Genomic DNA, 287,613 nt, shown 5'->3' with positions numbered 1-287,613 from the left:
TGTTTAACCATAGGAAGTATGTAATGACTTTTTTTTTTTCAAAATGCAGCATTGCTCGAAGACAGTTGCTCTACTTTATGAGCTTTCAGTCAGCACAAATTCTGGTGCCAGATACTGATATGCTGCACTTAAAACATTTAGAATTAACATCATTATCAAAAGTGATTAATATATAATACTTAGACTTTATTCGTGTGGGGGAAAAACAAGAATTCAGCTGTGTTTTTACTGTTATATGAAAGAAATCAAAATGAAACAAAGACTAAAAATCACTGGATCAGATTATCTTAAAAATATGTTACAATCACAATAATGTTTCTACACCCCCAAAGAAGAAAAACTATATTCTGTGTGTGATACGAATTGATGTTTTGAACAGCATAACATTTCATAAGGTTTTCTTTTGTTTCAGACATCATATACACATTAATTTCACCCTTCTGAACCAGGCTGAGCTGGCCTGTGTGAAGATGGTCAGATCAGAGAACACAACAAGCAGGCCTCTGAATATTAAAGTATATTGATTTTCAGTTTAACATGCAGGTCATCTATTTACCCACTTTGCACACCCTCAGTGAGGACAAGATGTGATACAGCTTGCATCACAAAACTAACACCTCACAGTTGGGTTTCCACACCAGCTGTGCCTCCCATGTTGGGCCTCTAGGTTTGTCAATTTGAGAATATATATTTTAGAGAAGACTGACATCTACAGGCCATTTGATAGAATTGCTGCTTCTCTTGTGTGCCCTAATTTGGTTTAACGGGCTGTTAATTAATTCTTACAAAACTAAAAAAATTTAAGTTTTCCTCATGACATTTTAACAACAATAATTCACGGAATGAATAAAGGGGGGAAAAAAGCTTGTCACCATGTTAAAATATGTCTGATTCTCAAGCAAAACCTCAGTTCTCCTTTGAGTCTTTTACAATATTCCACCACTAGATGGCAATGTTGCTCTCAGCAATTAAATGTTTGGTAAATAAAATACACTGTGTACAGTTCAAGAAAATACTTTACATTTCCTTTCAGTGTTCTTAAACTTCAGATAAAAGCAAAGGGCAGCCAAAAGGGTAACTTCATATCAGTGATAATAGTTTTATTTGTAATAACAGGCAGATTTCTTGTAATATAGACATTTAAAAAGCACAAAAAAACAACTATTTTCCCCTGAAAAACAACCTTTTCAGATAATAATTGCAGCAACTTCCCAAGTCAGTACTATTTTAAGCAACAAACAAACAGGGTGAGTGAGTGATGTATAATGTTGAAAGTGGATGCTTGTTAACGTGCAGTTTAGTTCAGTTTTATAAAATTGCATCTGAATGTAAAGACCTGAGACGGTGACACCTATCAAAGCGACACTGTGACGCCAAATACTATTATTAAATGGAGTGTAAATAACTAAATATGTGAGCAACAAACAGGGTTAAGGTCAAAGAAATGAAAGCCTGGATTGCTGCGTTCTCTTTGTTCTTATATGTGACTCACTCTGGCAGTGACATTTTCCTCAAAGGGAGCAATACAGTGACCTTTGCTTGTGGCACTCGATGCCGCATCTCCAGTTTGTTGAAGTGATCTGTCAGTATGACAGGTCAGATAAATCTTATCTTATACTTCAAGAAGCCTGGAGAAATATATAGAAGAGAGTTAATGAATCAATAAATCATAGCTTATTTGTGTGTGTGTTTTAATGATAGCTAAATACCTTCATGACAAGTGTGAATAAAATCTTACATTCACTTCTGTTGTTGTTTTTCATTTCTAATATTAGCCTATTTGTTGATTTCTTTATTTTTTAGAAACGTGTATGCACAATATATGCCATATGTGCTGAGGGTCAGAGGTCAAAATTAGTATTCTAAATGATTTATTTATTTGTATATTTTCTGGATAAACAGTGACAGACCACTGAAAGCATTCAAAATGTTTTTTTTTCCTCTGTGATGCTGTAACATTCCTCTGGTAAACAACAAGGCAGAGGAGCTCCTAACAACATCGTCAGCATACAAAAATTGCTGTGTGCCATTTAGGTGGAGCATGACCATCACTGCCACAGCGCCGCAGTGTGAAATTACAGGCTGCTGATTTTTTTCCCTGTATGTTCTGATGTGTTCCATCCTTTCATACCACTTTAAATTTGCTGCAAACAACGGGTTTGCTCTCTATAAATACTTTCCAAGTACCAATTTGTTTCAAAAATGAATGACAAGAACATATAAATGAGGCACAGTGGCCTACTTAGACTCGACAACTGCACCTATACTGCAGCACAAACCAGAGACATAATTTCTCTGCGTAAATGGCACTTGCATAAAGTTATTATTATTATTATTATTATTTTAATCTTTAGTGCAGGAATATGTTGTTAAACATAATAGCACAATCTCCCTTCTCTGTCTCCATCCCTCTCACCCTCCCTGACAGCTCTTATCTGGGTTAGCATCCATCTTATTTGACCTTGAGCAGACCAATAAGGCTGGGCTACTGCTTTGCTTCATATTCTGATTATACAAGTGAAATGTTTTATATTACTCTCTAAAAAAAAGTCCCCAATTGTCATATTTTTTGAACAAATTGATTTGATACACAACTCTTTAGGACACCTAGGGTATTGTATTACTTATTAAGGCAAATTATTGGGCAGAATGTTGACCATATGCTATTTTTTAAAATTCATATTAATATATTTGGTAATTAGATGTTTATATTAGTGCCTAAAACGTGTTCTCATTAAACTAATCCAGAAAACTTACATGGTTTTATTGCTGTTTCCTTGGTAACAAGCAAACCCTTGCCCTTTTAGCCTACTGGCATTCGTGTGGATCGTACCACTTTGTGCTCGTGGGGGGTTTGTGGGATATATAAGTTATAGAATTACCTCTTTTCGCCAAAAAGTGACTGCTGTAAAATAAAATGAATATATCTACTACTACGACATGCCCTGTTGTTTGCTTCTCTTTGTTTTAAACCTTTTTTTTTTAATCCTCGATCGTCGTTACGCCTCTGAGCACCCCCCGGGAATCCCGGTCATCACATTAAACTGACGATCGTACAGTAAGCTGTCAAAAGCTTGTTGCTTAAATCTGTGCAGTGCTACAGTAAAGTAATGAAGAAACGAGGTCGAAATAAGAAGCAATAATTGTACGAACAAAGCGAGAAACAAGCGGGCTGTTGAAGTGGCATTTCGGGGACACTTGACATCTTGTTTTCGTTAGTTCAGCTGGACTGTCGTGTCGTCTGTCCTAGCTGGTGCGTGATTGCTGTTTCCTCTGGGAAGCGGTTCATCCGTGATGATGAGGTAAGCAGGTGCACTCTCCAGCTAACAATGTGGCTAAGCTAATAAACGTCAACGTTAATGTGAATGTTCCCTAAACAGGTAGCCCCATGACAGCGGCGCCTTTAGCTTGCTAGCTGTGTATTTTCCATCAGCTAGCTAAAGTAGCCGAAGATGAGAATGCAAATTGGAGACTTGCGTTGATAAATGCTTCTCTCGAAGTACCGAACTGTCAAATAAAATCATAGTGTTAGGTAACATTAACGTTAGTTGAAAGTCATTCGAGTGCCATTGCATTTTCTGCTGTTTGTTAATCTAGAGACAGATCTAACTGTATGTACAGTAACGTGGTTATGGGCGGGACATCCATTATCAGACAAGCGAAATCCACATTTCCATTTTTATGAAATATGGACAATGGCCGTTGACCAACAGAATTACAATCACATAAGATGCTTTAGCTGTGTTTTTAACCTGCCTCCAAGTAGTGGTGCATCTTGTCAGCCTTTTTTAACTGGACTGAAAACGGTAGCATGTCGTCACACTGTTAAAATAATCGCCTAATTCATTTTTTCAAGTTTTGCAGGAAACACAAAAAACTTCACCAAAAGTGTAACATATGACATTTATTGATCATTTGGCAGAGTAATAACACTGTGTGTAAATTATGTAACTTAAGATAAATAAATGACTTAGGCAATTTTTGAACATGCCTTTGTGACTTAAGCAATATATGGTAACACTTTATTTTGAAGGTGTCTACATAAGACTCACACAAGTCTGTCAGAAACATGACATGACAAGTATCATGAGCATTAATGTTACTTCAAAGTGTCATTAATGTTCATGACACATCCCATGTCATGTTTATGACACGCTCATGTCACTCTTACATAGACACCTTCAAAATAAGTGTTACCATATCTTGCCTAAGTCACAAAGGCATGTTCCAAAAATTTCCTAAGTCACATTTTATTTTGACTTAGGCATTATAAAATCTGCTTAAGTCACAGACTTGACATAGGCCATTATCTTAAAGGGGTAAAATCACATGATCTGATCAACTGAGGATGTAGGTGATTTTACCATATGTGGCCGGCGTCATGAGGAGATGATTTCGGCAAAAAAAAAACAATTTTGACAAAAAATGACTTAGGCGATTTTTTTAACAGTGTGACAATGTGCCAGAAATGCACAGAAATAAACATTTACCCAGTGTTCAAACTGGAAAATACTTATCACCAAGAATAATACTACTCATACCACACAAATTAAGCTATACAACAGGAAGTTAACCTGGGACCAGGCGGTTAACTTAACCTCTGTCACATTTTGGTGCTAAAGAAATTGTTATGTAGCTGAGTGACAGAGTTTTAAATGAGCTGCACTGGCTAAATAATTCAGTATACCGCCATGGCATAAACTTAAATTCACTGCAATTGAATTCTCTATCATACACAGCAATCCTTGTGGCCATTTTAACATATTATCATGCAATCTTTGGTTTGCTGAATGCAATATATATGCATTTTTATTTTTTTAAAAACCTATAGGTTTATACCTTCACATTCTAAAAAAACCTGAAAAGGTAACATCCTGGAACTGCTGAATGTATGTCAGAACTTTAAATAATGCAAAAGGTCACCCATGACATGGACCTATATTTACAGATATTGTATTAACTTACTTTAAGGGCACAGTGTAAAGCATGATCATGATTACACTATATTGATTTGGTACATGCACTGTGCATGGTTTCATTGGTGTAAAAGGTTTGTACAGTTTTAGTAGGTAGTATAATTTCTTGTGGTCATACTAGCTTATTATTGCAGTAATACATTCTGGAGGCAGTATCAAATGTTGGATTCAGATTGCTCCTAAATAACCAAATTTTATTCATAAATAAAGGGTCAACTGCCAGCAGTGTCTTGCTCCAAGCTGTGCACACAGTGCATCGGCTGCTGGTTTTCTATTGGCCAATTTCTGACTGGGAGGGTCTTCCCGGGGGCTGGCACCCAGGCAGGAAGGGGGGTGGCTCGATATGTTTCAGCCAGAGTTGGACAGACAGTCTGTTTTTACTGTTGTGAAGAGAAAATCTTTAGTCACTGAATCAGTGAGGCAGAGAGTGGGATAAAAGCTGTTGTTGTCATTATATTGACAAGTTAGCTGCTTAAAAGTTGTATCTCTTACCAAGATTCTCGGCTCTGGACTGAAGTTCTTTAGTGCTACATGAAGTGAGAGAGGTAGGTTTTCTTCCTCCGTTTCCTGACTTGCGCCCAGAGGAATTTGCTGCAGTATGCTGTGGGATAGCATGCAGTAAAGCTGAGCGGCTGTTGTAGCAGAAGATCTGGGTTAACAATAGCAGAGTTTGTTCTGAATCTGTGCTTTTTGAGTGTTTGTACATTTGTAGACCATGTTACTTGCTTGCAGTGGGGAAACCTCTTAACTCAAGTAAATATTTATTCAGCTCACGAGTTAACCACCTTTTCTGCCTGCTCAGCAACTTCCTGTGTATTCTAGCAGTAAGTGAGCTGGTCTGACTGCCGAGTCCTATGTTTGAACCTAGAATTATGGGTGTTAAAGCTCTGTCTTGCTTTCCTTGTATTCGGTATGTTCTTTGGTGAGCCAAGAGTCAGCATATCTAACAGTAGCAATTTGGCACTAGGTGCCTGTGTAATCCTAAAGTATCAGCAAATGGAGAATAGCAGTAATGGAAAAAATATTAGAGTGAGTAGAGATAAAGTACAGAATATACATATAATTGAGATGAAATCTAGATTTAATTGGTTTATTTTGGTGGATACTGAATACGCATCTTATAGATATATGGAATCGAGTTCTGGAAATGTTCATTCACTCTTATTGATTGATTGATTACCATGACACCACACAGCTTCATGGCCCAGAATAGCACAACAACAGTGTCTCTGTGTTTGTAACATACTTATGTTTCATTGAAGAGGCATTGCTGTGAAAAATCAATTGTGAAATGTGTAGACATAGTATTGCACGCACAACAGCCATCCCAACATTTGTGAAGTTTAGAATGGTCTGTTGAAACAATGAGCGTTTGTATTCTCTGCTATCCAGCTAACGTTAGCAACAGGAAGCTCGAAGAAACATCGAGAGGTTCATCTTGAAATCATGACTGAGAGAGATCAGCATGACACAGAGTTCTTTCTAAAGTGATTGAGGAGATTTTTTATGCATCACTATTGTCATTCTGTACGCAGCTTTAGCCTCGAACATGCATTCTGCTAGTTTGGTAGCTTGTTCAACAAATTATGCTTTCTAATATGTATTCAGTTCATTTTGTTTGGGCGGCCCCAGTTTTTTGTTGTGTTGTGTTTGTCAGGTCTTCCATATGTAGAGCTACAGCTCTTAATAAACTGTTAAATCCACAAAATGTAAGAAAGTATCAAAAATTGTCTGTCACAATTTCCCTAAGTCCAATGTGATGTCTTCAGATGATTTTTAGGTGCAACCAAAGGTACAAAAGCCTCAGTTTAAGAGAGTTTGTGCAGAGAGTTTACTCTGATATAAATGAGACAAAAGCAGCAGAAGCTTACAGTTGAGAAGCGAGAACCAGAGAATGAGTTTCTGTTTGAAAAATGACTAAACGATTATTCTCCTGGGAGTCTGAGATGACTAAATATAACTTGACTAATTACAAAAGATCACATTTGTTATTGTTTGACCTAATCTGCTTTTTGCTGTAAACTGCTAAAGAACAGATGACTCCAGAGAATGAACGGTCTCTAGTGAATAGAAGAAAGTATATCAGATGCAATCAGTGTTCAAAAATAATTTATGGAAGCTCTAAATGTGCCAACTTTAGACGGATTGCACTGTACTTGCAACGTTGTTTATTTAGATACCAATTCTGTAATACACTTGTTTTTGTTTTGTTTTTTCAGATTACCAACGAAAAGTGCCTTTAAGAAGAAATTCCCGACTTGGTTTGTCTACATTGCTGGCCTAAGCTATCTTTAAGGCAAAAAGGATACCTCAACTGCATGTCCTTTGCCACCACTTTGCACAACTTCAGCACCTATAAATGCTAAAATAGAGCCATAATATAAACGGACAGACAACAAAGACCTGAGAATGTATGACTAAAGTGACAAGTCTGCATTAAATTTCCCTCATTTGTCTGCTATTTATGGGCACCATCATTTGTGGAATATACACTTGAACCTGTCAAAGAAAAACACGGTGACGGGTGATTTCTCAGTGATCGACGAGCCATCTGATCTCGCTGTTCCAGCTGATGGAGGACACACCAAGTTGCTTTAAAGAAGGACTTTGCACATAGAGCCAGTCTACAGCTTTTGGTGTATGAGGCACAATAAAATTGATTTAAAAAAACAAATTTAAATTTATGATTTTAACCTTTGGACATGGCGTTGAACATGTCTTCAGTAAGAGACACTAAATGGCTAACTCTGGAAGTGTGTCGACAGTTTCAGCGAGGAAACTGTTCACGTAGTGATGAGGAATGCAAATTTGCTCATCCACCGAAGAGCTGCCAAGTTGACAATGGGAGAGTTGTTGCCTGCTTTGACTCACTGAAGGTAAGAAGTACTGCACACACTCATATAAAGGACTTTATACCCCATGAAATGAAATATTTTGTTGTTGTTAATCATGTGAATTGTTTCTGTGATGTATTATGCCAAATCAGTCAGCCATCAGCCATCCCACAGTCATAACAACAAAAAGAAGTCAATGAGAAATGACCCTACTTCTCACTTGATTTATTACCCAAGGAAACAGTTTCCTCTTATTCGGTACAGCATGAGGTTCATTCTGTTAATTATGGTTCCATTTTTAGTAAAATAGACAATAAAACAGCATATGCTTTAGGATGTGGCTACCTTTTATGACTGACAAGTCGCTACCATTGTCCAGTTGTCACAGTGTGTTTTCAGTTCATAAAAGTTAAGTTTACCAGTTTGATTGCCTAAAAATGTCATATTTAAGGTAGTACTAAAATACATTCTGAGGAATCACCTGTTTTTTTTTGCACCTTGCTAACCAAGCTACTTAATAAGTTAGCTCCACTCTGTTATCCAAATATAGTCACTTGTGGCCCCTTAAAAACCAAGATGGCAACAGCCGAAAACAAAGATGTTGACAGCCAAAATGCCAAACTCTAGACTTCTTCCCCTCTTCTCCCTTGTAAGTGTTGATAATTGCAGAAGGGAAATGATCCTCAACTAATGCTGTCGATTTAAAGTCTTTACCTAATGGTGAATCTCAAATGAAGTTCCTCCCTAAATTAAGCTGCCCTAACATCCGGTTTCATGCAGATAAATGTCAAACCACAGAGCAAAACTGCAATCTCAAACCCTTATCTTCCATCACATATATCTTATAGTATATTATATAGTGTAGTTAAAAGCATATGCCAAACAAAATAGAGTAAATTACTTGTCAGATGTTTCTGTCACCACTTATCTATTGTTGACTATAAAAAAATTCTGTCAGCCACTTGGATTACAGCCAGTTTATTCTCCTGTTTGCTCAGTTGCCCTGACTGAGACCAAGGCGGCATTAATCCACTCTCATACATTCACTATCACCGCACAATACAGCTTTGCCCCCAGGATTATTCTCATGTTGAGCCATCGTCTTATCTTCTTACTGTAGGCAGTTTGTGCACAGCTTGTTCTGGACAGAGGGCCTTCTCTGTGTCCCAGTGGTCAAGGGCCTGGACAAAAGGTTTTGACACAATATGGCAAAATACCTAATTCCTTTATTTAAAATTATAATAGAACCATTACATGCAGTAAATATGTCAAATATTGGGATTAAGTGACTAAATTAAAATATATATTTAGCCTAGTTTTAGCTTATTTGAGCCTAGCATGACAGTCTGTGTCAAGGATAGAAATTAGAGGTCAGCTAACAGTTGTTGCAGTCATGTGATGATGCCACAGCTCCTCTTAATGAATAGGCTTTTGTCTGAGGAGTCATCAGATGTCTGTTACCAATATGGCGACTGGTATAACGTCAACTGGTGCTCGCCTTTTCTTTTAAAAAGATAAAACAGAGCTAGCTGCCCAAGTTGTGTTTCCCAAACAGATTTTGTTTTCCTTTTGCTGTTTTGACTCATCCACTGATGCCATTTTTATTGTTGTGTGATTTGATAATATCAGGTTAAAACAATGGCTGTGAAAGCTCTCTAACATTTATCAATTACTCCTAACAGAGTTAACTTTATTATACAGAAGAATGCACACATGCTTTACCATTGTAATAAGCATCTCATGATTTCTATTAAAGCAGTTCAGTGTTGTTGACACACAAACTTGAGTGGTTTTCTGTGGCCAACTCTCACAGCTGATTTATGTGAGAAAATTTCTCTCAGACAGCAGAGAAGTGAGCATACCTGTATATCACTTCAGGCTACTTTAACTACATACAGACAGAGTAGCCAATGGCAAGGCATACTTTACTTTATCAAAGCAACAGTAATCTAGAAAGTTGTACAGAGATATACAACAATAAAAAGATTTCTATGTGCACTGCATTTTCTCACAGCTATATCCCCAATAATGAAATGTTGATGACCATTAAGCCTACATGGATATTCGCTGAAAATAATTAGTATAAATCTCCAGGGAGAAATGCAAATTATGTGAAATTAGATTACTTGAATTAAATATGAAGGGTAGAGGAAGCTAACCTCTCATTAGGCAAATACAGATGCTTGATCGACAGAAATTGTATTGGATGGTCGTCATTCACCATTTGACACACTGGATGCCTTATGTAGCCAGTCTACTTTTTCAGGCAAGCTCCTTAAATCCCTGTCCATTACATTTATATTGCAGGATTCTTTAGCACATTATCTATGTCCAAACATGCAATACCAGTGTGTGAAATGATGTTTCCTTCATATGGGCGAGTGAGTACACAGTCGTGTAAATTGAGATGATGGATAGTTCTGTAACACATCTGACATTCATGCAGGAGAAGGGCATTTGCAGCTCATCTTTGACCATAAAAGGAATGTTAGGACCACTGGCCCGCAATCTGGAGCTTTCTTTATGCTTTTTCTATTTTCTCTGAATACAGGGTCGATGCTCAAGAGAAAACTGCAAGTATCTTCATCCACCTTCACACTTGAAAACCCAGTTAGAGATAAATGGGCGCAACAACCTCATCCAGCAGAAAACAGCAGCAGCCGTGCTGGCTCAACAGATGCAGCTGATGATCCCAGGACCCAGCCTGCAGCCTGTGGTAAGTGTCCTCATAGCTCTACATGGAGAAGACTTCTTCCTGTCTTATGCCTCACTTGTAATATGTAACATTTTCCCTCATAGCCAACATTTTATGTTGCACAGGGACTGGGCACAAATTCTGGTCTTGGTTATGGTTCATACATGACACCTTTGAGCCATGGCATGAGCCTCATCCCGACAGACAACCTCTCCAGCACCCCAGTTCTTGTTTCTGGGAGCCCACCTGTCACGGTCCAAAGCTCCTCTTCTTCTTCCTCCTCTTCCTCCTCTTCCCCCTCACAGAAGCTGCAGCGCACAGACAAACTAGAGGTATTCATGCACAACAGGGAGTGATTTAACATGAAGAGATACATTAGTAGTTCTGCGGGATGACATAATCTGGCTGCATGCGGAAATGCTGGATTCTTGTCGCTGTCACTTATAATTATTATTGCTCCTCTCAGGTGTGCCGCGAGTTTCAGCGGGGAAACTGTGCGAGAGGGGAGACAGATTGCCGCTTCGCTCACCCCAGTGACAGCCCGATGATTGACACCACAGATAACACTGTCACTGTTTGCATGGACTACATCAAGAGCCGATGCTCCAGGGAGAAGTGCAAGTATTTTCACCCGCCTGCACATTTGCAGGCCAAAATCAAATCCAGTCAACAGCAAGTCAATCAAACAGCAGTGGCAGCCCAGGCCGCAGCTGCAGCCATGGTAAGACTGAGCCTGATACTTCTGACTACTGAAAAGTGTTTAAGTTGCACAAAAAAGACACATTATCCTGCCAATGATATGGTGGTTTTTGGTATAATTGTGTTTGCCATGGCATAACTGAATGTGGAGCACTATATGTCTATATACTATCATTTGTAATGGCACATTTAATGTAGTGGCATACTAAATTAGCTTGAGTGTAAAACAAAGTAGAACATCAGCAATTAGGTTCATTGTTAATCTCCTTTTTCCACCCTCAGTTAAAACTGTAAGTTAGAGGCCATCCAATAATATCGATATAACTGCGTAACAACCTCACCCTCCTGCTCATAAACAGGAAGTATTATGTTGCAATGGATTCATTGAGTTACGCTGCGGTCTATAGGTCAAGCCATGTTCTTCCAACCCATACTTGTTTGCCTTTTGGTAAACAATTACTGTGGCTGTTGTTTACTAGGAACCCATTAATATATACAGAAAACTATTACTGGATTACTTTGATACTGAAGGAAACCTAAAACCTTAATGATTTTCAGGAAAGTTCTGGAGTTATAATGAGCGCCTTTTCTCTATTATTTCTAAGCAGATTTAGGGAGGTAAAAATCTTGTCCATCATGATGGACAAGATAAAAAGATAATGATGAACTTGGGATTTGACCGACTTATAACTTTATAAAAGAGAGCCATTTTTAAAGCAAATTGTGAGTAATATCAGCAGGCCAAACTACAATGACTTACTTCCTGTTGTTTTGAGAACACAGTATCTTTGCTTCACATCTCGCACTCCACATCCCCACCCTTAACTCTCCCACCCACCGCTGGAGAGGCACAGCTCAGAGTTTGAAAACTTCTGGCTTACGCTATATAAATTTAATTAAAAGTAGTTTGAGTAGTTTGGAAAATGTGGACTGTTTCTCCTCTGATAATTATTATATCATATGCCTTTTTTTAATCCTGTGTTTACAAACGCCAGAGATGTAAACAGAGAAGGATGAGATGAGATTAGATTTATGGTTGCTGTTGCCAAGGGTAAGTCCTTGTATTAAAAGGCCTGTCAATCAAATTGAGAGCAATAGCAGGTTCCAGTCTTCCAATCTCAGTGTTTATCAAATCAAAGTTTCATCAATCTCAGTTTTTTTTATAATGAAGCTCTTTGCTGAGATTTAAGTCTTGCGCCTTCAAAATCAAAAGAGGAATATTTTCTATCTTGGCACACACACCAGAATCTTCATAGACGGAACAGGTGCTATATAGCGATTACCTGCTATATAGCACCTGGCTTTTCAAACAGATTTATTATGAACTATACAGTATTTACCACTGAAATGGCTGGCTTTGTGATATCTGCCTGCATGGAAAAGATCATCAGAACGCATCTGTTCCTTTTTTCAATTTGTGCATCTAAAAACGTTTCTTCTCCTCATCAACTTGCGTTACTTAAGTTGCTTTAAACCTAATGCTCTTTCAGGTCCCTGACTTGCCTTTATCTATGTGGCTTCAGTAAAAATGTGCTTCCTTGCCCTCTTTAGACCATCTACATCATTAACACCATCTTTTATAGTTACTTACATTTGCATTATATTTTTGTTGCATGAAATGTAGATTGTATTCTAAGCTCACAGAGGCAATTATGTGTGCTGTGTAGAGAATAAGTAGAGGAGTCGTCTGCACTTCCACCAAAAGCCTTAGTGTGACTGCAATAAATGGAGCTCCACATTCTGTGACATTGCATACATGATTATTTCAGCTGGGTATTTGTGATGTTGCCATTGGCTATCTGTCATTTTCATTTAACAATAAATGTGTTCAGAGCAAAATGTGCATTACATTTTTATCCCTTCCTAAGCTGTAAAATCAATGTATGTATTATAAAATTTTATATTGTGCATCATTGCACTGATTGCATCCTAGTAGTGGTAGTGTTTTTTATTACAATTAACAAACTCTGATCCAGTAATGTTATAGTGTTCAATACACAGTGTAAAAAAAAAAAGATTGCACTTTATCATTGTTAATCTGTGTTGCCAAAGTTATTGAATAACTGTACACCTTGACCTACTAATGAAGGAGTTGTTACTTAGTGTGTCTTTTAATCAGTTGTTTTGGTTACTGTGCATGCATATTGTGTTTTATGTGGTATACTACATTCAGATTATTTTGTTTTTGTTTTCCCCTTCTCACCTATCCACAATGCTGTCCCCCATGACGCACCTCTGCTTGCTGTTACCTGTATGTTAAACGCTTGAATCCCATTGGCCCACTGCCATCATGTGCTCGCTGCCTGCTATTAAAAGACTCAGTCGACTGCCAAAGCAATGAAGCGATCCCTCGAGGCAACTGTAGACCTGGTATATTCACCTTTTGCTTTGGTTGTAGCTATTAATTGTACTGTGATATTTTTCATTTTTCTCATTGTGGGTTAAAGCTTCTTCAAGTCTCATATAGTCTTTGTGTACACAGTCATCATCAGTATTTTTAAGTACTTAATTTGAGATATGTTTTAAAATTTTGTTATTCCATTCATGTTTGTATCCTTAAACATGCTTGATTTTTCCGCTATGTGGTAACAATCACCTTTATTGTGTAATCGTGTTTGCCGTTTTCCCATACATTTTTTTAAATGAATACTAAATATTAGGTGTTTAAAACATAGCTGAACAGACAGACAAGAAAGTCTTGGTGTGTCATTTCTCCTCTTGTTTCCTTTCAGGCCTTTCCCTACAGTGTACCCCTACCAAAGAGACCAGCTTTTGAGAAGAGCAGCTGGGCCAACTCTCTCCTCAACCCCAGTTTTTTGCACTACCAACAGGCTCTGGCCAACACACAGCTGCAGCAGCCCACTGCTGCCTTTTATCCCACAGGTGAGTTTCTCTTCTAAAAGCTAAACAAGAATTTTATACACTTTTCTGTTGTTAAATTTCATACGTGTCTTAATCATTGGGGGGGGGGGTCACTTTTTTTGTTGTCACTTGACTTAACTAACGTAGTATTTTATTCAAAGCAACTACAAGGAATTTAATTTCATTTTGTGTTGACTTTGGCGGCCCCTGAAAACAAAGCTGTAGTGTTTCTATGAGGACTACTACCTTCTGTTTAAGAATGACAACACATTTTTCATACTATTTTACATGCCGTTTGCAGGATGCTGTAAAGTATCTACTTGTGGCTATTCAAAATTAACAACTGTAATTTTACGACAGTGAAATAAAAGTAAAAATGTTTTTAGTAACCTACTTAAATTCATATTTTGATATAAAACCATGTCTCACAATATATTTTGGAGATATAACAGACACACTGACCTGTATGACAGATCTATCTACTCTATCACTGTCCCTTTAAGCTTTTTTTTTCTGTGTTTCAGGCATTTTTTTCTCTCGTTGCTGATCCTGCCACAGTATCAGCCATATCCACAAGATATAATGTCGCAAATCAAATTCTCTAATTGGCTCACTCACTGTGAAACCTGTGAAAATGTAAACATAGACTGTCTGCATTCCGAAAATCGCTTCGTCTGATTTGGCGAGGAATTTGACCTCCTGACAGGCATTAAAAATTATGTAGGTCATAAAGAGGCATCCATATTAAATTAAGACAGATTCATAAGCAATTAAAAGGTTCTTGTAGTTGCTTTAATTTTAATATGCAAATCTGTTAAATCTTTACTGTCTAAACACTATGGGTGTTATTTGTGTATGCTTGCTACACTGAATATGTATTCATGTGGGCTCATGCCAGTGTTGAACATCTGTTTCTATTTGATAATCACACAGGTTCTGTCTTCTGCATGACTCCTGCTAACAGCATTGGTAGGTCCCTTCCTTATTTTTTATAAACTATGTCTCATTATCCATGCTGTACACAAGTGAGTCTTTCATATTCATTGTTTGTTATTCAAGCATAGTAAAGCAAAACTGTGAATCAGGCTTATGTGTTTTTTGTGACATATACTAACTTTTAATATACCGATTTTCCTCTCTCAAACAGGTAGTTTAACAGAGTATACACATTTAGGCAATTTGGTGGATTTGTTAGTAAAATTACCATGCACCATGTATAAGGAAATCAGCATCCCTTAGATTCACTTTAATGTTTTTTTAATACTCTTCAATGTTTTGCATTATTAAAACTTCTCAAATATCTTATAACAACGCTTTGATCACGTGTGGTGGCATTTTGCTGTACATGTCGTCTCTTTTGGGATGTCAAATTTATGGACAGTTTTCCTAATTTTATCTCTTATCAGCTCTCCTTTTATGTTCTCCCCTGCTGTCTCGCTTTGCTGTGTGATCACATGCCATCTGCTGGTCTAACCCAATGATGGCTTGCTGCTAATGTCATATTGTATTTGCCTGGCAAGAGAGAGAAAAACATTGCTATGGTTACCATAATGCTCCACCTCCCTTTTCATTGCTTTCATGGTTCCCTTCCTGAAAAAGTCCCCATGATGTACAGTGCTACGCCTGCTACTGTCTCTGCAGCAACTACTCCCGCCACAAGTGTCCACTACGCAGCAACAGCTCCAGCCAATCAGGTTTGCTCCTTTTTAAAGCTTTCTGTCTAAATCCTTGAGCTTTGAATGAATAAGTGCTTCATCTTTAAATCAGGGGAGTTGCTTCATCAGCATAGTATTTCCCTGCTTGCATTGCCTGTCATTAAGCTTCATCTACCTGTAGACCTTAAGCTGAACTAGTCTGCATCTCACCTCTTTCCCTCACGACAGATATCACTTATTTAGAGGTCTTCCATCTGCAAAAAGTGCTGTTGTGTGCATATATTCTTTATTGCATGTTTTTTTTTGTTTTTTTTGCTTTATTCCGTGTCAGTGTCTGTTTCATCATTTAATATGCAGTTCAGAATGTTCTGTAAACACTTAATTAAATAGTAGCTTAGGTACTTGTCAGACTGGTTTTATTCATTAGATATTATTTGCATTAATTATATAATTTTCATCTGTAAATATATTCTGTTCTGATTAGCGCTTCATTTTTATACATGAAACTGTAATGAGACATCTCTCAAGGAATGGAGATGTTAAAGGGATAGTTCGGATTTTTAAAGTTGGGTTTTATGAGATACTTAATAGTCAGTGTGTTACCTACAGTAGATGGTGGCTGGCTTGCCACCAGTTTGGAGAAGCAGGCAGGAGAACAGTGCATGGCAGCTAAGCAATTTACTGCTGTGGATGGGGGCAGCAGCAGAACATATTTTAACCATTTAAAAAAAGGCCAACTTAAAATAATCAATATTAATTTAGGTGTACACACTATTGTTGCGTTCCAGACAACTGGGAAGTCGAAAATTTCCAATCTTCTGCTGGAAAGAGTAAAATGAAAAGCGACTTTAAATTGGAGTTCCAACATGTTAATTTTTTGATGCAAATCCGTCTATCCCGAATTCCAGAGGAAGTGGTTGTCTGAACATACACACAACAATGACAGCACCCATGGAAGTGCACATTATAAATGTTAACAATCAACTAAAAGGCAACATAAAGTGTATTTGCGTTGCCTTTTAGTTGATTGTTTGCCATTTATAATTAACTATCATACATACCATCATGTAGAAAAGCCTGTTAAGCCTGTTAGATACAATTCAGTGCTGTAAGATAAAATGTATACTGGCGTCTGCTAGCTCATGCGTCTTTTTTCCTCCAGTGTTTCCTTTATATTTGCGAAGAGGCTGTGTTGCTGAGAGTGCAATTGTTTGTACACCTGCCAAATAAGCATCACTTTGGCACGTTCAGCCATGCTTTTTTGTTAACGTTTTGTGTTGTGCACCTGGAACACTTTAAGGTCGGAAGTTGTCAATTTCATCTTGGAAATTCTGACCTCCGACTTTGAATATGCAGTATATATTTAGAACGTCTTGTACTGATTTATCTTGCCATCAAACAGCGCTTTTTAACATGGCTCTGAAGGAGTTATCTCTGCTTTCTTTAAAGCCACCAGTCTTGTCAATGTAAAAGTGAAAGAATTAAAATAATATTCCTTACTTTTAATTGCAGTGAAGTTACACAATGTTACACAATACTGTTACATTTATGCAGAATTTTGGGGAAATGTTTTTAAAATGCTGCATAATGTAGTATATATATCATATAATATTAACTATTTCCTTTTGCTGTATTGGTATAGCCATCAGAATAAGTTGTTCTATACATTTTTTGATGAGCATGTTGGTCATATAACAAAAACCCATGTGGATCAAGGAATAACTCCATTGTATGAAACCACTAAGTGACTGTCTTCTGCCTCTGAACAGATCATCCTCAAGTAACCACCAGAAACAGAAGTCAGTGCTGTGTTGCTGCTGTTAAAGACGCCAAACAACTGCTCTGTAAATATTCTGTTAGCACCACACACAACCTACAACAAGCTGCATGCTGATAACATCACTGATGAAAAAGTTGTAGACATTACTTTGATCTCTTATAATAAATTACATAGCTCAATTACTAGGATTATACTGTGTTAGATAAGTGTCACAGAAGATTATCGAATGCACGCGCCTTTGCACCTGCAATTACATGCATCTTCAGTAATGTGCATAATATCCTGGTTTTTATCTCCTAAAGCAATTCTGACAAGGTGAGCAGGGCATTTAGCCTCCTAATCAGCTGAAATGTAATGTGTCTCCAGTTCACATATACGAGCCTCATAAATAGAAGTTAGCAAATCCAGGAAACACATGGAAAACTGATATGGGAACAAACTGAAATATTGTTCCCTGACGGTTCTAAATGATGTAAATATGAGAAAGAAGAGAAAGAAATGAGCGTGAAAACCTCCTGTATTGTTAAAATTGTATCCTCAAGATATTGAGCAACACATTATTTTTCCTTTCTTGAATGTGTTATGTAAACTTTACACATTAATGATTGTTTATCTAGTGCCAGCTTTAATTATTTCAAACAAACTAGTAAACGCACTTATTTCAACATAAATATCCACATTGTAAAAAAAGAAAAAAAATAAGGAAGTTACCTTTAAAATGGTCTGAAGGTAGTATTGTTCACCCTGACATCCCCAGAGAAAAGTATCAGTGCTCCACCTCCTGGTGTGCCTTTGAATTGCACATACAGTATGTTTGCTGAGAGAAAACACTGTATAAGCCATTTGCTGCAGATACTTTTTTCTTGAAGGCAGAATAGCGACAATGATTCAAACATTTAGATGTCCCTCTATTTATTATAAAGCAAGAAAGCTATGACAGTGATGGTTGGCATGTTGATCTAAGTGGTTTTCACTCCCGGAGCCTGTTTCACAAAGATGCACTTTGACTATGGCTTAAGTCAATCAGCACCATGGGTGGGTCTAAAGTTGCTGTCAAGCTGTTTGTTTAGATAGAAATAACTTGTTTCACTTTCACAATTCATCAATTCATTGCATAGGGCTAAACCAGAGTCAGCTGGCTCGGCCGACAGAAGCCTCTAGTGATTAGTTAAGGAAAATCAAATTCCCCTCCCCCATGGAAAATGAGTTAGAGTTGGGCCATGTCAGACTGAGATGGAAACATAGTATTTCCAGTTGACAAATCTGTTTCACATCAGGCAGCTAAAGTCTGGGTGTCTTGCTTCTGTGTAATAGAAATGTTGGGGCCTTTTGCACATCTGTGCCCTCATTATCCACCCATGACAAAACTGTCTGGTTCTCGGGTATCTTGTAAGGGATACAGCCAACCAAGTAACTAGAGCCTGACCGATATGGAATTTTCAAGACTGATGCCGTTACTGATTGTAGAGGGGGCAAATTCATCGATATGGTTTGGTGGCCGATCCAGTCATTTTTTGAGCTGGAATGAAAACAGACCTTTTTTATGTGGATTTTTCCACCAGTCTGCAAATGTGCCCAGAGAACTACTTTCTCAAACATAAAACTTTATTTAACATTGTTATATGTTATTATACATTATGGAAATAATGTATTACATTGTCAGCCAATTCGATAAATGATAGCTGAGAAAATAAAGAATAAATAGGAATAAAATAAAGAGCTAAATAAAGATAATTACTGAAAAAAAAGAATTTTAAAAAATTACCGGCATTTTTAAATCACACCAAGCTTCATTTTCTACATTATATATTGTGAAAAAAAAGTTTTCATAAGGGCACATAATGGACAGCATTAACACCAATAATATCTGTCAACTAGTATATCTGTTGGGCTCTACAAGTAACCACATCAAAGACATTTTTCCTGGAAAACTCTTATATTATTACTCGCCCTGCAATACTGTTAGAATACCATAAATTATGAGCATTGTTTCCACCCTTTTTGTTTTTTATTTTGTTGCCACTGGTCAGCAGGTGTCACTGATTGTTCCTCTTTGTGAAACAGGCTACTGGTTCAACTTGAACATAAAGCAAACCATGTTTTGAAGAAGAGTCTCCAAAGTTAAAGGGGTGTCAAATTTACTACCGCTCATTTCTCAAACTAAAGTTCCTGTAATCCTATAAAGGACGAGTTGAGTAGTGTGTGAACTGTTAGTCTTAATGTTACAGTCAGTTGTCAGTACTGTATTATTTGAATGTTACAAGTGCCTGAAGAATTGTGCAGATGAGGATATCCATGCACATTTAAAAGGCTTTGTGTGGAAAAATCACTCGATTAAATCTACTCTACTTAAGTCACACATAGAAAGAAAAGTTTTGCAATGCTATGTCAGTGCATTAGTATTTAGTCTTTCGATTAATTTTCACTGATGCTCAAATTTGTATGTGTATACTATTTAAAAGAGCTGTTACACATCTTAATTTCATTTGTTTCACCTTTAAGATGGTTAGTGTATGGCGATGTTTCCTAATTAGTTACAAGCACAGTACAGTAAAATACTTTATATAGTAAAGTAGGATTTAAGGAAGTATAAGTTTGGTGACATTTAGTTGTGTATGGTTGATACCACATTATGCAATTACCTGTCTTTGTTTGACAGCAGACAGAGAGGGTATTGTGTTCAACAAAACAGATGTTAAAAAAAAGTTTTCACTCATATATGTGACGTTCTCTTGAACATCTTTCATGTAATTTTCAGTTCCCTGTTTTGCAAATATCAACCCTTCCTTTAATGTTTCTGCTGTCTTTTCAAGTGACTGATATAAGTTTTTCTTTTAAAGAAAATGTGTGTGTACACGTGTGTGATTAACTCAGACAATCCACCAAGAGATATTTCGTTCGTTCACATTTTGTTTCACTTTTTGTGAAAAGTTTTACACAATATTGGTTGGAATATAAGGAGTATACTTGCATATTTTACTAGTTTTTAACGTTAGAAAAGAACACTTTTAAAATGTATTCTCTTCTATTTCATGATGAATGTAATTTATTAAACTGACTTTAGCTCTGCTGGAGGTTCCTCAAAGGGCCTTGTTCTGTTGTATTAGCCTACGAGAAGCCGTCTTGTGTCCAGGGATCGAATGTTGCAGCAAAGAGAAGCTTAAAACGTTTTTCATCCCTGTCACTGCCTTGTCACCTGTGAGGGACAACGAACCTTTGTATGAGCAAGGCCATAGAATCGCTTTTTATGTACACAAGTGCATTGTACAGGCCACATTTTAGAGAAAGTAACTTTCATAATATTGTAATAATAGTTTTTCATTTAATTGATTTTGATGTGTTTGCTGAGGCAATCTGAAGTTGCAGTGATTAAAAACTGTATTTTTTTTGTAGGGGATTAAATTGTTTTTCCTCCTCACAATAACACATTAGATTGTACTGTCAGATATTTGACTTTATTATGCCATGGTGAAACACTGTAAGTGATCCAGTGCATGAGAATATATTTTGAAGTGTGAATTTTGTGTTTTATATGGTTTCCACTGCATGTTAAAATCTTGCAGCAAACATATAATCCACCGTCAGAGAATCTGCAGTCAGAAGGTCAGTAGTTGACAGTTCAGCAACTGTTTGAACCTTAATTATTCAGAATATGATTGCTTTCAAAGTTTAGGTTGTTATGAGATATATGACATTTTCCCTTATTTATTTTACCTGCAATTAAAAGGCATATAACTGAATGTTTGTTTCACCTTTTGGCAAAAAGCTTGAATGTCATGGATACACCTGCACATGGAGGTTGTTTTGAGATTTGGATCTACCGGTCAAAAAGATGTGGACAGCAAGAATGTTTGATCTGACTGACTAAAGCACTTTCTCAACCGTGAGACTGAGAGGACATGCTTTTTGTGAACTTTGCCTTATCATTAATCTATTCCTAAGGTTATAATTGTTCAGTAGTTATGAAATCCATATTGTCTAACAAATAAAATACATTTCACTCTACTTTTTTGTGAAATTATTACAACACGAGTTTTGAGTTTGAGGCCAAAATGACAGTTTGTTAAATAAACCCAAACACTGTCCTGATAGGACTGGCTAAATTGTTTGTTAAATTATATCACAACTGAAAATATGCCAGTGCCATTTGGTTTCATCCTGACCTGAATATAAACTGTCCCTCTTTTTTGTGTGTGAAAATGATTTTATTTGTGCATAATTAAACATTTCATGTGGATATTTTTGTTCCTGTAAATTTAAAATTGTGTAAAATCTAATATTGCAAATAAATAAATGTCAAGTTAGTGTTGTGCTGTGCGCTGTTTGATTTTCAAGTTCCACTTCATTTTCATTCCTCTCCTTACAGGTTAGGTAAAAAGCAGGAATGAAATATAGTGTTCCCAAGACCATAGTGAATTACAACAAAACAATAAAAACAAGCATAGAACAATAAGAGCAGCAGGCTTAGAAATTACACTAAAGATTATAGTGTAGAAACAAAGTGTCTGAATGATAAGGTGCTTACGTAATGGACTTTTGCTATTAAAATGTCTAAGTTGCTGGTAGAGAAGCCCATAAAAGGCAAATCAGACAAGAAGATCATAATATTTTTGCTTAATTTGACTTGGTACATACTTTTTCTATTTTTTTTAATTATTTTTTTTCTGGTAGTGTTTTATGTAAGTAGCTGTTTCCTGAAACTGAATTAAGGAAAGGCAAGGCCACTTCATTCATATGGCACATTTCAAATGCAGAAGCAATACAATAATAATATTTTTATAATAATACACAGGTTAAAACCAACTAGGTTAATAAAATAAAAATAAAATATTTTATATATGAAATAAAACAGCATACAACCTATTAGGATAATATAAAAAACAAATAAATAAATTAATTAATTAATTAATTAATTACAATAAAATCAAATTTTATTTTTAATAATTATAATACACAGAATAAAACCAACTATATTAAAATGAAATGTTTTAAATGTGAAATAAAACAATACAATTAATTATTAAGAGAAAATTTTAAAGAAATAAACATTGCATTATTATTATTATTATTAATATATATATAAAATAAAACAGTACAATCAATTAATATAAAATATATGAAAAATAGGATAAAAGACAATTATACTTTGAAAATGTGATTTAATGAAATAAGATAGAAAAAATAAATACAATAAGCCAGAAATACAGTAACATCAAAGCGTTTTCTGCACTAGAAATAGGTGTAATGTGTTGGGAATGCAGCCTACACTGTTACAGATCAATAAATGATCAATTATTCACTATCCCTACTTTATATGGTTAGGCAGCTTTTACACAACAATCTCAAATTTGGACAGCAGCAACTCAAATGCAGCGTTACCATAGCAACAGCATCCGGTGCATATTCCCTTCTCGAGCCGCGGCTCTGATTGGACGAGCTCTCTTTGGATGTCACTAGGGCAACCGAATGATGGGAATTTTAACACATGAACGGAAATGCAACCGCTGAATGTGACTGGCTGCCTCCGTTTTTTTTTTCTCTTTTTCTTTTTTTCCCCCCAGATCTTTATTAACAATGAAGGAAATACAAGCATTCAGTATAAACAAGACATACAAAGAAATATGTCAGTTACAGTATCTGTAGAATTAAATAAATATGTAAAATAAAATAAAAATAAAATAATAACATAATAAGGCACATGGGGTATAAGGTGCTTCCCTTTATATTATTCTGGGGTTTCTGAAAATAAATTTTTAAAGTGTATAAGAGTGCGTTCACATTTCTTATTTGACATCAACTCTAAAGTTTCGATATAAAATTTCAATTCTATTGTGAAAACACTAAAGTTAGGGAGGGATTTGGAAAACTTAATCTTGTGGATGTAAAACTTACCCATCCGAAGCATACGATTTGTTATAAAGCATACTGTTTTGTTATTAGATTCAAATTTTGAGATAATATCTTTAGGTTAAAAAATGATGGTCTGTTCAGTCTTATCGAGTATGAAGTTTTCCATATCCCTCCAAAATATAGATGACAATGGGCAAATATAAAATAAGTGTAAAGTTGTGTCTGGCTCATCTCCACAAAAAGTGCACATTTCGCTGACTGGCTGCCTCCGTGCGGCTCCCATTCAGACACTAGTGAGGTTTACAGGGAGCGGAGGCATCCCGTTGGACCGCTCACATATCCGTCTAAAGAGGGAGGGTCCGGAGGTTTTTTCTTTTTTTTCTTTCCCCCTAGCCTCTGTACGGGAGCCGAGCGGGGACCAGCTGGTTACGCAGCGGCCGTGGGTCTCCACCCGAGAGTATGGCGCCTCGGATTGCACTGGAAAGCGAGGGAGCAGCGGAGACATGCCAGAGATGGTGAAAAAGAAACAAAGAGGCGCAGCTTCTTTAATTACGCGTGGAAATAGTTTTAGTTGGTGCTGTTTTCCTGAAGCGGCATCCGGCTTAAAAAATCGCGCCTGCAGTTCATTCTAGAGGCGAAGCCAGCGTTTTTCCAGTGTCCTCGATGGAGCAAGTTTGTTTTTTTCTGATGCATAGAGAGGGGTGAGCTAAGCAGATGAAAACCCGCACGCTCCACATCATCGGGCGATATTTTCTTCCTCCCTGTGCACATTTTCGGACAATTGCAGCCCTCGGATGCCCGTATAACTGTCAGTGTCTGGCCTGCATGGCTACAATGAAATCCATCTTAGGGCACCGAGTCTTTGTGCTCTGCCATAGCTGAGCAGCGGCGAGCAAGACTGTATTATTGACAACCCGTTCAAAATGGGACACGAATGGTGAATGTGATTCGTGCGGGAACATTTTGAGTTCATTTCAATGACGCGCGGAGATTTGATACCTTACGACTTGATTTAAATCCACGATGCGCGAGTATAAAGTGGTGGTCCTGGGCAGCGGTGGGGTCGGGAAATCTGCCCTCACTGTGCAGTTTGTTACCGGGACGTTCATTGAGAAGTACGACCCCACTATAGAGGATTTTTACCGCAAGGAGATCGAGGTGGACTCGTCGCCCTCGGTGCTGGAGATCCTTGACACCGCTGGTACCGAGCAGTTCGCCTCCATGCGGGACCTTTACATCAAAAACGGTCAAGGATTCATTCTGGTCTACAGCCTTGTCAACCAGCAGAGCTTCCAGGACATAAAGCCGATGAGGGATCAGATCATCAGAGTAAAAAGGTGGGTGAAATGATGAAATGGGAAAGAATAATGTCCAGATTGTTAATGAGGATATTAATGTTGTTCTTTACACATAGAGCTGGCCTATCAGGCCGTGTAGTATCAGGGTGGGCCTCGGCCTGGTCTGGCTTGAATGGAGATGCTGTGCATCTTCAGGGCAAAGCAACACAACATGCCTGATTTATTTTGGTGTGCCAGGTTTCCCTCACAATGCTCGTGGGTAGGCAAATGCCCTCTCACTGCAGACCCAGCAGCTCTACAAGTAAGCATTTGTGATCTCTAAGAGTATCCTCAGTGCTTCTGCAGACTTTCTTGAGTAAGTATCAGGGCAACAGTGCTGATCACTCTGTCCATCCCCAGCCGCTCCTCCAGTCATAACACGCCACTAGACGCTGTCTGTGATCTGCCATGCTGCTTACCCACTGTGCCGGATGCTGCAACCCCTGTGAAACACCCAGCCGGGGATACCCAGGATTCAGTGCAACAGAGGCTCTGCGGAGAGCTTCAAGGAAGCTCAAAATACTGTAGGGGTTGGAGGGTGTGGAGCACTAACGTGGAGGAGAAGAATCCATGTTTTTAATTATCAAGCTGTACAAGCTCTTTAGGAGGAGAGGCAGGAGTGAAATCGCCTGATGTCTGAGCGCTCTTGATCCAGATATGAGGTCACCGGAGTGAGCTGCTGATTGATACACAGAAAAGGTTAGCTGAGGCTGTGTGGCTTGTGCCGTGATGTTACTTAGCTCTATGCCAATGCACTGTGAAGACTGTACATTCACTTGGTGACATGGCAGGATGTTAAATAACCCGGTGAGAGCCTAAATAGACTGTGTCATAGATGCTGCCAGTTTAATCACTGGTGGCAGCACGCGCTGGGCTGGGACTGCGTGGGTTCATCAGTCATTGTAGATGTCAGTGGATGTGTTACAGTCAATGTAGGGAGTCCAGGGAGATGAGTGTGCCCTAATGAAGAAGCATATTGAAAGCAGTGCGGCTTAAAGCTCTTACTGTTTACTGATACAGCTAATTACTGTAGATAATGCTCAGAACAAGGACAGTGCAGCCATACAAAGCTTTAGGGCAGTGTTTCTATCTCCGTTGTGACTTTGTTTTCCATTCTATAACCTTTAAATTAATTTTAATCACTATAAAAGGTGTATTTTTCTTAGTTTTATCAGTCTTTGTCACCTAATTGGGTGATTTTTTTCTCAAATGCACCTTGTAAACAATCCTATAAATCTGTGGCTCAGGATGAAAGAATGAGGTCAACATGTTTCCCCCATATGAGTTAAGAATGAGGAGAGGTGTGTTCAGTCTACAGAGTGTTTGTGTACGTGTGCGTGTGTGTGTGTGTGTGTGTGTGTGTTTATGTAAATGTATATATGTGTGCTCACACAGCAGATGCAGCCAGGCTGTTATATGATTTCACACCTAACACTGAGTCTGTTGCTGCTCTCTATGTCACAGCAGAAATTATTTTCTGTATCGAAAAAAAACCCCTCACACTTCACATGCTCCTCCTACACAATAGCTCATTTCAGAGTCGTCCGTTTCGTGTGGACATAGACGGTTAAATATGTAGATTGCGTTTTAAGCAGTGGAGTTAAATGTCAGGTCAGAGGTCGTCTTTAATTCAATATTCTGTTTTCTTTAGCTGCGTTTGTTCTGAATGAAAGTATGCATAATTTCTTGGGTTATTCCCAGAATTTCTCTTCATTTGGTATAAAGAAGAGATGAATTAGAGTTTCTTAGACCTCGAGACCTCAGCATCTTCCTTTTAGTCCTGCAACTAAATAAAACAAAACACACATTTCATTGAAAGATTATGCTGAAGATCAGAAAAGGTTTGCTTGACTCAGCTGGGTGTTATAGATGAGGTCTGAACAAACTGAAGCTGTTTGTATGCAGCCTTTTCAAGCGTACACACAGAAGAATTCTGTTATTAAAAGCTTCTGTTGACAGCAGTTATATAAGGTGACTTCTGCTCCTGAGAGCTTGTAAATATACTGTATATTGTAAACTCACTGCATACTTCTACTACAATTCAAACAAAGACTGAGCTTCATCATTCAGTTCATATGATACTGTTCAAACTGCATGAAAACATAGCTCTTATACTTATCAAAGATCAATACAATATTTATTTATTATAGATTGTATTATTTGTATTTCCAAATGCATTTAACCTCTCATAATAAAGAGTATCAATTATAGTTTATAGTATGTTGCTGAAGATAAAAAATGGCAATAAATAAATCACAAATGATATTTGCAAATCAAAAGTAAACTACCAGCCTATTGTGAAACATAGTGTTAGGAATGTGCAGGGCTTTTTATTGTACAGACAAACTTTTATGGCTGTTTGTGTAAGTCAACACTGGTATATTTTGCTAGTACATAAAGAGAAATGCATGCACTCGCATATCTGCCTCATCACATAAACATTTAAATGATTCCCAACATTAGAATCAGATTAGAGTCTGGGTACTTTACCGTGTTACATTCTTGTTTTTACTTCTGTTGATAACCAACCGAATGTAAAAAGTCACCCTTTATGTACCAGTTTCCAATAATTACACCATGACGAATCTAGATAATAGAGCAGCTGTTTTTTTGCCTGTCTGCTAAAAGACCTGCTCATTGCTCTAGTAAAATCCAAAGCTGAAATGCAACATGTTGAAACATGTTCTTTGGGCTGGTTGAAGGGCATTGTGGGAATTGTAGGAAATCAGTAACTGCATTAGGAGAGGGCCAGACAGTGAGGGCGAGACATCAAAAACAGCAGAGACATCAAAAGGCACACTCCTCCCGACATCACAGACCGATGAGAGAGAAATCGTGATCACACCGGAAAAAGGGAGGAATTTGCTAGAGCTGATTAATTGATTGACAGAAAAATTGAAAAGTTGTTCAATCATTTTGGTGATTTATCAAGCAAAATCATAAAAAAGTCATATGTCATCATAAACTGAATACCTTCTAGTTTTGGATAGGGTTGTCACGATACTAAAATTTTCCAAGTCGATACCGATACTTATTATCGATATTATATTATATCGATACTCGAGACCATTTTCGATACCACAAGGATAAAAACAAACACCCCAAAATTTAACAGAAATTTTTTTTATTAACAAGAAAAATGCAACATGTAAAAATGAACAGAACCACAGGTTAAATATTTATAATAAAAAAACAGTTGTGCAAAAATAAATTGCAACTATGATAACAAGCTTCAGATACTCTATACTTTTGAAAATGAGTATTGTATCCGGATAAAACGTTTTAGTATCGATACTTTTTTGATTATCGATACTTTTGACAACCCTAGTTTTGGACAAAACAAGATATTTAAAGATGCCACCTTGGGCTCTAGCAAGTTGTGATAGTTATTTTAATAGATAATCAGTAGATGAATCCATAACGGGAATAATGGTGAGTTGTAGCCGTAGAGTTTTCCTCCAACACTGACTGAGGGATGTTTATATTCAGCCAGTAGAAGAGCTGCAGCAGTAACAGGTGTCTGTCAGATTTTGTTGAACTTTTGTATTTAGGAAATGTAATTTTGTTATGTAAGCCTCAGAAGTCTCGCTTCCTGCACATTACACTGTAGTCGCTGCTTCTCTCGCCTGTCCGTCCCTCCTCGCTGCCAAAACATTGGTGACCCATCACGACCATATCTGCGTTGGCTCAGGTCAGAGGTGCTGCTGTGCGTCGCTCTCACTCTGAACCCTGTCAGCATCTATCAGTGCTTGCTGTTAGTGGTACAGACGGCTCCAGCACAGATGCCATGGGTGCACATGATTACACCGAGGCCTGCCTGCGTCCACTGGGGACCTCATCACTCCTCACTTCAGCTGCAGTTAAATATACACCAGGGATACCATGGTGATTGGTGACTTAACAGAGCGGCGACATGGTCAGGGGATAGTAAAGGAGAAAGAGGTGAAATAGGGTGCTGTAATAAACTGCTGCAGACACTGTGTACTTAAGCGGTGTACAAAAGCTTACAAACTGTGGCGTTCTCATTCCAAGGCTTGTTGATGTGCCAACTGGTTTAAAGGATCAAGATCAATAAATGGAGGAGCAACACTATCCCAGAAAGATCGTCTTTCATCTGTGTCTGTTGTGAAAACTGGGCAAAAGAACTGAGCTAAAGTTCAGTGGTCATTTCTTAACAGTTGACTTGGCTTGCAAAAGTATGTTTTTAAGGCCGTACACAGTGTTTTCATACATCATACAAGTTGTTCCTGCTCTGTTTTGAGGGTCACCACTTCAGACAGGATGGCACTAGTGAAAGCAAATGATGGAGACAAGGGGAGAGGGAGTAAGCCATTCTAGCGCAAGGGCCATACAGTTATTAGATGGTTTGTGCTAAGATGTTATGCCTATGGTGCTCTAAGGATTAATGCTTATGACTTTGGTGATCCCCTGACCTTTGGGCTGTAACACCACCATGAGGTAGACACTTGGGTTTTGAAGTCTAAGAAACAATTTCATGGATTGTCATGAATTTTTCAAGATGTCACCAAGTTATCAAGTCAGTTAGCAGCTTTAGCAACTCAAATTTAGCAAGCACATTCCTCAGGCAGCGTCGGGAGTCACAGTGGACTAGTTGCTAGTGGCAGTGCTGGATCTAACCAGCAACAAGTTGCTGATCAGGAGCGGTTGGTCCAGGGGCAATGTCAACACCTGCAGCAAAAGTCTGCAAAGTCTGCCCCAAATGATTCCACTGTATTTGGTCACATTTAGCTTTTATTGATACACAAACATTTCTACCTTGGACCAAGTACGGTGAATGTGTGATGAACAGCTGAAATGGCTGCTAATGGGAGTGTATCTGAAAATTCTGACTTATTTTCATAAGCATACTGTTACAGGCTCTATATTCGCTCCTACAGCCATCAGGCTGTCTCATTCTTCCAGAGATTCTACCAGACTAACTGAATTTCCCCTCGGGGATAAATAAAGTGATTTTGAATTTGATTGATTTGATTTTTTTATCTCATAACCATCACTTTCACTCTTGCACGAGGGTAGCAAGAGATGCATTCAGGCCTACATATCGAAAGGAAAGACTGTCTTTCATCCATTTCCAGTAATAATTTTTAATTCATATAGAAATAACTTTATTTCTTCAGACAGCAGCACTCTTATTTTAGTGCAGACTATCAGATTGGATCTAAAGCACCCCATATGTATGAATATATGTATGTATATATATGTAACTATATATATATACACATGACCCCACCACTTACAATGGAGAATGCAAGCCCACACACTAAGTGATCAGCAGATGTGCTCTAGGAGCAGTCTCTTGAAAACACACTGAATAGGCATTTTTGCGTTAAACCATGGCTGAGTAATGCACCAGTAGAGCAATCTGTATATTTGAGTGAATGCAAATGATATTTAAAGTGATAGACCAGCAATTTATCATTGCTCTGCCATAAAAAGACAAAAACAAAACAAAAAGTTAGAATAAAAGATGCCCTGAGTTTAGGCCCTTAAAAGTCCCCCAAACCCTCCTACACTTCCTGTAATGACATCATTATGCTAATTGTTTGAATTCCCTTGTAACTAAAGCAAGTATTTAAACATACAAAACATATGCATTTGTTGTATATCTCACTGCCTCGAAAAGCTGAACATTTATCTCATAAAATCCACTTCTGTAACCACATTACTTCTCACAAAGGGTAAGAGTGGTGTCAAACTGTGCACTGAAACACTCAAACAGCATTTGCGATTTGGTGACAAAATGCCATTGAACTATTCTTATAGAAGCCCATTAAAAACGGAAGTGGACTTTTAAGCTGTTGCCATGGATAATCACATAAAAAAACAACAAGCAATTATAAAAAAAACACAGCCAGGCAACAAGCTGTCTAGGTATAAGTGGCTTTTTATTTTCATACAGTGAGAGAATATTTGGGGAAAAAATCCTCATAAAATTCCCTTAAGAGTCGAGGAAGTCTGCTAATAAGCTCTTCGGTTGTTGATGTGGCTTAATCTGTGCAACATTTGCAACTTCGCTTATACGTGCTGAAGTAAGTTGTCCATTATCAAACATTAGCAGCAACGGACATTTTACTCAAGATTAGCTGTGATTTCTAAAGAGAAACAGAGAGAACTTTCTGGCATTATGCAGACAGTCTCGACTCAGGAATAATAACCTCAGTCTAATGTATAATTTTCAGACTTATGAATGAGTCTCTGAACTATTCAAAGCATTTCGTCTCCTTTCTTGACACTTTTTTTTAATGAAAAAGCAATCTGACCACATTTCTGAAGCAGGGGCACTTTGCATTTCAGATTCCAGGTCTTTTACTTTGTACAGTAATAGGAAGAATTTGTCTCAAACAGCATAATTACCTCAGGGAGATAGCAGTGTGCCAAATTATTGCTGTGATACATCCGATCCGAGGATGAGTAGCCTGTACTGTCTGTCAAGTACAATACTCGTTTATCCTTCTCGTTTTGACATGGCTTGGCCCGGCATCTTCATCATCTGTGAATAGCATCAGATTTTTAAAGGAAACGGAAAGAAAATACTTTGTGTTTTATAACCTTGAGAGAATCCAAAGGGACTTTAAGTAGTATCCCTGATATTGTCTTTTTTTGTGTGTCGTTCATTTTTAGTGGAAAAAGCAGAACATTTCATGCAAAATTCATGAGCTTGTCCCATTGTGTTTACCAAACATTCTCCAGATATCTATTCTTGATGAAATCTTTCTTTGCCCTGATGCTGTGCTAGAAGAGAAGACCTTACTGCTGCTCTGTGACTCAGCTGATGTCTCTCCACTGACTAAACTGAAGATTCTCCACAAAAAGGGCCGTTGGGAGGAGGCTCAGCACGCAGCCTGTCTCCCCCCCCCCTATCCTCATGGTGCTGGCCAGAGTCAAACCCAGAGACTCCGGGGCCGCTGGGGTCCACCGTCCGTCAGCGAGGTCTATATGACTTGATGCATCATGCATTATAGATAAGGTGTGTCTGGGCGAGCTCGAATGGGTGTCTGAAGTCAGACAGCTCGAGTGCGGGGCGCCATCAAGCCCACGAGCTGAAGGCTAAAGCGTGACATGTTGTTTGTGCTGTTTGTGCCACAGCACAAACACAAGCAGCTATTCATTTGTCTTTTGAGTCTCATGTCTAAACCGCTCCGTATGTGCTCTGTGTTACGGACAAGCCCTGCTTCCTCGGCCGACACCCTCTACTCTGATGCCCTGGGAGCCTCGGTATCCGTGGCAGCCGCTGTCTCACACCTCCTGGGACTGCCAGTTTCCTCCCCTGTTATTATGACTATATATAGACCCTCTTCTTTAGTACCAGATGTCTTTGTGCTGCACTTGTGCTATGATGAGGCCCTAAATGAGCTGCATAACTTTCATATGGCTGACCAAGTCAAATCCTCCATTATGGTTAAAAATAAAACGCACGGCACAGTCTGGTGTTCGGGATGACCTTATTGGCCTGACTTTACATGGATCCCTCCTGCTGATTGGGACATCCATTTTATTATAGTTTTCTCTACACTCAGCTAGTAATTCATGTTTAATATCTGTATCTATTGAATTATTGTTTGGGTGTTATGCCAATGATAATAACTTTTTTATAATGATGATAATAGTGTTAGATATAGCTGAAATGATTATTCAATTAATCATTTTGTTAAAAGAGAATAAGTGCTATTTTGGTATTTACCTACGCAACAGAGGTTATTACCAAGGTTCCAGGTTTGGTACCAGTTTTGGTTTGTTTGTTTGTTTGTCTGAAGGATTATGGGAAAACGACTGACCTGATTTTCATGAAACTTGGTTGAAGGGTGTAGTACGGGCCAAGAACGAACCCATTACATTTTGGAGCAGATCCCAATCTTTGGTTGGACTATAGACTGTTTATAAAGATGGATGAGATGGCTGCTCGCCAAAAGTGAAGCTCAAACACTTCAACGCCGGCCAGTGGCTGGCTGCAGTATTATAAGCCCCGCCCCCTCCATGTTAGCAGATGGGACATGAGCTAAACTTAAAACTCAAATTACAAATCAAATACATTTTTCCTAAAGATGGTTTCTGTAAGTTTGAGGTAGTTATTATCATGATACGTTTGGTTTTAATGAGTTATTTGTTGCTCTGTAACCGGGGTGTAATGTTATGATTACCAGCTGAGATTGACCTATGATTGGACCTCCATACCACAGCTTCTCCAGCTGATCACTACTTTGCAGGCTCTGGCTTCAAATGCACAAGATGGCTTACTTTTTGTGCAGTGGGAGGAAGTGGAGATGCATCCCACCTGGATACATTAACAATAAGAGATAGGGCATGGCCTTGCAGAGGTCTGCACCCTCGAAGGGCCCTTTTAGATTCATTCCAATTTATTTTTTCATGTCATTTTTTAAAATGCCACTGGGTTTTGGACTGTTGGTTTGGACAAGAAAACATTTAAAGACATCATCACTGGCTTTAACAACCTACGATAGGCATTTATGTAATTTTGCTGACATTTTCTAGACCCAATGAATGATCACGTATAAAAATTGGAAGATTACTTGATAATGACATTAACCTTAAGATGCAGCACTACTGTCCATTTGCTGTAATCATTTTTATTATTTCAGGAGCATGAATCCAAACGCAGAGCTCATAACCATCCTGAACTGTTTTTTCCAGAGAAAGTAACATTTTGGGCAAGAAAATAAAAGCTGGTATAAAACATCATGGACTGGTAGATAATACATGAAATAGTGGGCTTTCCAGAGGCCTCCTTGAGAGATTTACAGCAGCATTTTTGAGTTGAAACCACAGCCTGTAGAAGAACAGAGACACCCAAATGGCACCATTACCCAAACTAAACGCTGAGCCCCCTGTGGCTCCTCCTAAACGAGTGCAGCTATAAAAGTAAAGGTTCTGCCTTTCAATCTGCTCACCCACAACTATGTTTAGGACTTTTCAGTGGAGGTGGGAAACAGAATTTAAAGTTCAAGACGTGAACTGCGTACCACCAACGAGATGTGGTTCGGAATAGTTCTCAGGGAAACGATGGCCTTGTGTTTTTTTTTTTTTTTTTACTGACACCAGGAATGCAGCGAATGAGACCTGTGCACTGTGCCTTGAATGTTAAAGTTGAGAAGCGTAAGCTGTAGTTTCTAATTCAAGTTCCCTCCGAGCTCATAGAACTCTATCACGCTCTCGGTTACACACCGACCGACCTTTAAGATCGTCTCTTTAATCCTGGTAGTCCTTCTCGGCTGCGGAGCCGATCCTGGGAACAGAACAGGATGGTTGAGATTAAAGTTCACTCTGGATGAAGTATTCATGAGTAGATCAAAGTCGGCTCCCTGTTCTCTGAAAGTTTAAGCTTATTTAACGCTGAAACCTGCAGCCCCTGGCCTCTGAGAGTTGCTCCAGCTGTCCGACTTGGAAAAGTATCACAGTTGCTGCTGCTGCTGCTGCTGCTGCAGTCTCCGCGTCTCTCCAGCATCAGTCAATTCCTTGTATACCTGTTACCATAGCAATCAAGGAGGAGGGTGATTTTTTTTCTATAAATAATTTAGAAGCATGTATATTTCATAGAGCAAGGGCAGCATTTGAAAACCCTAATGATGTTGATGGATGTTTGGGTGCATGACTCCGGTTGGATTTGACGATGTTGCTCAGTGTTGAACATTTAAACTCGGTTCAAACGATGGGTCCAACAGATGGAAAGCGCTCCCTTGCCAAGCTCGAAACACAGATAAGGATGAAAGAAATAACAACCTGTTGTTTAGCAAAGGATGTGGATACGCGTGATCTGCTATCTCTCTGATGTTTTTGATCCTTGTTATCTCCTCTGATGTGTACAAACCGCCTCAGTGGCCCGCCGTGTTTCCCAAAATCCAAAAACTGATGCAGTGATTATATTGGTGAAACTGCGTCAGAGCCGTCCCTTCTAATAACCACAGTGCAGCAGCCTATTTGATTGAACTGGGCGACTCTTCTGGCTGTCCACTAAGTAGTCCAGTTCCACAGTGACATGTTGCGCTCCACAAACATAACAGGGAGTTCAGAGCTCAAAGGATTATAGCCACTTCCTACCCTCAGGGGTCAAAGCTCTACTACCCATTTCCTGTTCTCTGCTGGGTCAGGCTTTAGACTTGTGTTTACATGAGGCAGAGTGGGCGCCATGGAGTTTCAGTGGTTAGCGCCCCACAGCAAGAAGGTGCTTCCCCGCTTCATTATGTGACAAGCTTCCACCCACAGTCAAACACCACATGTACACCAAAGTAGAAACGCTTTTAAAAACATATATTTTTCTTTCCATTTTGGGCTTCCATGTTTTGCACCCAACTCAGATTTTTTAAAACTCCTTTACCAAGTGGGCGATGTTTTGAAAAAGCCAAGGTTATTTTGTCATGTGGATCAGAGAAACTGAGCTTTTAAAAACAACTGGCAGCTGACCAGTGGTGGAAAAAGTATTCAGATCACTTACTTAAGTAAAAGTACTAATATCACACTATGTAATTACTCCACTACAAGTTAAAGTCCTGCATTCAAAACTTCAGTATCAGTAAGTATCAGCATCAAAATGTACTTAAAGTATTAAAAGTAAAAATACTCGATATTCTAAATATATTATTAGATTTTTTGTATAGATGCATTTATGTAAACAGCGTTTTAATTTTGTAAAGGTAAGGCTTTACTACTTAGCATACTGTTATGAGGTTTAATTTAAAAAGAAATATGTCTACTCACATGTTTTTAATGTTAAATCTTGACCTGAAAAGTAACTAAAGCTGTGAGCTAAATGTAGTCGAGTAAAAAGTACAATATTTGCCGCTAAAATGTAGTGGAGCTGAAGTATAAAGGTAGGTGAAATGGAAATAATCAAGTAAAATACACATACCTCAAACTGACTAGTGTACAGTACTTGAGTAAATGTGCTTAGTTACATTCTACCACTACAGATAACTGTCAGATTGTAAACCTGTGCTAAAATTATTCCTTTTTTTATTACCTCCAATTCTCTTGTAATTGCTTATTTTAAGACTTATGCCTATTTGGCTTTTATTTGACATATTGTCACTGAAAAACATCTGGATTCTTTCAATGAAATAGTCAAATTTAAATTGAGTTTCAGGTGGATTTAATGTCCTCATGTATCTGTATCTTCTGCTGCAAAAGGTAGATTTAACTGCATGTTAACAATGAATAAAGCACTCTTTTGCATTGAAGGCCCCGTAATGCTTCCTGGAGTACAAAGTGAAATGAGAAGACCCAGACAGATGGTTGTGAAAACACAAATGAGTCCCTGAGTGTCTGCCAGGGTCCCTCAAAGTGAAAAATACAACTAGTAGTAGTGTCAGTAGTATTGTGATGATATATTTCTAGTCTCCAGTGGATGAATCCTAAGTACATATTTAAATATGATTTTCACCTGTAACTCAAATTCCATTACTTTGTTTTGTGGCTCTTGTTTTAAATAAATAGTGACCCCGACTCATTCTGTATAGAACTGTCACTGCCAAAGTTTTCTATCTCTATTTTTGTGATGATTAAACGGCTGAAAGCTGCAGTCTGCAGAAGGCATTACGGGAAGTGTCGGTTCAACAGTCATCATTTATAACTGTCAATCAAATCACTACTTCATACTCTTGTAGCCACTAAAAGCATATCCACACAGATATATCAATGTTTATTCAGTTATATTGAATCCTTTAAGCAATCACTCACAGAGATGGCACTTTTCTTGAAGTAAAATGTGCTGCATAAACTGCAGGGAGAAAGATACAGATGACTAAATGGTACCTTGAGTTTATTTGTAATTAAATGTGCTACAAGAATATAATTGCCTTGCCTTGCTAAGACAAACTACGCCTGTTTAAACTGTCTAATCTTTCAACTGCACTCGTTACCAGAAATGCACTATTAGGGCTGCTATTAAACCAAGAGAGGAGGAACACATAGCTGTTTTTCTGTTTTGGCATTTCAGTTTGAATATTAAATTTAAGCTAACTATCTGAAAACACAATTTGCCACAATTTAGTGTAGACATGACTATAGAAACGCAAATCATGACAATGACACTAGAGCTGTAAGATAATTTATTATTGTTACTTATCTTTATCCCAATATATTCTTGGTCATATCCAGTGTTTGGTAATGTAACCTGCTATGTTAAAGAATTAGATACTCAGAAATGTATGCGATATTATCAAATAAAGTCATGAGTTACTGGTGTTAAAGTCCAAGTCATCAAATTTGTGACTGGAGTCTTCTTCTTTGGTAAATACACAAATACATCTACCTTATAACGAGTCATTTTATGTGAGGGCTTATACTTGAGCTTTATGTCTATTTTTTAGCCTGTAAAGTGTGAATAAGGGGAAGATTGCGACAGTATTAATTCATTAATATTAGCCACTCTATTGTTCAGGGCACGAGTGTCTATCCTGTGACCGGCGGCCCAATCAGGAGGCTTCCTTGCTCTTTTGTCAAATGCTCCCAAAGAAGCAGGTTAAGAAAATTAATTTTAAAAGTTTTGTGTTGTTATTAAAAGAATGAGACTTTTGACATTTTGAAATCAGGTTATATTTCAATAGGGTGCTATACAAAGTCTTATAGAATACAGTGTTTCCTCTAGGATTTTTTTTAAAGGGTTATCAATCAGCAATTTAGAAAGAATTAAAAATGACACTCAACTGCAAAACAAGCTTCATAACCAGTGTTTTCCACATTATTTTCTGAGACTATGATGGGGGGGACCCGAACAAATTTAGGGGGTCTGGGGGCATGCTCAGAGATTTTTTTTGCCCTAAAAGCCTAAATTTGGTGCCTCTTGCACATTCTAATGCCACTATTTCATCATAATCCTTGCATATTTTAATTCATTATCGTAAAGGAGAATGATGGTTCTTCTATATTTTATTTAAGGCATTTTAGTTTGACAGTCTTCTTGTAAATGATGTGGTGGACTCTATGAACACATCTATGTGGTCTTATTTTGAAAGCAACATGTGTTGCTTTTGTGGAGACTGACTGACCAAAGTGTGCTTTGTTCTCCTCCAGTAATGTTAGCTAGCCATCCACTCCAACAGGTAGTCTAACCTCACTCAGAAACTGGAGTAATGCTAACAGAGTGCTGGCGCTGTTGCTGTTGTAATGACATCTCCGGTCGCTCGTCCCCGCAGCGAGAGAGCGATGTAGTCATTGCTACAGAATTAAAAAATAAAACAGTCCCCTATTAAATGAATTCAGCGTAAACCCTGGAATATTATGGAATAATTGGATTCTATTCAGTGGTGCAATTAAAAGCTTTTGAAACATTAACCACGTACTAATACCAAGTTCTGAAAAATGAATTGTCTGTCTTTAAGTTTAATGAATATATGAGCACTGAAACTCACTGACTGCCTCCATATGGTTCCTCAGCATTAGGTCTGGGCAATATGGACCAATAGTCATATCCTGATATATTTAGGCTGAATATCGATATACGATATATATCCCGATATTTTATCGCAAAGTGAGAGCAAATGTTTAGTCAAAGTCAAAGCCAAATATGACACGTCACAAGTAGTTTTATTGAAACCGTTTATTTAAGTGAACATAAATACTGTATAACAGGAGTATTTAAAAAAAAAATCAAAGTTCTATAAAGTGCACATTAAAATAAAAAAATATCTTAAATAAAAATAGCCTATGAAATAAAATAGGCCAATCTTTTTCTGAAATAAATATATTCATATGAGAAAAGAATAACGAACATTACAAAATAACTAAATTTGACAAACCCTAGTAAAGGCAGCATTTATATGTAAAGAAAGATTTTTTTTTTTTAACTATACCGATATAAGCGATATAGTCTAATGCCATGTCACATTTGAAAATATATCAATTTTTTTTTTTATTGATATATCGCCCAGCCCTACTCAGCATGAGTTTATATGTCTGTGTCTGACAACCCGACGTGGCTCTGTGTCTGTCCCCAGGTACGAGAAGGTTCCTGTGATCCTGGTGGGGAACAAGGTGGACCTGGAAAGCGAGAGGGAGGTATCGTCCAGCGAAGGCCAGGCCCTGGCCGAGGAGTGGGGCTGCCCGTTCATGGAGACCTCGGCCAAGAGCAAAACCATGGTAGACGAACTGTTCGCTGAGATCGTTCGGCAGATGGACTACGCCGCCCAGCCAGACAAGGACGACCCCTGCTGCTCCTCTTGCAATATACAATAGCCCCGGGGGGCCTCCAGGAACGGGCCGGGCAAAAAAAGTCTACGAGGAAGCGACTTCGACCCGCAGCAGGCAGAAACACACTTAGACACACACACATGCACATGCCAATTAAACGGAAGAAAAATTCATGGTTGAACGCAATGGATTTTAACTCCACGGAGCATAAAATCAACAGTGACATGATTATTAATAACAACACGTGAGTAATGAATACATTTTGAATGAGGAATGCCAGGAATTTGCCGCAAGAGAAATTGACAAATGACAAAAAGGAACATGCCCTCGCCTTATGTTACTCTCTTCTGTTGTTTGTTTTTAATCTTTGTGGGAAATCATCAGCAAACAATCACATATCAGGATATTTACTCTTTAGGTTGTTTTAAAATCTGTTATAAATGAGTACAAAATGTTTTCTCTCTGGTTTTGTTTGTATTACAGAAGATGCATTTTTTTGTTAACATGACTCAAATACACAAATCCAGTAACACATTTCTGGTTGTTTAAAACATTGAGGAGTATTTGATTTACAGTATGTGAACTTTTTCTCCCAGATTATTTTGTGCAGTGGTTGGTGGGAGGTTTTTCTACTCATCACAGGGCTGAACCAAAGAGGTGACCCGAAAGCACCTCCATTTTCTTATTTTCTTTTCAGTCGTTTAAAAAAAAAACACACAATGGAATGGAGAGAAAATGGTGGATAAGTCAGTGTCTTTCTTGAAACATTGGTGCAGTCATCTCTTTCCTATTTTCTCACTTTGAGATACAATAGCAAACAATAGCAGAGTCTTTCACATATCGTGTGATGTTTCGTCTTCCTCTCTGGGAGACTCTGACAGCAGATTGCCGAGTAGAAATATAACTAACTGCTTCATCCTGACGGGACAAAGAGTTCATCTTTTCAGTGTTTGAATATCTCTACAGACGATCGCTCTAATCTCTTTTCGGGGAATGGGTGACATTCAAAGTGAAGATGCCAACATTTGTCATACTTTACATTTTCTTTACTCCTCCGGTATCGATATGAAATGGGGTGCTCGAGAGTTTCAACGTCCTGATCCCATTCTGTATGTGCTCAGAGTATTCAAATCCATAGTAACAAATAGTAACGACGAAGGCGACGATGATGATGATGATAATACAAATAATAAATGGTAGTGTAAATATTTTGTATTGAAAGTGCCAGCTCCTGTGAAGACACTGACTCAACACATGTGGAATTGTCAACTGTATGCATGGCTAGTAAACAAAAAAAGGACTCTTACTGTTTGAGATGAATATAGGCTGTGGAAACGTGCAAAACAAACACATACACGTCTGGATCTGGACACTGTTTCAACTGTACATCTGTGCCACGGGAACCAGACTTACCCCGTGTAACCATTTTCATTGTTGATTTTATATTTTTTTATGTGACCATTTACTCTTTATTCCCTCTCTGAATGGTGACACTGTTACATTTGACACCTAAACAATAAAAGTGCGTTCAACACTCGACTGAGGCTTTCAGGCTTAAGTGAAGTGAGTGGACTGACATTTGCTGCACTCTGAGATGTTTTATAACCAAATTGTTTCTTTTCTTCTCTGCTTTTATGATATGTAATTCTACATGATTGCTATGTTCACTTTTCAAATATATATTTTATATGTACCCGCTTACCACTTTAGGCTTTGTGCAGCCTTAATCCGGTCGGCAGAAAAAATTGTCTTGCATGGATTGTGAGATAATTATGCCCTGAGTTTTGAAACTACAGGCTGTAAACAGGAAGTATAAATGATGCAATGAAGTCATTTAGTCAACTGTGAGCTGCAAACTTGAGCCCCATTATTAGCCCTGTTTTAATGCTGCAGCAATCGATCATTTTAATAACAGAGTATTCTACCAATTATTCCATCGGTTAGTGGAGTTATCAGTTAAGAAATACTTTTGCTTTGATGAAGAGAAACAGTAAAAATACAAGAGAAAATATGACTTAAAGTCTTAAAATGAACTAATTGGTTTCCTTGTTAAAAAAAAAAACATTACTACTTCTTATATTGCATAAAATAATATCTGTCAAAATGAAACCCATTCCATGCATTTAAATGCTGTATTACATTATTGTTTAATATGCACTTTGTTTTACTGCTACTTTAAACAATGTAAAAACATAATGTTGACCCCCCCAAGTAATCAGAGCAAAGTTGCCATGTCAACTGAAAAGGGTATAGTGAGATATTTCACTAGTGCATGATAAATTGGCAAACATGAACCCAATGTCAGGCTGATTAATGAAGTTAAACAAAATCTAAATTGAGTCTGATTATCACGCTATTTAGGCCACTTAGTAATAAGCTCCTGTTTGAATTATATGCTGCACACGACCTGAAGAGATTCACTGTGCTGATATGTTTGTGTCTAACCAAAGGACACAGCAAGGTGGCTCTTTCACATCCTGTCTACTTCATAAACTGCCCATAAACACCAAACTTCCCTTTATAGTTACAGGTGGTGGGATGTAACTAAGTAAAACATTAAAATGATTAATTATGCTTATAAATTAAACCATATAAAAGTACATTATTTAGTTAAAATAGGCCCTACCTGGACAACAGTTAAATACTGGTTAGATAAATCCATCAAAAATAACAATACAATAATATATTTGGAACATACAAAAAAAATATTAGACCACCCTTTTTCTTCAATTTCTTGTTCATTTTAATGCCTTGTCCAACCAAAGGTGTGTTTATTTTGACAAATATAATGATGACATCAAAAATAGCTCATAAGAGTTCAATTTAAGAGCTGATATCTAGACATTTTCCATGATTTTCTTGATAATAACCAAAATCATTATCAAAACAACAATGTAAAATGTCTAGATATCAGCTCTGAAATTAAACTCTTATGAGCTATTTTTGTTGTTATGATTATATTTGTCCAAACAAATGTACCTTTAGTTGTACCAGGCATTAAAATGAACAAGAAATTTAAGAAAACAAAGATGGTCTAATATTTTTTTCCATGACTGTATATATATATATATATATATATATATATATATATATATATATAAACAATCTGAGTAGGTCCATTCTGCATAACAAGTACTTTTACTTTTGATACTTTAAGTACATTTTGATGCTGATGCTTTTGTACTTTTACTGAAGTAAGTTCTGAATGCAGGACTTTTACTTGTAGTGGAGTAATTCTGCAGTGTGGTATTAGTACTTTTACTGAAGTAAGGGATCTGAATACTGCTTCCACCTCTGATAGTTTCCCAATATCAGGCAGAACTGTTTCACACTTTGTCCAGCCTCTTCTACCTAAAGGCCCACTTGTGGTTTGAACAAGAGGAATTGGTCTGGTATTCTTCCTTAATAGGTTTATTCTTGCTGCCAGTCCTCACCCCTGCACTTTTATTTGTTTGGATCCCTTTTATTCTCTGAATAGCTTGTACTGAAGAAGATATAACCACTTGCTAGCATTCAGCGACCACAGCTCCCATCAGGCTTTGAAAGCTCTACTTTGACAAAGTCTCATGGGAGATGCCGGCAAAACAAACAGCAATCTTTCCAGTACACTAGTCAGTACTGATTTGGCTTAGTCTGGAGAGTTTACACTGATTCATATTTTCAAAAAAGATAGAAAACAAATTACCGGGCAGATACTAGAGGATCAAAGGCCAACTTTGGAAAATGGAATGAGACTGAGCTTTCTCACAGCTCTGCTCCAACACTCTGAAACATGATGTGAATATGCTTTTCAGTTATTTAAGTCAGTGCCAGTTTGTGTACAGAATAGAGCATTATCTTTTAGATAGATAGATAGATAGATAGATAGATAGATAGATAGATAGATAGATAGATTACTTTATTCATCCCCGAAGGGAAATTCAGTTGTCACATACAATAAAATACAATAGAATAAAATACTGAGGTAGAATAAATAAAAACAACAATAGAAAAAAACACAGACTAGAACAAGGACACAGTTAAAAAAAGAAGATCAGTTGGTAGGATGGTTGGCAAGATGAATTATACTGGTGATATGATGGCAACAATGCTATTTGACTAGATAATAATAATAATAATAGTACAGCATATAATAAACTGAGTAGGTGTAACATAGTAGAAGCAGTTCTGTTGTTGTATTTAGTTAATAGACATACTTTTTTATTTTTGAAATTTCTGGAGCTGAAGTACCTCGTGAGGTCACAGACCAGGATGAATAACAGATTAAGCTGTAACACGGCCTTTTATTCAAGAATGTGAGGTCAAACTTGTTGTATACATCATGTTTTGAAGGGTAACAACATAAAACAGATTGTACAAGAATTAGGATAACCGAATACACAGGAGCAAAATAAAGTTTATTATATAATGTATTTTTTGATAAACCCTTCCAGTTTTCAGTAACATGGATTTGGAGTTAATCCCTCGTGTCAGAGAGGGCGAGGAACAAAAAAAAAATGAATTTAAAGATGAAATGGTTTTAAGAGATTATTATTTTTAAAAACACAAAAAAGACTGGTCTCTCTTCTCTATGTTCTCCTCTCTCCTTGGTTTGCCTTCCAACTAATTTTAGATATTGTTTTGAATCACTGATGCAGAGTGGAAGTGGCCTGTTGGGGAATCGGCAGCTAATAGATCCGGGGAAAGTGTGCGGCAGTATCTCCTCCGAGGCACCTGTCAGCATCCACCTTCAGCCCGCTAATGTAAGTAGAGCTGGTAAAAAGCGAGCCTGCGTGGTCTGTTTGTGCTTGCTGAGGTGCTTTATCCACCCTGATGAGATAGGCCAGAGGGCTGCAGGACCTGATGGTAAGAGGTCTCAGTGGGGTTCATTAGGACCCAGAATCCCTCCGGCATCATTCACTCTTGTGCAGCATCATTTGTGTTTGCGGTAACATATAGTCAAACGCAGCTTTATGTCCCTGTTGTCCAGTGTACGAGGTTTAATGAGAATGGATTACTGAGTGCTTTGCAAGGAATCAGCCTAATAGTTGTTGTGTGTCTCTTGGACTTTTTAAAATGTCATCGTGCACTCCAGTTCCCCTTTTCCTCAAGTCCTTGCAGAGTTGAAGCTTTCAAGGCAGCATGGCTTTAAAGCTAGCATCATGAGATGTTGAATTCTCAGCGGGGAAAGACTGGAAAAGGAAAATAAAATCTGCTTGAAAACAACCCCCTGAGTTCCACAGCGTAGGTGTATGAATTAAATAGCGCTGACTCATTGTTACCTGTTCTCCAGCTCTGTGAGCCGGGGGCTCGGAGGCTCAGACATTGCAGCTGTGACACAGCACACCGTGTTTGTTCCAGCTGAGATCCTCTGCATCAGTATGTCAAATGTCAAGATGAAAAGAGGAGGGGGGTTGGGCTGGGTGAGTCACGCCACCACCACCACCCCCACCCCCACCCCCCATAGCTCGCAGATTGCACCACAGTCCCTTGGGTGTCTGTGTGGGATATAGCAGTCCATGACAAAAAGGCCATGTCTTGCCCTGTGCACTTTTAATCCAGGGGACGCGAGTTCATGAGGAACACCCTGCCAGCCCAGCAGTTTTCAAGATGAAGGAGATTCCAATGCACACAGCGAACAAAGGAGCCTTTAAATTGCTTTAATCGTCTCATTGATCAGTGGAGCATTAAAGTCTCAATGCGGTCCAGACGGGGGCCGAAATGTGTGGAAATGAGGCTTTTGTACCTGAGAGAGTGTGGGAATCAATAGCGTGAGATGTAAAAGGGAGAATTTATACATTTTGAGGAAGCATTTTCACTGTGAGGTATAACAGCAAATACAAGGTTCAAGGTTTTACTTTTCTAGGATTTTGGAACACCAGAGGAGGTGCTCCTGACTGAACAAGGTGACAGATTATTTACTGCTTGTGCTGTGCCTTAGTTGGAAGTCACCACCACTGAAGAGAGCCAAGCTGTTCTCAGCCCACACTCTCAAAGCCTCCCTCTGATGTTTCGTGCCTTTTTATATCGGAAACAATGTTGATCTGCAGGAGGGGGAAGACGGAACAAACAAGCCGAGCTACGACTGTCAGGAGGCCTAATAACTAGGTGTCATGGCAACCAGATAGCAACACATGAGTTGTCAATTTCACAGTCTAATTTGCAGCTGTAACAGAGGAATGTGTGTGTGTGTGTGTGTGTGTGTGTGTGTGTGTGTGTGTGTGTGTGTGTGTGTGTGTGTGTGTGTATGTGTGTGTGTGTGTGTGTGTGTGTGTGTGTGTGTGTGTGTGTTCCGGAGGGGTTTAATCTGTGCAAACAACAAGGACAAATTCCTCTACTGGATACATGTGTCTTTGTCATAATCCATTTCTGTTACCAGATATTAAAGGTTGAGTTCACTCAAATCACCAAATATCATTTTTTATCAATAATGCACAGGGATATCTATGCAAAAAAAGAATATATCTCCAGTAGAAAGTAGTTCAGAATGACACACAACAACTTTATTGTGTTTGGGTGACAGTGTCTCAAATTCTCAGTGGTGAAAAAGCAACTAAGTACATTTACTGTAGTACAATTTTGAGTCCATTACTTTGTTTTCTTTTCTATATTACTTCATACTTCTACTCTATTCTATGTTACTTTATACTTGTGTTCTTCTTTTCTACAGTCATGGAAGAAATGATTAGACATTGTTTTCTGCAACTTCTTGTTCATTTTAATGCCTGGTACAACTAACGCTACGTTTTGTTTGGACAAATATAATGATAACAACAAAGATAACTCATAAGAGTTTAATTTAAGAGCTGATCATTTATAATAACCCAAATCATTATCAAGGAAACCATAGAAAATGGCTATATATCAGCTCTTAAATTAAACTATTATGAGCTATTTTTGTTGTTATCATTATATGTGTCCTAACAAATGTACCTTTTACATATACCAGACACACACCACACAGTTTTTAAAGTGCCCAACAATGTGTAATGCAGTTTCATTCAGACCAGTTACCTAGCAGCAACTGGGGACTTCAGGAAGTTAGTGGTTCCGACCAAGTCCAGCTGTCGGCACATAAAGCTCCATACAATAGCAATTTCCTGCTTTTACACTTCTTTGTTCGGAGCCAGACAAGCTGTTTCCCCCCTTTTCTTTGTGCTAAGCTAAGCTAATTTGTTGAATTTCTCGTATTTAGCACAGTTGTTTGTGTCGTTTCATCCACCTCCCACATACTGCATGTTCTGGTGACCAGTCTGTCTCTAGGCACAAGTTATTATCTGCAATTATAAATGACTCTTAGTGTGCTTAATTGTGTTTACCGCGTTTAATTGAGCGCTAATGCACAGTGATATATAATGTTGTTATGTAAACAGATTACTAGAAAGGAGCCTGGAGTCCCTGGTGCAGTGATTCCTTAAAAAAACCCACCAAAAACACTTATATTATATCCCCTTCTCCATGCACATTGTAAGTAGGAGCCAGAAATTCCTAGATTTAGGAAGAGAAAAACAGATTTCACAAGCAACCCTTTAGTGATGGAGAAAATGTGTAATTCACAGTTTGTCTGTGATGTATATTTTTGTTTTTGTCGCAGTTAAATTTCGACGAGGGTGGTAAATTTGTTTGCACAGACCCCAGAACATAAATCTATACCATCTGTCGCCATTATGTAGTCATCTAAATTTATAAACTGAGATACTAATTGCATGGATTTACACAACAGCTGAAGGATTTGGTGTATTCCTACATGCGGGATAAGACAAAATACTCTCAGACGACATTTTTTTTTTTTTTTTCTATTTTGGTTGTTAACATAAACACTTTTGGCAACATGGCATGTCGGTGTGGCTCCACTGCTCATAGTTCTCATGTAACTGAGATATAAATACAATAAAATGAAAAAGATAAAAACTAGTAATTCATAAACACTACCAAATATAGTATATAAACCTGATAAAATATTTTTATGGGCATCTGAACACAGTCAGGCAGAGAATCTCTACAGGAAATTAGTTCTAACCTGTCATATTCAAACAGAAATGTGGCAGTAATAAAAGCAGTGTTATACTGCTGTCTTTATACATTCAGCATAATAGAGCATGTGATGAAGCTCCCCCCTGCTGGTTTCCTTCTTGTGGAGGTGGAGGGCTCTGCAGGAGCTCTGCGGTGCTCATGTCTAAGGGGAGGAAGTCTAATTTTTGAGCCTTGGATGGTCGTTCTCGGTACAAACAGATTCCCTCCTTCTGCTTGATCAGCTGTAACAACTCCCCACCTCTCTCCGCCCCGCCTGAACACTTCAGGGATGTTGGAGTTACCTCTGTTGCCAAACACTGGAAGACAGGAGGATGTAAAATGTCTCAAGGAAGGCATTATTACAGATCCTGCTGACTCTCTAATTGGTGGAAAGAAATGTTTTAGATTCAGTACAGTTGGATTTTATGCTTCATTTAGAGGCTCATATTATAATTGTACTTAATATGTTGCAAGTGATACCTTTTTATGATCCGGAACAATGGAAATAATGCAACATATTTTGTATGTGTTTTAGTGGTGGTAAGTAGGGTTTTGTATTGGCAGGAATGCGGCGATATGATATGTATCGTGATATAATCGTGGTTTATTTTATTACGATATTTTAAAAATCTAGTTTCAAGAAAACTATAATATTATAAAAAACACACACCACCATATGCATAAAATCAGAGTTTAAAAAGTTAGGTATTTAATGCAATTACAACAGTGGGATATGCATTTGCATTTATCACAGTGTCTGGAACATCCAACTGATTGCAATACTCAACAAATTGCAATTGCAACAAATCTTTTAATTAAACTATTAATTAAAAATCGGCACAGTGTCTTTGAGAATCAAAAAACAAAATTGCGACACTCAAGTGTATCGATATTTTCTGACACACCTCGTCCCAAGTGCTAAACAGCAAAGAGAAAATGGCCTCGTGGGAAATGTTGGGGCAAAGAGTGCACGCTCCAATCAAAGACTGTGAAAAACTCATCAGGGATGTGATTCAGCCAGCATAAAAATGAATGCAAATGCTGCTGATTTCAGATTCATGCTATAACGACATGTAAATGAAGTGTTCACAATTATTAATTGCATACATACACTGTCACACATACACGCGCATGCACACGCACACGCGCACGCACACACACACACAAACACACACACACACACACACACACACAGACACACACACACACACAGTGCTCACTCCATTTTATCAAAGCATCAATAAAAAAAAGAGCAACTGAGGCATTTGCAAATGGAGTTCAAACAGAGCAGAGGGAATTTAAGTAAGCCAAACCAAGCAGCGCAATTAGACTGTAGTCAGTGTGTGTGTGTGTGTGTGTGTTTGTGTTTGTGTTTGTGTGTGCTTGTACTTCCTACAAAGTGAGGACCAAAGCAAGTTTTTTACCAACATGTGAGGACATTTTTGGGATGTGAGGACATTTTGCCAGTCCTCACTTCTCAAGGATGCTTGGGGGTTAAGTTAGGTGCTTGGTTTTAAGGTTAAGGTGACAATCAGGTTTAGGTTAGTGGTTGGATTTAGGCATTTAGTTGGGGCCAGGAAATGCATTATGTTAATATGGGTCCTCATAAATATGAAGTACGAGGATGTGTGTGTTAGAGTGTGTGTTTCCAGACTGACGGGAGCAGTGGGGGTTGGAGAAATGTAAAAGTCTAGCTTTGGCTTTAATGACCCGGTATTCAAAGTTGGTGGGAAATAGTGACATGGCAGGAGATGCAGCTGCTGCTGCTGCAGAGATTAAAATAGAAATGGAATCTCATTTCCATCTTCCATTTCTTCTTAAGGTGAATACAGCCTCAGGGAAGGATATTGTTTGGAAATGTTAAAACCTGTGTTTCAGGTGGCTGACAGGTTGAATAGGAGCATTATATGCAAAGTTCTCAAGGTTTAGCAACAAAGGATCAGTATGACATATTTTTTATACATATATATACAGCCTACTAGATACTGTGTGTATAGTCATTAATACATTTATAATATAAAGAAAGGTGTAAATCCTTAACTGTGGGAACAGTATTTTAACAAATTAAACTACAGAAAAACTACTATTTGAAAGTTCAAGGACTAAAGTTTAATCTTTCAGCCAAAGTCATGGATGAAAATCCCCCCAAAAGTGTCATAGATTAAGTCATACCAGCTGAGCTTGCATGTCAACAAATCCACATATACAGTATGTGATATCTGAAGACCAAGCAAAGTAAAAGTACTGTAAAAAATAATGTAGAAATACTCTGTTAAAGCTAAAAACCAGCTCTCAAATACATGAGTAGAAGTACAAAATCAGCAGCAAAATGTAGTGAAAGTATCAAAAGTACTCATTATGCAGAATGACTCATTGTAGAATGATATTTATCGTGTAATGCTTTGGGTTGGTTGTCAGGTTGAGTTGTCAAAACTCATACTGTACCTTTATTGAGCTCTATAACTAGAAGATAAATATAAATGATCTGAATGAAAACCATATAATATACTATAAATGAATAGTACTCTAAGAATTCTATGTGTACAAGTGTTTCTTCGCCATGTGGGGATCAGTGGGAAGTTGACTCGTGATTACATTTACTATTACGTAACTGAGATCACTAAGAACATGGCACAACATCTTAATTGCTTACATAACTAATCCAAAATAGCATTGTCTCTTGCCCGTTTTCTCTTTCTTGCTGCAGCTCTTGGTCGTTTTCACGCTCATGCTGAAATGTTCATCTTTGCCTCAGTTCCAAATCAGTGCCTCCAGGGGGCCTCTGAAGCTGCCAAGACACTGAGTGTGATTTCTCCATCTTCAGTCCCACAACACCGAGGCGTAGGAGACTTCTCTTCCTGCCAGTGAGAAGGTGGGCGAGCAGCAGACATGAAATAGAGACAAGAAAGAAAAAAAAACTGTTTCTGCTTTCAATCGCACTGCTTGTCTTTTATCGCCGTCCCTGCACACAGCTACATACATGGAGGAGTGGGCGCTGTGAAGGCTCTGGTCCCAGCCAAAGCCCCAGGCCACGATCCATGGAACAGGACAGGAGGAGCAGGGACTACAAAGCAACATATATAGGCCCTAAATCTTTATGATTATATAATGTAGACAAAAGACTGTTAATAGATTGATTTATTAATCCGGTGGGGGTGGATAGAAGTGACAGGGGCACATTGAAATCTGATTGGCCCACCTTAGTCCTCCCCTGATTGCTAATATCATTTTTTACTGGAATGGTCTACTGAGTACAGGACCAGGGGACCAAGGAGACTGTCTTATAAAATTTCACTGAAAACAAGCACATAGAGACGCTAAAGGACCACAAACAGACATAAAATGACAACAAACGACACAACAGAGATGCAAAATAATCCAATAGAGCTGCCAAATTGCTGAATAGACATGAATGACCAAAAACATACAACTACAGATGACAGAAAATGACTACAAAGAAATGTTCCACAGCTTAAATTGATTCAAGGATACAAGGAGAAACAAATTGACCATAAAGAGACCCAAGGTTACTACAAAGAGACAGAAATTATGAGGTAAAATCATCACAAAAACATGCAAAACAACAACAAAATGACCACAAGAAGGTACAAGTGAAATTAAAATTGACCTTAAACTACAAACAAATAACTACAAACATACCCCAAAAATGTATGACTTATAATAGAAGAAAAACAATCCCCCTCAAAGATTTCTATGTAGACAGGGTGGATCCATTCAAAAAGGTTGCTAACCCATCCCTGGATTCATGTATTTTATGGATCTTTGTGTCAGTCCTCAGATTAAGACATGCCATCAGTTTTCCCATGATATTTAACTCAGTTGTGGAACTATCCGCAAGTTACAGATTTCTTGTTAGAGATGGAATAACAGAATAATGTCTGGGCTTCAACACTGGGTGTTTTTGTTTTGGGCAATAAAATCGGTGTGATCCTGCCAAGCTGATGTCACTGGCTTTCTTTGCCTGGTGACAAGAAAACAGCTTCAGCTGGTGCTTATGTGGCACAGTTTAACAAAGTCCTTTTTAGGGCAAGAAACTGACGATAGTGTGCGTATCATGATACAGAGCAAAACAGGCTTCATGTCACCTTTATTCACAGCCACATTGTGTGGAAAATGCACCTAATTTATGCAAATTTAGGCACAGTCATAGCATTGTTATACTGCAAAGTATTAGGTGTCTTCCAGCTGTTTTTACAGAAGCGTTATGAGCTCCAGGGGATGCTGTTGATGTTGCGTGCTTGTCTTACTATACTGACACTGAACAGGCCACATTTACAGAACACACAACCAGGAGGGGACAGAGGTATTACCCACTCCCACCTTCTGAGTATAAATAACACATAGAGTATCTGTATAAATCCAGGCAGGTACTTGTTTGACAGTATTTGAAATATTCATCTGCTTTCTCATGTATGTATACATTAACCAGAGGCTCTGCATTCCTGTATTTATTGGAAACAGTTGTTGAGCATCTTGACTCACGCACTGACTCGTACCGTTTATACTCCCTGGGAAACTTCTGAACTTCACCACAGTGCCAAGGGAGATGGTTGAAGAAACATTTTAATAGGGGAAAAAAAGATAGCCTTTTAAACCCCACCGATTCATCAGTGGGTTAGTTATTACAAACTCATGCTGTGCAGACAAATCTTGATCAAAAACACACAGAATTTTAATTGCAGCACTTCTGCAAATATCAAATTTGCCAGGCTGATTTTGGGCATATGGTGCAGCTTTAAGAATGGATTTGAATACTTTTCTCAGTCTCAAACTTAACATATAGCTTCAGTAAAGGGTGGGAATAATGCATATTATGGTGCATATTATACTGTCAGTGTGGAACATGATGATCTGACATTAAAGATGCATAATAATGGTAAAAGTTCACTGAGTATAGGATGTAACCATAGGCTCATACAGGTGGCAAAACAGTAGATTTTATTTATTAGGGCCCGAGCAGGCAACGACCTGGTCCCTATTGTATTTCAAATTATTTTTTTTCCTTCTTCTTCCCAAATGATCGCATTTTTCACTGCCTGAACATACCCCAAAACTCATGAAACTTTAAATATAAGTCACACCTGGCGAAAATTTTTATAATCTATTGTCATCCTGAATTTCCACCACTAGGTGGCGCTATAATAAAGGAAAGTGCGTTTTGGCTAATAACTCCCACATACTTTATCGCACATTCAAAAACCTTTTTGTTTTATTGATCGGCCCCTAGGTGGCGCTCTGGTGGCAGTCTAATTTAATATTTGGCACAGTGCCCAGACCATAAGACTTAAGGCAATGAAATTCATTATCTTTATCATGTTTTTTTTTTTATCTTTTTATCTATGTTATTTACTTCATACTGCAAACAAAATCTACCTCTGGGTACAAATAGAGTCCTCATACACACACACAAAAGAGGCACATATCACACATCATTCAACTTAAGACAGTGGGAATTAAGAAATGGCAAGTTAAATAAAAAATTTAAAAATTAAAAAAAAAAGTATTTAAAGTTCTTAGAGGTCCAGACTATACTTAGATATTGATGTGAACTAAAATACAAATAGCAAAAAAAAAAAAGAAGACAGAAAAATAAACAAAATAAAACAGCAAAATAAAATAAAACTTGTTTTGGCTCTAAAAAACGTAGATAAAGGTTAAAACTTAGGTTTAAACTATCCCTTTAATCCTCATACAGTGTCTGAAGGAGGACTCTGAACTGATATGTATAAGTTAGAAGAGGCAGGTAGCAATGGTGGAAAGTAAAAAGAAAAAAGGGATCTGAACACTTCTTCCACCACTGTCTTTTTTACTTCTTTACTTTTTTTAAAATTTATTTATTTTTCTTTAATTTTTTGTTTTTTAATTTAAATTTTTAAATTTTATTTTATTTTTTAATTATTATTATTTTTTCTGCATTTCTGCATTTCTGCGCGGCCTTTTCGCTGCTGCGCATGCGCTTTTTTTTCTTCGCTTCTGCGCATGCGCGGCCTTGCTGCGCTTCTGCGCGGCCCTTTCCGCTTCTGCGCATTGTCCAGAAAAGCCGCGCATGCGCAGAAGCGAAAAAAAAAAAAAAAAAAGCGCATGCGCAGAAGTGCAGCAAGGCCGCGCATGCGCAGAAGCGAAAAAAAGCGCATGCGCAGAAACGTAGAACGTAAAACCACACTATGAAATGACTCCACTCCGCTCATTTTAACTACCTAATAAACTTTTAAGTGGTTTAATTTATAAAAATGGGTAATCATTTTAAATGTATCATGTTTTTCATTTTAAATCTTGACCTGAAAAGCAACTAAAGCTGTCAGCTAAATGTAGAGGAATAAAAATTACAATATATGTCTCAAAATGTAGTGGAGTAGAAGTATAAAGTTACATAAAATGTACATAAAATACCTCAAAATTTTAAGTCCAGTACTTGAGTAAATGTACATAGTTACTTCCCACCATTGCTACCTGCCTCTTCTAACTTATAGCCTACATATCAGTTAAGAGTCCTCCTTCCGAAACTGTATGAAGATTAAAGGGATAGTTTGTGCATTATTATACAAAACTTGGTACAATTATTGTCAATGCCCCACAACCATATACTACAGTATATTGCATGTCTGTAGTTTTGCGTGAAAAAAACGAACATCAGGTCTCCAAAATGTTCCAAATGAAGCAATTTGAGTGGGAAAATATCATTTAAACGGCTCATATTCTCACATCAAGGCCATAACCTTTACTTTTGACTCAAAAGTACACATTTAGCTTGTGGCCCACTGGTCGGTAATATCTGAATGTGGTTGTTCCGGACGACACAGCTAGATGGCGCTGCCGTTCTTCCGTGCCTCGGTGCTGTGAGAAGGTGGAGGTGCTGCACCTCCTTCATTGTCTGAGTGGAAGGCACCGGGAGTGGATCCGCCGCTCGTTTCAATGTAATCCCGTCTCTCCCCGGCTCACTCACTCAGTCGTCCGCCATGGCGACCGCAGAAAGCCTCCTCTCCGGTCCGAGCAGCATCTAAAAACTCATCCGGGCTACTTTTTTTTGAGTCTCTCGCTACCGCTGGACGTGGATGTAATATCTCCTTTCAGCTGGGAAATACATACGTGTGGAAAAGCCCGCATTTCGAGAGAAGGGGTAAGAATCGTGCAGCCCGAGTCCTCACCCTGTGTGCTCTTTAAGGGAAGTGATTCAACTTGTTTGAGGAGATTAGGGTTAAGTCCTGGGAGTATCTTTGCCGTGTTGTTTTGTGATCCTGTGGATTTCGAGGGAGGGAAATAACTATCACTGTGTGTAAAAATGTAAATGTGCAGCCAGTTACTGTCCTATTTGTCCTCCAGTGTGGCTTGCATTGCATACCTTAGCTGTATGGATGTGTGCAGACGCCGCAGTCGCTGATGGTCCGTTGCTGTAATGCTCCATGCATGTCTGTGTGACATTTAAATGATCAGGGGCTGTGCCTTTTATATCAGCCACTTAGTTTACAGAAGGAGTCCAGGTGAGTGCAGGCGGTGCATTAATGTCACATCTACTGTACTGGCTGATAATGTCCTGAGGATTACAGCAGTCTGCTCTATTAACCTACATTACATAAATGTGAACACACTTGTGTGTGAGGTGGGAAAAACCTCCCAGAGTGTTTGACTTCACCATTCTGCACAATTATCATTCATACTGTTTGAGGAGGAGCTTTAATGGCAGCAGTGCTCTGGTTCCAACATGCATGCATCCAGTCGGTTGTCATTCTTTTCATTTAACGAACACATGTAAGCTTGCCAATATTACAGTGGGAACTTAATGTGATTCATGCAAAGCCAGCCACACCCAGGTATCAGTGACTGTTGCAGAACACAGAGGAAATTGAGCTCTTTTTTTGTTGTGGAGCTACCCTCAGGTAGACAGCTGGCTGTATCAGCCTTGGCCTCTGGCCATTCAGCTGTCACTAAAGGATTCCAGCTGTGCCGTATTGGACCGCACCGAGGGGGCCCCTGCACACAGAGGAGCCACTGTTGCAGCCCCGGAGACTCTATAGCCAGCAGTCGCAGCCCCATGTTGCACACTTGTGAGGAATTTCAAGCAAACAAGTTCAAAGTGAGAAACACTCCGGGGTCTGTAAATGTCCCTCTGGCACTGCATACTGGGTGTCTGTGCTTTATGTCATTGTGGCCCCTGGAGCAAGGTGCCAGCTGTGCAACCGGTGACTGTTTTGTGTGTTTGTTTGGACCCATTCAGAGGAACACACAGGCCTAGACTCATGACTGGTTGATAAGTGATCCCTGGTGCAGGGGAGGGTACGTGTTGGCTGAAATAATCACTGTCTACTCTTTCACTGTCCTCTGTTTCACTGGTGCTTTGTTTGAAGAGTGTCTGGTTACGTGGCGTGCATGTGCAGGTCACATCAGACATGAATTTACAGACTCGGCATGACACACTTGCCAATAATCAAGGCAGGGACCACTGAGTGAAAATACGGGGTGAGGATCAAATGTCACAAATGACTGGGCTTGAATTTAAAAATATGCCTGTTTCCATTCACACTCCTGGTGACAGCATTTGGTCTGGTTTCCATCAGCCTCAGGGGAATGTGAGTGTGCTGATGAGTGTGGAGACAGGTGCAAATGATGCACACAAGAACATGCTCTCCAAACACTTTGGTTGAGCTTTATTTATCAAACCTGAAACTGCTTGTTAAATCAAAATAAATTAAGTTTAAGTAGTTATAAGTAACTGGAATGATGAATAAGTTATTGAGGAAGAATTGAAACTCAAACATGACATTCAGCTGTGTAAATTATGGGATATATTAAGACATTGGTTTTGGAACTTAAAAATGTGGATATTTCAGATCCAGCAGAACACAACCCAAGTTAGTATTGTTGAAACGATTAGACACTTAATTGATTAGTTGACTGACAGATAATTGACCAGCGATCAAGTCATTTACCAAGCAAAATGCCAAATATTTGCTTGATCCAGCTTCCAAAATGGGAAGATTGGCTGCTTTTCCATTTTTTATATCACTGGCAATTGAATGTCTTTGTTTTAGATTGTTAGTCAGACAAGACAAGCCTGAAGACATCTGCTTGGGATGGACATGTGGACACAGTTAATTACAAAAAGACAGTTTAATTGATAATGGAAATAATGATTCGTTGCAGCTCTACTTTTCAGCCTTGTGGCTGATCTTAATCAAATCCCTTCTCACTACAGTCTGCAGTGTTTGACTGGAAACTTCTTCTGTGCCTCTGCTAAGCATCAGACAAACCATCATCAGGCAGAATTTAGTGGATCCACTGTCCTTGGCCTATTTTCTCCATGCACTCTGCTGGATTACATTATCCACTCCTTTTGAAATGCCTTATTCAGCTTTTGGCTTAAACTTGGCAGCAGTCATTCACCTCTGCGGCGGCTGAACAACTGCCCACTGGCCTCAGTGCTCTGATGAAGCACTTGGTGAGGTCTCAGGATGACATCAGCCTGCTGGAATGTGCAATGAAGAGAGAATTAAGCAGGACAGCAGGCCCTCGGGGGATCTGGCCGTGGATACATGAGTGGTGGATTGCAGCCTGCTCATGTGTCAACTCGGAGTGAATGAGTCCACAACTTTGTCCAAACACAGTCCTCCACCTGGGACAAACACAGAGTCACAGTGCATGGTATTCCACATTCTGCACCTCTGCTTTGATTTGAATATCAGATGAGACCTTCTGTGGCTGGACGTGACGGGGAAGTGGTTCTTTTTTTACCAGATATGACTCCACAGTTCTTTCAGATCACTTCAAGGATTGATCGATACTTATTTCAATTGTCATCCATTACTTTTAGATAACTGTTTCAGCAGTTAATCCATTAATTTTACTTATATTTTAACCATTCATCTATTACTTTACACAAAGTAGCTCAGCTATTTATAAATTACTTTTAGTAAGTAAAGCAATTTCAACGATTGATCTATACCTTTTAAGCATTTCATTTTGTAGATTCCTTCCCAATTAGTTTAGCGACTCCCCCATCTTTAAATGTACCCAAGAAACTGTGAAAGTACTTCCCGGGGTACAGTACAGAGAATGTGTGAGGCTAACCCTCATGGAAGTCTTTGCTGTGTATCTTTAAAAGCAACAGAATAATATGGATGCAATGTTAGGGCTTAGTATAGTTTAATAAATTACAATACCAGTACCAACACCCTAACCCTTTAAGTGATACCGAAACCAGTTCAAGTTCATTTGATTCTTTTTTTCCTTGCATTTTCCCCATCCAGATTATTTTTACACTAATACATCACATGCTGAAATGCCAGCTCCATCAAATACACCACGGCCAGCTTCACCACACCACAGACTGCACGGTGTAGCTGTTGCATTTTTGGGCCAATTATGCATAGCATTAAACAGAATAACGCTTTTGTTGGTTGGCTGCAAGCAAAACCATACGTGGTCGACATACAATCAGCATTTTTTGTCAGAATTTTCTATCCGACTTGAACGGTACTGGGTTAAATCTTCTGACACCTTACAGGTATTGACTAACGGTACCAACACTACTATATGATCATAGCTGGATTTTAATATATGATGTATATTCAGTGTCAGGCTACATGATGGTGTAGTAGTTAGTGAGGGTTGCTTGTTCTAATCTGTTAAATTGGTGACATGATTGTGACTCTAAATTGCCCGTAGGTGTTACTGAGAGCGTGACTTGTTGTCTGTCTCTATATGACTGCTCTATGATTGTCTGCTGACCTGTCCAGGATGTTCCCCGCCCCCCATCCAATGTCAGCTGGGATCGGCTCCAGCTCCCAGCGACCTGAGTTTGGATAATCGGTTAAGGAAAATGGTTGTTTTTTTTAACCTTTTTTACTCCCTCATTACCAGAATTCACTGCTCATTCAAGTCACATCTCCTTCATTGTCCTCACGCATTTGCCTTGATGCCCTTGAGACCAATTAGAACCCACCTAACTATATGTCTGTGTGTCGTTGGTTTTAATGCCTTGCTTTTACGACTCCCCCAATCAATTGTCATCGTATTGACTCTTTGATTTTACACTCTGGCCTCGTGATTCGTTTGTCAAATCAAATTAGGGCTGCTTGGTTTGTGCTTTGAAATCAAGAAGATGCTTGGATCTTTTTCTTTTCCAGTAATTGGTTCTCCCACAGGCAACAATTATCAGCCATTAGCGGCGAGTGCAAATACTGCATTCGCAATTACTGTTAGTGTGACACTGAAGGTTGTACAGCCTGTCCTCTGATCACTGATGCAATCATTGTATTTCACCTGCTGCACCGCTGAGGCTTCCTCCGACTCAGATACCTTTTTTGTAACTCCTACACTGCATTGTTTTTTGCTCATACTGTGTCTGTGGAGGTACAAATGACTGATGCATGTACATGTGTTTGTCTGACTTTCCCCTCTTGGCGTGTGTGCAGGCTGGGCAGTGAGCGTTGCAGTGCATCATGGTAGAGCCAGACCCAGAGCCAATGGCCTCTGGAGCCGGGCAGCGTCTTGGAGCCCCGGAGACTCTTGGCATCAGCACGCTGGACCCCGGCCACAGACCCCCGGCCATGCCCCCTGGACGACAAGTCACCATCAGGGTCCGCATGTTGGACGACACAGAGGAACTGTTTGACATCTCGGTGAGTTGTTAAAAGCCTTCTTGCTCAGGCGCGTTTCTTGATGGGAATACTAATGTCGGATTGGGACTCCTCATTATTGCACAGTGGCCAAGAAGCATTTCCCGTTTTCATCATAGCAGCAGCAGTCTGGAAACGGGTTGGCATGGCAACTGCATGATGTTAAGTTGTTGAATGCAGCCATGGATGAAACTGCAGGAATCGTTTTAGTATGTCAGGGTTCTTCCAGTTTATTGTGTCGGTATTTCTTGGCTGCTTCCTAATCTCCCAAAGTGTCTCAAACCTGCTCTGCAGCTGTCATCTATTACTACATATTTTTCTTCCTTCACTGTGTCCTTCTGACAACCTCTCTGGATATTCACTGTTTTATTTCACAGTTGTGTTTCACAGATGTGTGTCAATGACGTGTGAGAATCCTCCTGCTTTCTTATATGATGTAATGAATGAAGGCAGGTATAGAAAAGAGACTACAGTACTTTTTTGTCTTTTGAATGAGAAGAACTGCCATTTGAATTCCATTCATGATTTCAGGATTTAGAGGATTAGCTTTCTCATCACAGGGATCCACATTTAGACATTTAAGTCTAAGCCATTTGCACAGATTACGTCAAGTTGGAGCTAAAATTAGATACTAATTGTGGATGGCATATTATAAGCTGATACTGCTTTTAATATGACGCAGACATTGGTCTTATCGAAATTACTAAGAATATGTGTTATCATTCACCTTGTTAAAGGGTAAGGCTCTCTTATTGTTATCAATCACATTAAAGGCTCAAAACCAGCAGTGAATTTTAACAAGTATTGCCAATGTAAAGTCTGATGCAGCATCGTTCTTCTGAGCTCCATTCTTTTCCCAGAAAACTATTAAAAAATATATTGGCACATAAATAAGCCACACTGTTGCACATGAACAGTGGAGACAGACACAGCCCCAACAACTAGTTCACCAAATGTGTATAAATGCACAACTGAAAATAGTCCCCAATGAATGCACATGAAAACATTTACTCTTGATGGATTAACAGATGCAAAAATAAGACAATGCCCAGCTGTTACTTACTGACGGTTATGTTTTGAATTCAAACTATATGTTTGTGGCCCATTTTAAAAGATTTACATCTTCACTAGGAGCTGATGGTCTTAAAGTGCCACAGACAGGATAGCTTGGTAAGTCAGAAATATAAAAAAAATAAATAAGAGTAGAACAGACATTTTGTTTGAATCGGTGTGGCAGGATGGTCAGAGGCATGACCATTTTTATGTGAAAACACCAACAGCAGGCTGGCGGCCAGCAGCAGACCTGGGTCTAACAGTCCCTCCACTTCACTCCTGGTCCTGGACTGCTTCACCTACTGCTAGTAGGGCTGGGCGATATGGACCAAAAGTCATGTCCTGATATATTTAGGCTGAATATCCGTATACGATATGTATCCTGATATTTTTATCACAAAATGAGAGCAAATGTTCAGTCAAAGTCAAATATGACATGCCACAAGTAGTTTTATTGAAACCGTTTATTTAAGTGAACATAAATACTGTATAACAGGCGTAACTTTAAAAAAAAAAAAAAAAAAAAAAAAAAATCAAAGCTCCATAAAGTGCACATTTAGATTAAAAAAAATCTTAAATAAAAGCTGCAGCTTGCCTGGAGCAAGGATCACAGTGCAAATTTGACCTATATCGATATATCCGATATGGTCTAATTCCATATCACATTTTAAAATATATCGATATATCGCCCAGCCCTAACAGCTAGGTAGCTCACTAGCCAGCCGTCTGTCTCTGAGCTGCTGTCACACTTTACAGCCCTATTGTTTTCATCGTAACAAATTACAATTACCATTTTGTTATGTACCAGCCAAGTCACCACAGCAATTAATCTTTGTTCTACTCTTCTTTTGTTTCTATGGTCGGAACATATTGAGAGACAGACTAATAAAGTGTTGGTTTTGGTGTTTTTCTTTCTTTTGTTTTATTTATTTTGGGCCTTTTCATGATTTATTACATTGTGACAGACAGAATGGAAAGGGTAGACGGAGGAAAAGACATGCAGCCAAGGGACCTTAGGCCGGATTTGAACCTGTGTCCGCTGCAGAAGGACTCAACCTTGGTGGTATGGGCTCTACCAGTGATCCACTGAGACGCCCTGGTTTCAGTGTTTTTCATGGCTTTGTTGATGGAAAGAAAAATATATAGAGTAAGGCCAGCGTTATCCTTTAAGGTGATGAGAACGTTCTGACTCTCTCCCAGCATTCCTCTAAACTTGTGGTGTTTGGGAAAGGTGTCCTTGGACGTTGATTTAATGTCAGAAACATAGGGTGGAGTATGTGAAAAAGCTGTGATTTGACTTAGAATAGAAGAACGAGCCACATTCTGTGACCACAGTCCTTCCTGCCTGGAAGAGAAGAACGAGATGAGTAGATAGAGAAAAGTGGGAAGTGGTGATGGAGGGAAACAGATACAGCAGCAGCCACAGAAGACTCGTTTAATGTGTATGAATGGGGCTCGGCACTAAAGCTGCTGAGCTTTACTGACAGTTGGTGAGCGTGCAGTGCAGAGTGGATGTCTCCTTCTGGCTGTTTCCCAAGGCAGTATGGGTAAATGTTGCTCCTAAAGCGGGCTGCAGAGCTCCCCGTGCATGACTACTAATCTTTCTAGTGGTATCATGTGTTGTACTTAATACTTAAGGTTCGCTAGATTCTCACAGTGATTGCCCTCATTTAACCCACATTACTTTTAGTGTACTTCAGTTTAAGTGAGGCATTAAAAGTCTTGTTTGTTTTTGTTTTACAAGACAAGATTCTTGATGCTCTCACTTAGTACGCTGTGCTTAAGACAGCAAGCACATATGCTGCAGCTGCCTTGTCTTTTCTCAGGTTTGAACAATGTGTTTGCCAATACCGGCCTTTCAGAATTGGGTTTGATTCAGCCAGTGATGCCTACATCTGATACGAGGTAGAGCAGGTGGGAAAGGGATTTTATTCAGCCCGCTTCAGGGCTCGTAATCTGTAGAAAAAAAGCCTGCAGTGAAACTCTATAAAGAGATATCAACCTCAGTTTTGTTAGTACATAATAGACTTTTATGGAGTTCTGGTGTCCCAAAGTGTGAGTGTTTAAGATTGCTCTGCACCCCAAAGAATACATACTGTGATGCTTTGTATTTTCAGGCAAAAAAGATTTGTGTATACGGCAGCTGTGGTTCTGGTCTTTTTCTTGGCAAGTATAATCTTGTTTTCACTTGCTGTCAGGTTTCATACAGTTCTATACAGAGATTACAAATCAACAGCACTGGTCCTAGAACAAAAAAGCACAAAAGTGAGATTGCTGTTGTGGGTTTTGACCATAGACTATATAACAGAAGTGGATGTAATACAGTAACATTAGCCTTCAAAATGGTAGTCAAGAAACGAATGGGTAAAGTTTGCATTTTTGCTTTAGCCATCTTGTATTTATGGAACTGGATTGGGAACAGGAGGGATGCTATGTTATCACCTTTATTGTCTACTACATCATCTAAATCATGCTGTATTAAAGAAGACTTTACTTGTGATTGAGACCATAAACCCAAATGCTGAATCAAGTAAATTTCAATACAATTCTTTTTTTCAACCAGTGGAGTCGCCCCCTGGTGGCCATTAGATCAAATTCAGATTAAAGGCACTTGGATCGGATTGGATTCACTTTTCAGACCTGGAGGTTGCCGATTGGTTTGGACATATTCTCCATAGCAGTTATAATGCATACATGAGCCTGTCTCGTCCTGTTTCTTTTGGACGTAGCAGGCCCATGATAGTGTAGCTGACTTGTCATGATGGTGAGCTAGAAACAGCTTTTGTCTCTGCAGCAGGCAATGCTGGGCAGAAACAAGCTAAAGATGCTGCTCAGGAGACACTGACAAAAGGCCCCCGCTAACAGAAAGCTTTATTCATGCTCAATTTAACACGCATTACATGTCCTCTATCTAAAGTCAGCACTTGAGATAAAAATCTCAGTGGGCTTGATAGTGTTTTTGCCTAGAGGTGTGCAAGGAGAACGTTGTATTCACTTTACAACCAGGGGCGGAAAGATCTGTATCTTTTCAACGAAAACAATGCAAAACAGGAAAAATTTACACATTTAGTCAAGTGTTGCTGCTAAAGATAGAACGGGTATATTAGACGTGTCGAGTTGATGACGATAATTCCCCTTCTAGCGCATAGATGCCTCGCAAGAATTTGTACTGGCAAGGATGTTTTGGAGGAGAGAGTTGCTTAACTCTAGCAGTAACTTCCTTTCGTTTGCATCAGCTACATCCCAAAATCTCCACATTTTTTTGATCCAGCTGAGACGGAGGATACAGTAGACATACGTCATCTTGGCTCAGATCCTGCTGATATTAATCTCTCCCCTGCAGCAGTGAAGTGAGATAACTGCATGGTCTACAAACCACATTTGTCAAGCAATTATCTAGTCCGTTATTTCGCAGCAGGAACATACAGTATTGTTGGAGAAGAGGCAGTTCATCTTAGGTGATTTTATAGTCAGAGTGACTCAAGGTAAGGATTTTTTTATGTGTCTCTTTAAGAAAACATAAAGCGTCCAACCTCAGCCTGTAACTGATACTGAAGGCTTCAGTTCCTGCTCCCCTGGTTCAGAGGGGTATGGTTTCCACCTCAGCGGGCAGAATATCAGATGGTTTAGAAACAAAAAGGGGCCATCGAGCCATCTTGTGGGTCACATACCATGCTGTGGCCTACTTAGCACTCTGGCTGTGAACACACTTGTGTTGATGCTGATGATGTTTGGCTGCACAAACCTGGAAAAAACAGTCGACTGGAATTGATTAATAAGCACACTTGAGCCAAAATAATGGTCTGGTCTAATGGTCACTTTATTATTATGGATGTTTTTTTTAGAATTATTTCCAAATTGAAATTGCCAGCTTGCCTCTGTCCCTTTTTTGCTCGTGCAAAAGTTCAGTAGAGCAAGAAATCCAAACTGTAGCCCTCAGTCTGTCTTGCAGTCCTGAGGCAAACACACAGCGACGCTGTCTGTACTGATGTTTTGACGCTTATATTCACTGATGGCTGGTGGAGGCTGTGCAGAAGTTGCCTGTGAGGAGTGTGATTGCAGCATGGGTTTAGGGGTTAGGAGGTGGGGGGATGGGATGATGAAGGCAGAGTGCAGGGAGGAGAGTCATGCTCGTTCCTGTGAATGAAGAAAACAGTCAGGCTCCATTAGTCCAACTCACTGCTAGAATACTAACAAATGCAACTTAACATGGAATGTTCCACTTCCCATTTTATACTGACATTAACAGCACAGCATTTAGAGATTCAGACTCAACTCTGTCTCTCTCTGTCTCATGTTGCACTACTACTTCTTCCTCTCTAACTGTAATGAGCCACTGAGGACTGCAGACTGTCCTCTCCAGCCACCGCTTTGTCCATTACAGTCACGCTACAGCCGCTTTTTAAAAGGCTACAGTGCAGAGAGAAATCTTGAATTCATTAATTACAGACCCCTTCATCTCTTGGCATTTTCATTAGCTTTCCATACCAGATTTTTACCCAGCACAGCCTCATTAAACTACTATATATTACTTTTGCTTTTCTAATTACCTATTAAGTCTACAGCAAATGAATACACAAGCACAAGTAAGAGACATTTTAGCGATTCCCGGATGGCCGATCACTTCAGCCCAAACTAATATATCTCAACAACTTTTAGATGGATTACCATGCACATCTACAGTTTCCTGAGCATGAATATGAATTACTTTTTTGATCCTCTGAATTCTCCATTAGCAAGATTTTCACTTATCAAGTTAAATATCTAATAATTAAAATAAACTTATCATAAATAGCATCTATAGGGATTGGCACAACATTTCATACAATGTCGATGAATCCTGCTGACTTTGGTGTTCCCCTCACTTTTCTTCTAGCTCTGTCATGAGGTTGACAATGACCACAGACTGTATAAAATATGTACGATTTAGCATGTTGAATAAGATGTTCAGCTTAAGCGAATCAGTGCATGGGCAGAGAAGAGGAAATGAGGAAATCAAGAAAATGAGTGAAGTCAAGTGAAGGGGGCATGCATAGGAGGCTCATTTTTTAAAAATCTTTATCTTATCTCAATGTTCACACGAATATTATCACAATGACATCTTAGAAAAAAGTGATGAGCAAGAGTGAAAATCTCCTGTGTTTCATGTAGTTTGTAGTTTAGATATCCGCAGTCCTAAGTCTTCCGGTCTCTGTTTTTAAATGACGATCAGCGACTACTGACATCTATTGGTACAGAGAATTAATTCCTCTCACACTGGTGCAGAACATGACCTTCTTGGCCACCGGCTGTAGTGTTTGTGGTGTGTTCAAGCGCAACTTTTTGACCCAGTCACAGGCGACAACAGTCAGCCTTCATTGCAGAAAGTGCTTTGATGTTGGTTGAGTTAGGGCTGGGCGGTATATTGGTATTACAAGTTAAACCTATATATTTTAGAAAGAGGAATGTAGTTGAGACAATACCGCCAAATATATATAATATTTTTTGGTGTTGCCTTAACTTATGGCCTCTTTGGCTCAACCCCACCCCTTGCGCATGTACATAGGCTTCCCCCATGCATGGCGGACACGGTGCCAGTTGATAAAGAGCAAGAGCTAGTTCCTAAGAAAAAAATTGATAACTTGTGACGTTTAGTTAAAATTAAACAAGTTAAACAGACTTTGCACGTTTCGTTTAAAATACCAATATATATTGTGTATCAACATTCGGCCTAAAAATACCGGGATATGACTTTTGGTCCATATCGCCCAGCCCTAGGTTGAGTATGTTTGGACCTTTAGCCAAAGTGCAGCTGTACCCGTTAGCGCGTATGTAGTTGTAGACTCAGTGTTGTTTCACATCCACAGCAAAGCCCCAAGACATTGTTACGTTATTAGAGTAAAATGTTCTCAGTGTTGCTTCCTGAACAGCATGTAGTAGGTGTGGAGCATCAGAGCTGTGTGTGGGGGGTTGTTGATACTCTCAGCATCAGCTTTTGATCAGTGAGTTCAGATTACAAATCGTTGGATAAAGATGTGTTTGGACGCCCCTCCTTGCTGTATTTGTACTCTGTTGACGTCGCCCTCTGATAATCCATCAGAACAAATAGTACTCTGATCTGTCTACAGATACTAGAAACGCTCAAGCCTGCATTACCATACAGGTGCTTCTTAAAGACGTATGCAACGTAGAGCTTGTTCCCCATCCTGGCAGGAAGCATGTCTGAGGTTGCCCAACTGAGTCACAATCGTATTAGCTACAGAGTTCATGTGACAGGGTGTAATTCATCTCTCACTGAGAAGCTGACCACGCTGTCCCTGATCTCGATGCATCATCCCCGTGGCTGGATCTATATGTTATCTCGGCCATTTCCAACATTTGTCACAGCAGAGCCGATACAGAGCTGTGCACTGAGTGAGATATGAGATTAAATCACGTACAGTGACTCGGGATGTTCAACCTATTTTGGGCCACGGACACAGCATCCCGTTCTTGGGGGAATTTTTTCCCCCCATTCCCATAACTAAAGCATGTTTACAGGGCAGCAGGGACCACCCAGACTAAAGGGGGCCATGTCACAAATGGAGGGACCTTTAGAAAAAGACTCACACCAGTCCAGAGTGCTTACCATCATCGCTCCTCTCACCACTCTATCCCCCATATGTTGTCACCCATTTATTGTGACGGGAACCAATTAGAAGAGCTCCAGTGTGCCTTGTTGTCAGAATGGCAATGAGGTCCAGACTTAATGAATAGAAACATGATAAAGGGCTTCTTTCAGCTCTTCTGTATGGTTGTTCAATGACTGACTGACCAGCAGGGTGGAGGAGGAGCTGGGATGTTTCTGCTCAGTTTCCACCTGTTGATCAAGGCCCAGATACACATTGGGCTATAAAGGGTGCATATGTAGCTAATTCTCAGCACCAATCTGAATACCAATTACTTAATTAATTGGATTGGCTACCGCTCTGCATGCTGATCAGATCGCTTATCAAATTTGACATTCGAGCATTTGTTATTAGTATGTAATAAAATGAATTAATTACATCAATCTGGGTGTCAATTATATTTTCATTGTGAAGAATTTACGCACCACAGACATGTTTTGTGACATCGCTACATCTTTATTAAAGTATCAGCTATGGTAATTGAATGTAAGGTACAGTAGAACAAAAGGAGCTAACACTGATGCTACCAGAGCTGAACTGACTAGTTTATTGATCAGTTAGTTACTTGACAGGAAATTAATTCAAATAAAAAAATATTTTGTACGCTCCACTCCACTCCACCTGTGCTTAACATAGATCCTTTTTAGGGGGGGAAAGCAGGTTAACAGTAGATAGACAGTGTAGTTGTATACATCATCTCAACGCTGTGAACCTGAAGATTAATTTGAGATCCCAGTATTTTTTTCTGGTCATAAATATGTATTACACATTTTTTTTTTGATGCCTATTCAAATTTTGAGAGTTAAGAGTGAATAAGGGTTTAACATCATGATGGAAGTTTATTATGCATTTCCATGCTCAATGATGACTCATACATTGTGAAGGTTAAGGTTAACACCATTTGTTATTCAGATTTGGTGCAAGACTGAAACATCTTTGACCAGTTATGAATTGATAAAAGTGGTCAATATCCCCCCCCAAAATACCACATTAGGACACCAAGACCTTGAGGAACATCATAGATAAATATAAATTATATAATTATATATAAATTATATAAATATAAAATAATAATAATAAGGTTTTGCTTTGTTAAACTTTAGAGATTTCTGTCAGAATGTTTCAGTAATTGGATGGTGAGTATGTTCACTGTTCTGGAAATTGCTCTGAAACCCCTTTTTTTTGTCAGTACACCAAGGAAAGCCATACATCCCCTGAATGCTCTTGGTCTGTAGTTTGTGGTTATAAAATGAGGTGATTGTAATTATCCTGGAGGTCATTCTATATAATGAGTCATTTCCTTGATAAAGTATTTTTCCTACAGGTCAATAATGAAGATAATCGTAGCATTATAAATATTGTTTTTTTTACAGCCTAATTATTTTTCTCTGTATGTATCTTGTTTAATCAATTGAGAGTTGTGTGAGAAAATGAATACCCCACAGCATGATTGTATATTAAATATAAAGCTACAGCTAGCAGCTTACCCTAGCTTAGCATACAGACTGGAAACGAGTTGAAACAAATCTGCCTCTAAAACTAGTTTATTAACATGCACATTTTTTATATACCAGATTATTTCTGCACTATTTGCTTTAAGGGTCTTGACTTCTCTGTTGATCATTATGTAGATTCATATCTAAAACACTTCTGCAACATTGCCTCTGGCAGTGAGACAAGTTTGGGAATTCAAGCCACATATTATTTGTGCATATTACAGACCACCAAAGGTTCTCACTATCTCATGTTTCATGTTGTGTATTCCCAAATACGACATGTCGACTGCAAACGGAGGCAGAGCTCAGAGGGAGGAAGAAGTCTAGTCTTGAAGCCGTGTGCTAAATCCTGTTAAACTCAGAGCTGCGGTGGGGACACGGTCCGCTTCCCCAGCCTCACGGCGCTGTAGGAGGGGAGAACTGACAGAGGTGGCGGCTGAATGATTCGAGCACGGAGGATGATTTGGCACCAATATTTCTTGATGAGCTGTCATTGGCAGAATATGAATACAAATGGGATTTGATTGGCTGTTAGAGCATTCAGGAAAAAGGGGCAGCAGCTCTGCAGCCCAAAGCAACGAATCCAACTCTCTCCTAGCGTTTAAACCATGTCAATGAGTTTTCTAAACCCATTACTGTCACTCCCCGTCCCCTAATATGAGTCATGCACGAATAACAGTGAGATCTATTTAGATTAATTCGGCTGTGACTGCAGCATTCCCCTGATGCAGACGGTCATTTTTGGGTTTATAAAGTGTGCCTCTGTTGTGGAGAAGGAATTTTAAAATGAGCGAACTGGTAGAAAGATTTGAGGAGCTGGTGACCATGGCACTCGTCCCCTCCTCACTCTTTAGCTGGTCTTTTCAGAGAGTTGTGAATGAACGGATTGTTGGAGACAGTGTACAGATAAATAGCGCCTCTCTGATTTTTATCTCCCATGTCACCCGAGGAAGAGTTCTCAGCCTCGCTGTGGAGACAATCAGAGAGAGGCCTTGATACCGCAAGGAGGCTGGGAATTACCAGCATCCAGACATCTGACGTGTGTCACTGCTGTCTGTTCCGCTAACATATTACATTTGTTCACTTTTGGGAGCCTTAAAATGGAAACATTTCTTGTTTCTTTTCTTTAAGACCGCTTGTCTCGATAGTATTGCTTCAGCCTGCTTTAATGTGTTGTTATTCTCCGTCTTATTCTCTGTGGCCTCATGCCATGGAAAGGAATTATTCATCGTTTATCATCTCGCTTCCTCCCTCCACTGCTGGAAAGCACCTTGTTGGCACGACTGCCGCGACCTCTGTGCTGTGAGAGCGTATATACTCCCTCTGAGGTGGTAGTTTGGATCCCTGGATGATGCCCTCTCTGTGAACATGCATGGCTATAAATTTCAAGCTGATATGAGTTCATGTTGTAAAGGCCACATGGAATGACGCTGGTCTATGTGTGGGTTGCCATGGCTACACATAGAAGTGGATGAGGAGCGTCTGAGCCGGTTGCCATGCTGCAGAGTCCTGTCTTCCACTGATATCTGCCGGGGAGGGCAGGAGGAGGAGGAGGAGGAGAAGGAGGGGAGGAGTATCCATGCAGAGCATTAATGTGAGTGTAGCACTAGCATGGGGATACGCTGCTGCACACCAATTATGACTAACATATTCAGGAGACACAGCCTACCTCGCTGAGGGTTTCGGGAACGTGTGCAAGCTACTTTTTCGTATTCAAATCCCTTTGACTTAAAATATGACTGACAATAAGTTTTGCAGGATTATTAGCTCGTCTTGGTTTCACTGCTGATTGACCCAGTTTCCCTGAAGGTTGGCATTGTGTTTGGGGTTGCAAGGATTTGGGGGGGGAGGGGGTCGTATGCTCGGTGTCACCATAAAAAAATAATATAAATGGTACATTTTGTGTGGCAGTGCTTTGGTGGTTTTATAGGATCACACATGCAGTTCAAAGATGGCAGCCTTTTTTAAAGATTTTCCACTAGTGAATGATACACGTTGAAGCTGGAAAATATTAATAGTGTTCAGTAATGTGAACGTGGCATTCATGTGCCTTGCATCATTCTTGCACTGGGTAAAAAAATCTCCTTGTACTTTCCTCACATGAACTCTGAACCCTTGGTTGCCTTTCTCTCATGGCATGAAATTGAAATCTCTCAGTGGGATGAGGTGGAGGGTTGGGGGGTGGAGGGGTTGTTTTCCCATGTACAGCCATCTTCCTCGCTCACATCCTGAAATGTAATTGGGTCGTGGAGGATGAGAGACACGGGAAAGGAGCAACAGTGGGAATTATGTGGTGGCTGATGGCTTAGAATACTAACATGCTGGAGAGGATGCTGGAAATAAATCACCCACTTTCATTTGGGTCATAAAGATAAATGGCATTTCCATCAGATCAATTTACTGAAACGTTAACATCCAAACCAGGCGCACCTGGGCCTTTCTGATTTCATTAAAAAGAAGACATGTAAAATATATCAACATATTTATGTTTTAGAGGTGAAATAACACAAAAATATGATTGTAAACTAGTGTGATGTTGATCTTAAATATATTTTATTATCACAGCAACCAGGCAGCTTCCAACTATAATAGGCCCACTGCACAGGACATGCCTAAGTTTCCCACTGACCTAAGTCAGACAAGGCCTACATCTTAACAAAGTCTTGCAATTAAGAGTGCAAGAAAATATGTATGTAATCTTGCAGAAAAAATGTAATTGATGGCTACAAGCAATGCATAAGCAAATGCACATTAGCTTAATTAAACATACAACATTTGCTTCTGCTGGCCAAGCGAATTTACATTTTCTCATTGTGTGAAGTTTAACTTTGGTGAACTTTGAACGGTGAAGTCACAGCCTCAACCAATAGCAACGAAGTATGTGTGGTTTACCGCTCTGGGCTGTTGTATTCTTAGTGAGCCAAGAAGAAGGAGGCATGACTGTTGCTGTTGCTGTGTCTAACCAGCCCGTATTGTATGATATTGACCCTGAACGATGCCAGAATCTTTCTCTGTGCTTCAGATTGCAATTTCTCATTGCGAAACCAAAAACCACAAGAAATCAAATGGATTACAAACCAGCAAACTGATTTTCATGTGCATCGCATTCTGTCCTGCACAATCAGCAGCAGTGTCGCCTCTGCAGGTGATCGTCACTCGTCTGCATTCGTGCATGTGTCACTGTGCAATAATCTCTGAAATGCAACCAAACATGCAAACTGAATCTAATTAACTCTTATTGTTATCATTATGAATGCTACCATTAACTTGGCAAAGAGACTAAGCCTTAAGATCAACAATCTTATGATCCCGAAGTCTTTTGTGGATTTACATGTGCAGCCGAGTGTTTCCTGTTAGTCTCGTCTGGTCTGCAGCACTGTTTGGTAACATTGGATTAATAAAATGAATGAATGCTTGTACATAACCAGCCCAGGCTTTGTGATGGTGTTCTTAACAGCGTGCTTAAATTAGATATGCATGATGCATCTGGTAGGCATGTGCATAACTAAACCTTGTGATTCCCTTTCATAACCATTTCTTACATATTTCCTTTGAGAGAGACAGCAGCTGAAAGGAACCCATTTTTAGACGAGAGCCTGGGGGATTTCTGTAGCAGGAATGTGAGCAATTGATCATTGTTTAAACGGTTGATACCTCCATCATATGTCTCCTCTACAGTCCGTAAAGGACCAGCAAACAGACCTGCGGTAAACACGGCTTAAGTCGAACAATCCCACATAGAGAAACCTATTCACCCTGCAACATAATGCCGTTTCCTGGAAGGACAGTCAGCACAGAGTCACAGATGAAAGCTGCCACTAATGCTGTCATGTTATGTCTGACACCATTATGTTGGGCTGCTTTCTATACCGTGCACAGGTGCTTTGGGAAAAGTGATGCCTTTATAATGGGCCCTGTTCCTATGGTTACCAAGATGGATGTGTCTTTGTGGAAGATCCTCATGTTTGTTTGGTTCAGGCGGCAGTGGAGTCGACTCTATCAGCCCATGCGGATGCAAACATAACCTGTGATCTCTTTGGAGGGTTTTGTGACTGACGCATGAAGGGGGCTCCGCTGACTTTTCATGCACATACATTATTCCATTGAACGTCGCCCTTTGATGACAGCGTTCTGATCCTTTCATTAAGCTCTTGAACTGTGACGCTGAATCCCACTGACTTAGCTGCAGCAGGGTTGGTAGACATCACAGTGCATGGTGGGTGTGGCAGCAGTGCTATCCTCTACTCTCTCTGTGATGTCCTCCTGGTCTCGAATAAAGGTTGAAACCCTCGTGGGAACCGCTTCGCCTCGGCTCCACCGCAGCACTGCCCCCTCTTCAATGAATTATGAATTTCTCATTGAGATTCAGAGGGCTAATTAACATGTCAGACCTGGCCAGCAGTGTGATATCATGGGATTATCCTTATCCTGTAGTGCCTTATTTTACTCCCGGTGCTCCGGCTTCACCTTTCCTGCTCTCATCTCCTGAAATGTTCTTATTAGTTAGAAAGGTGAGCGGCCACTGCTGCTGCTGCTGCTGGACCACATATGCTGCTCTTCTTTTCTCATGATATTTCCCGCCATGCTTCAGTGGTAATTAAAACTGAAAATTGCTGCATTTCACCCCAGCTCTGTTTTCGGTCAGTGCTGTAGCTCTGCCTGCAGTGAAGTCGCTCCCATGATGCATTTGCTTGACATATCAGAATTCCTTTCAGCTGTACCTGTGCAGCTGAGTCTGCCTCCCACTGCTGCCTGGCAGTAATTGAATTTGGGGTCTCTTGGGCAGATGGAGGAGATGTGTGGGAGGGAGAGTGAGGATGAATGAAGCAGAGACTGAGGTGTGTGTGTGTGTGTGTGTGTGTGTGTGGTGTGTGTGTGTGTGTGGTGTGTGTGGTGTGTGTGTGTGTGTGTCAAAAAACCTCAAACCAGTAGCCCCAGCTGCACACATGCCTGCTGGACAGGTATTGACCGACAACACTGGCCCCTCTAGACCTCATTATTAAAGTGGGAACTGTTGCATAAGTTTCAACAGAGAAAAGCGAACCAGAAGATTTCCTCTGTCCTGTTTTAAGTCCTCTCCTAAGGCAAGTTTGGGCTCCTTTTGAGCTTTCGTCCGGCCATCCCAATTGTTGAGCTTTTCTCTAGCTGTCTCTATTGATAAGTGATGCACAGAAGTCCAGCGCTAGAAGAATCAAAGCTCTGTCAATGGAGCCCAGTGTGGGAATGCCCCTTAATAGATATCAAAGGATCCGTCCCAGGGGACGTTCGCTTTCACACAGCCAGTGGGGGTTGGTCTGTTCAGGTCTCTGGTGGCTCTCTTACAGCAGCGGATGACTGCTTCTGAGTATCTGTCATTGCTTGCTGAATAGCTCGCTCTAACAGGCTGCTGCTAAAGTCATAATGAATCCTTCCTGGTTTTGTCCTTAAGAGATGCTGAAGTTGAATAAAAGGGTCAATCATGTTTAGTGCTGTAATAGCCTCAGTTTTATTCACCTCACAGTTAAAGATGATTATATTCTGCTATAAAAATATTAAATTTCTTTTGAATTCTCTTGTTTTTCCCCCTACATGTATATTCTACATATTCTGTCTTATTTAGAGCGCTGGAATGATTGTCTAATCATGTTTTGACTTTCTGCTGGAGACGCAGGTCTTGTGGCTTTCGTGTGACTCACTTGCTTTATTTCATTTGAACCGATTACGTAGAAATGTTGTCTGGGTGCTCGCTCACATACGCTCCGTTGACCTCCTGCTAAACAGACAGACAGCACAGAAGCATTTAGCCTAATAAAGATATATTTGGTTAGTGAAATTGTTCTTAAATGACTGCAATTTAAGTGAAGTGGCTACACTACACAGTCAAATGTGAACCATGTGGTTTGAATAAGATTATTAAGAGCAGTAGAGTCAAAGTGTTGATGCTAAGTAACCAACAGTATGATTGTTTGATGCATTTTTCTAAATTGTGACCTTGTAAGACCCTTACTGCCTTTTTTTTGTTGATTAAACACACAGACAATCACATACGGCTTCAACAGATAAATGATAGTGTTTTTACAAAAGGACATGTTATGCTCATTTTTAGGTTTGTTCTTGGATTTTTACTGTCTTTCTGAATGTACCTGTATAGAGAACTGGATACAGCGTTAGAGACCGTTCATTACTATGAGAGTTGTTCAATGGCACATGCAACCAAAACAGTTCTGTGTATAAAATTATCCAAATCTTCTGCATCTGTTGACCCATAGATTCAGCGCCCGGGTGTTTTCTTTAACCCAGCATCCCCAGCTGCTCGGTCACATGAACGGAGAAAGGAAAAAAACTCTGGATACAGCTGTTTGTGAACTTTAAGGGCATACTTTTTCAGTGATGAATAATAATTGGAGTGTTCTTACTGGAAAGTTGATTTCTGTATTTTTTTTTAACAATATAAGACTATAGATTAAGTATTGGTGACAGACCAAGAAGTTGTAATTCCATCATTTGGCCACAAATTGGCTTCAAAGCCCAGCTGTTCCTGCAGCTTGATCCTTACAGCCAAGGAATGATTATAGCACTGTAGCATCACTTTCTACAAAGGATGGGCGTTTAGCTATTTACCTATATATAGTGTCGTAGTCTGACTGATCAGGTGCATACTGTCGGTGTAAGCCTGCCATTGTTCACTTCTCTAACGCAGCATTCTCCGTGCCTTTCTATCTCCATTATCTATTTTACAGGGATGCCGCTGCATCTTGGACTTCTTACCGCCCAAGACAGTTGTGATTGATGTAAAGAGATTCCCTCTAGCAGAATGATGATGGCTGCAGCCAGACCTTTCTCTCTAGGTCTGGCAATGTGAGACTAATAGTATGGTTGTGATCTCAAAACCTTACGGAAGTCCTGATGAGTTTCTGAATACAGGCTGTGTGCATTTATCCTTGGATGTGTGTACCTTTTATAAAGTAGCTGTGTGGTCTTCTGCTAATGTGGCCCGTCTGCTTCAAGGTTGGACGTGTTGTGTATTCAGAGATGCTCTTCTGCACGCCTTGGTTGTAATGAGTGGTTATTTGAGTTACTGGCCATTCTCCTCTGATCTCTGGCATCAACAAGGCATTTTCCCCAAGAGAACTGCCACTCACTGGATATTCTCTCTTTTTTTGGTCCATTCTCTGTAAACCCTAGAGACAGTTGTGCGTAAAAATCCCAGGAGACAAGCAGCTTCTGAAATACTCAGACCAGCCTGTCTTGCACCAACAACAATGCCACGTTCAAAGTCACTTAAATCACTGTTCTGATGCTGACTTTGAACTTCAGCAGCATTTCACCATGTCTACATGCCTAAATGCATTGAGTTGCTGCCATGTAATAAACTGAAGCAGTTGAACAGGTGTACCTAATAAAGTGGCCAGTGAGTGTGTGTATATATCATTTTAAAAAACACAATGTGACAATCTCACTTTCGCGTTTTTTCCTAGCAGTAAACGGTGGATACACAGTACAGCCGGGAACTAATATTAGCAGACAGCCTGTTAACATATTTCTGATCTGATCCTCTGAACTGAACCTCAACAGCAGGAAGCCATGGTGCTGCATACTGTAGGTTACCATGGAGATCTGCCCCTGGCTAAAAAAGTTTGCCAGCATTGTGCGTTTGAAAGCCTGGGTTGCACCAAGCGCTGGCTTGCTAACCTCACTCAGAGAGAGAAACCCCAGGCCTGCATTCAAACCCAGAACACTTGAGAGAGAGAATGTCTCGTGCCTTAAACCTCTCACTCACAGAAACACTCATGTTCACAACTCATTTATTGTTTATGTGTTGTTAAATTAGTCAGAGTGGGTTGTTTCTGCCTCTGAGAACCCTTAAACCCCCGGCACTCTAAAGCTAGAGGCCAGTGCTCCCATTTCCAGAGGCAGATCTGTGTGTGTGTGTGTGTGTGTGTGTGTGTGTGTGTCCTTGCTGTTCGGCTTTAGGTCAGACTAATTCCATAGCACGTAGAGATGGTTTTGGGTGTGCTTGAGCAGCACTGAGCAGGGTGTGGCGTTTGCACCCCTATGTATTTTAGCGTCTTAAAAAAACATGCTTATGGTCACAGTAATTGCAACATTATTACATGGAGAAATGGAGCTAAATGCTGTGCCTCTAAAAGTAGAGCACACATTACACCGTAGAGTGATTAAAATAAAAAGATAATTACTCAGTATTTAACCTCAGCCACATGCTTCCCTTTAGCTCCAGATGACTCCTCTGTATTTTTTTTTTTTGTGTGTGTGTCAGAGATTAGGAATCACAATTTTCCTTATGTTGCCATGGTTACTGGTCTTGCTCTATCTTCCAGTGGAGAGGAATTGGTATTCTGTTGTCACCGAGGCCTACATTCCTGCTGGACCCGATGGCCTGCAGACATGGAGCAACAGCTGCCTCCATAGAGGCTGTGCCTGCTCTCGCATTTGTTTTCCGGCTTGTGATCGTACCCAAGTTCTCCACTGACCAACCTTAAATGTGAGATTTCACCTTAGGACAGCGCTGTCCTAAGGTGAAATCTCACATTTGTCACGCTGTGGAGGACGAGCGCTAATGCTCCCGCCACGGGGCGGTTCACACCGGAGGCTGGAGGTTTAAACTGTGCTGCATTAAAATGGGCAGTGTGAGGCTGCAGTGAATGTTAAAGTGTCAAAGTGGCTTGACTCCTGGACCAAACCGTTCAGGTTAGTGCCTCAGAAATGTTTCGAAATACCATTCACATATTTCTCAGTGCAGGTCTCTCACCACCAAGTTTATTACTTTAACAGTGGTACAGCAGCTCAGTTTCACATATATGGCACCAATAATACTCTGTATATAAAGATGGAAGACGTGTCTCTGCCAAGGTTAAAATAGTTTTGGATTTTTCATTAGTTTTAGTTTTAAATTCGTTGTGAATTTTTGTTTTCAAATTCAGTTAGTTTTAATGAGTTTTTAGAGTGAGTTTGCTAATTTTAATATTGTTTTTATTTTTTTGAAATGCTAAGTTTTAGTTTAGTTTTTCTTAGTTTTTAGCGTTAGTTTTAGTTTTTTGTAATGTGGTATTTGTTGGGTGCGAGATTCAAAGAGGTCACAATAAACTGGGCCTTATTTCCTTTTGCCTTATACATTTTAGCCCCAGTAAGGTTATTAACTATTACAGTTACGGGTGTTTTGAATTTTATTTCAAGTGAAGTGCTGAACTTTGTGAATAAGACCAACTGCTGCAAGAATTGTTGTGTAGACATCCCAGTCTCCATATACATATTTACCAATGCTTCCTCCCACTATATAAAAATAAAGCCTAAATATCCTGGATACCATTGCTGCTGGCGTCATTTGGAGCCAGAGTCTGTGCAGTTGTGATAGGGTGGCGGACCCAAAGTATCTTGGCTCCGCCCATATACTCGTCCGATCAATCGTGAGTCGATCTCAGTTGTCAATAGCCCCTTTCAGACTGCTGTTTCAAGCCGTTATATTAACGCCTCTGTGACGTTTCACTTTCAATCTGAACATGCCAGAGCTGTAATGGGAGGAGCAAATGATTCCGGCTCTGTAGCGCCTTCTGAGGTAGTAACATACAATGGTGGAGAAAGTATTCAGATCCCTTACTTCAGTAAAAGTACTAATACCACACTGCAGAAATACTCCACTACATTTAAAAGTCCTGCATTCAAAACTTAAGTAAAAGTACAAAAGTATCAGCATCGAAATGTACTTAAAGTATCAAAAGTAAAAATACTTGTTAAGCAGAATGGCCCCACCATGAGGTTCACATTTGTTTCCAGTAAAATGTTAAAACCTGCAGGATGGATAGCTGTGAAAATTGATACCTTTTGGTTACTTGTGTTTGATACCAATAAGCAAGCATGGCTTACATCAAACCTGCTCAGCATCAGCATATTAGCAATCATTGCAAGTGTAGTTGGCATTTAACTAAATAAATAAAAATCATAAATCGGTATCAATAAGGCTGCTATGCTCCTGCGAATTATCCAAAAGAAAGACACTGATTTAAAATCTGTCGCTGTCTCAGAGACACTGACAGAATCTTTAATATCTAATTACCACCTACTTTGAATTCAGCGTGCGTCTTATTGTACACTGGTTATAGCAGCCGAATCACGGGTGCTTTTTATAACCCAGAGTGATTTCTTGGTTGTTGACCTTAATCCTCGTCCGCAGGAAATGCAGCCTGGTCTCTACATCTGCGTGCTCTAAGGTCAACTATATTCTGACAGGGAAATCCCAGCACGCCCACACACTGGCCGAGCTAATTAAAGGTTCATTGTGAATACACAAAATGCTTAAATATGAACCTTGACTTATTGATTTGTGGTCTCTGGGTATTCCTCTAGATGGTGTTTCTGCAGCTATTGACTAATAAATTTTAAATGAAGGATTAGCTTATGTTTGATCCGATAAAATTGCTTTTAACCTCTTTTATTTTATATTATTGGGCAGTTTTTCGATGCAGGTTGTTCCCCAAAATGACGTCACAGATCGTGTAGATGAATTTTTTGCTAATTGTTTCTGTATATCAGATGGAGCTTGCATGTTTTTCCTGTGTGTGGGGTGAAGTTGGGCTATATTTGACAAGGCTGGGATCTCAGGTCGCAGCAGCTATCATGAGTACAGTAACTCGACTACATCACAGGGCAGAGGGCCTCTGGATTTGCGGCACTGACAGATAAGTAGTTTAGGGCTAATCTCAAGGAGGCCAATTGATTGGCCTCACCGGCAGAGCAGCGTGTGCAGCTGTCATTATTTATTACTGGAGGAGATTATGTGGAAGGGAACGTGCGACTGGATGGTACCAACAACCGGCATTCCTCTAGAGACCTGCCTGCTGCAGCTCTGTGAAGACTCTTTATCACAGCAGCTCTCTAACCCCCATCTTCTTCACATTGTGTCCTACTCAGAAATAACCCGTGGCGGTCTGGAGTGAGGTGTAGAGACAGGAAGCAGCTCTCTCAGCCTTTCGAGTGACAGTGTGTTGATGCCACATGTTGTCTCAGGACAGCAGCTGGTTTCCACAGTGAAAAAAACGTAATGTTGCCACTCAGTAAAAGGCTTTTCTCTGTCGCTGACGCAGTTGAAAACAAATGCTACGTATTCGTCTTCATCCTACACATCAAGTGCCATATCATTCATCAGTTTAAGCTGTACTGAACCCAATTCATTCATCAATTAGAGTCAGGCTGTGAGTTGGCCTGTGATTAATCAAATAAACTGAAGGAATGATTGAGGGATTAATAAAAAATGAGAATCATCATTAGTTTCGGGCTTAATTAAGAGTGGGTGATATGAATATAATTATCTGTCATGGTATATGTATTCTTTAATGCCAAAACAATTAGTTGATTAATCCATTAGTCAATTGAAGTGAGTCTTAATGGATAGCTAATTTAATGATTCATTTTTTTCAGGAGATTACAATGTTTGGTTGGATCCAGCTTTTTATATGTGAGCTGCACATTTGATTATAGGGTGAATACCTAAAAACAAGCAATCTGAATATGTGACCTTGAATCTTACCCCGAAAATCCACCAGGTCTGTCCGCGTTGCATAATCGCCGCGTCATTGTGAGTAATATGTGGTCATTATAGTCTATGTATCAACCTCCAGCGGCTCAGTATTGCTCAGTTTCTGTTCTATTTTTGAGGCTCGACTGGAGTAGCACATGTCTAGCTGGACAGAGAGCAGATCATTCTGACAGGACGTCAGACAGAAATTGCAGAGTGAATCCGGTCTTTTTTCAAAATAAAACACCATGAGCAGACTCCGGGTGGTATTTCACGTCGCAAGATCTACATTACGGCTAAATGTTTTTGTTAACTAAAACACAGACACCAAGCTTTCATTCACGTAGCTTATAACTGTTGTGTTAGCTTTTGTGTTAAACATAAAGACATTTAACTACGAAGCCTACCTGCCCATGGTAGAAGAGCAAATATCGACAAACGATCAAATTAGCAAGTAAACACTGTTGGACAAAAGGTAAACAGCGTCGTACAAAAGATAAACACTGTGGCGCATGCAAGACGCGCCGCTTTTGAAACGCTCCCGGTGGGTGTTGACCCCGTGTGGAGGAAAGACCAAATACAGACGGGCCCAGTAGATTTTCGGTGTTAGACATTATAAAGGGCATTTATTTGCTATTATTTTCTACATCGCTTACAACGATGCCTCTGTTTTCCATTTGTTTTGAATTAACTTCTATTTTTTGTACATCTACTTTTTGTAGTCTTCGAAAAATGTACATGAATGTAAGAATATGTTATTATTTTTTCGTATGTCCCGCCTTCTAAGCAGTTCCTTGTGATTTCACATAAAGCTTGACTTTCTCGCTCTTCAAGTGCCTCATAAATGTTCATTGGGGTTGAGGTCAAGTGACTTTGCAGGAAGTCAATGTCATACAGGACTCCATGGCCCTTCTTGGTTTAGAATGAGTTTTTCAGAGCTTCAAGGTGTGTTTGAGGTCATTATCTTGCTATAAATCCTTCTCCACAAAGACACAAAGTATAAAACCAGTTGCAGTGTTTTTTTTACAGTAACTTCCAGGAAGAAAACCCCTACCGGAGACGAGTTCTTTCCTTTGTTGTCTCAAAGTATACACATCTCATTCATCTTGAAAGCAAATTGGATGTTTTCATATCTCATAATTAACAACATTTTCACAAACGTTGGAGACCCAATTTATGTTTTGGAACATAGACTAAAGAAAATTATAGGTTGAGTTTACTTAAAAATTTGTTTATTTCAAAGATAAGAAGACTTTATTTATCCTGCAGTGGGAAAATTAAGTCATCAAAGCAGCTCAAGATACAGACAAATAGACATATAGATATAAAAACAGAATACATAACAAAAAAAATAAGACCTATACATACATAATATCTATTCCATTGTATTGTTCTTAATTCTGTGTATTTAATGTATTTTATTGCCGTTTCTTTTCTATCTTTTTTGTACGGTGCCAAGAAAGGCGCCTCCAAATAATATGTATTATTATTATTATTATTATTTTTATTTTTTTTTAATTATTATTATTATTATTATTATTAATAATAATAATATATACTAGGGATGGGCATTTGGAAGAAACCTGCCAAATCAAGCCAGTGTCCGATATTGGATACAGTTAGCTCACGGCTAATTCACTGGCGTTAGCGTCCTTTAGCCGACTCTGGTAAACCCGAGGCTAACGTACACGGTTAAAACAATATATACGGTTTGAAAGATAAGAAGTTCGACTTTAGTTTCACACCATTTAATTAATTTGAAGCATAACATGATCATTTATATTAGTATTTATTATTTTTATTATTATGTGAAATTTTAATAGAATATAAGCCAAACGGTGTCCGATTTGGGATACAGTGTTGTTAGATAAGTTTTGGATCAAATTAAACCTAGTAGGCCTAATTAATGCTAGCAAGTTTGATACAGTAAGCTAGTTTTGCTCCAATTAATAGTTTTGTATTTCTGTGTTTTATAATTGGTATTGCTTTCAGTTTGCAAACTGTAGCTTTATCCAACTTAATTCTCAGATCATTGGCTTATTCAAGTACAGCCAAAGAACTAAACGCTCGGCTGTGTTTCAGTTCAGTGAGTACTGATACACAGTCAGAGATAAAATTACAATTAAAAAAATACACAGATCGATTAAACATTCCACGTGATCGACCAAATTCTTAACGACCATTAATCAATCATCGATTAATTATTTCCATCCCTATTACACCTCATATACATAAAATACTTATATCAAACCTAACTGTAACGTATAAAGATATATGAAGCAGTGTTGCATTTTTAAAATGTTTTTTACATTTGCTTTCACTCAAACCAGCCCTAATTGAACCCAGCGTTGAATCCCAGTTGCTAGTGTTAACTTTGTTGAAGCTGCCTCTTAAGCATGTTTACGTGTTAGGATTATTAATGTCTTTGAATTTGGCAAGCCAGGATCTCCATAATAATTATGTTCCTATTAATGCTCATGCACCGTATCATAATGACACCCCATATTATTACTGTGCTCTCTCCCTGTCTTGATCCCTCCAACACACACTGCACATAAGCAGACATCACAGTGATTATGTAGATCAGTGTGTCTGCTCCAGTATTAGCAAGCTGCTGTTTATACGGGCAGGGTGGCGCATTTACTTATACTTAATTAACATACCTTGGATATTAATGTTACCACAAGAATGTGTCACATCTGCTTTGCATGTGATGAATATGTGCAGGTTGAAGGCGTTGGTGAAGTATACCTGGCCCGTCACTCTTCTGTCTGAACCAACGCCCGGACCGCTAATTCAACAGCTGCTTCTCTGCTTCTTTAACATATACCCCGACATCAATTTGAGATTTCTGATATTGTCTTACAGTCCCGGCAGAGTGGCATACTTTAATTAGGAAACTAAATATTGAAACAGTTGGTTTGGAAATGAATTACAGACGCATACATTTCTGATTACCGTCCCGCAACTGATCTAAAATTTAGATGTTGGGGGAAGTGTCACGCTCAGTGGAGACGTAAATGATACTGGTGTGTACCGGCTCGGTAATAGGTGAATGAAACTGGAGCGCGGCTTGGCCCCGTGCTTTGGCACGGTGGACTGTGACAGATTGTGGATTGGATGTGACTTTTCAGGGTTGCGGTTTCTCCAGCTTGTTATACAGAGGACTGATGAGGGCTTGGTGCCATTATGGAAACATTTCTGTTTCCCTTTGAGATGGATTTTGGGCGTCATGATGCTTTGTTTACACTTTGTCTTTTTACAATGCCAGTGTGGTTAAGTGTCAGATGTAATCTTTAACCTGCCATGACAGTATTGTCCACTGGAGAATCTCTCTGATTCACCTCTCTGGTGTATTTTATAATAAGGCCATCCATCCTGAGGGGGAAGCGAGGCACGGTTGGCGCGCCTCCTGACCGTTTAATCAGTCCAAATCATTAAGAATTACCCCTTTGACACGTTTTGTATTCAGACTTTATATGAAAGGCTTGTCTCTTTCTTGGCCTGACCTTGTGGGAGTTGTCTCTCACAGTTACACTTAATTAATCTCTTAATTAACCTATTGATTGCCTTCGCTTTCACAGTTAAAGTGCTCTACAGTAGTCACAGCTGTCTCTTAATTCTGCAGGTGGTGGCAGTTTCCTTTGCAAAAAAATGACACAAAGCCACTGTTGTTGCTTTTCATTTTCCTTTAGTTCATTTGATACAAATTCAAAGTTATATACAGTTATTATAGAATAACAACATTTTATAATAATATAAGTGCATGGTATCATTTATTGCCCATGTATGACTGTATTTTATTTTTGGCTTGGAGATATACGTTGATTGAATGGCTGCAGCTGCATCTATGAAATTAACTTCAACTGCAAATTTACTGGTACACATCTTAGTTTAATACATTTGTAATTAATTAAAGGGAGCATTCTACAGTTTTGCTTGTGCATTGGAAGCAGAAATCACAGTACAGTTTTTTGACTCCTGTATGAGAAAGTTTTGCAAGCTGATTGAAAAGAAAATATACCAACATAACTTATAAATTATATTATAGGAAGTGGGAACTATGGGAGTGGGATTCATTTCTGTAGTGGTGGATATTTTATTTAGGAACAAAACTCTTTTTAAGTCGTTTCATGGAAATAATGTAATAGCCGTTTAAAATGTATTATTCAACTCTTCAGTCTGCTTTTATGTAGCTAAACTAAATGTGGACTTTCTGCCTAAATGTGAAGTGACGTACCCTCCCTCCCTTTCCTGGAGTGACAGTAATCCCAGCTCAGGGAAGGGGTGCTGGAGAAAACCCAGCATGGCTCCAGAATCTGAAGCGCCCTGAAAAGGATTCAGGCAGATGAAGGAAAAAGAGGCCAATCTTTTCTGGTAATTCCAGCTGTCTGAAACCCCTTCTCTTGCCCTCTGCCTATTTTAATGATACTCCATGTTAAGCTCAGACATGATAACATTTGAGGGTGCATGTTTAACATAAAACCTTACTGGATATTTGGGAGCACAGCAAAGCGTGTAGGCATGTTTGCTTTAGTCTCTGCTGCAGCTTTTTTAGTGTCTGCACTAACAATGCAAACCCACAACTGTTAGATCTATCTTCTGATTTATAGCGCTCTCACTAACAGTGGGAGGTCCTCGCACAAATGCACAGAGCCATGCACTGTTGGGTATTCAGCAGCACAACAGTCACAACAGGGCGCTTAATTATTCTTTAAGCAAAATCAATATGGTTCTTGCAGCCCAGACTGGCTATGAGGAGCAGAGGCTGGCAAAGTGGAGACAACCGTCAAGGAAAGGAGGAGGAGGAGGAGGAGGAGGTACTGGGGAGCTACCTCATCAGCCCCTATTGAATCCAGGGGACATTATTTTCATGGTTGTCCTCTCGGGGCCTGGAGGCTGGCCTACTGTGACAGAATCACTCTGACAGCTGTGGCAGCCCAATCATCACTTTTCCTTTCATTTTTTTTGTTGATATTTTTCATCTGCAGCTTGGAAGAATAACAAATGAGGCAAAAAATCTTGATAATTACAAAATGTAATCACTCTGTATATCTTGTAGATGTTACTGTAAGAGCCATTTTATGTTTATTATTCTCATATAATTTGATAATAGATTTACCAAAAATTGCAAAATTGCCATAACAGTAACACTACTTCATGTATTCCTTTACTGAGTCAGGGGCTGGGTTAAACGGATCATGTTTTAGTTTAGGTATAATTATATTTAAGCTGTCCTAATTAAGTGCGCGCTACTGCAAACATATGCGTGGTCACACGTCCGTATGTGCTGTGAGGGTATGCAGGTAATTTGACAGGATTATCAGCAGGTTCGCCTCCCTCCGCTGTTCTCTCTTTGTCAGCTTCCCGCTGTAGTCGAGTCACCCTGGGAACCTCTGCAGCACATGACCTGAATCTCAATGAGCTTTAGCTGCCATTGACCTCTCTGTCCTACCCTTCTCTTCCAGCCACTGTATACACCTGCTGATGTGAGCAAACACTCACACCACAGCATGGGGAAACATGCCTCCATGTGCTGTAAGTTTAAATATCCCAGGCCTCATGAGGAGCAACATCCTAACTGCTTGTCCTATCTTTACTCACATTTCAATATATAATAAAAATCCCCTCTCCCTATTACAGTAGCAGTTCAGTTTCCTATGCTATCACAGACCTCCTATCTTATCTTAGAAAATCCCTTTAATCAGCACACATCCTGTCACACCTCTATCTTTGAATACAATGTGCTAGTAGGCTACTAAAGATGGACAAGCCACGATATAAATGGCTCTCATTCGTCACTAGGTAGCTAGCTTCGGTCTCGGAAAAAAAGGGTGTTTAATGTGAGCAACGAGGAGTTGGAAGCACAAATCACAATGGAGAAGTTGAGGTAACACCACCATTTCGGGAGGTCTTTGTCTTAATTATTGTCCCAGGAGAAAATTAAATGTATTTACCTATTTAATTAAAAAATAAATAAATAAATTGTGTTGTAAATTGACACATAACCATTCATACATGGTCCAGAAGACTGGAGTCCACCCTTAGTTTGGATGCTTCTGTAATAGCTAAATTCCTACTTAAATTAGATTTATGTTCTTTGGAAACATGGTCAAACAGGGGACAGGTTGGAAGCATGTCCCTAAAATATCAAGATCCGACATTTCATCTTAAACTAGAGCTGTGTGATATAGCCAAAATCATAACAGATTTCCTGGTAATAAAATAATAATAAATAATAAAAGAAATAGTCTATATGAAACTCTGATATATGATGATGTAAAAACAAAACCACAATCTTCAAATAATATTTCCTTAAATTATTTCACACCACAATTTCTGAGAAATGTATGTCAGTATGTGTTTGGCATTACTAATTTAGACAGCGTAATTACTGAAATCACACTTTCTCATATCCAAATATGATTTATAAGAGTAAGATTCCATTGAGGTATACTTGTTGTCATATTGAATTATGGCCCAGCCCTTTCTTAAACCAAGACAAGATAGGGTTACAGACTTGGGAAGTTTTTGTTACGAGGCCCCTGTTTTGCTTTCTTGCATGTGAACCCATGGGAGTATGGGATGGGCAGTTAGTGCAGTCCTCACATATGTTTTCAATAACGGCACCGGGGAGGATTCACTGTGGGAATGTATCTTCCTGCTACTGTAAGCAGTTCTGTTATCTGAGCCCAGCCCTGAGCACTAGTACAACTCCACATGTGCCAAGTTGTAAAAAGTGAAGTCAGTCTTCAGTCCCCAAAGGCACTTTCAGCGTGTTTTTTTTCTTTTGCTTTAATAAAAATCTACATTTTGATATTTTATAAGCCTATTTGCTGTTTTATCAGATTGTGATAGTTGGATTCCCAAAAATGACCTTTTCCGACTTCTCCATTTGCTTATTCTGTCCTTAAATGACACAGTCTCTTTCATCTTCGACCTCCATCAGCTTCCTGTGATGCTGCTGAATGTCACAGCTGAAAACCTCCCGCCATGATGTGATAGCTCCGTTATATATGAAGGCATAACTGAACCAGCAGGTGTTACTGCACCAAGACCCAAGACCAGACTAAATGGATTCAAATTTTTGAGTCCCTGCTGATATCTGTTCCAACAATGGCTGTCCACTTGGCTTGAAACAAACCTCTTCTATTCTTCTCCTGCCAACATGACTCCCATATTCAACCATTCCCTTTGTTCTCTCTGTCTGTCCGGAGCCTAAAGGCATTGGCAGTCTGCTTACCACCCATGCCACCCTACTACCACACTCCCCCGGGAGGAGTTTGGTGAGCGCTGCCCGGTTTGGCTTATTGCATGTGAAGTGGACCGTACCAACAACTCCTGCAGGGGAAGAGCAGAGGGAACCCAAAGCTACTTTACACCTGACCTTTATGTTTTTTGTGCTGACAGGAGCTTACTAACAAGAGGTGGGGGTTTTGGGGGGAGGGGTCTACCCTGAAGTGGAAACCCGAGCGGACATGTGCAGACATCGCTGTCATCTTTATTTAGCCTTCCTCTGTCAGTCTGTGCATGTGGAGGTCAGTGTAGCGATGCAGGCATGGTAGCGCTCATACACATGTAAACAGTAGTAGCACTATGTTCAATCCTAATAATCCCAGACAGACCCTCCCTGGTATGAGCCTGAGACCGCTGCATCAGGATGCATCGTCTCACTCGGGAATTGGCCGCCCCCTGTGTAAACAAGCGCCAGTGCTTTTATAGATCGAGGTCATAAAAAGGGAGATTGGTGACATTTTCTTGGCATTGTGGTTGATGAAAGAAATGTCAGCTGCTGAGCATGATGTTTCTTTAGGACTGTAACCTTTCTGCTGGGGGAGAGGCCGCCTGTATGGCGTGTATGGAGAGAGAGAAATATGAGAAATCATGCGTCAGCTGCATGTTGGGGTGAAGAAGTTTCAGTCTTTCATTTGCAGTCTGTCTGCACGCTGCACGGGGGAAATATGAATATTTTTGTATGATTGTGGTACTTTAGTTTTGAGTCTAGATGAGAAAATGAAATATGCAGCTGCAATCATAATGAGTAAAAATGAATGGTTTCGTTAAGTACAATTGACACAGTAAACAATGCATTGCCTGAGGTTTTGCTTCAATTATGAAAATTAACTTTAATTCTCTGACATTTTAAGTTAGACCTTTAAGCCAGTGATGGCGACCCTGCCAGTCTGAATGGAAGTCCAGTTTGTTAATCACATTGAAATGGGTGGTAATGTAAAGTGTGATGTAAAAACACAACAACATTAAAAATGTATTTATTCTCCTTGGCATTCAGTCCCAGCTAGACAAGAATCCTTGGCTTTTTTACTTTTTTACTCTTTTCTTTTCTTTTTTATCTCTAACTCTGCTTTTTTATTACTATTTTATTGTTTTACTGTTTTTAGTATTTTATTGTTTTCATTGTTTTTATTTATAACTATATTTGTGTATGATTTTTATTGTATTTTAATAACTGTACAGCACTTTGGTCAAAAGAGGTTGTTTTTAAATGTGCTCTATAAATGAACTTTGACTTGACTTGACAACAACACTGTTCAGAATCAGAATTTCACATCAGAATTTCTGAGAAATGTACAGGTGTCTTTATTGGGGGAAGCGTGTACCTTATAAAGTGGCGGTGAGGTCTTCTGCTGCTGCAGCAGCCCAACTGCTTCAAGGTTGGACGTGTTGTGTGTTCAGAGATGGTCTTTTGCATATCTCAAGTGACTGTAGCCTTTCTAACCAGTCTGGCCATTCTCCTCTGACCTCTGACATCAACATGGCATTTTGGCTTACTGGATGTTTTCTCTTTTCCGGTCCATTCTCTGTAAAGATGGTTGTGTTTGAAAACCCTAATAGATCAGCAGTTTCTGAAGCACTCAGACCAGCACATCTTGCACCAACCACCATGCCAGAAAGTCACCTAAATCACTTTTCTTCCCCGTTCTGATGCTCTCTTTGAACTTCAGCAGCTCATCTTCACCATGTCTACGTGGCTAAATGCATTGAGTTGCTGCCATGTGATTGGCTGGTTAGATATTTATGTTAACAAGCAGTTGAACAGGTGTACATAATAAAGTGGTCGGTGAGTGTACAGGTGCATCTCAATAAATTAGAATATCAAAGAAAAGTTTATTTACGTCAGTAATTCAATTCAAAAAGTGGAAATAACACATTATATACATCCATTACACACAGAATGAAACATTCCATGTCTTAATTTATTTAATTTCTTCTAATTATAATGAATGTGGCTTACATTTAATGAAGACCTAAAATCCAGTGTCTCAAAAATGTGTGAATATTACAAAAGACCAATTTTGAAAAGTATGTTTAATATGAAAATGTTGGCTTCTGAAAAGTTTGTCCATCCATTTGCACTCAATACTTGGTTGGGGCTATTTGACTTGAACTACTGGAAATTGACTTTTCCATGATATTCTAATTCTTTGAGATGCACCTGTATATTATTATATGATTACATTGTCAATTTGAGGCCATTAGCACACTGACATTAGCATTTATCTCAAAGCGCTGCCTCAAACATCTGCTAGCCTGGCTGTAGACCCTTAGTATTGTGTGTCTGACAACATTTGGCAGTTACATTTGGCAGCCATTACCAGCTATCAATAAAGTGTGCTATTGTGTGATTTCTGACGTGTTAACAGTGTATTGAAGACACCCTGACCAGACATTGAGGCTACATAGATAACTGCCAAGATGCTGTTATGTAAACCATGAATAGGCCTTATTCACTGGAGACATTCTGATACTTTATGTCACGCGGAAAAGCAGGTGTAAGTAATAAAATGAAAGATTCCAGTTTCAGGGTCCTGGTACTGCACACACTGGCTGTAGATCAGATGTTTTTATGGGTTTTTTTGCACAACAAGTTCAGTTGTGTAACACACAGGATTTCTCATCATTACATTGTTTCAATTAGACTTCAGAGACTTTAGAGTGAGGACTTTGTACATAGTGTCCTCGAGTGCCTGTGTCATGACAGCAGTCAATCTCAGAGACTTGTGCTTCATTAACGGCAGCGTCCTTATTGTGCCGGCTGCAGCACCATAACTCCGGTCTGCAACAGCTGCATTTAATCAAGCACTGGCTGGCTCTAATCAGCCTCTGCCTTACCCATCTCTGCTTGGCTCGTGGTCATTTTACACTGACAGCAGATTTATAAGGCTGCATATGAGAGTGCTCCAGTGAGACAGAAACACTCTTCAGCCTTCACTGTATTCAGCTCCGTTTCCTCTGCTGTTCTTCATCCTGCAGCCTCTACAGAGCATTTTTGTGGAAACCGCTGCAGGACACATGAAAAACAGAATTCATACAGGTTTTTTCCACCTCTCTATTAGAAAGTAGGGCAGCTTGATTATGGCAAAAAATCATAATCACAGTTGGGGGTTTTTTGTCAGTACTGAGATCATGAATATTCAACACAATTTAAAAAAAATGTAACCAAAAAAAAAGGATTTTTAACAGTGAATTTTAAACTTTAAATTTAAAGACATAGATACAGATACAATAATAGACGTACAAATTAGATAAATTCAATACATTTTAATAAATAAATAAATTGTTATCAAAAATAAATTGAAAAATTTGATCAAAATAAACAACTTCATCATTTTATACAGCTTACTAAAATGACGAAACATAAAATAATTAAATGTATAATTATTAAAAATAAATTTGATGAAATTCATGTAATCAAATATGTAGTGGTGCACTGCCACAACCCACACATGAGCTTATAAATATTCAATATATAATGAATAAAAACAAAATAGACCAAAATAAATTAGATTAAATATTTTGTAGTGCACTGCCACAACCTAATGAAAACTACTAAACAGTCAGTAACTTGCCACAGAAAAAACGATCATCGATCAAGACAAGAACAGCATGCGGTAACATAATGATTTTAGGAAGCCAAAGCCATAATTGAAAATTACATTTAATTAAACACTCAGCCCTGTTTAAGGTGCAGTGTGTGTTTTGGAAGTGTGTTTTGGCTGATGGCCCGTCTCCCCCCAGCCTCCTTGTGGCCTCCCTCACCAGTGCCATCACCATATGGAAACAGCTGGTCCTCAGTGGTGGGATGCTCTCTGCACTGCATGAGGCAGCCTGGAGAGAGAAAGTGGTGCTGCACACAGGAAGGACAGACATGGGGAGGAGTGGTGAGGGTGGGCGGCTTGTTTGGGGAAGATTAAGGATTCGGTTGTGGAAGTGTAAACCCTCTCACTAAGCTGGTAGAGCTTACGTTTTTATTCTCTAAGCATTAATAGGAACACTAACAGTGTCATTCTTTGCCTTTGAAACACTACACAGATTTACAGGCATGCAAACAGCTTTATTGCCAGATGAAAAGAGGATGTCAACACAGTTCAGCTGTATGGAGGGAATTCTTGTAGTAGCTTGTGCCGTGGCAACTCCCTGTCCTTTTGTGCAGAAGTGGAGGAGAAACTCATTGAAATGTACTCAGACGCAGCCCAGGATCGTTATCCAAGCCTGCTACTATAAACACACTCTGTAGCTGTGATTCGCTCCACACTGGCGCAAACCAGTCACGAGGAGGAGGCAGCCATGCAGAAACACTCTGGTTGTGTGCCTGACGGAGCTCTGTGTCTCCTCTCCTCGGGGCGTCTCTAGCAGAAGACATGTTTCAGTGGAAATCCCTGACATTTCTTTGACCTTTCATGGGAACGTTCTGGTTCCAGAGTCGCGGTGGCTTTTTGAGGTTTTTATGTTGTCACATTGCAAGTTGGGCGGTTAAGTCAGTCTTCAAAGTGTTTATGTGTAGTGTGTGTGGGGGGTGAGTGAGGGCCGAGGGAGACTCTTTATCCCATCCTGATACTGTATCAGCCTCAAAGGCGGCTGGTCCATCATCAGTGACAGCAATGACACTGAAAACACAGATCAAAGACGGGGTCCCACCCCCTCCAGCTGCAACAGCTTTTTGTGGCCCACTGTGCTATTGAATGCCAGGATGGAAGGAGGGAGGATAGCAGACAGATATGTCGTCTATTTCGGTGACATTAACTTCTACGGGGTGTGACGGGTCTACAAAGCGTTTGTTCCTCACAGCTCTTTTGTGTCAAAGTTTTATCTTTTCCTGAAGTTTGGTTGCCCTGCGTTTAAATAAGAAATGTCACTTGTTGCCAAGAACAAAAGTTTTGATTAATAATAGAAGTGGTTTCTGTACAGACTAGTGTTATATCAACCTTTATTCCTTTTCTTCCTGTTCGCAGCAAAAAGCCTCGGGCAAGATGCTGTTCGACCTGGTGTGCTCCCAAATGAACCTCATCGAGGGCGATTACTTCGGCTTGGAGTTTCAGAACCATCAGAAGATGATGGTGAGTGACAGTGAAATTATAATGCATACATCTCAGGAATTAATATTGCTTATAACCAGCTACTTAGTAATGTTTTTTTTTTTTTTTTTCTTTTTTTCCTACAGGTTTGGTTAGACCATATCAAGCCCATTATCAAGCAGCTCAGACGTAAGTCTTTTATAAATTGTTTGTTTTTTAGGGCAGCTTTTCATTATTTAATGTAGAGAGAATTGCAACTATACAGAGACCAACGCTCAGTGGTCAGTTTATTAGGTACACCTAGCTAAAACTAATGCAGCTTAATGCAACAGTCCTGAAATAAACCCTACCCTCAGTTTTCGTTTGGGCCCATTGAAAAGAGGTGTTGTTATGATGTTATGATTCTTTTGGAGGATGACTGCATTAGTTGAGTCACCAAAGCTTTACAGGGGCCATTTTGATTTTAAGGTATCCAAGACAACTTTTAAAAATAAATATATACAGCTTTTTAATTTAATTTGTGGGAAAGTGAAATTGTTGTCTCTGAAGCATTATTTGAGAAACAACCTTGCAGGATAAGGGCTTAGTTTGGCTTCTGCTGAACAGCTGCATCCTGAATTAAAAAATTGTGCAGTTAAAATAACCGAAGAGCTAATGGAAAAGTTGTCAATCATCAGGTAGGAAAAAACACTATGTCTAAAAAGAAAAAGCCCATATTGTATATGAGATTCAAAAATATTCATAAACAATCATAAAAATGACAGCAAAACTAATTTCTGATGCAATATGCACAGGAAGTAATCTGCTCAAAATGAATCCAAATTTCTTTGTTTCACAAAGACCTCCTACAGTTATTGTGTTTACTGTTCATGGTAACTGTGCAGTTTATCATTTTTTCTGTACTATTCATTTTAGGCATTAAATACAATATGAACTATTCGTAATATGTGTCACACTTTGTCAGGGGTGATGAGTTTACCCAGTGATTGAAAAGGGGTCCTTTAAAGAAAAAAAAGGTTGGGAACCACTGAATTAGGTGTACCTAATAAACTGGCAACAGAGTGTATTTTGTGTAATAACAATCTTCATCCATCCACACAGGGCCAAAGCACACAATCCTGAGGTTTGCTGTGAAGTTCTTCCCACCAGACCACGCCCAGCTGCTGGAGGAACTAACAAGGTGAGCTCCTTTCCACATAATTTAACTCCTTTTATCTCTGCATCATGTATGACTTCTAGTTGCCATTGAAATGTGCATTTATTTACATTTTGCCAATGCAAATCACTTCAGCTGTCTCTGAAGCTATTGTAGAAGCATAAATGAAACATGTGCTCCGGTTCCCTGAAGATTTATTCCCGCCTCAGCTCTGCACTTATGTCATGGCTGCCATGTTTCTGATTTAGCCCTCCTGAGATAAGCGTGGAGCTAATGATTTTCTGGTTTCCTCGTCGTGGAGCGGAATCATGACTTGTTTTCACGGTCGGAGTGGATGAATAATGGGCGTACTGAAAAATAATTTCCCTCCGACATGCCTGTGTATGTACTGTTAAGCTTTATTAAGACCTCACCTTTATTAAAAATCAAACTTCAGGTGGTTTTTCATGCCAAGCTCCATTATGAGGAGCAGAACTACGTATTTGGCGTCACAGTTTCATCAGGTCCATTGATGAAATTGCAGCGTCTCTTATCCATGGACCTCTGACTTTAGGCTGTGCACCGCTCCATTCATTTCTGTTTTAAACTTTGACTCAAATTAAACTTATTAATTTAAATTCTATTAAAACCTAATTGTTTCCCTGCCTGGCTTTCATCCAAGAGAACTACCACAGTAACACAAGACAGTCAGTAAATCCTCCATAATTGACTCAATTTATTAATGACTAAATCCAACATGTGCACCTGGGCCAACTTCTTCTGGAAGTCTTGTGTGAAATTAAAAAAGCCAGGTTGCATTATATTTAATTAGAAATTAAGCTCCAGCAGTTACCATTGGATGTTCTGTTTGTAGGGTTAGGGTTAGTAGAGCCTGACCGATTTGAGATTTTTTAGACTGATGCCGATACTGATTATAGAGCCATAATATGGTGGCCGATTAAGTAACTTTTGGAGCTGGAATGATAATAGACTTTTTTTTTAGCTGGATTGTGCACCAAGCTACTTTCTTAAACATAAAACTTTGTTGAATAATATTAAACATTATTATACAAACAATTGTTTTGACAGCCAATTCTATAAATGATAACTGAGAAAAAAAATAATAAATAGGAATAATAGAAATAGCCAAATAAACAAAATTTATGTTCAGTTTCAGTCCATTGCTGACTATTTACAAAAAATTATAAAAAAAAGTTAACAGTTTCACTATATATTGTGTAAAAAAAGTTTAATACACACTTTATTTAAACTCATAAGGCACTGAGGTTTTCCCCCGCCTTTACAGTGACGACACATACATTTAACAACAGTACAGGAATACAAATTCAAAATACAGATTACAGACAAAGTGTTAGAAAGCCAATGCTGTTAATGTTTGTTCCATTCAGTAATAACTTGTTTCTCTGTAAGTTTTCATAAGTACCAAGCTCTTGAACGCACCATAGCCATTCCAACACTATTGAATGCACCATACTTGTGTGTGAATTGCCGTGCTGTGAATGTTAGTTTTGTCTGTAATTTCCTTTGCCTTTTCCCAACATTCACCTGTACCTCCCTGGTTTATTGCTGTGTGTAAATGCCAGAAGGTGAGTCTAATGACGTTACACTGTCTAAGCTGGATGCTAACGTTGTGTTAATATGGATTGTTTAGCTCTGAAGTAAATAGTAGTAAATAGTAATAGTAAAAATGCAATTAAAAATGAACCAAGCTGACAAAATGTAATGGGCGTATTAATCCTCAGCGTTAATTGAAGATTATTCCAGGTTGCGGGGGCATTAAAACAAAATGCTGACTTCCAACGTTGAGTCAATAGCGGCACTAATCGAACAGCATATGCACCGATACGATACTCATTTGAAAGGCCAATATCAGCCGATAATAACTGTCAACCCATATATCTGTCGGGCTCTAATGAGCAGTCCAGGGTGTTTCTAATTGAGCTTCAACTGATCTCGCTCCATTGCTAAAAACCAACCAACACATCTCCCCTACTGAATCTGTAAAAGCTGCTTGTGTTTGTGTCCAGGTACCTGTTTGCCCTCCAGATCAAACAGGATGTTTCCAGCGGACGTCTGACCTGCAACGACACCAGTGCAGCACTGATGGTCTCCCATATTATCCAGTGTAAGTTCCTCACGGCTGTTTCCTCATTTAGCTCAAAGAGATATCTGTCTTTGAAGACACATTATGCTTTTTTTTTCTCCCCCACACAGAGCTTATCATCAAACATTGTCATATAGCACACTGTGCACCATTGCAAATTGATTATCTGTGGGTTGCTATGGATACCTTTCAGTCGGATGCCTGAACATAATCTTGCAGAACTGCTTGAGAGCAACCTTACACATCATGGCAGGAAATACTGAGCATTTTCATAACCTGACATTTCAGAGTCACAGTCTTTTAGCCAAAAGGGATTAAAGACAACATAAATTAAGATGGAAATCAGTCCAAATGTGAAGAAGAGTGTATTTTTATAACAAGATATTATATAAGAAATACATTTTAGGGGAAAGGTGTTCGTCCCAGTAGAGTTCAGAGACTTTGAGAATGTGTGCTAAGGAGCATTTAAGACATTCTGGTGACATTAAACTTCCACATTTTTAATCTGAGAGCGCTCAAACCAGCAGTCACAAATCAAACTGCAAAGCCCATCACATAGCATAAGAATGGCCATTAAAAGTTGTTTTTGCCATAGACAGATTATTATATAAGTGTCTGATTATTGAAAGATGGAGAAGTTGCCATTTTCCTTCCATGCTTTTGAGTGTACCTATGACAGCACGGTAATTTTAGCTAATTAATAGTTAGCCCACCACCCCTATGTCAGCAGTAGATCTCTCCACTCTTGAACAGCATCGTTCTTTAGGAAAATGTGCTCAGGTTTACACTTTCTTCACCTTTAAAATGTTCACTGCAGACCCAGTGGTCTGCAAGACACAGTCAGTGGACCAGAGTGACAGGCTCCATTTGTAACACGAGCAGCCTCAACTGCACCCTGTCTGTATCCAACAAAGAAACTCGAAGAAATCTGCAAAGTGTTCCAAGATTTGTCGGTGCAGTTCAGAAACATGAACCATTGTTTTTAGTGAAAATCTTTCAGCTCCAGCACAACAAACTCATGATTCTGCCATCGTCTTCCAGCAACCGCTCAAAAGATTTCATAATGAGACTTACATAATATTTTCGCTTACAATAAGAATGTGAGCATGTTGGTGCCAAAAATGAGCACTTTTAGTGGATTGCATGTGTAATTGGATTGCGATTACATTGTGGCCTTTTTTTACATTAACTTTTTTACACTTAACCACACAACCAGAGTATGAATCTAATATATGATAACCATCTAATATGTGATTTTAGATGCATCACTAGACTGCTGTGCCTTTTAAACAGGCTCATTTCTGTTGCAGTTGCTGCTGTTGAAAATGACCAAAGTTCCCCTTTAATGTTGTTTTTTTTTTCCTTTTATTTGTCACCTTTCTTTATTTTGTATCAGGTATTTCTAAAATAATAACTTTCTCCTTTCTTGCAGCTGAGATTGGGGACTTTGAGGAGAGCCAGTGCCGGTCACACCTCCTCAACAACAACTACATCCCAGATCAAATGCCCCTGATTGACAAAATCATGGAGTTTCACTCAAAGAATATGTGAGTTTCCAGAACAGGGGTGCTGTGTGGTGCGCACACGTCTCAAAATAAGGCATTTCTTTGATGCAGTCATAGTTAGGGGTCATAAAGTCACTGAAACCATGACTGAACAACAATTATTCACTTCAGCCATGAACAGGATCAGTTGTTTCAGAACTTGTGCATGTCCCGCGGCGAAGATTTTTTTATGGTGGCATGTTCAGGAAGTCAAGCATCGAATGAATGGCTTCTTTCTCAAGTGTGCTCTGTGTAGCTCTTTATCATACATCAACTTAGAAAAGCTAGTCTTTGTGAGTCATTTTGAAGTTTCTGGCCAAATGTGTATCCGAATTTCTCTTCTTTTCTATCAACAAAAGGCTACATTTCTCCCAAAAAGGAACTGAAATCTTCCTCCTCCCACCAAGTGACTCACACAGCTGTTGTGAGCTGGGTTAGTAGGTTAAAAACACAGATTTTCAGAGACTATTCTCACATGTCTAATACGGAGTTTGTGTGAAGTGAGGTATCTAAGAGTGGTGTGCTGCTGGGAGTGTATTTCTGGCAACTTTCCAGACATCCTCCCACCATTCTCCGGCAAAATGTCCTCATCAGTGCACATATTTCAGTCCGAGCTTTGCCTGTCTCACCTCTGTGTTACAGTAGGCCATGCCAAAGGTGGACACACAGTGGGCGGCTGCTACATGAAAGGAGCTCCATTAGATTCCACTGCTCTCTTTCATTTGCCTTTTTTTTAGCTTTTTTGTGTTTTTTTTAGTTGATAACTCTTGCTGTAGTCCTGCTGGCTGGACGCCATGCTGAATTAAATCTCTTATTAAGCACCACACACAGGAAACAGGAAGGCTTATCTACTGGAGAGTTAGGAAAGTTAGTTAGTGTTTGTAACCCCTCCCCCAACCTTCCACCGCTGCTCCAAAAACTCAGATAAACATTAGAAACCTGGGTCCACTCAGACTTGGTCTTTTCACCTCAATTAGTGAGACACATAGCGGGATGATAAGCCAGGATTTAATTTATTTGTCCAAAAATATTCTGAGAGGATAATGAATGTTACAGTCTGCTCTTGTTAAGTCAAAGTGTTAAAACCTGAAAGTAAGATTAGCTCTTTTAATTGTGCTGTGTCTCTGTTCACCCTCCTTACTGCAGTCTCTTTCCAAAAAAACATACTTTTGCACAATACCAATTTATAGATTTAGGGATAAAGTCACTGTTTTTTTCCGGTATATTTTTCTTAATGTCAACAAATCTCATGATAAGACTAAAACCAATAATGAGCAAGTCTAACACTCTTTATTTCCTGACTTGTTTGCCCTTTCTGTGGCTCTCAGCCCACAATTATTCCAACACATAAATCTTTAAAAGCCCCTGTCGCTTTTTTAAAGGCTTTGTAATTTCCTAAAACAGATGGTTACTGTAGTTTATAGCAAATGTGGCAGAAGAATAATTAATTAGTGCATTTCTTAAGGACTGTTTATCGGTTGCAGGCTAATAAGCATCTGGTGCATGAGGGAGTATCAGGGTCAGGGGTGCACCGTCAGAAGAGACGCACCCGGAAAATGTTTAGGGTGCCCCGAAAAACATTGAGAAAAGGAGGCCCCAGATGGCCAATCATATTTGCACATTTTGCAATGACACCACACGGTGCCCTGCCATTGCCTCCAAAAACCCCTATGTGGGGTCTTCTAGCAACCATACAACAGCTGCATACCTTTAGTTAGGACACCATGTATATATATGTATATGTAAATGTTTACATACAACTGGTTTTGACAGACTTGTTTGCCTGAGGCCCCTCCAAAAGCCCCTGGGGAGTATTGACAGTAGACCAACTCGTTGGTCAGCCAATTATTCCAAGCCTCCAGGAAGAGCACTGGGTTTTGAAGACAGTTTGACATGTAACCCTTTTTGTCCAAAGCAGTTCAAGGGCTGGTTCGGAGCCGGTGTTAGTGCAGTTTCGCAGTTGGTTCAACTTGTGAACCAGCTCTGAACCTGTTTGCTTTTCCACAGGCTATATAGCTGCGTCATTGCGTCACTGTTAACGTATGTATGTCTCCGCCCTCTCGGCAAGTATAATGACAACAGCAGACTACATGTCTCTGCAACACATCTGTGCTAACATTTGCTTACAACAAAGACCAACATTTACTTCTTGAATATTGGTCAAATATTGGTTGTGTTAATAAGAACCGGCTTGGTCGAAAAGGGGGCGTAATGGCCAGAAAGTGGAATTGCAGTGGAAACAGACTCAGACAGCTGAGGCAACATCAGGCAATGGTATATGCTGTTAGTTAGTTAGTTAGTGTTTTAGGTGCTGTTTTAGTGTGCTGCAAACGGATTCCGATCTACAAGCAAACAGAGACAGAGCAGATAATGACAGTGTTATATAAATGCTCATTTCAATCACCAAAATATAAGTGCTTTTATAATTAAATTGTCAATTTTATCAGATGCAAAATAAAAGCTGTCCTGCTCTCTAAACGGCTGCATCACTGGCCACAGCACCCACGTTCATTATAATGAAGAAACGTGTCACCATGTGCAGAAGTGTAGCTTATTTTTCGTTTTTGTATTAGTTTTTCACAACAGAGAAGCTATATGACACAGATGGATAACAGAGAACTTTGGTAAAAGTATAAAATATCACCCACTTTGTTTTTTAAACTTGTTTCTGTTGTGTTTTGTGTCACCAGAGGTCAAACACCAGCAGAATCTGACTATCAGTTACTAGAAGTGGCGCGCAGGTTGGAGATGTATGGGATTCGCCTCCACCCTGCCAAGGATCGTGAGGGCACGAGGCTAAGCCTGGCTGTGGCGCACACCGGTGTCCTGGTCTTTCAGGTCAGCCACACAGTTTGTAGGTCAACACGAGTGTGATGGTGTAATACGTCTTCTGCTTGTCTCAAGTTCACATCAGTTTAGATGTTGTTCGAAATTTTTGAAAAATGTGATTTTAAAAAAAATTATAAACAATATTTTTCATCACTGCAGGGACACACAAGGATTAACGCCTTTAACTGGTCTAAAGTGCGTAAACTGAGCTTCAAGAGGAAACGTTTTCTCATCAAGCTGAGGCCAGATCTTAATGTAAGTGATGTCTTTGAATCATGCTGTTTAAAATGCAAAGCCATCTGTTTTTGGTGCTTTAAACCATTTAAGCCAGGAAAGCATCACCACATTTCTACCATTAAAGCCGGGAAAAGGGATACGTTGTTTTGTAGGATTTGTAGTTTTTGTAGTTTTTTTCCACCAATTTTCGGTCTCTTCTCCAATGAAATGCATCAGAATACATTTGGGAGTGTCACAATGTAACTGAAATCATGGCGGAAGACGACTATAGCGGAGGGAGCTGACATATAAAAGCTATAAGCTCTCAAATACTTTTTTGAATTTCATTTCTATCTGCTACAGAGGCTGAAAAGTTGATTATTTAGTAGGAAGCGTTGACACTTCTGTTGAATTTCCAGAAAAACTGGAACTTTAAAACTTTAAAATCACCCATAGGTTTTACAGGCATTTTTTCCAGGCGTTTTAGGCCTAAATGGGTTAAGTTACGTTTCATGTGTCCCTCAGAGTTCATACCAGGACACTCTGGAGTTTCTGATGGGCAGCAGGGACTGCTGTAAAATCTTCTGGAAGATCTGTGTTGAATACCACGCCTTCTTCCGCCTCTTTGAGGAGCCCAAGCCCAAGCCCAAGCCTGTGCTCTTCACCCGAGGCTCCTCCTTCAGATTCAGGTCAGTTTGCATCATAAAAGCTGCTCACTGCAGCGTCTCCCCATCACTTAACAGTCTACTACAGCTCTCCAGGAACAGCTCATTATCATCTCTCCTGTACCTGTCTCCACAGCGGGCGCACACAGAAGCAGGTGATTGATTATGTGAAGGAGTCCGAGTTTAAAAAGATCCCTTTTGAAAGGTAAAGGCCGCAGACATTTTTTGACACATTTAGTCTTGGCAGCGGTGCTCACAGCGTATAACACTGACCTTCAACATCCTGTCTGCCAGGAAACACAGCCGGGTCCAACACAACAGTCGGGTCCAACATGATATCCGCCTGTCGCCGTTGCCTTCTCCACGCCACCATGAAGTGCCAACAGAAGTGAGTGTCTCCGTTTTTCAATGAATCTGCAGAATTGTTTTTTAATATCACCATATGAATCTCAATATGGTCATTATATTATGCTTCTGTTTACACTACAAAAAAAAAAGCCTTGGTGGCACCTCGTCAGGTTTTCTAACAAAAAACTGTTTAAAGTTAAAAAACTTTATTGAAGTTTTCTCATCAAAAGTATTAGTTTTTCAAGATATTATTAAAAAATCTGTATTTACATTTTTTTTTTGCTGACTTTAATCCTTGGTCACATTTCACCCACTGAGGCCTCATTTTCACTGCAATAAAGAAGTCCTGTACCTCAATGGAAACAACAGAATCAGGACTAAAAGTAGGAAGAACTCAAAAATCTATTTTGTGCAGTATACCATAGTTATAATGCCATAAAACATAACAAAGGGAAAAAATTAAGCTGAATTTCTTTGATAATTTATTTATAAAAACTGGTATCTATGTATCTATCACATTTTTCAAAGTGCCTACAAGTGTTACCAGTAGTGGGGGGGAAATGGTGGCTCCACATGTTAGACGTATTGAACTATTTCCATTTTTACATCCTCTACTTTTGGTCTCTCCTGTCCTCTCCCCTCTGCTCTGTGTTCAGTTAAAATTTACAGATTTTTTGTCACATGACTGTTGGTCTCAGCCAAGTCATACATGGCGTCTAAGTTTCCCTGAGCAGCGCAAAATGTATTTTTTTTTTACAGAATCTGATTATTTAATTGACTTTATTATTAGCAATTGTTTAAATGATATGTGTAGAGTGAAGTGATTTTGATGAAATATCAATATTTTAAGTGCGACTGAAGCTTCGTCACACATGATTCAATTCAAAGACCATCAAAAATCCTGCAAGTTTAAATTAAGAATATAGTTTTAATGTTTATGAGGAAAATTTTAATGCAAGTCTAGATCAGATCTTGGCAGTGTGCGCTGCAGGGCCTGAGTCTGCCAAGAAATACAAACAAACAGCTGTTCAAGCCTTATTCAGAGATGATATCATACTACTACTGACCTCTGGCTGCTGCACCTTTGGACACAGTGTTCCTACCTGCAGATCTAGTTTACACCCAGTGTTCACATTGGCAGGATTCTTCTTTTTCTCAAGTAGTGGTACATTTATTGGCATATTACCATCACTAACTGTCAATCAGTGAAACTACCAACAGCAGTGTGTATTCTGCCACCCCTGTGCACATATGCTAGTACATGTGGATCCTCGGCGCATGAAACAAACCCACTCATCAAAAGAGTGCCACATGGCCCCACAGGTGGTCAAAATCCACAGGCTACCTTCAAGTCATACAGAATTAATTAAAAGCACCATTAATAATCAAATCAAACATAATCATGAATAAAATATTCTCTTGAAGTGCTTTAACTCTCTGGCTGTGTCTCTCCCTGTCAGACTGGTGCTCCCGGGGACAGAGTAGACTCTCCTTCTCGCCGTCACTGGAAGGAGTCGGTGCTGGTGAGCGCCGAAGACCCTTCGAGGACGGCGAGGGCGAGCCCGTCTCACCAGAGGAACGGCCACGAGGACAGAGCGGGGTCCGTGTCCAGGACCGAGGAGAGAAGAGGCTCGACGCGACAGACCCAGCCAGAACATCTGAGTTCAGGTCCAGCATCTCGGGCTGCTAAAGGCAACCTCCCCTTCATTGACTGCATTGATGTAAACAGTGGATGTTACCAAGCTATAAGGTTGAATCATAGTTTCAGGGAGCAGGCCATGCTCCGGCCTGGCTCTGGGGGCATAAATGGGCCGGAGCACTTTCTTGGTAGGTTGCAGTACAGGGAGTCCCCTTCCTCTGCTAGGCAGTCGCTCAACATGAGCCACGAGTCGGACGAGTCGTACCAAAAGTTCGACCAGAGTCCCGTCCATAGCGCTGTGGCAGATCTCGGTACCCAGAATAGAGAGAGGCACTGCAGCAGCCCCCTCGCAGCCCTCCAGATGGGTTCAAGGAGTGGAGTAGTGGACAATCATCAACCCAGCTCCCTCAGTTACGCCGAGCAGAACGGTTACAGCTCTGCTCCCCCTCACTTCGAGGAGGGAAGGTACTCCCCCGTCCCGAGCCGATCCCCCCGTTTACAAAAGCTCCACAAAGTGCGTCACCACCCCGAGACAGACCCCAACCAGGGAGCGTCCTCCCCGAGGCATGAATCACGTCCTGTCCTGTCTCGGGCTGAACGTATGGCTGCTCTTGAGCGCCGCATGGTGGCCAATGGCCTCTCAGTAGCAGGCAGGCCCAGGGCCAGTCCGGGATCGAAGCGCTTAGGGCAGGCTGGCGTCACACACGTGGGGCCGGTTCACATGAACGACTGCTCCACCACCAGCGGCTCAGAGTCCAGCGAGTCCGAGGTGGAGACTAACAGGGGAAGCTGCAGCAGCCCTGTGATGGTTAGTAGCCCAGTGGAGGCTAATTCAGATTCCCCCATACCCAGGAACAAATTCTCCTTTGGCAGCCTCCAGCTGGACGAGGAGGCAGACGAGGACGCATGCAACGTCTTCACTGATGACGATGGAGGACATGTTTTCAGCTGTTAGCGCACAGAGAGCCCCAAACCGTCTCCGCTGGGAGAGAGGTTTAGTTTGAGTCCAGATGGTGTAAGAAAAGCAGGGTTCAGTGGGTGACAGATTATTTCTGTCAGACGACCACTGAAATCTCCATGTTCACAGTCGTCTTCTTAAGCACAGCACTACCTACGAAAAGCACTTTTTTAAGCCCAGCAACAGTCTCTCTTTACTTTGCTTTCCAAGGTTTTCTTTGTTTGTTGTGTGGAGGAGGTTTATCTCTCAGCCTCCCTGGTCTTTGATTGTATTAAATCCCTGCAGAAATACCCAAGTGCCATGTTAGGATTTAACACTGAATAGCGACGTATTATTAAAAACCACAGAGAATTTATTGTTACAGTTGCACTTTTACTCACATCCTTTGCATTTATAGGACAATTAGATAAAGTTTACACAGTGTGAGTCGTTCAGTTTCTATGTCTTGGATGCCTTATGACTTCCCGTAGGGAAAAATACTTATCATTTCATTATTGTCTGCAGACATTTCTGCTTCTGTTAGATTAAATATGATGGTAAAATGCTGTACAGTTTCCTGAATTACACACTTTTTTTCTCAATATACGTCTGTTGTGAGTCCTAAAAGACCCATAGATGTATAATTGCAGCAGTAATTGTTGACTTTGGGGACATTTGATGGGACTAATCCTGATGTCTTGTTTGATTTATTGACGCTCTCGATGCTGCATCTGGCCTGGGATTGTTGAGAGACTAGTGCGTTCTATCTGAAGCGTCTGGTGTCGGAGTGGAAACTAATTAATATGCTGCACAGCCAGTTTGAACACCTGATTCATTCTTGTTTATGTTTACTGTACCTTCTGCTGTTTGTGGATTTGATACAGAAACACCATGTTGTATTCACAGAGGTGGTAGAAATGTGCAGGAAAAACAACAACAGGAGTAAATATAAGCTTGCGGTATTTTTGTGAATGTGGTTTACAAAGAGCTGCCGTGGCTGGGTCAGACTGAGGTGGAGGTAAATGTCTGTTGCAGTGGAGGTTTAGACCCTTCACAACAGTTTAGGGCTCTTCTGCTCACTGTTGACATCCCACTCTGCACTTGACTCACACACAAGTGTCTCTGGCAGTAATTTGGTATCAAGCTTAGTCATCCAACAGCTATAGTGTCCAATACAAACCCACCAGATTCCCAAGATTGCAAAGTTTTCAATCTTTACAAAATGGCACTGCACTTTTATTTTCTGGTCACTTTTCCAGATTTCTTTTGCACTTTGTGTTTATTTGTGTCGTTTGATGCTCTTTATGTCACATTTCTGTTCTTTCTGTTCTGTACTTTTATTTATTTTTCTTTGTTCAATGTAAGCACTTGTCTGTCAGCATGAAAACTGTCATATCTTTTTCTGTTTTGTTTTCCCCCAGCTGCATGTGAACCTGTTTTTTGTCACTCACTACAGTCTGTGTGGTGGAAAGAGGCGAGATTACCAGTATCTGGGTTGCCTTACCTGCAGTGATCCAGCTCACGCTTAATTATTTCTGAGCAGATAGAACATCAGCGAGGAGATGGCAGGAGCTTGGGAATATGCAGGAAAATAGATGAAAGTTTTTTCTTTCGAACTGTATGTGTGTGTACTGTATGTGTGAAAGGCAGTTTAAGGGCAACACCTCAAAGCACAGAGTCTCTTGGCTCATCCATCACTGTCGCCTGCTTTTGCGGTTTTCTTCCAGACATTTTTAGCATTCATGTCAAGCAGCATAGTGTGATTTCATGTTTTATTTGTACTTGTGTCTGGATCAATATCAACAGTATTCTTTATTAGCTTTTAGGGCTGCTGCTAACTTATTTTTTCAGTAGCTGTTTTCTCCAATAATAAGATGGTCTTTGGCCTATAAAATATCAGAAAATGAAAAGTGAAAAATATCCATCCCTGTCTCTTAAAGACCAAGGTGAAGTCATTAATTCCAAAACAGGATATACATTCATTTAAACAAGGTCGATTGGCCCTTAGGTTCCTTAGATCTCCTAGTTTCATATGATACCAGTATCTCCAGTATATTCCTAAAAGTGAGAACACTAAATATCGATACTTAGTGGCCATTGTCGTGGCAATTTTGACAACTGCACTAAGTTAATGGGTGAGCTGGCCAAACACAAAGCACTCAATACTCTGTTCAGCAAGTTTTTTTTAGCAAATTCGTATTCCATACACCGGACAATTCCGAATGGCTCTTTTACAGTACAACAAAGTCCCATACACCGCTCGACTTATATCTGTTGTATTTCCCAACATTGGTTCTTCAGCAAGACTCAATGCGGCCCTATCTTCCTGCCCTATACAACACATCAGGACAGACCCCCCTGATCTACATGTTCCCCTCAGTCATGGTGTTATCAGAGTTAAGGCCCTAGTGAGTTCCCACAAGGCCTTGTGTCTTGAATATCAAGTTGGTCGCCGCCTACTTCTTGTACCACCATGACAGGAAGTACCAAATTTCCTTCACACAATGAATCGATATAATATTGCCACACACACACACCTTTACAAAATATACAATTTAACATTATATGAAACAGAAAAAACATTCAATTTCCATATTCAAAAGGCTAAATACAGCATTTTTAAAATATATTTTTGCAAGAAAAATTACTTCAAAGGTTAATCAAATTATCCACAGTCCATTAGCTACTTTAAAAAGCTACATAACATGCATTAGAACAGCATTATGAAAGAGAACAAGGGTTTATTATATCTATACGTTTCTGGATCACTGCAGCTTGAGGAATCCCTCTCTGGTCCCTCACCCAAAGACCTGGAAAGACATTCTGCTGCACAAAGTAATTTAGAGAAGACAGAATATAAATGAATTTGGTCCAGAAGGTCTAACATGTGTTGGTTCGGCTCAACTCCCAGGTCTGTGGGTAAGACTTTTTCAACCACTGGTGTCTTCCGGTTGTTGTTTTTGTTCAATGTGTGCTGCGCTGAACCAGCACTGAGGCACGGCACACATCATCCTGTTCTGCTCTGTCTTTTCTCTGCATGTACTGAATGTTCTGTAATATACAGATAGTGCTCTCAGTCACCTCACTGTGATTTCCTAATTTAGTACAGCACGCTGGAGAATGTGATGTTAGAGCAGATTTTAAGACTATGAAATCATGCAGAACGATTAGGGACTGCATTTTAAAACAGCACATTAATATACAATATTTTTTTACAGCTCACTGTGTCACTATTACAAGTAAAGTGATGTAAAAATTGATTTGTATTCATGGACTGAACAATGCATTTGTTCCCTTATTACCAACTGACTTTTTAGTACAGCCATAACACAATCATAAAAGTGTCACAAGGCTGTTTATTTTAACATTGGCAAAGATCTGTTTTATATTTAATATTAGAGAAGATCTACAAGACTGGATGAAGTCACACTTCCCCTTCACTCTCTCACAGTAGGCGCGTTTCTATTAGGTACTTTCCCTCTAGTGAGCCGCTATGGGTGAAGCTTGGGAGAGAGGATCCTCCCAACTTCACTGGTTAGCGACTCAGGTAGCTCCTCAGAAAGTACCTGCCTCAGCTAGGTACTTTTCTTAGCCGCTACTAACTAGTCGAGGCTGATTGGATGCAGTTGAGGCGGGATGTGACGTGAGTAGAACTCGACACAACCACAACATAACAGCGCCATTTTTTTTAAAAACTTCTCTTTATTGTTTTTTTTTCTTTCGTTCACATACAAAAATAAAGAAGGTAGATGTTCATTTATGCTTGAAATCAACACGAAAGAACAGAATGATAGTAGAAAAATAAAAGCAATAATAAAAATTCGGGCGGGGACTTTAACTTGTTAATTAAGATTAATTAATTACACAAAAATAAACGCATTAAAAAGAAAAAAAAATCCATCAGAAAAAAATTACTTCTCACTGTTCTCAGGTCAAATATTTATATGGGATTAAAATGCGATTAATTTCGATTAATTAATTACATAGCCTCTAATTAATTAGATTAATTTTTTTAATCGAGTCCCGGCCCTAATAAAAATTAAAACACAAACAAACAAAAATCTAGGCGGAGTCAAATCAAATATCAAAACAATAATAAGGTTTGCAAATAAAAGAAAGAGATTTAAATAGTAATTATACAACTTGGAGGATGTCAAGTTTTCTAAAATGTACAGTTGTTATTTTTGTTTCATTATGTCATTCATTAAAGCTTGATAGCAACGCTGTTTTTAAAAGTAATTAGCAGAGCAGACTGAGACAAGAGACCCGAGAACAAGAAACCATCTCCTCTCCTTCCATGGTGAAGTCTCAACTGTTTGGACATCAAAATTGTCACTGAATAATCACTGATCACTGATAAGTGTCGCAGAACTATTTACGTCACATTCTAACTCTGTTGGTTAGCCGCTACAAAAGTACCTGTATGGGAACAGAGGCTGAGGGGAACTAACTAGTGGGCGGAGCCAAAACACTCAGCCACTTTTCAAAAAGAACTTAGTGGAAACACGCCTACTGTCCCTTTAGACTCTCTCCTGGCTTGGACCTTTTTATGCTGCTTTTCTCAAGATTTCTATTCGTCTAACAATGTATACATGTTCTTTTAGAGCCAATAAAGATGACCTTCATGAAGTGAGGTTTTTCTGAATCTTCTTTTTGAGACCCCAGCTAGTTGTTGCAGACTGTAGAAACTTTTCCTCTTCTTTCTTTCCTCCTGTAGCTTTGTAGTGTTGCTTGGTGGATGTCTGTGCATTTGCTCTTTCCACTCTCATCTCTTGTAGATGTACACTATGGTTTCCACTCCTTCCCCCCGTAGAGCTCGTAGTAAATCCTTCCCACAGTTGTGCTGGTGTGCTGAGCTGGTTTGTGTGCGTGTAATCAATGTTGTTTGTCGACACACCAGAGGACAACAGAGAGAGGTGGGCAGCTAAGACATAGTAAGTAAGCTCAGTGAACGTATAGATGACACTAAGTGAGCTATTCCCCCTGATCATCCTGCAGTACGTGTCTCTGCTCACGTATTGATTGACCTTGCATGAAGACTGCCAGAGCTGTCTGGACTGTAGAGTGAGTCATAGCTGATATTTCACTTTCTGCACACTGCAGAGTTTCCGTGTGTGGCAGAAGAAGAATGATCCTGGGTCAAACCGTTTGTAAATACTTGAGATGGTGCATAGTCTCCCAGTGGGTGATGTTTGCTGTGTTGGATTATGAATTGAATGCTGGAAAGTTGAATTCATATCAAAAAAGAGTGTGTTGGCATTTCTGTAGAGCTGCAACTAACACTTTTAATCATCAATTAATCTGCCAATTATTTTCTCGATTAATTGAGAAAATGTTTAGACCAAAAATATCTCAAGGGAAATCTTTGAAAGTCTTGTTTTGACTGACAAACAGTCCAGAATTATTAATCTGTTCATATAATTATTGACGAAAGAAAAGTTGTAAATCCTCACACTTAATAAGCTGGAAGCAGAGAAAGTTTGGAGCTTTTGCTTCAGAAATAACGCAAAGGATTTTTTAATTATCACAATAGTGGCTGTTTAATTTTCTGTTTATAGATTATCCAACAAATTGTCCACTTTTCTGTTTTCTTATTGTTTCCCTGCCTTCATAAAAATTCTCAAAGTGTGCCAAACTCCATCGATCTGAGACTTGAAGTGAATGCAAATGCTCAGAATGTATCTGATTTCCTGTTGTGTTTTCTATTTCAATCACTCACTTTTTCATTTCCTCCCCTCACTCCGGTTGCTGACCCGGTGCAGGAGTGGTGTCCAACAGCCCTCACCTGTCCGCGTCCTCGGGTCACTCTCATGGCATGGTCAACGGTCAGAAGTCTCTGGAGCTGTGCAGCCACAGCCCCGACGGCCGCCAGCCCTCCCCCCTCACCAGCCCGCTGCTCAACGACGCCGGCAGCGTTCGCACTGACGATGAAGACGAGGTTCGGAGGAAGGTTTGTGATTTAATGCTTCGGCTACTGATGATAGAAGCAACAAAGCTGAGGCAGAGCAGTGAGTTTGGGCCGGGCAGCTTGAGGAGGAAGTCAAATGAAAACTGCCTGGACCAGACAGTTTTTATTTTTATTTTTCGTTTTTTTTTGTTGTGTGTGTGGGCGCGTGTGTGTGTGTCCGGTCTTGAATGTGGACCAGCAGTGAGATAGAGTAGTCTTGTGCACTAGGTGTTTTCAGCTCTATTTGGTGCGGGTGGGTCAAGGTTATAATAGTTTTTGATTTTTCATTAGTTTTAGTTTTAATTTCGTTGTCGATTTTTGTTTTCAAATTCACTGCCCCCGCGACCCGGCCCCGGATAAGCATAGGAAAATGGATGGATGGATGGAATGGATTTTTGTTTTCAAATTCAGTTAGTTTTAAACTTTAAGCGGCTGCTGTAGCACCACCATCAGGACTATTAGCCCACAATGCCAGTTGAGGAAATATTGCAAATGATTGAACCTATGTGCAAAGTTTTGTTTACAGGTCCATCTCAATACATTAGAATATGATGGAAAAGTCAGTTTCCAGTAGTTCAAGTCAAACAACCCCAACCAAGAACTGAGTCATATAGATGGACATACTTTTCAGAGGGCAACATTTCCATATTAAACATACTTTTGAAAATTGGTCTTTTGTAATACTATGTTTTTTTGAGACACTCAATTTTAGTTCTTCATTAGATGTAAGCCATAATCATTATAATTAGAATAAATTAGTTATTTCTACTTTTTGAATTGAATTACAAACATAACTTTTCTATGATATTCTAATTTATTGAGATGCAATTGTACTTTCATGCATGGGAAGGCAGAAGAGCATCACAGCCTCAAATCACTCCAATAAGTTGCTTTGCTGTGTGACTTTTTTTTTTTGATGTTTTTACTAAACTTGAGCTTCAAAGCCACTATCACATACTGAAAATAGCTCTGGACCTAGATTACCTGTCCTAAATAACCCTCCACTGGGACTGAAGTATTTCCCTGTAAGTCTACTTGGAGAAATAGGTTAGACAGGCAGTACACTGACTAGACTTGCTCATAATTGGATAGTTAATTTGTTCTTGCTCACAGTCTCTTCTCCGTTGTGATGTCTCTGCAGAGGTTCCCAACAGATCGGGCCTACTTTATCGCCAAGGAGCTGCTGACCACAGAAAGGACGTATCTGAAGGACCTGGAGGTGGTGACTGTGGTAAGAAAAAAAAAGAAAAAAGTCTGTGTGCCAACATGCTGCTCCACTGTTTGTTTTCTCCTGCTCTGTCCTCTGGGGAGAAAACATTGATTATTCCGGTTAGCTGCTCCATTGCAGAGCGCCCGCCAAAACACAGAGTCAGGCAGTGACACAGGGATATTTTGGCAGATGCGATTTCATTTTTTATTCATTCCCCACACCCGCGCTCTGAAATGCATTTATCTGTCTCACTCAAGGCTGTGAATGCTAAACTGTGTTTGTGTTTAAAGAGATAGATGGATTTAGCCGCATGTTCCCTCTGCATGTCCTCACCCATTATAGTGTGTTCCTTTAGATTGCACCGGCTGAGTACAAGCATATGGACACACTTTCATTTGATAGTATCTCAAAAGGAAATGCAGCAGAAAACAGGATATTAAACGTGCGGTACAGCTCCTTCAGCAGCGAACAAGTAGGATGTTCTGCTCTCGTCTGATTCGCATGTGAAGAAAATGCATCAGTCCTTTTCTACGGCTCTTTTAAAGGCTGCAGCGTTTCCCGTCTTGTAATTTTAGAAAAGCCTTTCACACATCTCATAAATATTTGGGTTGGCCCGTGTCCTCGTTCTTTTTACAGCTGTGTGTGTGTGTCTGTGTGTGTGTGTGTGTGTGTGTGTGTGTGTGTGTGTGTGTCTGTCTGTCTGTCTGTGTGTGTGTCTGTGTGTGTGTCTGTGTGTGTGTGTCTATGTGTGTGTCTATGTGTGTGTCTGTATGTATGTATGTGTGTGTGTGTGTGTGTGTGTGTGTGTGTGTGTCCTCTCTCTTCCCATGCACTGGTTGTTGGTGCTGCTGTTGGGGGTGAAGTCATCCGAACAACAGCTGGTACTTCTTTTCAAGCCCTTCTAGAAACACTTTTCCTAAAACCCATTTCCCTTTCCCATCACGTCAGCTGAATAAAGCTATATTCATGCACGCTGCGGTCAAACACACAACGTTTGACTGCAGTCTGACTTAATGATAATGAACGATAGTGTCGAGAGTGATTGGCTATTGATTCTTCCATTCATGGGACTTCAACAGACTGAAGTGCAACAGCAGAAAGCATAGATAAAGGTCTTCTGTATCCTGGGAAAACCTGCATTACCACATGATCTTGGAGGGTCTTTGCTTGTGGGAAACTTTCTCTTAACAAGCTTGAAAGCAGAAAATCAGAACTTGAGTTACCTGATGTGACCGTGAGATAACCACTGCAGTCCAATTTAATACGAAAATTTGTCCACTTTTACAGTTTTTGAGCAGCAGTTTCATCCAAGTGAGCTTTGTTACACGGCTACTCTGAGCCAGAGAATGATCCCCCTCCACTCTAAATTTGTGTTATTGGAACATGAATGTTCAACCTTGGCAGAGTGTGAAGTGGCAACTTGAAACCTCCCATGACACTTCAGTGAAGTAGGATATAGAGTTATATGGACAAAGTCTTCTATGCTGTTAGAGTCATTTAATATCTTGATAATGATGCAGTATATATATCACAAAATAGCATGTTTTCTGTTCAATAAATAAATACTCAAAACTACTTACAAAACCAGATCTCTTTGGTTCACTCCAGCTTCCCTCTCTTGTGAAAGGAGCAGAACGTAAAGTGTCGTCCAAATGACATATTTATTCACTGATGTTCTTACGGCTACATGCAACAACTTATTTAACCTATTTAACATGCTAAAATATATATTTTTTTCAATGTGCAATATCTGTAAAATGCAAAGCACTTTCAGGAAAACAAACACAATAATATATATTATTAATAAATGCCAAATAGCAGAAATGTTTGTATATAATGTGTATAGAATGTATGTATTGTCTCATTGTGTATGTAATGTCTCATTTTTTATATTCTTAATCTGTTTTCTACACTAAATTACCCAACTGCTGGATGAATAAAGTCATATCTTATCTAATCTTATCTCATAAATATTGCCATGAAGCAGTTCTAGCCACTGGATTGAAAAATAACAACATAGAAAAATATGCACTATAGCCTTTTTTATGGTTTTGGTGATATAAATCATCATATTGCCCAAATCTAGTATGAGATATCTTGCTGTGCTGTGTTAAAATGCATTTACATAAACTCTGAATTTATTAATGAGGTACATACTTTTTCCATGCTTCTGTGAAGCACTTTGGTCAATCATTTGTTGTTTTTAAGATGCTGTAGAAATAAACTTAAACTTGATTTGATCCTGAAGTTGAGACACCACAGGTGAAAACACCATTTCTCGTGCACTGGTCAATTTTGAGATTTGGGGCTATGTAGGGTTGTCCATTAGGCACTGTGTACCAAATTAGCAATGAAGATGTCCAGAGTGAAACATCTCGATGGACGATGATATTGTCAGCGGAAGTCATCCAGACTGATCAAATCATATGGACACAAAACCCACTACAGGGCCTGTATCCACCATTAGGAATCAGCATCATCTCATTGATTCCTTCACCAGAAATGACATACAAATAAGTGCTTTCTTTAACATTTGAACTTGTTTGAATTCTTTCTCTTGTCTACATTAGATCCATTAATGTGACATCACGAATGTGCGCCTTCAGTTGCACTCATGAAATCAGTCTGTGTACCATTCAATGAATCAGAATTGTTACTTTTTAAGCACTAAATAAACAGCACCTCAAGCACACTTCTACACAGGTCTAGGTGTGGATGGGTGGCAGGGCTTTTAAATTACACTGCTGGGCTGCGTGGACGATGGATGATGACATCTGCCCAACGTGTCTTCTTCCAGACTAGTGGAAAGAAAACATCCAATACACATATTGGTGTTTATTTTGCAACACTAATTTTGTCTGCAGATTTGTCTTAAATTTACAAGAAGTAATGCCTAATTTGCATATTTAAACATTGCATTTAAGAAAAGTTGCAACACAAAAAATAATTGTTCTAATGAAAGTAATGATCTGGGGAAGTTTCTTGGTGATATCAATTAGTTAAAGTTTTTACTCTATTCAGCTGTAGTGTCTCCACTTACTGTAAACCAAAATATTATCGTGCTTTATTCCACGTTAGCTTTCTTGAACTCTTCTGCATGTCTTTTTTTTGTGACCTCAGTCTTTCCAGAGTGCTGTAGGACAAGATGAGGCGACTCCGGAGTCTTTGAAGAACACCGTCCTCTCCACCTTCGAGCCTCTGCACAAGTTCCACGCAGGATTTCTCAGGGAGGTGGAGCAGAGGCTGGCTCTGTGGTGAGACTCCTTTCACTTAAAAAAAACATAAACAAAGTCCCTGTAGGCTTGTAACAAGTCCAGTGATGCGCTGGTTTGGTTTCAGCCCAATTTATCATCATTCCTTCCTGTTTTTTTAATGAGAATTATTGGCATTCGGTCTTTGAGGGCGACCCGGTCCCTTCGGATGACCCGAGGAGCTATCGTCTCCATGGCAACAGTCAGGCTGCACCACAGCCGGCCTTTTCTTGCCTGTGGGCTTCTGCTGTCTGATCTCCTTAATGATGTGGTGCTTTATCTAACAAACACTGAACCAACCACACACACACACACACACACACACTCACATGCACACACACACACACACACACAAACATGCAGGCAGTGATGCATGAAGCCTGTTAGCGTGTCAGAATTTTTCCAGCTACACACATAAAGTATTGTTACTTCAAAGCGAGTCATCATAAGAACTCTGAATTAAAGCTGGGTTTGATGTTACAGTGAACTCTGAAGATAAGAACCACATTCAAATGTGTAGGCAAATTCTCTAGCACTGCATGTGTCTCTTTATTAGCTTTGCATACTCAAATATTAAAGTAGAGATGCACCTTTGTTGTGTAAAGCATGATTAGAAAGCTCTGTGTCGTGGATTAGAAGGATGTGTTTTACAGTTTCCCTAAGGCATCTGCTTAAATGCTGTACTAAAATAATAAATATTCTGAATGAATCCAGCAATGGCAGCCCATTACTCCTCACTATCATGCTCAAGGGAGACACCTGCTGGTAGATGTCTTTCTCAAAGTTCAAAGAGCCCTTTCCAACTTAACTTCCATAAACTGAAGCCCGTCTGAATAATCGATGAGTTTTAAGTGCTTAGTTAATTAATTCACTCTCTACAAATAGCTCCATAATCTTTAAGAGATTAAAAAAACCTTGCTGATGTTTATCTGTTTTAGGGAAGGACGCTCCAACGCTCACATAAAAGGAGACTACCAGCGTATTGGAGACGTCATGCTGAAGAACTTTCAAGGTTTGAAGGTGAGGCACGACATCTACCACATATCTGTAATTACAGTGATGAATTGATGCTTATTAATGTGTGCCATGTACCAACTCTCCTCCATAGCCCCTGACAGCAAACCTGCATAAGCAGTCTGAAGTTCTGCTGGAGCTGGAGAAGGCATGCAGGGGTTCCCGCAGGTTGGAGGGTCTCTGCAGGGACTTTGAGCTGCAAAAAGTCTGCTACGTGCCCCTCAATGTCTTCATCCTGAGGCCTCTGCACCGCCTCTCTCACTACAAGCAGATCCTGGAGCGCCTGTGCAAACACTACGCAGCGACTCATGTGGATTTCAGGGACTGCAGAGGTACAGTACCACACTCCAGCCAGTGCTCTTACAGGCACATTTAGGTCTTTTGGTGCAGGATGTTGTAGAATATTCTTAACTCTTAGACAGACCCACCATAGACCCATTATTATCATTTTTAGGGAGGGGGGCAGGGATCTTTAGCAAAAGATAGCAGGTCAACAGTATATGTCACATAGAGTTGGTGCACATCATCAGAAAGCTGGTAAGTGGTCATAAATATTTGATTAACATTTTTTTTTGCTGAGGCTCTTATTCAAATTTTGACGGTTTATAATGGTAGAGTGTATAATGGCTTATTATAATGGCTGCTATTTATAGGTTTATACCACTTGATACACAGATTTGGTACGAAAGTTAACCATTTCCCACTCGAGAATTGATGAAAATGGTCAAAAATCGCAACTAAATACCACATTAAGACACCCAGACCTTGAGAAAAAACACTGAAGAATTGATTTGGGGATTTGGTGCGAAAACTTTTGCAAGAATTGGTGATAAGATGGCTATTACTTCTGTTCTGGAAACTGCTGAGAAACACCGTTATTGTCATTATACCTGGGAGAGCCATACATCTTCTAAATGCTCTAGGTCTCTACTTTGTGGTTGTGAAGTTTCATGAGGCTGTGATTATCCTCGAGGTCACAGCAGCTCATTTTATACAGTCAGGTCAAGTTTTTAAAAAATGCTCCCACAACAATGAAATGCTAATATGAGGACTAAAATCATCACACATGCATAAAATGAGACTTGAGACCAAATCCATGCAATTCCAAGACTGCTTAGGGACTCCAGTATAGAAAAATATTCAAATACACCCTTTTTGGAATAGGCGAAAAATAACGTATTTGCACTGCATGAGAAAACCTGCACAGTTTCTGCAAAAAACTGCATGGGATTGTATAAAGTAGGCATGTCTGTAAAGGTACCCATCAAACATTCATTCATTCAGATATCTTGAGGTGAGAGGATGTTTGTTTTTCCCTCAACAAAATTTATCTTTCACTGTAGCTTTGAAATTGATGACACCACAGCCTCTTAAAGACACTAATGACGCCCGAGACCGCCGGTGGTTCTGTGGGTTTTTAACAGTTTCTCTCCTATAATCTCTCATCCCTGGTTGTTCTGTAGCTGCACTGGCAGAAGTCTCTGAGGTGGTGGAGCAGCTCCAGGGAAGCCTCAACAAGATGGAGAACTTCCAGAAGCTTCTAGAGCTGAAGAAGGATTTGATTGGCGTCGACAATCTTGTTGTTCCTGGTCGGGTGAGTTTAAAGCTCGAGAAAATGGGCTGGCAACAATTCTCTACAGACACTCTGTTGTATGTGACTAATCAATGTTTTAATTTGTTGTTGTTGTGGTTGTTTTTCCCAGGAGTTCATCAGGTTAGGCTGCCTCAGCAAACTGTCTGGGAAAGGCCTACAGCAACGAATGTTTTTCCTGGTAATGCTCACTTTCTCTTTGGATTAGGTCACATCACTAATCGAATGATTTAGTGCAGTGATCTCAGTGGAAAAATAATCATATCCTTTCCTGCTTTGCATCACATGGTGTTGGCAGATGTAGCGCAACCACGAAAGTTCATTTAGAGGAAAAACACCACATCTTACTCAGAACTTTGACAGTCTTTTGGCATGCAAGCGTGCTATATATTTTGTTTGAAATCTAACTTTGATAAACAAGGTAAAGTGGTGGAGCGTCAGGCTGTAAAATCATTTATATTCAATCTTTCCTTCGTGGTTGTTATGACAGGTTGTTTGCTCTTCTTTAGGATTATTTATTGGATTATATACAGTTTAGTAATTTAAACAAAAAACTCAATGGCATTTGGTTTAAACGATTGTTAATTTACATTTTCCACTTTCTCTCTCTTAGTTCAATGACGTTATTTTGTATACGAGTCGAGGGATGACGGCGACCAATCAGTTCAAAGTGCACGGCCAGCTGCCGCTCCATGGCATGACAGTAAGTGCTGTTTCTCTCAAATGAACACAAAGTGCGTCAAACGCCTGTCACCAGTTTATCATTACTGCAAATGAGCTGCCTCAAACAGCTGAACTGCAGCTCTCTCAACGTCTTCCCCTACTCCCACACACACACACACACACACACACACACAAACACACACACACACTTTCAGGACAACTACACATGTCCTTCTTTCCCACTTCCTTTTCATCATCCCTCCCTGCGTCTCTCTTTTTTGTCTATTTTGGTCCTTGCTGTCCTAGATACCGCTACTCTCTAATGTTTTTTCTGTGTCTCTGTGTTCGGCTTCTAGATCAGAGAGAGTGAAGATGAGTGGGGTGTGCCGCACGCCTTCACTTTGGTCGGACAGCAGCAGTCAGTGGTGGTGGCAGCAAGGTAAGACAGTAGTTGTCAGCGCATCTTGTACCTGGACCTAAAATGAACCCAGAGTGGCTGTGTCAGGATGTTAGTGTGGAGTGTGGAGATTTTACATAAAATATGCATTTGAGCTCTCACAGATGAAGACAAACTTGACATACACATCACCAGCAATTGCATAATTTCCACTAAGAATCCCCTTTAAAATCCTGTTTTTGTTGCCCTCATATTCCAGTTTCAGTTTAATTTCATGCACTAAAACCTCTGCCGTCCTCCAGAGAGAAGAAGGGAGCGAACTGATAAAAATGGTGCTATGCTCATCAAGGTCGCTTCCAAATAATTACCTTGAGCTCACAGCAATTAAGCTTGTCTGCAATTTTTTATATTTTTATATACTTTATTTATCATTTATTACACAGCTTAGTTGAATACTCGATTCTCATTGGTCAGTTATGGCATTCTAGAGTGTGTTATTTGTCTCAAATGTTGATGAAACTAATGCAATCATTTTCTAATTTTTTTACATATATTCTATTGAAACCTATTTTATACAGTCTATGATTGAAACCTGTACAAATACAATATATTTAGGGCTGTCACACATAGGTTTGTGCTTGACTTATTTTGATTAAAAATATTACAATGTAAATCCAGGGAATAAGATTCATATTTTTTTCTTTTATGCTCATGATTGCTAACATTGCCGCTTTTTCCACTGAGACAATAAAGCAAGAGATAACCACTTCTCCTGCCTTTAAACCAACAATTTCCTGATCCAGTTTCCATGAATGAGCAGATGGTCTTTTAGTGTCTTTTTGAGTGGAAATTTGGTGGGACACCTGGCCCAACATGTATCCAACTTGTGACATTGTTGCTCACTGAAGTATTTCTCACCACCAGGCCTTTCTGCTGTGACTAATGACGGGACATGCTGAGCATCTCATCCTTTTTCCGTTTTTTTCTTAGTTCATTTGCAGAGATGGAGAAGTGGATGGAGGACATACAGGTGGGGATAGAGACGGCGAAAACCAGCAATGGGCCTTCATTTGACCTTCTGAGCAGCAATCTGACAGACAACAGTAAGTCATTAACATACAGTGGCGTAAAAAAATTTACACTTACAGCGTAGAATTAAATTTGAGTAAAACCCCAGATATACAAGACTGTGTTTGATTTGTGAATGATCTGACATTGTCTGTGCTTTAGCGCCCCTCTCCCCTCATCACCCTGCTCATTATCTAGCAGTAACAACCTCCTGAATTTCCCAGAATGCCCCGAGGACTCGGTGGAGGCGGAGTCCGAGGACGACACCTCGCTGGAGAGGTCCACGCCTCACCGTGGTAACACCATGGTGCACGTGTGCTGGCACAGGAACACCAGTGTGTCCATGGTGGACTTTAGCATAGCTGTGGAGGTACCAGCCAAACCTCAGCACTCAGACCTGCCTCTCCCTCTGCTTCACTGTTTTCTTTCTCTGTGTCTGAGTGTGCTGTATCTTAACTCACTGATTATCTCTCAGTGGGAACAGTATCCTCCTCCGCTGCACTCCATCCTTTATTACTTACTTAAAAACATGTTTTTTTTCTATAGGGAGGTAATGAACAGAAGGGATTTTAAGGCTCATTATTTTTATTGTTTATTAAAAATACTAAAATTGGTTAAGATTAAATTGGATTAGTCACAGCTTTATATCGGCAATAACATTTTATTTTGGGGCAGTAAAAACAAACTGTAAACACAACACTACAACATTAAAATGCACAGAATAGTCAAGTTTTTGCCCTTGTTATCACCTTTAAAGTTGATCATTTTCTTCCTCCTCTTTACTGCCTTCATTGGTGCTTTGCAGCTTCTTTGTACATTACCACCACCAGCTGTCGATCAGTGGAACATGGTAAAACCAATAATAGGATAAGAATCACAACAACTGTACATACAGACATTTTCCATGGTTTTCTTGATAATAACCAAAATCATTATAAAGAAAGCCATGGAAGATAGCTAGATATCAGCTCTACAATTGAATTCTTATGAGCTATTTTTGTTGCCATCATTATATTTGTCCAAACAAATGTACCTTTAGTTGTACCAGACATTGAAATTAACAAGAAATTGAAGAAAACAAGGGTGGTCTAATCATTTTTTCCATGGCTGTACATACTGTATGTATCCACAACTGTATATATGCATGTGTACTCTGCACGGTGCAAAACAAAAACAGGGTCCCACTTGTAAAACCGGGCTTATAATGGAAAAAACATCACATGGTGCCTTTAAACCTCTGAAGTCCAGGAGATTTTGGTTCAAATTTGTCAACTTACATCACATTCATGACTCCTTTTTCTCGACACAAACTTGGCCATCAGTCAGATTTTTCATTTTATTTTAATTAACAAAGTATAAAGCTGACAGGAACCGAAAATACAAACAAAACACACATGTGTCTATGGAAATGTACCTCTTTTTTTTTTCTTTCTTTTTTTTACCATTTATATACACATAAACAGCTGAAAAAAATAATCAAAACAGTCTATTTGCATATGAATTAAAAATAGTAATAGTTTTCATTGTAGAAAGAAATTTTTTACATTTTAAAAATGCTCAAGAAACATAAATGGCACACTGTGAAAACTCCTATGATTGCACTTTCAATTGGCTTTCTCTGCTTGTCTACATATCATATATACATAAAATTATTACTGTAAATAAAATTGTGTATTTTTAATAGAATGGACTCCAGAGGGTTAAACTCACCTGTATCTGAAAACTGAAAATGATGGGCCTCATAAATCTTTGCGTCATTTTTTGTTTAAAGTTATTTTTACTTCAGATAAATGCTATTGTAAGTTGTTTGCCTTATCTGCAGCCTCAGTGAGGATACTGTTCCCCCTCTCTCTTTTGGCTAACAGTAGCCTGCCTGGTGTCTTATCTCAACTCAAAACTGTGGCTTTCCCGTGTGGTTCTGTCCTTTCTCTCCTCCCCTGGCACTTGAAGTCTCTGATCGTCTATAAATAGAGCGAGAGCAGTACATAGATGTGCTAAACGTCCTCATCTCACACTAACAGAACGGATCCTGTTCCGCCCTGATCTAGTTCTGCTCTTCCTCTGTACTTGTAACAACGTCCTCTTCACAGCTTTGCCTGGACACACTGTGGTGGGCCTTGGTGTTTATCCCTGCACACTGCATGCCTGTGTTTCACCTACTCAGTCTCTGTGTTTCTGTCCTTCCCTCCCTGTCTGTTTTTTTTTCTCTCTGTCTCTCTCTCTTTTCCCCATGCGTCTGTGCGTTCCTCCGTGGTAGAGGACCCTAGTCCAGTCAGTGAGAATAAGGCCCCCCTGGTGGGGCCCCCCAGTGGCCAGGGACCTGTGCCTCTGTCTGTTATCTGCTGGTACCGTGTTCAGAGCCTCTCCTTTAGTGAATCCTGCAGGAGTCTAGAGGTAAAGGAGCCAGGCAGACAGGAGAGGCCCTGTCTATGGGTTTGCTTGCACTTCATTATAAGAAGACAGGTTCTCCAGTGCTTTGTAGAAAATAAATTACCTCATGTCCTACAAATCAGTGACACTTTAATTGGTTTTTCAGAAACTTCAGGCACTTCACAGCTGAAGATCCAAAAAAGAAATTCATGATAGTAGCACTGTGGCCATTAAATATAATGTAACAGGGCCAGAAACTGTTCAACTCAGTTCATGTTTTATGACTACTTTATCTTTTAGACTAATATAGATACGAACAATGAAAGTTACAGTACATTTATGCCTAATTTGGAAGTACGAAATAAGCACAAACAAATAAGGCTGCTCATATTCTATATTTTCCTTTTTGTTAACAAATGCCAAAAAACAGTCAGCAGCAGTCCATCCCAAGCCCATGTATTTCTACTGAAGATATGAACCTTTAAATCATGTTATAAATTTACAGATTAATTCTCATAAAAGTCTTTATTTGTCAAGCTGTAGTAAATAGTGCATTTGTAGGGGGACTATTTTCAGCTGCGGATTAATACACATTTGGTGTTCTAATGAGTATTTACAGCAGGTCGGTGTGTGTGTGGGAACTACAGTTGCGTTTTCTTTGTAACCAAAGAACATGTAAGCCTTTGCAAAGGTTCAGCTGGTAACTTAAAATAACTTTGCTGAGAGTGTCACTGTATCCTGACCAGGGTTGGAAATGAACACCACCAGCCAAAGAAAACTATTGGTTTTGGGCTTTTCATGGCTATTTGTTTACAATAACAAAAATCAAGAATATTAGCCATATATCACTTAATTTCATGAATCCTTCTTCCAAATTTTTTGTGAAAAATCTAAGCATTGTACTATGTTAGTGGTGGGATTATATATATGTAAATATATATGTATTGGAATGTATATAGTTATAGATGTAAAACTTGTTTTTTTTCTTCTGTAGAATCAGCTGTCTGGAAACTTACTGAGGAAGTTCAAGAACAGCAACGGATGGCAGAAGCTCTGGGTGGTCTTCACCAACTTCAGCCTGTTTTTCTACAAGTCACACCAGGTGATGAACATTCAGTCTGTTTGTCCAGCCAACACAGCGCAGCCTCTCCCACGTTCATTCCTCTCCTCACTCATTTGTGTTTACCCTCCTCTGGGCTTAAAGGCATAACATCTCCGTGTAGAATGTCAAATCTTGGTGCCATGATCGAGGTTTACATGCTTTCCCATGCAGTTTTTTTAATCAAATTTTTTCTCCTTGAAAGTTTTTCTTGGTTGTTTACAATTTTACCAGTTTTTATACAATGTTTATACTAAAAAAATGGAGCCATGTAAAGTACTGATGACTCTACTGTTTATTTAATTAAGGGCTCTAAAAGTAGCCCTTACTAAAAGTAGATTTTAAATGCTGCTTACACTTTTATGGATCAGTATTAACATTAATAATATTATATATGAAAATATATCAGTCAGAGGGAAAGGGAGTAATTTCACTTGTGATACTTTCAGTATTTTTGCTGATAATACTTATGTATTATTCCTTGAGACAGTTTTTGAATGCAGAACTTTTACTTGTGATAGAATATTTTATGGTTTTTGATTGTGGTTTTGTCATTTTATTACCTAAACAAGCACAAATTCGGAATATCTGCCAGCACATACGCACATGGATCGATGTGTTCATCCATCCACAAAAAACATCACTAACACTTGACCTCCATAGCAAATTCAGCCTCCTAGAAAAAAACTGTTGCTGCCTAAGTGTGGGGAAATTTTTGTCGACCAACTGACCAGCTGAGAGAGCGAGCTGTAGAGCAGCTGGCTGCAGCTAATAATGGATTAGCAGTTTCTGAGCAATTGATCTGTTTTTTATTGTTGTTGTTTTGCTTTTATCCCAAATTGTTTTGTGTAATTGGTAAGTCAAAAGTTCTAATTCAGTGTTTAATTCTTTGTCATCAGGATGATTATCCGCTGGCCAGCCTTCCTCTGCTGGGTTACTCAGTCACCGTCCCATCAGAGTCTGAAAACATCCACAAGGACTACGTCTTCAAACTGCATTTCAAGTCCCACGTCTACTATTTCCGATCGGAGAGCGAATACACTTTTGAGAGGTACAGATTGTAATCATCCAAATGCACATTTACTATTGTATTAAATGTGTGTAACAAGATTTTTTTGTGGCCCAAAACACTCGCAGTGCAACCACCAAATCACACACTGGCTATAATTGAATGACCACATGTATACACACACAATTAACCTAAAATACACAAACATGGCCACAATAAAACTTCCCCGAAAAGGTTCAATGCTTGAATATTCAACATGACTTTAACATCCTGTTATGTTCGTTTCTCAGTAACAGCAATATAATCCTGGGTCAGGTCATTTGACCTGGCGCTAGTTTAACATCCAAAAGTGTCATAAACCAAAAAATCCCAATAAACATTGTTTATATTTCATTAATAACTCCATTACTAACCATTTCAATCAATATTTAGTGCAATGGTGTTATTTACCTCTCACAGATCAAGGTTCAATAAGTATAATTCACTAGTTTTTAGTAAAAACTGCACGTTAAAAACTTTTTTTGATGTACATTGGAAAGACTTTTTATCGAGTGATGTTAATAAATGAACACAGCACACTTCTTCTGTTCAGGGTCAAATTGACCCGCTGACTAAAAATCAAGACAAATGAGTCGAGAGGATTTGTATTTCAAGTAAAGCACTGTTTCTGAACCAGAAATGAACAAAAAAAACAAAAGAAGAGATTAGTGATATGAACACAGTGCATTTGTATGTGTGTATGTGAGTCTCCACAGCACACAAGTGACATGTCATCACATTGTGAAAGCAAACACTATGCAGTGTTTCGAACCAGAAATACACAAAAGTTAAAAGATGAAAATAAACAAGGTGCAAATGTGTGCATCTGTGTGCATCTACACACATTTTTTTTAACCTTGAAATGGGTCAACCCGCATCATAACAGAAGGGTTAATCACTAGTTGCCCTAAATCCAAAGTTTTCCTACTGGAGTTCGGGTTGGGGACTACTGTGTTGCTGGCAGTACTAAAAAATTGCTTTAAATTTAAACTGCAAATCCCTATGCTAGCAGGAGCTGTTAGTAAAAATACCATACGGACAGTAACTACAAAGGATTTTGATAGAGAATCTGTTGATTGCTGGTTGTTCTGTTCAACTTGTTGAGCTGCAATTAAAACTTAACACCATTCAAGTGTGATCAGTGAGCAACACAGAAAGTTACACTGATCATGTAGCAGTTGTGGTTCTAAACCTTATAAAGTGTTTATGCAGGCAGGCGGCCCTGCACATTTGCATTTTTTTAAATATATGTATATTTTTATATTTTATTGGTCAAATGACGTAACAGACAAGGTGACTTGAGGGACAAATACACTACGCCATGTGGGCCACAAGTAAAGACAGCAGACATACAGCGCAGACAACAACAAAGAAAAACACAAATGTACAACGATGTGCACAGAGGCATCACAGGTGTATGTGTGTGTATGTGGATGAGAGGTAGATGATATAACACATTTATTTATATATATATATATATATATATATATATATATATATATATATATATATATATATATATATATATATAAAACATGGCTCACATATACAGTAGTGTTCAAAATAATAGCAGCCCAATGAGATGAACACACCCCTTTCCAATTGCACAGCCTTTTAGAGCATACATATCACGAATGCTGGGTTTTTGTTGGTTTTCTGAGAATCTACTGCACCTACTGGTACCTTGTTTGCCATGTAGCAATAAAAAATATACTTAAAACCTGGATTAATCTGGTTAGTCACATTGGACTGCTATTATATAGAACACTACTGTATATATATAAAATAAATAGGCAAACAAAGCAAGAAGCACAAATGCGAGAAGAGAGGGAAGAGGAAAGAAAAAGAGAAAATAAATAAATAACAAATTTGCAAATTTTGGTTGTCAGAGCACAGATAGAAAGCCTTTCTCTGTCTGCAGGTGGATGGAGGTCATCCGCAGCGCCACGGTCCCCTCCAGCGGTGCTCGTGTCCTGAACAGCAAAGAGTCCCATCCTCACTGAGTCGACTCACCTTTTTTCCACACACCACCTCCTTCAGGTGGCATCTGCCCTTCCTGCCCCCCACCCCTAGACTCTTTGCTTTTCTTTTTTACACATATCTGGGACATTTGTACATGTGTCCATGCACATTTGGTGCTTTTTAATGCTTTAATGGTGACATGTCCGCTGGTTTAGACTGCATCAGAGACTGCATTTTTTGGCATTTTTACTCTCAACTCTGAAACCTCTTTTTAAGGATGTCATTTTATACTGTTTTCTACTGGTCTGAACCACTTCCTATCTTTTTCTGGTTTAACATTTTGTCATTGGTTGTTTTTACAGCCGGAACATGTTGATATAGATATTCAGCATTATTTCTTAGATGGTAAAACTGTCACAGCATTGTCATAACGTTTTGTCTACTTTTTCATCTTATTAAAAAAAAACTGCTGCTTTGAAAATGTCCTGCAACTTCAGTGCCAAACTGGTTTATAATAATGTCCTGGACTTTTTAAAGCTATTTTGTTACATAGGGGTTGAGGAATGTCTCCTTATACTGTATACATTGACATTTTAAATCATGTGAAAACAGGCCACCCTTTAACTTCTAATGCTGTGTTCACATCTGGCCCAGCACAATGTGTTCTTGTTAAAATAAGATAAAAATATGAAATTATTTTTGTTGTATAACTGACATAACCCTAGGATTGATCACAATGTGGCGAGGGGTAGCTGCCATCATAAATTAATGCCATTTTAAATAAATATTCTATCCACTGATCTTTGTTGTATGAATACATACCGTTTGCTTTTTTAATTATGAATTGAAGTTCCCCTGCAGCTGTATGAGAAAATGTGAGAATTGTTCATAATCATTGTATTATGAAAATGAGTGTCATGGAAAGCTTTAACGATTATGTGTGAAACAAAATAGAAACTTTCAGTTCCAAGCGCCGTTGCCCTCACTGAACTAGGCTGCCTCCTGTATACAGAAACCAGATCTTTTTATGGGTCTAAATGAATGGAAATATGCATTTGACAGGGTTTTGCAGTGAAGCAAATGAAACGGAAAACCTCAGTTCTGCTTTGAATTGCAGCGTTTTTTGTTTTTTTTCCCAGACAACAGAGAGCTCTTTGGAAATGAAAGCAATAAAAAAAACTTATTCAAACTTAGATTTGTGTTGCTTGTGTTTTTTTTCTCCTTTTGCTCAAGAAGCTGGGGAAACATGTTGAGTCCATGCAGCTCCTCACTGTGTTTACAGCTGTGACCTACAGATGGCATCATTGATCAAGACTTTAAGTTCAGTCAATCCAGAACCACGCTGTCTGTATATAAATATATACATAGTAAAACAAGCAATAGAAAGCCTTTTGTTCTGCACATTGAGTGTATTCTTTCTAAAGTATAAATTTCATATACAAAGTATTTTAAATATGCATATATGTCTTTTTTTATGACCACTGGGACGCCAGCGCCTCTACCGGCATGCTAAAACTAAAATAGAATACTATATCACTTTACTACCGCCTAAATGGATTATATAGATACTAGCAAAGCATGTAGCTTCACTGTGTTTCTTAGTCGTTTTAGACAGTGTGAAAGTCATATTCACCCTCTATTAGAAGGAAAAAATGCAAGAAAATTTGAGAAATTGTGGACAAAGGAGGAGTGACAAAAATGTGTGTATAAAATATATTTTTTTAAAACTTAATCACATTGACTGATGTGTTCTAGGCACCACATTTAGAAAGTTCATTTGAGCTTATTATTTATTTCTCTTATCTCTTAATAGCCCCTCCCATAAAATTCAAGTTGTTTAATTTAATCAATTTAGTGAATCTTATCTGACCTCTTGTTATAAGAAAAAAATGTCAGTGAACCAGCTTGATTACTCTGTTTTATCTGGTGATTCTGTGAAAGTCACTCTAGTGTGAGTTAATATGTTTATTCAGGAGCCGGAAGGGACAAAGGCAGTGACGCTCTATAAACATGTTGTATAGAGTTGTGATTATTCTGGTGATAGGTAGTGGTGAAATGTAACCACGTATATTTACTGAAATACTTCTTGTATGATTTTAAGTCACTTGTCTTCCATTTCATGCAACTTTATTCCTCTATTCTACTATATTTTGGAAGCCGATATTGTACTTTTTACTCCACTACATCTGTTTGCCCACATTATTTACTTTGCAGATTCATATTATAACCACAAAACATAAATCTACTAATAAATGATGATATACTATAATGAATTAAGTTACTCAGTAGTATAATGAAGGTAAAATTAGCTCCACCTTTATCATCTGCAGCATTAAAAAAGGATGAACCAAAGTATGTTCCAATTGTTACTCAGAGATATAAGGAAAAGGATTATTCTAAATAATCATATTACTTTTGGTGCTTTTTTTATGTCAATATTTTTCTAGTTTTACCTTTTAGATGCAATGCATTTAGCCTGTAGTATTACAACTTTAAACTATTCTACCACTGCTACAAGGAAAATATTGGTTCAGTCATTCAGACTGTACAGTTGAGTGCTTGCAGTCCAAAGTCCAACACACACACACACACACACACACACACACCACCGAGAGTGGGCAGGCCTTTAAACCGGTAAGGGGCGGAGTGCGCCGAGGAGACAACCAGATTATACACCTCCTGTCTGGCGCTGGACTGCCAATGAAACTCTACTCAGGAGGATACTTTATTATGACAACAGTAAATCCGATGGAAGAAGGGAGCGCGCCGGAGTAATGCAGCACGCGTTGACTTTTAAAAGCGAAAAAAATGAGACCGAGAGGCGGGATTGAATCAGCAGCAACACCACAACAACATGACCCAGCCTCAAACTCGTGGTGCTCACTAGCGGGGATCGGAGAAACGGTTTAAGCGGGGATGATATCCCACTGAACCTCGCTTGTGTAACTTGTGGATCGGACGGTCATTGATGCAAAGCGGCGCGCAACGATGGCCACTCCAACGCATCCGGAGACCAGGAGGTTTACGCGGGGACTGGGTAAACCCGGCACCGCGGCTGAACTCAGGCAAAGTGTCTCTGAGGTGGTGAGGACGTCCGTGCTGGTTGTAAGTACACACCTTAACCCCCCTCCTCCTCCCTCCACTCCTCCTTAATACCACCTCGGAACGATCCATCATGTCTGTTTCTACTTTGCTTTTACGCACGTTAAAAGCAAGAAAAAGTCAGCTGACGTTACATTAGCTGAGTGGGGGCACATGTGGGGTTTCTAGGAAAAGCTACAGGTTATTTTAGAAGTGCGTGACCCTGACCTGTAAATGTGTGGAAGTGAGTGATTTGGGGTGGATGAGGGTGTGTAACCAACAGCCTGTGGCAGGGAGATGGATATAGCTCTTACACCTATCTTTGCTTCACTTTTGTTTTCCTCCAGCTGACTTTGGATCAGCTGGGCGGGAGCACATGTGGGCTCCTGGGTAAAGAACTACAGGTCATATTATGGAGTATATGAACCTGACCTACAAATGTGAGAAACAGAGAGAAAGAGGGTGGTTTGAAGTCAATGAATGGAGAGATTTTGTAAAATTTTAGTTGGACTTTTGTATAATGTTATACGATAAAACTGTCTCTCTTGCTTGAATTTGATTAATCATGCCCCTTTTAATCAATAAGCTGACTAATGAGTCATTTTGGTCTTAGTCAGCTAAGATCTTTTTAGTCATTTTTATACTTGCTGAATGACTTATTTCCAAGAAACCCATGAGAACATATCTGGTAAACACAGGATTAAATGTGGCTAATTAAAATCAACTAAACGATCAGTCAACATAATAATAATTGAGTTGAAGTTTATCAGAATGTCTTTAGTTGTTTCAATGTTGTTGAAAAACTTTCAGGCTCACTTGTTCCATTTATTCTAAGTGTCTTATTTCCTGGAGAGTTTGTAGAGAATCAGTGCCTGATGAAGGTGTTTAGTACTTGGTGTCAATGAGGGCTTCGATTTCATTGAAATGACACAATACCTCTTCGGCAGGGAAAGCATGTGGCTTCAATTTCATGCTTCAGACACATATAAAGTGTCCAGTGACAGTGACATAATGCTGAATTTGAGCGTCCACTTTGGAACATCTGGGCTACGAGGACCTGCACTGTACCTCCTCAGTATCAGTTTCCCCCAGCGCTCAGGAGGAAAAAGGAGTCGGCCCTTTTGTTGCGTCCGAGTGTGTTGGGTGTTTGGTGCTCCGGCTGATTGTTCCAGCTTTCCTGGAAGAAGTTGCTAGGTAACTGAAACGGACACCGTCCAGGCTCTCTGTCAGGGAAATGGAATCCTGAGTCAGGATCCCAGACATCCAACCACACCTTCGTATTATTTATTCATTCTCACTCTGGTGCACTGCCAGAGACGCCTGAGGGAGGAGAGCAGAATACAAGTATGCATGTTGGGAAATCAGCATGTTTTAAGGAGGACTGAGAGAAACTCTGCGTTTGTTTTGTGTTAGTGGCCATTGTAAACTGTACATTCCTAATAGTACTAATGAACACAGACATAAAAGGCACTCCACCCTCCTACATAGGATCAAGACACTCAGACTGGCTCTCTGTGGTCATTTGAGTCTCTTTCTTTTTGTGGGGTTTTATTGTTTGTGGGGTTGTCTTCGTGTCTTTTTGTAGTCATTTTGCATTACTTGCTGGTCGGGTTGGGTACCGAACTCAGAACTATTAAAGGTAATACAGAATACGGATTAACTTTCAAATTTGAATGGTACCTGACCCTCCTTGCTGGTCATCTTGCATCTCTCTGTAGCTGTTTTGCATCTTTATTTTGTCATTTTATATCTCATTTTTTGTCTTTGAGGTAGTTTTGCATCTTTTTTGTCGTAGTTCTGTCACTCTTTTTGGTCACTCTGCATCACTTTTTAGTTGTTTTGTTTCTCTTCCTAGATACTGCACAAACTGTGGCCTCTCCTTGTATCTCTGTAGTGGTTTGCATCTCTTTGGGGTGACTTTTCATCTCTTTTTTTTTAGCCGTTTAGTGTCTTTTTGTAGTTGTTTTCAATGAGAAATATTTCTAGTCACTTTATACAGAGGTTCTGATTCAGGAGCTCTGAGTCTGTTCCTGGTAGACCTGTTCAGTTACCTTACACCTGTCGCCCTCTGACTCTGTTAATGGGGGCACCAAGTGGGCCAATCTGATCTCAGGAGGCCCCATGCCAACCATGCCCCCCTCTAGCCCCGCCCCTAAATATGTGAGCTGTAGAAGTGAACCCATGGCTGTATTGTTAAGTAGTGTTTGCTAAAGCTTCTCAGTGGGACAAGAATGTGACTGTACACGAGACCGCTGTCCACGCAACTTGTAATTAATTCCTCCATGAAACATGTAAATACCTCTGCAGAAATAGAGGGAACTGTTCCAGGGACATAAAGACATGATTGTAGCTGTTATCACCCATTCTGATTGTTGTTTCGGCTTCAAACACACATTTTTCTGTCCTTTTAAAGTCCCAGAAACACATAATTGAGATTCTAACATATAATATAGCACATGCATGCCACTGTAAAACACAGACATTTCTCAACTGCATTTTGGAGTCAAGTGCACTGTGCTGCTCTCTTCCTCTCACAACAGTTTGTGCATTTTCGTGAAGGCACACACTGGCCAGAGCCTCTTTGTTTATTGTTGAGTGGAGAGCAGAGAGACTAGTAATAGGCCAGAGCTCTCAGCTGAGCCATCCCTCTGTTTCTCCACACTTTAGGCATGCTGAGAACACTATTAGCTCCATGATGGCTGTCATCAGCTTTGAGTTTGTTGTGCTGGTGATGCACTTGGATACGACACAGGAAGCTGCCTCTCCAACTTCTCTTCATGTGGAATTAAAACCGATTTTAATTAGTTTTGCTGTGAATTTTGTTTACAGCACTCAACAGCATGTAAATGTCTTTATGTATCGGCTGATGGGTGTATAACAAATCAATCGCAGTTGGAAATGTTTTAGTTGGTGTATATGGTGTATGTAACAGCTGGGGGGGCAGTTGTGTAATTGTAATCAATAGTCCTAACTGCCTGCCACCTAATGGTGATATACTCAGATCCTCAGTGCTCCTGCTGTGTGCCTGACCCAAGGGAGCTGTACGCCAGATGGGTGTCGTTATGTAGCAGTGATGCCATTAGCTGCCCGTGGCCAGTGCTCATACAGCTGACTCACTGTGCGACCAGAAGGGAAAGTGGAGGTTTGTTGCAGAAGAGGGCATTAAAATATTTACAACATGGACAACTATCAACAGAGCACACATGTTGTTGCTTAATCTCACTGTTAGGTATTAAAGCTCGAGGGAGAAAAGTCCCATTTGCAAGCTAAATTGCTTTGACAACCTTCTCTGCAGCTCTCTGGGGGATATTTGTGTTTGTCAAAATGGCTGATGGACAATTTAGATGCTTCTTAATCTGTTTGGCAAGTAGACATCGTTTCCTGTCTTGTGGATTCACCCAATTAAACTTCTACATCAACAAGCAGAGTTCATCCATCCTTCCTTCATGCATATAATCAGCTCCTTTCCATTCTCATATAATCGCTGTTCTCTCGTTTTACCTGTGCCACTTCCTCCTGCATCGTGTGACAGGCTATATATTATAGTCTGTGTTTGCTCAAGTCAATTATTGCCAGTAATGAGCTCCTGCTGCAGTGTATCGAGGATGCTTTTTGTGCTGTGATTTGTCATTTGTTGAGGTCACTGCACAAACTCTGGCCTCTCCTTCAGCTTCATTTGATAAAATACAACACTGTGTGTCAATGGACGTCTTGGTCTAATCGGTGACACGTGCACACTTCTGCTGTTTTCAGTTTGGCAGATGTACAATAATTATCCCATTTGAATGATCATTTTGTCATCTGTGCGATGTATGATCAATAATGCCAAAAGTATGATAATGAATGATAATTTGACCATTTTGTGATGCTTACAATTAGCATTTGGTTTTGGTTTGTGCTGTCTCATTTAATGAATTGCCCAACATGATCAGGATAGTAAATTGTTTATGGGATTGTTTACATTGTTTATGTATCTCTTTGCACATGAAATCTTTCTATGCACTCATGCTTGGTGTAGGCAATGATGAACGTGACTCATGACCATGTCAGCTTGCAAAAAAAATACGGAAAATGATGGATTTGCATTAGAGGTGGGGAAAAAATCGATACAGCATAGTATCGCGATATTTTGCATGGCGATATTGTAATTATTCATGGCCACCAAGTATCGATGTTTAGCGCAGATGGGCTGTCAGTATTTTCACTGTTTTTGTTTTTTCCAGAGGCTGTATTGTATTGGGCTCACTTTTAGGGATATTCTGAAGATACAGTTAACAAATATGAAACTAGAAGATCTGAGGAATCTATAGGCACAGAAATAAAAAGACTGAAGTGAGATGAATAGACTGATACATTTCTCTTATTGGACAAAACAATTCTTGATTGAATTTAACTTTGTGGACACAAAATGCAGTTAAACAGTTAAATCGCAATCTATTGTATGGCAATACTCACCATATCGCAAAAAGCTTAATATTGCAATAATATCGTATCATGACTCAAGTATCAGGATAAAATCGCATTGTGGTGCCGATACGCTGATTTCCACCTCTAATTTGCATGCATGCCAAAAAGTCATTTAAATACTATTGTTTTATAAAATTACCCATTTACACGATTTGTTCAAGTGGTTATGAATTGTGTACAATAATTTTAAGCCTCTGGTATAATACTTGAACATTTCTCATCTGGCAATGCTGTCTCCTTTGTTTTTCAATGTTTTAAAAGTTTTGCTAATTTTCTCAAGATGTGGGAGTCCCAGTATTACCTCCAGTGGGTGTGTTTTTATTTTTCAGTAAGTGTGCCAGGGACTTTTTTTTCAACCTCTAGTCTTGACAGAGCATGTTTCTTCCTGATTGTTTGCAGAGTTGAAGTCATGCCCTGTCATGTAGTGAAGCCAGATGTTGGTCATGTCATTTACCAAATATGTGATCAGTAGATTGATCCTAGGAGTACCAGAACTGCAAGAAAAGAAAATGACTCTTCTGCCTCTTTGTGTGTTCGGAGCAGACGTTGGTTGCTTTCACAGTCATTTTACAGGGCTGCCAGTGTAGTGTTAGGGTCTAAGCAGCTTGACCTTTCTCTGTATTCTTCTGTCTATCTATCTGTCACTATAGGGCCTATTGGTATCAGACTGAAAGGCTGCATGAGCTGCCTCTGTTACTGTGGTGGTAAATCCACAAGAACGAACCCAGGGGGGTAGAGATAGGAGAGCAGATGAGTTCTCTGAATGGGTCAATAATACATGAGGGTGCTCTAGTAACCAATGCACCCATTAAGTGACTCTCTCTCTCCCCCTCTCTCTCTCTCTCTCTCTCTACAATACTGTGAAATAAAGAAGCCTAAAACTTTGATGCAATTTGGTACAAAATCTCACATAACATATCAAATATTGGCACAACTCAGTGTATCTTTACTATATATCATTTGTGATGCCCTGCACTCTTTTACAGTTCAGAAATGTGAATAATAAAGTCACAATGATGTTACACAACAAACAACAAGAGATTGTCAAACTTGTTTTGACATAATTGTTTATTGGCAGCCCCCGAAATGAAATTGCCTGTATAGTGAACCAGTTTATTAGGCACACCCAGCTAAATAATGCAGCCTAATACAATAGTTGAAGTTAGCAGTTAGAGAGGTATTGATTCAACTTTACAAACCTTTTTTTTGGCTGCAGTTTGTGGTGCTGGTGGATTGCGTTGCATTATACTGACAGGTCAACTATGTAACAGCTGAAAGGTTGATGGGATAATATAGCTACAGTCCCCTCTTGGCACCTTAAGAGGCATGGCAGGAGAGGGAAAACAAGGTCTGCTGCTTTTTCAACTGCCGGTGTTATATAGTGTAGTAATTATTTGGGTGTGCCGAATGCAATTTTTATTGCATTCTATTGAAATCTCCCTTTAAAGTGCATCTGAACAGATACAAAAATGTGTGATTAATTTAAAATGACCTATGGACAATCATACATTTCATTGCAATTTAATATTTTTAATTGATTGCAACTGTGCAGAAAAACTGAGCTTAAATAGAATAAATAGACATGCAAAAGAAAGAGAGAGAAAAAAAATCTATGCTGCAGTCAATTGTTCCAGTGTTGATTTAGAATATAAATGTCAATGTTATAAATGCAGCTTGGAAAATTCACGGCCCTTCTAATTACACACTATTGTCTCTCGATGTCTTTCAAGTTAATGCTCTGAATGTGTCACTTTCAGTAACTGTAATGGAAAGTCCAAAAACCCCAAAAGAGCCAGATATAAGCCGTGATGCTTGGCTCGGTGTAGAGAAGGCTTCAAGGAAAGTGTGAAATAAAAACACACCCATTAAACTCACTATAAAATTTGTCTGCTTGGGTTTGGGCTTTTGGCAGTTGTGGTCATAATCTAAAGCAGATTTGCCACTCGGGGCTCTTGCAGTCAGAGTGGGAAGCTTGAGAGAATTCCTCAACTGAGCACACGAAGGTCGAGATAATATAGAGCACTTTGTCAAAAACTGAAAGGATTTCCTTCATCCAGCCTTGACCGCCCCTGGTCGGTCTACATCACTAAGTCCTGCAGTGGCACAGCCAACACAAATGATCCATTGGGCAGACAGGCAGAATTTGGTCCAATGCAAATGAAAAAGAGAGATTTATATATCATAAACCACACTCAGCTCATCTCCTTTGGACAGCTGATAGTTTGGGTTATTTTTTTATATATAAAAACTGCATTGTGTCAGAATGCAGAGGTATAGACTCGAGTCAGACTGGAGTTTGATGGCTTCAGATAACTTGACAAAATAAAAAAAAGACTTTCAACACAACACGGACTTCGACACCAATTACTCGGGTCTCACTTGGACTTTCCCCGCAGCACACAGATGAAAAAGTATGTTATTAAAGAAGCATGTGCCAGTAATGAATTATTACTCCATTACCTGAATCAATTCATGTTAAAACGATATTACCAGCAAGATGACACTTGACTCCCCAGATTCACTTTGCTTAAACGAATCACCCAGCATTTAATCAAGTTAAAGGATAAAATAACTTTAATTTATTATTACTCTGTTGTGAAAAGGACATTATATTTGATGAAGAGTGCATTATAACTTATTCAGGACTTCAAACTCAAAGATAAGGACTTGAGACCTGACTTTGTGTCTCGACTTGGGACTTGCAAAGACATAAGATTTACTTGTAAATTGCAAGAAATTGACTTTGTCCCACCTTTGCCAGAATATATTTTAAACACATGTCAAAATAAGTGTTAAATGTTCGTTTCAAGCCAAGACCGAGTCCTTAGACGGTTTGTGGTCACATTACGAGATTATTTAACAATTTCCTGGGTCTGTGTCGGAAATTTGTAACTATTCTTTCCCATCAGGAAACCATTGAACTATGTAATCTGCAGTGCATTGATTTTTGTTGTTCAGTCGCTGAACTTGGGCATCCCTGTCATGTGTACCAATTTCATGGCTGTTACGTAATTGTGTCATTTTATATCGGCATTTCCGTGACACAGATGCAGCTATGCTTTGGTAGCAGTATAGATGAGCAGAGTACAGAAGAAAGCTCATTGTCCACATTGCCACCAACAAGTCTCCAAAATCTTTCCACCCTGCCTGCCTGAACAGGAAGTGCCCATGACTTCCTGTCCTTCATCTTGTTGTAGGAGAGGCCTGTCTTTTACTAGATAGAGCAGTTTCCTGTGGCTGTATTCAGACTGACCAGAAGTTTTAGGCAGGGCTCGCTGTTAAACCGCCCACTCTGTCTGAGTGTTCTGCCTGATAGAGCAGAGCTGTTTTGGAGGAGGTTACCATAACAGAGAGGCAGGCTGCAGAAGAGTCTGGCTGGTGGGTGTTTTCCTGTTAGCAAGTGCATGGCACTCTGGGACATGTTTTACACTCACCTCCTGAGAATATATACATTCCTCTAATCCAACAGGATTCATAATTCATAAGTCAAGGCTTGTTGCCGTGGAGACGTTTGTTTTGAAGGCTGGAATGCTACCTCTCTCTCTCTCTGACAGTTTGTTTAGTTTTAGTTTTGTTATCCATTCGAATGGAGAACAGTGTGGAATAATAGAGCTGCTGGGTGGTCGATGTTATGGAAGCCCTAAATGCTGCTTTATAACAGGCTGAATCACTCCATACATTTGCACCACATCAATCTGAATCATACTTCCTTCCTTTCACATCCTCTTACGGAGCTGTGACTGCAGCACATTATTATCCAAAGCTTAGCAATCAAGTGTAATATCGCTTTGCCTCCATCCTCGAGCCCATTAGTGTTGCTATTTTTGAGTCAGCAGTCTGCACACCTTAGTGCAGCTGTAGAGGATGTACTGAGTCACAACTCCCTCTGCTTTATTTTCCCGCTATGATTATTATGTGGTTAATCCAGTTTGCCTTCTCCTGTAAACTGATAACGACTGGCATCATAGTCTGTGATCTAATCAAGATTAAGATTGAAACGAATGGAATGAGATTACTGCTTGCATTTTGCATGAAAGACAAAAGAGCATTTTCTTGTTGCTGTGGTATCAAAGGGCGTATTAAGTATTGTTTTTCATACAAATATTATATTTAAGTTTAAAATTCTGGTATCCTGACCGTGAATGTATAAAGAGAACTGGTTACAGCGCTGGAGCAGGGACCTGTTCATTCCTATGAGAGTTGGCAGTGGCAAAGGAAGCCAAAAAGTTGAACTTCCATGTATAAAATTACCTTGATCTTCCGCATCTTTGGGCACAAAGACACTAGCGCTGTGTTAATAACACGGCATTCCAGATACTCAGGCTCCGGCTCATGTACGTCAATGGAGGAAGAAAATCAACTCTGAATTTGACTGTAGGTGAACTTTTCAACTTTCAGGACATAATGCTTTTTCTAAAGGGCTATTTAAGTGTCCATGTTGGGCCACATGATGTAACTTGAAGTTGTAATTTCACAATTTGGCCACAAATTGGCTTCAACGTCTGGCTTTATTTTTGCAGACTAGATCATGACAGCCTTATTTTCTTTCATGCTTGCTCTGTGAGATCAAAGTTTAACTTGATTTCATTTTCAGACACTTAAACTAGTAGAAAACCAGAGCAGTGTGCGTCAATATGGTTGGTGCAGCTGCTTTCTGCATTGGATAATCATGCTTTTATGCACTTGCACTTTATGTGTGACAGACCTGTCTTGCATAACCCTGAATAATCATGGACAATCTGGACACAGTTTGTTCTAATGACACTAGCACTCAGCCTCTCCTCCATCAGAGCCTGTGAGGGAGTGCAGTCCTACATGGCAGAGTCCCCATTAGCCCCAAGCTGCTTCCAACAGTCACATGAATGGCGCCATTACAAACAGGTCTTTACATGGCCAAGCCCACACATGAGCAAGTGAATGAAAGAAATATATCAAGTGTAGGTGGATTGCCACCACTGATTCATTAGATTTGCGAGAGGCCAGCCAGAGTGTTCGCCAACGGGTGAAATTGGTCAAGCCTCAAGGTCCAAAAGGCAAAATCAGTGCTTTGCACACGTGCAGCGTCCTACAGATTAAGATCATGGGATTAAGCCCTGAAAAGCACTACAGCACTCCTGGCTGCAGACGAACAACACATCATCCATGTTGGCTGATGGAGAAATATCTAGAAAGAGCAGACTAATGACTAGCACATTTCCTTTTAAGTCCCTGTGTGGGTTTTGTGAGGTGCATTTACTCTACGAGCCTCCTTGATTCGTCTATAAAAGTAATGTCTCCCTCCCATCCTTCGCTGTAACTGACCATTAACTTGTAATTGTGGGAACACGGCTGTTACCACGACAGAAGAGATTGGAGGGCACGCTGTATGCTAACACTCTTAACCTTGTCATTATTTTTTCCACCCAATGGATGGCATTCTCTCCATTTTTGAATCACTGCCAATTACAGGATTTGCCCTCTCGTCTGAGTGGAGGTTCACTTTACTAAAAGAGGGTGGAGTTGACTTGATACTTTGATGTATGCTACACGTCAGTACTTTGGACCTTCTGAACTTTCATAACCTTGATAAACTTAAAGGTATATTATAAAGGATTATTGTATATAGATTCATACAGAACTAATCCATCTAAGTAGTAATACGTACAACCCATTATAAGTGGATGGCTGTGCCTGTTTCTGTCTGTCTGTCTGTCTGTCTGTCTGTCTGTCTACTATCCATCCATCCATCCATCCATCCGAGCCTGCTCTCTGCCTGTATTTTCCGGTTTTTGGGTGTCACCCTTTTGGCCAGAGCTGCAAAAATTGCAGACGCAGCACTAAAAAAATGGGATCGCTTTCACTTTACTTGATCCGGGGAGGACGTGCCAAGTTTGAATGTTATGTTTACAAACATTAAGCATCATTTCCTGCATAGTATGCCTTTAAGGTTGTATAAACTCAACAACTATAAGATGCATTGTTCCTGAATTTTGTACAGACATTAATGATCCCTAAACTATAAATTGTAAATATTTTAGTGACTTTTACTTTTGCTCCACCTTGAGGTTGACATTTGTGGGGTTTTTTTTAGAGAAATGTCCAGCATATCAACATTAGAATCTGGTTATTACAATTAAATACTTCCTTCTTGTGTTCTTGTTTCCACCTGTTTGTTTTTATCACTCACTCTCGTGTGTTACTGATGCGACTCCTGGGACTTAGCGTAAAGCGACCGGGCCATTCTCAGTAGGTTAATCTTCTTTGCACGCCATATCTCCCTCTGGCCTCCTCTGACATTGCCTCGCCGTGGTCACTGACCTCCCATTCACACTCGCTACGCAGATCACAACAGGATCAACAGCGGTCGGATGTGTTGCAATGCAGAGGGATGGATTAGCATACAATTAGCCAATACAAAAGCGAGTTTCCGGTAGTGAGATTTAGAGCTAAAACCCTTTTGTGAAGAATCTGTGAGCAGAAAACAGTGGCGGGTTTTAACATTTAAGCGTCACTTCAGGCAGATATTAGATATGTTTGGAAATGATTATGGAGTATTTATTTGTTCTGTGTTGAGGATGGAGGGCTGCTGTGAAGTGTTTGGGGAACTACTTAAAATTCCTGCTCTGTGCTGCAGTCTGACTGCTATCAGACGGCAGAGATGAAAGTGAAAGTTACCACTGAAGTTGTTATCATCTGGGATTTCCCTAGAAGTTTAGGGCACTTATTTGAATTCACCCAAGGCACCAAAGCAGAGGCGAATAAATGCGTCATTATTTAGGTAAATAGATAAAAGTGGCTCCTCAATGTGGGGTTAACCCTTCCTTATGATGTGTCCCTCTTTCCCACAGTGCATGCTGTTAGCTTAATTAAAGAGAGACGAGAATCTCTGCAGTTCTCAGCGCTCGTTCTGATGGCTTTGTGCACAGTGCAGTGTGTGGATGGGACCTGCCACAGCCAGAGGGGATAAAGTCTAATGACTTTTCACCAGGCCGGCCACATTGCTGGCATTCCTCACTCTGACACACTGTAGGCCCGAGAGGGAGGGAGGGGGAGGGGCACAACCTACAGGAGGCGGGCTGAGAATTGGCTGCGTTTTGGGGCAGGGTTTGCATCTCACCTTTTGGATATTTATTTAAACATGGATCATAGAAACAACTCCTGAGGAAAAGAAGTGGTCGGGAAAGTACTCAGATCCTTTACTTGAGACAGCATAACAATACAACAGTTAAAAAACCCTGTATTCAAAGTCCAACTTAAAGGTATAATATGTAACTTTTCAACATTAAAATCTCTTTAGGTCAATGTTACATATTTTGTTCAGTTTTGTACAAACACCTCAAATACTAACAACCATTTTCAAGAGCCACAATTGGACCATATTAGCCGAGTTTTCGATCATCGTGTAATCGCTTAGCGACAGTTTCGACTGTGATCCATGATCACATATGCAACGGATTAAACACGGGAGATGCAACTGTGGCCGCCGTCGCTAACTGTGCACTACGTCAGCAGCTGATCATAAACAAAGCAGCATGGCTAAATATGCACATCGTCTCCGCTGATCATAAACATAGTGATTGTGAATTAACCGGCATCGCTAATTGTGCACAGAGTGTCTGGTGCTTGTTGTAAACAAACAGAGATGCTAAGTGAACACCTCCTGCAGCAGCAGCACATACACACTGCACTGCTGCAGAGCTAACTGTTAGCCTATTAGCAATTTGCAGACTAGCCGCTAAGGGGTTAACATCCCCTCTGGCTCTGTAACTGCAGTTGGGAGAGACTGCTGCAGGAGGACTGTGCTGCTTCGACTCGTTCTTACTCTTCTTAACGAGCTGCCGGCCACCGCGGCTCGTTAAGAAGAGTAAGAACGAGTCTCCAAATGTCTCCAATAACACCAGAAAAAGTCGCTGGATTTGGCCAGTCGATTTTTTTTGAAAAACAGTCGCTAAGGGGGTCTGAAAAGTCGCTAAATATAGCAACAAAGTCGCTAAGTTGGCAACACTACTTCGCCGGCTTTTACAAATCGCGTGTGTCGTTTTGGCGTTGAGTACTACATCACATCCTGCTTAGCGTTCTATCCAATCAGCAACCAGGCTTTTTTCAGGGGAGAAAAACGACCCTGCTATTCGACAGGGCAAAAAAAAGTCAGGTAAAAAGATTGCTCTGGACGGCTCATATTCAAATTAGGGGCGTTTTGACGAGTGAGACCAGCCTCATTCTGGGTATTGGGCTGTAGTGGAAACAGTCTTATTGAAGCCTTCTTTAGTTATGCATTGTAGCTTATGGTGCTATAAATGTCAAATGTCCATTAAAAGACCTTCTACTAACTCTTTCTGTGAAATAAATGTCGTAATCCAACATTTTGTCACAGTAAATCATAATTATTTCAGTAAATGTGCTGCTGGCGGAGACATTCTGTGCAATGCTGAGCACTTACAATACAAACTTTAGACAAGCTGTCTGCTGTAAAAGGAATCGTTATGAGTTGCTGTAGTTACCCATTCAAGAAAAATTTACATGAAACTCTGAGCTCCTTTTTTTTCATCTTTGAAAGCTGAAACTAGCCATTGTGCGCTCGCTGCCCACAATAAACAAATGAATTCTGTTTAAAGTGACAAATCCACTGAGATTTAGGGCCTTTATTTATAAAAATCCCTTCGTCTGTGGTTTTATCAGCTGACATTCAGAAAAATGAGAGGGATAAAAACTGTGCAATAGCTTGAAGACATAAACGAAAGTCTTATGCAGGAGGAAGCCAAGTGACCGTGGTAATCAGTGTTTGGTTTTTCTGTCAAAGCCTGCATACAGTAGAGTCACAGCTTTCTCCTTGAGGCTTTGTTTTTGTTTGCTCCCTGTTTGTTTCTCAGGGACTTAGCTTCGGGAGGCAGGATTGTGCAAAGTGTGCACTACACAGTGGCAGTGTCCCTTGCCTGGGTTGATAAATAAAGTTAGCTGTGTGGTGTTTGTGGAAGACAGCGGTGTGGCTGTGTGCCTGATGCCTGCTCTTAGTCACACGTGTTTGTGATGGAGTAGAACAAAGTGGTCCTTCTGAACGGTACGCTGTTGACATTCAGCCAGGTGTTATGATGTGCCTAAAGACACCATGCATGGTGCTGAGCATCATAAACATCCAGTGTCACTTCCCAGTTCTTCACTTTGCACACCACTGTGCAGATAAACGGCTCGGTATCCCTGACTTCTCTTAATCTTCTTTAAAAGCCAACGACACCATCCCCCACTCAGGGAGCAGTGTGATGAATTTGCTGCACCCCTCACTTTTGTGTTTCTCAAAATATCGACACTTATCATAAAGTGTCAAGCCCAAACAGTTGATCAGCTGATCAGACATATCAATTTCTATTATGCACAGTCATGGAAAAAATTAGTAGATCACCCTTTTTCTTCAATTTCTTGTTCATTTTAATGCCTGGTACAACCAAAGGTACATTTGTTTGGACAAATATCATGATAACAACAAAAATAGTTCATACGAGTTTAATTTTTAAGAGCTGATATTTAGCCATTTCCCATGGTTTTCTTGATAATAACCAAAATCATTATCAAGAAAACCATTGTTGTTATCATTATATTTGTCCAAACAAATGTACCTTTAGTTGTACCAGGCTTTAAAATGAACAATTAATTGAAGAAAACAAGGGTGGTCTAATAATTTTTCCATGACTGTGTGTTATTTTCCAATATCAGCTGATATGAAACCTTTTTTACAGAACATTTAATGCAGAAAAAGAAACTTGGAGCAATTTGGAAGTAGTGTCAAAGACCTATTTATATATATTATATTTATTTATTTTTTTTAACGGTCAACAATTGACTGATACTGACAATACAGTACTATGTAGTTTTATTTGATTTGATTTAATTGTTATTTAAATGATCAGCAAATAACTTACACTGAACTTACAGTTTGTTTATTTTAATTTTATAATAATATATAATAAAATAATGATAACAATCATAAGCATACTAATAAGGTTATTTTTATGCAAAGATACTATTTTCATTCTAGCTCCAATTGGTGAATTTTTTCCCTCTAAAACTGTTTTGAATGGGTCTCAAAAATTGCATATCAGTTGTGTTTTCATTGGAATTTCCTTCGACATTGTTTCCTAAATATTTCACTCTCAAGTCGTACATGCTTCTAACAAAAGTCTTGTTTTGATGGATTCTGATTTGAATCTATTTGGAATCTTTTTCCCTTTTTTTCCGTTTCTTGACAAACTCTTTCTCAGGTGACTCACTTGAGACTGAAAAATGTCAAATCCATCCAAATCCATCTTAGTTGCCATAGCAGCCACACTGCTTATTGTGGTATTAACTTGATCCGTGAAGCAGGTTAAATCTTACAAAATGCCTACAACAGAGACAGGATCAGCAGCAAATAATGAGATTTCTTTTGTCATGAGAGAGTTCTGCTGCACGTTGTGTGTTCCTGCACAAGGGACTGAGGGCGCTCCGCTGTTTATAACTTGAAAACTAGTCTATTCAAGACACAGACCATGAGTCAATATACACAGTTCAATATTGACTGTCCCAGTCAAGCTTTTCCCAAACAGGGATGTATCCTATAACATGTGTTTCCTCTGTCAGGAAGGGTGGGGAGCTCTGACGGGGTGGGAGGGGGTGTTGGGGCACAGCTTTAGCTAAGGCAGTGCCAACGAACTGTAACTACAACAGGAAGAAGGCGGTGTGCCATTCCCGTATTTTCTAAAAGCGCTTCAATGCCAATCCAATGAGGAAATATAAAATATTTCTATATATTCTCTCAAAGGGTATTTAAGCATGTAACTAATGGGTGTTTAACCCTTTGTGCCTCACTGGGGTTTCCTAAATTTCAATATTTCTCAATCATTTTTGGCTGTTAAATGCATATGCATACATTTTTTGACATGACAAAATTACATTTAAAGGGTTAAATTTCTGAAAATTTGGTAGTTCTGATCAGGACTGAAGTTGGTTGACAGATTTAACTCAGTGAAACTGGAAAATATATCAGTATCTAATCTTATAGCAGTTATTTTGTCCTCTAAGGACAATAGAGCAAGTTTTGCCAGGGATGCACAAGGTACTCATGCAAATTGTAAACATAATTTCAGCTGTTTATCATTTTTGTGCATATCTCATATCATTGGAGGTATAGAGAGATATGGATAAAATCCTCATTTTCTATAATGTACTTTTGTATTGCAGTATTATTATTATATATAGAACAAAACTGACAGTTTATGGATATAATAGCCAGATAAGAATTTATATGCATCACAGTATAGCAAGTTATAGATGGTTAAACATTTTATTTCACTCTACTGTATATATATATTGTCATATCGCCCAACTCTCCATCTAAGATTTATGCAGTTTGGATCAGAGATTATTTTCTCCTATCTGCACCATGCAAACTAATTCTTCATCTCTGTGCGGCGGCCATCATGGATGCCAGCTCCTTGTAGCTGTGTGTTGCCTCCCCATGGAGCTGTGTCGTGTAGTATTACAGTTAAATCCACTGCCACTCGGGTGGTGCAGGTGCACGGACATGCGTTCATCTCCTCCTCCACCAGCCTCTGTTTCCCTTGATTGTCAGCAGCGCTCATTGAACCAGGCTCAAGAGGATTTCCACTGATTACAAACAAAGAGCCAACTGAGATTAGCTGATCCTTAAAGGTTCCCCAGCCCCTGCCCTCTCCCCTCCATTATCCCCACCCACCTCTCTGCCACATGTCGTCTTAAAACTGCTGCCAAACTGAAAAACTGTAGATTTTTATATCTATTAAATATTGCATTAACTATGCATGTTTTCCTTGCTTTAATTATATATTCTGTCTGTCAGATTGTGTTCGTCTTATTTCTCATCCCGCTTATCTTTAGTTCCACTTTCACATTAAATCCTGTCTCATGCTGTTTTGCAGTTTAGAGGCTGTAAAGATTAATCTCCCCCCTCTCACTACATCTCAGACTGTGTTTACATCTCCCTCCCAGAATGCACTTTGATAGTTGACAATAACTTCCTACTAAGTCTTCCCTCACCTGACCCCTTCCACACACTTAATATGTGCATACAGCATACAGTATTTAATCTGCTCAGTGTAACTGGCTTTCATTGTGGGAGTTTTGAGTAAATCAGTTTCCTAAGACTGTTAGAGGATATTAACCATTAGCTGCTCCAAACAGAAAGCAATGCACCTGGATTAGTGCTGATCTGCTGATTGCTCCATTTTGTATTATGAAGCCACAGTTAATGTGTAATCTAGCTGTTAATGACCAGCCCTCGGGAATTTATTTTGCCAACTAAAGCCTGCAATTATCGGTATATGGATTTACCATATGTCTAATGTATCAGCGGCTCTAAATAGTCTTATATTTCAGTAAGCTAACTTTATCAGGTTTATGGTTTTATGCGCAGCACGAATCCGTATTTATATGCATAAATTAAGATGATATACTACAGGTGGATAGAGTAAAAATTTTAACTAAACTTTACCCAGCTGATTACTTGCATCCATTCATCCATCTGTTCTCTTCCACTTATCCCGGGCCGGGTCGTAGGGGGAGCAAGTTAAGCTACGTTTTCTAGACATCCCTGTTCCCAGCAATGTTTTCCAGCTCTTCCTTATTAAGACAATTATTTGTTGAATTACTCTGCTGTCTGAAATTGTGTGTAAGTGATGCATTATCTAATGCTAACTTTTGGCTAAATCAAATGAAATCTACGGATTCAAATAGCAAAATACAGTAAAATAAAAACCTAAATGTGTATTTTAGAAGTTTTCTTTCCACTCGTCTGAAAGAAGACATATTAGAATAAAATTAGCCAAACTTCTCAAATTGCCTGTTAAGTTGTGTATAATTAATATATTGCATATACACACATTTCATGTGCATTTACACCTTCATTTTACTTTGAATATATGAAGTTTAGTCTCTCAGTAATATAATCAGTGGTGTTGCTGCAGGAAATGATTCATTACCACACAGACTGGTCCATGCAAGTGTAGAGTGGAAACACACTGAGTGATGTAAAATAAGTGAGCAGTTTTGTTACGGCTTTTAAAACAATGCTTGGCCTCTTCTTGACTAACAGAGTGTAGCTGTTCGGCCTCACGTCGGGCCAGTGCAGGCTTGTTTCAGGATCTCTCAGCTCTCAGCTTCCATGCTGCATGTCGCAGCCTGAACATGATGACAGCACTGCCTACAAAACCTCCCTCACACCTGGGCGCTGACCTGGCCAGATCAAATCACACACACCACAATAAGTGACGACAGCTTGTCAGCGAGGTTACATATTTTTACATAGTACAAAACATGACTCCTGGATTCTTTGGTTTACTGATAACACATCAACTAAACTAGTTACAAGTTCAGTCATCAGCCTGTGTATCACAGTGTTATCTCAGCCTGTGTTGGCCTTGAGAGGAAGCACTTCTGCCTCTGTTTGTGAGTTTTTAGAGCTGTGAAAATACTGTTAGCAGGCTTCTTTCTAACTCTCTCTTCCGGTACAGTCCAGTCTATAAACAGCCACCTCTTTTTCCTGTTTCGCAGCTCTAGCTGTGAATGATTGTTTTCACACTGACCTGCTGGAAATGACATGCATGTGACAAACAATGGCTGCATTATACTAATAGTTAATCTGAGTGCAGGGAGGAAAGTGTTCTCCTGTTGCTACAGAGTAAAATATCACACAGTGGACCATCACTGCAGTCTGCAAAGAATAATCATTATGGCACTTTGCATAAAATAACCCATAACGTTTGTTTTTTTGCTGTCATTTAAAAATATGTGTTTTTCTTTCATAAAAATAGAAATGAATAGGCTTGCTCATTCAACTGTTTCTGGTGTAGTGTTATCCTGGGCCTGTAGGTGGCAGTAACAGCATTCATACCATTCACTGTTGTGTGTGTATCTTTTACCTCTGTATAGTGCAGAGATACTCAACTTGCTCTGACTGTTATTAAAAACATGTTAATAATATATTGAAGATAAATGAAAAACCTGTAAAAATTCCTTATTTTTATTGGAATTTTTATGGATTTTATGGAGTGACACTATGACAGATTTGTCAGATATTTTACTACACTTAATTGCTGCAGCTGCATTTTATTTATGAATGATTTTGTTACATTTGAAAGAGTTTATTCAACAAAGCTGGAATATAATCCATCATGCAATCACTCAAATGTTGAAATAATTCAATGCATTTTTATGCACTCTGGCACCATTTTATATTCAAAATACCCCCCCAAAAGTTACCAGTTTGAATCAGTATTTTCATTGTGAATTAGAGAAAGGTCGGTGAAACAACCCGGCAACCTGTTGCACACTGTAAGTTGTGTAGCATATGATCGTCTGCTCTCTGCCTTCAGCTGAAATGTGATAAGAAATTAAATTATGTCTATGATTGCTTTATCTTTCCTGCTCCCCTGTGGCTGTTTTTATTGTGTACTGTGCTGCATGCTATCTCCCACTTTCCTAAGGAAAATAATCAACTGCATTTTTATTTTCCAGAGGAAATTTTAAATAAGCAATTTGATCAGTTTTGTGATGCACTGATAGCTTGAGTAAGCAAGTTTTTTTTTTAATGAGATTACAGTGTGTTGTTTATAGTGAAGCCAAAACACAGTTGGCAGGGGTGAGAGGGTGACTGCAGGCCCTCGGGGCTTGGCACGGCTTCAGACCATCTCTGCTGGTGCTGCAGCAGAGGCTGTAGAAAGGCACTGCTTCATTAGTAACATCTATTAATGATAAACTGAACCCACCGCAGCAACCTCACTGCAGATCCAACAAAGCTGCATGCCAGTTAGAAACACAGTGTGGTTCGTATGTGTGTGTGTGCACATACTTTAATTTGTTCCTGTGTGCAACATGTACTTATTCTGCGCCTGGTGGCCCCACTACAAAGAAAAGGAAGCGGTACCCCTCAGGAAAATGGGTCATTTTCTTCTCCTGGGATAAATAAACTATCCCAAAATACCAAGAAAAGGAAGAGGATGTGGCCCCTGTTGTATTTGGTTTGTGCCATTTTAAGAGGGACAGGATAACCTGGTGTTAACTCAGGGTCACAGAGAGACTTAACTTTAATCCACGCATGAAAAATGTCCTATTCTGTCCACTCTGTTGACCGTTGAGTTATGTGAGAAGTATTTTGGGGCTGTAATGTAAACTTGGCATCTAAAATGTGAAGCATTTGGCTTATTGGAATTCCAGACCTATCTTTGTAGCCCACCCACTTGTGTAACTGTACCCACATAACTTTTCCCTCAAACAAACTCTTAACTCAAGGAAGCAGCACCCTTTACATTCCCAAAAGGCTCTGGGGGTTAATGGGGCTCCTTGGCTTTGTGTTCCCTCAATAAAATGTTTTACTTCTTTCATTTGTGTTGGTGAACTTTGGAGGAGGTCAGCATTACTTTGACAAAATACCCCAAAAACTCTCTAGTGTTCAGGAGTTTTGATTGAGTTTGAAGGACAGTGGGCAGAGAGTTGGCTTTTGTTACGGCAGCGTTTACACACACACACATCAGCAGGAAACAGCCACTTCCTTTTCTGAGTCCCTGGAGAGTTCCAGCTTGGAGTCATGCCGCTTTTATCTGCCCTGCACTGCTGGATATGTGAGTGATGTCACTGTGGTGCACCACTTTGTGGCCTCTCTCTGGACAAACACACACACACACTAAGCACACACACCCTGCAGAGCCCCACAGTAGACCCTGGGCATGGAAACACGGCCAGCTGCAGACTTGACCTTCATGCTAGAGATTCTCCTCAGATGAGATGCCAACTCCTGTGAAACTCCTCTCGACTCCTCTGAGCCACGCAGAGACATTTCTGTCTCTGTTGTGTGTAGGATTGTCCTTAGTGTGAAAGGGGAAACTAAAGCTGACCCTTCTCTGTCCACATCTGCTGGCTTTGATGTTGTTAATTCGACTCCACCTACCACTTGCTGCTAACAGCTTGAAATTGCTGTATTAGTACAAGTGGTGTCATTTGGGGGTTACTGCAGGCCAGTGATGGCGTCCGTATGCAGCAGATGTTGTGAGTGTGGCCAGTGAGTCCAGGTGAAGAAGACAGTTGAGGTTTCTAAGAATGCAGAGTATTGATTGAGACATTAGACCATGTGATCTAACATCACTACCAATTTACTAGAGATAGGGGGGAAGAAATCGATACCGATAGCATAGTGTCGCCATATTTTGTGTGGCAATATATCGATTCAGGGATGGCAAGTATCGATACTTGACATTCCGACGGCCGGCGGGCCGTAATGGGTTCACTTTTAGGAATATACTGGAGATATCTAGGAGGTATCATACGAAACTAGAAGATCTAAGGAACCTATAGGCATGTGGGTCAGGATATCGTGTCGGGAAGTTGCAGAAATAACACTGCAAAGTTAGGCTTTTTTTATGTTTCTTTAAAGAAATCAGAGCATTGAAGCTTAAAGTTGAGGAAAGTTTGAGAAAATGCTACAGTTGTTGTCGTCAGTTCAGTTTGACTGAATACTTTGTTGGTCAGTCTGTGGGTTTGACTCTCATTGTGGAGAAATAAAAAGACTGAAGTGAGATGAATCTCCACCTCTACAATCTATCTACAGTCAAAAACGTCATCATATGACTCACATTTCGACCTTCATTTTAGTGCAGGCTGTTCCTATTCATTGTTTGTACCGCACTATAATTTGTATCTAAAGAAAAAGTCATGTGACGTAATAAAGAGCGACAAAGCACGTGCAACAAGATGATCATGATGGACGAACGGGTCAAACAAACATGTGACTTTCACCAAGAAGACTGCTGTGAATTATTGGAAGGTTAATTAATAATGAAAACGATTGTTATTTGCAGCTCTAATGGAAATAATGTTATTAATAATGTAACATTTTGCAAACCCTATTTGAAAAGAGATGGGTTTAAAGTCCTCATAGAGACAACAAGGACTGGTTGCCTGTCAACACTATTCAAATGATTTAACAACTTCAATATGAACCCTTTTAAAATAAAATATTTAATCATACATTGGGGATTATGTTTAAACTTGATCCCTCATAGTGTTGAATTTCAAGCTGTAAACACTTAACAAAATTGTCAGCTAATACTGTACAACACATGATGGGGGTCATATTTAACACCATGCCAGGAAGTGGTGCCCTGCTGTAACAACAGCAGCAGTAATCCATGCAGCTCCACACGCCCAGCTGAAGTTCAGGCCGGCTCTTATCTCCTCTGCAGCTGCTACAGATTTGAGCAGAGCGGTGCAGCAGAGCTTCCACATCCCACAGAGGACGTTCACACATGAACATCCACAGATCGACCCAGTCTGTGCCACAGCGCACTTTAAAGCCCCCGACCATGCTCACTGTAGCCTTGCCCGGAGCTCCTGCTCAAGATTAAGTATGGCTGACACAGTCCAACTGTGTACTGCTGGAGGCTCTAAAACCACTTCATTTGTCAGCCGCAGACTTGCACAGTATTGATGTCCTCAAGCTGGGCAGGGGCACTGGACTGTCTACCATACCAGCCAGTAATATATACCATATTATATTGATTATGATGAGTCACACAGCCAACTGGAAATGTTTCTAAAACTATTTCTAAGGTAAAGGATATTTTTACTTCCCTACTCCCCCGATTGTTGCAAAGAGGCTCGTTGCAGACAGTGTTTCTAGACTCAAGGGCAGCAGAAAGAAACTCTGCTTTACCTAATGACTCAGCAATCCTCCGTCTGACTTTAATAATTCATCACCAGTAGAGTATAATGCAAGCTTGTTGCAGAATACAGCACAGAAACTCAAGCAAATGTGGGAGGCAAACTTTCTGCTGGTATCGTGCCATTTTTTTCACTGGATACTTTCACACAGAGAGGAACAGGAAATACGAAAGTGGCTTTAGGGGCTGTAGGACTACTCTTTTTTTCACACAGCAATCAATTAGGGAATTGATAATCTAACAAGTAATTTTAACGTATTATTATCCAAGGTCTTGACTCATAAATTTCTGTTGGAGGGTTTAATTTCTATCTAACTACATTTTGCTCAGCATGTTAGTAAAAACTGGCCACCTGGTCTGGTTAAGACCGCATGTGTGTATAATAGAAGCTCAATATTACCCCCCTTGATTCAGGATACATGCATATAACAAGCTGCATGTTCTCAGCACATGGTGGCCTAGTGGTTAAGTGAATACCATATAAAAACCATCATACAGCTGTTGCATGTCATACACCTCACTCTCTCCCATGCTCTGTTTCCTGCAAAATACAAAAAACAACATGGGTTATGGTGCAACTAGTGATGCCAACTTAAATTATCATCATATATTTTCAGGTTTAGGAAATCCCATATAACAGCCTCACAGCCAACAAGATCTCCAACCTTTACGATAGAATAGACGTTTGTCAATACCACCATAACGACTTATTTGAGCGTTTTGCTCAAAGTGGAGCATTCTAAAAATAGCACACACGTTCTACATACATGTACAGTTTGTGGTTGTAAAATCAGCTGCAGTTTCTGTGAATTTAGGGTACAAAACCACTGACCTAGGTTTAGGGTAAAAACATGCAGACATGTCCTTACATGCATGAGAAGAATCTGTGTCCTCAGGGCCAAAGATTTATGATCACCAGCTGTGACACTTCAAACAATGTCTGCTTGTAGTCGTGCATCATTGTCCACTTTGTCTGGCTCCTCCTGTTTAAGTTGGCTGCTCACTTAGTAATAACTAACAGTAATGAATGTCAGTTGGTTATTGATTCTCGAGGGAACAAACATGACACGGGTAAACAATACACTTTCGAAGAGGTTTGGGGACCATTTTGGGATTTTGTCAAGCAAAGTTATGTGGATAAATACCAGCTAATGAGGGAAACCCTGAGTAATTTACTATGCTCCTCATGCATGTGGGGTGGTGGTGCAAGATATAAGATTGGCTTGTGGCACTGTGTTTGAAATAAAATGTGTCCAAAATGTGTTTAATTCTAATGGATTAGGTGATTTAAATGTGGTTTTGTTTATTTATTTATTTTTGTTTTCAGGATTGTTTGTCTTTTGTTACTACTGTAAGTTTTGGATGTAATACTTTTTCTTCTCCATTTATGAAAAAAACTACCCAACCGAACGATCCATAGGAAATCGATGTCCATGTAATATGCAGATTAAGTGTAACGTGCAAATTTTGGCTCAGTAATCTGCACTCGGTGTCTGAAAAAGGACTTTAAGCTAAAATAAATCGGTGTTGCTTCTCGCCTACACAGCCTCAGAAAGGGGATTTCTGACTTTGCAGTTTCACCAGTTTTACGCCAGATTGCTTCTTGTTATTCTATATAGTAAGCCTAAAATCCGTCTTTGCAGCGACAGGGGGATGCAGACTGGATCCGAGGTGTGAGAAAAGGGATAAACCAAAGAGAAGATGTATTTCCTAACAGATCAATGGGCATAATCAAAGTCTTGTCCCTCCTTCCCCCAGTATCTCCCCACTTCTCTCTCTCTCTCTACTGAATCCCCTCATCAACCCAGTTGCTTTCTTCCACAGCTCCTCTCATCATACACTCAAATGTAGTTCAGTGTGTCAAGCACTACTGAAATATTAACACAGCAGTAGGCAGAAATACAAGAAGTGCAAGCATGTATGGCTTAGTGCACCATCATGATGTAAGGGATCACTACTCCAGACGTGTGTATGTGTGTTAATGTGTGTGTGTGTATGGGTCAGCACCTTAAATGTCACTTAATAAGAGGTGAGAGTTTCTCACATGGCAGAACTCTAAAAGGAAGTTTCTAGCATGCTTTTATCACAGAACTAATGGAGGGTTGCTCAGCTGCTGCCAGTGGGAATTACTGCATTTCAGTAGCTGTAGGAGATGTGCGTGCCACTGTGACAAGCAGGAATTTTTTGACATTTCCCATTGAGGTCATAGGGGGTCTTTGAGTGTGTGACTTGCAGCTGCAGGAAGAGAACAGGCAGAGATAAATAAACCAAGATGTACGCTGCCCTGTTTCCTTGTCTCCCCCCCATGTTCCTCATAATCAGAGGGAGAAACAGGGGCAACTACAGCAGGAGAGCTTAAGCCAAGTGCTCGCATTTAGAATAAATTAGAATAGAATAAATGGCTAAATAAAAACCATTTGAATAAAGAATAAATACAAATAAAATATAATAAATAGCAAAAATACACATCAGTGTCTGCTCAGTATCATTACATTTCTGACCTTTTAAATAAAGAATAAATACAAATAAAATCAATTGCTTAATTAACATTAGAATGTTTGTTCAGTATCAATCAATTGCTGGCCATTTAAATAAATAATCAATAAAATGTAATAATAATAGCTTAATAAATATCAGTTATGTATGTTTAGCATCAGCCAATTGCTGATCAGTTAAATAGTCATGATTAAAAATCAAGTAAATTATTATTTAAAAAAATCTGAATCACCCCAAGGACTATTTTCTGCATAAAAATGTCTGTAAAAAATATTTTTAAAAATTAAAAGATATCAGTGCATATCAAAAAGCATATATGTCAATACAGATAGACAGTGATGTGTCCTCAGTCAGCCAATTTAATTCAGTTCAATTTATTTTTTGGGTTTTGTGATAAAGACTGTGTTGTAGTAAAAGTGAGTGTCTTTGCTAATGTCCTGCAGTAATAGAGACAGGAAGTGATGTTCCAAGCTGTTTTTCATGATTGCATCCTCTTTAAAACATATTTATTACTATTCCTGCTTTTATCTTTTTGTTTTTCTGATTACAGTCCAGAGACATTTTAATCAAAGGCCACGCTAGTGGATGAATCACTCCCTGACATTTAAAAAGCCTGTGTATGATCAAATTATGTTGTTCCACTCCCGATATATCTGTGTACTTGGCAGAATGGCCAGCCTGTGATCAAGCAGCAGCTAATCTTTTATAGGAAAAAAAAACACAACTCCCTATTTGATGTCTTGGCCTAAAAGGTTTAAATCCTCCCGTGTCCTTCTCGGTATGTTTTGTAAACAGAAAAGTCTTTGAGGCTCCAGTCAGGTCACAGGATTTTCATTTCATTGTGAACATGTGATACCTTTTCTGAATAATCATTTGTTTCATGTTGTCAGTGTTGTCTAAAGAGATTTTTCTACTCAAACAGCCGCATTTTTATTTGCAACATAGGCTGCTTACTGCTGCATATTATATGCCATCCGTTCAATGTGCTTCACCCATTTGTTCTGCCACTGGCTTTGGTTTCTCGGCTGAACTAAATAAGCATTCAGCCATATTGCTGTTTGCCTGACCATGGAATCAGAATCTCCCTCTGGATATAAGACGGAATTTATTGTAACCCATTTATTCCACAATTATTCATCCGGCTCCCAAAAGGAGACCCATTTTGTGGAGTAAAAAAAATTAAAGGGATTAATTCCTTTCATGTGTAGTCGAATCTACATTATGCAAATGTGGAAAGGAAAAGAATGAAGATTTTAGGGATGCACGTAGTGGTTAGAGAGCAGAAGTGACTTGGTGAGTGAGACAGATGCTCATGCGAGCTCGCGTTGCACCGAAGCTCAGCATTGGTTGGAGCTGCAGCAGAGCTCTCACAGCATCCTTCATCCCCCCCATCCCTCGCTCTCTGCTCTACCTCACTCACTCACTCACTCACTCACTGTATCTCGTCTGCTGACTGAGGTATTCCTACGAGCACAGGCTGGGGCAGCGAGGAATTACAGTGAGGCTCTGTATGTGCATAAATTCATCCTCCTGCAGTGCTCCTTTGGCTCTCCTCTCTGGATCCTTTTTGCCTGGACACCAGCGCTCGTCTCCCCGCCGGGTCAGGAGCTGTGGATTTGTGGGTCAGAGTTAGAGATCATGGACCAGAGCGGAGCAGGGGACGAGCAAGGAAACTGGGTCACTGGCAGGCTCTCCTGACTGATGCCTGTGTGGACCTGGAGGAATGGGGTGCACCACCAGCACGGTTGTGATTGACGGGCTGCGTACGGTGTTAGAGAGGAACTGTAGTGGCTACATCTGTAAGGGAGCAGCTGAGCCCATTGGGCCATCTGAGGCTGAGAGAGCGCTGAGTCGGAGAGAGTCACGCGCATTACCAACACCGAGAGTACTTAAGGTGTGTGTGTGTATGTGTGTGTAGTGGGTTGTGTGTGCAGGCACAGAATGAGTAGTATTGTGCTGTTCATTACATTGAAATTGACAAATATATATATATATTAGAGCTGAAATGAGAGATTATTCTCATTATCAATTCAGTTATTTTTATTTTTTAAAAATAGAAGACATTTTGGCATTTTGACCATAGAATTAAAAAAAATGCCTCATATGAATGTACAAAGTCCACAAAAAACATCTTTAAATTTCTTCTTTTCTCTGAATATCAGTCCAGAATCCACACAGGTTCAGTTTTCTTGATTAGAAATGAGAGAAAAGCGGCAAATCCTCAAGCAGGAAAGCGGTGTATGTTTTGCACTTTGCCTTCATAAATAACTTAAACAATCGACTATCAGAATTGCTGATGATTAGCTTTCTATTTATCCACTGAGATTGATAAGTAGCCAACAACAGCATATGGTGTAAAACAGAGAAAAGCAGCAAAAACCTCACATTCGAGAAGCCGGAACAGGTTCACACTTTTGCTTAATAAATGAATCCAAATTGTTGTTGATTGATTTTCTGTTGATTGACTCCTCCATTACGGAGATTGACTCTTCTGCTTGTTTCAGCTCTAGCAAATACAACATATAAAACACATGCTGTGTGTGGAGTGCTTCATTTAAATGGCTACAACATATGCATTATGCCTCGTATTAAACTGAGCTAAGTGGTTATATTACTTCGACATGTTTGCAAATTATTCATGCTGCATTCCTTCCCTGATTTCTTCTACAAAGACGGCAAAATGCATGACATGAATATGATGAGTGATTCAGATGTTGATGATATTAGAGTATGTATGTGAAACATGATTCACTTTACTGGCACTGGGCTTTCATATGTGACAGATTATGTATGCAACTACGGCAATAATGATAATCATCATCATCGTCCTCATTCCAGCCTTGTGCATATGCATCCACGGGTGTAGTAGTATAAAATGTAGGGCAGTGGGAGGGCTGGATCTTGCCTCTCACTAAGCGCTGCTGCATGGGTTAAAGCCTCTGTGGGCTGGGATGGGGTGAGGGAGGGGTGAAGGGGGACAGTGAGCTCTGTGTCTGCTGGAAATCAATCACCGCTCTTCATCTGTGAACCGGCGGGGTTGGCAGGGCTTCTGCTGCTCCGTACCAGCTTGTCTTGCCCTTCTTGTTTGTGTTTACTTACTATACTGTGTGCATGTGTGTGAGTATTTGTGTGTGTGTGTGTGTGTGTGTGTGTGCGTGTGTGTGGTGTCTTCTTCCTGGCGCTGCTTCATCAGACTCGCAGCAGAGAGCAGAGTGACAGTGGCCCTGGCTGAGAGAGGGAATTAGGTCAAGGGCATGGTTGCTTCTCTTGGCTCAGGGATCGTCTTATCATCCAGATGGGGTCAATTAATCCTCCGTCAGCATTTAGCAGTCCCACAAATCAATATTTAAATGTGTGCAGGGGACGTGGTTTGCTTAACACATTTTGTTAGAGTGCAATTGTGTGGCAGTAAAGCTTTATCCTTTTCTTTAACCTCATATAGGTTAATAAAATAGATTAACAATCAGAGTGTATTTGTTTTTCACCTGCTTCTTTTTTTTTTTTTAGCTCATTGGCATTTTTTCAATCGTACTAAGAGTAAGGATGAATCCCATTACCACCCCTTCCCCTACCCCTATGTCTTTGCCCCTCAATACAGAGTTGATGGTGGTAGGGGTGAGAACGTTCCCCTAAGAAATATGACACCCCTCCATCATCATCGCTTGACGCTTGCGGACTGTAAGCATCAGGTATGACTAACTAGTGATTCAAAAGAAACTTAACCAGTGATTCAAAACAAACTTAACTAGTGATTCAAAACAAACTTAACCAGTGATTCAAAACAAACTTAACCAGTGATTCAAAACAAACTTAACTGGTGATTCAAAACAAACTTAACCAGTGATTCAAAACAAACTTAACTAGTGATTCAAAACAAACTTAACTAGTGATTCAAAACAAACTTGACAATTAAAAACCACTTGAACATAGTATCATTACACAAAATACTTACATTGTGTGTCTACTTGGCTTGAGCCATCGCTGCCTAAAAGTTTGCCAGCCGGCTTTAAACTTCAGAGACAGGTTACGCGGGAGATGCTGGGAAATTCCTCAAAGCCCTCCCTTTCACGTTTAGTCCTTCGGAAGCTTCATTTCAAGGGCTACGTAGCCCTACACCTTGGCCCTAGCCCTTAACCCAAATGAGAATTGAGACAGCCCTAACCCTCACATGAATGCGCAAAAACAATGCAGAGGAGGAACGGGTAGGGCTGAGGGGTGGTAATGGGATTCAGCTTTAGTCTGCAAATTTTTAATTTAGCTGATAACTTATTTAGCATTAGCTGCTAGCTTACATGTTGCAAGAATGAGTCCTAAACGCTGCAAAAAATTAGCATTTTGCACTTTCCCCCCGTCTCAAGTTTTTTTAGTTAGATGCCTGAAATCAGGCCTGTGGTTAACCCGTATAGAGTCTATGGGTTAACCTACGGGTAAGATAATTTTCACGTTTTGTTCTACGACTGTGTTTGCCACTAGACTTGTTTTTCGTAATAATCCAAAATCAGTTGGAAAACTCCCATCGGCTTTCTTCAAGGGAACCAGCAAAGCAGGAATTCGCGGGCCGAGGCATCGGGAGAAACATTACGCTGCATATTCAGTCAGTGTTGCCAACTCTTTTTCAATGAGAGAGCAACTTGTAGCAACTTGTCACACATTTGTCGCATATTGGTAAGATCATTGTACATTATTTGCATAAAGCAGAGGGATTGTGTTGGTTGAATGCCTGCCTGTGCACGTTGCAGGAGGAGCTAGAGAGACCGGCTCTGTTGGCAGAAGAGCTGTGGATTATAAATTAATCTGAGCATCGTGGGAATCAACTACAATAATGTATTCCTCGCCTTTTCCCTGACTGTCTGAATAAGTCGCTAAATTTGTGGCTAGTTGCTTTTTAGAAATAAAGGTGCTAAGAGGGTCTGAAGTGATGCTAAATCTAGCAAGGAAGTTATGAAGTTGGCAACTTTGTATTCAGTGGTGCGTATTCCCTTACAGTGAACCTGGGAACTTTTTTTGGTATATATGCCACGCAAGCAGTTCTTATTGGACTGAACTGGCGCCATCTTTGGGTCAAGTATCTAGATCTTATAGTACATCTGTAGCCAGCCAGTACATGCATGTTAATCATGAAGCTAAACTAAATGTACACTTAAGACACACCACACTGGCTTTTAACCTTATAGCTAAAAAACAAATTATGTTGCTGATGGATTTAATAAGCAGATAAAAGATAAATAGAAGAATTAATCAAGTTTTTATTCATTTTATCAACTGTTTCTTTTACTTTATCAAACAACTGTTTTATTTATTTGCTCATCTGATAACTTTTGCTGTTGTTTGTCCATTTGGAGCACTGCTGAATCCACATTAACTTCTCTAAGAATATCTAAATTTAGCAGCAGACATGCATTCCTTTCTGTCTGAAACGTTGTTCCTCGTCACCTTTATAATCCCATAAGCCTGGGTATAAAAATATATACACCATTATGTTTGCCCTTCTAATTCCTCCTGATTGCAGCAGGTCAGTGTTTCTGGGAATTTAAAAACTGAGATGATGCGGTTAAAGGTCAGGCACACACTCACAAACAAAGCTGTCTGTGGGAGGCTGATCTGTACTCTCGAGGCATAGAGTAAGTAATTAAACGACCCGTTTTGGCTTTTCCACTGCTCTGTTATTTCACTCACTGATTGCAACAGCTCTGCCTTTTCCTTCCTTGTGGAAACTCGCATCTCATTTTCCTCAGGAAGTGATCTGCCTTCTGAAATAAAAGTCAGTGATTTGAGATAATGCATCAATGTGTGTGCTGTAATTCAATAGTTTCGCTCTCTAGAAAGCTATCAAGAACACCTTTGGTCCTTCGTGTATCATCATTCTTTGCTTTCACAAAAGACTCAGTTTCCTTCCTTTATTTCTATGAAGTGTTTGAATGCTGTGACAGAAGCTTTGAGGTGTCTGTCGGTTTTATCAGAGGAATGTTGTTGCAGGAGAAGAAAGAGAAAGTGGTGACGTCAGCTTGGTCACAGATAAAAGCGGCTTTTATCCGATGAGGTTTTTTGGGAGTAAAACTCCAACTTCGACCTTGTTGCTTTTCTTTTCAATGAACCATGTCTAATGAGTCAGTTTTCTATGTTTATAAGTTCCGTGTTTTAGGGAGTTGATGAAATACTCAACTGGGTCTGCATGTCATCAACCAGAAATTATTCACAGATTAAATCCATTAAATGGATTGAATTACTCGACTAATGCTCTCCTTTCCTCCGTGACTGAGATGCGTCATGCTCTGAGTTTAAGCATGTGTGTTTAATCTGACATTGTGAAATTTTGGTGATTACCACTCTAATATGGAGGGTGAAAAATGACTTATTCATAAAGTAAATAAATAAATAAATGTTGACAAAAATGAAAGATAGGTGCTCCTCATTACCTAACATCACTACAAATGAGGATTGGTCCCAGTTTTTTTTTTTTTTTGGGGATTTGTTGATTCAATTATGCATTTAATTCTTTATTTGTAATTTTTTCAGCATTTCTTTGTATTTATACATTTTCACTTTCCATACTTATTTCAGTTTTAAATGTTATATATTTTATTATTTATTTCAGTATAAATGTAATTTTTTCATTATTTGTAATATCTGTAATTATTTCAGAATCTTTTTTTATTTTATTTTATTTTTTCTATTTATTATTTATTCATTAATCTATTTATTTATTGATAATTAAGTCACTTTTTGTCCTCCATATGATCAATTTCTTGTATACAGTAGCACGTTTCCCTTGGCACCTATTTGTCAGGGGTGTTGGGGGTCTTGCCCCAAAAATATTTTATGCTTTTTAATAAAAAGAATTGCACTTTTACACCATTTTGGATCTATTATTATTACCACATCTCTGCACAAAAAGTTGTAAAAGCCATTGTAGAGCAGATTCTAAATAATTAACACCTCAAAAGCTTAAACAACACTAGCTGAAGAAGTCCACAGGGGACCAACTACAACCATTAGATCTGGTAAAAGTCATTAAGTATAGTTTTGATGCTCTCCACATTGATTTTACATTAATCCATCTGAGGTGGTGCTCATAACGGCTTGGGTGCTGCAGCTAAAACTTCTAATGGGACCCTGCAGTATCTCTGCAGAAACATTCAGTCTGCTCCGCTGATGTTTTCTCATTGATAACTATGTTAAGGTGTAACATTTGACAGACAACTAGCATTACGTACGCACCGCGTCCATCTCCCTGAGGACATTCACAATCAATAAGATCACCCTCCCTTCAGCTTCGATGTCTCAGCTTAATGGATTTACAGTAAAACAACAGCACACTTTGCTCGGCGACACGGTTGTTTTTCTTGGTGATTGCTTCCTACTTTTGAGATGTTTCAGCCACCCTGACGTTGCTTTGAGGAGGGCTGCAGACGTCACAGCGTTGGTGTGTGTGTGTCTGCGTGCGCGTGCGTGTGTGTGTGTGTGTTTCTGTCTTGCTGACTGATACACTGGACCATTATCTCCAGCACTCAGGCTTACTTAAAAGACATTCTGGCAGCAGCAGTTTGATTTTTCCCACAGATTTAGCGGCAGCATTATACACATCCAATACTGTTGGTTACATTTAAGGTTCACACCGATCAATAAAACTGTCATAAATTCTCATCTGGACCCGTATTAGCCTCACGTAATGTAACAATGATACATATATAGATTGTGTTACTGCGTGTACTGCTGTACGAGACAACTGTCTTTGCCTCATGATTACATCCTGTTGTTTCTGATGCCTTTGTATCCCACGTCCCCTTACATTAGGCAAGGGTGTAGACACGGCATGGTGTCATTATTACCTCCAGGTTAAAATCTCATTCCCAGCCCACAATCCAGTTCTCCCAGGGGTACGGACTGAAAACAAGCTGCAGGACGGTGGGTCCTGGTGCTGCTGCTGTAGCGGGCCGGCGAGGGGTGGGCCGTGTTTTTGTTACATTCCAGGTTACACCCTGTTTTGCTTTGGCTCATGCTGGGAAAGCCTGGAGATTGCATCAAGCCTGTGTTGTGTAATCAAGAAGGCCGGTCGTAGTCCCGTCCAGGCTGAGAATTACAACTTGTGAGATGTGGAAAAAATGAAAAAATGTGTGTAAAAATTGCATAACGATAATGAGAAACAAAGTGGAGGAAAAGGGAGGAGGAAATCCACCAACTGGACAACAATAGACACTAAAGTATTGTAAGTTGCTTCACACAGCAGTGAACTAATCGCTCTGGTCAGTGTTGCGTTCGAGATGGTAAAAAAGCTTTATTACACTCTGACACATATTGTGCTAACCAAATTTGACCATGCAACAATACTGTAATTAAAAATGATTTGCTATTTATAATTATAAGATAAGTTACATTATTAAATTTTTGTTCAATATGATGTGGGATAGTGAATTTATATTAAATCCTTTGTTTATGTCTCATAAAATTACTCATTGTTGACACATAATTAAAACCAATAAAAGTCTTAACTGGCTTTAAAGGACAAAGCAAAAGACATTTTAATAAATTATATCTTGACAAATGACATGTCGGGTTGGACTTAGCCCAGTTCCAGACCTCTGAATCACCACCCAGCCTAGGTTGGTACGAGCATGTTAGACTTGGGGAAAAAATCGATTCACTTAAGTTTCAGAATTCTTGTTTATTCGTTTTTTAAAATAGATTTTTATTACCTGACTCCATATAATTCAAATGCAGTTACTTTTTTAAAATCTATGTGGAGATAAAAATGAATTAGTCTATGAGTAACAGGGACGTCATATTGATTAAAACGAAAAATAAAACCGCAATGAGGGACCAGAATATGGTCGATGGTTCAAGGACATGGACCTTCAGTTTGAATTTAGCCAGCAGAAACACCAGTGCCAAGGTTTTAAAAATGTTATATATATTTGTATAAACAATTTATTTACCACTTTCTATGCAGTAGATAGTCTGAAATATGACATGATATGAAAACATTTTCATATGAAATGAAACAGTTATTTCCTTACATTTAAATGTTTATTATTATCATCCTCGTAGGCCCAAATCCATTTGTGTTGTTCAATGTGTAGCTTGTATACGGAATTAAAAAATGTTTTAAAAACTAAAATGTGCATCATAGTTTGTGAAAAAGTCTACAGCCGGCTGCCTTCAACTCTTAATTTTGCCAACTTCACGTCTAGTTTTGAATTTCCTTCGCTAGACTACCTTTCAATTCCAAATCTCTTGAGATATTTATTTGGTATCCCCACTCTATTTTGCATCTTTTTTTTTGCATCCTCACTGCATTCTGACAAAATCATATACATTTATTGACTAATTCTAATGCTAATTTAGACTTAGTAGACTGTTTTATCTTCATTGTAAGGCTCAAAATATGGATTGTAGCTCCATTCTGACATTTTTTTCCCTCTTTAAGGCCAACAATGGCTCTCAATGTTAGTAAATGTTGTCGACATCTGATCTAGTGTTATAAAAGTAAACAATAATTGCAATATATCTTAATATCAAATTTCAATACTTAGAATTGCAGTTAAAAATCACAACACATATTTAACCGGCACCAAAGTGTCGTGATCTTAGGGGATCAGGAGAACAGCCTATTGTCCCAGCGCTTGTTTATGCAGGCTTCAATGAAACAATCTATTTCTGTACACACGTACTGAGCACAGGGCCTTTTCAACTGGATTTGGGCAGAATACACTTTTTCCCAAAACTTCCTGTTGGCCGGCTTCTGGCCATTAAAACACTTTGTTGCTCAACACAAGTGTTTGTTGTGCCATTTAAAGGGCTCAGTGGGCCTTCCTGCTCAGCCCCAAATGCCAACTTCCCCCAAAGAGTTGAAAATGTGTTTAGTTTCCATGGATAGATCTGCAAAACATTGCAAGATTTTAATTTAATTTAAGCACATGTGCCACACCAATGTGCAGTTGTCAGTCATCATGTCCCAGGGCTCCAGTGTCGAAAGGAAGTCTCTCTGAAGTTGGTTATCTCTTACTGCTGTAGATATAGGATGTCTGAGGGAGGAAGTCAAACTCAGAGGTCAAAATCAAACAACTAGTTCATGTACAGCAGCGTTTCTCAACGCACAATTACGTACATTGAAGGAAATGTCCAACATGTTAGTGGGTTTTAATTGTAGCCTGTGAGCTTCAGTGTAGCTGAATGGATAGTGCACCATTTTTTTTTATTGAACAATAAAGTGTCTACTGTTGCTCTGCAGAGTCTCAGAGTGTGATACAATAAACAAGCATGTGTTTGACAAAGATGTCTGATAAAATTGGCCCGATGTTTGTGGTTAGAGGAAGGGGAGGAGTGCACTGCACTATCTGCGGTGAGCATACAAACTGGAATTCTGGTTATGATAAACATCCAATGAAATATAGTTCATAGACAAGTTAAAAATCCTGATGCAAGTTCCATTACCCTGCCAGATGTGAAGTCTTCTGGAAAGCACCTGCTTGTTATTTGTAAGTTAACGTTTGAATATTCAGTTCAGCAGTGCTGTGAACAGGATAGTAGCAAAGTGATTGAATAGCAGGTATGTGAGAGAGGAAGTGTATAATCACTCACTTTGTTGCTTTTAAACCACCCTAATGAGCTGATATGCCCCAGGATCATTTGTAACTCACTCCAGTATGGAGCCTGCTGCACCTGAGAATCAGTTTATATCCCTGAAACACACACACACACACACACACACACACACACACACACACAGTGCCTGCATACATCAAGGTATGCCGGTCTGGATCTATGCCAGAGGGCAGCTCACATCATAGTCAACTTTTCTAACGCTGTCATCAAAATTTGCGTTATGATGTGCCAGGCAGGAGTGACCTGATGTGGTGTCACAGACTGTTTTCCCTTTGAATTAGTGGTGTTTCTGCAGTTTCCCTCAGTGGTTGGGATGAGAGCTTAGATTCACATTAGGGTAAGGTGAAACTTTAAGGACATCCTGGTGCCCCATGGGCTTGTGGTGGCACTCTTATTACTCAAACTATTTAAAGGGAGTCTAAACACTCACTAGTTGTTTACATTCACTTATTGCTATGCACATTTCAAATTAAAAGAGTGGATGCAGCATATCTGATATGGCAGATAGGGAGATGAAGTGAACATTGAGTTTTGGGTGTACAAAAATAAGCAAATGTGGTTATTTCATATTTTGAATGCAGGAAACATAATAAACAACGTAAGAAACAACTAATAAAATCGGCTTAGAACATTTTGACCATATTGTCTGGCCCTATTCAGTGTTGGTGGTCTATAAAATTTCAAAATAAAAGCAGAAAAATAGGCAAACCACATTTTCCCAGATCCAAAAATGACATCTTAAATCTTGTTTTGCCAGACCCATTGTCCAAAACCTAAAAAGAAAAAAATCGGTTCAGTGGTTTTTCATTATTCTTGCTTGAAAAAGTACTGAAAAACAGCTTATAAAAACATTTGCTAATTAATTTCCCTCTTATTCCATATAAAGCTATATTTTCACTTGATCCGTGTTATGATGATGTAAGAGTTTCCATTTCATCAAATCTTGCTGTTCAGCATCCATGTGATAATTCTGTATGTGGTTCTGCATTCATTTGCTTTAATGTGATATATGTTTATATGAGAAAAATATTTTAATTAATATCATAAAATTGATTTTAACCATAAAAGTGATCCCTGTGTGGGGCCCAGAGGGGCATGTGACTGTGTGAGGGGAGCAGCTGACCTGGCCCTCCTCCCCCCGCATCAACCATAAGCTTAGATGCAGGCGTGAAAAGATAACATCCTCCCCTGCTGTGGCCCTCTGAGGAATCTGCAGGTCGGACCCACTCCTCGGTGGGTTGACTGGGGCTGCGTCGTGCAGGAATGCCCCTCAAGCAGTTGCATCAACAAGCAGCGAGACAGAAGCTTGGCCTAATCTCACACTGTGATTACTAACAGTTACTATCTGCTGCAGTCATACAGTGGAATCATAAAAACCTCAGTGACTAATGTTTGTCTGTCATAGTTTGCGATGACTAATTTGATATACTGTACTGCACGGCTGATTCAGACTGACTTTACCGAGTTGCTCTTCTCTTCTCGTCTTTAACCCTTAATGGGGCACTCATTGAAATACTTGCAAATTCCAAATTTCAACCCTAGAGAATATTGGAGGATAATACATACTGCTAGAATGTGTAAAAAAAAAAAACATACAAAAATAATATTTTGAGAAAAAAGTTTACGAGATTAAAGTGGCAAATCTATGCGAAAAAAATGTGAAGATTTATGAGATTTAAAGTGGCGAATCTGGGGGGAAAAAAACTGCTTTTCCCCCACTTTTTTCTTGTAAATCCGCAACTTTTTTCGCGCAGATTTGCCACTTTAAATCTCTTAAATCTGTAACTTTTTTTCTTGTAGATTTGCCACTTTAATCTAGTAAATTTGTAACTTTTTTTCTCGAAATATTACCTGAAGTTACCAAATATAGTTCTTTGCCTGATAAAGGGTTAACGGTTAATGTGGGTCAAGATTTGTCCATGTTGTTTCTGCTGCAATCTGATGAGCTCAGCCTGGCAGCTTATCTGTGATGTTCACACAGAAAATCACTTCTAAATCTCTGCAGCTGATTCCTAAGTTGGTGCCCTCATACTGTATGTACTCTGCAGACGCTTGAGTGGCTTCTTTGAATACTGCAACCCATTGTTGTCCCATTCTTCTCTTAACTTGTTCCTCTTGATAAAACTGAAGCCGGGTCTTATTTCAGCTGTCCCACACAAGGCGTGGACGGTCCCTGACCACACTGTAATACTTGAGGAATGTTTATCTTTTGTTTGCCTTTGTCAACTCTGTGTCGCTGTGCAGGTGGATAGTGTGGGGTCAGATAGCTTCATTGTGTATATGTGGGTGTGGGTGTGTGTGTGTGTGTGAGAGGGTGTTTAACTCCCCCAGGCAGCACAGCTGAGTGTAGGAGGGGCCATCTCCTCAGCCTGGGTGTGAGTCCACAGCTTTCAGACAGACAGAGCAGACTGAGAAGGGAGGGAGGGTGTTAGCACGAGTCTGTGAGGAGACGTACAAACTTCCCAAACTTTTTTCCAGCAGTAGGATTCTTCTCCATCGGATATGCTGGTTGTCCGCCTCTCTTTGGGATCTATCTCGGAGATATCTTACCACAGCTGTTGACAATGCAGGGGAGGGCTAGTAAAGCTCCAAAGAAGGAGCTGGTCATTGAAAGTCCGCAGCAGTATAAGAGCTTGGCTGCAGCTGAGGCTGAGGTAGACACAGTGCCACAGGTGGTGGTAAGTCATTCAAAGACTTTTATTTAAAGACTTTTTGGTTTACTGTAAAAAGCTGCTAAGTACATATTGTACAGTGTGCAGTGCTCTGAAGGTTAACCACAGTCATAAACTCCTGAAGCAGGTGTCATGTGAGTGTCTGCGCTGCTTTACTTTTGTCATCTCTTTCATTATGTTGCCAACTTGCAATCAAAATGTGCAATGTTTGCAGCAGCATAGAGGAATGTTGAACTTTACCTTCACTTAACCACCTGGAGGGAGGCGGTACACAGTTTCCGTGACTTGTAAAATGTTTTATTTGGCTCAAAAGTCAATCCTGACAACAGTGATAATGTGGTTGAATCCCTGCAGAGCCGCCTGAGCAGTCGGTAGCAAAAAGATTGAATGTATGAGTTAGTAGAGAGGTACTACACAGCACCATTGTTCATTGCTGTGAGAGGGTGCAGTGATGGGAGGAGTGCTAAACAGCTGCTGGATCACTGTGGAGAGGGAGTGGAAGGGATGGCTTCATAAGTTTCTGTTTTATGGCTTTTCCAGAGATGACTGTCTGTTTGTTTACTTGATTATACAGATGGGATACATGCAGCTGGCATTGTTCTGGTCTTGTTTTATTTTTATATTGTAAATGTGTTTATGGTGTACACTAGAAACAGGAAATAAACATAAAAGTGCACTATTTTCAGCCTGTAAGACAGGAGCATAAAAAGTGTGAAGCATTTTCAAAATACGATATAATCAGAGCTTTGGACTCGAGCTACAAGACTTGGACTTCGTCGTAAGTCGTAAATTTGATGACTTCAGCCTCCACTGGATGTAATCAAAAAAGACTTTCAAATTGACTCTTGACTCCACTTGGACTGGAGCCTTTTGACTTGAAAGTACTTGATACCTGCCCTAAATCCCAAAGATGAAAAAATATGTTATTTCAAAAGTGTGCCACAAATCAATTAAATCCCCTTCATTTCCCGAATCAACTAACATTAGCACTATCCATTACCAGCAATTTGATACTCAGTACACCGCTATATCCACTTTTAACCAGTTTGACAAGTTGCAGGAGAGAACAATAAAGAGCAGAAAAAGCAAATTAAAAAAACATTTGGTGAAGACACATTATGACTTATTTACAACTCAGGACTCAATGTTTTTGGACTTGACTTGTTTTGAGACCTATTTATGACTTGCATAACAGTGACTTGGTCCCACCTCTGACAATAATACAACAAGACTAGGGACTACATCCATTGTCTATAGTCAGCACTGTGGGTTGAGGGAGTGACAGAGCTGTTGCTTATGTATTTTCCAGTTTCTTACTCAGTGCTGAGTAAACTGTGTGGTTGACCACCTTCACTGGCCACTGACAAAGCAGTGTGGGAGAGCCCAGAGGGGTTTAAAGTGAAACAATAGTCAGCAACAACAGAGAGGGGTCAGGAGTCCATCACTGCTGAGAGGAGGGCACCTTCTATAATGGGGTCAAATATTTTAACAACTACTTTAAATATCAGAATACCTTTTAATTGCAGGCAGGTCAAAGGTTTTTTTTGTTAAGGATCATCATTTAAGACTCTTCCTTTTTGTGTGTGAGATTGTTGAACATCCTGAGGCAATTTATTATTAACTTTCACTTTTTGACCCAAACTCCCTCCTACCTGCAGAAGGTGTTTGTTAATCCCCCATGGTTTGCCTATTTATGTGTCATAGTCTGTGTTTCTATTTCCTGGTCAATAATGACAATACATGAGTGTTTACCTGGTGGCCTTAACATTTCACTGTCTGGCACAGGCTGTCTGCTGTTTGTACAGAAATTTTCGGTACTTAAGGTCAGTTCAAGCGAGACACGTACACACATCTTATCTCTCAGACATCTTAATTCCTTCCTGTCCTACCTGTCCTGCCTGCAGGCAGGTAAGCAACAATCTCTGCTTTCTCGTGGTAGGGAAAAAAAGTTTGTTGAAGTGTGACTGGATTTAATTCTAACTACCTTTGCATTTTGCCCAGATAAGGCTGTGAATAAACTGGTGACTGATAATGTCGCAGCTCCCTTTAGCTGGTAGACACGGTGGCACCGTCTCTGCTCTGCTATCCCCTCCTTGTCCTTGAAAGTGATACAAGGTGCCTGCCCCCTCTGTCCTCCCTGTGAGCTGTTCTCTGTTAGTAACAAGGTTGCTAGCAACATGCATTTAGGCAGGTCAATACCCATGACTCTCCCTCTGAGATCATGCAAGTATTATCAGACCCAGATGTGGAGGCAACATGTGGGCCGAGCTGTCGCTCAGCACTGAAATCTGGCGATGTGTCACTGTTCATTCTGCACTCTGCTGTTTCCCTGGCTCCAAGATTTATCCCCCGTCCCACCAGCTACAAGTGTTGACAGCTGACTCTCCATCTAATGGCTACTGTATCTTTGCAGTGCATAAGCCGGCCCCTGCCACTAAAGTTTAGTGGGTAATACTTTAACATTAAGCAGACGCTGTGACATGTTGCACCATAAATCTATAATCACCTTTTGATAATATAACCATATCAGCTATGGAGACACAGCTACAAGAAAAAAAACTGACTTCTGATTAGGGATTCCTGTCAAGTGAGATAAAAGTAAAAGAGGAAGATGGAGCTTTGTTTGTTTTCCGACATGGAGGATAATTGTGTCGCATGTAGTGCCTGTAATTGAAGTGGAGTGTTTCCTTGACATACATGCCATGCGTGTTTGCTCTCACGGAGGGATAAGCTCATCAAGACCTTCCCACTGCTGAAGCATTTTCTCTGGGCAGATGGATCTCTGATAGACTTATCCCAGTGTAACCAACAGAAAGCATGTGTTGGTAAATGTACAGTGGAGGGCTGTCTTCTGCTCCTGTGGTCAGATATAGGCTTTATTTCCTGGATTTTACTTGGAAACGCTGGAGGTTTGTTAAAAAAATATCATGTCAGATGACCTGATTGTAATAATATACAATATTTAACATGAACAGAGATAAAATTCTTCCTTAGAGTGCCCTGTTATTACATGTGTAGTCTATTAGAGGCTGTTCTCAGGCATCAGACATGTTCACTTAAGTCATCATTTCTTGAATTCAAGTTTTCTTATTTGCGATTATTGAATATAATTTCGATTTCCCATGTACATACTAGACACTGGAAACTTTGTTGATAAAGATGACTCACAGTCAAGTAGACATAGTGGTCTCATTTCGTCAGCGCTTCCTCACTCCCAACTTATGAAATACCGACGCCTTGCTCAAGTGGTTTTATTGTCTAAAGTAAACAATATCCTGAGGACATGGAGGTTTATTTTGAAAGGCCGATATGTATGTAACTAACTGGAAGTGACTCACTGTCCCTGACACGTCCAAAACCGAAGCAACCCATTTCTATTCGTCAGTATCACATTAAAACTAAAGACATATTCTCTATATTTTTTATTTAATTTCAGTTAGTTTTGTAAGAAAATAGTTTGTGTATTTTCTCAAGTCAATTTCTTTATTTTCATTTCACTAAAATGTTTTTTCACATCTAGTTTTAGTTGTATAGTTTAGTTTCAGTAAGGTATAATAACCGTACCAACTGAAATTCTTAGTTGCATGTCATTAGCAATCTTTCTCCAGCTTCACTTCCTGTCATCGCTCTACTGGATCTGGTTTATAAAGGTGTAAAATACAGCAGCAACAAAAGAATACACGTGCAACATATATTTCCTCCCATGTCCTTGCAGGCATGCATGCCACCCTTAGTGTTAGACTCATGGGTATTTTTGAACTTACATCAAATATCTTGCTAACAGAGAGCTTGTCTGTGTTCCCCAGGTGAAGCCTAAGGTGATCGAGCCGCTGGATTATGAAAATGTGCTGGTGCAGAGGAAGACACAAATCCTCAGTGATGTCCTCCGAGACATGCTGCAGTTCCCTCTGGAGGACTTTGAGGTGAGTTTCAGTCGTGATTTATGCACACATGTCACATCCGCACTTAAGAAACTGGTGCAAAATCCTCCCTGTAGTCAGCCTGGCTCTGGGTATGGTGGCTGGGATTACATTAGTGAGATTTGAACAATGTACAGTAAGTGATGTAAAATTAGTGGTGGTATGTAACTTAATGAGGGGTAATAACACTGCCAGAGCAGTGCTTAGAGCTTTGATGTCCACTAGTGCTCTTGTTACTGCTGTGGAAGGGAAATTAAAAATATCCCCTAAATAATGTGAGACAGAAAAATGTCACAGTTTAATCTGCTACACTGTGAATCATTAAATAGTTTGTTTTTTCTGCTCCATAACCATACAAGGTCGCAGCATTTATTGTTTTCTGTCCAGCATGATTATTAACCCACCCACTTGCGTGTTTTCTTTGTTGTGTTTGTTTGGCTTCGGCCCAGGCGTGGCCAGCGCAGGGAGTACTGGGTGGAGTCGCTCACAGAGGTTTTCTTTTTGTTTACATCCTTCCATGCTGCAGAGGGAGAGAGAGAGAGAGAGAGAGAGAGAGAGAGAGAGCGGGGTCAGGGGCCATCTGTTTAATTGGCCCATTCTGTCTCCAATGTTGTGACAGAGCAAGTGTTATCTCCAGCCACATTGTACAGGACGTACGCTCCCTCACACTTTCCGCGGTGAGGACGGAAAATCTAAAATGGAAATCTGGCCCAGCGCTGGTACTTTAGGAAATGGGACTCGATTGAAAAATGTTCATACCAACAGCAGCAATATTCCTCAAATCTGACCCTGCCACTCTGTCTCACGGTCCAGTGGAAATGTTAGAGTCTTTTATTTTTATTGCTGAATGCACACATAGGACAATAAAAGTAAGAGTGATGTTCAGATGATTTATATAACAAAAGTTGTGTAAAGCTGATATTTATGTATTATTTGAGTGTAAAATAGTAATTAATGCACATGAAAATGCTTCCTCTCAGCTCCCATTCCCACATGCACCTTAAATTCATAGTCGTATAGACGGAGGAGCTGGACATTGATTTTCCATGTGGACACAGAGACACAGAGATTTAAAACCACAGCTAGTGGGAGTGAAATTCCCAGATATAGTTGTTGTTGTTTATTGCCATATCTATATATATAGATATGTCTGTGTGCCATATTGAATTGCACGCTTTCTGCAGTGCATTTATTTTAAATAGAGCATCTATCAACTAAAAAATGTCCACAAGTAATCAAGAATCTAAACTTTAAGAAAAAAAACAAAAGAAAACTTTGGACTGAAAAATGAATTCCAAAAAAATTGTCTAAAATGTAAATAAAACAGAATTCAATAATTGGCTAAACCTTTGTGACATATTTTCAGTTGAAGACTGTACAACAACAATATATAACCTCTTGGGTGAAACCAAAATGGTTTGTTTTTCTTAAGACTGATGTAGTTTTTGTTTATTGCGTTTTAGCCACATGCTTTACAAGCTCAACTGCAGAAACTAGGAGATGTTACCTTTCGAATAAGGCCTCAGGCATTTATTTAAGCCATAAAGATCTTCTATTTTAAGCTTTTACTCAACATTTTCTTTTTGTCTAACCCTAACCCTAGCCCTACCAGCATGGGTGGGTTTTAGAAAGTTAATATTCAAACTGATCAACTTTTGTTTTGTAATCATAAACTCTGCTTAATTTGTTGGATTTTCTTTCCTTAATGAACATTTCACACAACATCCAAACTTATTTGAAATTGGGGTTGTCGAGTTAAAAATGTATGAGCAGAAAGCAGCATCTCCTAGTTTCTGAGAGATAAATTTGCATAAATAAATTTACATGAATAAAAAATAAACACTTTACCGTAGTGACCTTCCCTGGTGAAATTCTATTATAAATAAATAACACAACACCTTGTGAACGCAATTGTTCTTGTATAATTCAAATTTTAATTAACTTCTATTATTATTATAGTTGTATAAACTTATTTAATCTATTTTGTATCTTCTTTTTACCTATACTTATTTTTATCTTTGTGCTGCTGCAACACCTGGACTACCCCTGTGGTCTAAACTCATCTTAAAACCACTATCTGACCCAGATCACCCAACCTATGTTGCTGGTTAAATATGTAATGGGGACTTCAGTGTGTTTAAAGCCAATAAACCCAGTTAGTGAACTGTGGAAGATGGCTGTGTGGAATAGAATAAAAGTGAAAAAGTGTTTCTAACTTAGTGTTCGGGGCTTTATAAAGCCATTGGTTGCTCCAAAGGTCTGGCAGCTGGGTGCTCAGCGAGGCAGCCTTGACATTGTCTTCTCTTGTATCAAACTCCTGCAGCCTGCTGCTGTGAACATAACATACCAGCTTTACACACAAACAGTACGTTGTCAGGGGCTGACAGGTGATTCTGACTGAGAAAAAAAACACCACAGGCACAGTGATTGAACCTAACATCTGTTTTAAACTCCCACCACTCGAGTGAGGTTTTAATCGGCTTCTGTGTCAAGGCCCTTTCAGTGTTCAGTGGTGCTTTTAGTGAAAGGAGGTACAGTCAGTGTGTAATTATTACAGAAACCTCAATAAACAAAGAGACAGAATTAAGTATACAGTCTTAGTTGGTGATGAATCAAAGCCAAAAAAAAAGCAGAAAGAATTCCTCTGTCTGTTGTTATTTTTGTATAAATCCTGTTTTTGGCTGTTCCTCATGAATAGTAACCACCATCATGTCTCTCCCTTATCTTATCCCCACTGGCACAACAAAAGTCATGTGCTGGTTGGTACTGGTCTTCTGGTGAGCCAGTGTTTATACCATCTCCATCTGGTTTTGATCTGGAAGCTGTTGGCAGTTCTGTGCAGGTCTCTCTGCAAGTTTTCTGGAGAAATTTGTAGAGGATTACAAGGACAGGGGCCTTTCCTTCCCCCAGGTCATAAAGCCCACAGATCAGGATATTATTCCTTTTCCCTTACTTCAGCCCCATTGCAATTTCCATGTATTTAAAGAATCAAAGGCTGGCAAGGATCTTTATTTTTGTTATTGTCAACAAATCCCATGAAAACACTAAAACCAATGTGTTACTTTGGCTTTCAACACTTGCCAACTTCCTGTCTTTGGCACTCAAGATGCTTTTGTTCCTACTGAGGATGTACGTTTTCAACAGCAGAAACAAAAATATAGAGAGATTTATGGTCTCCAGAGGACATACATTGGGTTTTGACTTTGGTGCCTTTTCCTCTTGAGCCAACATGGGGCTAATAAATACATTTTCTCTTTCGTACTTTGGTTTCTGACCAAATACCAGCAAGCTGTACTTTGTGCTTATTGCTAATTAGCAAATGTTAGCACTCAGCGCGCCAAGCTGGGGTAGTTAAAGGAACAGCTTGGATTTTTTGAAGTGGGGTTGTATGAGGTACCTATCCATAGTCAGTGTGTTACCTACAGTAGATGGCGGTCAGCGCACACTCAGTTTGGAGAAACAGGCAGGAGTGCTTGCACAGAAGCTAAGCAATGTACTGCTGTGGACAGGGGCAGCAGCAAAATGTACTTCATCCACCTAATAAAAAGGCCCACCTCAAAAAATCTATATCAGTTTAACTGACCATTATATTTAGAGTATTTTCATTGCTTTATCTTGCTGTCAGACAGCACTGTTTAAGTTTACGCAGGGGGACTGAGGTTGTTATCTATGCTTTCTACAAGGCCACCAGACTCCATTGACAAAAACAGTAAATCAGTAACTTTACCTTGCAGTTGCTGGGTAATCAGCTGGTTAGTTCAGGTTCACCAAAGTTTTGATTTGATGGGGATTTTAGTATTTCCAGTAGCAGGACAGTGTTTGTATTGAATATCAATTAAGGAACTTTTGGTCAAAACTGGAGTTCTATGGTGTTTAGTAATAAGATTTATCATGATGGTTTTGGTCTTTCCATGAGTTTTGTTGACAGATGGTCAGTGGCATTCTCTTGATATCAGTTCGAACTGAGAACATATGAGACCAGTGTTGAGGTGGTGAGATTTGAGGTACAGTTCAGGTCAGATTTAGGGCTCATTTCACCAGAGGATCTCTTGGTTCTCCCCGGTGACTTGTAGCCCAATTAAATTCTTCCTGTTGCCCACTTCCTGGCTCCCTCTTACCTCCATGCCTGTTTATTTCTGCTGCTTGGATTGTAAAGATTATCATCTCCCCTGCAGGAAACCTGGCTAGCTGAGAGGAAGGGGAGGCTTCAGGTTCATGAATACGAGCTTGTAGAGGAATTTGTCGTAATTGACGCGACCCGCGCAATGTCAAATAAAAGGTCATTCAGAGGGACAGTGAGGCAAAAGGAAGCATATCAGCATAAGTGTAATTTCAGCTGTTAAAAGACAGTACAGTACATTATAAAATGATGATCATCGCAGCAGTCAAGTGTCTTTTTTTGTTTTCACGTTTCAAATCAATCAGTTCCTTTTAAAATTAAGGCCTTTTTTTATCCTTTTTTGTCCAATATTTGGGAATGATGCCCTAGCAGTGAAATAAAGCACTGTGGATAAGTAAAATTATGTTAACAGGGCTGCTTACAGATTCATTTCATGATTATCTTCTTGATAAATCGATAAATTAGTGATAAAAATGTGTATTACGGTCCAAAGCAGTTTTTGTTCAATGCGTTTAAGTTTTTTTTGGGAGATTTTCTGAGTTGTTGTTCCAACTTGAGGGGTATTCATGTTCATTTTCCCAGTTGGGATCTCTTTTGTTCTATTATTCTGACACCACATGAATGCATTACATATTCACTATTATGCAATGTAAATAAAAGTGATAAATAGTTCATGTATCGCCCTGTGATTCAGATCAGCTCGAAATTGTAATGGACTCTTCCTTGTCCCATGCTACACGCTTCCACCAAGTTTCATGAAAATCAGGCTTGTAGTTTTTCCATAATCCTGCTGACAAACAGACAAACAAACCGAACCGAGGAAAACAAAATATGACCTCCTAGGCAGCAGGGATTATTATTTTTTCAAATTAGACATTTGGAAAGAAATAGTTATTTTTATTCCATAAACTTGATGTTTTCAAAGGATCATTGGACCGAACTAGATACTGTGATTATTATGGAAAACTCATTTGACTGATTACTATATGTAACAAAAACCTGACTGATGTGTTTTTTATTCACACACTATGTGGTCAGCGTCGTTCCATTTGATTAGCGCTGCAGTAAATTGAACTGTAAACTAATGACATGGAACATATTTCTGCTCAGAGAGCTTTTCATTTCAATAAAAATGCATCCCTCTCATCATCACAAACACAGCTGACCAGCATTTGACTTGCACAAAGCCACAATTCACTCGTTTCCTTTTTTAACTCAGTCAGCTGAACTGCTTCACTTAATGGTTATATTCATATTTCACTCTCGCTCACAGGGATTATGTGTGGTCGAATGCACTTTATTTTTAAATTAATCCTCCTGCTAAGACCTGATGGTGATGTTGTTGCTGCACAAAGCACTATTTTACTCCGAGGAAGTTTAGATAGCTCCAGCTTTCACACTTAGCTACGACGGACCTGTTGGTTGTCTTTGAGAGATTTACTGCTGAGATTTACTGAAGCTTTCCTTACAGAGCAGCGGGCGCAACTGTCTACACTTACTCTTGTTAAAATATGATTTGAGGGTTTTTGACAGCAGAACATTGAGGGTTTTTTTTCCACTATGAAACTGCTGTTTGGCTGCAGTGCACACTGAACCTGTTGGTCATTAGTGAAAGGCTTAAACGAAGCATTAGAGGTGCCGAGATGCTGATTGCTGCTGTACAACAGTGGCAGAGAGCCAGACTCGGGGTGTGTCTGTGGCTCCTGGAGCTGAACAGTATGGACAAGCATCCTGCCTCCCTCACATACTGCCCCTTTGAACCCTCAGAAACACATCAGTCTTGACTCAAACCTACAATAATATTTAACAGAACTCCCCGGAGCCACTGTGTCCAGCTGAGACCACAAACTGTAGTACTAGGTGTCCAGCTTGAGCAATGTCTTCCACATTTTATTTTTCGCTTTTGCAGTGTTATCATGTTTGTTGTACTTTCCCCGCTCTGTTGTTCATGTTTAATAAACCATCGCTTTGTTCTGCAGATTTCAACTTTGAGGCGGCAAGGGAGAACCCTCCACCCTACAGTGCCTGAAAATGCAGAGAGGGAGGCCCAGAGTCTGTTCGTCCAAGAGGTAAGCTGACGTAAACGCCCTGGAAACAGATTTTCTTAATCAACCAACAGGGTTGTTACATAAACATAGTGTTTTCTGCCAGTTTTGGATATTTCACATTAGAGATTTCTGTATTTGTGTCTTCTCCGACGTAGGGAAGGACTGTGTTTACATGCACCAATCAGGATTAAGCAACATTTTAATCAAGATAACAGAGCAATGTCAATCAAATCTGATCATACAAGAACCACACAATCCTGATGACGCTTAGTAGCAGAGTTTTTAAGTGAAACTCTTCATAAATAATACATAACAAACTTTTTTCAAATTAGATTTAAAACCTGGTTTTTGGGCTTTAAAGACACTGTGTATCAAATTATGCATTTATATATTAAATAGATATGTGGAGGTCCACAAGTTTTTACTAAGAAATAGTTAAACATTAAGGAAAAAGATAAATTAAATTAAATTTTAAAAAAACATTGTATTGAATGATAACTATTGTACAATAATACATTTGTTTACAAATTAATTCATTTTATTTTCAACATTTAAATAGACTAAATTATTATTTGTAGTAATTATTTTAGCTGTGCAATAAAAAGAGGAAAAGTAAAAAGAATTTACACTGATTAGTATTTCATTTCGTAATTTTCTGAATGTTTCTCTTTACTGCCCATTAAAATGTAAAAGAATGAATTATGTTGTAATTTAGTGTATTTTTTAATAATTTTTTTTGTATTCATATATATATATTTATATTCCAATTAGTTATCAATTAATGATGCTTTATTACTATCGCCATGACACTTGTGGTCCTCCATAGGGATATGCATACTTCCCTCAGTATGAGTGAAAAACACAGGGACAAGTATATTAAAAATATGATATTTAAATGATGTTATCAAACCGGAGTTTTATTCAACTTCAGTGTAAATTTAAGGGAAATATTGAGCTGCAATTACACAGACTTTATCCATCTGAAACATCTAGTTTTATAGACACTAAAGGTAAAAACTGCAGGTAAAGTGAAGTCTGCAGTACTGTAAGTGGTACGAGAAGTCAGGAAGTGGTATGGAAAGTTTATCACTTTCAGATAAACACAGACACACCACTGCAGAATAGTGACACTAATGTGAATCATTAGCCAATCTGTGAGCTAATATTAGCATCAATGTACATCACACATCACAGATGATCAGAAAACCTCTTTATGACTGCTAAATGGAGCATTTATTCAACTTAAAATATTTTTAAACTGTTGTGTAAATGGTATCTGGGCTGATTACAGGTCATTGCTGGAGGCAACTGGACTATTTGTTCTGTATTTCCTCAGTGATATCTATTTATGGCGGGGGATGCCGGGCAATTAATTTCTACAATGCAAGTTTATCAAACTTCTGGTTCTTGTCTGTCAGTGTTGGTTTATAGTGCAGTCTATCTGTGCTGAGGTTATGCTGGCAGCAATAGACAAGAACAAATTGCAAATTTAAAAAAGACTCAGAGATTCCAAAAAGCTGTTTGTTTAATAATTAAATTGCAATGGGAGTGAAAATCCTGCTATGAATCATTTCCAGTTGTTACAGATAAAATTGTAAATCATTTCTGCAGGAGGGGAAATGTTTTTTCCTCTAACCATCACTGGGGTTTTCCATCCGGCCCTTGCACACTGCTCTTACTGTCTTTTAAAGCCAGAGACCAACTGGCTGCCGGTGGCTCACCTTCCAGGTCAGAGGTCGGCGTTTAGCGAGCCTTGTCTGAAGTCATAAAGATACTAAAACTCCCGGTCAAGTGTTGTGTGACATCACCAGGACAGCTGTGGGGATCAACCCAGAAGGAACCTCTCTGTTTCCGATTGCTCCCCTGATCAGGTTGCATTTCGTCTCCCCCGTCGGGCCAGCCAGTTCTTGTAAACGGCACGTATTTCTGCAAAATAGATACCAGCGAGCTGCTCCTATCACTGACTCTAACAATGAACAGATGTCTCGTTTCTGAGTAAAGGGAGGTAGAGCTACACTCCCTTCCAGATTGTACAAATGGATGGATAAACTGAGGTGGAGGCTGAACAATGACCATACAACCCTCTTTGCTTAAGGATTTCACTGTGTAGACCAACAATTTGTTTTTAATTTGTATTTATTTTGAATTCTTTATTCTTGACAACTGCTTTTGTTCCTTTGTGAGTGTTCAAAACCAATAAAGCTTGATCTGAAAGTCTCACAGTATCTCATCTCTCTCTATTGTAAGCTTATCACTTCAAGTTTTTCTACAGACGCGGTTGTAAAACTAGTTCACTGGCAACTACAACAGCCCTAAAGTACCACTGTCTGACACACTGTCAAGTATGTTATAGTAGTTTCTAATTTGTTTCCTTTGTCTTTTCAGTGCATTAAGACTTACAAATCTGACTGGCATGTCGTCAACTACAAGTACGAGGATTATTCTGGAGACTTTCGACAGCTTCCGAAGTAAGTCTGCAGTTTAAAAACCTTCACACTGTTGTACACTATATTCAGAGATATTGTGGTAGTGTGCCCAAACATTCTTCTGATGGGCAAGTAAGAACAGCGACTGTGTATAATATGTGGTTGCCAGAGGTTTTAAACTAAAACACACAGTGCACACACAGGTTTTTTTGTCATTCAAGGTCACCTAGACACACTGTCACCTGTTGTTTCCTGCTTTTGACACAATATTGTTGTGACTTAATTACAAGGAGAGGCAGCGTGCAAATGATTCTTATTTCCCTGCAACAAAGGAGAGTTTCCTTTTTACGATGCACTGGATAATTCCTGGCTGCAGCCAGTGTGGAAACCACCCTCATTGTCTGGAGATTGTGTCATCAGCTCCAGCCTCTTCCCTAAAGAATATCTATTTTACTGGCAGCACATAAGAATATGAGTTGACAATGACCTTCTGATCTTCACACCGTCACTGCTGCCAAATGTTCTGTCACATTACTGAATCCTGGGAAGTTAAAACAATACTTCATGACGTGGATCGCCTGGTAAAAACCTGACACTAGGCAGTATACACCTTAACATATTTCCAGTCAGGCGCTGCTTCTCAACACTCCTGGAGTCTGCGTTTACTGTAATGTTGCCTAATTCTGACTTCCCTAGAGATGGCTGCAAATATGCAAAATTACTTATTCAAAGAAAAATGATGAAATCGAAAGGAAAAAATCACATCTCAGACCACATGTGCGAGAAAGATTTGCAGAGTGATCTGAAATGAAAGCAAATAAGCATAACTCGATCTGCCATGAATATGATGAAAAGTGCTGTGAAATGCCAAGTGCTGAAAAGTCGAGTACTGGCAGTAAAATGCACTTTAACATCAAAAATATGTATATGCATTGAGAAGAGTTCCCTTTCCAAAGTTATGAAATAAGATACTATTTAATTAACCTGGGTTTTTTAGATATTTATTTTAGATAATAACAGACAAGATACATAAAACTGTCGAAATATATCAAAAGCTTCTACTGATGTCAAGTTGCTGATATCACATTGTACCCAGGTGCAGTTTCACAGTATTCAGTTACCTTAATCTGTATTAATGTGTTGCAGTTTTCATTGATGAAGTGTTGTTTTCTGATCTTGTTAATATATGTTAATGAGTAACAAGTCCTCGAACCCATACGATGATGAACAGGACTTTTTCCGGAAGTAGAGAAACATTTGTCCTCATAACTGTGTTCATCAGGTTTAAAGTGGTTAACGTTGTGAAACGTCTAGATTTAGCAACAAATCTACTTTTTTAAGTTTAGGAAAAGATCATGGTTTGTGTTAGAATAGTATAGTTAAAGTAAGTATCTTAAAGGAATGGTAAGCAGGATTTTCCTTTTTTTTTTTTTAAAAGCAATCCCTCTCAATCAGCACATGTTACCACAAAATTATGAAAATAATAGACACAGTGCAGAAAAACACAAATATAGCAAGGCAAAATGGCAAGTAGACAAAGGGGTTTGGGGGTTTGCTTTCACTTTCATTCGACCAGGGAGGAGAATAAAATTAACTTATGCACATAATCATGATTAAAATAAGTTAACTTTAACTTTCACACGGGACACCAACAGCATCTCCAGAGTCAAAGTCCTGTGTTTGTTTTTTTGACCCATCTGAACACCCCGTCCTCTTCCCTTTGTGGACTTTGTCGCTCTTTAAACTACCTCACTATTTACTACGGCCACTAGAGGTCACCGCCTCACAACAAATATAAACATGTCCTAATAAGCTGCTTCTACAAAATGACTTATAGGTCAGGTCTCTAATTACAATTTATTCTTTTACAGCAAAGTGTCCAGACCTGATAAACTGGCTGTCCACGTATTTGAAGTGGATGAGGATGTCGACAAAGATGAGGTGAGTCTATGTCCTATTCCTTAACATTGTCTAGACTTCTTATCCTTTAATTTACCAAAAACCAGTCCAACAGCTCAGAGTAATGACATCTGCATATTAACAGTGTTTTAGTCTGCATTTGTTCTCACATTCACATCTCTGTATTAAAAACCTGGCCTAGAAAAGACTTCATGCTTCTAAATGTGTCTAATTCCAGTCATCAGTTTTGCCTTTCCTGTTTTCATTATAGCTATTAAAGAGATAAAAGGCATTTTGTGTCTAATAGCAGAATTTAATGGAGAAGAATTAAGTGTAATTAGGCTTAAAGACGTTTGCTGGCGCACCATGTCTTAACCAGTCTTTTTGTTTTTTTTCACAATGACATTTTCCTGCAACATTTCTTTTCTTTTCATCTGCTTCTACTTCTTGTATGACGGAGTGGGTGTGTGCACCGATTAACTGAGTGTTTGTTGTCTTTGGAATGGCTGATTTGAACCTAAAAAGCTGATACGAACCGAACCTGTGGCTGAAATGTTATCTAACATACTAGAAAGTCCTGCTCCCAGACAAGATGCATGATGATGATGTTGACCTGCTCTCTTCATGTGATATTTCAAACTGCGCCTCCTTATAGGCGACAATGTGTACTTCAGTATTAGCTGAAATACACAGGAGCTTTTGAGTTCTTAGAAAACAGCACTTCAAAGTGTCTCTTCATTTGAACTGTCTTAGTTATTGTAGCTGTGATTGAGGAGAGCTGGCGGGTCGTGGCGGGTCAGCGTCTGTCCTGCTCAGCCTCACCTCTGACAGGACAGGAGGGGCTGGATCCAAATCGCCTTTCAGCTCACTTGTGCCTCCTTCTCTGACCTCCACCTCCTCACAGCAAGATTCTTTTTTTAAACCGGGAGGTTGCGTGTGCAGATGAAAGGAAAAGATTTGAACTGGTCCTCTGAAATCCCCAGAATAAATCATTTTTTGTGTGTTTTGGACCAAATTCAACATCAGTCCAGATATTTGGTTCGTCTTCTTTTTATCTGACTGGGGTTAAGTAATGCAACACTTTGCACTTTTACAGTTTTCTGGAGTTCAGAGAGAATGAACTCTGTGATTTTTCCACCTCTCTGCGGACTGGTTCACGTTGTCTAGACATTGAAGAGAAGAAATAGGCTCTGAACCTTTCCAGATGCTTTTCAGATCACTCCACAAGGCAAACTAAAAAATATTACAATTCCTGCCAGCACTTTTAAAATCCCCTTTTGCTTTATTAGACTGAGAGTAGAAGAAGAAGAAGAAGAAATTGTGCTGGAGCAGGATGAGGACATCTTGAAAGGCCATTCACTCCTCTCATTGTGTGAAATTGTCCTGGATACAGTTCCTCTCTGCAGTTTTTCAAAGTCTACTGTAACTGCAAATGACAGGGCTGATCTAAGCCAGGACCGGGCCCCGGCTTCTTCCTTCATTACTCTCCTAATTGGTTTATTTTTATAGGTCGTGATCGCTGGCGGATCATGGTAGCTTTGTGTTTGGTCGTGTGTGATCTCATGATAGCCGCCGTATGAGTGTGAGGTGATCTGGTCCTCGTGTCATGGATCTGCTGTGAAGATGGAGATGTTTATTTTGTTTAGCAGTCATAGTTTGTTTAATGTTCCTCTGCCTGCTTGTTTGGACTGAGACAGACCTACATTGTGCTCTGCTCTGTGTCATCTCAAAGCACGACATCAAAGGTTTCCTCCCGAAGCCTCGCCTTACTGTGCGAAGCATCTGTGGTATGATCAAGACACGACGATCTACTGTAAAAATATACAAACCAAGTCACGTTTTAAGAAAGAAAAAAAACATATAGATTTGTTTTCTCTGCAAATCTGTATTGTTGTGTTGTTTTGAATGAATTTCACTACTCTGACTTAGTGGATATGATATGATTCAGTGATCGTCTGATCTTTTGTCTTTGTCTCCTGCAGGATACGGCCTCGCTGGGATCCCAGAAAGGCGGGATTTCCAAACATGGCTGGCTGTATAAAGGCAACATGAACAGCGCCATCAGCGTCACCATGAGGGTGAGACAGTGGTGATGGTCACTTTCTGAACTGAAATGATCAGTCAATCAATTGGTTGAGAACTACTACTCTTCAACTGGCCCCCTTTACTCAAAAAATAAATTGTTTGATCTTATGTTTATGTCTCTTAAAATGTCTTACCTTCACTTTATTGACTTGTATATATGCAAAGTCTATAGAGAGGTGTTTTCACACCTTGACGTAATCTTTATAGTATAATCTCACTTGAGTTAGTTTTACGATCGACAGGAAGTCTCTTTTCGTCATTTCAAAATAAAAGTGTCTGTTATCAAAACAGGCTTTTGCATAGTCCTGTATATATATCTTTTATTTTGCCCATGTATGCATGTTTTTTTACATACTGGAGTATGTATAAACACCCATCCCTAGTCTGTGCACTTCACTAAAATCAGAGATTCAATGTTCCAATTTTGAAAAGCCAATTAAAAGCAAAAGAAACCTGAGCACAAGCTGTGGTTCTCAGTAGCTGGCTTGTACCGCTCTTTCACCAGCCTACTGACTAGTATGACCAAAACATTGCATTTTGTTTTCCTATAATTAAGAGTTGAATGTTATTTCTTCTCTTTGTTTCAGTCGTTCAAGAGGAGGTATTTCCATCTAACCCAGCTTGGTGACGGCTCTTATAATTTGAACTTCTACAAGGATGAGAAGATCTCCAAAGAGCCCAAAGGAACCATCTTCTTGGACTCCTGCATGGGTGTGGTTCAGGTGCGCTCTCAAATATTTATCTTTGGCACGAAGGCAGTGATTGTTAAACTGAGATGACCCTGCAGGACCTTCTTCACCAAACGGGATATCCTGTGGCATGGTCATCCTGGTGGGAAATTAAAACACAGTATACAGGAAATAAACTGAGAATACGGACACAGTAACTTCCTCTTGACAATTCTTTATTTTCCAGCATGCAGGGGAAAAACACCAGCTGTAACAGGCAACATTTTAACAAAAAGTTCTCTAACGATGATGGTCTGCTGCTGAAAACCATCCGGGGGACCCTCTGTTGTTCCATTTCCCTGAAACCTGAGCTCTCTCCTCCCCAAGGTCGTTCTTTACTGCTGACTCTCAGCTGGTGAAACAAGGTGAATGCTGAGGTCTCACTTCCGTGCACTTTCCATCGGGCCTCGCAATCAATGCCACGTGCATGCATCGGAGTGCAGGCCAAGACTTACTGGGTGCATTATCATCTGTCTATCACCTCAATAGAAGGAAAGAAGCTGATCTTGGTGATGAGGCACTCAGCTGGCATCAATCAGATATCGGTTGAGTGTTTTTCCAGGACTGTCTGATTCCTATCATGTGGAGGAGGAGGAGGAGCAGGTTACACAGTGTTTTTGGAGGTTTTATCAGTGCATGTTGTGGTGTCCGTGCCGTCCCCCCCTGAGTTCCCCTGAACCTCCACACCACCCAGTATTCAACCACAGACTTCACTCTGTTGCATTCCTTAGTGGTGAAGCAGCGAAGTAAGAATTCACCTCCTGGTTTAGTCCAGCCTGGCAAGACACACAAGCCAATTGCTTTTTATACATTTATAACAAAATGCCACAAAGTACAGAAAGTTTACGATCATCTAGATTTTATTGATTTTGACGTCAGTGTAAATAACATATTTTTTTTGTTTTCTTGAGTATTTATAACAAAAATAAGGTGGATATATTAACCCTCCTGTTATGTTGCGGGTCAAATTGACCCATTTCAAAGTTTAAAAATCTAAAAAAAATAATAATTAAAAGTATTTTTTCATAAAAAGAAAAATGTCAAATACAATTTTATAAAAGTCAAAGTCATGTAAAGCCATAGGATTTTAAATGTAAGTCTTTCCAATGTACATAAAAAAAAGTTTTAACATGATTTTTTTTATGAAAATTGAGTGAATTATCCTCATTGAATCATGATCTGTGAGAGGTAAAGAACACCATTGCACTAAATATTGATCGAGATGGTTAGTAATGGAGTTATTTTATGAAATATAAACTGTTTATTGCGATTTCTGACACTTTTGGATAATTAAACATGCCCGGGTTAATTTGACCCACAAACATTATTGCATTTCCTTAGAAACGAACATAACAGGAGGGTTAATCAAAATGATTAAATTAATAATGACACATACAAAAAGAAAATGAAAAAATTAGTTCCACCAAAATTAAAAAGACAAATAATTGTAATGAAATAAAAGGGGCTTCATCGAGGACCATTTGTGTGTGATAGATTGATACATGTATGAACACATATCTCATTAAAGTTACGACTTTCATTTTAAAAAGCCCCACCACCCAGTGACATAAAGATTTTGTTTAGGAATCTCTGTAAAAGAAAGATGTAACTTATTTTATTTGCTATATTTCTTTTTTAACCCATTTAAGCCGGGAAAGCATTATCGCATTTCTACCATTAAAGCCGGGAAAGCGGATACGTCGTTTTGTAGTATTTGTAGTTTTTTTCCACCTATTTTCAGTCTCTTGGCCAATGAAATGCATCAGAATAAATGTGAGAGTGTCGCAATGCAACACGTTGATTTAAAAAAAATCTTTATTGAAGGTTTGGACAAATAAACTCAACTTCTCATGAAAGCCACATGTATAAGCTCTCAAATACTGTTTGAGTGACTGAATTTCATTTCTATCTGCTACAGACTGAAAAATCTATTATTTAGTAGGTGTTGACAGTTCAGGTTTTAGGGGGTTATTTTAAAATCGCCCATAGGTTTTACAGGCATTTTTTTCCAGGCTTTTTAGGCCTAAATGGGTTAAACACATCTGTTTGCAGGATGCATAGTGATGATGTAATTTATCCATCCGTCACTATGTAAAATGAATAACTGCAAAGCTAAACAGCTGAGGTTTAACTGACAAACAATACATCAAAATTAGGAGATGCTCTCAAAATATGTTGTGTTTCGATTGTTTACACGGTGATTATGATACAGAGCCTGTGAGTTAATCAACAAACCATTCTGTTGGCGATTACTGCAGTAATTTACCATAACAACCTCCTTATCATATGATAATAAACTACATACAGTTGATGAGATTTCTGCTCTGCTGAAGTCAAAAAGATGACTTAAACTCAACCAGCAGAAACTCCTCTATGAGTGGAACTGCAGATGTTTAACTGCAGCTGTAATGTCATGTGGAGTGACATCATACTCAGCCTCAAGCTGCTCCTGCGCTTTGTTAGCACGCCAACATATGCTCAAATACACAAAGCATTCACCACATATTAATGAGGTGAGCGGCGGTCTCTGTAGGTTAACGAGAAGCAAAAGGGCTCAGAAACGTCAACTGATAATTGTGGTTTGAGGGTTTTTATTTTGTCGTAAGAGTACAGATGCTAAGAATATCATGAAAAATTATTTGGCCTGGTCCACTCATTTCGCAGAGGACATGTGCAGCTGTGTTGTCCAGAAAACTGAGACTGGTTCTCCTACCTATCAGATGATAGTCTATTTATCAAGACTCCAGTTTTATTTCCCCTCCATGTTTACTCTGCCTCCCTATCACTCCCACTCTGCTGTTTCAACATTTCAGGCCAGCTCCAGTGATAACCACAGAATAACAATAAGCATAACAACCCACTGACAATAATGAGACGACAATGATACTGCTCGAATACTTAATGTAAAGGCTGTGTTGTGGACAAACAGCAGCTGAATCAGCACTTAAAGGCTCTGGATAAACTCTAATAAGGTCCCAAATGGGGCAGTGACATCATTGAGGTCATAGTTCGACGCTGCAGATCCAGCTCGTTTTCTGTTGACTTCACTCTGCAGCTCCATCTCACTTCAAGAAAGTCTCTGCTGTGGTCCTGGCAGAGCTGGAGGCTTTGTTACGCAGATGGAAATAATCTGTCTGTCCCTCCCTAACGCACGTTGTGCATTTGCTTTCTGTGGCAGTTAAATTAAATCAGGGTTCAGCCTCCAATGTCTTTCCCAAATTCTGACTCACATTTTGTCGATCTTGGGAGCTAAATAGTGTCGTTTTAGTCCAGTTTATTGTTTTTGAATATCGACTTTGCACGTTTTTGCAGGTGTAAACTGCATGAAGTGAAGCAAGCTGTGATTTAGATCATAAAACTAAGAATGCCAATGCAGGAGTGCCTTAAAACCTGCATTCTTTCTAATGGCCAGAGGGAGACTACTGTGGGTGCAAAACAGAAGTCTGATTATATAAGTCTATTAAAAATCACCCTGCTTCTCATTTTGATTTATTACCTCAGTAAACCGTTTACAAATAAGAAAACCCACCTCTTTTTTTTATTAAAAGGGTTTTTGTTTTATATCTGAATATTATCTTCCAAGTTTTAGTGTTTTACACATAATTTATATGTTGGTTTTTTTCTCACCCTTCTATCTTTTTTCCTGTTCTCATTTCCTGCAGAACAACAAGGTTCGGCGGTTTGCGTTCGAGCTGAAGATGCAGGATAAGAGCACCTACCTGCTGGCGTCAGACAGTGAGGGAGAGATGGAGGACTGGATCAACACACTCAACAAGATCTTGCACAGCAGCTTTGAGATCGCCATGCAGGAGAAGAGGAATGGAGACATTCATGATGGTGTGTTTGTCTGTCAGTCTGTATTTTTACAGCCTCCAAAGGAACACAAATATGAAATGGAATATTTTTTGTATTAATCAAAATATTATCCAACTTCATGATGAGAAATGATTTATGTTTTTTCTTAGTCTTGTAAAAACACCTGTGGTTTAATTAGGAAATAGTTTTTGCGGGGGATAATGTGTCTCACAAAAGCAGCTTTTGTCAGGTCACACTATCATAATGTGAATAATAAGAAATGTTTGGCTTCTTAAAGTTGAAAGTGAAAGTTCAAACAGCATGAACTCTCCTCTACTTGCTGCTTAGTTTGTTTTTAAGAAAATGTCCAGTTCCAGCTTCTGGTTTCTTCAGTATTTTGTTTGTATACAGCATATCTTTGGGTTTTGGAGTGCTGGTTGGAAAAACGAGACATTTGAGGAAGTCAGCTTGGGCATTAGAAACATTTTTCACTTATATTTTATAGATGAAGTGTTTATTAGATAACATAGTTGATTGCATAATCAATAATAAAAATAATAATTTGTTGCAGCCTCAAAATTTGGATAAATGTTTCACTGATAGGAAGTCTCTTTGGTTCAGGAACACTCTGATCAAATTCCCACTCAGTTGCAAGAATACATTTTCTACCTTTCTGAACTGCTGCAAAATGTTCTCATTCCTTACTCTTGTCGCACTTTGAAACATGTGCTTAATGTTGTGAATTCAAACGAAAACTACTTGGTAATTGTTCAGCACCAAAACGACTTGGATACTGTTATGAAAAAGATCAGGGTTTGGGTTAAAACTAAACTACGTCTGTACGTAACTGGAAGCATTTTCAATAATGATTTTAAATTTTAAAACACTGGACCCAGTTACAAGTTAGCTTAAAATTACAACATTGACTTTTGGCTTCACATGGGACAGACAAGTCCAACCTGACATCCTACCTCCACACAAAAATACACTAAAACTTTTGAAAATGTGCATACAAGTTTTTTCTGAATAAGTTCTGACATAGTGAACATTTAACTAATTCTAAACCAGTTGATGGAAACGTCCCTTATACGCATTGTCTTTGATGCTATGTTTCAAAATTTTCCTTCAGTATTTGCTCCGACTTTAATGTAAACACAGAGTGTGACACTATTTTAAGTCACTAGCTTGCTGCGTCTTATCCAGGCACTAAAGGGTGCTAAAAACATGTTGCATCAACGTATCTGTGGTGTGCAGAAACGTTCATTTTTTTGTCGTGACTGGGCTTCACTCTCACAGTTACACACATTGATATCTGGAAGCTGCCCAGTACAACCACAGTCTGATCTGCTAGCCAACAGTTGGGCTTAAAGACCTTGTTCAAGGGCACTTCAGTGTTGGTAATGAGGGAAGGGCAAGCACTGCTTTTCACTTTCCCTGCCAAAGAGTTATCTTGCTTTGGGGGACTGAGCTAAAGACCTTCAGTCACAAGCTAACTTCAGTGCAGTTATTGAAGCTTCAATGGTGAGATTTTGTAAACTAAGCTGCAGAGATGAAAAATGTCCTCAGTTATTATATCCAAAATAATAATCAACCATCCTTGAAGATCCAGTAAATCCACGCATCATTATCAGTTTATTTGCTCTGGAAGACTGCAAGTACCTGAAGATCACTCACACCAACATCCACTCAGTGCTCCTGGCTCACTTCTCCCTGCTTCTTCCTGGCTCTGTCGTCTAGTGATGTGATACCAGACCACCCAGGCTTTTAATACTCACCTCCTGTCTCATAGGAGGCTTAGCTATGGAGGAAAGAGGCTGAATGCCTTTACACAAAACGCTCCACTAATCTTCCCTAACTCCTCAGCTTTTATTAATCAAGATGTGCATGAGAGGAAAAAACACTATTCTTCTCGCGGAGATCTCATAAATATGCCATCAGTCCTACTGATTCCTGTACAATTGAATTACTGTTTACTAAACTTTGAAATGTCAGTAAGCGAATAAGGAGGTTTTTCCAGCACAGGAGAGTTTTATCTATGCTCTACGACCTTTGACCTGCATCTAATGATTTCTTGTACTTTCCTCTAGATGATGATCTTGGAAAGTCAGACAGTTCCTCTGGCAGCATGGACAGCTTTCAGGTAGGTCCCTCAGTACTTCCTCACACATTCAGTGCATTATTACATGGAGGGGAGTTGCAGCATTAAATGTTAAATGTTCCTCATTGAAGTTGTAAGGAAGAGGGCCTCTTTTGCCACAAACATGTGGCTTGGATTTAGATTTAAGAGCTGTTGGTTACACACCTAATTTCTCAGACATTCGTTTGTTTTTTGTAGATCTGATCTGACTTTAAACACAGACCTGTTGTCCTGTGATGAGCTAAAACCTCTCAGCAATATTTGGGTTTCATCCCAGAAACCAAATTAGACACCTGGTGTTTAACCCTAGGTGAGACCCACCATAGATCAAGTGGTGTACATCATCTGAAAGTCACTTTATACAGTGAGGACAAGTTTAAAAAAATGCTCTCAATACAACGAAGTGCTACTATCGGGACTAAAATCATTACAGAGGAATACAATTGAGCTCAACGAATCCACACAAGTATGCAGATCTATTCATATACAGCAGTACATTTACTCAAGTACTGTACTTAGGTACAATTTTGAGGTACTTGTATTTACTTGAGTATTTCCATTTTATGTAACTTTACACTTCTACTTCACTACATTTTTAGGCAAATATTGTACTCCACTACATTTAACTGACAGCTTTAGTTACTTTTCAGGTGTGGGGTTTAACATGATAAAAGGAGCCCTATCTTTACAAAATTAAAACACATCAATACAAATAATCTTATCATATATTTAGAATAAATAAAAACAATCTGAGTGGGTCCATTCTGCATAATGAATAGTTTGACTTTTGATACTTTAAGTACATATTGATACTGATACTTTTGTACTTTTACTTTAGTAAGTTTTGAATGCAGGACTTTTACTTGTAGTTGAGTGATTTCACAGTGTGGTATTAGTAAGGGATCTGGATACTGCATGGGAACGGGAACATATCTGTAAAGAGGAGAGTTGTGGGCACCTATAGAGCCCATTTTCACTCAGAAAACTGGAGGTCAGAGGTCAAGGGATCCCTTTAAAAAGGACCATGTCAATTTTTTTCCCAACAAGATACATGACATAGTTGGTACCAATGTATTCCTTTGGGCCTTCTTGTTTCATACAATACTAACTTTAAAACTGAGCCCACAATACGGACAGTAGTAGCTTTCATCTGACAATACTAAACATGATATCCAGTAGTCTAAAATGCATTGACATGTTGACGCCTGCATGAAGAACGTTAAAGATATTTGAGTTTAGAAACATCTGTGTTTTTATGATTTGTTGTCTGATGACTTACAGGCTGTAAGACTTTGGGGTTTTTTCAGCTCCTCATGCTGCTACAGCACTAAGTGGCACGCAATAGTGAAGCCATATGTGCATGGAAACTGGTGGTAGCAGTTAACTGGGAAACAGCTTGACAGGTTACAGTGTGTTGGTACCACCTGACTCTCACCACTGAGCCTGTCTGCCCAGTGTGATCAGGCTATAAAATATGAAGCCTCATTTCCAGATGACAAGAATTGTTCTAATGAAAAAACCAACTGACTGGAAATCTCTGTTGATGCCTCTGACATTTTAGACAGTTTGTGGTTTAAATCGATTTAGGAAATGCCTCTCTCCTCCTCAGAGTGCGAGGGATATCGAGTCAAGGATGAGGAGCGAGACCAGGCTGAAGCTGTTCACCCTGGACCCAGACACACAGGTAATTAGATGTAAAGGTCTTTTGAGTTCACGTTTCTTTAAGTGGTAACGAGATCCAGCCGAACACTCGCTAATGAAATGCAATACCTTCTCCTGTGCTGTCTTCAGAAACTAGATTTCTCAGGAATAGAGCCGGATGTGAAGCAGTTTGAGGAAAAGTTTGGAAAGCGTGTTCTGGTGAACTGCAACGACCTCTCGTTCAACCTGCAGAGCTGCGTGGCCGAGAACGAGGAGGGACCAACCACCAACGTAAGACTCATCTTTTCCTGTCATCAATAAGCTCTAAATAACAGAAATATCATTATCCTGCTGATGTAAGACGGAGGAGATGGTTTGTTAGCTCGGCCGGATGGACTCCCCTCATTATTTGAGATGCTGAAGGATTCCTGTTGGCATGGCAACCAGGCTACAGGCTCAGTAATGGCAAACAATTTGTGTTAATGGAGGCTGATGTCCTGCTGTCCCTGCCAACAGAAAGTGTCTATCAAAGAGTCAACATGTCAAGACTCTCCACGGGGACACTAATAACACACACACACACACACACACACACACACACACACACACACACACACACACACACAAGCATATTTATTGTTATTTTATTGATGCTTTTTTCAATTTTTGCTGTTATTACACAGGAAATGTCCCTGTTGTTAAAAAAAACTAATAAAGGAGTATCTTTTTTTAATTGCATCCCTAGTTTTAGATGCTTGCAGTACTGTTTTTTGTTTGTTTGTCTGATTGTATATTTATTTTATTGTAATAGATTTTATTTAAGTTGTGGTATATACTTTTAGAGTTTAAAAGTTCCCTTACGGGCTTCCGGCTATGGCGTAGAGGTGAGCGGACGTGCTGAACAAGTGCTCCCAGTCAGATCGGCTAAATTCCCCACAATAGAGCTGTTTTAACCATCGGTAATTTAAAAATTAAGATGATAGGGGACAATGTCAAGAAAAACTAAGAGCAAATCAATCCAGACCCAAGAGAAAGGTGAAAAAAACACGACAGGAAAAGACGGTGAGATAAACAACGAACACGAGGCATTAGCAATGGAGAGCCTGCAAGTTAGCATCGGGGCAATCCACAAAGAAATACAGGCTATCCGCGCGGATGTTAAGGCGGACTTAAACAGTTTCAGTGATAACCTAGCCAGAGATATGAAGAAGGACCTTGCTAGTTTCAGAGAAGATGTGAATAAAAAGCTGAACGAAATTGTGACCGACCTAAAAGAAACAAGGGACAGAGCGGAGGAGGCAACACAGCGAGTATCTGAGATGGAGGAATGGACCGCTGCGGCGAAAGAAGTGATAATTCAAACTCTGAAAAATCAAGACCAGATACAGGCCAAGCTGACGGACCTAGAGGCCCGCTCGCGGAGAAATAACATTCGCATTTATGGGGTGCCCGAGGACGTGGAAGGAGGTAACTTGCAAGAGTTTATTGAGAGACTCATTAAAGCTGAGCTGCCACTTCAAGACACTGATCTGGGCATACAGCGCTGTCACCGCGCACTGGGTCCGAAACCACCGCAAAATGCCAGCCCCCGATCGGTGGTGATCTGCTTTCAGGAGTACAGAACCAAGGAGCAGGTGCTACGCTCCGCGTGGAAAAAGGGAGAGATTCGCCTCGACCAACAGAGATTATACTTTGACCAAGATTACCCGGCAGAGACACAAAAGAAAAGGAAAGCCTACGCTCCTATCAGAAAGCTTCTAAAGGAAAAGGGTCTCCGTTTCCAAACCCCGCTACCGGCCAGACTCCGGGTGTTTTTTGACAGCGGCCCCGCCGTCTACAACAGCGCAGCTGAAGCCATGGAGGACCTGAGGAAGAGGGGACTTGCACCGGACGACAGCATCCAAGAGGGAGCCTCCGAGGCGACACCAGCGGAGATACTAACGAAGCTATCATGGGAGATGGTGGGCGCTAAAAGACGAAAAACGGATACACAAGGTGAGAGGGCGCGGAAAAAGCTCAGCGGATTTCGCCGCGACACAGCGGACACAGCCCCCACGCCGAGGTGAGCACCACTCTAACAAGTGGTCATCCCCGCGGTAAGACCTGCATACACAGTGACTTAAACCTGCGCAGGAGTAATAACTGATCCTTTTTGAGAATAAGACACTGTGTACATCTATATTTTCATAATCTTGTATCCTGTAACCTAATTACTTATCTGGGACGAATGCTTTAGTTTACCGTTAACGGATCAAAATATCATGCCGTTGGACTGGGAGCCTGTTTAAGTTATTCCGGGCGTGCACTGAGTTGATACTCATTTTTGAGATATCCCAGTTAGCACTGGAGTGGCCCTTCATATTTTGGAGGTTTTCCTCTCCAATTTGGACTCCTTTTATAAGAGGAAAGACTGTTATGGAAGCTGTTTTTTCTTTGTTATTTCTCATTTCTTTTACCTGTGTGTTCTCAAGTTACAAGTACTTTGTTACTGTTAGTACTTATGTTCTATGGTTAAGGTCACCATGTGTACACGTAAAGGAGGGAACAATCATATCTGACTGTAAATGCCTCAGCAAGAATACAGAGTCATAACACTTAACGTTAACGGGTTACAGAACCCAATTAAAAGAGAAAAGCTCATAGCCAAGATGAAAAGAGAGCAACAACAAATAATATTTTGGCAGGAAACTCATTTGGTTAAAACTGAACACGAGAAACTGAAAAAGATGGGTTTTAAAAATGTGTTCTTTTCGTCATATGCAAATGGTCATGCGAGAGGAGTTGCCATACTAATTGCAAATAAGGTGGACTTTCAGCTTTCCAAACAGATTGTGGACAAGGAAGGACGTTTTGTTTTGGTGAAGGGAACCTTGGACTCAAAAGAAGTAACACTACTCAATGTTTACAGACCACCAGGACAGGACAGGACTTTAATTAACAGAATATTCGATTTGATAGTTACAGAAGTGTCTGGTGTCCTGATTTGTGGGGGGGACTGGAACATACAGTTGCATCCCACCCTAGACTCCACAAACCCAACAAAGAGAATGAACTTTGAGTCTCAGTATATTAAGAAAATGATTAAAAGGGCAGGTTTAATTGATGTATGGAGGGACGTCCACCCACGTGCTAAACAGTTTACTTTTTATTCTCATCCCCACAAAGTCTACTCTAGAATTGATTACTTCTTTATGTTTGGAGCAGACAGACACAGAATACTAGACTGTAACATCGGTGTTAGAGATATATCTGATCACTCGGGAGTATATCTGAAAATACATTTGGATGTCCCACGCAAAAATACCATTTGGAGGCTTAACACCTCCATACTAAATGATAATCAATTTGTGGATTTCATTAAAAAAGAAACAAGGGACTACATGGAATTTAACAGTAATGCAGAGGTGTCACCAAGTATATTATGGGATGCAGGAAAAGCAGTATTGCGTGGGAAAATTATAATGTGGACATCACAAAAGAAAAAAGAAAAACTTAAGCGACTCAATGGCCTGATGTACAAGCTAGACTTACTGGAGCAGGAACACATCGAGTCTAATGACCCAGCCATACTTGAACAAATATCTGCCTTAAAATCAGAACTAAATAAGAAACTTAACGATCAGGTGGAACTCAAACTGAAATATGTCAAACAAACTTACTATGAAAACGGACCTCGAGCGAAAAAAATATTGGCCTGGAGACTTAGGAAACAGCAGTCTGAAAGAGCCATCTATAAATTAAAGGACCCTGTTACCAACCAGATATGTTCTAAACCAGAAGAAATACAGAAGACATTCGAAAGGTACTACAGGAATTTGTATGCCCAACCTAAATTAGCAGAACCCGCCACAATAAAGCAGTTTTTAGAATCTCTTGACTTGCCATCTATCGGCACAGAACAAAACAAGTGGTTAACTGCAGATATTACAATAGCAGAGGTTGATAAGGCCATTTCTAAACTGAAGACAAACAAGGCAGCAGGGGGAGATGGATTACCCGCAGAGTGGTATAAGTCTTTTAGGGACTCCTTGACCCCACTGTTATTAAAATGTTTTAACTATGTGCTAAAGGGAGGAGAGACCCCACCATCTTGGAGACAAGCCATAATATCTGTAATACCAAAGCCAGGAAAGGACAGAACAGAGTGCAGCTCATACAGACCTATTTCTGTTTTGAATGCAGACTATAAAATATTTACCTCTATTATAGTCAGCAGGCTGGAAAATATTGTCCCTGATCTGATCGACACGGACCAGACGGGATTTGTTAAAAACAGGCGTACACAAGACAATGTCAGGCGAACAATACATCTAGTAGACACTATGAGCAGGAGTAATACAAGGTCCCTAGTAATTAGCTTAGATGCAGAAAAAGCTTTCGACTCGGTGCGTTGGGAATTTTTATACTTGGTCCTAAAACGCTTTGGCTTTAACGATATGGTCATAAGATGTTTTAAATCAATATATAATTCTCCAGCTGCCCGAATTAGAATAAATGGTAGTCTCTCAGGCACAATCCCTTTGGAGCGAGGATGCAGACAGGGCTGTCCATTGAGCCCCATCCTTTTTGCTCTGTTTATAGAGCCACTTGCTCAAAAAATCAGGGAAGACCCAGAAATTATGGGAATCATACATAAAGGAAGAGAATATAAGACATGTCTATATGCAGATGATATTCTGGTGACTTTGTCCGACCCAGATACCAGTCTTCCTAAACTAATGTCCAGCCTCGACCAATATGGTTTCTATTCGGGATACAAACTGAACATAGAGAAAACTCAGACCCTTTCTTTTAATTACTCTCCTCAGGAAAATGTACGTAAAATGTTTAAATTTAAATGGAAAACCAGAATTTTGAAATATTTAGGTGTTAACATCCCCAAGACCTACGAAGGTATATTTAATGCAAACTACAGTATCATCACAAACAAAATTAAAAATGATTTGGAAAGATGGACTTCCCTGACACTCGATCTATACAGCCGAATAGAAACTATAAAAATGGTTATATTACCTCAACTGTTATTCCTCTTTCAATCATTGCCCGTAGAAGTACCAACTAAGCAGTTCAACGAATGGAATCGGACCATCTCCAGATTCATATGGCAAAACAAAAAACCAAGGGTACGCTACAAAACATTACACCTGCCAAAGGAGAAAGGTGGGATGTCACTCCCATGTATGGTGGACTACTACAAAGCAGCACAACTGCAGTATGTGGTCTATTGGTGTATGCAGGACTATGATGCAAGATGGAAGGAACTAGAGTTAAACCAACTTGATATTCCTCTTCAGTCTTTACTGGGGGACAAAGCTCTCAAGAATATATATTTGAATACGCTAAATAACCCTACAAAAACTTCCCTTAATATCTGGTTCAAGGAGGTCAGCAACTCAAAATTAGAGAGGAAAGCTCGGCTTCTGAGATGGGTTGAATCTGACAGAGATTTCTTACCAGCTCAGCTGGATACGAGATTTAAGGAACTGACTCGAAAAGGCATTACCTCATATTGTGTGATCTCATCTGATAGAGGCCTGGATAGTTTCCAACAACTACAGAAAAACCATGATTTAGATAAACAGGATTTTTACAGATACTTGCAGCTCAGGCATCATTATGATAGAAATATAAAAATTCTGAAAGAAGATGACACGGACCTCATTAACATAGTCATAAACGCATACAAAGGTAAAATTCACAAGAAATTAGTATCCAGAATATACCTATGCCAACAAACTCACAAAAGAATGTCAACATCATATATAAAATGTAAATGGGAGAGGGAAGCAAATATAATCTTGACAGAAGATGAGTGGTTAAACATATGCGAATTAAATTCCACCACCACCAGTTCAGGGAAATGGAGGGAATTTGCTTGGAAAAATGTCATTAGGTTTTTTGTTACCCCAAGAAGAAAATATTTACAGAGTGGTAGAGGTGAATCTGGACATTGCTGGAGACATTGTAATAATGTGATGGCTGACCACAGTCACATCTTTTGGTGCTGCCCAGTGATTCAGTGTTATTGGATAGGTGTAGTTGAAGAAATAAACTTAATTCTCGGTTTTGACATTAAATATAATTTTCAAACCGTTTATTTGTGCAATCTACCAACTGACCTTACATCCCAAGATAAATACCTACTAAAGATACTATTGGCAGCTGGAAAAAAACCAATAACTAGGAAATGGCTTAACAGGGAGCCACCAACGGTGGGAGAGTGGTCAGCCACTGTAAGAGAGATATATGAAATGGAGATGTTGACTTTTTCTCTAAGACTGAACCGTAACAAAGCCCTGAAATATTGGTCGAAATGGCTTACGTATGTAAATGAGAAAACAGAATAACTCCTAACCTCCTACCTATGGATTACTGTGACCCTACTTCGTAGTGTGTTTTTCTTTTTCTTTTCTTTTTTCTGAGACAAAGAGTTTGATTTCCCTCGGTGACCTGTATGTTCTGATTTATGTATGTTCTGATTTATGAGATTCATATGTCTTGATTGTTTGTGTAAGACACTGGAAAAATGTGAAAAATTAAAAATAAAGTTATAAAAAAAAAAATAAAAGTTCCCTTACAGTGTCTGTAGTGTAATCGATTGGTTGATTGATTGATTGATTGATTGATTGATTGATTGATTGATTGATTGATTGATTGATTGATTGATTGATTGATTGATTGATTGATTTAAATTGGCTGAGTGAAAATTTGGCCTCAAAACAGTGAAGTGATGTGTTACATTTGCTGTTGTCCAGCTGCTGATACACCCATTAAAGTAGATTTACAGTTTGGTGATAATTGCACAGTGGTCCTGATTATGTCGTATGATAAAATGTGAAAAAAAATCAGCCCAATTCTGTCCAATTTTTAATTTTACTTCTCCCTTTCCTGCAGGTGGAGCCATTTTATGTCACACTGTCACTGTTTGACATCCAGAATGGCAGGAAGATCTCCTCTGACTTCCACGTGGACTTAAACCACCCATCAGTAAGGGGCATGGTACCCAGTAACACCAGTCAGTATATGAACGGGGGAGGGGACGCCCATCCTGAGGGGCAGCGGTTGGTCCACGGGGTGCAAGAGGCAGCCATGCAGTATCCAAGACAGGTACGAATACCTCAAAATAAAATAAAAACAGTAAGTAAAAAATACTAAAGTAATGCTAGTGGCTATGTGAAGCTGTACTGTACACAATTCAAATCACAAATCATGAATTTGCCTCGCCTTTTACTCTCTCACATGCTGTTTAAAAAACATTCTTGCTCAACAACTCCCCAAACTAAACGTGTCTTTTGTTTCATATTCAAATTCAGATAAAATACATATTCAGCACTGAGGATTTTCTAACATTTTCATCGTCTCCGCAGGGAGTGTTTTCGGTAACATGCCCTCACCCTGATATCTTCCTGGTGGCTCGAATAGAGAAGGTGCTCCAGGGGGGAATCAACCACTGTGCCGAGCCGTACATGAAGAGTTCAGACTCCACCAAGGTACTGACCCACCCACGACCTCCACCCTCCTCACGGGGCAGCATGTTCCCTCCAACTCAGCAGATTCCACCCGATTATTCCACATTATACACAGATAATCATCCTTATTTATAAGTGCTGACCAGTTGCACAGACGCTCAACACAAGCATTGACTTTGGCTGTACAAATGTGGTGGTGCACCCTGTAGGGACCGTGGTGGGTAGTAATGTGATTCCGGGCGAGAAAATATGTGTTTTGCTTGTGTATGGCAGCATGCTGAATATGTTACAGTGCTGCAGAGCTGAGAGCGGCTCGTGTGTCTAAAGCTCGGCTCACACTGTGTTCCTGTTTTCCACCAGGTGGCACAGAAGGTCCTGAAAAATGCCAAGCTGGCATGTAACCGGTTAGGACAGTACAGGATGCCTTTTGCCTGGGCAGCAAGGTACTTTATGACTTTTTATTTCTGTGTGTGTATAATTAGATTTTTCTCTTCGTTTTCCACAAGAACTTTTGTGTACTTTACACCACAACCAGACATCACATCTTTCAGGATGGACACAATTGTGATTTAAATACTAAACATCTCATAATTACATACAATTAAACCTACACGGAGGACAAGTAAAGCAATGAAAAATGACTAAGAATAAAGCAAAAACATTTCTTTTTGTTCTTCCTCAAAAACAATAATTCTCATGATGATATAATGGCCTGCTTTTCAGTTTTTATATAATGTTCCTGCATTGCAGTTCATTAGTCAACATACAGGCATGGAAAAAATTATTAGACCACCCTTGTTTTCTTCAGTTTCTTGTTCATTTTAATGCCTGGTACAACTAAAGGTACATTTGTTAGGACAAATATAATGATAACAACAAATATAGCTCATAAGAGTTTAATTTAAGAATTGATATCTAGACATTGTCCATGGTTTTCTTGAAAATAACCAAAATCATTATCTAGAAATACAAGCTAAAGACCAACATGAAACTAGTATTTTGCTCATTTAAGAACTTTGATTTATTCTGTTTCCATTAATAATTCATCATCATCCTTGTACTTTTGCTCGTTAAAACAGTTTACTTTTGTGTGTTTAAGATAATATATATGTCCCTGACTCTTCTCTTCCTTCCTGCAGGACTTTGTTCAAAGATGCTACAGGGACACTCGACAAAAGTGCTCGTTTCTCCGCTCTCTACAGACAGGACAGCAACAAGCTATCCAACGACGATATGCTCAAACTGTTGGCTGACTTCAGAAAGTAAGTAAAGTTTCTATGAGTGCTCACTATTATAGATCGTCTGAGTAGTCTTGCAGATGTTGTGGAAAGGCAAATATGGAAAATATGTTCCTATAGGTTGCACTTTGGAAAATGCTCGTCGGTTTTTATAAAAAAAATAAGATGTTTGCTCACATCTGTGAATGTAGAGTGTGCTTATATACCGTTTATAGATGATAGCAGAGGCTTAACTGGTGTTTATTTTCCTTCCCTCAGGCCAGAGAAGATGGCCAAGCTGCCTGTAATCCTAGGAAACCTTGATGTTACCATTGACAATGTAGCCCCCGACTTGACAAGTAAGGCCTCTAAATTGAGCCAACGTGAGAGATGAAAGCTGTTCCTGCTCGGAGCAGATGGGTCACGTTGTCTGCAGGCTTGTTGATTTGATCTCCCCTCCCTCTTGCTTCTCTATATAGATTGTGTTACCTCATCCTACATTCCTGTGAAGCAGTTCGATGTCACCGCGAAGACCAACATCTTCTTTGAAGTGGAGGAGTTTGTGCCGCATATAGCCAAATGTTCTCAGCCTTTCACCATCTACAACAATCACCTCTACGTCTACCCCAAGCACTTGAAGTATGACAGCCAAAAGTCGTTCGCAAAGGTATCTTAAACTTTTATTGTTTAGTGTTACTTTGCAGATAATTAACATATAGTCATGGAAAAAAATATATATCACCGCCTTTGGTTTCTTCATTTTCTTTTTCATTTTAATGCCTCGTACAACTGAAGGTACATTTGTTTCAACTTTCACAGTTTTCTTGATAATAACCAAAATCATTAGCAATAAAACCATGGAAAATGTCCAGATATCAGCTATCAAATTAAACTCTTATGAGCTATTTTTGTTGTTATCGTTATATTTCTTTAGTTGTACCAGGCATTAAAATGAACAAGAAACTGAAGAAAACAAGGGTGGTCTAATCATTTTTTCCATGACTGTGCGTTGTCTGATGTCTTAAGGTTGTGTGTTACCACTTAAAAGACAGATTTTCCCTTGTGGTCTGAATCACTTTTCTCCCATATATCTCCTTGTATATCTCCTAACTGGGTCAGTTTTGCCTGTTGTCTGTGTCCTCAGGCTAGAAACATAGCTGTCTGCATTGAGTTCAAGGACTCAGATGAGGAAGAGGCTGTTTCACTAAAGGTAAACTCTAATCTATCCTGGAAGTGCTTCTAAATCCCCAAAGGACAGCCCCCTCCCTTCACAGGAGCCAGCTAACTATTGTTATCATCCCGCAGTGCATCTATGGCCGACCCGGAGGATCCTTGTTTACCAAAAATGCCTTCGCTGCAGTATTACACCACCAGCACAACCCCGAATTCTACGACGAGGTTAGACACACTGCAGCAAAAATGTGTTAAATAAAAACTCATCTATTGATTGGATCGACTTACCTCTCTGTTTTGTGCTCTTTTTTTCATCAGTTTAAGATCGAGCTGCCGACCCAGCTCCACGAAAAACATCATCTTCTCTTCACCTTCCATCACGTCAGCTGTGACAGCAACAGCAAGGCCAGCACCAAAAAGAGAGATCTGGTCGAGGCTCAAGGTAACAACAAATCTTAAATTTCAGAAGCTCCAGACTCACAATCACATCCTTTAAAATGTCTGGATTTTGTATATTTTTACTGGCTTGAAGCATCAGACTGTCTTCATGTCTGTCTCTGCTCTCAGTGGGTTACGCCTGGCTCCCCCTGCTGAAAGACGGCCGCGTGATCATGAACGAGAGTCAGATCCCCGTGGCGGCCAACCTGCCTGCTGGGTACCTCAGCTGTCAGGAAGGTGCCAGCAAGGTAGAGCGCATCCTCAAGTTGTTATGCAGTGATGGCTTATGCCTCATCTACAGTAGTGCTGTCCTATCTGTTTTATTCATTAGTGGAAAGCTGATTTAAACCTCTGAAGTCCAGGAGATTTTGGTTCAAATTTGTCAACCTCCTATGCATCGTTTCTGTCTCTGTTTAGCATCTTTCTGTCTGTCCTTACACCACATGCATGGCTCCTTTTTCTCCACACAAACTTGACTATCGGTCTGATTTTATATTTTATTTTAATTAACAAAGTATAAAGCTGCCAGGAACTGAAAATACAAACAAAAGACACAGGTGTCTTTGGAATTGTACCTTTTTTTTCTTTTTTCTTTTTTTTTTACCATTTATACACACAAAAACAGCAGAAAAAATAATAAATAATAAAACTGCAAAACAGTCTATTTGCATATTAATTAAACATAATAGTTTTCATTGTAGAAAGAAAATTCACATTTTAAAAATGGTCCAGAAACATAAATGGCACACTGTGAAAGCTCCTATGATTGCACTTTCAACTGGCTTTCTCAGCTTGTCTACATATCATATATAAATAAAGTTATTACTGTAAATAAAACATGTATTTTCAATAAATAGATGGACTCCAGAGGGTTAAATAAATATCTATGTCTAGATAATGACATGAACTTACTGGAGAAATGTTCTTTGTATTACAGCATTCAGGCCCTGAAGTCAAATGGGTGGATGGAGGCAAGCCTTTATTTAAGGTGTCCGCTCATCTCGTGTCCACTGTCTACACTCAGGTTTGTTTGTGAATATAAAAGCTGCTGATTCATCTGCACCTTTTCTTCTTCTTTTTTTCTTGTAAAATCTTAATTTGTGCTGTGGTTTCATTGAAACTCAGTTTTATGGAATAAACCTTTGTAGTCTGACCTTCTTTGTGTCTCTCATAGGATCAACATTTGCACAATTTCTTTCATCACTGTCAGAGCATCACGGCTACGCCCCAGGCGTCAGGAGGAGAGCTGGTCAAATACCTGAAGGTAAAACAGCTGCGCCAATGCAGCAATATTCTCCTATAGTCCTGTTACTGTATATATTCTCTTGTTTGAGAACAAATAAGAGTAGTCAACTCTTATTTAGAATGCTCTCGACCACTTAGACCACTAAGAGAAGAGCAAAAATAATAAAACACTGCTTAAACCCAGAAATCATTATATGAGTATTAACAACATAAGAACAAATATATATCACTTCTTTGCATGAGGCCCAACAAGCATAGAAACTAGGAAATCTGTGCAAATATTGACTTAAATGTCTTCTTTTCAGTGTTGGTATTCACCGTCTAACTGAGTGCACATGCTCTGCAAAGATGCATAAACGGAGGATTAAGGATTAAGTCTGAACAGAATGACATTTAATACTTTTTTGGATACCTGAAGGGAAAGGGCAGACATGTTTCCACACCTCAACTCCTCCGTATTGACTTGCAAGCTCTCCGTAGCTCATACTCACCATGAAACCGCAGACAGTCACACTTGGTTGGAGCTGAATCACATGGATGTTAATGTTGTACTTTGAGCTGCAGCTTGCCAACAGCGCATTCTTCTGGACAGTTTGTGTACGACTTTTTATATTGCGGTTCATACAGAATTGAACTGTATCTTACCTGTAAAGATTATGCTGATACCAGTAAATCAGTCAACTCCTCGGTGGTGTGATTTTTTTTTCTAGCTCAGTTATCGCTTTTCCATCGCTCACTTTTTTAATCCAGTTCGTGAGAATCTGAGTTCACTCTTCCCCTGGCACACACTGACATGGAGAGCAGCACTTGGTCCAATGCTTCTCTTGGGTTCTTGTGTAAACACAGCAGTGCACACGAACAATAGCCACAGGGTCAAACAGCAGGTCAGCCATGTTGACTGGCAGCCCGCCAAATGACTTGCAGCACTCGTGTTAGCTTCCTGTACACGGCAATGATGAGACGCACCAGTACCTACATGCTGCTGTGTTCAGGGCAGCCGAAGCATAAACTGAGGTTGATTAGCACGGTGTTCTTCCCCCTTTTGTTACTATTAGATTAGGTTCTTCACACATTCTTACTATTAGCCTTCTGTGCTCTGTCACTGTTTCCCACATCTTTTTTTCCACATTACACACAAAGAGCCACGTGTTTAAACTCTTCATGACCTCGTCTCTGTGATGTTTTACCCTCAGAGTCTGCATGCCATGGAGAGCCATGTGATGATCAAGTTCCTGCCTACCACCCTGAATCAGCTGTTCAGGGTGCTAACCAGTGCCACCCAGGAGGACGTGGCAGTGAACGTCACCAGGCAAGTTTCCCTGAGATAATCCTTGACTAGAAAACAGCTTTAAATCCAAGGAATATTGTGTAAATTATGATGAACAAAATTGGCATAGAATTGGAAACATCACACTTTCAGCATTTATGTATAAAAATAATTTTGTAGAAAGATGCTTTTAATGTGAAATTCACTGATTTTCAAGAATTGTTTCCATAAATTATAGGGCTGGGCAATTAATCAAATTTTATGTGTAATTACTTATTTGGCTTCCAACAATTATGAAAATAAGATAATCAAGAAAAAACAACATATTTGATCAAATGTCGTTATTATATATTGAATACTTATGTTTAGTAGTATGTTGTTATATGGTCAGTAGGTATTATATATATATATATTTTTTTTTCATTTATCAATATTTAGTTATTTGTTTTTCATTGAATTAAGTAGGTTAATTATAAATAAAGTTAAGGTATTAATTCATCTTGATCTCAGTATTGACAATTTATTATTCATGTCATAATTGAGCAATCTTAATACATCGCAATTATTTAAATATATATATAATAAAGCATTTGACACCAAACAAAACACCAAAATTATGATTTACATATTCTAATTGCTTGCCACAGGAGAAAGTTGTTTTACTTATATACTAATTTGTGAGTAAAATCTTAAATACTTAATAAACGAGGCCTCAGCTCCTTCCTTCCCTCACACATCTCTCTCCTGTTTCCTTTCAGAGTCATGATTCACATTGTTGCCCAGTGCCACGAGGAAGGCTTAGAGCACTACCTGAGATCATACGTGAAGGTAAAATTCACCTGACTCATATCACAACTCACCGTCTTTATTTTAGAGTTCATACTCATCGTTCTCTCTGCGTGTGTCTGGTACAGTATGTGTTTAAGACCGAGCCGTACACGTCCTCCACCGCCCGATCAGTGCACGAGGAGCTGGCTAAAGCCATGACCGCCATCCTGAAGCCTTCCACTGACTTCCTCACGAGCAACAAGCTCCTCAAGGTAACATATTTGTCCTCTTTTCTTTTTTTAAACTTAAATTTTATTTCAATTTTTGCAGCTTATACAAACATATATATACAAATTCACATTAAGTCTGCTGTTTTTCATTTGTGATCTGCTTAATACAGCATTAAAGCATATACATCAGGTCAAATATGTATAAATGATATGGTTAAACAAAGGTAACACAAACAAACAATAAGTAATAAAATAATAAACAATGTAAATGGAAATAAATCAAATTAAATGGAGTGAAATAAAGTAAAATAAAATAAAGTTAACATGAGATTATTGCATTAATATGGTCATGGCAGGTCTCCATCTGTTAACAAATAAATCTTTTTGAAGCCTCAAGGAGTAAGTTATTTGTTCCATGTGATAAATTTCCCAGACCTTCTCCATATTTTTCCTCTTTTAAAGGATTACACAGCGTATGATTATAACTGACGTGAATTTTCTCTTTATTGTACTCTGATTGATGTTTGTCTGCCCTGCAGTACTCCTGGTATTTCTTTGAAGCCTTAGTCAAGTCCATGGCTCAGTACTTGATTGAGAGCTGTAAAGTGAAGGTAAGTCTGCCACCACGTGTGTGTTTGACTCAGGAGTGTCTGCTTTATAACAGCTTAGGTTCTTCACTGTGGTTTACAACATGCAGAGTCTTGCGGACAGCCACAGTACCACAGTCAAAGTATTATGTATCCAAAGTCTGTCCCACATTGCTGTGCACTTTAATTGGCTGCATTTGTTCATACCCCATAAGCAACCACATCCCTGTGTTTAACCTCCACTGGCATATTGTGGAGGCCACAGTGGAAGCAAATAAATGCTGCACAAGAGTAGGTCACACCAGTGTGGAAACTCTTAGGCTGCAGCACAAGGCTGCGGATAATCTTTGTTATTGTAAACAAATCCTGTGACAGAATGACAGAAACCAGCTCCTGAGACCCAGTAATTCATATTTAGAGGACATGACACTGAGGTTTTATTTCAGACACAATGCATGCAATGCATGTTTTTTTTGCAATGCATGGTTTTTTTAGCACAATTCATCCTTTTTATCTTTTCCTTTGCTACTTTTTGAACAAGCACAGCTGTTGTTCTTCTACGTGGAGTTTATACACATGGGCCAAAAATGGAATTTATAATAGAATTTGGCGGGAAAAATGTCTTTGTTTGGGAGTACGAACATATTCACAGCACAGCACAGCTCCATCTACACAACTGGAACACGTTCAATTGTTCTAATGTTATCCTAACAAAATATTTGATAAGTGTGAAAGATAGCTGTACATAAAATTTTATTAGGTTTACCTTGAGAGTAAGTTCATGTCAGAAAGGTCCAAGTAATTAGTTAGTTAGTTAGCTGTTGATACACTTGAAGATGTGGAAATGAATGCAGGGCATTTTTGACCCATGTTGTGCATTAGAAGGGGTGTCAATATGTTGTGCATTAAAGGGTTAAAGATGTTAAACTGAGGAGTATTATGCTGTATAAAACGTCCGTATGAACATCCTCATTGTGTCCTGCAGCTGTCCAGGAATCAGCGCTTCTCAGCATCCTTCCATCACACTGTGGAGACTCTGGTCAACATGATGATGCCACACATCACTCAGAAATACAAAGACAACCTGGATGCCGCCAGGAACGCAAACCACAGTCTGGCAGTCTTCATAAAGGTCAGGAGCCACAATTACTGTATCCAGCATGGTTTCAAAAGCACCATTTGTTTTATAAAATGACCTTATTTGTGATTTGCTTTTCTTCCTCTGTAGCGCTGTTTCAACCTGATGGACCGAGGCTTCACCTTCAAGCAGATCAACAACTATATCAACTGTTTTATGCCTGGAGACCCAAAGGTACACAACACAAACAGTTCCAGCATTTATGCAAATAAATTGTACACAGTTTTTTGCACTCCCTCACTGGTTTCTGTCGTTTCTAAATGCAGACGCTGTTCGAGCTGAGGTTTGAGTTCCTGCGTGTTGTCTGCAACCACGAGCACTACGTCCCCTTAAACCTGCCCATGCCATTTGGAAAGGGAAGGATACTGAGATTTCAAGGTGAGGAGACAATTGAATATACATGGTGATGTAGTATTTCTAGTTGTAAATACACTGAAAAAAATACATTTTTTTTTGGCCCTGTATTTATTATTTCAATCATCTATATAAATTCTACAAAGAAATACGAATCCAGTGCTTTTACTTTAAAATGGCAGTTTTTCATGTAGTGCATTACTTAGTGATTGTTTGTTATTATGTGTCTTCAGTTTTGTATGTAAATTGAATCATGCGTTCCAAGTAATATTCACAGAACCAGTTCATTGGCTTAATTAGTTGATATTTCCAAGTAAAATGTAATTGAGGGACATCAGTGAATCTGCAATTTACTTGTGTATTTTTTTTTAAGTGGTTCTATTAAATAAATATTACTTAGAAACAGCCTGAGTAAAGATTACAAACACTTTCTGTGTGGAAAAACTTTCCTAGCTTTTTTTAAGTTAAATGTCACTCTTTTAAAAAAAAATTTCAGTGTAGTTCTATATTCTCCAACTCATCAATATATAATGAAAGTGTATTTAATTAGTAATAAAATAGGTTTTCTGTCTTTGATTTTACAGAATATATTTTGTTTTCTTGTGTTTCTTAATTAGCTTTACTATCTCCAGATAATATGCTGGAGTCATGTGATACTCCAGTAGGTAGGTGCAAGAGAGACTAAGATCTAATCATTCAATCAAGACCAGAATGGGTCAAATGATTCGCTGCAAAATCTGAACTCAATCAGTTATCTTCCACTTTTGCTGCAACCTGATTTCTTTTCCAAAACACCGTTCGGAAAAATTATACTGTTTATAATTTGTAGTCGTATGAGTGTGCAGAAGCTGAGATTGGCTTTTGGTGCAGAAGTGGGTAATTATGTGTGCAGGTAGTTTTATTTCTGTCTTAAAGGGGTTTGTAGGTTATGACTAGTTCCAAAAGACGCATTATTTTCTGTCATTCCTCAAAAATCAGATCTTTTTAATGCGTGCATGCTTAAAATGCAGGTTTTAAAAACACTGAAGTGTGTTTAACTTGATTACAGTCATGTTGGGGAATCTTTGAGTGTGATTTGGGATCGCTTTACTTGTCTTAGATGATGTTGGAAACCAACTGTGAACAGCTGCTGCTGTTAACTCAAAAGCTTTAATCCTGTTTGTCTGTTTCTACAACAATCCCTGTTGACGCAGAGCAGCAGCCTGAATCTATCAAAGATAAAATCCAAGCTTTTCTGTAAAACTGTGTTTCCTTTGTGTTGATTGTTACAAGCATGGAAAAAAATTATTAGTCCGCTTTTTTTCTTCAATATCTTGTTCATTTTAATGCCTGGTACAACTAAAGGTATATTTTTTATTTTGGCAACAAAAATAGCTCATAAGAATTTAATTTAAGAGTTGATATCTAGACATTTTCCATTGTTTTCTTGATAATAACCAAAATAATTATCAAGAAAACCATGGAAAATGGCTAGATATCAGCTCTTAAATTAAACTCTTATGAGCAATTTTTGTTGTTATCATTATATTTGTCCAAACAATTGTACCTTTAGTTGTACTAGGCCTTAAACATTAACAATAAAGTGAAGAAATAAGGGTAAATCTAGTCTAATCTAGTCTAGACTAATCTAGTCTAATCTAAATCTAATATTTTTTTCCATGACTGTAGATTAGAGGGAGATCACCAGGTTTTAGTGGCTTAAAAAAATCTGTTTTCTGTTCAAACTTTCCTCTTTTGTTGTTATTAATTTAACTGTGTCGGATTAAATTATGTTGTTTTTTTACTTAATATTTTTTTGTCTTCCTTCACTAACCTCCCTATCATCCAATCCTGTTCTCTTCCTCCCCTCAGACCTCCAGATGGATTACTCTCTGACAGATGACTTCTGTAAGAACCACTTCCTGGTTGGGCTGCTGCTCAGGGAGGTCAGTGGAGCTCTGCAGGAGTTCAGGGAGATCCGTCAGGTGGCCATCCATGTGCTGAAGAACCTGATGATGAAACACACATTTGATGACCGCTACACCTCCAAAGTAAGCAGTTGAGTTTCACTTCACTGTCTGCTAGTGTGTTCTTGAGAAATTCTGTTGAGATGAGTTATTTGTTTTGCAGAGCCAGCAGGCCAGGTTGGCCACCCTGTACTTTCCCTTGTTTGGTCTGCTCCAAGAGAATGTCAACAGGCTGAATGTGAAGGAAGTATCTCCATTCACCATCAACCACTCCAACAATGTAAGGGAGCCACCTAGTGGCGTCTTTGAAATATGTGTATTTCTATCACACACACACACACAGTCATGGAAAAATATTATTAGACCACCCTTGAGTTCTTCAATTTCTTGTTCATTTTAATGCCTTGTACAACTAAAGGTACATTTGTTTGAACAAATATAATGATAACAACAAAAATAGCTCATTAGAGTTTTAATTTAAGGGCTGATATTTAGCCATTTCCCATGGTTTTCTTGATGATGACCAAAATCATTCACCATGGAAAATGGCTAGATATCAGCTCTTGAATTAAACTCTCATGAGCCATTTTTGTTGTTATTATATTTGTCCAAACAAATGTACATTTAGTTGTACCAGGCATTAAAAATAACAATAAAATGAAGAAAACAAAGGTGGTCTCGTATTTTTTTCCATGACTGTAGCTTTAATTCACATTATAAATGAGGAAAAATATCAAAACCTAACAACTCTACATCCTGACATCTATACCCATACCTGAAATTTGAAGAAAACTCATATTTAATACTCAAAGACAAGGAAAAACATAGTAATCACAGAAAAAGTAGAGAAAAAGGTTACTGCGACAAGCTCAGATTATGAGTTATTGCCCTGTTTATCTCATTGTTTGATTTCACACATGGGCCCATACAAGTCCTGCATGAACTATCTTGCATAAATAAAAGTACTTAAATACAAAATCTACTTGAACTGTTAAAGTAAAAGTACAGTTTTGGTATCTCTGATTAATATATTATAGTCTTTAACTTAATTTAAATCTTTAACACTCTTTTGAAGAGGTACCACGTTTTCAACTCAAGTAAGCAATGACAAGTAAGCTAGGATTTAAATTGTAGCTTGGATTCTTTATCACAAAGCATAACATTATACTGTTTAGCTGCTACCATTCCTTACTGAATTGCTCAAATCTTAAAAAATTACAATTTCCTAATTCAAATGACCAATCAGAGATTGTTTAAGTTTTGGGCCCCCTAATAAAAACCTTCACCTCACACGCACATATAGTGACTTTTTCTTAAAACATAGATCTCCATATAGTGTGTGGGTTTGTGTTAAACATTAAACTGTTGCACTGTTTCTCCTCAGAATGGAAGAGAAGATTCGCTTCTTACCAATGCCTTGATGACACCTCCCAGATCCAGCACCTTCCTGGACACCAGCTTGCACAAAGATGTTTTTGGGGTCATCTCTGGAACCTGTGAGTGGACAGATGATGAAATCAATCATTTTTTATATTAAAAAAATGTTTTTATATTAACATAAAACTACTTCTTTTTCTTGTTACCAGCTTCACCTCACACGTCGTCGACCCCCAACATTAACTCTGTGCGCCACGCCGACTCTCGCGGCTCACTCATCAGCACTGATTCTGGCAGCAGCCTGCCTGAGAAGCACAACGACAAGGGCAACTCTCTGGACAAGGTACATCTCAGACACGATGCCCGTAAAGTCATTTCATACAACATTTATCGGATGTCATATTTCAGAGTGCCTCAGGCATATCAGAGGTCCCCTTGTTGTGACAAAAGCAGAAAATCCCTCCTTGTTAACTTGTACTATTAACTCCCCCACCTTACCTGAACGGCTGGCCGTGGCAGACGGAGAAGTTTGTACGGAGACACTCTGTCAATGTCCTGCGCTTCTTTACGGAGACTGATGAGTCCGTGCTCTCCGTGCGCACCAAGCGCGCCACCATGGACTTCTCGCTGCTCTCTGTCCCCTGTGTGCCAGAGAGCGCCCTGCAGCCCAGCGTTTCACTTCAAGTACAAAACGCCTCCTTCTTTCACACAGTCATCCTCCCTCCTAGGAGTGTCCCATCTGGGAATGGCAGAGTGTGTGTGTGAGCGTGTCCTCGTGTCCTGAACCCTAAGCCCTTTCTTTGCCACATGATTCTCAGGTTCGGGCCTGTTTGCTCTCTGGTGCTATAATGAAGAGCTGGTGTCCCACTGGGCCTCACAGGGTCTTTGTCTTTTTTCTGTTGATCAGCATGCACCCTTAAGGGATTTCTCACTTTTATGTTCCTCTCACGTGTGCTGTGTCATTTTTTGATTTCACCGACAGACAGCCTCAAGCTCAATCTGATAAAAAGACCATTACACACCAGTGGTGGAAGAAGTATTCAGATCTTTTACTCAAGTAGAAGTACTGATACAACACTGTGAAATTACTCCACTACAAGTAAAAGTCCTGCATTCAAAACTTATTAAAGTAAAAGTAAATAAATACCAGCATTAAAATGTACTTAAACTATCAAAAGTAAAAGTACTTGTTATGCAGAAGGCCCCCACTCAGATTGTTATATATATTCCATATGTATTATTGGATGATCATTATGATGCATTATGTAAGCATAAAGCATTATATTCTTAACATACTGTTTTGAGGTTTAATTGAAATAAATGTGACTTTAATCACTTCACTGTCATGTTTTTTATGTTATGCTGAAAAGTAACTAAATCTGTCAGCTAAATGTAGTGCAGTAAAAAGTACAATATTTGCCTCAAAATGTAGTGGAGTAGAAGTATAAAGTTACATAAAATAGAAATACTCAAGTTGAGTACAAGTACCTCAAAACTGTACTTAAGTAAAATACTTGAGTAAATGTACTTAGTTACTTTCCACCACTGTTACACACTAACTTCAGTCTTGTAGGCTACATGACACGCCCACTTAAGTACACAACACACCCCCTAAGATGATATCCAGTATAACAAACCTCTTTCAATAAAAAAACAAGATTTTTGGCGCCTCCCAAGGGTGTCATGAAGCAGGTGTTTCCTGCAGAAGTGGCAATAATGTCTCTCGGCCCATTTGTCCATGTTTTTTTTTTCTTTTTTTCCGTTAAAAGCTGAAGTTTGTGTTTTGAGTTGTCTGTTGTTGACATGGTGGTCTACAGGTTTAAAAATCTGGGGGTTGCCGGTGCTGCATTGGTTCATGTGTTCGACCAATCACCATACACTTACATCACTCAAGGTTCCTGTTGTTCTGGGAGAAGACTAGCTCTTTAGTAGCTGCTAACTATCATTGTTACTAGTTGTTGCATTACAAACACAATAAAGTAGAAATTTGTTAAGCTGAACTTTGAAACGTTCCTCCAGTCTGTTAATGCCTAATGTGTGTAACAGCATGAGGAGCAAAGGAGGACACTCATAGTTAATTTGTAATCAAAAGTGCATGAAAATAACTGCACTACAGCTTCACAGTTTCTGTCCACCTTTTCAGGGAAAAACTAACTTTAGGCATGAAGTTATCCACTCTCCAAAACACCCATTAAGAAGCCAAAGTCATAGCCTCATGCTTTCCATTCAGTCATCCCCAGCCAGTTTCATGGTCTAGACAAACTGCTGGCAAAGGAACGTGCTTGTTACATGGCCAACCCCTCACTGTGGTAGAGCTGTTGCTCCACTGCTTTGGTTCTGTTTTCTCCCTGCTCTCTGCCTCAGCTGGAAGAAATGGTGTTTGTTTTCTGCCGGCAGTTTTTTTCCACAATGTATAGAGCCCTGCAACGTCTGAATGAATGACTGCACTAGTGTAGCTTGACCACTGTTATCCCAGGGCTTCAGAAAACTGACTGATCATGTCACAACCTCTTTAAAAAATCCCTCTATATAATTTTTACTACTTAATTGTAATGCAAAACTCAGCTTTCTAAACTTTGGACTATTACCACAAAATTCTATCTTAACTACGGAAAAAAGAAACCTTTGTGTTAGGGCTGGGCGATATGGACCAAAAGTCGATAAAAGATTTATATCCTGGTATTTTTTTCGCAAAATGAGAGCAAATGTTCAAAGTCAAAGCCAAATAAGACAAGTCACATGTAGTTTTATTGAAACTGTTTATTTAGGTCAACATAAATACTGTATGACAACAGGAGTACCTTTAAAAAAAATCAAAGCTCCATAAAGTGCACATTTAAATAAATAAAAAATATATTATATAATAAAATAAAAATAGCCTATGAAATAAAATAGGCCAATCTTTTTCTGAAATAAATATATTTATATGACAAAAGAATAATGAACATTACAAAAGAACTAAATATGACAAACCCTAGTAAGGGCAGCATTTATATATAAAGAAATATTTTTTAAAAACTATATCGATATGTGCAATATGGTCTAATTCCATATCACATTTAAAAATATAGCGATATATATTTTTATATCGATATATCACTCAGCCCTACTTTGTATTTTGAAGTTTCTATGGTAAATGCCCTTTCTCTTTGGAAGGACAAAATATAAACTGGCAGCAGTTTCTGTACTTGTGGTTTATGTCGAGGCAGCAAAAGAAGCTAAACAGAGCAAAGAGCCCTGACAGGATATAATAAATGTATCTGTCTTCTGTCTGACCGGATACTTTGTCCCCCAGAACCAGGCTGCTTCAACCCTGGGCAGTACCCTGCTGCGATGTGACAAACTGGACCAAGCAGAGATCAAAAGCCTCCTCATGTGCTTCTTACATGTGCTCAAGAGCATGTCTGAAGGTAACATATCACTCCATCTCCCTCCTGAATATCTGCACCCATCATCTTTCTGTCTGGATGTTTAAACGCTGAGCCACCAATCAAAAAAAAAAAAAAAAACATCTCCAATGTCAATCTGTCTTTTTCCAGATGCTCTGTTCACATACTGGAACAAGGCTTCATCTGCTGAGTTGATGGACTTCTTCACGTTAGTCGAGTAAGACGTGTTAGATTTCTTTCCTGACAGCCCTGACATTACACGTTTAGTTTTTATTGTGACTGACTGTTTCACTTACTTGTCCTCTCAGAGTGTGCCTCCATCAGTTCAGATACATGGGAAAGAGATACATCGCAAGGTAATGTTGTTGTCAGTGTCTCAAAGCGTTGCATGGATGTTATTCTCTTAAAACTGTTACATTTTGGATGGTTTTAGGTTTTAGTACAATGGTTTCCATGTTTAGCCTCAGCGTTAGGTCAGTTTGCATTCATACTAAAGCCACTTCCAGTAGCATATTGTTGATGTTATCAGTGGTAGAATGTAACTAAGTACATTTACTCAAGTACTGTACTTAAAGTACCTGTACTTTACTTGATTATTTCCATTTTATGTAACTTTATACTTCCACGCCACTACATTTAGTTAACAGCTTTAGTTAATTTCCAGGTTGAGATTTAAAATAAAAAAACATGTTAATTAAAAGTTATTATATATTTTCTTAAATTAAAACCCACAAAAGTTTAGAGTTTATTATTTTGTTGTTAGGATGAGCTCAATCTTACCAAAATGAAAACGCTGCTTAGATAAATGCATCAACACAAATAATAATTACAATCTGAGTGGGGCCATTCTGCATAACAAGTACTTTTACTTTTGATACTTACTTACTTAGTACATTTTGATGCTGATACTTTTGTACTTTTACTTCAGTAAGTTTTAAATGCAGGACTTCTACTTGTAGTGGAGTATTTTCACAGTGTGTTAATAGTACTTTTACTTAAGTAAAGGATCTGAATACTTCTTCCACCACTGGATGTTATAACAATGTATGCATTACTTTTAGCTAAATATGTCAACTTTTTTCTTTTGGTGTTACTTTTAGCTAAGTTTTTAAGTAGATAGATATTTAATTACACGGTTGTACATAAATTTGGTATAAAATATATTTTTTACCTCTTTCCATGAAATGATTGTGACAATGTCATTTATTTTTGACAGATAAAGTGTATATCTTCTCAAAACTTTATAAATCAATCTCTTCCAAACATTTCACAATGGAAATAAACCACAATTAACAGAGGATTGTGTCTGAAAACAAAATTATTCCAACTTTATGGGCGACCGTGTAGATACTTTACTATTGTGAGATCATGTCAATGATATAGCTACTTATTTGTCCCATGTTTGATCATCCAGTGTGAAACATAATTGCGTATGTGTGTAGCCATTGAAGTGTGTGACTGTACTATGAGCACAGCTACTTGACAATAATTCACCCAAACACACAAACTGTACTCACTACACTATTTGGGAGCTCTGGCCTTGACTCCCAGAGGGCTTTGGGTGTTCACTCTCTCTAACCTCCCACCACTGTTTCTATCTCTGTTCACCTAAATGCTGGCAAGTTTAACAAAAATGAAATAAAAGCTGGCTCCTGCCCTCTCCTGCTTGGGTAAGACTAAAGGTGTAACTGACTCTCTCGAACTTAATGCATGATATCTCCTCACCCTATAAAAGTTGCAGTGTGTGACACAACTACTGGCTCTATATCCATGTACCATCTGTCTCTCTCATTTTAAATGCATGGTGTTTGCTGGAACTAACTGCTTTAATGCTGCTTTGATAATTATCTCCTTAACCTGCATGCAAAACAATATAAACTGCACAACTCTTTCATGTACATGCTTCAGGATATACAGTCATGGAAAAAATATTAGACCATTGATTTCTTAATTTCTTGTTCTTTTAATGCCTGGTACGACTTATTTGGACAAATAAACTAGCCCATAGGGGTTTCATTTAAGAGCTCTTTCTAGCCATTTTCTATGGTTTTCTTGACAATAACCAAAATCATTATCAAGAAAACCATGGGAAATGGCTGGATATCAGCTCTGAAATTAAACTCTTATGAGCTATTTTTGTTGTTATCATTATATTTGTCCAAACAAATGTACCTTTAGTTGTACCAGGCATTAAAAAATGAACAATAAAGTGAAGAAAACAAGAGTGGTCTAATCATTTTTTCCATGACTGTATGTGTAAAAGTCACCTGAAATGTTCTAATATTTGTTTTTATAATGATGCATTTAAAATCCAATAAGCTAAATATTTAACTGTGCCCCAAAGTTGGAATACAGGCAAATCTGCTTTCCTCTCAGGACATTTGAGTGAAATTTACACCACCTAAGTGCGGAAAAAATTTGCATTTTTATCACCCTAACCTGCTTCACTAACCTGCCATTCATCTAACATTGTCCTGTTTCCTCATCAGGAACCAGGATGGGGCAGGACCCATAGCACATGAGCGGAAGTCTCAGACTCTGCCTGTGTCCCGTAACAGGGCGGGAATGATGCATGCCCGCTTACAGCAGCTCAGCAGCCTGGATAACTCATACACTTTTAACCACAGTAAGTGCTCCATATTCTTCATCCAACATCCTCCACCAGAGGACCTCCGCCCTCCTCCGCCTCACTCTGTGTAGTCTTCTCATGCTTTTCACCATCATCAACATCAACTCCCCTCATCCTCTGTTAAAGCCCAGCCCTCTGTCAAGCAGACGGTGCCTCAGAAGACACGGTTGCATCACCAGTAAATTAGATTAAACTGGGTGCTGTGTGCAGCGTTCTTTTGATTTTACCTGAAGGGCTTCAAAGCTATGTGCTCAGTCTGGTAAATGGCATCATTTAACACAGTTTCTTTGTGTTTTCAGTGTAAGAAAGATTTCAAGTATTCTTGGAATATCTGTAGAGCATGGTAAGAATGTATCAGGTTGGCAGGCACTGTTACTGGCTCTGTTCGTTTGGTTAAAATTAAAAGCATGCTTATTTTAACTGAACATTAGCTTTCAAATTCTTCTTATCCCTCTGGCCAGCTCATCTGCTCTGAATGCAATTTTACATGTCATTCTCGAAAAAAAATCTAAAAGCAATCCATGTAAAATATGAAGGGTTTCATTCCAAAACATTTTTTTAAATGCTATTTGAAATAAATTTTAAAAATATTCAAATGAACATTTAAAAACCTCACCAACCTGTTACCATTCATTTGATAATGATGAATGCTGATTTTGTAAGTAGTAAAATCCGTTTTGATTCAGTTTGGAATGAATCTTTTCAACATAATTACATTTTCCAGCTTTGCCTTTAACACTAAGGGTCATATTTTAAGATGTATGATAAAATATGATGTATAAATGTGCTTTCTGTGCACCGGTGTGGGTGAAACAGCTTCAGCTTCTTGTTGTGTATTCTTTAGCCTACAGTCACTCGGATGCAGACGTGTTAAATCAGTCGCTGCTGGAGGCGAACATCGCTACTGAAGTGTGTCTGACTGTGCTGGACACGCTGAGTATCTTCATCATGGGATTCAAGGTATTGTGTTGTTCACTTGAGGTTTGGGGTACAAAAGCACATTACACTCGTTATGCAAGCTTCAAAATAAGAGCCTGAGGATAGTTAAAAATGTCTTTTTCGGACAAAAATCTTTTTTGGACATGTAATATGTATTTGTTGATTATTTATGTTTTATTGTTGGAATTTGTATGATGAGAGTTTGCTTTTGTTTGTCTTTTTACTAATTTATTACATGACTTATTTTATGCAGAAATTAATTAAATAAAAAATATTCTTTAAAAAAGAGATAACATACAAAAACATATCACATGTTACACATTGACTGTACTTTTGAATTTTGTACTGGATCCATTTTTCTTTAAATACTATAATGTTTATGTCAGGCCTTATTAATGCATCATTAAAAAAAAAGCAAAAAACAAACAACTACAGAAGGTGAATTCCTGTTTTTAAATCAGATTTTGTCCCATTTAAAGATGAAACTCTCCTCCTCCACAGACCCAGCTGTGCTCTGACCACGGCCACAGTCCACTAATGAAGAAGGTGTTTGAAGTCCACCTCTGTTTCCTCCGGATCAATCAGTCTGAGACGGCTCTCAAGCAGGTCTTCACTTCACTGCGCACCTTCATCTACAAGGTGTGAAGGACATCCGTTTCCCTGCCTGTAACAATACTCTGCTGCTGCTCGTTACGGCCTTCACTGACGACCTGTCTGTCTTCTTCACCCTCTAGTTTCCCTGCACATTTTTTGAAGGGCGTGCCGACATGTGTGCTGCCTTCTGCTACGAGATCTTGAAGTGCTGTAACTCCAAACTGAGCTCCATCCGCAGCGATGCAGCCCATCTGCTCTACTTCCTCATGAAGAGCAACTTCGACTACACGGGTCGCAAGTCTTTTGTCCGGACGCACTTACAGGTAGGAAAATCCTTTTGTGGCTCTAAGGATGAAGCTTAATTAATAATAACCTAATATTGTAAGATAAAGACACTGGGCTTTGTTTAACAGCTAAAAAACAAACACTTCTATAATTTATCAGCTGTATTCTTCATTATTCTTCATTAATTTTATGAGGATTCTGAAGCTATGCCATGTTACAGAATATTTACCTATTTTACTTATTTTATTTTTTGACCTTCATCTAATGTGTCTTTTGTAGCAAAAGAAACTGTTACCACCAGTACTTAACTACTTTTTTGGATTTTGATAAGGTCAAAAGAAAAGAATATAAATTTCCAATTAAATTGTATTTTCTTCATGGATTTTATTTTTGCTCTAATATTATTGTTAAAACTATATTTACATGTACAGTTTTGAAGTCTGCTGGAGTTCATACAATGTCAATAAAATACAAAAGTTAAGAAATATTTACTAATCATTTTTAATGATATTTATGATAAATTTCTCTTTCTAGGTGGTGATTGCTGTCAGTCAGTTGATAGCTGATGTGATTGGTATTGGAAGTACCCGCTTTCAGCAGTCTCTGTCCATAATCAACAACTGTGCCAACAGTGACAAAACTATAAAGGTCAGGAATTCATTTATATGAAGTTAAAATAAAATCCTTGAACAAGTAATAACATAGCTGACTGTTCTCATTTCTGCATCTTCCCAAACAGAACACAGCTTTCCCATCAGATGTGAAGGACCTGACCAAACGCATCAGAACAGTTTTGATGGCCACGGCTCAGATGAAGGAGCACGAGAGAGATCCAGAGATGCTGGTCGACCTGCAATACAGCCTCGCCAAGTCGTACGCCAGCACGCCTGAACTACGTAAGACCTGGTTGGACAGCATGGCCCGGATCCACGTGAAGAACGGAGACCTGTCGGAGGTCTGTGATAAGTGACTCTTTATGGCTGATTGGGCTGGAGTATTGTCAAGTATTGACTTGATGTAATTCATATTTTCCTGGTTTATTGTTAGTGATGCTTTTATATAATTTGATTAATTACTGCTGTCATCATCCCTTTGAGTTGTTGTTGTTTTTCCTTTACAGGCGGCCATGTGCTACGTGCACGTTGCAGCGCTTGTGGCAGAATACCTGCGGAGAAAAGGTGCTTCAATAATCTAGTTACACTTACAGTGCATGCCCTACAGCAGCTCTATTTTTGTATATTCCTTCCAATCTTTCTGGGTTTTGTTTGCCTAATAAGATAAGATAAGATATTCCTTTATTAACCCCACAATGGAGACATTTTCTGTGTTACAGCAGCAGAAGTGTATAGCAAAAATAGAAAGAAGCAATGCAAACAATAATGTGGCAGATTTTAATACTACTGTCGCATCTTGTACACTTTGTGCAGGCATGTTCAAGCAGGGCTGCTCAGCGTTTCGTGTCGTGACTCCAAACATTGATGAAGAAGCAGCGATGATGGAGGACGTCGGCATGCAGGATGTTCATTTTAATGAAGTATGTTGCTTTTTCTAAGCACAAAACACATTTTACAGTTTTGAAACTAGACATAACTGTATATTTCTTGTAATAATTAAGGAAGGAAACATTTTTAATCATAAGTAAACTGACCATTTTTTCAGTATCATAACCACAGGAGTGGCAGAGAGACACACAACCACATGTGTTTGTATGTGCTTATGTGAATCAATGTTTCGGCATATATTGCTGTCTACAAAATAATGATTATGTGCAGACTTTTTGCAGACGTGCAGCCCCTCATGTAGAAGTGTGTTTTCCTCACTTCTGTACAGGCATCACATTTGTACGTGATAGACGAGGCGTGGACTTATCAAACACTAATCTATTGTTCTTGTTCCCTCAGGACGTCCTAATGGAGCTTTTGGAGGAGTGTGCAGACGGACTGTGGAAAGCCGAACGTTACGAGCTCATCTCTGACATCTACAAGCTCATAATCCCCATTTATGAGAAGCGCAGGGACTTTGAGGCATTTAACTTTTTTATCTCCCCACAACAATCCCCATTCATTATTACAACATTAGTATCTGCAAATCAGATTTTTAATATGATTTTTTGTATTACTTTGCACAGAAACTGGCCCACCTGTATGACACCCTGCACCGTGCATACAGCAAGGTGACAGAGGTCATGCACACAGGCAAGAGATTGCTGGGCACCTTCTTCAGAGTGGCCTTCTTTGGTCAGGTGGGTTTAACTTTGTTATTTCTAGTTCTTCCGAAGAGTTTATTTGGTTTGTGCACTAACTGATTAAATTATGCAAGCTTTATTTCACAAAACAACACAAGTATTAATTTGTTTGCTGGTGTTACAAAGTAATTCACAATAAGCATGTGGGCTGCTGAAAGTGGTTTTATATAATTATTGTTTTTTTTTAGAGCATGATCACATGCAGTGGCATTTTATTATCCACTCTAATACCCTTTTCTGCTTTTTATCCTCTTTGAAGGCAGCGGTAAGTTGTGCAATAGACTTTGCTAGTCTTTCAGAGCAGCCTGAGTCTTTGTGTGGTGTTGGTGCTGCTGTAATCCATTGCACTTCTCAGTCATAGTTTGCTGTTTACAATAACAATCAGTCACCACTGCTGCTTTATGTGTTTTGGAACTGTGTTGCATGGCGCTCTTGTGCACTCATTCCAGTGTTTCTGCTTTTGTGTTACAGACCTAAGTTTTCAACATTATAGTATTGACTAAGGCTGTACCAAATGTCTTTTTCTTTATATTCAAAGCTTCTAGTTTCCAATGTTATCATATTCTATGACCTCATCAACCCTTAAAAAAAAAAGAAATCCTTGGAAAAATTCCTTCAATTTGAATAAAATGAATAAATGTAATTTATGGTGCTGTTTTCCTTCCTTTGTGTGCAGCAAGCAGGAGACTAAAACCATTTTTTATGGTTAAATGCTAAACAACCAGAATATTTAATTTCATTAAAACATGCTGTAACTTAATCTGGTGTTATTGAAAATATTTGGATTGCAAACAGTCCTTCACAACAGCAACTACCAGAATCTAATTGTGCAAATAGTATAATACTAATATTAGTGTAGTCTGATATTTATACAGCTGTGTAGAAATACAGCGTTTGAAGAGAGTTAACAGAAATGCAAAAATAATAATAATCCTGCACAGCATTTCAATATTGATTTAGAATTCTAATATCAACATTATAAGAGAAGCTTCAGCCTGTTTGGTGCCGTTGTAGTACTGACGCTCATCCTTTTGTCTTATCTTGTGAAATAATTGGTTGGGTGTGGTTATCTCAGTCTGTGTGCTTTGATAGAGATCCATTTCTCTAACTGGTGATGTAGTACTTTAGAATTAAAGTGTGTTGACTTTAATCATAGTTTTTAGGTAGTTTTCATGGAATAACGATGATTTTATTTTCTGCTGTCCACACCCCTGTAGCAGTACCATTTTACAGACTCAGAGGCTGAGGTAAATCAACATTGCAGTTGAGCTGCAGTGGTGTGTTAGGTTGTGTTGTGCTCCTTTGCTAATGCAGTCGGTGCTATTTCACGTGCATTGCTTATCTTTTAGCCCTTTAACTGCTCCTCTACTCCAGCCTTAGTGTTGTCCTAATCAAAATCGGAAACCCTTGAAGGGCTAATAGCAGGATTCATCCCTTGTTGGGTAAATGCATGGCTTCACCCATCTGTTCATGGGACTTTTGACCATTTACATAAAGACAACAGACTAATCTAAGAGCTTCCACTGACAGTGTGAAATCTGTGTCCTTTGGCCCGTCTCACATTACTGAACTGACACTAGTAGATGTCTTGCAGTGGAGTTTTTTCTTTTCTTCTGTCTCTATGCTTGTGCATTAGATAGAGGGTTGTGTAATTGTGGAGTCTGCCAAAACGTTCAGCCCAAAGCTGAGACTCAAAGAGTATTTCACCATTTCATGTTAACAAATTGTTGAAATGACTCCCACTCACAGCTCATGTGTGGTTTGGTGTGGCACTGTTTCTTTCTTTATATCTTGTTAGATACAGTTGTTTTTTATTCATCCTGACCATGTTTTATTTGTTTTTAGGGCTTCTTTGAAGATGAAGATGGTAAGGAGTACATCTACAAAGAGCCCAAGTTCACCCCTCTGTCGGAGATATCACAGAGGCTCCTTAAGCTGTACTCTGACAAGTTTGGGCAGGAGAATGTGAAGATGATCCAGGACTCTGGCAGGGTAAGACTTTGTTGCTATTCAGTGATTTGCCATGAGGTTAGGCCCATAAGATTCATAAAACATGGTGCTGATCGTTTGTAATGACATGCACTGTCTGCAGATTAACCCCAAAGACCTGGACTCTAAGTATGCGTACATCCAAGTGACACATGTGACCCCTTACCTGGAGGAGAAGGAGCTGGTGGACAGGAAGACGGACTTTGAGAAGAGCCACAATATCCGCCGCTTTGTGTTTGAGATGCCTTTCACCATATCAGGCAAAAAACAAGGCGGGGTGGAGGAGCAGTGCAAACGCAGAACTATACTGACCAGTAGGTACCCTTACATACTGTAGGTGGTAGTGGCATATAAGGCTTTGAAGGGATAGTTCAGATTTATGGAAGTGGAGTTGTATGAGGTACCTATCTATAGACTGTTTATTACCTGCAGTAGATGGCTGGCAGACCTGAGTTTGGAGAAGCAGGAAGGAGTACCAGTACAGCTAAGCAAGATACTGCTAAAGACAGGGGCGCACAGCAAAACATTATTTAGCGATTTAGCATTGTTTCAAATATTTTCTCTGCTTTATTTTACCATTAGACAGCCTTGTTTGAGTTCACACGAGGGGAACTGAAGCCATTCTATGCCCTTGTGAAAGCCACCAGACTCCATTGACAAAAACAGTAAATTTACCTTGCAGAACACAAGAGTTTCTTGGTCTACCACTGATTTGATCAGTTAGTTTGTTTGTGTTACTGTGTGATTTTGTGAATCCAAATGAACCCTTTAAAACACCAGTGGAGTCAATGGAATCTGGTGGCTTTAACAAGGGCATGAAACAGCTTCTGTGCTGGTACTCCTGCCTGATTTTTCAAACTGGAGGGTACCGACTGTCATCCACTGTTGGTAAAACACTGACTATGGATAAGTACCTCATACAACCCTACTTCAATAAATCCAAACCTTACCTTTAAGGGATACTTTATAGATTTAGTGTTGCAGTTCTGTAGCCAAAGAAAACATTGTGCAACTATTACCACAGGCTGAATAGTTCTCCTTTAAGACAGTGTTATGAAATAAAACTTGGCTGTGAATAAACAAGATGGTGGTGATGTGTCCCTTAAATGATCTAAAATAATCTAAAAAGTGATATATATTTTCACTTTACTCCAAAACTGAAGACCACATCACCCATTTGTCTGCATATTGACACTAAACAGGCTTTAAATACACTGTATGTGAAGGTTTTCACGTGGGTATCAGTCATTGAGGCATTACTCAGCAGAAAGGTGTGCATGAATGGAAGATCTTGATTAGATTCTGAACATGTCAGCTGTCTCTCAAGGACTTTTCCTAATCACAGTTATATTGTCTTATCATGCAAAAAGTCCGAAAGTTCAACCTTACATTCTTATCTTTATTATCTGAGAGCTTTTGAAAGACGCACAATGCACACATGCATGATGAGCTGTAAAACTCAGAAAAGCACATGCAAGAAGAAAAGATTCACAAACTAAAAGGCCATTGTTTTTCCGTCCCTCAGCCACACATTGCTTCCCCTACGTAAAGAAACGTATCGCAGTGATGTATCAACACCACACTGATCTGAGCCCCATCGAGGTGGCCATCGATGAGATGAGCAAGAAGGTGGCTGAGATTAAACAGCTGTGCTCCTCCAGCGAGGTGGACATGATCCGTCTGCAGCTCAAACTGCAGGGCAGCATCAGCGTCCAGGTGCCTGCTTTTGAATATTGTCAATATACACACACACATGCACAAACTGGACATACCTAATGAAATGATCAAAACATGACACAGCTCCTACATCTCCCCCCAGGTAAATGCAGGACCACTTGCATATGCAAGAGCTTTTCTGGACGATGCAAGCGCCAAGAAGTATCCTGATAACAAGGTCAAACAGCTGAAAGAGGTCTTCAGGTGAGACGTCCACAGCCTATAATGAATCTATTTCTAATAAATCTACTCTTTACAAATCTCCTTTAACACTTCCTGATGTTCGAGCAGGCATTTTGTGGAGGCATGTGGCCACGGTTTGGGTATTAATGAGCGGCTAATCAAAGAGGACCAGCAGGAGTATCACGATGAGATGAAAGCCAACTATAGAGACCTAGCAAGAGAGCTGTCCATCATCATGCATGAGCAAGTGAGTATGGTGTCAAGTGTGATTATATCCTGCATCGCTAATGTTACAACTGTAATCTGCTGACACGTTTTGGCTTGTGTTAGTGCCACTCATTAAATGATTCATAATGCAATTGATGATAACACAATCTTTGATAACATCGTTCTCTGTTTCTCCCTTGTGCTGACATGAGCAGATTGGATGGTAATGCAAATGCATCTGTATGCAGTAAAGACCGAGTTGTTGATCCAGCCAGACAAAAGGCATCTGGTCTCAAAAATGACCCCAAGTTTTCTGTAGGATGTTGCATTGCTGAACCAATAGAAATCCTGATGTAGACCTTTATAGCATCAGTCCTATTTTGGGATAACGTAACCCCCAATACACACTTTTCCTCTATTCTGATCTGCCTAATGTTACAAGAAAGAAACATTTAAAAAGAAAGCTATAGCTAAGGCTAAGAGCCATCTCTTGACCTTTAAAGGCACTAATTAGTTGTCTATCACAGACAGGCCTTATCTTTACAGCCTGCGGTAAATTAGACATCAGCTACACAGTATTCTCTGAAATGAAGCACGTCCACTGTCCATCAGAGAGGCTAGACTTCCTCATCGACTAAAACTTGTTTTCATTACTGATTAATCTGACGATCATACTCTTGATTAATCATTAATTTCGTGGTCTTTAAAATCAGAAAATAGTGAGAAACATCGATCCACTAAGTCTTTGAATATCCAACATAATCCAATATTATTATTATTATAATTATTTAATTTTAAGTCAGTCGATTACGCCTGATATTCCAAAACTAAAAACTCACTTGTTCAGGATGCAACTGCTGGCTTGATCAACGATCACTGAAGGACTTATCCCTTTTGGATTGCTGACATGTATTTTTTCTGCATGTGTGTACAGCATGTATGTGTGTGTGTAGGTTTATATGTATGTATCTACATATAAATTTGCATGTGTTTGAACAGCATGTTTATATGTATTTACATGCATCTGAATGTTTTTGTTTATGCATTTACATTTTAAAATACACAAATATGTCTAATACTTTAAAGGATTTGTCTGTTGATGAACATGGATTATTTGTTCTACCCATTTGTTTGCTGGTTAGCTTAGCTTAGCACAAAGACTGGAGGGAAGAAACAGCTAGCCTACCAAAAGTAACAAAATCTCCTCACCAGAACCTCAAAAGGTTGTTAATTACGCACAATGTCAGTTATGTTGTCAGTAATGTTGTGTGTACAAAATATAAAGGGGGGAAAAACAATTTGCCAGACAGTGCTCTGCAAGCTTTCAAGTCTCAGCCTGTTTCCAAATGTTATGCTAAGCTAAACTAAGCTAAGCTAACCAGCTGATAGATGTATTTTCAAATTTACCAGTGGTACCAATCTTCTTATTTAATATCAACTCATGAAGTTCAGCAAAAGTTATCTAGTTCATGTCCATGTATGGTTCAATATCACCAGTCATGTTTATCTGTGTGTCTGTTTACATAAGAACCAACACCAACATTTTTTCCAGTTTAATGTAAAAAAAAAACAGCAGGGTTTTCCCAACTATTATACAACTTTAAGCATATTTTTTACAGTGCCTGTGCAGAATCAACAACAAAAAACAATGCTGTTTTGTTCATTTTGGTAGCGCAGCTTCCGTCTTCTCCTCTGCTCTCTGTGGGAGTTTCACTGTGGGCGGGTTTCGGCAGCTCCTCCACACACACACACACACACACACACACACACACACACACACACACATGTAATCACATCCAAATGTATTTATCATGACAGGCCTCATTGTAAATAGTTGAATATCTCGTTCTTCCTCCCTTCCAGATCAGTCCTGTGGAAGATGGCATGAAGAGCGTTCTTCCAGACTCGCTTCACATCTTTAACGCCATCAGCGGCACGCCAACCAGTGCTACCATCCACGGCATCCCCAGCTCTTCCTCTGTGGTATGATGCTTGCCTGGGTTACCCTTGAACTCAGCAGCGGCCCTCTATACTCGCCATCCAGGCATGCCGGTGATGCCATATCACTTCTGAACTCTAAAATCCTGCTTCTCTTCAGTTAAAGGGAAACTGACAAAAGCACAGGCAACTCTGACCACCTCTCATCTCACTCGGTGAACCGTGACCAAAGGCACTGGACCTAATATACACACGGCATGGTTAACTGTTGGTGATGTCTGTGACAGGTGGAGATCAGAGAGAGGATCATGCAGGAGAGATGACAGACTTTGCTCCTGCTTCATGGCCAGACAAAATGTGTCACCTGTTTCTACCTGAAAAGACTGGGCAGTGTCTTTTTTTCTGTTGGGATCTTTAATATGCATGTCATTACATTACACCCACCACCTTCCCAACAGCCCATTTTTGTTTCTTTTGATAATGTTTCACATTGTGTTTTTGTATGTACAGTATTCCACTTTTATAAGCCACTGTATTGATGTCTTGATGAACAGTATATGCTGCATACATCGGCGCTAGCTCCCTGTACATGAAGATATATTTCTATTAAAAGGGCCTCCTTTGACTCATGTTAGCATTCAACCTTAAATCACTTCAATGTCTTAGAACGGGAGCATTTTTAAATATTTAAAGCCATTGCATACAAAAGTATATTCCAAGTTGTTTATTAATGTACATATGAAAAAAGGAGTGTGTGCAATATTTGCAAAGTATCTTGCTGTGTGGGGCTCATACACTGTAAAGATGATGTTCACCTTCTTGCCAAAGCGATGAGGTGTGGAACCAGACACTACGCCTACTGTGGAAGTAAAATGAAGCTTTTACCATTTTAGTGTTCATCGAAATGTTCCAGAAATTGTTTTATATTGGGGCAGCAATGGGTTTTTTTATTTTTATTTAACACAGTCACTGTTCTGCTGTAAACAGAGATGTTCCCTAATGCTTTTCTTTTAAATAAAAACACACTCATTTCTCTGCACTTGTACTCATGAATACTCATTTTATTTCAACATGTATTAAAGAACATTCTTGCATTTATTTTTCCATTTGGTTGAGTTGTGGAGTTCTCGGGTATTAATACTTTTTTACGAGGTGTCAGCGACGGAACATAGCTGACTTCCTATCTCCTATATCTCATGTTCCCACCCATCATAAAACAACGCAGTCAGCAGTGGGGACGACAGATCAAGGTGCTAATAAGAAGCAATATTACAGAAACACTCCCACTCCCACAGTGAAGGATCAATTATCAACTGCTCCCTGCAGGAGTCTCAAAGGAATATCAAACTAGAGTAGAAAGCAGGCAGCAGCTTCACTCAGACATCATGACCGGTGAGTTTGCAAACAATTTCTTTTTTGTGTGTTTAATTCTAATCCAAAAAAAAGTAAATATTACGTATGAATAAACGGTGCAAACAGCTGAGTTAGAACAAGTAAAGAAAACTTGTTGCACATTCTTAATTTCTGCTGTGTTTCTTAATTCTACTCAGAAACTGGAAGAAAGAATTAATAAGAATTAGAGGCAGTCTGCCTCTTTATTAAAGACAGACGGTTATTTAAACTAGATTAATCTTGTAAACAGATCACGAGGATCCCAAGAAAGGGAGGCAGAGCAAAGGGAAGGTAATGTACTTAATAATTTCATTTTTTTATGTTGTTTTTAAACTGTTCAGTGAGTCTAAATGATAATCCATTTACATTATTACTTAATATCAAACACTACTTAAGTCAAAATTATATTAATTTTATTGTGTTTTGAGTTTTTCCATTAAATGTCTATTACATACTGCACTTTTTACTCCACTACATTAATTTCACATCTTCTATTTTATTTCACAATACTATTTTCTCCACATCAGCCAACTACAGAATTAAAATACTGCTTCCATGTTAATGCTTCCATAATGATGATGATCCAGTAATAAACTTACAGGCACCATTCTGCATAATGAGCACCTTTATTTTTGAGACATATAGTACAACATTTTGAATTCAGGAATTTTTTGGAGTTAGTTTGCTTCTATTGTGGAATATGATCTAAATACTCTCTCCTACACTGCTGAACACCAAGCTACTGTTTCTTTGATCCGTCAGAGCAAAGAGGTGTGTGGTTACCCACTCAGCATTTTCTTCATTGTTGTGAATGAGTTCTGCGAGAGGTTCTCCTACTATGGCATGCGAGGTGAGATTCTTGTTTTTGCTTGAGTAGCCTATTTTAATTTCCTGTTACCTTATACCTCTACTCCTCTGCATATTAAAGGCAAATATTGTAGCCTCGTTAAATTGATCTTCTTCAGATTATAGTTTAAATCCAACAGTAATTATATACAGTCATGGAAAAAATGATTAGACTGTTGTTTTCTTCAATTTCTTGTTTATTGTAATGCCTGGTAGAACTAAAGGTACATTTGTTTGGACAAATAAAATGGTGATAACAACAAAAATAGCTCATAATTGTGTAATTTAAGAGCTGATGTCTATCCATTTTCCATGGTTTTCTTGATAATAACCAAAATCATTATCAAGAAAACATGGAAAATGTCTAGATATCAGCTCTTAAATGAAACTCTTATGAGCTATTTTTGTTGTTATCATTATATTTGTCCAAACAAATGTACCTTTAGTTGTACCTGGTATTAAAATGAACAAGAAAGCAAGGAGAAAACAAGGGTGGTCTAATATTTTTTCCATGACTGTACGTACAATATAGGCCTATATAAATCATTTAGTATCCCTACATTGACCAGCTGCAGTATTAAAGTGATGTGCACAATTAATTGCATCAATAATCCAATATTTTACTGTACATCAGTACATTAAAGTGCATGACTTTTACGTGCAACAAAGCATTTCCACACTGTGGTATAGCTACTTTTACTGGAGTCAAAGATTAGAGTACTTCCACCACTGGATATTTCATGCACAAGACCAAACATTTCAGAGCTGATGGATGATTACATTCTCCCTGTCTGTTCACAGCGGTCCTGGTGCTGTACTTCAAGTACTTCCTACGATGGGACGATGACATGGCCACCTCCATCTACCACGTGTTTGTGGCTCTCTGCTACCTGACCCCAATCCTCGGGGCCATCGTGGCTGACTCGTGGCTGGGAAAGTTTAAGTTAGTTTGTTAATTTTCCATTAAACATATGCAAGTAGTTTTATTAGACAAATAAAGGTGCTTTTTGGATTCATATTTGACATTAAAAACTTATTTTATTACATAAAATATAATTCACTGCCAAAGAACCAGAGACAAGAGACCTTTGTTGCTTATAATCCCCAAAATGTAGTGTTTGACATTTAAATACATCTTGATCTGAGATAGCTGTATTGATAATTACAGAGACATCTGCAGAATTACATTTTCCATAATGCAAAATGGCAGATACATCATGACATGATCAAACAAAAGTTCTTTAGTACAATAGTAGCAGTAGTAGAAGTAGTAGCATTATTTAAAGATTGTTTTGAACAAACTCCAGTAAATGGAGTTTCGATGTATGCAAATGATTTTAACAATAGCAACAAAACACACAAAAATACCAAAAACTTAGGGCTCCAGATGTTTACAAGTTGTTTGCATTTCCACTACAGAGTCATTTCCTATCTAAACTTCTCTGATGGTTTAATTGAATTAATTATTAATTATTATTATTAATTAATATTAGCAAGTATTTCACAAACAAAAGCAAAGATTAGAGAAAAATCCAAAATATTAAAACATCCCTAGGTTGGGAGCCATTGAACTAAACTGAGTAGCTATATATAAAGTAGTTAAAAGTAGTTGAATGAGTACTTTTACAACTGTAAAAAAACAAAAACAAAAAAACTGGTTTTTTACCGTAAAAAAATGTTTTTTTTTATGGTAAAAAAACGGCAGCTGTGGTTGCCAGAACTTTTCAACTAAATACGGTAGAACTTTTTTTAATATTACGGTAAAAAGATATTGCTGCTGTTGATTTCACGTTTAAGATTGCCATTTTATTCCATATTTTACTGTAATAATACAAAGTTTTTCCATCAAAAGAAACGCTGTTCTGCCATATAATTGACAAGATTTTACCATTAAATATTACAGTATATTTTTGCTAGAGATATGGTGTTTAATACATTTAACAGTGAGAAAAAGGATTTTTACAAAAGATTAATGCAAAAATAACAGTGATGCTTGTATATATATTACAGTATATTTTTGTTACAAATACGATGCCAGTGAATTTTACAGTGGAATAATGTATTTTTCACACAAAAAAATGTAAAAAATACTGTTTTGGCTAATATATACATTTACGGTGTTTCATTGTTACTGAAACTGAATGAACCCATTTTTATCATTTTACTGTCTTTTACTGTCATGGTTTAGCAGTTTTTCACCGTAAAATCCACAGACATTTTTTACAGTGTAGATTATGCTGATAATAAGCAGAGTGTTTGTAATGTTTGTATTTTTACTTAACCAAAGTACTTATTCCACTGCTGCTATCTCTTTCCCTCTTCACCCTACAGGACTATCATCTACTTGTCCATTGTTTATGCCATCGGCCAAGTTGCGATGGCTATAAGCGCAATCCATGACATCACTGACGCAGACAGAGATGGGACACCAGATGACATGACCTTCCATGTGTGGGTTTCTATTCTACTACACAAATCAATTAATCCTTGATGTGTGCTTTTTGCATCACATAGTTCTGCAGTACTCTCTGCTCATGCACATGTTCCTCTTCACATTCAGCGTGATGTCCATGGTGGGGCTCTTCCTCATCGCTCTGGGCACTGGCGGCATCAAACCTTGTGTAGCTGCCTTTGGTGGAGACCAGTTCGGTGACCATCAGGTTAGATCATCTCAACTCACTTGGCTTCTGCTATGAAGCTCTGGTGGTGACAGTAGCCGTGTTTCCATCAACAAAGTTTAATTTGAAAAATTCGCATGAGAAAAGCTAAGGTAACTTTAAAAAATTCGCATAAAAGTTTTTAAGCTTACTTGAGGTGTTTTTTTGTCTTTTTCGAAAAATAAATAATGCGCTAAACAGGAGATGGAAATAATTGCGAATAAGTTTGACATATTGAACATTTAACTTACATGACTGATCAGCTGTTTCCGCTCTGACATGAAAGAAGTATTATGTCAAGTTGTCTAATTGAATCCAAATCCTTAGACATATTTTCTCTCATTGGTGGCCAAAGTTGTCCAATTATATATATTTTATAATTTTTTCCTCCTTGCGCAATCTCTTCTTCTTCTACTATTTACTGATGGATTAGCCAACAGCAACACATTACGTTTACATTATCTTTATATAGCTTTATTTATTAGCTCTAAACCAGTTAATAGTAACGTCCCTATTTCACATTTTCTTTAATGCAGCACTTCAAAAATTCACTTCAAAATACGGTTAGACTTTAATGGAAACACGGCTAATGACATGCACATATAGCTGTGATATCTTAAGTTCCATTTTTTTATCCCCTACTTTCTATCCATCCTAATATAAAGGCAAACATGCTAAAAAAAAAAAATATGACTAGGAGCCTTCAGCCACGCTACAGTCTGTTGACACCAAGACGATGCTTATTAGAGAGCTAAACTATAATCGCTAAACTTGCAGGCCAATTAAACTGCATTGTGCTGAGAAAGAGGGCCAAACTTTGAATTTCATGTTTACAAACCGCAACAAACAAATCCTACTCATTGTGCCTTTAAAGCAGTTAAAGTTATTTAAAGGGGGTGTAACAGATTTTATGACAATCCAACCAATAGTTGTTGAGACATTTCACTCAAGATTACAAATCTCAACTTCATGGTGGTGCCAGAGGAAAAGTCCACAGATAACCAGAGTCATTAGGATTCATCTTCTGTACAAACTTCCCAGACAACTCATCCAATAGATGTTGAAACATTTCTGTCTGGGTCAAAAGGGTGATCTGATATTTCTCCCCCTACACAGCAAAATCGTGAGTGTTAATTCAACTCACAGAGTGTTAAATTTAACACTTTTTTTTTTAGTTTATATAGTTCTCATGGATTCTGAGTTACAATAACACTTTGAAAAGTGTTAATATTTTAACTCTCTATTTAACTATTTTAACAACACCAAGGCTGTCAAATATTCATTTTTAACATACATCGTGTTATTTTATGACACATTAAAGTGTTTTTTCAACACTAAAATCGTGTTATTCCTTTTCACTGTGAGTGTTAATTTTTAACATACATTGTGTTACTTTGACACATTAAAGTGTATTTTTACACTAAAATCATGTTATTTCCTTTCACTAATGTGATAATTAACATTCGTTGTTTTGTTTTACGATACATTAAAAGTGCATTCTGTCTTTAGCCTAACATACAAGTCACAAAATCTGAAAATAAACTCCAACTGAAGTGACTCTAACTCAGGTGACAGGTGTTAACATGTAACAATGCTGGCAGAGCTTTTTGATCACTACAAGTGTTAAAACAACTCCAAAATCAACACCCACCAACTCAAAATGATTAACTATTGAAGATATCAATCACTTTGGAATTTGTTATATTAAAGTTTGTTAATAAAACACATAACACAACTTATTTCTCTGTGCAGGAAAAGCAAAGGAGAACTTTCTTCTCTGTATTCTACCTGTGCATCAATGGTGGGAGTCTCCTGTCAACCATTATCACTCCAATCCTGAGAGGTAGATACGAGCCGGACATAAAGTTTTACGACAAACAGCGCCATAAACATGAATGCATGTGCTAACAACTAATAGCAGTCTTTCAGTGTAAAATTTAAGTTTAATGACAGTTGTTTGTCTCAACCTGCAGCTCAGGAATGTGGCATCTACAGTCAGCAGAAGTGTTACTCTCTGGCCTTCGGTGTCCCTGCAGCACTAATGGTGGTTGCACTTGGTATGTGTAAATAATTTAGAGACTGTGATTCTTTACATCAAGCAGACATGTAAAGATTTTGTACATACAGTCATGGAAAATATTATTAGACCACCCTTGTTATCTTCAATTTCTTGTTCATTTTAATGCCTGGTATAACTAATGGTACATTTGTTTGGACAGATATAATGATAACAACAAAAATAGCTCATAAGGGTTTAATTTAAGAGCTGATATCTAGACATTTTCCTTGGTTTTCTTTATAATGATTTTGGTTATTATCAAGAAAATCATGGAAAATGGATAGATATCAGCTCTTAAAGTGAACTCTTATAAGCTATTTTTGTTGTTATAGTTATATTTGTCCAAACAAATGTACCTTTAGTTGTACCAGGCATTAAAATTATTAAGAAATTGAATAAAACAATTGTCTAATATTTTTTTTCGTGACTGTATACTGTGCACTGATGATGATGATGATGATGTGTCTGTCCTGCCCCTCACAGTGGTGTTTATCATTGGAAGTGGTATGTACTACAAAGCTGAGCCACAGGGAAACATCATGCTGGATGTGTGTAAATGTATCGGGGTGAGTCTGATTTGCATCAAGACATTCTGCATGCATTTGTTACAATGATTGTTTCTTAAATTATAATTCATCGCTCACTTTCTTCTTCTTCTGTCAGTTTGCTGTTAAAAACCGCTTCAGGCACAGAAGCAGTCAATACCCAAAGAGGGCGCACTGGATGGACTGGGCAGAGGAGAAATATAATGTAAGTTTCACTTCATTTAAATGTTTCCGACAAGCTTTTTCATCAGTGGAATAACAGGATACAATAAAATAGTATGTCTTTCTGTGCTGTAGAAACTCCTCATCGCTCAAATCAAAATGGTGCTGAAGGTCCTCTTTTTATACATCCCACTCCCCATGTTCTGGACCCTGTTTGACCAAAAGGTATCTTGAATTAACTCCTCCTTTTAAAAGGCAACATTTTCTTAATAAACTTCACTTAACGCTGCATATTTATTAAAGGGCTCTAGATGGACTCTGCAAGCCACCACCATGGATGGAGACTTTGTAAGTTTAGTGAATAAATCCACGATAAATGCATTGGAATGAATTAAAGGAGTGTGCTCATGATCTAATAATGTCTTTGTGTCTGCAGGGGGCGCTTGTTATTCAGCCTGATCAGATGCAGGTAAGTTAAATTAGTTCATTTCTTATCATGCTAGCTTGCAGTGTACTGTGCTTTTAGTTAAGAAAATACTCACTGTGTTATTTATGTTTTTGATAGACTGTCAACCCCATCCTGATCTTGACTCTGGTGCCGATCATGGACAGCTTAATTTACCCTCTGATCAAAAAATGTGGCCTGAACTTTACGTAAGTACTGTTGGTACCCCAGTGAGACAGGTTTAGGATTTATACCCATTTACAGTCATGGAAAAAAATTTTTAGACCACCCTTGTTTTCTTCAATTTATTGTTCATTTTAATGCATGGTACAACATAAGGTACATTTCTTTGGACAAATATAATGATAACAACAAAAATAGCTCATAAGAGTTTAACTTAAAAGCTAAAATCTAGACATTTTCCATGTTTTTTTTAACGATATTAACCAAAATCATTATCAAGAAAACCATGGAAAATGGCTAGATATCAGCTCTTAATTTAACTTACGAGCGATTTTTGTTGGTATCAACTAAACAAATGTACCTTTAGTTGTACCAGGCATTAAAATGAACAAGAAATTCAAGAAAAAGGTTTGTCTGATATTTTTTTTTAATTTTTTTTTTTTATTAATTTAAACAAAACACAACATAAATCACCAATGGACAAACACAGTAAAAAAATAAAAAATATTTTTAAAAAGAATAACAACAAAATCACAAAACCAACCTAAATAAATAAATATTTTTAAGATTATTAAATAATATTGGTGAGAATTTATTTTCTGTCACATTTTGCACAAGTCAGTAACAGGATTTAACGTTAATTCAACAGACCTCTGAAAAGAATGACGGTGGGGATGATGATGGCAGCTATAGCTTTTGTCTGTGCTGCTTTGGTTCAGCTTCAAATTGATGTAAGTAGAAGCAGTTGTTATGTTCACCTCCTCATATACTGTTAAATGCCCGGGAACTCACATTTTCAAACACAATTTCAGACAACACTACCCACCTTCCCCTCAGCCACCCAGAGTCAGTTGAAATTACTCAACATGGGCGTAAATCCAGTGACGGTTAAGCTGCCTGGCGACAGCTCTGTGGAGCTTCCTGCAGCTCAGGTATGTCCTCATACATTTAAAAAAAATCAGGAGTTTAAAAGTTGCATCCCCAAAAAAACACCACTGTTTATGCATAAATATCTGCATGGTTTCCACAATTTATTCTCTTTTTTGCAGGCCAGTAATGACTTCCTCACATTTGGAGCAGGAAATATCACTATTTCAATAGGCAACCCTGCAGAGGTGAGACAAATTGATTTGGCCAAAGGACAGCGACAAACGCTTCTCATTCCCTCAAACCTCAAAGAGAAATGGATGCTGGTGAGTTAGAAGAACAAAATAGTGAAAATAAAAAACACTTAGCAACCATTTTACATTAGATGAAGCAACATATGCTGTTTTATTCCCTCAGACTGATGATTTGACCAAAAAGCCACAAGAAGGCAGCAATGCAATCCGGTAAGATTTAATTTAAACATTTTTAAACTGTAACAAATATTAATTAGATTAATTGACCATTTGACCAACATAAAATTAATAATTGACTATTTTGACAATTACATTTTATTTGAAAATGAAAATCACACAGTTGTAACTGAATGGATTACATAAGATAGTTTAACTGACTGTTTTTCTTTTTTTTGGGGTCAATACCCATTTCAGGTTTATCAATGGAATGAATACAGCAGTGAATGTGTCAATACCCTCAGCTGGCTTTACACTACTTGAGCAATTTGAATATTCCAACTACTCCCAGATAGAATATGGAAAGTAAGACGTTTTTAAAACCCCTTTTTCTTTACCGAATTATCATTTCTAGCAAACAATATTTTAACACAATGATTTTTTTTCTGAAATGATCAGGTCCGTCTTCACCATAAAGAGGGGTGCAGACTCATGTGAATACAGCAGGGCCTTTGGATTTGGAAGTTCATATACCTTCTTTATCCCCAGCACTTTTGCCTTTGGAGCCAATGTAAGTTTTACATAGGATTTTTAAGGCTGGTGATATACTCTATATTTCTTATTATCAATATATCCCGAAAAAAGACCATCAATTAACTGATCCTGCTGACAATTGTCTGTGTAAGTCGGATATATCTTATTCCTCTGAGATAAATTGTTTCCCAAAATCATATTTTTAAAAATCCATCAGTTAGTTTACTACAACGGACATGGACACTGTTTATTTTAAGGTCAAACCCACACACTACTGATTACATTCAGTCATGTGTTTGCATCCACAAATGGAAATAGTCCTCAAAAATGCTTCACTTCTGCATGAGTAATGCTGTTGAAAACTACAGCGCCCAGCAGTTTAAGCAAAGATGTTTTTGAAGTTTTTTTGTGACACACTTTAAAAGATTTACATCTTGAAGCTTTGTTTATACTCGTGCAAGACACCATGGCATTGGCTTCCGCAGATGGCGTGCACAATGTTGTTTAAGTTGCAGGATTCTACAAAATGCCATAGGGCGAACAGACAAAATATTCTGTGAACAAGCAAGAAATTGTAGAGAACAAGTAGAAAGTGGAAGTGAAGGAAAGTAGGCAGTCTGGCAGCAGGAGTGGAATCATGAAGAGGGAACATTTGCATTGGTCTTCAACTTTTTTATGGGATTTCTTTTACAGTAAAAAAAAATATAGAATGAACCAGCATTATACTTTAATGCACAAATATTGTCATTTAAATGCTCTGGAAAGATTATTCCAAATCCATCTAGCTACACTTTTCTGAGTCACAGGAGTTGAGAAAAACTTCCCATTCTGATTGCTTATGTTTATTATTTTCAGTGTCATGAATCCATTACTGCGATAGAAGACATCAAGCCAAACTCAGTTCACATGGCTCTCCAGATCCCTCAGTACTTTTTCATAACTGCTGGTGAAGTGATGTTTTCTGTTACTGGTCTGGAGTTCTCCTACTCACAGGTAAAATTAGTTTGAAAACATCTTTTCACACCTTATTTCAATGCTGTATTGTGAAAGAATAAACTGTAGAATATAGAACATGGGAATATTTGATTAAGCTTAGCTTTGTATTCTGTTTTTTTCTTATTAATTCATCTTGTGTTCTTCTTTTGTGTCTTCTAGGCACCCAGTAACATGAAAGCAGTGCTGCAAGCAGGCTGGTTATTCACTGTTGCCATTGGCAATTTCATCGTACTGATTGTGGCAGAACTTGCAAAGATTCCCAAACAGGTAAAAAAAAGAAGAAAAAAGAGTCATGCAGTGACAGTGACAATTGACGATCCAATTAATTAACACCACGCGTGTCCCTCTGTGTCTCTCCTCCTCTTTCAAAGTGGGCAGAGTACGTCCTGTTCGCCTCCCTCTTGCTTGCAGTGTGTTTCATCTTCTCCATCATGGCGTACTTCTACACCTACATAGACCCGACAGAGATTGAGGCCCAGTTCAGGGAGAAGGTTGACAAAGATGATGAGGACGATAAAAACCAGCCAAAGAAGGCAGAGATTGAGATGGTCAAGAAAGACCAAAGTTACGAAGATGACGATGATTCTACCCCACAGACCAAAATGTGAACTGTCTAAAAATCAGATTAGAGATTCATAACGCGTTTATCTCTGATGTTTAACATGGACACAAGGTAATATAGGCATTCTGCCAATGTAGTGTGTGTGTGTGTGTGTGTGTGCGTGCGTGCATCTTTTGTATATATTAAAAATATTAATGCCCAAAGGAGAAAGGAAAACAAAGTTTTATTTTAATTATAAAATGCGTACATTAATAGATATTGATATACAATAAATATGTCACTGTTTAGATATAGTGTGGGCACTCGTTGTCATTGTTGTTGTTATTATTGTCATTTGTAGTTTTATTGCTGTTGATTTATCATGTTATTGTTGTTGTTCTGTAGCTTGCTTTTTTTGTTTGTTTTTTTGCAGATTTTTGAAGAGTAGTTCCTACCTCGGTAGTTGCTAATGGATACAAATAAATAAATATTTTATTGTAACATCAACAGATGAAAAATATGCATATCATATGATGTAATTGTTGTTTTGTATTTATGTGTAAGTTATGTTTAAGTAAGCAATAAAGATAAATCCTGTTTATGTGTTTTTCCACACACAATTTTTGTCTGGAGATCCAAAAATACTAAATATCCTATGATGTGACAAAAAGGAATGCATTGCAGCCTAGCAGGCCCTCAACAGAGCCGTGTTCTCCCAAACTGGCTAAAAAGATGTGGTTTTCATTGTGAAAAAATTGTGAAAACTGTAGTTTGAAACAGTAATCTTTACTCATGTTCCACTTATATTTTTCAACTGTACTTTTTCAGTGTGCTCAATTTGAACCTGTTTATTTTCTGTTTTTTAAAGCTTTATTTGTTTCTCAATAGAGTAGTGACATTATACATAAACATAACAATTTAGGCATCGCAAAAATAGTTGCATGTCTTAATCAGTATTCACATATATACTAACTTCCACACTCACATTCCCACATATATAAAATATTGAATAGATACAAATAAGGTGCAATCAATCAAATCAAATCAAAATGACTTGATTTATCCCTGAAGGGAAATTCAGTTAGTCTGGTAACTGGAAGATTTAGACAGCCTGATGGCTGTAGGAGCGAAGGATCTTTTATATCTCTCTGTGTCCTGCAGCGGAGAGAGAGGAGCCATCCACTGCTGTTTTTTTGGTCCATAAAGGTTTTGTGTAGTGGATGATCTGGGTATTTCAGGATGGCCACGTACATCCTGGCAGAGCATCTCTCCACCACCTCCTCCAGTGTGTCCAACCTGGCTCCAACCACAGAACCAGCTCTTTGAACCAGTCTGTCCAAACACCTTGCATCTCTGTCTGATGCTGCCTCCCCAGCAGACTGCAGCATAAAACAACACACTACCACCACAGACTGATAAAACATCTGCAGCATCTTACTACAGATGTCAAAAGATTTGAGCTTCCTTAAGAAAAAGAGGCAGCTCTGCCCCTTTTTGTAGAGAGCGTCTGTGTTTAGGGATCAGTCCAACTTATTATCCAGGTAAAAACCTAGATACTTGTAACTTGGCACCACCTCGATGTCCACCCCACAGGTATTCACTGGCTGAAGGGGGGGCTTGAATCTGCTGTAATCTATGATAATTTCCTTAGAGCAGGAGCATAAGTAAATATTACAGAAATAATAAATGAACAAGAAAACAAACTTTTTTTTATAGTGGATATATGTATAGGCTACAATCATTATTGGTATCAACCACAGACCATAATATCAACTAGCACCTGTGTGAGCCTCCTTACCTCCTCTGTGACGCTTTTAAATTTACGCATGACGTCATGATACGCTGCCTCCTGTTCCTCGCTCTGATTGGTCCTGCGGAAAACGAACATGACATTAAACCAAGATGGCGCTCGGCGACAGGGAAAAGTGATGAGAGAATAGAACAACAAGCGATACAACTACATAACAGTGTGCATTTATTTACCCCGTGCGACTATTTTAAACCCAGACTTATATCTTAACATCGGGAAACTGTCAAGCACGTCCTGAGAGGCCGCATCGGTCTACGGAAATATAAATATTCAGCTAAGTGTTTGCTAACTAGCTGCTAAAGTAGCTAGCCTAGCTAACGCTCGCTAACTGCGGAAGGAGAAGGCTGGCAGGCAGCTCCAAGTAACAAGCCGACAAGTCGAGCTCAATCTGGTTAAAATTAAGCAACCTCTCCGTTTGATACTTAAACGACACGTACAGAGTGTGCAGGTGTCGCCCAGGAAGCTACATCTCTGATAAAGAGAGCAGAAAAAGAAGAGGAAAGGCGTCATTTTGCTGATCTGACGCCATGGCTCATTCCCCTATTCAGAGTGGACTGCCGGGGATTCAGGTAAATACAACTATTATATTATTATTATAACGTCACCCTGTTAAAATAATCGCCTAACTCATTTTTTCAAGTTTTGCAGGAAACACAAAAAACTTCACCAAAAGTGTAACATATGACATTTATTGATAATTTCACTCAAAAGGATGGCTATTGGCATAGTAATAACTCTGTGTGTAAATTATGTAACTTAAGAGAAATAAAATGTGATTTAGGCAATTTTTGAACATGCCTTTGTGACTTAAGCAAGATATGGTAACACTTTATTTTGAAGGTGTCTACATAAGAGTCACACAAGCCTGTCAGAAACATGACATGACAAGTATCATGAGCATTAATGTTACTTCAAAGTGTCATTAATGTTCATGACACATCCCATGTCATGTTTATGACACGCTCATGTCACTCTTATGTAGACACCTTAGAGTAAAGTGTTACCAATATTAGTGTCAACAATAAAACACTGATAAACTAAACTGATACCGGTAACTAAACAATCTCCCTCTAGCTCTTCTTTGCTGGGTTCTTATCTGATGCCTATGAATGTGGCAAATTGTCAAAGAAGTGATGATCTTAAAGGGGTAAAATCACATGATCTGATCAACTGAGGATGTAGGCGATCTTAACATAGGTGGGCGGCGTCATGGAGACGATTTAGGTTAAAAAAAAAAAAACAACAACAATTTTGACAAAAAATTACTTAGGCGAATATTTTAACAGTGTGACGATAAGCTAACTTTAAGAGGCAAGTTCACTTCTTTCAGAGCCCTTCCGACTCAGCGTTTCCTCGTACCGTCAGCTCGGAAATGTTTACGTTAACTCGATGTCTGTAAATAACTTTTATCTGCACCATTATCACGTTAAACACTATCACGCTTTCCAGTGATAAACGCACCTTTTTGGCAAAGTCCAATATATGACCGTATGTGATAAGAAGGCTGACATCTTCCCTGTCTTTTTGTTGTCGAAATGACTGACGCGCTGTCAACCCATAGATATACAATTTATTCTGAGCAGGCTTACTAATTTACTAACAGTATTCATTATAAAGTTGAAGTATTCAACTTGCTATTTAGTTCATGCCCACTGTTTGTTGACAATTGTGCAAAACTAGAAGATATTTATATATTCTTTTTTTTAAATCATTTTGAGTGTAATAATAATAATAATAATTATTATTATTATATATCCCAATTTTCTAAGCCTGAACTAATGCTTTATTTGCAGTACTATTTTTGTGTATTTTTTTTTCACATGTTATGTGATTTCATGAACTGTTGTGCATTTGTACTTTAACAGAGCAGTCAGCTTATCACACATATTGGTTTTAACGTTTCATTTCATTATGAATTAATATGGTGATTCATTTGGTAATCAATCAATTATTAGTTTTCTGCAGCAAAAGGCAGAAAATAGTGAAGCCCTTGTCATTTAAGGCTGCAAGTGCAACTAATTATTACCCTCATGACTGATTAATCTGGTAATTCTATAGATATAGTATTTTTTTTTTTTAGGAAATAGTGAAAATGGTTTTCATCTTTTATCTCTGTAAAGCACCTAAAAGTTTTAGTTTACAATGTCATGAAAAAGAATGCAAACATTCTTCAGATTTGAATAGGTGGAACCAGAGAATGTTTGAACATTTTGCACAATAAATAAATTAAATTAAACTATTATATAGTTGCACTCAGTAATTTATTAATGCACTTTGACTAATTGACTGAATTGACTAAAACTTGTACTGTTGACATTGAGTGACTTCTAAATCGTATGATATTCAGCTTACTATCACAAGAAAATAGCTGCTTATTTATATTCTACTAGTTGACTGATAAATTCAGGGTTTCAACTGTAATTTTGACATCACAAGGGCTGTATAGTATACTGTATTTTTAAGGGCCATCCATTGGCATAGGAACTATATATATATATATATATATATATATATATATATATATTTTTTTTTTTGTAGTGAGTCTAATGTTCAACTTCAATTTTTTAAATTATTTTAGTTGAACCAGTCATTAGCTAGCAGTTTGTACATGTACTGTTTAAGGACTTGATATAAAGTAGGCCACACGACAGCCCATTTAAGAATGAACCTCCTGGGTTGACATAACCAAGACATGCATGCATGATCATTCCATTGATTGCACACAATACTACTCTTTCTCTTAAATTATGCATGCTTCATTAGCATATGCACGGACAAATACAGGTTTAAAAAAGGGAACCAAAGACCACAGGTTACTCTGCAGAGAAGTGTTAGCAGTTGGTAGGCTGGCAGTGAGCCTTCCACCCTGAGGGTGTGGTGCGTGGATGACACTAGACTACACAGTTGTGTGGTGCAGATGGGGGAGCATCAAACACATGCTTTTAGAGCGAGGTTCAGGCAGCTTTAGTTGTCGCAGTAAAACCTGCTGACTGTGGATATGGCAAGTACATTCCCATCATGTGTAGTCTGTGGTTGCAGCGCCCTTGTTGTTTTTCCCATTGTTTTTACAAAGGTCAGCCTCGACATTATAATTTTCACCTGGATGACTGACCACACCAGTGTTATGATAGTATTTTGGTCGTGTTGTTTCTACTCTACCACTTTATTCTGCACCGCTCTGTCTCTTTGTCTTTGTTGTAAAGTCCCTTTGCTATCAAATTCACCAGCCACCTCTTTGCCAATTTTTCAAAGTGCAGCTTCTCATCTCCCCTTCCATATAGGTTTGACCACCATGCATTAGCACTTACAGGAAACTGTTCTCTTGGGGATTGTAAAGCAATATGCTGTGTGAGCCAACAGATCACCATTATCTTAGGGCTGGGTTACCTGGTAAATGAAGCGTTGGGTTTTATTGCTTTAGTTCTTTCTTAAAAAAGTTATTGCAAGAATAGAAATTAGTTGCATTTGACTTTTTCCAGGCAATCTTCTTAATATACAGCTTGAGGCATTAATAAAAATATTTTTTTTTCCAGGATAGACTTCCTGTTGTATTTGTCATGGAATTTATGACACTGCAAACACTATTCAGAGGGTTTGAGGCTGATGATTGCTGTGCATGAAGGGAAATATAACTGGCCAACTTGAAGACCATTATTCCCTCCCTGGTGCTCCATGGGGAAATAAGCCATTTAGTTCAGTCAATAAGTTCGGGTGTAGTCCTTCAGTTTCTGTTTGGCCTTTGTGGTGGAGGTCATTAAGCCTAAGTCTGTGATCCATTGTCTCGTGATTTAAGTGTTACTCACAGCCACAAAATTCGATCTGAAGAGGGTATAAAATTGGTCTACATGCAGAGGTCGAGGTTATGCTGAAATTAATCTTAGTCTGTCTATCTGCATATAAATGCAGGATCAGTAAGTACGGAAGACATTTTGGTAATTTAAGTGTTCTGGCTCTCTTTTGTATTTAGAGTAGTATTGACCAATCACATTGGAGCGGGCTTTGGTTGCATGCAGGTAAATAGTCTCTGTGGCGTAGAAAAGAGGCGAGACGCATTAGATTTTCATTGGATCTCAATCCCATTATGACAGACTTTACACAATATTGTATAGTTGTCCAAATATTAAAAATGATATTGTATTATGATGAAACTTTAGATCCATATTCACAGACAGAGAAAGAATCCAATCATAGCAGATGTCGTCTCTAAACTTTAACTCTATTCTCACATCTTAAATTGCTTATCCGACTATAAGCAATGACCAGCAAACAGACGAGGAAGTCTAGGTCTGGATATGTTTTATCCAGATTTCTGCCGCTTACACTGGAACCCCAGGCATATTTGTAGTTGTAAAACCAATTACCAATGTGTTTAAAGCGTTGATGTACTACATTTTACATGGCTGTTTGTTTGCCAACAAAGGGTGAAATGAAAGTCTTGGATTAGATTAGCTTCTGTGCTGCTGTATGTGCTCTGTGGCTGTTAAGACTTTTTGTCTTGAATTCCACACATTGCTTGAGTTAAGTTAAATTATTGGTTTTGACTTTTGGGCCATTTTTCTTACTACACCACTCCTGGTTATTCTAGAGAAACAGCAGACAGATAAGATCTTGCCTCAGCAGCTGAGCTGTGTAGAGCAAAGTAGGGATGTCCCAAGCCTAGCCTCAAGATCACTATCACAGCAAATAGAGGCATATTATGATTGATTTGTATTGCATTTACTAAACCTGATCATTTCTTGAACTATTTAAACACTAGAAACTTTTATTAATACTGTATAGAGAGAGGTTTGACCATGAAGTTGCTTAAATGAAATTAGCAGTTGCAGTTTTGCTGAAAATATTCCCAACGACATTTGCATCTTGTTCTTTTGCTGTAAGGACAACAGGATATGTTTGACCTGTCAAATCTTTCTTGCCACAACACTTAAAGGAAGTCATTAAAAGAAAGTTGTGAGACAGGCTATTTTCACTTCTCCACTGGTTTCACACCAGGTCAGTCTAATTGTCATGCTTAGTACCAGACACACATTTTTCATGTTTTCATGTTTTTATTTTTTATTCTGAATCATCTGCATTATGCAGAGAAACAATGTGGTTGTGAATAAGTCTTGTTGTGGTTATTCATTATCCTGGTATCTGCTGGATACATCTGCACCCCAGATATATCACCCCAGATATGTTGGTTGCATTGTGGAACGGATCCAGTTTTGTTATTTGAAAAGTGAAGTACCACTTAATAATGATCTATTGAATTATCAGACATATCTTGAATAGAAAATGGAACTGTGAAAAAAGGAATAATATATAAGGAGTCTGTGTTAGCACTTTGAGATTTCCTTTAATGTAAAGTGCACTACAAATAAAATGTATTATTATTATTATTATTATTATTATTATTTATTTGTTATATACTTTTTGTTATACTTATACTATGTTAATATCTTATGTGAATACAAATTTGATCCAGATATCACAACTCAAATTATTTGTGTGTGTTACCATGAGATAAAGCTTATTTGATGATTGAATATTGCTTGATTATTTTTTTAAGCAAAAATGACAAATATTTCTAACTTGTCAAATGTAAAAAATGAACTATTTTTTCATTGTCTTCTATTGAAGTAAAAAGAATATGTTTATTTGTGTGCCTGTGTAACGACAATTTACAGAAACAAAATACCTGAAATGTTAACCTCCTTTGCCTTTATGTTAAACTTGACAGTTGCATGTGTTTCTACTGTACTTAAGATGCACTCTGTTCTGTCTCTTCCCATCCTTTTCTCTGTCACACAGAATTTCAAAGCTGACCCAGAGGAGTTTTTTACCAAGCTAGACAGGATAGGGAAAGGCTCTTTTGGTGAAGTTTTTAAAGGCATCGACAATCGGACTCAGAAAGTTGTGGCCATTAAAATTATTGATCTGGAAGAAGCTGAGGATGAAATCGAAGACATTCAACAGGAAATCACAGTTCTCAGCCAGTGTGACAGTCCCTTTATCACCAAGTATTATGGATCCTACCTAAAGGTAAGCTTTAACCTCAGGAAGAATATCATTGTACATTTGTAAAAGTCCATGTTCAACATAGTGCATGTCAGTTGTGTGTTCCTGCAAGCAAGTGTACACAATGTAGGTCAATGAATAATGCATGTGGGCAATGGAACAAGTATTGCCTGTGTAATATTGCACAGATTGCTGTTGAACTGCACAAAATAGGCCGGCATTGTTGTAGTATATAGCCTGAGGGCTTTTAGCAGTGCAATCTGTGTGTATTTGGACACTGGCATTTGTTTTATTCTTTTTGCTCTGTCCACCAGCGGACTGGATTTTAAATTAAACAGTAACAATGAGGTCAACATGCCAGTTTCAGCTTCTATTTCCAAATATCTGCATATTAGTTGAAAAGTGTAGGGATTATATCTTTTTGTTTTCATAGGAAAAGGGCACCATAACAGTTATAGGGGTGCAGATTCTGCGGTATTCACCTGATGTGAATGTAAACTCCCTTAAAGCTGAAAGTCAGCTCTTTAACATCTCTGTAGTTCTAGTAGATTTTCAGTCACGCTACATGTGATGGTGCTTAGAGTGCCTTTACTGTTGTACTTAACAGCAGGAGAGAGAAGTGGTGGTCCATTAGCTTGGGTTGTGCTGCTGACTGAAGGAGAGAATTATGGCTTATTTGTGTGTAGTATGCATGATTGGTATTTGTGCTGTGCGAATGTAATGTATGTATTTACTTACTTAAGTCTTAAAAAAACTCTAGAATTCAAAAGCAGAGGAAATTCTTGAATCGAAGTAAAAGTGGGGCCGCATTTAACAACAGCAGAACTATATCAAAACATCCATTTACAAACTCTCACTCAACTTGTGCAGTGGTACCATTAAAAGATACAGTTTGAGTTAACTGATGATGCCTTAAACCTGAAAAAAAAGGTGTTAAGTGGTAAAATTACAATAAGACTGAGTATGTAGAGTAGTATTTTACTTAACTACTGTAACTTTAAACACTATCTTACTGATTCTTCATTTCATTTTCCAGGGTACAAAATTATGGATTATTATGGAATATTTGGGTGGAGGATCAGCCCTGGATTTGGTAAGTCTATAAAAGAATAAAGTAAATCACTTATTTGAATATAACTTACCATAAACAATTTGATTTGCATGTCAATATAAATGATATATAATGACATGCATATATTCTCCTTTCTTGTAGTTGGAACCAGGTTGCCTTGATGAAACACAGATTGCCACAATATTGAGAGAGATCCTGAAAGGGCTCGAGTATCTGCACTCTGAAAAGAAAATCCACAGAGATATCAAAGGTAGGACTGGTGCATACAATCATCTTGTTTTTAACAGCTATTTTCTTCCTCTAATGTTTCTTCAGAGAGACGTGTGTGGGTCTAGAGGTCAGAGTTCAATCTTCTGTGTCTTTATCATGCAAATGCACACACTTAAAAAGCTTTTAGCAACCTGATTAATGCTGTACAAGACCAAAATATCAGGTTTTCCAGCAGAGATCTCTAACTCCAACAGACAGGTTACTGCCAGAAGCCCGACATAGACGCACTACTAGATTCATATTTCATCTTATCTCATTATAAAGTAATATTTTTGTTGTCTTGCTTTCAGCTGCGAACGTGTTGCTGTCAGAACAAGGCGATGTGAAGCTGGCAGACTTTGGAGTGGCCGGCCAGCTGACAGACACACAGATAAAAAGGAACACATTTGTTGGTACTCCTTTCTGGATGGCTCCTGAAGTCATAAAGCAATCGGCCTACGATTCAAAGGTCAGAATTATCCCTACTTTTATTATCATCTCAAGTTTAGTGTTGGATAGCAGAACCCCAAAGGAATGTACCGGTTAGTGGAGAGATTGCTTCAATTGACAACAATAAATTGATGATGGCAATGGATTAAAGGTCATCTGTCAGTCATTCATTAACTTTACTGCACTTGTGTCCTTGCAAGACATGGCAGCAAAGTGTCAAAGCATTTGACAGCTGGATCACAAGACCTTACACATCAGATGTGTTGGTCATCTGGAGTAGTGGGAGTTTTTTTTATCTGACTAGTTGACCTGCAGGATAGCAATGAGTCTAGGTATAAGGGACAAAGTGAGCATAAAGGCAAATATAACAGGCTTGTTAAATGTCAAAGTCATGAGTTTTTTTATTATTCAGAACAACACAGACATTTCAAACATGCTTTGGTAAATTGTGTCCAGCTCTGTGTCTCTTCTAGAGGTAAAAAATTATTGTTGCTGATATATTTAAAAAAATCAGAGAGTGAGCAAGGGTGAGCCTACTGAGAGGATAGAAGATTTTAAACTGAAAGTGTATGTAACTACAGATGCAGACTAGAAATTATGTTAATAATGAAAAAAGATAAATATGTCATTATTAATTTTTATTATTAAAATGGTAGATTCAACTAGAGTGGTAAAAACAGAAAATTAAGAGATAATCTGGCAAAAACACAATTTAGCCTTAAGAGTGAACAAATTGAAAAAAAATTTGGTGAAGAATATTGTCCACCGAAAAAAAAAACTTTATGTGAAATTGCTCCCAAATGGGCGTTTGTTCATGTAATCCTTGTTTTCATTGCTTTGTTGCCTGCTGTGTGCTCATTTCTCAGCCCTTTTTAAGACTGGTTTTCTAGACTAGAAATGACCAAATACATATTTTTGGAATCACCACAACATGAGTCAGTGCGGCTTGTCAACACAACCACTATGTGACAGTGTTCAGTTTGCAGACCTTCCTTAAATAACCATGCTGCTTTAGTAAGCCAGTTTAAATGTCATTTCACACAGCATTGTTTCAGTGTGTATTTGTGGAGAAGTGTGAGAGATTCTGCTGCTTTACTAACATGATCTTTTCTGTCCCATATGTCTTTGTGTTATAGGCAGACATCTGGTCATTAGGAATAACAGCAATAGAACTGGCTAAAGGAGAGCCGCCGCACTCTGAGCTTCACCCCATGAAGGTCTTATTCCTCATCCCAAAGAACAACCCACCAACACTGGAAGGGAACTACAGTAAACCACTTAAAGAATTTGTTGAAGCCTGTTTAAATAAGGAGCCTAGCTTTGTAAGTTTAAGTGACTCTTGCTCATACTTTTATGAATAATTATGCACAGCATTCTCTTAATGTTGACTGATAAGTTTGTTTTCCGTGTTTTCCCGTAGAGGCCAACTGCCAAAGAGCTGTTAAAACACAAGTATATTGTAAGGCATGCCAAAAAGACGTCCTATCTGACAGAGCTGATTGACAGATACAAGAGGTGGAAATCAGAGCAGTCTCGGGAGGAGTCCAGCTCTGACGACTCTGATGAGTAAGTTGTCTGCCTTATCACCATCTAGTTCAAGGGAGGCAGGACAAATTTAGACTGAGGCAAAATCTAGCAACTCTGAGTCCACTAATGATGATCCTAAAATCCTGTTTCACTGTAGCGAGCCAAATGGTCAGGCTTCTGGAGGAGACGACGCTGGCAATGATGACTGGATCTTCAACACCATCAAGGAGAAGGACTTAAAACTGTTTCTGAATGGGGCAGCACAGCCTGCTGAGCTCGAAAAGAAACAGGTGTGACCATACACCATTGTAGAGGGGAAAATAATTATACATTTTGTATCAGAGGTCTATCCAATTTCCCTTTTTGTATTATAATTGTCTATTTTTTTCAGGTGCAGGAAAGTCCAAAGAGGCCTTTGTCACAAAGCTTATCAACAATCTTTTCTCCATTGTTTACTGAGGTAATGACGCAAACAATTTATCATCATCGCTGAATGCATGATAAAGAATAAAACCATAAGAAAACTGTTATCAATCAAATACTGATCACACAGAATTGAATATACTGTATATTCAGATGCATCCATTTTGTCAGAAACTACTGTACAAAAAATATTTAAGAAGTTCTCATTCAATTGTCTTAACTGCCTTTTTCTTTTTTTTTGCAGTTGAAAGAAAAGGGCGAGCCGCGAAATGGCAAGCCGGAGGCTGCAGAGGAGCTGCGGGAGGCCATTTTCCTGGCAGAAGAAACACACCCAGGGATCTGTGACTCCCTGGTAGCTGAACTAGTGCAGAGACTTCAGAGGTAATGGGGGTTCATATAATCACTTCTAAATTATTTTCTTCTAAAGCGCTATATAAGTGCAGGCCCATTTACCATTTACAGTTTTTCTATGTAAAAGTCCCATGATATTAAATATTTACTTTCTACGTGGGATGTGTGTATGTGTGCCCATGTAATGGAAATATTGAGGTCATCTAGGGACAGCACCCACAGTATCTCTGTTACTGGTCTAACAGTCCAACCATGCACTGTATAAAGAAGTGGATGTAGCCTCTGGGAAGCCAATAATGGCGTGCCTGCCTGCATTCTTCCAAAATGCAAAACTCGAGACTTTAAAAATGTAGCCCACAAACCAGTGGGTGACTTTGCAGTGGCTATGTCCACTTCTTTTATACAGTATATGGGCCTAACACTTTGCTTCATATTAAATATAGGATGAATGAAAAGTAAAGTGGATATCTATTTATATCTATTTTCATCCATCACACAGTTTGCTGGTGTGTAATGATCATTGCAGTCACTAGTGTGACTAAAGACCTTTAGTCTTGTTTAATTTGAGTGTTGTTAAGACAGTAAGGGCCAATTCCAACACATCTAGTTGTAGGCTGTCCAAAAGTTAGTGTTAAAAAAAATCATTGGCAAGATGGCGGCTAATGCTGCACAAGCAAAAAAAGAGAAAACAAAGAAAACCACAAATATAAGTTTTGTATTCTTTAATTAGGATTTAATGGCAGGTGGCTGTCAATAAAGTGATATATTTATATCTTTCGGCCTGGTTCAAAATTGTAAAATATTTTTTCACACAAGAAGTAACGTGTGGATAGTTTATCAAAATTTGTTGTGTCTGCAGTAAACCTCTTGCCGACTACTGATGACTTATCACTGTCTTAAATGTTTTTGCCTTTTAATTTTTTTCTGAGGGGAAAGTTGTAAAGAAAGTGGTACTCATAAACAAGGGTGAGGGTAAAATTAACAAACAGAATTGGGCCTAAATATTAAATATTATTGTTGTTTGTCAGGTTTTCTGTGCTACAGGCAGCTGCCAGTCATTGAGAGGAGCTACATCCAGCTCTGCTCTAATTTTCCACCCTGGTGGCAGCAGTCAGATCTTTTCCTCTGACCTCCACAGCCGGGATGAAGTCTCCCAGGAAGGTCTCCATCACTCATTTGCCTGAAGGAAATCCTGGCCTACTTAATGTCTGTTTATACGCTAGCACACCACCAGAGGGTCCTATTCAGGACAGTCAGTGGCCAGCCACTCTGCTGCCACAATGACTTCCACCTGCTGTAAGATGTCCCTTCTCAATACCTCCTTCACAACTGTTTTTTATTTTAATGGTGGTGTCAGCTATCTTTCTGCAAGGACTCCTGAGTTATTGGTTTTTGGTGAGTTTGTGGCTTTTCCACAAAGGTTTGCACTCTGCATCCTTTCGGAGGAAGTACCTTGCTTAATTAATTGTGTGCATGTGTGTGTGTGTGTGTGGCTGTGCGAGATATCCTGTGAAATGTGCGGTGAAGAGTGACAAGTGGGTTTGAAGCATCCTATTGAAAACTCAGGTATCCTGCTTTAAGTGGATTGGGTCCTCTGGGAGATGGAAAGAGCTCTATAGGGTGGTTGTACAGATTTGTAAATAAGCTAATTTCTACAGATTCATGAAAAAATAATGGAGCGTTTGTAATGGAACCACTGTGTACAAATGGCCAAATGCAAACTGTAGATAATGGTTGTGAGGTAAATATTTTGAGAGACTAAAATGGCCATACATGAGATTGCCTTGCCTTTCTACTTGTTCTTTTGTATATCAGTCTTTGATTTCTCCAGTTGTAAAACTTTTTCATCCAGTGAATGAAAATGGCTGCCCTCTATCATGTTTTACTATTGATTTATTATGTATATGTGTATATATATATATATATATATATATATATATACATACATACATACACACACATTACATTTCTTAATCCTCTTTTACTTTTTGGTTTCACACTCGATGCTGTGGCTGTAATAATGTTGGAGAATGTAAAAAAACAAAAGGCTGGATCAATGAAGCCCCCGCCAGTTTTGAACACTGGATGCTCTGTTGGCCAGCCCTGATTCCACAAGGCCTCGAGTTGTGTTGGTTTGTTGGACTTTGCCTCATCCCTTCATCCTTTTTTTCCCCCCTTTTTTTTGCTGTGTGTTTTCAACCGGTTAGATAAACTGAGGTTTCGTCCATTCATTCCATTAACAGGGCAGTGCCATCATCTAGTTTATAAATCAGCAGACTCTGTTTTTAGTCTTCCTAGGAGCTGCAGTGGTACTATCTATCTCCTCAGCGTACCTACAGCTTTAATTGCACTTCAAGTATAAATGCCTTTTGACTATAAACAAAGTAGCCATAAAACAGTAGCATGAGACTTAGTATCTTGCAGGTATGCTATCTGGGACAAAGAAGGTCCACCTGAAGTCTCACAGCTTGGACTCTGGAGTTGGTCATGCAGTGTAATTTTTGCCTGGCTTTATCTTTCCATTTGGACTTGTGAGAGGTTTTCAGTTGTACAGTAAATGCTTATAGACAATGACTTCTCACATAGTTAATGACACTGCTCTCAGATGTATATATTAACATGAAGCCAGGAGGTGTTCAGAGACCAGCGGCACTGCTACTACTTCTGACTCTAGTTTTAAAGGAATGTGCATGATAGTATAACAGTATAAAGCCTATTGGTTGGCCTGGGCAGTATGCGTTATAGCATAGTGCTGCGGGACTGGAGGAATGTCGAGTCCTGAACAGAGTTGAATCAGCCTTAGAGTATTTGTGATGAATGGGATGAATAGTATCAGCTTTAAAATGTTAGATTCAATGCTTTTGTTGTGATTTCTTCTTGTGTTTCCCCCCTTTGGGATTAAATGCATCATGCAGCAATACTTTCAAAAGACAAATGTTAAAAGATCAAAAATATTTCTTTCATTCCTTGCTAATATGACGCATATATGAACAAAAGAACTGATTTTTCTTCTTCTCAACTGAGAGGAGTTTTCATATTCTTAAAGAGTCAGATGATATATTCTTTTTGCCACCGGCCATACATGGTACACAGAAAATACATTCATTATCTTTCTTGGGGAGAGCTGGATAAAAAGGTTGAACTTGTTTCATTTTGGCTTGTTAAATTTGCAGCTAAGCCGGTTAACTTAGCACAAAAATTTGACACTGGAGGAAACGGCAAACCTGGTTCTGTTCAGAGCTTACAAAGTCTGCATACCTAACACATTATCTCTGATCTGTTTAATTTGTACAGAACTGAAGTGTAAAATGAGAGATCAGCATCTTATAGGAGGCCAGTAACCAGTAACTCATTAGAGTCTGTTTATTGCCAAGTTTTGCTAACTTCACATTTACTGTAAAGACAGTAGATCAGTGTCCATCCTCATGTAACATTTTTCACCAGAAAGCAAATTTTTCCCAGTATGTTAAGCGGAATTTTCACTCAATCTAATTATTAGACTCAAAGACATTAAAAAAATGTATTCATAAATCTTATGGAGTGAGATAGTATTTTTTTTTGCCACAGGCAATATATGGTACACAGTAAACAGGACAAGTTAAAGAGAGTTAAACATAGCCGATTAGCTTAGCACGGAGAGTTGAATCAGCAATCCTGGCTCTGTCCAGAAGATACAGAATCTGCCGACCAGAACCTCTAAAGCTCACCAATTAACTCAATATGTTATTAACTTGACTGTTTCTTGGTTAAAACCAGTAAACATCAACTGGTAGCTGTATCCATCATCCTTTGTAACTCTCCGCCAGAAAGCAAATGAATGTGTTTCCCATTATGTATAATTGTGTTTGTACTCCTAGATTTTATCATTTAAACAGAACATTTCCCCTCAAAGACTTACATTTTTTTGTTTTCTACCCGCTTATTGCGGTGGTATAGACAGTTAAGTGAGTAAAAGTCAGATTTACTGTTTAAATGAGTAGGTAGAAACTGGTTAACCCATTTGTGCCCTCAACTGAATTTCTTTATTTCTTTATTTTCTTGTCTGAGCTCGCCTTAGCACAAATGTGAAGAAAGACAAGACAAAGACAATTTGCCTGCAAGTGAGTTTTTCTGTTTGTTTTGTTTGTTTGTTTAGTCTTTGGGCACATGAGACTAGTGATTTTTGCAGTATGATCCATTGTATTTTTGGAAGAACAAAAAGCCCACAGACTAAATAAAGTATTATAAGAAAGTGTCTGTATCCCAAAAACGAAGCACAATCAAATATTTGGAATTACGAACACATAACAAAAGTATGAAAGCTATGCAAACATGCAGCATGAAGAAAAAAAAGTGTTTTTCAGTATTCTGACTTTGACAAATGTGAAGTGTTGAGTTTGTTTTTCATGTGATCTAAAAGTGAGATACTTGCCCACAGTATGTCCCTACCAAATTTTAAGACTTCAGACCAGAGGTTTTCAAAGAGGGAGGCAGGCATTCCCAATGGGTTTGTGGCAGATTTGGTTATGGAAGTGAACATATATAAGTGATAAAAAAAAAATGACATCGGATAGCCAACTTAACTCTGGTAAGAGTGGTTCAGAGATGCATCAGGAGAGTCAGAAAGTAATAAATGCCTTAGAACAAACCTTTTTTTAATGTATTTGGTGTAGACTAAAGTTATGTCAAACAGCAATATTAGGTTATCCTGGCTCAATTACTGAGTGTCTTTGAGATCAAATAACATAATCATTATCCCATTGGCATCCAGGAATTAAGCGAAAGTAAGCAAGTAAACTGAGAGGCGGTGAGGGTGAGTCTTTGTTTGAGTGGAGGCCCCAGTCTCAGACTTTGAAAACCCCTGCTTCAGACCAATCAGAACACGTTTTTTTTTTTTGGGGCACAAATGGGTTAACTTGTTAATCAAGAAAAGCTACCACACTCAATGATTTTCATTTTCACTCCTTTGTGTTTTCTGCTCTTCTGTGAAAAATGACTCTGCTCTACATTTGATGTGAAATGTGCCATGTAAGCCCTTCATCCCAAACAGAGACAAATTCATTACAATTTGCACCTTTACCATGGTCTATTATGACTCTTTATCTATTGTATGTGTTGCACTTTGCAGATTTATTTGGGTTTTTTAATGGTACTTTAAAAGGCTACAATATTATGTCTCAATGACACCCTTTTTTTTTTTTCCTTTTCCCCCCTCTTTATGTGTTGTACGGCAGTAAAGCAGTGTGATCGCCAGGAGTCATTTTTAGCACAAGTAGGCATATATTCTATTAAACTATTTTTATAGCCCAAAAGAGCAGTATTATGTAATAGAGGGAGTAAAGTTTGGTTCTGTGATGTGTTAAAGTTTCAGTAAACACTGGATAGCAATCACCGGAAATGTACATTTCATTTTGTGTGACTTTGCTGACAGTTTATAGTCCAGTATACATGTTTGCTAATTCAGGACAGTGCTGTTGGATTTATTGAAAGTTGTCAAATGATTAAGGAAAAAATAAAATCCAGTACAAATTTGATGAATAGTTTTGCCGTTGTTTGACTGAGTCATATGCCTTGTTTGAAATTTACTTGCCTGGGATAGCATTTTAGATTTATTGTAATTAAGAACAGTTTTAAGTGCATACATCAACCTACAGTTCCTCTACAAACTTCTTATGTTGTGGTGCTGTATAACAGTATTCATTTAGATTCACTTGTGCACAGTAACTGATAACAATACATTGAACAAGTTAATTAAAAATCAATAGATAACTCAGTAATTCATATATTTAAAGTGTTCAATCTTTCTGCAGTGAGATTCTGCATAAATCTAATTCTGCATCCAAACTCAGGTGCAGCAACAAAGAAGAATAACTAAACCATACAGAATACAATACAGCAGGATAAAAACTGAAGCTATTTTTAAGATTTAGTCAAGGACCCCCAAAAAAATTTAGTTTAGTAGCTGCACACTGTTTATTGGAAGGGAGCAGTAAAACTTAGAAAAGTCACAATAACTTACATATTTTAATTGCCCATGAAAATCTGTTTAATGTTGAAAATGAAATTTGAGTTTGCTTTTTTTTTTTTTGAAATCCATTGATCTGAATGTATGCAGGTTGAATTCTTCCCTTTTTGACAACAATTTTTTTTTGTTTATATTTGATTTATTATAGTATTTTATTTTTCATAGCTTTTCTGGACCTTTGAATCATTCTTCTGCAGATGGTGTTGCCAGGATGTCGTGGAATTGTACATTCATTTTTTTAAGGAGCACTTTAAAGACTTCTTGTTCATGTTGGCTTAAAAACTCACTGCTGATGAAGACCATGTGATATGACTGAAAGCTGCAGAACAGCGACTCAATGTTTTACTGTTTTATTAATTAACTTCACACTTTTATGTTGGTGCTTATAAAATAAAATGCCTGAAAAGTATTTCAAAGTGAACATTTAAAAAGAACACAACAAACTTTGTCAGCAAATACCTCACAGCAAGTTTTATTTATACATCCAAAAACAAAAGATCAAATTTCTCACACTATATACAGATATTACATACAGTGTTTGTACACATATTACATAATTTGTACACAAGAAAAATATACATAAAAATGTAAACCTTTGTATACAAAAAATACCTTAGACAAATTAAACAAGGACCAATAACAAAAGGTGACTAGATTAGCTCATCCTATCTTTAAAACCAGTAATACAGTACATTCAATGAGTATAGGAATTTGTCAGCCATCTCTGAATTCAAGCAGTTAAATGTGCCTACAGTAGGAGCCCTGTTAATTTTGTTCTACGTGGTTTCCGGGAGAGTAAACTGGTGCAGTGACTAATCTCATGCTATATGTGGATACAGCAGTAATGCCTTGCAAACATTTCCATCCAACTTTTTTTTTCTTTTTTTAACTTTTCGGGCCACTGTGTTTATGACTATTAGTTACAACACTGCACTGAGAAGCCCAGTCGTCTCTGGTGGAGCTACGGGTTTACACTTCAGTATGTGTTTTCTCTTTGGAAGGGAGAGACAGAACTGGGCCTCATCACAGCTGGAAATGGGGAGTCTGGTGCAGGCTCAGAGCTGGTAATGATGGCAGCTGTTCATGTAATGAGCGTCCAAGCAAAAAAAACAAAAAGGCAAAACAGACACTGGACATGTGAAACACCACCAGCCTCATCCACTCCTGTGCAAATCTGTTGAAAAACAACATACTGTAACGTTGATCTATTTTTCTCCACAAAATGAAATGACCTTGGCGATGCATATATTTGCATGTTTGATACCACCAAGCCAGTGACCATGATCTTATAATATTATAATGCTCTCATACAAAAGGTTACTGCCCCATGCAAATCTCAAGACTTCTTCCTGGAGTTTAATAGCTATCAAAAATACTCGTCATCAGAATATTATGTTAAAAACTAAGTGACAAACATTGATCCCTCCAACTTACAACCATTTTGATAGCCATTAAAAACAAGAGACTCACTCTACAAGACACAGGTTCCACTGAATACATTGCAAATAACAATTTCAATCCATTGCTACTCAATAATTCACCAACAAACCCCAAGATAGAGACTCGCTACTCTATATACCTAATACTCAACAATGTCTGACGATCTGTCAAATGTCTAATATAATATCTATCAAAAGCCATGGTTGTACTGCTGTATGAGTCGGTAACGGGACAGGGGAGGAGCTCTCGGGTGGTTGTTATTTTCTACAATTAAAATCAGACCCCAGGTTCGCATCATTTAGCTTAAAACCTTAATGTAAGTAAGTTTTAGAGTAAAACAGACACTGCTCACCACACCAACTAATACCATTTAAGTCACAACCTAAGCCTTCTGAGTATTCCAGCTGAATCTATCGCTTCTCCAACCAACTTCAGATAAAATCACTCCCACTTCTGAATGATGATATTGTTTACGCAGCATCAGCTGTGCTGTGATGTGCTAGTACTTGTTGCCTGAACATTTAAAAATAATCCCTCTGCTTTTTTTGGCCCAGGTTTTAAGACCTGCCCTGCATAGCACACCTGGTCAACCTAGCACTACAGGGTGGGTTTTGCTAAGAGTAGCAATGGGATCCATAACACCACCTCATATTGCTAGTTAGCTGTTAAGCTAGCAAGCACTGTGCTTTAATGCTTTATTGGCTACAGAAAATTAGTTGAACTTAGTTGTCACTCATCTGGTGATAACAATGTGCTTTTTCATCGTGACCAGAATGTGTGGATGAAGCATTAAGCTGTTAAACTTTACTCAATCAGCGGCTGGCTAATTAGCATATTGTCTGCCTCAGGAGCATACATCCTCTCTCCTTCCGGTGAATTTGTTTTTTGCTTTCAAGGTTAGATATATACTTGAATTTGAATATACACCTTAAAAAATGCTTGATTTTCAAAATAACCATGGTGTATCATCAACAAAATTACTCCTGTAAAGCAGAAATCTTAACATTAAAAAAATTAAACAATTCAATTTTTTTGTTGTCTCCTGGTGTCTCACACCAGACGAGCTAAGCTAGATAGATATGTCCTATGATGCTCCCTTACTCTGGAAATGAGCAAGGATTAAATAATCATGATCAAAAAATACAATAAAAAAAAAAATATATAAATAGCTAATAAAATAAACAGAATGTTAATATACATGGGTTGAATTATATCTAGATGGGATGATATAGACTTTGAAGATCTGGAATTTTTTGGTTTAGATACCTTGAAAGTGCTTGAAAAGTGCTAAAAATTACTCAAATTTTAAAAGCTGTAAATCCCTGAACGTAATGCTTCATCTACATCACAGCATTGAAAGCACACTGCTGTCACTAGTGAACTAACCAGCTGCTGTGAGTACAGCAAGGCAAGAAGTACTAGCCAATCACAGCAGTCGATGCTGCATGGAGACGTACGTCTTGCAGAAGTGGGTGTGATTTCATCATAGTAGCTTGGAAAAACAATATAGTGGGTTTCCTTGGAGTCCTGACAGTGAATCTGCCTGACATGTAAGTCACAATAACCATTGTATATGTGGACCAGAGAGCACCTGTGAAAGTAGACACTTAAAGTCCCTGGATTACGCCGTCATCGCCCCTACCATTAACACTGAAACTCATTTATTAGCCTTAATAAATTCACTCAGTATGACCCGAGAGAAGAAGTGAGGCTCACCTGATCACTGGTCTCTATAGGCTCTACTTCTGAGTGAATCTGCTGTAAAATAAGAAGTTTACAACAGTTATAGAGGCCAAAATATTCCTGAACCAGCCTGGATTCAGCAAGTGACGCTACATGTAATGAGACCAATAAGATACCTTACAATGCTAGAGTTATGTTAATGTGTTTATTGCTTTAAGAAACTATATTTACCTTCAAGTGTCTACTAGGCCACTCAGAGTCCCACAACCAATGGTGAGGTCAGAGATTTTGACGTCTGAGCAAACCAATAAATGAGCACATATACAGTATACACAATATAAAAACAGCTGTTTAAAAGTATTTTGGTAAATTCATATGACTGTGAAATCTGACTCAGTAAGATTCTATATCATGATAACAGTTAAATAGCTTGAAAAATAATGGGTCACAAATACCACAACCTGTACTCTTTGTTTTTCAGAGGGTGACAGAAGCAGTGTATGAAACAGGTGTAAAATTAAAAATGGCTATCTGAGCAAGGCAGGGTACAGTTGATCATTTAAAGACAGGACTTTAACTGGCAAAGCAAACAAACCGACCACTGATTGAGGCTTCTACGTCCATGAATTCTGAGCACTGTGACAGATAATCTCTGCTAAAGGTCCTTCCGCCAATTTATCACCCGTTTATTTCATCACAAAATCTGACTGTTACCCCCTGACGACAAAACCACAAGGCATCAAACAAGTGGACTCACACTGACTTAAAATCCCAGAGACCGCCTGGCTGCAGAATAAAAGAATGAAAATAGAAAATATTGAGGAAAATCTGAGGTTGTGCAAATTCATTATCAAATAGTGCACTATTACCACATTGCACACATATAGCAGATGAAGAGGGGTGGTCGATCAGGAGCCAGTCGACTGGTTTGTAAGTAACTGTGAGTCCACAGACCATCATGCGGCCGCTGCAGGCCGACTGCTCTCATTTACTTTGCGTGAAGGGTGGTGTGGCGCTGTTGGCACTTGCAGCGGTGGCACTAACTATGGAAAAGCCAGCAGGGGGCGCTGTGGAACTGTGGCTGGGCTGCACGTCTTTCGGGATGCCACTGTGGGAGGCCAGTTGATGGCCAAAGGCCGCGCTGAACTGTGGGAGCTGTTGTTTGGGCTGTGTGGAGGTCAGAAGATCGTGTGAGGAGGATGGGAGGGAGGACGAGGGGGCAGGGGAAGTCGTTAAACCTGTCAAGCCACTTTGGGGCATCGCTGAGAGCGCAGCCATGGGCTGCAGCGTCACAGAGTGGGTGGTGGCCGGGGGCGTGGACAGGGAGGTGGATATGAGATGACTTTCTGATCCTATGAGATTGCCAAACTGCGAGGGGTCTGTGAGGGGGAGGGGGAGATTGTTCCATGAAGAACGCGGGGGTCCTGGTACCCCGCTGAGAGGGACTTCCAGCAGTAGAGGGGTGTCTGTCTGGAAGGAGCTGGCATGGGGAGAAGATATGTGGTCACTGTATGGGGATGGCACGTGCTCACTGCTGTAGTGGCTGCCTTGGGGAGACGATGTGGGTGCATCCGACTTGGCCAGGACGTGCGATGTGTGTGTCCGGGAAAACGTTCGGTCTGTCATGGAGGTCTGAGTGAGCAGGGAGGTGGTGGGGGGGGCTACTGTCGAAGAAGATGAGGTCAGGTTGGAGCACGGCGTCTGGGGCTGGTTAGCAGGCTGAGATGGCGGCGAGGGGGGAAAGTGACCCCCAGTGGACTGCAGTAGATTGTCCTCCAGCCCGAGGCTGGTGAAGTTCTCTGTGGGGATGCGGCTGTTGAGCAGGTCCCCCATTCCCCCTGGTTGGACCGGACCAGGAAACACAGTCAAAGCTCGATGGTCCACTCCTTCAGACGGGGCCAGGTCTCCCATGGAAGTCAGGCACACCAAAGAGTCAGGGTAGGACCCCATAGCCTGCAGCGCACGCACAAGCTCCTCAGCCTCCTCCGTAGTGGGCAATAAATCCCCATTCTTACCTACAACACACACACAAACATTTTTCATTATAAAATCACAAACAGGGAAGATTTGTTACACTGTGTCCTAGCTAAATGAGACAAGCGAGCATCAGGGTTACAATCGGCTTGATGCAGGTTTTCTTTTGAAATTATCTAACTTTCTGAAGCATTATTTTTAGCTTAATGTTTGTCCAATGTTTGTTGAAATGAGGAGTAATCTATAAAATACCTCCTTATAGTTCCATTGCATAAAAAACTGCTGTTGGCTATATTATATAACATTTCCAGTAATTGTCACAATACAAAATGTGTGTATTCTGTTGAAGAATTGAAATAATGTCTAATTTTATGTCTCCATTCTGATCTGGAGCCCACAGCTGATCGGCATGTGGTTTGCTTGCATGACATAACAGCAACGTGATGGGAAAGTCAGACACACTTGCTTGCTGTTAGGACACAGTGTTAGCATGCACATAAAAGAATGAGTTAAATGACAACCTTCAAACAAATCAAAGTCCTGCAGGTCATCAGCTAGTCTCGGTAACACATCGGAGAAATCCTCCTGGTTTAGTTCAAGGTCATTTGGAATGTCTGCCATTTCATTGGTGATATCGTCAGGGAGCTCCTCTGCACTCAGGTCTGGAGTTGAAGGGCTTCTGCCACAAAGATGAGATAAAAAGCTTAGTGAACAAAAGCAACACTTAGCATGAAGAGTAGGAGCTGTTCACACAGGTGTGACATGAGAGCCTGTGAATGAGGGCGTTTTCCTGACACAGGATCTCTGCACACTAAATTTTTAAGTCAACAGTGTAGAGACACGAGTGTAGCACACCTGATGCTGGCCTGTGAGGGCATTGCTAGGCTTGTAGAAGGCATTCCCAGGTTCCCCTGTGGCAACGCTGGAGGGATGGGTTTCTGAGGCCTCCGCGGCCCTCTCCTTCTCTTCTTCTTGTGTTTTTTGGTGAGCGCCGGTGGTTTGGTCTTTTTACGTGGCTTTCGCTGTTGCTGCTGCTGGTGTTGCACTCGTCTGTTACCATCCCCTCGCAGGAAGTTATCCTGTTGGTGATATGAGGGAGAGCATTGAGTCATCATAACATTATCACATATAAAATTAAACAGAGCAGTCCCAATCAATGAAGAGAGCATTCAAGAAAAAGTTTCACATTTTGGGAAACATGCATTTGCTTTCTTGCAGTTAGATGTGAAAATCACTCTCATCTCTGTACACTAAATATGAAGCTACTGCCAGCAGCCAGTCAACAAAGACTGAAAGCCTGGCCAGGTGACAAATCTGTCTACCAGCACCACAAAAGCTTATTACTCTTGTATGGATTTACAGTTGGACCATAAAAACATCTTAAAGCCACGTTTAAACTGATGTAGCCATAAGCCATATATTTTAGAATATACAAGCAATTACCTTTTAAATGAAGGCTATACAGTTCTTCTTTTTTAAGCAAAATAGGCGAAATCAGTTAAGTTTTTTGGGGCCAGTTGGTAGGTGGGTTTTAAGAGGCTTATTAACATGTTATGTCCTTTTTTCCAATAAAAAAAAAATACCACTTCACAGGCAGTTATGTGATGGACTATTTGGTCAGGATCTGTAACTCCTGGATAAAAACCACAACTTGTTAATTAGTAAGCTATAAAAAAAGTGCTGGTAGGAGGATTTTGTTACCTTTGGAAAAGACTGGCTAGCTGTTGTTTCCAGTCTTTGTGCTAAGCAACGTTAGCAAATTTATTTATTGCACAGACAAGAAAGTGATATCAATCTTCTCATATAACTTTGCTAAAATTTAAGAAAGAGGTATTTCCATTATGTTGAGATTGTTGTTTGAAGACGAACTCACCATTTTTTTGGCATGCTCCTCACAGAGTGGTGTCTGGTGCGTGATGTCAAACACAGGGATCGAGCACTGCTGACCATCTGCAAATTTGGCTGTGCAACTAGCAAAGAGCTGCTGGGAACGGTTCAACAGAATGTCTACAGAGAACAATGAAGGAAATAACACAATACTCTTGACAGAGAGCATGTGAACATGGTAGAAACAAAACAGGTAAAACTAAAACTGATAATATATTTTCAATTTGGAAAACAGAATCACAGCCATTCTTCTGCACTTGTAGCTACACGCTGTAAAGTCAGTAATGCGGTGGAAAGGATACGCTGAAAGCAGTGTCGGGTGAAGGGCAGAGCCCTGTTGTTGCAGGCCTGACCCTTTGTGCTGCCAGTGCAGGTCCCCGTATCTGTGTTCTGCTGCCTTGCTGGAGCCACACTGTAGAGACACACAGACACAGGGCTGAGCGAACAGCAACAACACTGACAACAGTCCACATTTGTTATGTTTTGTATGTTTTAAATCAGGAGATGAAGACTGCAAGATTAGAACACCAGAAATCCGTAAAGCACAAAACACATGTGGGTGATGGAAGGTTTGTGACTGGTTTAAGAAAGTTGGTAACACGTGTGGTTTGATCGTATAGCGTCTTCCTGAGAGATTAAACAAGACAAAACTAATATGACATTTGTTAGAATACCTTGAGGAGCTTCGAGAGGCACCACGTAACTCCTGGATCAGCTGCCCAGCACAGTCGGGGTTGTTACTGGCTGCATGCAGCAAGGCTTTGCGAAAGGCATAGCGGTATCTCTTTTGGCGGATACTCGCCCTCTCCTGCCTGCACATGTGCTTGTATTTCTCCTGGAGGTACGAGCAAAGCCTAAGTAGCCGCGTTCTCCGTGAGGAACCGATGTCGTCTTCCAACCTATTTAGAAAATAAATAACAGCAGTCATGAATAGAAGTGCAAGGTCAAAGTTCATACTGTGGTGGTTAAGTATTAGGATACGGACCCATTCTGTGGTCTCCAAGAGCTCTGGAAAGGAACAAATGTCTCTCCCTCATCTTCATCGTCATCATCAGCACTGTCTTCTGACCAGTCCAGACCTGGAAGACAACTTGTTAGAGCAGTTTGTCTATTTCGGCAGGCTAAAATCTTAATTGCTGCACTGTATTTGAGCTAATGTGATTTTATAAGTAACAGGATTCCTACACCTTTTCCAAAGTCAAATTAAAGTACTTTTAAAGCTTAAACCTGTTTCTAAATATACTTGGAATCATTTGTAACCTGAATTTAAAGCATTTTCAAGCACTTTATTAAAGGTCCAAGCAACTTTAAAAACACCTCATAAAAAAGTGTTTCCAAATATTTCCAGAACTTGTAGGAACCCTGAAGTAAGGAAAAGCTGAGTGGTAAATGCATTTAAATTAAGCACCTAGATGAGGAAAGAGGTCTCCATGCTCCTGGTGTGTCTTGGCACAGAGCTGCACCAGATGTTGCAACCTGGCCAGGCAGCTGGCAGAAGGTGAGAAGGCAGCGGGACGCATGACAACCATGTGCCGCTGATTGTTACTGCCACTTTCCTTGCAACTAACAGGCAAGTGAGTAGCAGTGAAAGGCATTTTCCTGCTGAGTGATGGCCCAGAAGGTTGCACTGGACTGGGTGCTGCATTAGCGGGCATCCCTGGAGGCAGAAAGTTGACCGTCTGAGGTGGTGGTGGATTGCATAATAAACCCTGCTGCTGTCCTGGGAAGATGAAGGAAGTCACGCTGGAGTGCTGGGGCGGCTGGAGGAGACCTGACTGCTGCCGTGGTAGATGAGTGTTGATCGGCGAGGAGGGGTGGACACGGGGGGCAGGGGCGGGACTAAAGTGCTCAGGAGGTGGCTGGAAGAGGTCCGTGTCATGACAAAGTTTCTGGTTGAGCACCAGCCGACTCTGTAGTTTCTTCTTGATGGCGCTGCCCTTCCGAGGAGTACCCACCTCCTCCCCGTCTGTGTCGTCCTCATAAAAGGCAAAAGGGTCCAGGAGCTCCCCATCAGGGAGGGGTAACAGGCGTGTACAGGGAGGAGATGGCGGAAGTTCATCTAGACCATTGGGAGCTTTCAGAGCTAGAGAGGGCACAGTTATGTTGAGAGCCACTGACTCCAGGTGAGCTCGCGAGCGCATTTCCTCCAAAGCATCATGTTTCTTTTTCCGTTCCTTCTTGGGGATAAAGCCCAGAACCTGCAGGTGGCTGTTACAATATCTGGAAAACAAGAAAACAACCTCAGCATACTGTGCACAGCATAATGTTTTCTGCAGAGCACAGTAAAATATTCTACATGTGTACAAAAATATACACACCTGCGGTCCTCCGACTTGGGGATGGGGTTGGTACATCGCTGGCTGTTGTACTTGGCCACGTATTCACATTGCTTGAAGGGGGCTGTCTTATCCTCCAGAACGTGCCGGATACAGAAAGCATAGCCGTTTAGTCTGCGCTGCTTGCAGAGCTTTGGGCTGTACGAGCACAACGGCTTATTGTCCACCTCTGAGAAGTGTATGTGTTTGCCTTCATACATCACGTGACTCTTGTTCTTGACAACATCAGCTGATGGGATAAAGGCAGGGAAAACCACAAATTACATCACCAACAATTCATACTGAGGTGGTAACCATGCATGCACACACAGAAGCAGGGAAGTAGTCATCTCAAAAACAGGTGACTGTTTATCAGGCTCTTCGCTAATATCGCTATTATGAAATATAATTTGCCGCACTAACATTTTTGGTGTCATGTTAAAAATTAAGTGACATGACAATACCACTTTCATACTTGCTTGTCCGTTACACTACTATTTAACTGTACTTAGTGAATGATAAATGTTGTCCTGGCATTTCAATACTTTCTGAGAACATTTTAGTCCACACAAACTTTGCTGCTGATTTCAAGTTGCTTCTCCCTTCCAGTAGCAAAATATCTCTGAGGTCCAGAGGCGTGGTAAACTTAGAATAGGTAATTTTATGCAACACTTTCAAGCACCCTTCAAGCTACCACTTAGGAGATAATATGATGCGGGTAAAACAGTACATTACATGACAGCGGTCTGTATGACAAAGTTAAAACCTAGAAAACAGTCACTTGCTAGTGAGTATGTTTTAGAACAAAACTAACAATAGCTGGACACTAAAATAACTGTCATGAAGTCACATTTCTTAGATGAAAAAACGAAACAAGAACCCTGCCTTTTTTATGTAGCGCTTCATTAAAAAAATAAGCATTCATACTGGATGCTACTGGTATAACACAATGCACTGTTCTGACAATTGTAGTGTTATCTTAGCTGCTACATTTAATTATAATTGTGTGTTTTCAAGTTGGTTCTGAGAGCGCTACGCTTCTGGCAGGTGGACACATAACAGGTTGGATTAGTGCCATTTGTATCTGCCTGGGTTCACGTTAACTCTATGGAGTCTGGGGCTATTTGGTCCATTTTTGAATCATTTTCATCCTGCCTGTACACCACTTAAAAAATGTTTAAATGCCATGTTGGTATATATATCTTTTCAGCACAACCTCATCTATATGACCTAATAATAATTGATTTTTTATTCTGACTTACTGGATCAACATTTTGAACCAAAAAGAAACAAAGAAAAACCAACAAAAATGTGATCTTGTGATTGTGTATGATCCTGTCATCCAACTCTGGTTTTTATTCTAGTGTGACTCTATTTTATTTGTGTCTTGTGTGTTTAGCGTAACCATTTTTGTCATTTTGAGTCTTCTGTGTTGTTGTTTTTTGTCATTTTGTCTCCTCATTTGTTTCTTTTTTTGGTCATTTGGGGGTTTTGTAGTCATTTTGTGTATTTTTTAAATCATTTTGTGTATTTTTTAAATCATTTTGTGTCTTTTTTTGGTCATTTTGTTTCTTTTGTTTGGTCATTTTGTGTCTTTTTTTTTGTCATTTTGTCTTTTTTAGTCCTTTAGTCCAACATAAAACGTGATTTTGAATCTTTTTTTAAACTTTCAAAACACTATCATGCTCAATAAAGAATTTTAAATGTTGCAAATATAACATATAAGAGGGTTACATCCAGTTTTATCATTTTATACTAAATATATTTGACCTTGTCTCCAGTTTTACTTGGTATATATTCATCAGACTGAAACTGGCCTCATGGAGTTTACAGCCAGAACTTTAGAGGTAAATGTACAGTAGGGCTCCACGCTGCTTTGTTTTTAGGTCTGGATGTGATGAAGAAGTCTGAATCTGACTCCAGCGGGTTAACAACTTTAAATACTGAGAACCGGACAGACAAGTAACGGTGACTAACATCTCTCCAACATTAGCTTGGAGCCGACGGACAGATGTGAAACTTTAAACTATGAACTTGTACGCGTATGTATGTGTAATATACTACTACGCCCCAGTCAATAAGACACAGCTTTACCCATTTCCAGACAGAAAAACATTTTATCAAAATAGACCAGACACGAAAATTCAAATTAGCTGTTGTTAGCTCACAGGCTAGCAAAGCTAAAAACACACATTAGTAGGCGGTAGCTAACCAGGAAACGGAAACATCAGCAAATGACAACACTATAAAAGGTCTATTTTTCAGTTTAGTTTCATCAAGAAAAATGTAAGCGTAATCATAAACAGTAAGCAAAAATTGCTACCCAACTGTAGGATTTTTGTGTGTGTGAAAATGATACATTTACGGCCAAATACTCTCAGACAAAGAGGCTTAAGGCCTGTCCTCGAAGGCCTCCGTAATAATCGATATGAATTATAGCCTTTATCGTTACATAATGTCACATTAGCAGGTTCCAAGACGTGACACTGTCAACATTGCACAACTCCCCATGTCCACTCGAGGCACTGACTCATTAAGTCAAGTTATAAAATAAGTGAGTCATTAACAAGAGGCCTATTAGCTTCGATAGCACAGCGGCCTCTAGTTGATCGCCTGACCGCTGGAAGCCCGGGCAACACGGCACACTCACAAATCTAGACCGAGGCTGAGTACGATGACGCTTACCTTGAATTGGTATGGGCTGTGTAAGGTATTCGCTCCAGATAGACGGCCGAAATGTCTATTAGAATCAGCTAGGCTATTAGTGCATCGATATTCGAGACAGGATAATAACAGTGATCTTCATCGAGCTCGGTATATCTTGAGATAAGGATGCATTTAAATAAAGGCTATCCACAGCAAATTACAAGCAGTAGGCAGCCTGCTGAGGGTTTTAGTTGGATCCACAGCAGACTCCTCACAGCACCACTACAGGCACTGCGAGGACATGACAACAACCCGCTCAGCAACAACAACCTCTCCTACCATATTGGAAACTTTGTTAAAACCCTATACAGTGTACAAGTGTCATGTTAATCTCCGTATGACAGCAATTGCGCTTCTTGTGAATGATAGTGCTGTTTACATCTTGCACAATTAAACCACTTGTGTTCAATTATATTGACTGAGAGGTCCTGCAAAGTGTTGCAGTGTAAAATCCACCTGGACCACGGCTGTCGTTCCCCTTATGAGTTACCAGCCCTGCTGTTCACTGATGATGGACCACGTGTTAGACAGATACAGGAGCTCAAGACTGAAAAAGTTGACTCATATCACATCAAAACAAGACATTTAACATTTTTTTAATTAGAGCACAGACTTAAATAGGGCGTTTGCAAAGATTCATTAAGCTTGCTACAAAAAAATCTGGTCCATAATATATCACACAAATACACTTGTAATACTATATTGCAAATATACTAATAGGAAAATATAATATTAATACTTTTGATGTAGGTAATTTTACGGGAAGACAAAATACTATATTTACCTTTAAGTGCAAACCTTTGGTCTCATCTATTAAAATGTTAATGACCTAACAGGTGAAAATATAATATAACTCAGGGTTGCATCTTTGGAAATTTGGTAAATGCTAAGCTTACATATCGTCACCGTGTTAAAATAATCGCCTAAGTCATTTTTTCAAATTTTGCATGAATAACAAAAAACTTCACCAAAAGTGTAACATATGACATTTATTCATCATTTCACTCAAAAAGCATGTAACAAAGGATGGCTATTGGCATAGCAATAACACTGTGTGTAAATTATGTAACTTAAGAGAAATAAATGACTTAGGCAATTTTTTGAACATGCCTTTGTGACTTAAGCAAGATATGGTAACACTTTATTTTGAAGGTGTCTACATAAGAGTCACACAAGCCTGTCAGAAACATGACATGACAAGTATCATGAGCATTGATGTTACTTCAAAGTGTCATTAATGTTCATGACACATCTCATGTCTTATGTAGACACCTTAGAGTAAAGTGTTACCAATATTAGTGTCAACAATAAAACACTGATACACTAAACTGATAACTGAACAATCTCCCTCTAGCTCTTCTTAGCTGGGTTCTTATCTGATGCCTATGAATGTGGCAAATTGTCAAAGAAGTGATATGGTAAAATCGCCTACTGAGGATGTAGGTGATTTTACCATAGGTGGCCGGCGTCATGAGGAGATGATTTAGGGAAAAAAAAAAACAATTTTGACAAAAAATGACTTAGGCGATTATTTTAACAGTGTGACGATATTGTAAATACTTTTGATGTAGGTCATTTTACGGAAAGACAGAATACTATATTTACCTTTAAGTGCAAACCTTTGGTCTCATCTATTAAAATGTTAATGACCTAACAGGTGAAAATATAATATAAGTCAGGGTTGCATCTTTGGAAATTTGGTAAATGCTAAGATTACATATTCACTCTGACAGTAACATACAGATTTCTCTGCAGGTTAGTAAAGTATGTTAGTTCCATAATGTGCAAAGATCACGAGGCATCTACTATAATAAAACAGTGCAAATAAATACATTTCTAGGAATGTGCAAATAGTCGAGTTGTGCGTATAATTTTTCTCCTCCCAAGGATGGGATGGCTATCCAGTGCGCTTTTTAGCATATGGCCGGCTCGTCCACAGCTTGTGCTCCCTCTGTGACAGCTTTCACACACTTGGCCATCGTCTGAGAGGCTCTGCTTATCGGATCTGCAGGTAGAGATTGAGGGCAAATTTTAAATCTGCAAACCTAAACTAATGTGACGACCAAAAGTTTGAATTTAAAATTATAGTTTAAATTATAAGGTGTCTGACTAGAAATTGAACAGACGTGTACAATTATATTCATTAAAATTATATTACTTACAAATTTAATACAAAAGTTGCATAACCCTATGTTGTAGGTTAAACAACGGTGCCACAGTTAAGTGTGGCATTGCAACAGCATTTTTAAGGGTAAATATATACCACCATGTGTTATGTCATGCTGGTGTATAACACCAACAGACAGCTTAAACAGGAACATAATTGGGACAGTGTGCTACTTAATTGGTTTTTGTTTTGCAGCTAAATTTGCCTACCAGCTTGAAACTAACAAGCATTTTTTTCTTTGTCAAATTCTTATGAAAAATGCTACAAAAATGTTTCTGTCATATTTGTAAAATATATTCTGATAAAAAATTCTAATGAAAGAAACTTTTCTGCAAAAGTATGTAAAGCATTTGCAACAATACAAGATTTTTAGGAGCAATATCAAAGCAGTCAGGCAACTACAATTAAATATGCTGAGAAAAAAACTTCCAGCAGCTACAAAATTTTATGCCAATTTTTAATATTATGTATCCATTTGATTTTTTTCTTTACCATGACATGACAATAATTATATCCAAAATCATTACAGAAATGCTCCATCACTACTTACTGTCATTTACAGAACGATGTAGGCATTTTGCTAACCATAGTATCGCAATAGCTGCATTTGAAATTAACCTATTATTTAAATATTAATCAGAGCTAAATATACATATAACACAGATGGAAAACTATGAAAGAAGTGCCATGTACTTTAAAAACAATGCCCTTGACAAATAAAAATGTGTCAAATAAACAAAACAAACAATTACTTTCCGAGTATGTACTCTATGTGTGCTTTCCTGCATATTGTTACACAATCTAGTCTCCAAGGGGTTTAAAATCATCGTGGCATGCCTTATTAAAACTGCAATAGTAACAAAACACTTTCTTCAATAGGAAACACAGCTGTAAACACCACTTAATCTTTGTTCATCTTGGAGGGCTAGATTTTGTATTTTTCTTGAAAGAAACCTTCGTCCGATGACTGACAGTAAACAAAACACCTTTAATGATTACTTTATTCAGCGATAATGTAACACTTGTGTGGGAATTTTGGATTTATTTCATTTGGAAAAAAAATAGCTCATGTAACAGCAGATAATGAGGGCATTGTGTGGTATTAGTATTACTACTAAGTATTTCTCCCTGTATCAATGAAATGAACATAACATGATTATGATAACATTAAGGAATTGATGCAACATTGCTGTGAATGAAAACAACATTTAGACTAGGTTTAGTGAGGAGTACAAGTGACCCACCTGTCATATAGAAATCCTTCACAGTAAGCTGTGGAGGGGCTAAAGGTTCAGTAAGGACAGCCTGGTTCACTGCCTGAAAGAGATAAGACAGATAACACCATCATCATGGAGAGCAGCTGAAGTAAACTAAGATAAACCAACTGAATAAGCTAATATTTATATGATGCTACATTAGTGGCTCATCTCTAATCAGATGAACACATGCTGGAGGAAGATAATAGCTGACCTTAGACAGTTCATTAGCCTGCTTAAAGAAGTTGGCCTCCTCAACTTCATCATATCGCACCAGATTCGGGGAAACCTCTGCCAGCCTGCCACGCACTTCATCAAGGGTGTCATACGGCAGAGTCACTCCAGCAAGCTTAAAAAGGGGAGAAAAAAATGCACAGTATTTAAGATTAAGATTAAGATTAAGATTTGACTTTATTAATCCCACAGCGGGGAAATTTCTTTGTTACAGCCGCAAAATTTTAACACAATTTTTTAAGATGAAGATAAAAAATAAACAATATACAATATACTATATACAACAAATTAAGTGGAGAATGTGCAGAGTGCAAATTATATTTATTTATTATTATTTAAAATGACATGATTATCTTTTATTGTAGTTCACCTCAGATATGGCTCTGATAATCCTCCAGTCCTCCCTCGCCATGCCTGGGGCAGTCACGGCTACTTTGGTCTGCTGGGCACGGCCCTCAGTGTTCACATAGGTGCTACATTTCTCAGTATATGCCGCTCCGGGAAGTATGATATCAGCCATTGGTGCACCCACATCGCCATGGTGACCTAGGCAGTTATGGCACAGAGCATTTAAGTTAAGTAAGAAAACTTCTAGTGTCTACTGGAGAGATCAGCACCACAACAATCACAAAATGATTTAAAAATAATAATCTGATGAAAAGCGTTGGTCCGTTGTGCGCCTTATGGAAGCACCTGCATTTATTTAGGTTTCTTTACTCAGGCTTTTCCTGTTACAGGATTCGTACACTTTAGCAGTGGTCAAATTCAAGCATTTTTCAAGGACTTTCAAGGTAAATTTTCAAGCTTTTCCAGTATCTTACACCTGTTGTAAATTGCATGTTTTAGATGAGTTCTTACATTCTAAAAGGGGGAGATTTCACTGAACCATACCAACAGCGATGGTATTACACTTTTAGTAGGAACGGTCTTCATTTCAGATAGGCTACTCATTATTTTTTACATTGAACATGTGATTATCTATAGTCTATAGATGGATATAGTCAGATTGAAACACAGTAAGAATTTCAAGCATTTACAAGCACTTTATCCAAAATCCAAGCGCTTTTCAAACCTTGAAAATACAACTTTTAAATTCAAGCATTTTCAAGGATTTATCATCATTTTGTGCATGCTAAAAATTGTCAGGAATTAAGCCCTTTAAACACTTTAAATACTCCCCTGTGAATATTTTGCATCAACCTATTCATATTGGTAGCAATGTGAATTTGCAACAACTGCAACACTTCAATAAAAGGTTTGAGTAGATTCATTTAGGCAGAGGACCAACTACTGGGATCCTATTGACTCAGACCAGCGTCTGGCAGTCTGTCTGAGGAACGCTGATGTATAGTCTAAGCTATTTTATTGAATTTCCGTTAAGTGAAAGGCTCTGTGTGAATTTGAGTTCCCTCTCATGAAAAGTTACGCAGTGAATATGTCTCAGTCCTTTGTCTTTAAAGGAAAGAAAGGAAGGAGTGGATGTGGTATGTGCTGCGTTGGAAGGAGTAATGAAATTTGCCATTTTGGTTTGGACTACGGATCTTCATTTTGTTGTTTTTGTAATGCTCATAAGTAGGCTACAGGCACATCTCATAATCCTCTGCTACACTGCAGTGAAGGTTTTGAATTTTTCCATTCCGTACATTGTGATTGGATGACACCTTTATTTGCGGTGTGAAAAGTACCCATGACAAACACGAAAAAATAGTCGACATGTGAATTACTTGCACCATAAAAGCGCTCCTAGTGTGTGAAGGCCTTTACGCTGCCTCTCTGAGATGCCATACATAAATTAATGTAAATGAAAGAGCTTCTGCTGCTGTGCAGTAAAACAGCTGACCTTGATAAATTATGAAGCTATCCTTCGGGAGATCTTGGCGAGTAACGCAGCCAGCATCAGCTCCTAGTAGGAAGACAACTTTGGGTGGATTCTTCCTGATGGCCTCCACTCCCGGCTTGTATCCAAGATCAAGTGCAGCCACTTGACTGGCAACCCTGAAAAACGGAAAAAACAGAACACATATTACAGTAAATATCCCATTTGAACACTCCCCTGTTACTGAAAGCCTTCCCTTTAATATTCCAAGACTATGACCTGTGAAGCACATTGAGAACCTTCCAGCTTTCCTCTGCGCCACTGCTGATGCGAGCGTTCTGAGCGATGGTTGACACAGCGGCCATTATAGCAGCCCCATCCTCTCTCTGAAGGCAGCTGCTTCCAACTACAACAACAGGATGCTTCGCTTCAGCCAATACCTGCAAGAGGAGATAAACATCAGACATTCAAGTTGGCCGATAACATAAATTACTGAAAGTGCTTCGCGTGTTACCTTAGAAAATGGGTGAGCGCCTGACGCAATTTCTTGAAGAACCTTGGCAGACTCCCCAAGATGGTCATATGTGTAACTTAGGTCCACCGCCTTTCCCAAAAGAGCCACTTGCAACTCATTGTGAAGCCAGCTGAATTATATTAAAGAATGTGCATTTTTATTTAACATAACTCAGATTTATTAGTTCGACACTGAGATACTGTATTTACAGCATTTAACTTACCCTTTTCTGATTCGTGCATTGAACAGAGGAGCCTCGTAGCGTGGGTTTGTGCCAACCAGAAGCAGCAGGTCAGCTTCTTCAATGCCAGCAATCCCAGTGTTTAAAAGATAGTTTGAACGCAGGTCAGATCTGAAGAAAAAAAAAGAAGCTTAAGGGGATAGTTCTGATTTTTTGAAGTACGGTTGTACTTATCCACAGTCACTGTATTAGCTACTGTAGACGGTGATCAGGCACACTCTCAGTTTGGAGAAGCAGGCAGGAGTACCAACACAGGAGCGAAACAAAGTACTGATCAGGACAGGGGAGGCATCAAAATGTATTTTAGCCATATAAAAAAAAAGATCATTTTCAGTTTGAAAGTATGCTGTTTTTAAAATATTTTCAATACCTTGCTATCAGACAACCCCATTTGAGCCCTGACAAATACTGTCATTTTTATTCACACAAGTTTCTTCTCTGCTGGTGCCTTAATCAATTAGTTTGTGCAATTATGTGACTGGTGTTATCAAAGATTATAGTGTATTCAACAAAGTCACACACAACAACACAAACAAACTAAGCAGTTTAAATGGACTGCACTTATATAGTGCTTTTATCCAAAGGACTTTACAATAAAGACTGCGCTCATTCACCCGTTCACACACACATTCATACTGGTGGCCGAGGCTACCAGGGCACACTGGTGCCACCTGCCACCACTAGGAATTCATTCACACACTGATGAACGCAGCATCAGTGGGTTCAGTATCTTGCCCATGGATATTACGCCATGTAGGCATGCCATGGTCTGGGATCGAACCACAGACCTTCCAACCAATGGGTGACCCCTCTACCAACTGAGCCACAGCCGCCCCACAGCAGTTTAGGGAAGCTGTAAACCAGCAACTTCTGTTTTCTGCAAGTGAAAATGACTGCAGATGGAGTCTGGTAACTTTGTTGAAAACAGATTCAGTTGCCTATTGGAAGAGCTGTCTGATGGCAAGGTAAAGTGGTTGAAGTATTCTTAATATAGTGCACACTTAAAGTGCTACTGTTTTTCTTTTAGGTATTTAAAGCGACTAAAATACTGCTGCCCCATCCACAGCTTCTGTGCCGGTTCTCCTGCCTGTTTCTCTAAACTGGGGGCGTGTGGACTGTCATCTTATGTAAGTCATACACTGACTCTGGTAAAGTACCTCATACAACCCCACTTCAAAAAAACAAATCATAACTATCCCTTTAACATCAGAACCAGTTCAACTGGCCCAGGCCCATCTTCCGTTTAACTTTTTTTTGTGGCCTTACCCAGCTCCAGCCATTGGGAACACCTCCTCAGTGCAAAGGTTTTCACTATTCAAACGGTTCAGCAAATCTTTCAGGGAAATAAGAGCCTCTGCATCCACCAAGCCACCGACAACAGCAGCAACATCATTTCCTTCAACTCCTTGCAACTGTCAAAAAAACCCCAGATGTTATTTAGGATAGCCTAAGTTGCAGTAACAAGTTGCAAATTATCATACACTGTTACAGAAGAAAATGTCATCATAAACGACATACAGCTCCAGCAACTCGAGTCAGTGCATCTTCCCAGGTTGTGGGAACCAACTGCCCAGACTCATTTTTCACCAGTGGCTGAGTTAACCTCTGCCTCTTGAGTCCATCATATGCAAACCTGTCAGAATGGAAGCAAGGAAAAGTTCAGTAATGTTGCAAACATCATACACAACGTCTATGTCTCTGAAGTAAACTTGGTGTGATAAGAAATGAACCTGGTTTTGTCAGAGATCCACTCCTCATTAATATCCTCATTAATACGAGGCAGGATTCTCATCACCTCACCCCCACGAGTGCTCACCACAATGTTACTGCCCACAGCATCCAGAATGTCAATGGATTCTGTCTTCCTGCACAAAACCCAAACAACAATATATGAGTGTAAAGCTTAACTTTTACCCTTAAAATAAAATTTAAATGTACAGCACAATCCAAAAACCTTGTCTCCCAAGGGCGTGCAGTGAATGCATATGGTTTAGAGGTCAGGGCCCCCACTGGGCATATATCAATAACATTCCCAGATAACTCCGACATAAACATCTTCTCCACATAGGTCCCAATCTGCAGGTCATTGCCTCTGCCAGTGGTACCCAGGTCCTCCACTCCTGCAATCTCACTAGCAAAGCTGAAGGAGAAAAGAATAATATATATATTTTCATAAGCTAAATTTACCCAGCCACTTATCTCACACTTCAGTACATAAGGATGTGTTACTCACCGCACACAGCGAGTGCACTGGATGCAGCGAGTCATAATGGTTTTGATGAGAGGCCCAATGTTCTTGTCTTCCACAGCTCTTTTGCTTTCAGTGAAGCGGCTCCTGTCACTGCCAAACTGCATGGACTGATCCTTTAAACAAAATGGTATGTGAACAATGTACAATGTACAATACATATACTCAAGTCTATGCACAACACATTTCAACTGGTGGTGATTATCTTTACCTGTAGATCACATTCTCCCCCCTGATCACAAATTGGACAATCTAATGGGTGGTTCGCCAGGAGGAACTCCATCACACCCTCTCTGTGTAAAATCAAAGAACAATTTGGGATATAATTATTTCAGGTTACTTTCATACAAGGGGATGTTTGGGAGCTTGGCTATCACAAATGTGTGATGTTATCAGAGAGCAACAGAGAAAACAATTTGTGAGTCTGATCTTACCTGGCCTTTCTTGTTTTGTCAGAGTTTGTTAAAATGTTCCAGCCCTTCATGACTGGCATAGCACAGGCTGCCACTGGCTACAAGATGAATGAAAATGAATTATTTTTTTAATAGGCACAGCTCTGACTTTGTCACACTAGACAAATAAATACCAGATAAGACCAGTTTGGCGACCAAAACTGAAACAAGACCTGCACACACACAGAAAAACATACCTTAGGAACTTTCTCTATCTCCACAAGACACATGCGACAGTTTCCAGCAACTGACAGCCGCTCATGGTAGCAGAAGCGAGGAATCTGCATTCCTACCTTCTCACATGCCTGTGACAAAATTGAGTCACGGTGTTGAATCAGATATCATAACTCATGGCGTCAGGAAATTAGCTTGCTATTCAATGTGACTGATTGATTTTTTTGATTGATTGAGAATTTATTTGCACACAAAATAAAAGATGAACAATTAAAAACAAACAAACAACAATAAATACAAGACAACAACACAAAACAAAACAACAAGACTCAACACTTATTTGTGTTCAAAAGGAGTGTGAAGAAGCCAAAGCTTATTAAATCCCACCCCTTCTCCCTATGTTAATTTACTATATTCAGTTATATAACAACAATAATATTTATATATATGTATGTATAACACATAGTAATGTAGTATATAAACGTATTATTACCATTATTAACATACATAACTTGTTATTAACTTACACACACATAAGTACACATACACCCATGTAGTCGCAATGGGACAAAAATGAACAAACAAACAAAACAACAACAACACCCAAAAAAGAAAAGAAAAATAGTAATAATACATTTAAAACTGCATGTATAAAATGATCTACCTGCAACACAGTGGTTCCTGGCTCCACCATGACAGGGTTCCCGTCCACAAACACCTCCACCAGGTTACTGGCAGGTGCTGCTGCTGTAGCTGCAGTGCGAGCTTCAGGCACAGACAGAAAACATTTCATGCAAACTTCTCCTTTAATTTTCATCGAGCATCACTTTTACTGGAGAAAACAAGTGCATAATTTATCATAATGTATATCACAACATATTAAAAGGAATCCCTGGTATTCCAAAGTAATAGCCAATGATTACCACTGATTACTATAGGCTAAACTGAGTCAGCAACAGCCTGGCACCAGATGTGGTAGCTAGCAAATCTGTAATCCTGCCTATAATCCATCAGGGGAACAGAGTGGCAACAGTTTTGGTGTTTGTACACAGCCAACAGCATGCATAAATACAAGACACACATTGTAACATTGTAGCATTTTGTTACCATTTTTGGTTGCAGCAACACCTCCTCTGATAATTGCTGCTGGAAAGAGACTCCGGCTCACAGGTACACGCAACATGCTGCAAGAGAGGTAACATCACAACGTGTAAGGTCTACTTTTTAACAAACTTTCACAAGGCTTTCAGATATCGTCACACTGTTAAAATAATCGCCTAAGTCATTTTTTGTCAAAATAGTTTTTTTTTTTTTACCTAAATCATCTCCTCATGACGCCGGCCACCTATGGTAAAATCGCCTACATCCTCATTTGATCAGATCATGTGATTTTACCCCTTTAAGATCATCACTTCTTTGACAATTTGCCACATTCATAGGCATCAGATAAGAACCCAGCAAAGAAGAGCTAGAGGGAGATTGTTTAGTTATCAGTTTAGTGTATCAGTGTTTTATTGTTGACACTAATATTGGTAACACTTTACTCTAAGGTGTCTACATAAGGGTGACATGAGCGTGTCATAAACATGACATGGGATGTGTCATGAACATCAATGAAACTTTGAAGTAACATTAATGCTCATGATACTTGTCATGTCATGTTTCTGACAGGCTTGTGTGACTCTTATGTAGACACCTTCAAAATAAAGTGTTACCATATCTTGCTTAAGTCACAAAGGCATGTTCAAAAAATTGCCTGAGTCATTTATTTCTCTTAAGTTACATCATTTACACACAGTGGTATTACTATGCCAATAGCCATCCTTTGTTACATCCTTTTTGAGTGAAATGATCAATAAATGTCATATGTTACACTTATGGTGAAGTTTTTTGTTTCCTGCAAAACTTGAAAAAATGAGTAAGGCGATTATTTTAACAGGGTGACGATATTCAAAGTGTGTGAGTGATATTAACTCTGCAGAACCGTGAAGCCTCAATGAGACTAGCAAAACAAAAGCAGAAGTAGCTAACACGGGGGCTGTCAGCAGCTAATTTACACTGCGACGTATTCAAAAATGAACGTGTCTACAGTACTCACGGTGCACTTTATAATGCTCTATAGATATCAATCAATACCGTATAAAGGGGACTAAATATCGGCCAACTTTAGTTAACGTAAGACTGGCAAAATGATGCAACTACCAAGCCTACGTTAACATTAGCAAAGATTTATGTAACTTAGCAACACTGGCTGTTAGCTCGCGACATCATCATCATCATATCGAACGTAACGTCAGATATAAATATCAACTGCCAAGCAGCATTTCAACGTTTGGAACGTTATTTTCGAACTATGAAATGTAACACGTTGCTACAGACAAGCTCACATAACATGTGACGTCAACCTAATATCAACCATCTAACTTTACCACTTCATTCAGTATTCAAGGAGTCGTTTCTAATGTTAGTTCAGTAGTTGCCTGCGGGACTATAAGTTATCTATGCTGTAGGTAATATTTATCAAAACACCACGGTGACCAGTTGCTTACCTTGCCAGTGTTTGTCCTCATGAGACTGCATGCGACGCAGATTGCGCACTCACTGTCTTGTTATTCTGCTGCGTCACGGATTAAGTAATCCTGTATAGCATAATCCAAGGCTACTTTTCTGCAAATGCTGCCCATCTAATCGTACATGTAATCAACACAAGCCATGAGAATGATGTAAATCATGTCATAAGCAGATACTCCTCTCACCCAGCGGTGTCAGCAATTTCAGTCAGGCTGGGGTGAAGTGGCACAGTGGCAGTCACAGCAGGGCTTCCCCCTCACATTTATCTAATGTGGATTATTAGCTTTTCAGCCTTTAATGAGCTAATTTAAAAATCGACAGATGGAGGATCACATGTCCACTTGAGTTGTCCCCAAAGTGCCATAAAGGGATGCTGATTGCAGTATTTGAAGAAGGATAATGTTTGCTCCCTGTCCATATTTTTTTTTACTCTTATTCCAGGATTTTTAAACCAACAACCTCCCAGCGGGGCCGGCTATACACAGGGGCAAGAGGGGGCAGTGCCCCCTCAAACAAATGCCTTGAAAAAAGAGACACTATTTTTTACCAAATTAAGTACCAAGGTAACTCACTCATTCCGTCAAAAAATGAGAGAAAACACCAGATTTTGAGACGTCCAAACATGGAAGGAAAAAAAAGTCATGCTATACCATGTCCATTATTGTCAAAAAGGTAAAATATTAAAATCACTAAAATGCTTAAAATGGACCAATTATAGTCTTTTGTATCTAGTTACTTTGGGATGTCCAACAATTGTATGACATAAAATGTATAGTCAATGACTAAAAATGCTTCAAATGGGTCAATTATAGTCTGTTGATTTGTTACTTTGGTATTCATCAGCCACCCCTAGTTGAAGCATGATGTGTACATATGATGCCCGCTTCATATTTCTGTCTGCCCCCTCATATATGCTGCCTAGAACCGGCCCTGCCTCCCAGTCACAAGCAGGATGACAGTGATGTCATCCTTTCAAGTCAGAGTTCACCAGAAAGAAATAACAGGAAATGTCTGGTAAACAGACCCTCAGGAAATACACAGGAGATACACATCTGGATTTACGCCAAGCTTGTGTAATCCATGTGTGCATAAAACATAAAAGCATACTATTTAATAACAGTCATTTCTAACATTAGATCAAACAATATAAAAAGAAAGTATTCAAACAAAGGTGTTCAGAAGAAGAGATTTAATAAGAAATATGCTATTTACTTGAAATATATTAGAATAAAACATTTATACAACTCTCAACTAGTTTTAAAAAATCTTACAAAACATTAATTGGTAACTAGCAGCCAGTATAAAACATAATAATGTTAGACTACAATAGATTTATGCAATATATTTTATCTCTAAGAACCAAAGAGTAGTGCTTCAAGAGTACAACCAAAAGATTCAGTAAATATGTAAGATGCATTTGATATAAGACTGCAAATCATGATTACTGTCGTTATGGATGAATCTGTGTATTTTTTTCTAAAAATATGAAAAATGTCCATTATAATTTTTCTATAGCCCAAGGCGACATTTTCATCTTGCTTGTTCCATCAGAGCAACAGTCCAAAACCCGGGATACTTAGGATTTCTATTTCTGAAAGAGAATGCTTCAATTCAAATTAAATTACATTGATCAAAATAATGACTAATTAATTAATTTGTGATGATCAATTAATCACTTGTTTCAGCTTTGATTTTTTTTTTTTTTTTGCCTCTTTCTCTTTAAATCACTTTTAAACTAAATGGAAAGACACTAAATCCATGTGTATGTTATACACAGTTCCACCCAGCTTTTCCATTGAGAGTAATTACGCATTCCTCTGTCCAAATGAAACAAAATAGGAAAATCCTAACACTCCAACTGGAAAGAACAGCTATGATAATCCTCCCCATTTACGCTAAAGTAATAGCCAGTCTTACTTTCATGTTTTTCATGGACAACTGCTACAGTCTGGGGATAGTTGTAATCATAGAGTTGATGACTCCACAGGCTCTTCTGGGACACTGTCCTGGGTAACTGCTGGCACAGACTCCACCTCAGTGGCAGAGATTGACTGGCTGAGCTCTCTCAGTGAACTCTTAGTAATGTCCAGGCATGCACGTTTCAGGATATGACGCACCTTTTTGCCCAGGAGCATGTACAGAAGGGGGTTAATGCAGCTGTTAAAAAAGCCTAAGCTGGTGGCGAGAGGAAAGCCAGCTTTCAGTATGTGGTGCAGGTATACTGAGGAATGTATGGATAACTCCATCAAGCTGAAAGTATGAAAAGGTGCCCAGCATAAAAAGAAGGCCAGAATTACAGCAGAGACTGTTTTAGAGAAGCTGGAAAGCCGGACCGAGCCCCCAGATCGCTTCACTTTGATTGACAGAAGTATGCCCGTCACACTTATGGCAGTAAACGGCAAAAGGAAGCCAACTGTGGTGCGGATGACGACTATCATGATGTGTCTCATGGCCGCTGTATGTCCGTCCTGTGTGTGGAAGTTGTTGAAGCACACCACCTTGTCATGGAGGCGCATGGTGTCACGAAAAATCAGTGCAGGACAGCTAGTGGCAGCAGCCAGCACCCATATGCAACCACATACAATCCAGGCTCTCTCTATAGTGCGATACTTCTGACACCAGTTGAGGTGGATCAGAGAGACATATCTGTCAATACTGAGCACTGTGAGAAAGAGCACACTGGCATACATGTTCATCACAGACACAAATGAGTTAAGTTTACACATGACCACACCAAAGTCCCAGTGGAAGTCCCGCAGTATGTAATCAATGTAGAAAGGGAGAGAAAGAACAAATACAAAGTCTGCCAGGGCTAGATTGAGCAGCCAAACACTGTTGACGGTCTTTTTGCTTTTAAAGCCTGTCACCCAAATAACGGTTCCATTTCCAATCAGACCAAGCACAAAGGAAATTATGTAGATGACCACTGAGATTATATGCATTGTTTCCCTCTGCTTGTGGTCTACTTTAAATTCCTCCAGGTCACCGTACTCCAAGTAGTATTCATAGGAGTAGTTTCCATAGTCCTCGCCTGAATCCCCCATCGTGTCAAGGATGTAACTTCTCTCTTGAAGCTATCTGCAGGAAAGAAAAGCTTATGATAAGGCTGTAAAGTCCTTTAGGATGATCCGTGAACACAGTAACTCAAAACATTCCCATGCATTATAGTCAACCTATAACAAAGTGTTCTCACCTCACAGTCTCTGTGATTAGGCTGGGCTGTTCCCCAGAAGGATCCAGTTGTCTTTCCTGTGTCTCTTTCTGATCATTCAGTTCCTGTGTTGAAGTTAGGACTGGGTGTGTCCTGAGTAACCCTGGAACACAGTGTCAACAACCATTTGGATCAACAATGTGGACACTGAGGTGCCCCACAGATGAGACAGAAAGAAGTCTCATAGTATGATTCATAGTGTTTGTTCTGAAAGTAAACACCAGAAAGGGCTGATACTGTATTGTTGCACAATGCAATATTTTAATGGAATTCATTGCCACAGTTATTACTGCCCAAACAACTAAGTGAAAGGTTAGTTTTTTTATATGTTACCAATATTTGTATCTTCCTAAAGGCCAGAAGAGGGCCCATGTTCACAACAATTTCTACTCAAGCCATATTAAAAACAAATTTACCATTTACTAGTGGTCTGAGATGAATGTGTTTTAGTTGTTGTAGTGTTTTTATCTTGCCTTTTCTGGTCAGAATTGCATAATACAAATCTATTAATATGCAGTCTATTAATACACTTTGATAAACTAAAGTTTAAGTAAAGTCTTAAACTTCCAAAACAAAGTTAAAAATCTCGATCTCAGAGAAAAAAGATGGTTAAATATTCATATTTTGCCTTGAAAACGTATTGAGTACCATCAGCCTAGGCAGAAACTGTATCCTAAATCACTGCAATCATTAAATAAATACAAACAAATTGTAGGCATTTACATCAGTGAGATTGCACCAGTAAGACTTGACACTACTACTACAAAGACTACAAAGTTAATGGACATAATACTGAATGAAAAATCAGTGCAATCAACAAATAAAAAAAAAGTACAACACGTCCTGTGAGAAAAAGAGCGACTATATCTACATAAAAATCTCAGTAAACAAAGCAGAAACATTGATTAGGCTATAAAAGAAATATCCAGCCTGTTGAGTAGGAAATAACAGTAAATAGTGTAGCAAGTGCCACATATACACTATTGGCATACTAATGGAATAAACATGAAGGGCTTGGATTTGGATAAGAGAGAGCATCGCTTACCTAAAAGTGCAGCGCTCCCTTTTATTAGTATTTGGCCCCAAACCACCGAAATCTCCCGGATGAACGTGACTGCTAACTTTTTAGCCGTTTAGCTCCGTTTTGCTGGGCCTTGTTCGTGACTTCCCCACTCGGCTGCAAAACTCTTTCTGCGGCATGTGTACTCTTTCCGTGAGTCCATCCAAACTCTGCAACTCCGTATTGTGCAGAGAGGATCTGGGATGTGCAGTCAGCCAGTGGGCGCGCCGGGCTGACGCGTCAAACATGAACCACAGAATGAAGAAAAGTTATTGGTCACCCGCATTGAAGAATGCTTTCATTCAGAGGAGCTGCGGCTGCTTTTCATAACAGCAGAGTAAACCCTAAGCGCACGCTTTTCCCCCTCAGTGGATAAACGGAAAAGGTTTGAATGCTGCAGATTTTCTCCTGAAATGCACAAATTGCTTCAGTAAGTGGGAACTAAGGGAAAGTTTATTTGAGGCTGTCACATGCCATTTCTCCCTCTGCATTTGTTTTCCTTTTTTACAAGGCATTTAACGCCTTGATTAATCACCCTGTTGATTGTGCTCATTAAAGAGAATAAACTTTAGGCAGGCTCCAACAGTTTGTATCTGAATGTTCATGCAGGTTTATTGCACTGTATACGGTGGCGACCAATTTTACTGTGGGAGCCAAGGAGGGGCCAGTGTTTAATCAGAGGATATTAAAAATGGCAAAGATGATATTCAAGCATTCAAAGCCTTTATTTTAGCTTATTAAAACATCTCATTAAGTGTATTTGGAAGATACAAATGCATTGATTGAAACAATGAGACTTATTAACAGTAACAATTATTTTGTACGACAATGACATTTCTCATCTTTATGCACAATCACATTTTTTAATTTTGGAAGTGCAGTACAGTGAGAATGATCTTTTTATATATATACACAAGCTTTTATTGCACAATTAAACTATTATACAATGTACACATTCTGGGTTCCTTTTGTGTACAATGTTTGAACAAAAAAATAGGTAAGAATTGTTCCGTCGTTCATTGTTATGAATTGATCGTTTTATTATTAATTTCACACAGGGGCCACAGCAGGGACCAAGAGCTTCTTCACAGGGGCAGTGGCCCCTGTAGACCCCTGTGTAGAACCGCCACTGACTGTATAAAGTGTGTCAAAACACAAAGGTAAATCCAGTGTTATTTCAACTCAGTCTCCAGAAATAACATTGATGCCACATTGTGCTCTGTGGCAAAGTTTTTTACATTATTCATTCCCACAATATGAGTACATGGCAGCTACAGCATACTTAAAGGGACAGTTCATCCCAAAATCCCAAAAGATACATATGTTTTCCTATGGTGTTATTCATCAATGCTTGTTTTAGGGTGAGTTATAGGGTGTAGGAGATATCGGCGATATAAACGTCTGCCTTCTATGCATGTAATAAAACTATTTGCCACTCGGCTGGTGGTGCTCAAAGCACCAAAAATACATTTGAAAAACTCAATGAGAATGATTTTCATTCCTAGTATAGACCCTACAACACCAAAACTCAATTGAAAAAGTGCAATGAAGTTCCATTATATTCAAGGGAAGGCAGATCTCTACAGCTGATATCTCCAACACTCAGAAACCCACACCAAAATATTCTAAACTGATAATTAGGACTACAGGTAAGAGGAAGTAGTTTTGATTTTGGGGTGAACTGCCCCTTTAAGGTATGGTAAGTGATTTACTACTGTATATCCATGAAGTTAGGGGAATTGTGAGGACAAGTGAGAAGTTGTTTTTTCCCCAAATTGATTCTATGGGTCACACTCTAAAATTATCTCTCAAACTCTATCTCCCCCTGTTTAAAAATTTGAAAAATGTTAAGCCTCCAGCCCAAGCAGAGATAACCCTGATGACATCACCAGGGGGTTATTATTTTCTCAGACTGTCTAAAGATCCTTCAGGGCCACTGAAGGCTTGATACATTTATTTTTTTATTACAAAGTGACTACCACGGTCTTCATAGAATGGCAAAATTGCAGCACAGGCTGAGATGTCCTGACTTTTAATCGCTAATACAAGTCAATGTGCTTAATCCTACTAGCCCCATAATGCAACTTTATAGCTTTCTTTATTAGGCCCTCTTTAAAAAAAAAAGTCCCACCCCAGTTTGTAACACAGGCTTTTTTGTTAAAAAATTAAACAGTTAGAAGTACAACACCCAAACTCAGACTTGCCAAAGCTCCACTTTATCACCAGAAGACATTGTACAAACAATTTGCAAAAATTTCCAGTATAACTGTAAAGTAATGCCAGACAACTGGGTTTCTGCCAGAATGTCTACAGCACAGCTGCCAAACTGCTCTTAATGGTCTTTAAATGTTCAAGCATGTTGCTCCCCTGGCCCCTCGCCAATCAGTGATGTCACACAAACACGTTAAAGGCCAAACACCTGCTGTGACATCACTGGTGGAGGCAGAACTTCTGTTTAGGTTGAATGTCTTCTTGTCTCACCTGATTCACCGTTGATCTACCCTTTATATCCTGAACTGTAAGTATAAATATCAGTTGAAAATATGTGAAATCACCTCCCACAGGTCAGACATCAACCTACAGGTAAGGGAGAAGTAACTTGCTGCAGATCAATTTAATTAGCTGGCCTCTGTAGAATAGATGTAAGTTGCAGTTTGAACTAACAAAGACACGGTCCATTTATGTGCACTTTGCTGCTTACTCATTCATTTTTGTTTAATCCAGCAGCCAGACAGCCTTGTCTCTTTTATCTCAATATCCAGCGACCCAAAATGACCATCTCATCCCTCTGTGGACCATTCAGCCCTGAGGGGGGAGCTGTCACTTGCTCCAAGAGCCGTTTGTGTGTGTGTGTGTGTGTGTGTGTGTGTGTGTGTGTGTATGTGTGTGTGTGTCTGAGATCTGCATAGCTTTATGAATCCTACAAGCCATGCCATGCACTCGTTATAGTTCATGGCCCATGTCACACAGTCTCCCTTGAATATATTCTGCTATCTCAGAAAGACACTAGGCAATTTTAAAGGGATAGTTTGGATTCTTTAAGTGAGGTTGTATGTGGCACTTATCCACAGTCAGTGTATTAGCAGGCAGGACCTTGTTTAAGTATATGCTGAGGGAACTAGGAGTTTCTGGTCTGTTGCTGCCTCAGTTGATTATTTTTGTTTGTGTTGTGTAATTTTTATGAATCCAAATTAACCCTTTAAAACACTAAAATCAAACAATAATACCAATAAACTCATTGATCAAGGCAGTTATAGTTCAGCAGGTAAAACTACTGTTTTGTCAATGGAGTCTGGTGGCTTTGACAAGAACACTTTCTACCTAAGTGGTAGAGATAACTCAGAAATACATCATCACGTTTTATGGGATACTACTAATACCGTTTTAATAATGTTTTTACATTTAGATTACTCAAAATGATTGCTGGGGGAAAGCTCTAACCCATGTTTCTTATAATGTGTTCTTTGTTGCAGCAAATATTTTAACATTTAGGACATTGCATCACTAAAATTCTGCATACAACAAAAAAACTGTAAACAGGATTAATGAAAATCGGCTTGATTGCATTATATAAATAAAATGTGAGAAGAAACATGTAGAATTTGATCTGCTTTCACACAGCTGTGACTTGTGAGATATCGCACTGATACTGTAGGTAGATGATGACTAAAAGATGAGGAAAGATAATGGTCAAAAGGTGATGGCTGAATTCCATTTAGCTGCTTCAATCTCAGTGTGCTGATATTGTAAATGTTGGCTCAGTGCTATGACTTACTGGGCAACTTGAATAAAACCAGATCCTTTGTTAACAGTATTAGTACCATCTGGGCTTTTTCTGCTATGAGTCAAACTGTCTTGCTGTGCACTTTGTTCTGTTCTTCTGTCATAAAATATACTTTGCATGAAGGGTTTCAGTATTTAAATCTAAGTACATTTACTTTTTACACAAAAAAACATATGATCAGCTTTTTACAATGTGACACAGTGATATAGGTTAAACCACCCAAGAACAAAGTAGTTTACTTTGCTTAAACCACCTAAATAATTGCTGCTTATCCATTAATATAATACAAACAGACAATAATGGCTAGTGACCATTACTTTTTTAATTAAATTACATTTTACAGCAAAACATTTTGTATTTCTTCTTCAGGTAAATTTTACTTGTGGAATATTTTTTTTACAATATGTTAATGATAAATTATCTAATAACTAATAACTTTATTCGTGGAGTGATTTCATACAAAAGACACAGTTTAAAGTGCTTTACATTAAACAATAAAAATGCATGACAAAACAAAGTCAAATAGACAATTGGGGCGGGGGGTAAATAATATAAAAGGGAAATAATAAAAAAACATTAAGAATGATAAAAAATGTGTTTGTTTTTTTTAAAAAGAATGACATCACTTTTTTTTTTAAAGAAACCATTAAGACTAATAAAAATTAGCTTTA

The 287,613-nt window shown here is 39.1% G+C and overlaps 9 protein-coding genes across 21 annotated transcripts; 6 read left to right on the top strand and 3 right to left on the bottom strand.

Moving 5' to 3' along the window:
- Nucleotides 1–3,021: 3,021 nt before the first annotated feature.
- Nucleotides 3,022–21,252, top strand: LOC131979638 (muscleblind-like protein 2a). Of its 7 annotated transcripts, none has more exons than XM_059343700.1 (10): nucleotides 3,022–3,302; nucleotides 7,196–7,852; nucleotides 10,362–10,526; nucleotides 10,610–10,837; nucleotides 10,972–11,226; nucleotides 13,521–13,574; nucleotides 13,937–14,087; nucleotides 15,000–15,035; nucleotides 15,708–15,760; nucleotides 17,491–21,252. In XM_059343700.1, the coding sequence occupies exons 2-10, from the start codon at nucleotides 7,679–7,681 to the stop codon at nucleotides 17,503–17,505; spliced, it is 1,131 nt and encodes a 376-aa protein (XP_059199683.1). In that variant the 5' UTR covers nucleotides 3,022–3,302; nucleotides 7,196–7,678; the 3' UTR covers nucleotides 17,506–21,252. The 7 variants fall into 7 exon arrangements, with proteins under 7 accessions (XP_059199683.1, XP_059199679.1, XP_059199684.1 ...); XM_059343696.1 differs by having other exon boundaries at nucleotides 3,023–3,302; nucleotides 15,666–15,760; XM_059343701.1 differs by lacking the exon at nucleotides 13,521–13,574 and having other exon boundaries at nucleotides 3,023–3,302; nucleotides 15,666–15,760.
- Nucleotides 21,253–23,804: 2,552 nt separating this feature from the next.
- On the top strand, nucleotides 23,805–40,392 carry LOC131979640 (ras-related protein Rap-2a). The gene is made up of 2 exons (XM_059343702.1): nucleotides 23,805–24,688; nucleotides 38,656–40,392. The coding sequence occupies exons 1-2, from the start codon at nucleotides 24,375–24,377 to the stop codon at nucleotides 38,891–38,893; spliced, it is 552 nt and encodes a 183-aa protein (XP_059199685.1). The 5' UTR covers nucleotides 23,805–24,374; the 3' UTR covers nucleotides 38,894–40,392.
- Nucleotides 40,393–53,435: 13,043 nt separating this feature from the next.
- On the top strand, nucleotides 53,436–125,182 carry LOC131978820 (FERM, ARHGEF and pleckstrin domain-containing protein 1-like). Of its 2 annotated transcripts, none has more exons than XM_059342596.1 (27): nucleotides 53,436–53,978; nucleotides 58,270–58,476; nucleotides 91,430–91,534; nucleotides 91,639–91,681; nucleotides 92,594–92,672; nucleotides 94,676–94,773; nucleotides 96,185–96,299; nucleotides 98,987–99,134; nucleotides 99,285–99,380; nucleotides 99,867–100,030; nucleotides 100,143–100,211; nucleotides 100,301–100,394; nucleotides 101,815–102,022; nucleotides 108,693–108,880; nucleotides 110,019–110,108; nucleotides 113,208–113,341; nucleotides 114,277–114,358; nucleotides 114,447–114,684; nucleotides 115,816–115,946; nucleotides 116,056–116,124; nucleotides 116,557–116,646; nucleotides 116,963–117,045; nucleotides 117,994–118,106; nucleotides 120,329–120,465; nucleotides 121,436–121,543; nucleotides 122,440–122,591; nucleotides 124,510–125,182. In XM_059342596.1, the coding sequence occupies exons 2-27, from the start codon at nucleotides 58,297–58,299 to the stop codon at nucleotides 124,589–124,591; spliced, it is 3,096 nt and encodes a 1,031-aa protein (XP_059198579.1). In that variant the 5' UTR covers nucleotides 53,436–53,978; nucleotides 58,270–58,296; the 3' UTR covers nucleotides 124,592–125,182. The 2 variants fall into 2 exon arrangements, with proteins under 2 accessions (XP_059198579.1, XP_059198578.1); XM_059342595.1 differs by lacking the exon at nucleotides 120,329–120,465 and adding an exon at nucleotides 118,296–118,441 and having other exon boundaries at nucleotides 53,438–53,978.
- A 2,093-nt stretch (nucleotides 125,183–127,275) lies between these two features.
- Nucleotides 127,276–226,725, top strand: LOC131978525 (dedicator of cytokinesis protein 9-like). 3 transcript variants are annotated; one of them, XM_059342185.1, is made up of 53 exons: nucleotides 127,276–127,655; nucleotides 169,371–169,487; nucleotides 175,584–175,673; nucleotides 178,038–178,120; nucleotides 179,950–180,019; nucleotides 181,960–182,055; nucleotides 182,650–182,784; nucleotides 186,453–186,627; nucleotides 188,673–188,725; nucleotides 190,332–190,406; nucleotides 190,514–190,654; nucleotides 197,258–197,470; nucleotides 197,731–197,853; nucleotides 198,193–198,275; nucleotides 198,972–199,094; nucleotides 199,329–199,408; nucleotides 199,529–199,716; nucleotides 200,194–200,259; nucleotides 200,355–200,447; nucleotides 200,541–200,664; nucleotides 200,790–200,908; nucleotides 201,598–201,684; nucleotides 201,835–201,924; nucleotides 203,099–203,214; nucleotides 203,931–204,000; nucleotides 204,087–204,212; nucleotides 204,710–204,781; nucleotides 205,743–205,889; nucleotides 205,986–206,069; nucleotides 206,162–206,273; nucleotides 208,101–208,279; nucleotides 208,359–208,475; nucleotides 209,580–209,691; nucleotides 209,782–209,915; nucleotides 212,868–212,982; nucleotides 213,112–213,178; nucleotides 213,270–213,317; nucleotides 215,451–215,587; nucleotides 216,435–216,550; nucleotides 217,031–217,168; nucleotides 217,264–217,446; nucleotides 217,943–218,056; nucleotides 218,148–218,363; nucleotides 218,529–218,586; nucleotides 218,836–218,942; nucleotides 219,310–219,432; nucleotides 219,537–219,650; nucleotides 221,499–221,645; nucleotides 221,746–221,956; nucleotides 223,168–223,358; nucleotides 223,462–223,562; nucleotides 223,650–223,788; nucleotides 225,612–226,725. In XM_059342185.1, the coding sequence occupies exons 1-53, from the start codon at nucleotides 127,539–127,541 to the stop codon at nucleotides 225,735–225,737; spliced, it is 6,261 nt and encodes a 2,086-aa protein (XP_059198168.1). In that variant the 5' UTR covers nucleotides 127,276–127,538; the 3' UTR covers nucleotides 225,738–226,725. The 3 variants fall into 3 exon arrangements, with proteins under 3 accessions (XP_059198168.1, XP_059198167.1, XP_059198169.1); XM_059342184.1 differs by lacking the exon at nucleotides 127,276–127,655 and adding an exon at nucleotides 153,999–154,184; XM_059342186.1 differs by lacking the exon at nucleotides 127,276–127,655 and adding an exon at nucleotides 165,341–165,570.
- A 1,181-nt stretch (nucleotides 226,726–227,906) lies between these two features.
- On the top strand, nucleotides 227,907–237,390 carry slc15a1a (solute carrier family 15 member 1a). The gene is made up of 21 exons (XM_059342187.1): nucleotides 227,907–227,928; nucleotides 228,726–228,867; nucleotides 230,256–230,375; nucleotides 230,485–230,584; nucleotides 232,334–232,424; nucleotides 232,555–232,638; nucleotides 233,124–233,206; nucleotides 233,304–233,390; nucleotides 233,483–233,572; nucleotides 233,651–233,695; nucleotides 233,784–233,816; nucleotides 233,913–234,001; nucleotides 234,625–234,706; nucleotides 234,788–234,907; nucleotides 235,025–235,168; nucleotides 235,260–235,306; nucleotides 235,511–235,618; nucleotides 235,712–235,823; nucleotides 236,642–236,779; nucleotides 236,942–237,049; nucleotides 237,154–237,390. Exons 1-21 carry the CDS (start codon nucleotides 227,922–227,924, stop codon nucleotides 237,388–237,390), a joined length of 2,067 nt encoding a protein of 688 aa, XP_059198170.1. The 5' UTR covers nucleotides 227,907–227,921.
- A 1,835-nt stretch (nucleotides 237,391–239,225) lies between these two features.
- Nucleotides 239,226–251,118, top strand: stk24a (serine/threonine kinase 24a (STE20 homolog, yeast)). 2 transcript variants are annotated; one of them, XM_059342753.1, is made up of 11 exons: nucleotides 239,226–239,702; nucleotides 244,927–245,157; nucleotides 246,170–246,226; nucleotides 246,347–246,455; nucleotides 246,766–246,923; nucleotides 248,041–248,226; nucleotides 248,325–248,470; nucleotides 248,589–248,721; nucleotides 248,829–248,891; nucleotides 249,099–249,235; nucleotides 250,234–251,118. In XM_059342753.1, exons 1-11 carry the CDS (start codon nucleotides 239,661–239,663, stop codon nucleotides 250,265–250,267), a joined length of 1,296 nt encoding a protein of 431 aa, XP_059198736.1. In that variant the 5' UTR covers nucleotides 239,226–239,660; the 3' UTR covers nucleotides 250,268–251,118. The 2 variants fall into 2 exon arrangements, with proteins under 2 accessions (XP_059198736.1, XP_059198735.1); XM_059342752.1 differs by having other exon boundaries at nucleotides 248,823–248,891.
- A 4,535-nt stretch (nucleotides 251,119–255,653) lies between these two features.
- ino80da (INO80 complex subunit Da) lies at nucleotides 255,654–267,684 on the bottom strand. Of its 2 annotated transcripts, none has more exons than XM_059342560.1 (10): nucleotides 267,194–267,684; nucleotides 264,512–264,758; nucleotides 263,602–264,413; nucleotides 263,179–263,272; nucleotides 262,868–263,092; nucleotides 262,496–262,605; nucleotides 262,180–262,313; nucleotides 261,162–261,385; nucleotides 260,828–260,985; nucleotides 255,654–260,347 (listed from the first exon to the last, which is right to left on the bottom strand). In XM_059342560.1, the coding sequence occupies exons 2-10, from the start codon at nucleotides 264,727–264,729 to the stop codon at nucleotides 259,317–259,319; spliced, it is 3,006 nt and encodes a 1,001-aa protein (XP_059198543.1). In that variant the 5' UTR covers nucleotides 264,730–264,758; nucleotides 267,194–267,684; the 3' UTR covers nucleotides 255,654–259,316. The 2 variants fall into 2 exon arrangements, with proteins under 2 accessions (XP_059198543.1, XP_059198544.1); XM_059342561.1 differs by having other exon boundaries at nucleotides 260,828–260,982.
- Nucleotides 267,685–267,794: 110 nt separating this feature from the next.
- LOC131978794 (NADH-ubiquinone oxidoreductase 75 kDa subunit, mitochondrial-like) lies at nucleotides 267,795–279,125 on the bottom strand. 2 transcript variants are annotated; one of them, XM_059342562.1, is made up of 19 exons: nucleotides 278,866–279,125; nucleotides 277,424–277,500; nucleotides 276,981–277,081; nucleotides 276,340–276,447; nucleotides 276,125–276,201; nucleotides 275,902–275,983; nucleotides 275,676–275,806; nucleotides 275,397–275,582; nucleotides 275,173–275,307; nucleotides 274,961–275,075; nucleotides 274,709–274,854; nucleotides 273,425–273,553; nucleotides 273,202–273,331; nucleotides 272,967–273,127; nucleotides 272,712–272,866; nucleotides 271,242–271,417; nucleotides 270,852–270,986; nucleotides 270,626–270,698; nucleotides 267,795–269,219 (listed from the first exon to the last, which is right to left on the bottom strand). In XM_059342562.1, the coding sequence occupies exons 2-19, from the start codon at nucleotides 277,497–277,499 to the stop codon at nucleotides 269,128–269,130; spliced, it is 2,208 nt and encodes a 735-aa protein (XP_059198545.1). In that variant the 5' UTR covers nucleotide 277,500; nucleotides 278,866–279,125; the 3' UTR covers nucleotides 267,795–269,127. The 2 variants fall into 2 exon arrangements, with proteins under 2 accessions (XP_059198545.1, XP_059198546.1); XM_059342563.1 differs by lacking the exon at nucleotides 278,866–279,125 and adding an exon at nucleotides 278,415–278,500.
- A 936-nt stretch (nucleotides 279,126–280,061) lies between these two features.
- Nucleotides 280,062–283,366, bottom strand: cmklr2 (chemerin chemokine-like receptor 2). Its single transcript, XM_059342944.1, has 3 exons — nucleotides 283,144–283,366; nucleotides 282,081–282,201; nucleotides 280,062–281,965 (listed from the first exon to the last, which is right to left on the bottom strand). Exon 3 carries the CDS (start codon nucleotides 281,929–281,931, stop codon nucleotides 280,852–280,854), a length of 1,080 nt encoding a protein of 359 aa, XP_059198927.1. The 5' UTR covers nucleotides 281,932–281,965; nucleotides 282,081–282,201; nucleotides 283,144–283,366; the 3' UTR covers nucleotides 280,062–280,851.
- Between the last annotated feature and the right edge of the window lie 4,247 nt (nucleotides 283,367–287,613).

This window comes from Centropristis striata, chromosome 10 (genome assembly GCF_030273125.1).
Source record: "Centropristis striata isolate RG_2023a ecotype Rhode Island chromosome 10, C.striata_1.0, whole genome shotgun sequence".
Lineage (NCBI taxonomy): Eukaryota > Metazoa > Chordata > Actinopteri > Perciformes > Serranidae > Centropristis > Centropristis striata.
Note: the sequence above shows the minus strand (reverse complement) of the source record. Positions and strands in the feature narration are given on the sequence as shown.

Excerpts from the sequence above, each read along its gene's own strand:
- slc15a1a (XM_059342187.1), top strand. Across the intron at positions 232,639-233,123 it reads ACTAATGGTGGTTGCACTTG|TGGTGTTTATCATTGGAAGT; the intron begins GTATGTGTAAAT and ends TGCCCCTCACAG. Across the intron at positions 235,169-235,259 it reads TCAAAGAGAAATGGATGCTG|ACTGATGATTTGACCAAAAA; the intron begins GTGAGTTAGAAG and ends TTATTCCCTCAG.
- LOC131978525 (XM_059342184.1), top strand. The coding sequence starts at position 154,014 with ATGGGGTGCACCACCAGCACGGTTGTGATTGACGGGCTGCGTACGGTG. Across the intron at positions 218,364-218,528 it reads AGAACGGAGACCTGTCGGAG|GCGGCCATGTGCTACGTGCA; the intron begins GTCTGTGATAAG and ends TTTCCTTTACAG. Across the intron at positions 219,651-221,498 it reads GAGTGGCCTTCTTTGGTCAG|GGCTTCTTTGAAGATGAAGA; the intron begins GTGGGTTTAACT and ends ATTTGTTTTTAG.
- stk24a (XM_059342752.1), top strand. The coding sequence starts at position 239,661 with ATGGCTCATTCCCCTATTCAGAGTGGACTGCCGGGGATTCAG. Across the intron at positions 246,227-246,346 it reads GAGGATCAGCCCTGGATTTG|TTGGAACCAGGTTGCCTTGA; the intron begins GTAAGTCTATAA and ends CCTTTCTTGTAG. Across the intron at positions 248,892-249,098 it reads TTTCTCCATTGTTTACTGAG|TTGAAAGAAAAGGGCGAGCC; the intron begins GTAATGACGCAA and ends TTTTTTTTGCAG.
- ino80da (XM_059342560.1), bottom strand. The coding sequence starts at position 264,729 with ATGTATGAAGGCAAACACATACACTTCTCAGAGGTGGACAATAAGCCG. Across the intron at positions 262,314-262,495 it reads CACCCGACACTGCTTTCAGC|ACATTCTGTTGAACCGTTCC; the intron begins GTATCCTTTCCA and ends TGTTCTCTGTAG. Across the intron at positions 261,386-262,179 it reads AGGAGCATGCCAAAAAAATG|GATAACTTCCTGCGAGGGGA; the intron begins GTGAGTTCGTCT and ends TATCACCAACAG.
- LOC131978820 (XM_059342595.1), top strand. The coding sequence starts at position 58,297 with ATGGTAGAGCCAGACCCAGAGCCAATGGCCTCTGGAGCCGGGCAGCGT. Across the intron at positions 58,477-91,429 it reads AGGAACTGTTTGACATCTCG|CAAAAAGCCTCGGGCAAGAT; the intron begins GTGAGTTGTTAA and ends TCCTGTTCGCAG. Across the intron at positions 102,023-108,692 it reads GCCAGAACATCTGAGTTCAG|GAGTGGTGTCCAACAGCCCT; the intron begins GTCCAGCATCTC and ends GACCCGGTGCAG.
- LOC131979640 (XM_059343702.1), top strand. The coding sequence starts at position 24,375 with ATGCGCGAGTATAAAGTGGTGGTCCTGGGCAGCGGTGGGGTCGGGAAA. Across the intron at positions 24,689-38,655 it reads CAGATCATCAGAGTAAAAAG|GTACGAGAAGGTTCCTGTGA; the intron begins GTGGGTGAAATG and ends GTCTGTCCCCAG.
- LOC131979638 (XM_059343694.1), top strand. The coding sequence starts at position 7,679 with ATGGCGTTGAACATGTCTTCAGTAAGAGACACTAAATGGCTAACTCTG. Across the intron at positions 11,227-13,520 it reads AGGCCGCAGCTGCAGCCATG|ACTCAGTCGACTGCCAAAGC; the intron begins GTAAGACTGAGC and ends TGCTATTAAAAG. Across the intron at positions 15,036-17,490 it reads GACTCCTGCTAACAGCATTG|ATCATCCTCAAGTAACCACC; the intron begins GTAGGTCCCTTC and ends GCCTCTGAACAG.
- cmklr2 (XM_059342944.1), bottom strand. The coding sequence starts at position 281,931 with ATGGGGGATTCAGGCGAGGACTATGGAAACTACTCCTATGAATACTAC.
- LOC131978794 (XM_059342562.1), bottom strand. The coding sequence starts at position 277,499 with ATGTTGCGTGTACCTGTGAGCCGGAGTCTCTTTCCAGCAGCAATTATC. Across the intron at positions 270,987-271,241 it reads TTATCAGAGCCATATCTGAG|CTTGCTGGAGTGACTCTGCC; the intron begins GTGAACTACAAT and ends CCCCTTTTTAAG. Across the intron at positions 270,699-270,851 it reads AGGCTAATGAACTGTCTAAG|GCAGTGAACCAGGCTGTCCT; the intron begins GTCAGCTATTAT and ends TATCTCTTTCAG.